The sequence below is a fragment of the Lampris incognitus genome, chromosome 5 (genome assembly GCF_029633865.1).
Source record: "Lampris incognitus isolate fLamInc1 chromosome 5, fLamInc1.hap2, whole genome shotgun sequence".
Taxonomy (NCBI): Eukaryota; Metazoa; Chordata; class Actinopteri; order Lampriformes; family Lampridae; genus Lampris; species Lampris incognitus.
The window spans coordinates 38,325,932-38,597,276 of record NC_079215.1 but is presented as its reverse complement, the minus strand read 5'-3'; the positions used below and the strand labels follow the sequence as shown (position 1 = coordinate 38,597,276).

The window sequence follows — 271,345 nt, the reverse complement described above, 5'->3', positions numbered from 1 at the left end:
AACTCAGTGAACCGTGGATCAGACTGAATATGCCAGTTTGAAAAGGTATGTTGTTTCATAATGTTTGTACAGTAGCCTTGTATAAAAATGTACTGTACAAGTCGGTTACTGCTCATTGTAATGTGTGGGATCATGCAATAAACTGCTGCAGGTCAAAATGTATTGTTAAAAAGGTTAGACCCACCTTTAATCAGGATTTTTAGTTTTCTGCATCAAACGAACTGAAGCCAAAATCCAAAATGTGTTTGTCCTGTTAGGAGATTACATATTTCTTTACAGAGGAAAAAATGAAGCCAACTTCTTCTCCAGATCCTCAGCATTGAGCACACCAGAGGTCATCCACCGATATCAAATAATAACACTAAAGTATGACATTACACATCAGCACATCAATACTAAGATATTATTACTGTATTTTCCAATACAGCACAGAGACGTGTGTGTTGAACCGGGGTCCTCCCTATAGTCCCCGGGTCCTATAATCCCCGGGTCCTATGTTCCCGCTTTGTATGAGACCGGGCAGTATCGGACCTTTTTGTATACAGAGGGCCCTATATTCCCCACTTTTCCCCAAAAGGGTCCTATGTTCCCCGTTTTGTATGTGCAGGGGAACATAGGACCTTTCTTTATAAAAAGGGTCCTATGTTCCCCGTTTTGTATGTGCAGGAAACATGGGACCTTTCTTTATAAAAAGGGTCCTCCCTAGGGCACCCGGGGAACATAGGACCCTTTTTATAAAGAAAGGCCCTATGTTCCCGGTCAGCAGGTTTGACGCTGTTTGGCGCAAAAAGTGCATTTTCAATAATGCATTATTTAGGGCAGATTATTAAGAAGACAATGAATCATACGATTTCTATTTTTATATCACAAAAACGAATTCACAAAGTCCAGGTTGGCTAAAGTATGTGGAAACTTTCAACACTAAACCAATTTCAACTTATTAGGCTATAGCCTATATTTGGGCGCATAACCCACCCCGGTAGTTCTCTGATATTTATGCGTGAAATGTGTCACTTATCGAGGAAAATGCGCCTCGCCGAGTAGGTGAGCTGGCTCGTCTGTGTCTGAATGTAATATAGTAAGCCTATGCTCCTTGGGCAATTGTACCCGGGCGTAGCTCAGTCGGTAGAGCTCTCGCCTATGGATCGCAAGGTTGTGAGTTCGATCCCGGGTGCCGCCAACTCAGCGTATGAGTAGCACATTGTGCGAGAAGTGCTGGGAGCTGAGGATAGGTGTTGTGTTCCGTCCTCAGCAGTCCATCTCCCAGAGGTCTAGTGCATTGTACCAGGGATAGACTCCTGCGAAAGCTAGCTGATATCGACAATAGGCCAATTCCGACCCACTTCTTCTATGTTCGCTAGAAAGCCGTCGTTCCCATCATAACCACACCAGCTTATTGGGAAAAGCATCTGACAGATATTAGATAGAAACCATCTGCTCAGTAAGGCCCTTTAAGCATCATAATTGTAATGATAATAATAATAATAACATAATAATAATGACAATAATAATAATAATAATAGCCTAATAATAATAATAATAATAATGATGATGATGATGATGATGATGATGATGATGATGATAATAATAATAATAATAACAATATAGCCTTATATTAGAAATGCTAAAAATTGGATAATTGAAATATTTATAATTATAAAGTAGGCTAATATAGCATGGTAATAACAAAATAATAATATCTGCCTGGTCTCTTAAGATTCTAAGATGCTGTATGCTACAGAAATAACGGGACATAGGCCTAGGCTAATGAATACGCCTTTTTGACAAAATGTGAATGAAAGGCTAATCAACAACGCTAAAGCTGAATCACAAAACACATATTGCTCGAAAAATAATTTATAAATAGCCAAATGCACACATGATTTCGAGTTTGGAAATATTTAAAACTTGTCGTGGATGTGTGGTCATCTGCACGCAAGTTTCCTGGTGTTCTAAATCACATGATCAAAATTCACCAATGTCTAAACCGCCCGCCAACTTGCAACAGTTTGCAACAATCGGTTGTTATCGGTGATAACTCGTGGACTCACTGTCATGTGCTTACTAGCCTACAAGAAGACAAACAATGGCAATAGTTATGGATGGTGATCGAGGGGGCAAATTGTTGGTACATGAGAACTTCAGATATCAGAAGCACCGCACCAAGAACATCAAAGGATGTAAGGTAGCACTCATCAAATGAAAAAAAAAAAAAAAAGACACAATTCTCTATTTTACCATTTCATTGTTTGGCATCAGTCATTAACTTGGCCGGGTGGTCTTCTTCAGAAACCTTAATGACTTATGCCAAACAATAAAATGGTGAAATAGAGGACTGCCTCTGTTATTTTTTTACCATTTGGTGAGTGTTACCTTACATCCTTTGATGTTCGTCTTTGATTCATGTTTTTGGTTTAGCACCTCCACAAGCCTTTAGTTTTTTGAGAAGCACATATTATTATTATTAGGCAATTAGCCTATTGTGTAAGGTAGGCGGCCCCCGTTGATGGATACTTTGTGCTGGTCCTAAATTCCTAAGTCCTGGTCTAAGTTCTCTGCCTAAAAAGTTCATCATTAAAGTCTTTTTGAAAGAAAGTCTGCCAAGTGATTTAATATGGAAAACGAACTGCAAAGTAACAAGAAAGTGGCTGAAGTGTCCAGTGCTGTGCAAATTGAACTTTGAGCGAAGGTGGAAATGGCTAGGTTATACTGGTAGGCGGGCCTACTGCAAGACAAACTTGCGTTGATTGCCGAATGTCCATGCTGAGCCGGAGAGCCAACTAACTAGGCCTACTGCAGTAAATATTGGTAAGAAATAACAATAAAGCAAATTACAGCCTCCTCTATAGGCCGAATTTGGATACGCATTCAAGGTGGCCTGCGATATACAACAGCCAACAATGGTAATACGGCCTAATTTAATCAGCGGAGGAATAGATTGTCGTAGCCTACATCTCAGCCATGACCCCAGTTTTTATTATTTTGGACCCGTTAAGGAAATAATTTGCAAAAAGGGTTCTCAGTTCCCCGGTTTGTTCCTCGATTGGCAATAGCGGGGAATATAGGACCCTTTATTTGGAAAAAGGTCCTATGTTCCCCTGGAAACAGCAGGGAATATAGGACCCTTTTTCCAAAAGAGGGTTCTATGTTCCCCGGTGTCTATTGCAACGGGGATTATAGGACCTTTTTAGGGGAAAACGGGGAATATGGGACCCTTTTTTTTCGAAAGGGTCCTATAGGACCTGGGGACTATAGGCACGGCCCCGTTGAACCTTTTGGTGCACCGTATTGTTGAAATTCTTATAATTAAGTTGGAAAAGTGTCAAGATACCAATGATCATTTTTTTATAAACCAAAGTTCACTCTTGGTGAACTGTTAAGGTAATAACAATACATTGTGTAGGTGTGTGTTCATTTGTGCAGATTCACACTAAAAAACATGCAAACGATTTGATATGATAAGAGGTTATCAAGGTGATGGTGGAGGCCTTGAGTGAGATGGTGGAAATGGAGTCGGACACGGAGAGTGAAATCGGAAATCAAAATGAGGACATGAGAGGGTTTGAAAATAAGAAAAGGAAGAATACATTAAATTGCTCAAGTGATTCTAGTCAATAATTGGGAACAGTGGAGACATAACTTGTTGGGAGGATAGCTGTGACAAGAGAAAATGAGAATTTCAAGCATCCACATGAGGACGTAAAGTTTGTAGGGAGAAAACTTGGAGATGTATGATCAATCAGGATAACTAGAAGTGGGATGGTTATCATTGATTGTATCTCAAAGCATCAGAGAGATAGAGTTCTTAAGATTGACGTATTTAAAGGTTATTGCTGTGTGGCTTGCTTTCCACTCGGATCAATAGCAAAGAAGAAGGGAGTAATAAGTGGCGTGCCACTGTCAGTAGAGGCCGAGTCATTTCAGAATTTTGCAGGTGTGTGTGAGGCAAGAAGAATGACTAGATTCTGAGAAGGGGGAAGGGAGGACAGTAATTACGTGCGTTTGATTTTTTTGAAGGGGTACTACCGAAAAGAGTGTACCTTGATTATGTGAGTTACAGGCCGAGGCCATATGAGTTCCTCTCAGATGTTTTTGCTGTCAAGAACATGGACATGTTGTTGCAGTATGTAGAGGAGTCAAATGTGGGAGATGTGGGGAGGACAACTGCAATGTGGAAGATTGTTGATAAAGCGCAAGTAAAGTGCCTGCAGTGCAAGGCAAATCGTGATACGGGGTCAGCACAGTCTCCAAAAAGAATTAAGAAAGAGAACGTGAATAAGATGAGGGCAGAAAAGGGATTGTCATATGCTGAAGCTGCTAAGAGAACGGCGAGAAACGAGAATGATATGAGACAAGAACCTAAGGAGGACAAGTCAGTCAGAAAGCATGCTGAGTTTTGCTTTTGTAAGGACCAGATGACGTTTGTTACCTTTTTGGCAATGATAATTAACTGTACTGCTGAAGCAGGAAGAAAATCTGAGAAAACTGACATAATTTTAGATGCAGCAAGGACATTTCTGGGTGTTGTGGGAGTTTCTGGAGAAGGTGTGCAGCAGCTGCCGAGAGAGGCTTTTAGTCCTGCTCAGAAACCTGGGAAATAGGAAAGTTATAGAAGAGTGGGAAATGGGTGGGGAAGACTTAGTGGAGATTTTAGTTTAAATCCAATAGATGGCGGTAATGCAACATTTCGGATGCCAACCGCCACTAAAAACCAGGAAGAAGCAGAAGAAGAAGAAGAGGAAGAGGAGGAGGAGGAGGAAGAAGAAGAAGATGATGATGATAAAGGTTATCATGGACTGTCAGTAAATGTTAAAATGTGTTCTTAGCAGAGATGCCTTTTTTAATAAAAGTTTAAAAATTAAAGAGTGAGGAAAAGAAACTGCTTATCTGCAATACTAATGTCTTGTTGCATATAATCATCAAGGTTACTTTTTATTCCTAAAAAGTTCTATAAAAAGTTGCATAAAATTGTTACTTTTCCTGACTTCATTGTTGGTGTATAAAGTTTTAGTGGCTATTAAATATGTTACCTATTAGAGATATTTATTTGTCATTAAAACAATAGCTTTTTTTCCTTAGATTGTTTTGTCATTGTGCTCAGAGACCGTGGACTGGCTATGTTTTCTACCTCTGTAATACCTTCTTGTTCTAGGAGCAAATAGCACCAGGAAGTCCCTCCTCTGCCTTAACTCTGCCAACCTCTCCTACTGTCTACAAAAATTAATGGCTGTCTTCTCTCCTCTAGAAAAAAAACTCTCTCCTCCGATGACAAACCAATGATGTTGCTCTTCTGGTATGTATTAGGTTGCATGATCCCTGCCATGGAGAGTAGAAGGGGGTCATGATCCTGTTGTGTAAGGATCTCTAGGCACCAGAAACTTGCTGCCCCTGACTCAGCCAACCGCTTCATGTCAGTGATGACCAGTCGTTCTAGTTTTAATTTTTTTTTTTGCTTTTCCCAGTTTCATTCAGGCAAAAGTAGAAGAGCCTGCAATGGACTGCATGTAAAGAAAACCCCCGTGGATCACATATTAGGCTTCAATAAGTTCATCAGCCAACTAGAGTCAAATTTATGATGTCTGACTGGCCAAGGTGTGATGCTGTGATTCAGCTGCAGTGTATGTCCATCTTATTTGAAAGAAAAAACATGTATGTCCATCTTATTTGTAAAACAAACAAACAAACAAACAAGCTTTCATTCTGAGAGACATTGTGCAGCTCCTGGTCTAGACCCTAGCCATCTCTCAGTTAAGATTATCACAATACATTTCTCGCTGGTCTCCCAGCATGTGCAACCAAACTGCTGCAAAGAATTCACACCAATTCTGCATGCTTGATGTTCAAACTGCCAAGAACCTCCCACATCTCTGTATTCTCTCACTTGCTCCCAATTATCACCTGCATAAAGCTCACAACATTGTTGCTGGTCTTCTGGGCAATTCAAAGGAACTGCACCAGCATATGCCTGCAAACCCATATCAGCATATCCACTCCTGCTTTATCTGGGACAGAAGATGTTCCTTATCCTTCATCTGAATCGATGACATCTTTTGCAGGCTTGCAGCAGCTCAGAATGTCACACAAGAGAGAAGAAATTGATCAGCAGAAGTCTATTCTTTTTAAATAACAGAAGAGGTTGTTTTCGTTCAGCTAACATAAATTGAGATAGATTTATGCTTACACATTGGTGTGGTTAAAATTATGTGCGATGCATTGACACTGATGTGCACAAAGGTTTTTGCCTACACATTTAATGATTTCTGCAAGTGAAAGACACAGCAGCGTAACGGGTTGCGTTACGTTACGTCTTGCACCCGTTACGTACAAGATACGTTACGTTGTAGCGTATCTTGTATTGGGCCGGGCTCATGAATGTATTATAGTCATGGATGTATTATAGTAGAACTGGATATGGCGCCGCCGCTCAGACTTGCCAACTTTTTCCAGTGGTCACTCGCGGTATTGCAGCGAGAAATCCCCCATTGTAAAAGAGACGCCTGTAAAACTGTTTACAGGACACCTGCAGCTATACTCATGGTCAATTATTACTCTTTGTGTTGTATATTTTTAAGCCATGGGGTTTTAATCTCTCTAAAACTTTTCAAAAAGCCCAGAAAAATCTTTGTTTTTTTCCCTTGCATGACGGCACGGCTGTGTACGAGCCGTTTTCATAGCCTAGAGGCATGATGGGAGTAACACTACTGCGCATATTCAGTGGGCCCTGTAGGACTTGTGTACCCGGAAGTAACCCGGTAGCCAGAAACTTTTTCGGTGTATGCACCAAGCGAGCGTTACTTCCGGGTACATGCAAGTGGTACATGGGGCCTACTGAATATGCGCAGTAGTGTTACTCCCGTCATGCCTCCCAAATGGTGTGCCTCGAGGCAAGTCCAGGTGTGCTGTGGGATTTCATCAAACCATACATTATTATTGCAATATACAACCAAAAAGCTATTCATGAATTTTAATTTTCTGTCAGTATTTTGTAAACACTCATTTCCCAATACAGAGACAAATTATCCGCCTAAAAATAATTTCTTTAAAAACCTTCCGTCAAAGGGAACCCCACTTTCGCCGTTTGTGCAGTAGATGTGGGAATTATGAGAGCTTGACACATCAAAGGCCCTGATTGACAGCCAGTGTGAAAGAGGATAACAACATGAGAAATCTGTGAGGGGTAAAATGGATTGCTTTCTTGTGTGAAGCAAACAATCACTAACCACCAGTGCAGACGACGCACCACCTACAGAAAAGAGGAAAAAAACGTTCAATAGACAGTATCACGAAAGCTACCTGTGTTATGACTTCAGCTGGACCGGGGACGTCAACAGCCCTCAGCCCGAGTGCGTCGTCTGTCGGGAGAAGTTAGCTAATGTTACCATGGTGCCAAGCAAGCTGAAGAGGCACTACTTGGAAACCAAACATCCCTTCCACATCAAGAGAGACTTGGCATACCTCAAGAGCGCGGGATCTGAACCAGAAGCAGCAAGACCGTTTGATGGATTGTGTGAAAGTGTCTGATAAGGTGAAAGAGGCAAGTTATGTGCTAGTGGAGCTTATTGCAAAGCAGAACAAACCTCACACAATAGCGGAGACACTCATCCTCCCCGCTTGCAAAAATAATTGCAGGTGTCACGCTAGGTCCAGATGCCGCAAATGCGGTATCAAAAGTGCCGTCGGCTGACAATACAATCAAAAGAAGACTCAACATGTCAGATGACATTGAGCAACAATTGACCCGAGGAACTGCAGATGAGCGGCAAATGTTCTCTACAAATAGACGAATCCACTGACATACGTGGGGCTGCCCAACTTCAGGCAAACTTCAGGTATGTTGATGGTGACTCTATTAAAGAGACTTTTCTCTTCTGCAAAGACATGGAAAGCCATACAACGGGATGAGAAATATTCAGGGTAACTGATAACTATTTAAAAGAGAAAAGTCTGACCTGGGATATGTGCGTCAGTCTTTGCACAGGTGGTGCAGCATGCATGACTGGGAGAGTGAGATGATTTATTGCCCAGGTGAAAGCACAAAACCCAAATATTGTGACAAACCACTGTATTTTGCATCGAGAGGCATTAGTTACCAAAACCATGCCTCCGGAGTTGGCTGAGGTGCTGGATCAAGCTGTACAGATGGAGAATTACATCAAATTAAGGCTCCTGAAGTCTCGCCTCTTCTCCAAACTGCGCTGAGATGGGAGCTGATCATCAATGCCTTATCCTCCACAGAGGTGCATTGGCTGTCATGAGGAAAAGTCCTGTCCTGTCTTTATGAGCTTCGAAAAGAAATTTTGGAGTTTTCAAGTGAACACACTGTCCCACATAAGGACAAGCTTGCGGTTGAGAGGTGGTGCGCCAAGCTGTTTTACTTTGCAGACATATTTGGGCATCTTAACAAGTTAAACGCCAAGTTTTAGGGCAGAAATGAAAACATTCTGTCATCCACAGACAAGATTCAGGGGTTTATGGGCAAACTTACCCTGTGGCACGAGGCTTTGGAGCAGGGCTCCATGGACATGTTCCCACAAGCATCAGCCACGCCACAGGCAGCCAGGGAGCGTGCTGTATTTGCCGAACACCTTCAGACATTAAAAGAGAGGTTTTAGTGCTATTTTCCAAATGTGACCGACATCAAGGACTATGACTGGATTCGAGACCCATTCAATCAGGAATCCTCAACAGAAAAGCTCATTTTGAGAGAGAGAGAGAGAGAAAGAGAGCGAGAGAGAGAGATGCACAGAGCTCCATATGGACCGCACATTGAAGCTTAAACTTAGTGAGCTCCCACTGGATCCGTTTTGGTGGGCTTCTGCATCAGGGTACCCAACCATCTCCAGCCACGCTATTGAGCGACTTCTTCTTTTCCCCACTACCTACCTGTGTGAGTTGGCATTCTCTACTCTGGTTTACATGAAGAACAACAGGAGGTCACAGCTCTTTGTTGAACAGGACTTGCAAGTGGCCCTCTCTTCAGTACTACCAAGGATTAAAAAGATCTGCGAGCACCGACAGGCACGTGTCTCACTAGTTTGGAAGTAGGCAAAAAAATATTTACGATAGCAAATGTTTTAATGCTGCAAATTTAAGCTCCAAGGATCCCCCGGGAGGAGCTGGAGGGTGTTGCTGGGGAGAGGGATGTCTGGAGTGCCCTACTTAGCTTGCTGCCACCCGACCCTGGAGAAGCGGCTGATGATGAATGAAAAAAAAAATTAAGTTACACGTACAATTTCTCACTAAAAGTGTTCTTTTCAACTCAATGTCAAGTGCGTTGACAGTATGGTTGTATTCACGTTTGAATGCCAATTAGTTTTCATTCTCAGTGCGTCTTTTTTTCTTTAAAATTTTAGACTAAAGTTTTGTTTTCAACTCAATGCATACTCTGTTATGAATTTACTGTTTATATGCAAATTAGTTTTCGTTCGCAGTGCATCTTGCTTGATCTGTAAAGATTGATTGCATCTTGCTCGACCAGGGGTGCTGGTGTCTTGGGCCAGCTCTCTCCTCCTCCTCTCTCTCTCTCTCGCTCTCTCTCTCTCTCTCTCTCTCTCTCTCTCTCTCTCTCTCTCTCTCTCTCTCTCTCTCTCTCTCTCTCTCTCTCTCTCTCTCAGTTCAATTCAGTGATGCTTTATTGTCATGACTGCATTAATTACAATGTTGCCAAAGCAAAACAGGTCAACGGAGTACCAAACCAAAAAATAAATAAATAAATACAAGTAAAAAAAATAAAAGGAAAAAGGAATGCATAGATCTGGCAGAAACATAGAACAGGACTTGAACAGCAGCTGACAGTAATTGACAGTGTTTTGGTCACTCACTGACCCTTAGGCTATGGCATTCTGACACATACTGTGCTGCAAGGTGTGACCTTTGGCCCTCTCCTAAAATAAGTGGCCATTGTTCTTTCTCATCCAGGAGTAGAAAATTGGGAATCCGATTTTCAAATTCATCCTGGTATTTTTTTCTTATGTTCTGTAATTTTTCACAATTTAGGAGGAAGTGCATCTCTGTCTCGACCTCACCTGCCATACAGTGACCACATACTTTGCTCTTTTGATAGCCAATATTTTTTTGTGTCTGCCGTTTTCAACGGCTAGACTGTGGTCACTGAGCCTGTACTTGGTAAGGATCTGTCTCTGCTTACCATCTACGTTTACTATCTCTCTCTCTCCCCCCCCTCCTTTCTCACTCCTCTCTCTCTCTCTCTCTCTCTCTCTCTCTCTCTCTCTCTCTCTCTCTCTCTCTCTCTCTCTCTCCCTCTCTCTCACACACACACACACACACACACACACACACACTTTTCTGTCCCTCCCTCTTTTCAGTTTTAATTTTGTGACCTGTCTGGTGTAAATGGTTGTTGTGTTGCTGCTCTTTTTGATTAAATTTTACAAAGTTTAAAATAATTATTGTATTACTTTGGTAATAAATATTTCATGAGTAATGTAGTTGTTTGTCAAATTTTATTCGCCATTAGTAAATAAAAATAAACGTTTACAGAGTGATAATAGTGATAACGGGTTATAGAGGCTATTTTGCACGGATATGAATACAGGTGTGCCTTGAGATTGTGGCTTGCCCTTTGGTGTGCCTTAGGCAGAAAAAGTCTGAAAACCAATGCTCTTGAGTCTAGAGCTATGAGAACGAGCGAACCGCGTTCAGGATCCGGCGCTACGCGTTCATGAACGCTATGTTAGCGGACTTCATGGATGTATAATAAGACTACTACGGGACTTACTTGGGACTTGAAACCATGGATGTATTCATACAAACGGCAAAAAAAACAAAAACAAAAAACTACTGTAGCATACCAGGATTTGGTAACCTAGCAACGACTGGGGGTGGGCTTTTTGGGGGTGGTTTTGAGCGGGAGACTAGAGGAAGTTGGTGTCTTCATGTTTTGGTCTGCGCGGCGAGCAGCTAGTGCGAGTCGTGGGTGTAATAAAGGAAGGGCAATAAAACTCACCGATTGACCTGACATCATGTTTCCGGACCTCATTATGGATCGAAACGCTTCATTGGTGTCAGACGTGGGATCCACGACTGGTAATCTACGCCGCGGGAGAGAAGCATTCGAACCGACCGGAGCTAGCTATGGAGGCGCTAGCTATGGAGGCGCGAGACCCAAGGTACCGTTACAACGGGAGATCCGGGAGGAGGATAGCGAAGACGATGAGCCGGTAATAAAGCCAAGCAGACAGACAGCCTGAACGACTGGATAAATTCCCGGAGGAAACAGAGCGCTTCCTAGCCGACGTGGAGATGGAGCAGACAGGTGCGACAGCGAGACCCCCCCCATCCGTCAGAGCACTCCTGCTGCCACAGCCGCTGAGCAGCCAGCCCGTCCCGGAACGGGGGGGGAGCACCGAGAAAGTTTTCGCCTTCGCAAACAGCCCCCTACCTACGAGGGGAAAGTCCAGTTGGGAGATCTTCAGAACGCAGTTCGAGATCGTAACCGAACTCAATAGATGGAGCTATGAAGATAAAGGGGCTTATTTGGCTGTAAGTTTAGCAGGAGATGCTATGTCAGTGTTAGCTAGCCTACCGACACTGAAGCGATGCGATTATGTCATGCTATATGAAGCACTAGCCCTCTGCTATGGAGAAGAAACCAAATTGCAGTAGCTATGATCCAGTTCAAACAGAGTGAGAGAGCGAGGCGAGTCCCCGCCGAAATATGTAGGCGAGGTAGAGAGGCTGTTCCGTCTAGCATACCCCGGTGCTAACTGTGAACTGCAGCAACGAACGATGACTGAACAATTCATTGATGAGCTAAACGACAGTGAAATGAGAGTTCAGGTTAAACTCAGACTCACTCGCCTCAGATGAACGTCGCGCGAGTCCCAACCAGAAGTGGCATCATACCCTGGCATCCGAGTAAAGACGCCATTTTGGGAAGGTCAAATCGCCCAAAAATGCATGAGAGAGCAACAGTAACGGAAATTGACATGGAAAACAGCCAGTATTACCCAACCAGTCAGCCAAGCTGGTTCTGTGGCTCCTATGAGAATACCAGTGAACAGTCAGTAGGGGGAAATTTCACACAGAACCAGAAAATGATGACACCCCCTCAATACAACCCCACATCAGTGATGCAGAGAAACAGAGCCACTGCCGCCCAGTACTGTGATGACGGGCCACAGTTACTGCTCCCAGGGAGGGGGGTAGCCACACCCCCAACCATGCATGCCGAAGAGGAGGACTTCTATGCCATGGTCCGTGCTGTGGCAAACGTCCTAGCTACAAGGGGCGGGGGGCCCAGGAGGAGCAGACACCAACTTGTTTGCTGGGTGTGTGAGAGCACTGAACATCTAGTCAGGAACTGTGATGAGAGGAAGGGACCTAGGTCTCATGAACGGGCAACAACAAAAGACCAGGGGGAATACTAAGGGCCAAGAACAAGGGGCAGTGCTTGGTCCAAACTGAAATAGTGGAGACCCCACAGAAGATCATCAAAAACAATACCACCAACCTCAAGCTAGAACCAGTCTGCCTAACAACCTATGGGGACAGACAAACAACACAAATGGAGAACATATGCGCTGAAGATCACAATATGAGAGAAGAGAGTGGAGACAATGACCAAAGAATAAGCATTGTGAAAAAGAAAACAAATACAGGAATGGAGAGCTGGGGGCCCCTAGGCGCTAACCACATCTACATAGACTGCCAGGTGAATGACATAGTCTGTAGAGGGCTGGTTGACACAGGAGCTTCTGTCACTGTTGTTAGGGGGAGTGTGCTGGGCAAAGGGGGCGGGGCATGGCGCACCCAGGTGAAGCTCAGTCAGGGAGTGTTACGCACGGCCACTGGAGAGGTCGCTGACAGCAAGGGGAAGATCACTTTGAAAATCCAGAGAGGAGATGTGGAGGTAGAACAGGAGGCCTGGGTGGCCCCCATCCAGGATGACCTGATACTGGGGCTGGACTTCCTTCGGGCCATAAAAAGTCATCTGGATCTAGAAGCTGACCTTCTTATCTTCCATCCGGGGGGACAGACTTTCCAAATCGCCGTGATTGGTCAGGAGTGCTGGTCAGGAGTGCTGGATCCCCCAGTAGAGGACACTGAAACCCCCATTCCAGAGATCCTAGAGGCAATGTGTACACGTGCTGGGGAGCATCTTACGATGTCGCAGGGAGAAATGGTGCAGTAGTTAGTGGTGGAGTTCAAGGATTTTCTCCACAGGCCCCGATGACATTGGCTGCACTTCAGTCGTGCAGCACAACATCGACACGGGGAAAGCTCACCCCATCCGCCAAGTCCCATATCGTCTGCCCATCCACAGAAAAGCAGCGGCAGAAACGGAGCTGCAGAGGATGAGAGAGGCTGGCATCATCGCCCCATCCAAGAGCCCATGGGCATCACCAGCTATCCTTGTCCCAAAGAGAGATGGATCGACACGGTTCTGTGTGGACCTTCGCAGATTCAACGACATCACCATCAAGGACACACACCCCATACGCCGCGTAGATGATGCCCTGGACAATCTGGCAGGGTCGTGTTGGTTCTCTCTGCTTGACCTGAGAAGCGGATACTGGCAGGTACCGTTGGACAAAGAATCAAGGGAGAAAACAGCCTTCTCATTGGGACAGGGGCTCTGGGAATTTACAGTAATGGCCTTCGGTCTCTGTAATGCCCCTGCAACCTTTGAAAGCCTGATGGAGATGATACTCGACGGCCTGCCTAAGTCTGCCTGCCTGGTCTACTTGGATGATTTGCTGATCCATGCCTCCGCCTTTGAACAGGAACTTGCAAACTTGAGATACGTTCTGGGAAGACTGCGGCAGGCAAACCTGAAATTCCACCCCCAGAAGTGTCAGCTTTTCCAATGCCAAACGCTGTTCCTGGGTCACATTGTCAGTGGCGCTGGAATAGCCACCAACCCAGAGAAAGTCAAGGCTGTGGCAGAGTGGCCTCAGCCAGAGAATGTCCCCCAGCTAAAGAGCTTTTTGGGCTTGGCGAACTATTACAGACGTTTTGTGAGGAGTTACGCAGACATTGTCAGTCCCTTACACCAGCCAGAGATGGTGAAACCGTTCCAGTGTACAGAAGAGTGCAGTCGGGCATTCGTGGCTCTGAAGGAGGCCCTGGTCACCTCCCCAGTCCTAGCTTACCCCTTACCAGACTGCCCCTTCATACTGGATACAGATGCCAGCGACAAAGGGGTGGGGGCAGTACTCTCACAGGTGACAGGGGGAGAGGAGTGGGTGGTGGCATTCTACAGCCAAACTCTTAGCCAGCCAGAGCGAAATTACTGTGTGACGAGATGCGAGCTGTTAGCAGTGGTGAAGGCTACGGAGATTTACATCCTTACCTGTATGGCCAGGCATTCACAATCAGGACAGACCACGCCTCCTACAGTGGTTGATCAACTTCAAACACCCGGAGGGCCAGCTCGCTAGGTGGCTGGAACAGCTCAGTAATACGACTTCCAGATCCAGCAGAGTGTGGAGGCTTCATGGAAATGCAGATGCCCTTTCCCGCCGCCCATCTCTGGAGACCCACTGCCTACACTGTGTGCGACGGGAAAAGAGACAGGAAGACCTGCAGGAAGAGATACAGGAAGAGCACCACTTACTGCGCGCAGTGGAGGAGCTTCCAGAGGGGTTGGAGAGGTTAACGTCGGAAGACCTGGGTCAAATGCAGGCTGTTGATCACGAAATTGCACCTGTGTTGGAGTGGAAACTCAATGGATGACGACCAGCCGGATGTGAAGTGGCTGCACCGGGCCAGCTGGTGAAGTTTGTGGGCCATGTGGGACTGCCTGGAGCTGAAAGAAGGAGCCCTGTTCCGCAAATGGGAGTCCTCCAGTGGAGGTAAGATGGCGTGGCAACTGATAGCACCAAAAGTCCTCAGACAGGAGATCCTCAGGCTAGCTCACAACCTACCCACTGCAGGGCACTTTGGAGTCAACAAAACCCTAGCCAGCGTAAGACAGAGGTTCTTCTGGGTTAGGCTGCGCAGTGATATAGAGAGCTGGTGCCGGAGATGTGATGCTTGTGCTGCCAGGAAGGGCCCACCATGGCGTCCCCGGGCCGAGATGCAGCAATACCACGTGGGGGACCATATGGAAAGAGTGGCCATCGACTTTCTCCGCCCCCTGCCTCTCTCAGAAAAGGGGAACCGGTATATCTTAGTTGCCATGGACTACTACTTCTCCAAGTGGCTGGAGGGCTATGCCATCCCAAACCAAGAGGCAACCACAGTGGCTGAAGTCCTGGTCGACGGGCTCTTCGCAAGGTTTGGTATGCCTGACGAAATCCACAGCGGCCAGGGTCGAAATTTCGAGAGTCAAGTCTTCAAAGTGATGTGTCGCCTACTACACATCAAGAAGGCACACACAACGGTGTTGCACCCCCAAAGCGATGGGATGGTCGAGCGGTACAACTGCACCCTCCTGGGTGCAACTGTCACTCTTCATCCAAAAGCACCAGCGTGACTGGGATGACTACTTACAGTTGTTGATGATGGCTTATCGGAGTGCAGTGCACCAAAGCACCAGTTGCACTCCAGGTTCGATCATGTTTGGCCAAGAACTGCGCACTCTGACAGAGCTCCTATTTAGGTGCCCTCCGGGAGAAGAACTGGGTGAAGCAGGGCCCGTGTACCATGTATGTCCAGCGCATCTAGGAGCGGATGGAGAGAGTCCACGAGTTTGCTCAAAACCACATCCAAGGAGAATCCTAACCTAGCGAAGATCCTCGCTCCCGAGACAACATGACCGCACGTAGAGTGCTTGTACACAGCCATGACGTCATGCATAAAACAGTTTTTGGTAACACTTTAGTATGGGGAACATAAAAAAACTTAATTACTAGTGAATTAGTAATGATCAAGATGTCACTTTAGTATGGGGAACATATTCTAAGGAACAAAAACTTAATTTACAGTAATTTAACACTATTAACACTTGTAGTTTTGTGTTTTGTTATGTAAGAACAGACCATATTCATTAAGTGTTAGTAAGGGAGAATAACTCTTCTTGTTGTACTACCACCTTATAAAGTCCATACTAAGCAAAGCATATTGAGATGGTACTACTAATAAGCAATAATTCTGAGGTTATAGAGGGAAAACTCATAGTTAACGGTTTACTGGTTGTATAATAAGGCCATGCAGAATAAGGCATTAATGAGTACGTAATAATGACCAATTAAGAGCCAATATGTTGCTAATTTGCATGCTAATAAGCACCTAATTAATGGTGACTACATTCCCCATACTAAAGTGTTACCCAGTTTTTTTCTTTCTGGGCTTTGAAATTTTTTTAAAAAGATGGAACCCCAATGGCTTAAAAATATACAATATTAAGAGTAATAATTGACCATGATTATAGCTGCAGGTGTCCTGTAACAACAATTTTACAGGCGTCCCTTTTACAATGGTGGTCTATGGGGAAAATGCTTTTTGGGCCGCAGGGGATTTTTTCGCTGCAATACCGCGAGTGACCACTATACTACTATAATAATGTAATGCCAGTAGCGAATGAAAGAAATGAAAGCACGCAGTTTTGAAACGACCAGCAACAGCGAAATGCACTGCACAGTATTATGTTCAGTCAGTGACCACACCGGGAGCCACGTTAATAACTTTTACTTAACCAACATCCACTCACGACACTTCCCACCTTGCCGTAATTCACACTGCCTCCTGCTTTTCCTAAAGGCACAGTAACTGCTAGTGCTTAACCATACAAGTCAGACTCGGACATAACACTACCTAACCAGATATAGCATTTTCTCCCCCCACCCCCCTTGAGACAGTAACATAACATAACATAACATAACATAACATAACATAACATATCAGTCCCTACCCTAGATGTCCCTTAACCATTCGTAACATAGTCACTGTGCCAGACAGGCAGAACCCTCACCCTCTGAGGGCAAGCAGGCTGGGGAGCGGGGCCTGGCATTGGCGATGGGTTACCACCCACCCAGTTTGCCTCCGTTCTGGGCTGCCAACTAAGAGCAGCAGCTGGGGACAGGGATGATGCAGGGTTTGTAGGGGATACAACCCTCTGCAGGCGGTTTGAGTGCCAACGAGTCCCATCGTCCAGTCTGTACGTAGCCGGTCCCAACTGCTGAGTCACCTGATGGGGCTCTGACCAGTACGACTGCAGCTTGTTTTGGCGGTGGCTGTGTTTGATCCTGACCCAGTCCCCCACAGACAGAGGGAGTCTGTACTTGGGGGGAGGCATCGAACCTCTGTTTCATCTGGGCCTGTGAGCTTTGGACCTGAGCTTTGGCTTTCTGAAGCCCTGAGCTCTCGTGTGCAGTGGCTGGCTCCACTCTCAAGCGGTCCAGTGGTTGCTTTAGTTCCTGCCCGACCATGAGCAGAGCCGGTGTCACCCCCGTGGTGGAATGCTTGGATGCCCGGATGGTCAGGAGAGTTTGGCTGAGTACAGTACTGAAGGTTTTCCCTTCCTCCATACACTCGAATTCCATTCTTGAGAGTTTTGTTCAGTCTTTCCACCCCTCCGTTACTCTCAGGACAGCAGTGGTACTCTGTCCTGATGTGCTTCATGGATCGCAATGACAGGAACTCCGAGAACTCCACCGATGCAAATTGGGGTCCATTGTCTGTCGTGATGACACTGGGCAGGCCCCAGCGACCAAACAGCTTGTCGAGGGGGTCGATGATGGTGTGTGAGGTGATGGAGCCCAGTTCGATGGCCTCTGGCCACTTCAAGTGAAGGTCATGCATGACCAGCAAGTAGCGGGCATGCACAGGTGCCCCGTGGAGCTCTCCAAAGAGGTCGATCTGGATGTGCTCCCATGGCACAAACGGCCACGGGGTTGGAGTGAGGGGTGCTGTGGTAGGCTGGCCAGTTTTCCCACTCAGAAGGCAGCAGTTGCAGTCACACACCAGCTCGTCTGCGTCAGAGTCTATGTGAGGCCACCACATGGTGTCTGCTTCACTTTGACCAGCCCCAGATGTCCATCATGCGCCATTTGCAGCACTCTGGCCCTTAGAGTCTCTGGTACAATGGCATGGTGGCCACGGGAGAGGCACACCCCCACCCCCACCCGTCATCTGCCTTGGCAGGCTTGCCATCCTGAACGTAGGCACAAAGGGTTGTGGGTGTCTCATCCTCAGCCGAGGCCTGCTGCAGCTCGGCCAGGGTGACTACTGTGCTGAGGGGACCATGCAGCATGTGGACACAGTCGTTGTCGTCATCATCCTCTGGTGTTGCCCATTTTACCTCTTTGGTCAGAGAGATGGCTCGGGACAGGTCGGCCACCGTATTGGTATGCTCAGGCATAAACTCGAGTCTGAAGTTGTACTGATTCAGCCTATCTGCCCATCTCAGTAGTCTCATGGGCCTGTACCCTGAACCTCGGGTCGCCAGCAGAGCCATCAGCGCCTCATGATCTGTGCAGATAGTGAAAGCCCTGCTGTACAGGTAGACATGCCAGCGTTCGCATGCCCACAAGCAGGCAAGAGCTTCCCTCTACCCCACTGAGTATTTCTTCTCCACCGGAGTGAGTGCCTGCGAGGCGAAGGCCACTGGATGCTCTACCCCCTCATGGACCTGGGAGAGCACTGCAACAAGTGCCACCTCGGATGCGTCACAGGTGACCATGGTGGGCGCAGTCAGGCTTAAATGGGCCAAACTGGGCAGGGATTTGAGCTGCTGTTTGGTGACACCTACAGCCTCCCGGCATGCTGGGGTCCAGTCCCATACAGCATCCTTCTGGAGCAGCTGGCACAGGGGGGCCATTGAGTCAGAGTAGTGTGGCATGAAACAGAGACAGTAGGCGGCCATCCCCAGAAAAGAGGACAGCTGGGACGGTGACTGTGGGTCCAGCAGGGACAGAATGGCCTCCATCTGAGACATGATTGGGGTGATACCCCCCTTGGAGAGCCGGAAACCCAGGAACTCAACCTCCTTGGCACTAAACACACACTTCTCAGCATTCAGTGTGACCCCGTGTTGCTTGAAGCACTGGAAGACCTGTTCCAGGTGAGCATCATGCAGTGTGCGGAGGATGCGTGTACCACCACGTCGTCCAGATAGATGGCGACCCCCTGAATGCCAGCTAGGATGAGTGACATTATTTTCTGAAAGCAGCTTGGGGCTGATGACAGCCCGAAAGCCATGCGCTTGTATCTGAACACCCCCACGTGTGAGACGAAAGCTGTGAGGTCCATGCTGGCCGGTGCTAGGGGAACCTGCAGGTAGCCGTGGTGTAAATCCATTTTGCTGAAAACTGTGGAGCTATGAAAATGGCTAGGCAGCTCCTCAGCTGTGGGGAGGGGGTATTTGTTGGGGATGATGGCTTTGTTGACATCTGTCAGATCCACACAGAGGCGCAGTCCACCATCCCCGCTTCTTGGCTATCACCAGGTTAGACACCCAGGGTGAGGCATTGACTGGTTCAATGATGTCCTCCTTCACCAGGTGGTGTATCTTCTCTTCCACCCCATCCCGGAGGACCAGGGGAATGCGTCGTAGTGGCTGGATTACCGGGCAGACTGATGAGTCCACAGTAGGCTGGTGCACAAACCCAGACATGCAGCCCAGTCCTCCAAACAGTTCTGGGTAACGTTCGGGCCAGGAGATGGAGACCTGCAGGACAGGCAGGCCCACAGCATCAGTCAGTGTAAAGTCCAGGGCATGGAACAAGTCTAGCCCCATGATGTTAGCCCCTTTCTGTTTAATGTAGAACCTGGTTTCAGGGACGTACTGGTGATTATACTCCACGGGAAGGCAGACTACTCCCAAAGTGGCAATGGAGGCGTGGCCGTAGCCCAACAGGGAGTTGGCTGCCGCTTCCAGGAGCATGTGATGGACAAGACGGTCATTTGTGGGTTTTTTCGGGAATGACACCTTTGCCCCCGTGTCAACAAGGAGCGGTATGTAGGCTTCGCCCACAAGGCATGTGCAGTGGCTGAATGAGGCCCGCTGGCTCTGAACTGTGTTGATAGGAACTGCAGCAGCCTGTGAGTCTGCGGGAAGGGGGGGGGGCACCAGCGTGTAAAGTGATTCAACTTGTTGCAGTTATGACAGCACTTGCCCAGGGCAGAACATTGTTTGTCCCGAGATACATGCTTTGTGGAGCCACAGTTAGTACAACGCTTTGGCCCACTCTCCCTAGACACTCTGTCTGCCACTCTTTGCATGTCAAAACTGTCACTGTCCATGTCAGCCGCCCCTGCTGTCTCCTGGGCAACAGTAGGTAATATACACAGAGACGCGTTTAACCAGTGAACTGCCGGTAGCAGTGACGTCACGGGCTCATGCACAGCACGAGAGTGCGCTTCCAGCAGAGCCGTTTCCAACTGCTTCCCAATCACTATAGCGTCAGATAATGTCATGGAGTCTGGTTCGAGTAACAGTCTTTCCCTCAGCTGAGCACCAGACGTTTTCTCAATTAGCTGATCAACTATAAGTCCATCCTCCAAAGCCCCGAAGTCACAATGCTTTGCTAGCCCACGTAAGGCAGAGACGAACTGGCCCACTGACTCACCAGACTTCTGGGCTCTCTGGCGAAACTCAAAGCGGTGCATGCGTCGGCTCCCTCCTGAGCTGAAATGGGACTGTAGTGCATTGGTAGCCGCAGCATAGGTGTCATCCGCCACCAAGAGTGTAGCGAAAATACGTTGTCTCTCCTGAGCGAGGCAGTGCCGCAAGAGTGCACACTTTCTAGCTGCTGCTAAATCCGAATGCTCCAGAGCCAGTAAATAGTCATCAAACGACGATATCCATTGGTCCCAGGGAACAGCTGGGTCACCGGGAACGGGTAGGAAAGGTGGCGGTTGCGATAGAACGAAGCCAGCCATCCTTGTTCGCTAAGTATTATGTTCAGTCAATGACCACACCGGGAGCCACGTTTATAACTTTTACTTAACCAACATCCACTCACGACACTTCCCACCTTGCCGTAATTCACACTGCCCCATGCTTTTCTTTAAGGCACAGTAACTGCTAGTGCTTAACCATACAAGTCAGACTCGGACATAACACTACCTAAACAGATATAACACACAGTTGATGCCTAAATTAAACGATTACTCGGAAAACAGATCACCGTGCTATAGAAGAGGAGTCATAATAGTGAGACCAAGATAGTGATAGACTAGCCTATTTTACAAAATCTGGTGTCGGACCACCATAACGGATGAAAACAATCAGTAACAGCGCATCTTGACACATAAAAACGTAGTCGTGACGGCGCACCCGCACCCAGACAACATTTTCCATGTCTGTGTATAGGTCTTATAAACACAAAACACAAGTGTATAGTTTGATTATTAGTCAACTAAGTAATAAACATGTTCTACTTCTATCATAGTCGCACTCTTTGGGCTTTTCGCTGTGGGAAGTCTATTCTGTCCATAATTACGCGCGGGCACACTTGGCACATTTTTGAATGTATACCGTAGACGCGGTGCTCGAGATCTTTGATACGACAGTGGTTGGATAAAGAGGAGTCTGTGCGTGCAGGCCCTAAACTGTTGCAGGCCCCAGTGCAGCTGCATTATCTGCATGGTGGTTTAGTTTCACCGCTGGAAAGACGCTCTCAGATCGTCATGTGATATGTTGACCTTAGATTGACCATAACCCTGTCCCTAGCATTAGCATGGATCTCACTGGCTTAATTATATGACAGCCGGAGACATTATGTCACATGTTGAACATCGCTCACTTCTAAGAATCACAAGCACCCTAGAGGGTAGTGTTGCATTTACAAAAGCAAATTGCACAAGAATAGCTGAAAATATCTAGGGGTATCTCACTAATATGGCCCAGATAAATCCAATTTATCAATTTAAGACTTTTTTCAATTAGGCTTAATTTTAGCTTGTATTCCAATACATGAAAGTGGTTTGAAGTTTAACAACGAAGCGGTGTGCGTACTGCTGTAATTTAAAAAGTCCAGTAAGCAAGTAAGTTGAGATGGCAGTATGAAAGAGTGTGCTGTGTGCAAATGGGCAACAAGTCATGATACAACTCTGAAAAATTTTAGAATTTAATTGGCAGGAAATGCAATACCGTGGTGATTAACGAGGCTGAGTATACAGCCCGGAAGTTCATGTCTTTCCATTGCAGTTAATGACCCCAGGCGGTGGTGCGCCTTGCGCTTGTTGCAGCCCAGGGTGGATCAGGGGGAGATAGCTTGGGCCTCGGCATGCATTACATTTCTCCAGAAACCTGCAGCACGGCAGGTAAAAAGAAGAAGTTGGTCAGCTCTATTTGTATTGGATAACGCACGTTGAACTCTACACCCTCTCTATTCACCACAGGAGTTGTGCAACGGTGGGACCTTATAGGGAATCTGACATGCCGAGTTGGGATGAAAATGAGTGGTGAGAATCCAACCCCTCAACCGCCCCCCCCCCAAAAAAAACGTAATTGCTGAAACTTTGAGGAAGAATTCCACCGTTGATGTATAATTATTGCGTGTGTCCAAAATATATAACTATACATAAAAAGTCATTTTAATTAATTTCATCAGGATTCACCGTTAACTCCCGACAGCTGTTTTCACTGCGAGGAATGTTCATATACGAACCCCCGCCCCCAAACAAACAAACAAACAAACAAACAAACATGTGAACGAAAAAATATCTGTTCAGCCTTTTCTGTTGTTAAAGGTTTATGTTGTGCCTGAACTACGGCTACTACAACTGCTTCCGGCTGCTCCCGTTAGGGGTCGCCATAGCGGATCATCCGTTTCCAATACTTCCTGTCTTCTGCATCTCCCTCTTGCAGGCTGTATAAGAAAAAGCCTGAAAACTCAGCTTTTTCTTATACAGCTCAAGGGGGGGGGTTTAATACTGATTATTGAGTTTTATCATCAAATTCATGAGCTGTTCCTGTTTCTCTCTTCCACTCTTTAAAAATAAGAATATTGTAACGTGCATGGGTAAGTAGACGCGTTGGACCTTGACTAACGGGTCGGACCCTTTAGTCGACTGGTTAACGTTGCCGCTTGCGGAGTGGGAGACACGGGTTCGTGTCCCGGCTGTGGTGGTTCCCGGTCTGCCCCCCTAATTCGCTACATTGGTGTCAGAAGTGGGATGGCGAGACCGTGAGGTCATCGGAAACGCGTGCGCCCAGAAGCGTGAGGGAGCTGACCGAAGGAGGGGGGTAGTGTAATGTGCATGGATAAGTAGACACGTTGGCTCTTGACTAACAGGTCGGACCCTTTAGTCGACTGGTTAACGTTGTCGCTTGCAGAGTGGGAGACACGGGTTCGCGTCCCGGTTGTGGCGATGGTCTCCCAGGCTGCCCCCGAATTCGCTATAATTTCACCTTTCATGACAGCTTTTAGTGTATCCAAAAGCATGCACTTGAGTCAACTTACGTTTCCAAAGAATTTGTAAATTGCCTCTAAGAACAATCTCCCGGGGGCTTTGCTAAATGGTTGCGTGTAAAAGAAAGGTCCATTAACAAGCGGGTACCAGGCAATCTTATCCAGAAAGGCGTGGGTCCAGGTTTTTGTTCCAACCAAGCAGTTACACACCTGATCCCACTAATCAGCAAAGACTCTACTAGTTGATTAGTGGGATCAGGTGTGTAACTGCTTGGTTGGGGCAAAGATCTGTACCTACACCAGCCCTTTCTGGATAAGACTGCCCACCCCTGCATGAGGTAAATGATATTAGTGCTTCCAAAGTGGAAAGACGTAAAAATAATCATGGCAAAGTTCCCAAGTAGACAAACATTACAGACTGTAAACGCACGGGAATTCTTGCCAAATGGTTTTTTGATTATTGTAAAACCCGATAAGCCAAAATTACAGTGCTAAAATGTTCCCATTATGCTAAGTATATTCAGCCTCCAGGGACCAAATGTATAAACTGTGCGTACACGCAAATACTGTACTTAGCTGAGTCGCTTTCCACGCAGGTTTCCGAATTTGGGTGCCATTTTATTGAGAGCCTTTTCTTTTCACTACGTTGTGTTAGGATGTCATCTATAGTATAAAAAAAGCTTCACTATGATTACATAGTGATGCGTCAATGGTTACTGTAAATCCCCCCAAGGCACGGCGAACACAAGTAGCTTTCTTGAACAGGTTTAATGAAGTCTCCAATTCTCCATCAACACCGTGAAAACTGTATACATGAAACAATACAATTAGCACAATTAACATAAAATCAGACCGCACATAACGTGGGCTACACATAACATACATAACGTACCTCATTGGCTGCATGCCAGAATGAGGGAATTGTCCGTGAAACTTGCAATGGTTGTCTTTGATGTCCTTATAGCGTCCGTGACAAACATTAACCCATTATGCCCGCGAACAACGAGAAAAGACCGCGGGCCACCCGAAAGTCCATGCATCATCCCGCTAGGAAGCATGCGGAAGCACGCGACCGGAAAAGTAGGCGAAAGCACGTCTCCCAAACAATGCGAGACCAGACCCAAATGCACACATGGGAACAATCACAAACAAATCAAACCATGTATCACCCAACAACCAACGAACAAACAACGTACTAACCAACCATGGAATCAGCCATTAATATGAAATGTAAATAACTATATATGAACTGTATATCAGCCAAGCATCAATGAAATGTGTGCACCATTATGGCTACATTTACACTCTCACCAAATTACACAAACTTAACAGTATGTGGGATTTCTCAAAAAAATGTTATTGCAGGTACCATATCATCGAAGGATATTTCTCAAAGTTAGAAAGGTAAGTTTACAGGTAAGTTTTCCTTTTCCTTTTTTTTCTCAACAGGTAAACTTCTATATCATAGGTACCAGGTAAGTAAGAAATATTTCTTTCAATGTGTGAAATAAATAAAACCGTTTCCTTTTCAGGGGTGAAAGGTAAGTAAGAAACTCGCTGTAGTACTCTACTCTAATCTGCTTCTATTAAAGTAACGACTTTGTGTATAGGTCTTTCTAGATACATTGTGCTGGTTGTAGCTTTCCCTTTGCTATCGAATGTGGTGTGGCTAACTAGCAGCTTCAGCTTTCTGACCCTACCATCTTGCCCTGGGTAGACTTCAGTGAATCTTGCTAGTCTCCACTCGTTGCGTGGTGTCTGTTCATCTTGGAGAAGGACAATGTCATTGACTTTTGAGTTCCTTCTGTTTTTACACCACTTCTGTCTTGGTTGCAGGTTCAGAAGATATTCTTTCCTCCATCTGGTCCAAAACTCGTTGGCCAAATACTGGACTCGGCGCCACCTCTTTTGTAGATAGAGATCTTGCTTGATGAATTGTCCAGGTGGGGGAAGAATGATTGTTGACTTCATAGTCAGAATGTGGTTCGGGGTTAACGGTTCAGGTCCGGATGGGTCGTTCAGGTGCTCAGCGGTAAGTGGCCGGCTGTTGATGATGGACATGACTTCATACAGGTAAGTCCGGAGAGAGGTGCTGTCGAGCCTTTGTGCAGACTGGTCCAGAATTGCAGTCAGGGTGCTCCTTATAGTTCTTATCTGCCTCTCCCATATGCCGCCCATGTGACTTGCCGCTGGAGGATTTATGAGGAACTCACATCCTAGAGCCTTCAATCTCTCTTCATCCATTCCTTTCATGAGTTCTGCGAACTCTCTCCTTGCGCCAACGAAATTGGTTCCTTGGTCACATCTCAGTTGGCGAACGTTTCCTCTTAGGGCAATGAATGATCTGAGTGCATTGATGAATGCGTCGGTTGTCATATCGTCGATCACTTCTATGTGAATGGATCTTGAACATAGACAGTATGAGTTCATATCTTTTGAGATCTTTTCTTCCTTCCTTAACGCAGATTGGGCCGAAGCAATCCATTCCAGTATACGTGAAAGGTGGAGTTGCTTCCATGCAATCTTGAGGTAAGTCACCCATTCTTTGTTCTTTGGTGCGTCGTCTGTACATTCGGCACTTGACACATTTGTAGATGTGTGATGAAACAGCACTGCTGCATCCCAGGATCCACCATCCATTTGCTCTGAGTGCGTTTGTCGTCATTCCGCATCCTTGGTGTTGTATTTTTTCGTGGTGGTGCTTGATGAGTAAGGCTGATATGTGGCTTTTCTGTGGAAGTATTGCCGGATGCTTTATGTGCGGGTGTAGCGCAGCTTGACCTAGACGTCCTCCCACCCTGAGGATCCCGTCTTCGTCCAGGAAGGGGCTTAACTTCTGCAGCTTACTTTCTTTGGTCTTGGCAACTTCCTTCTTTAGCTTGAGCCTTTTTATCTCAGCTGGGAATGCTTTTTCTTGAGCCAACTTGATGATGGCAAGCTCTGCTTCTTTCCTTTCCTCAATGCTTGTACTTTCATTGGTGCGTTGCTTCAGACCTTTGTGTTCTTTGGCAATTCGCTGTAATCTTGCAACTGCCTTTACAGCTCTTGTCCAGTCCGAGAACTTCTTCAGGTGGTCTATTAAAGATCTCTGTTCCTTTGTCTCAGTGTTGCACACGAGAGCCTTTCGAAGCTCGGGATCATCTTCATTGACTTCTCCCACCTTGCATTCTCTGTGGAGTGGACCCTTTTGCCAAAGAAACTTTGGGCCGGTGAACCAGTTTGAGGACTTAAGTTGGTCTGCAGTCAAACTTCGAGAGGCGTGATCCGCGGGGTTGTCCTCAGAAGCAACATAGGACCACTGTTCAGGCTTTGTACTTGACTTGATTCTTTCGGTGCAGTTGATAGAAGACTCAACATCTGGTGTCACTTGTCTCACTACTATGCGATGACTCATTCCGATGGCATCTCCGTAGTCTACATAGGGACTTCCACACCCCACAATGCTCCATCCTAGGTCCGTGCGTTGTGCGCAGGGCTGGTTTGCTTTGCCAGATACGACTTCTCTTGGTAGAAGGGCTTGTGAGCAGTTGTACCCGATGAGCAGGCCTACTTCACATTCTTGTAGAGGTGCTATCTTTTTCTGAAGGTGCTCCAGGTGGGACCAGGCTTTCGCTTTTTTGTTTGTTGGTATGTGAGCTCTGTTGGCTGGAATGAACTCCCGTGTATAGGCTGGTGGTAGGGAGATCTTCTTTCTGGAGTAGAAGCCACGGACTTGTAGATTGTTCACTCTTTGAAAGTTTACTGTTGTGGTTGCAGTCATCGTAGTGAGCTTGAGCTTGACTTGGTTTTTATTGGCCTTTAGCATTTCAGCTACTTCGCTTAGAATAAAGGTTGAGTCACTTTGAGAGTCCAGCAGCGCATACACGAGAACTTTTTGTTCTGGGCAGGTTGCAGATGAGAGCCAGACGGGAAGTATTGCAGAGGTATGTGTGCCAGCCTCACCAACTATTGCTCTGTGTGAAGTAGCAGCTGTGGGCGTTTCTTCAGGAGGTGATGATTCGGGTTCCTCTTTACTTGGTCTTTGCTTTTCCTTGGCTTGTGGTGGCCTCTTGTCGCCTTTGGCTCTATCCGCGTGCAGGCAGGTAGGGTGCCGCTTGTGGCACACGTCACACTCACTTCTGCTGCTGCATTTCTTTGAGTGGTGGCCAGGCTTGAGACAACCAAAGCACAGCTTGTTTTCTTTAACAAAGGTTGTTCTCTCTTGAACTTCCTCCTTCATGAACTTTCTGCATTTATGCAATGTGTGTCCATTCTTCTTGCAGAAGACACGTGTCATGACCTCTTTTTCATCTGAACTTGTTGTCAGTACCTTTGCTCCAACGGTTCTATTCCATTTGCCTCTTGGGTTCTCAGCTTTGCCTTGCTTGAGTGACTGCAGAGAGGTGATGGGTTACAGGCGATCTTTGCTTCTTTGGTTAGAAATGCGACGAACTGGCTGAAGGTGGGGAACTGGTTGTTCCGTTCTTCTATTTCAGTAGACTTCCGGTTCCACCTAGCAATTACTAAGTCCGGTAGCTTGGAGAGAATCTTCCTGTTTTCATTGCAGTCATTCAAGATTTCCAGAGACTTTATGTGGGTCATAGCGGCCTCACAACTGCGAAGAAAATCAGTGAACCTTCTGAGCTCGAGGCTATCCTTAGGTCCCATGTTGGGCCACGTGTGGAGCTTGTTTCTGTACGACTGTGCGATTGTGAATGGGTTTCCATATCTTTCGTCCAATAGCTCCCATGCAACAACATAGGCAGACTCGGTGCCGAGTAGGAAATAGCCATCGATCGCTTTCTTTGCATCTCCATCCACATACCTACGGAGGTAGTAGATCTTCTCATTTTCCTTAATATTCTTCTGGTCGATCAGCGTTTCAAATGACAGTCTCCAGTCATTGTACATCAATGGATCCCCACTGAATACTGATGGCTCAGGGATTGGGATTCTGTTGGTACTCACTGCATCTGCTAGCACCTTCACGAGCTCTGCTGTACTTTCATTTGGGGAGGTGATCACAGTCTTTGGTGCAGAGAACACATACGGGGATGGAGGACTTGTGGGAGCAGGCACTTGCTTGACTGTTCTGAACTCACTATCCAGTGTGATCTCTTTCTTCTCTTCTTCTGTGACCTCCTCTTGATCATACACTTCTATTCTCGCTTGTGCTGCATTTAGACTTTTCATCGTCTCCAAATGCTGTACCTTTCTTCGCTTCTCTTGCAGCATCCTTTGGCGAGTTGCATGTTTCGCTTCCAGTTGAGCCTTGATTTTAGCTTCCTCTGTCTCTGGATTCTTAGTTTCAGCTCTTCTGCTTCTCGTTTCATTATCCGTTTCAACTCTTCGGCTTCTTGTTTTAAAGACGCCTTACAGCAGCTGCCTCTTGCTTGGCTATGTCATTTCTAGCTTCTTCTTCCAGTCGCTGTATTTCCTGTTGTTCTCTTTCTTGTTCTTGTGACACTTTCAGAACAGCTTTGCTTGCAGCGACATCAGCAGCAGCGTCTTGTCATTTTTCAGTGGACCCGTTTGTATGTAGCGAGGTCCTCTTCGAGCCAAAGGTGAAACTACTAACACTAGGATTGAACAGAGAACCTGCTTCAGGCCAACCTGGTTCTTCCTCTTCAGGTGCAAGTCTGCCCAGTTGTCTTGAGGCTCTGTCTACGATGAACTGGGATACTTGGATGCACAGATCGACTCTCCGACGTGCTTCGTGGTCTGGTGTTATCATAAGCACACTGGACATCTGCAGAGAGACCACGGACTTCACTGATGACGTCGTTGAGCATATCATCAGATACTGGCTCTGTCTGTGATAATATCTTCTTGGGAAATTTAACCTGAATTCTCCATTTATCATACGTTAATTTGAATCTTTGTTGAAGACCTTTTATTTTTTCGTCTTGCATTTCTTTACACTTCTCTGTCAGAGTTCTGGTTCTTTCACTTCGTCTAGTACTGTCTTTAACTTGATCAGTAAGCCCTCCTTGCTCTGACATCTTGTAAATTTGTTAATAGGTAAAGGTTAATGTAAATATAATGAATCTGTCAATATAATAAATCTGTAAGCCTTTTTAAACTTACTGCTTGCTGTGTGATTATTTATGAATTTTAGAATTGTTTCTCGGAAATAACCTTCACTTATGTAAACTCCTTTTTAGTTCAAATTCATCAAATAATACTGTTCAATGAAATTATACTTATACTTTAAACTTCAAAGCACACTTATTTCAAACATGCAAAAGGATTTCAGTCAGATCTTATTATCTTGAAAATCACACCCAAACATAGGCTAGTCAATGAAAGACTTCAAAACGTGGTAAACATGTACCCCTACCGGTTGCTTGTTGTTATTACTTTCAATCAACGCACATTTCACGCACACAACTTATAGCACATTTACAAACGCCCTTTTCTTAGATCACTAACTTGTTAAGTGCCCAAGCTATTTGTGGCTTCGTTTTGCAAATAGCCCTTATGCAATCTTCTTGCCTTTAATGTGTGTGTAAAATGCGACTTGAGCTTAGCTTTCATTTACACCGTCATGCAATCCCACGCGCGTTGGTGAAACCAGGGGGTGAAACAGACATCGGCACCATCTTCAGCCCCACTTGCGTTGGTGAAACAGGTCGAGTTTTCACTGTAAATCCTCCCAAGGCACGGCGAACACAAGTAGCTTTCTTGAACAGGTTTAATGAAGTCTCCAATTCTCCATCAACACCGTGAAAACTGTATACATGAAACAATACAATTAGCACAATTAACATAAAATCAGACCGCACATAACGTGGGCTACACATAACATACATAACGTACCCCGTTGGCTGCATGCCAGAATGAGGGAATTGTCCGTGAAACTTGCAATGATTGTCTTTGATGTCCTTATAGCGTCCGTGACAAACATTAACCCATGATGCCCGCGAACAACGAGAAAAGACCGCGGGCCACCCGAAAGTCCATGCATCATCCCGCTAGGAAGCAGGCGGAAGCGCGCGACCGGAAAAATAGGCCAAAGCACGTCTCCCAAACAACGCGAGACCAGACCCAAATGCACACATGGGAACAATCACAAACAAATCAAACCATGTGTCACCCAACAACCAACGAACAAACAACGTACTAACAACCCATGGAATCAGCCATTAATATGAAATGTAAATAACTATATATAAACTGTATATCAACCAAGCATCAATGAAATGTATGCACCATTATGGCTACATTTACAGTTACCAACTTTTTTTAAAGCATTAATTTCGTTCTATCTTACAATTATAATGAGCTTTATATAAATGCAAAATAATACATGATCTTTATATAAATAAAATATTATTCTGTATTGGGGAGTAAGGATAACATACACCTTCAGGTGTGACTGGTTTCTAATCTCCTCCAGGGTTGGTGGCTCAGAACTAACGGTGTTCACTGCGTCGCTTACTTTCGGCCATACAACTTATTTCATTTTGCTGGTAATGCCTAGGCTACCAAATAATACGTGTTTTCTTCTGTCAGTTTGTTCAACCGTTATTTCAAGTTCACAGTCGGTAAAATTGCACTTCTTCAATTGCTGCGTAAACGCTTCCGCCATTTCTCCTCAAAGCTAAAGTAGCTGCTGGCCCTTTATATGCAAACCAGTCATTTAGAGGCGTGTTGGAAGTTATTTATAGCCAATTGTAGGCGTGGTCTGAAGGCTCGCGCACGTGCGCTCGATTTCAGGATGACAGATGTATGAGGGAAAACACGTGGGAACAGACACGTGGGGTTTCATACAACTGATGAAAAGACTACCTGTACATGTTTCCCATTTTGTGTGTGCACAGATTTCTACACCTAAATATACATAGTTTCCTACATTTGGCTCCAGGAATGTATGCACATGTGTGTTGTCTCTGCAGATGAAGTCCAGGTTCAGGGAGAGTAGATGGCAGCAGGCAGTAGACAGCCTGCATCACAAGCAGGGCCGTGGTCAGCTACTAAAAGGGGTGGGTCTTTTTCCCCAAAACAATGGACCTTTTAATTTGAGTACAGAATACCTCAAACGAGCTGGCTTTTGACGTACTATGGCTACAAATACTATATGTACTTTACAGTACACTAAAACTTGTAATTTAGTGGAAAGATCCCCAAAACATCACAGTGACTATGAGCTTTGTTCCTAAGGGAACTGCTGCTTAGTTTCATTGAATACACTTATACTCTCTGGACCTTGCACTTTTTGGAGTAGGTCAAACGACACAACCAGACACCTCACCCACACACACACACACACACACACCCACACACCCACCCAAACACACACACACACACACACACACACACACACACACACACACACACACACACACACACACACACACACACAGAGCCGACTCCTCCTTTGCGTCACCCATGACAATGACAGCCTCCGCCCTTGGCAACACGGAGCAGGCGGGGCAGGGCAGCATCATGCAGCCTGAGGGCAATAGCAGCGGAGCTTTGGCTAACACTGGTGTCCCAAATTGAACACAGACCTTAAATCATTTCATTAATTTTGATTAGATTAGATTAGATTGTTTTATTAGCCACACGACCAAGGCCTGTGGGGTTTGTTTTTGTGTGTGACACATTTAACTCTGCAGCACGATACATACATGGGACAACAACAGACACTCCACATTTAGTAATCAGGATCCAACTCTGGGCCAATATTTTTTTTTCAAGAGAAATGAGAAACTGCCAATTAGACTTTGAAAAGGCATTTGGGCCAGGCTCAAAACATAATCATTAGAGTATGTATCAATTCTAAAATGTGATATCTGTGTCACGGGAGTCCCAGGATTATTTAAACCCTCAATGCTGCCCTGAAAAAGATCATAAAGCAATTTTTGACTTTCATTTTGAGCATGCAAACCGATTTATGGACTCATGTTAAAAGCCTTGAAGCCTTTTTTTAAAAAAATTTTTTAGGAGGGACATGGATATGGGCAACCCAAAAGGATATGAACAGGATATTAAATCTGTATTACTAATATAACCCATTCCTGGCAAATATTTAAAGCCAGTAAAGGCTGATAAGAAGCTGACTTTTCAGATGGATGAAATCCACTTTGGGCCAAGCCAAAGACATAAGCCTTTGAGAATAAATGTCAGTTTCACTTTTTACACTTATGCCATTGCACAAAACAATTTAATCCCTGTAATGCTAGCTGAAACGGCTCATAAAGATCTTTGTGACTTGTGAGGTTTGAGTATTGAAGTTCATTTGGGTGATATATTGACAGAACATGTTTGAAGTGGGTGGCACGGTGGCGCAGTGGTTAGCGCGGTTGCCTCACAGCAAGAAGGTCCTGGGTTCGAGCCCTGGGGTAGTCCAACCTTTGGGGCTATCCTGGGTCGTCCTCTGTGTGGAGTTTGCATATTCTCCCCGTGTCTGCGTGGGTTTTCCCCGGGTGCTCCGGTTTCCTCCCGCAGTCCAAAGACATGCAGGTCAGCTGAATCGGCTGTACTAAATTGTCCTTAGGTGTGTGTGTGATGGCCTGGCGGCCTGTCCAGGGTGTCTCCCTGCCTGCCGCCCAGTGACTGCTTGGATAGGCTCCAGCATCCCCGTGACCCTGAGAGCAGGATAAGCGGTTCGGATAATGGATGGATGTTTGACGTGATGAGCCTCATTCATGACAGCAGGACTGATAATAGCCATGTCAAACCACCAGAATCACAGTTGCCTAATAACACCTCTTAAGACTACTTAATTAGTCGTATAGACTGTGTGTTTAGGCTATTATAGACTATTATAGACTATGATGTGATTTACTAGCTGATTAGACCATAGTCAAAGAAAGATGTAAACCTCAATAAGTCAACTAGGTGTTTGAACATCTACATAAACTGTACAAGCCTAGCCTAAATAGGAAGTATTTTGCAAAAAAAAGAAATAAATTCCAAGACATTTTTGTCACACACCAAATTCACCAAAGCAGTGAATTGCATGCATGAAAAGTGTACGTTGTATAGGGTTGATGCCCCATTTTGCCCCTAGGTGGCAGTGTCGAATCAAAACTGTTACAAGCTTCCGTTTCAAGGAGTACATAACTGATGCCTTCACCCCTCCTCCTCTCCTCCTCTCCTTCACTATCCAGACCATTTGGGGTCCCTTTGGGACCAGTTTTAGTTTATGTGTGACTAAAGCATCAAAAATGAAGGTTGTAGTTGATAGTGGCCCTGTCACATTTTCCACTGATCAGGCCCTACATGTGCTGCAAGGCTAAATCTTCAGTTTAGAGTTGATTACATTAGCTTCAGTGTTAATTTTTCTTCTTCTGTTTAATCTAAATGAAGAATTAGAAAAGACACAGGCACAACTGATTGAAAAATTGATGGAAATTGAACATTTTGGCCATGTATAAATCAGGATTTAGACTTACAACATTATATGCAGTGGAAAAACTCAGTGGTTTTAGATATACATACGTAGTCCTACACAGACTTTAAAAAAAATCACAAAACAGTGCTGTTGTTTGGTAGAATCTCTTTACTGGCCATCGACTCGGTTTTCAGGATGACTTAGTTCTTCAGCCTCATCGACGCCAAAGGACACGCTAACACATCCACCATGTCAGAGTGTGACATCATAACTGGATTCAGATTGCCCCATCTGGGACATATTAATAAGATCCCTGGAACAGGTGCGTGTGCACGTGTCTGTTTATGAGCAAGTGTCCAGGGACTTTCTTTTTAGATCAATAACAGCCTTGAAATTTGTCACGAGACAAATTCTGAGCCTTCTTAGAGGATTGCGAAGATCTGCTTCAAAACTTTCATGCCCGTCTTAGGAATTTGCGGAATATGTCGAAGTCTCGAGGAATGATATGTGAACTGTAGGAACATTGTGTGACTAGATTCTTCGCTGTTTTCTTTCCTGTTGACATTTACAAAAGCGTGTTATCATGATGACATGCCATTTCTGTTGCCACAACAATACCACAAGTGATCCATCGGAGCATTCCTTTCCCTATGGAGCTGCGTGACCCTATGTTTTCTCAGAGACTTGGCACGCCTGTGGGATTTCTAGTGGCCAAACTTGACTACTTACTAAACACGTTGAAGCTGATCCAGAGGTCACTGCACACCATGACGCTGCTAAAAATACCTTCTGTGGCAAAGAAAGGGAGCCTCCAGCTGGAGACTTTGTGTCAGCACTGGCCGTGGTGTCCTCTTGTGGCAGACTTGTCAGATTTGCAGTAACATTCAGTAGAAAACTCAACGTCAAGTTTATTACCGTCCACGGTCAGGTTTACCCTCAGTGGGACTCACGTATCACAATCAGAATCATGTTTATTGGCTATGTAGGTTTGCACATACATGGAATTTGACTCTGGTGTAGTTAACATAGGATAACAACACCACAACACAACTTCAGGTATATACACAAGGATTTACTTATACAGGCGAAAGGGGCGATAAAGGGCAATGGTGCAGAGATGCTGAAAGGAAACAGAAGTTAGCAGGTTACTTGCGTAGATGCCTGAGGTAGATGGACATGACAGAGCGTACCAGTACACATACAATGCACAGTACAGTATATGTAAATTGGTTGGATTTATTTGACATTGCCCTCCCCGCCTTTTTTTCTCCCAATTATGCTTAGCCAATTTCTCTTCCGAGCCGTCCCGGTCTCTGTCTGCTCCACCCCCTCTGGCGAGCCGGGGAGGGCCGCAGACTACCACATGCCTCCTCCAATCCATGTGCAGACGCCAGCCGCTTCTTTTCACCTGACAGTGAGGAGTTTCACCAGGGGGCGTAGCGTGTGGGAGGATCACGCTATTCCCCCCAGTTCCCCCTTCCCCCCCGAACTGGTGCCCCGACCGACCAAAGGAGGCGCTAGTGCGGCGACCAGAACACATACCCACATCCGGCTTCCCACCCACAAGCATGTGTCTGTAGGGACGCCCGACCAAGCCGGAGGTAATACGGAGATTCGAACCTGCATTCCCCGTGTTGGTAGGCAACGGAATAGACTGCCACGCCACCCATATTGGACAGTGTTAAGTGTTCATTTGAAAGACAGCCCGCAGAAAGAAACGTGTTTTTATATCTGTTTGTTTTGGGGTACAGTGCTCTGTAGCGCCTGCCAGAGGGGAGAGTTGGAACAGGTTGTGACCCGGGTGCGATGGGTCTGCAGTGATGTTGCCTGCCCGTTTGCTGGGTCTGGAGGTGTATAAGTCCTGAATGGAGGGCAGGTTGGCGCCAGTGATTTTCTCTGCAAACTCAACTGTCCGTTGTAGTCTGCTGTAGCTGTCCTGTCTGATGGCCGATTCAAAGCAGACAGTGGTGGATGTGCAGAGGACAGACTGCATTACAGCAGTGTATTATCAGTCTGTTTGTACAAATGTACACATACGTTCCAATACAGATATCCAAAATGAATTGTCACTAGATGAACAAAACCTCTTTGAGCACAGATTTCATCAATATCTACATGGCTATGTTGATAAATATCAGTGGTTGTCAGAAAGCTTGTTTTCCAGCAGAAGAGCATAACAGTTTACAAAAAAGGAGAGCAAAATAACAGCTTTCCATGGTTACAGTTTGACATCCTACTGAACCAAGTTAACTCTCAAAATACAATTCTTTCAACAATATGGAATGAAATCAGGAAAGGTATACCTTTAAGCCTGTTCTCCGTCTATCCATACCATAACCATTCAATCAACCTCAGAGTCCCAGATGAGGGCGGCCCATATCTTTTGAGAGTGTTTGTTTAGAAGAATGAGAAATGTATTAGAAAACAATTTGGATCAGAACTGGTAAAGAATTGAAAGCTTTAGTGATTAAACACTGTAATCTAGCAGCTTGTACTGATGAATGCGTCAAGAGCGCTCTCATGACACACACAAACACACACACGTGTATTCACACTCTTTCTGTCCATTTATCAATGTGGGAAACCTCTTCTGCCTGACTCTCAAAAGAACAGTGCAGGAATGTGGCCCTGGTGCTGACTGATTCAGCTTTATCTGCCTTTCTACCATCTCCCAGAGGTGTTTGGGTTCCCAGTACAAACATAAAGACACTGGTGAAAACATACCAGCATGCGCAACACGCGCGTGCGCACGCACACACACACACACGCGCGCGCACGCACGCACACACACACACGCACGCACACACACACGGATATAACTCAAGGGCAAATAGTGAAACTACAAGCCTACATTGAATACAGATTACATTTCATGTTCACACACAGATAAGCGGTGTGTGTGTGCGCGTTTGTCAAGAAGCGTTGATAGCCCAAGGAAGCCAAAAGAGGAAATGAAATGCAGACACAGAACATCTATGAGTTATCTTGGCTGATGTGGCTTCATGTTCATACTCGTGTCTTCCTTCATTCAAACTGTCCATGTGTGTGGACAGAACCTGTCTTTAAGACATGTTAATACACAGAGCATATGATTCATATGAATTCCAGCATTTGGACAAGGGCAAAGTTAGTCCAAAGCAAGTGCAAGACACGAGCAAAATATTTGCACAAACAACAGCATATACATTGTGTGCAATCGCTTCAGAACATGCATACGTATATATATATATATATATATATATATATATATATATATATATATATATATATATATATCCTCTCCATGTTAGACCAAGCTGGGTTTGTGTGCATGTGAATCTCTGGTGGGAAAGACTTTTTTCCCCTCTGACAGATGGTCCCTGCTGGTGTGTCATCTGAAAAAAAAAGAAAAAAAGCGGGTGTGAGGCCCTCCCTCTCCGAGCCCTCTGATCCCACTGATGTTCCCCTGCAGGCCCTGTGACTCTCCAGTGCAGACCGCGGTACAGCCCCGTTGCGGTACAATGCACCCCCTTGTCTTCTGCTTTATGAAATGATTATGTAAGGAACAAGCTGTGAGATCACCATCCACCAAGCCTAGCTGCAAACTATCCAGCCTTCTACAGTAATGTCTCACTCAGCCCCCCTAATGCACATACTTGTGTGGATTGAGACCAAAGCTGCAGGGCGCTCTGTGTCCGACAGGACATAAGCCGTTTGTACAAACTGTAAGGTAAACAAATGACATAAGAGGAGACTATGATGGAGTTGAAGTGCAAAGCCAAGCTTATCTTTCCAAGACTGGAAAAAGTTGCACTAAAGAGCAAGATTTTCTCTCACACTCAGCTCGTGATAAATCTCTGCCAACACAAAAAGGGTTGTTTTAATCCATTTAATAGTGCACTGTGATTAACCTGTACAGAAATAATATTAATAAAAAAGATAAAAGATTTGTTCATTTCTGTAACATAAAGCTTAACATTTACAATACAATAAGGTGGTATAATACAAAACAAACATAGCTGAGGTATAAATATATTTGTTTTAAATTAACTGTCATGCGTTATTCTTATTTGGCTGTAATATAGTGGATGTACAAACACATGATATGAACAATGGCTTTAGTGAATTAATCATACAGTTCAACACAAGAAAAAAAAAAGGCGAGTCCTCCGATTAAAATGTGAGTATATGAATGAAGATCATCTTTGTTACGAGGACTTAAATATCTTCCTTCATTTCAACACCGACAAGACAGTACAGAGAAAGAAGCTTGCATATAGATGATGATTTTCCTTCTGTTAAACCCCACGTACGCTTGCCTGCCGTCACGCTCGGCTGCACAGTAAAACCTGTGGATGGACCCCCCCCTTTATGAAAGAACCATCTTCCCTCGTTTTACTTCCCATCTTCTCTCCTATGGGGCTAGACAGAGATCCCTGTTGCAAGTTAGAACAGTGCACATCAAAAATCATTGTGGGAAATGACACATTTGTCGATGATGATGAATGATGTTGGGATAACAAACCAAACCACCTGAGGAAAAGGGCGTGTGCTTTATCTGTGCTTTTTTTAACGTCGCTGCCTCAAATCCTTTTTTTGACCAAGGAGAAGGCAGTTTTGTTTGGTGAAGCTGCTTTTTGTATTTCGTTTGGCTTTTTTTCTAAATTTGGTCCATCAGCTCTGTCATTTTTTTTATTATTATTTTAGTGTTTGTGTGATCCTTTAATGTACGCAACATTTCCCTTCCATTTACCATTGGCCTCATTCACGTCATCTTAAAGAGTTTTCCTCCCTCTGTCCTTCAAAGCTTTAATATGCTTTCTACTATATATATATATATATATATATATATATATATATATATATATCAACATGGATACAGGAAAAACGGTCTCGGAAAAAAACGTCAATGGTGTTATAAGTGCTCAACTAATGAGGAGCGGAATATCAACACAGTTACAGGAAGAAAAAAAAAGTTTTACTACACTGCAGTACAGGCCTGTTTCGTGCATTGCACAAAACAGGCCTGTACTGTTTCGTGTGACATTAGCAGCTGATGAGTGCGCGACGCACGAAACAGGCCTGTACTGCAATGTAGTAAAACTTTTTTTCCTCTGTATCTGTGTTGATATATATAGGCATTCAAGAGAGGTCACCTTATGAATGATAAATGACTTTGACCACAAATTGTTTTTACATTTTTTTTAAAATTAATTAGTAGTATCCAAGCATGAAAACAATAGGCAGTGAACATGAGTGGAAATACTCTTTATAAGGGAGTGAAGAGAACACTCTGTTTGACCGTTAAGTGAATGAGGCCCCTTGTTTCACCGTGACAACGTTTCTTATAGGTGAGCCAGCCACCGATACCATTTTTTCCTTTCCTGCCTCCACTACAACCCTGTGTGATATCTATCCGTCAGCCATCCCACAGCATCCTGTCTACCTGCATCTCATACTGCATACTGCCAACACATTCTTTACCTCTGGATTCAATCAATCAACTGGTCATATTTTGTCTCTATACAATTCCCCCTGCAATCTACATTTTGTTGTGACAAACAAAACGAAATTTGACCCAGAAGACAAGCACACACACACACGCACGCACACGCACGCGCGCACACACACACAAGACATTATTGTGAAGTTGCAGAATACTGTATGTACACATTATATTGCAGGTGGAAACCAATGAGATTATTATATATTGATCAACCATTTATTGGTTAGAATATATGCATACATGCATGCTCACACTCACATGGGCAGGCCTATATGTGCGCACCCCCCCCACAAACACACACACACACACACACACACACACACACACACACACACACACACACACACACACACACACACACAGTTAAACTGGTTCTCCCTGCTTCTCAGAAGCAATAGCACCCTTTGGATAGGGTTCCAACCTCACTTCTTCAGTCATGTCATATCCTTTGGCCCAGATAACCATTTATGGGACACTGTAGTCCTCCAAATACTAGACTTCAGAGTAAATCGGGACATCTACCCAGAAAGGTTGGAATAGATAACGTCACTTTATTATGACAAAATAAAAATAAAAAGTCCTTCAATTTAGCATTGAGAGTTTGTCCTGTAGTTTAATAGATAGAATGGCTGAGGTCCCCGTGTACCACTGATAGAGTGGGTTAAGTCATTTAGTCTACAGGTCAAAGAGGCTGTTGGGACCCTTGCTGCAAAAGATGCACTATGTTCTACTTGTCCGTTGGCACAGTGAAGGAGTCACGTATCCGCACCACTTCAGCAGCACACAGATGTCCATAGAGCTTATTGTACCATTCTGGAAAACGACCCCTGAACATAGAAAGCAAAGAAAGAGAGTGAGAAAGCACATTGGGAAATCCACTCATAACCATTCATAGTTGGAATAATTCCAAAACAAGGACGAAGTACTTGATTAATCAATTTGTCCTTGCTCCTGTCAGTGATTTACTCACCTGAAATCAGTCCTGGAGATGTATGTGAGGCGAGACTTGTTGGCTCCGCAAGGATCAATGAAGTAACGTGATGTTAGGACGTTTGCCCGCACGCCCAGCACTGGCGCACCTTCATGATCAACAGATGTACATACCAGTGCACATGCTCCCTTCGGTAGATCGGATACCCATGTCCTAGTAGTGAGAGGAGAGAGGTTGTGTTGAGAGGGATGAATGAGAGATAGATAGAAAAGGAAACAAAAAGGCAGAGAGAGAAATAAAGACATAGCAACAGTGGCACAGACAGTTTTGGGGAGAGAAAATGACTTGTGTCCTACCTAAGCACCAGGTGGTCTCTGGTAGGATGTGGGGCCATGGTGTTTCTAACATACTGGTAGACCTCAGTCCTCTCATCCAGGGTCTCTACCACCCGGCTCTCCAGCAGATCCTCATCCCAGCGGGCCTGCTCCCGCAGAACACGTGTGAGAACCTCCTCCGGACTTGCAGGAACTTCTACAGTCACCTTCCACAGCCGCAGTGGAGAGCCATCATGCATCTGGAGACACAGATTGAGCTGAATTACACAGTAGTCATATTTTATCAAATAGTATGGACTTTTTTTTCCCCTTTTTTAAAATTTGCCCTTGCCCATGGTTTGCACCTCTTTGGGTGTGCATCCTATTTTCTTTATTGTTTTAGCAAATAGGATTGCCAACAAGAAGTATGCTATGAAGATTCATGACACATGTTGTATGAGAGCTTTGACAATATGTAGCCAGTTATGCAACTACCAGAATGACATTTGTGGATAATGAAAATTGTATTAGTCATGCTGTTAGACATTAGACATGGCATCCTGACTTTCTGGGATATGATTTGCTTCATGACTGCAGTTCTGTTCTAGGAGCTCCTAAAGACCTCTTGCTCAGTCAGCTGCCTTGTTCTGTCTTTAAATGACGTGCCCTTCAAACTAAGGAGAAGATGACAACTTTATACAGGGCCCCCTTTATATTCAACACAGGAAGTGCATGCTGTAAAAGTTGGGCTGTGTGCGTGCCAGAGAAAAACAGTGTTTTCTATGACATGCTGATGTAATTTCAGGAGGCAAGTACTGGGGTGCTAATGGGAAGCCGAGAGCAAGGCTTGTTTCACACACACATTTTTCGACACAGGAAATACTAACTGCTGCTTTTTTTCCTAAGGGGTTCAGAGAACAGCGGAAAAGACCAATAGATCAAATAAAAGGAAGGAGAGGATGGGAAAAATACCAATTGATCAAGAGAAGAAAAAGATCATAAAGGATAACGCATAGTCTATGAATGGCAGTTTGCTTATATAATAAAAAGAAATTCAAGATTAAACCCCCTGCCCTCTGACGTTCATATTCACTAGGTTATTTTCAGCCTGGAGCCTTCTTGACATGGTCTTCTTCCTTTAATGCTATCAAACATGCAGACAGAAGCTGTGCAGCTATGACAGATTTTTATTTTTTCCCCCAAACTGGAAAGAAGTCCACTGGTGAATGGATGAGCTTTCTCACCTTCCTATAGGCCAGCTCAGCATGCTCAGGGGTCGAACAGCTGTCGTAACCTTTAAACTTGTCCTTGGCCTCCTTGAACAGGGCCTCCAGGTTGTCTCGTAGGTATGTCCTGTAGCCTCCCGGGCCAGCCTCATCTTCTCCAAGCTCTTCCAGACGTTGTGGGAGCAGAGCCTGCTCCACATATGAATTCCTGCAGCGGCTCATTTCCTCTGGTATCTAGAGGAGGAAAGATGCCCGAGAGTTAGTCACAATTTCACCCAAATTTTTTTGTTTTCTTTTTCATACTTGCTGATTTAATGGCTATGAGATGGCATGCATTTGTAAGGTTAGGTAATGGTATAGACTGAAAGCCATAGCCACAAACATGGTTTTCTGATAAACACCAAAAAGACATACTGACAGATGAAATAAGTCTATGTCATATGAGGCAAACTGAAATAAGCAATTACAGTCACTAATCAGCCTTTTCCCCTCTCAGGCATTATCATACTGATTACATTGATGCAATGGCAATTCAATTAAGTTTGACTTGGACAATAATAAATGACCACTAAAAATGGAAACACAGCACATCCTGTTTTCCTGTCCCCGAGTCTAATCATTAACCCTAACATCCTCTCTTTCTCTCCCCCTCTCCCTCTCTGCCAGATTCAACATTTATGAGATCTCTGATGAAATTGCTGTCATGGAAAAGTTATATGATAGTCATGGAAGGCTGGGGAGACCACCCAATTAATTTGCAAGCAAATTGTAATGAAAAGATAAAAACAAATGTTTTCAGTTCATGGTTATTCAAAGGCAAATTTCAAATTCAATTAAAAGAAAGTAATTTGGGGTAAGGAGTTTTGCTCATTGTGTGCTTTGGCAATTTCTGGAGGCACTCCCAAAATCGAGCAAGGGGGCTTGATCCTTTGTTTGGGTGATAATGAGAGACTACATTGAGCCAATTAGCAATTAACATGTAAACAGCTTATGCTGGCTGGAACCCATCTGGCAGTTAATGCTGTTGAGATTGGATTTTTAATGGTCTGTTCGGCCGATTATATCCAATCAAGCTCTCAGCCACTGGGCTTGGGGAACCACGCTTGTTGAGATGGATTTAAAAATTTGTGAGTTTTGATGTACTATGCTGAGGGCATATGTATTTTTTTCTTGCTAAACATCTCCACTAGAGTTGTATTGAGTTGTGTATTGAGTACGCAGCGATACAGTGTAAAGCCAGATCAGGTACAGCAAGGGGAGGGCGAACGGCAGATTCCCTTCATGTAACCACAAAACTGCACGCACTGGATCAAGAGCATTTTATAAGTAGGGCTTAATGTGTTTACAGGAAAAATACTGTGGGACAGAATGTCTGACATTAGCACAGTACTACAGAAGCTGATGCCAAAATACTCAGTTGGTTGTAGGTTATGCAAGTCCCAATGAGCAAATAATTCCATGTTTATTTTTGTCCACGTCATCTCTAGATTATAACCTTGAAACTAGGACAATTGTCTTACATGATCCATGATGTAAGGGTGAGGTGTAGGCTAACTTAAAGGCCACAGTTAGACATAATTAGTATTGTTGACCGCTTACCCGGAAGAGTTTCCTGCATTCCTGGATCATATGTGCCAGGCCATGTGTGGCAGCCAGGTTCTCATTCAAGTCCCTCTGGTCTGGCTTTCCGAGGGTCTGCTTCCTGTTTATCACCCTTTGCCCCAAGGAGAGAAACAGAGAAAGGTGAGATGACACGGCAAGGTTAGTGAAATTCATCATCCAGGCAGAGGCTGCAAGGGGATGAAGAGACTCAGATGCGTAAAAGTTGGTGGGTGAAGAAAGAAAAAAAGGAAGAAACTTACAGAAGCAACTTAAATGGCATACAGCTAGACAGCTCCACTGTGTCTTTATGAAAGTTAGAAGTAAATATATCTATGTACGTGATGAGTTTATGTAACCTCTCAATTTCCTGTCTCTCTACCTTCCTCCTCTCTTAGGATTTTTCTCTTCCTTTTTTACTCCTCACCCCCACTCTACGCCACTTACAGCATCCTGTTCTTTTGTTTCTTTTAGCTTGACCTTTTCCTGTTTATAGATATGCACAACTTATCTCATGTTACATAATGCGACTCCACAATTACAATGATAGGTAAAGGTAATGCCTTACAATATGAAAACATAACAGTTAGGATGTAGGGAAAATGGGCCATGAAGCCATGCACGCACACACACAAATTTGACTGAACTGAATGTAGACTTTGAATGAAAAGGAAAAAGGAACACACACACACACACACAGACACACACACACTAACCGTGGTGAGGAGCTTTCCTTGCGGCGCAGAGTGTTTAGGTGAAAGAGGGACGGGGCCAGGCAGACAGCCAAGTTGGTAGGCGTCATTTGGTTTTCAGACACGCAGGCTGTGACATCACTCAGCAGGCACAGCAGCATCTGCAGGGCCTCACGGTTCTCATCGGGGAGCAGCAGCACAGCCGCTCGCGCCGCCTGCAGACGCAACTCCTTGGGCATATCTGGATCAGAGATGGATTTCTTTTTGTTCTCTTTGTTTAGCCATTTCAAAAGCTTATTCAGTCACTCAGAACCACATACGTCAATAAACACGGATACCATAGATTAGCGTCAAAGACAAGTGCAAGGCAAATTCTTTAGTCCACCCGCATGGTCGAGTATTGAGATCACATGGAGAGAGAAAACTGAAGAAAAAAAAATGAAAGCGTATATGTAATCATTAAAAAAAAATTTGAAGGGGGGGGGGTTCTCCCCAATTGTATCTGGCCAATTACTCCACTCTTCCGAGCTGTCCCGGTCGCTGCTCCATCCCCTCTGCCAATCTGGGGAGGGCTGCAGACTACCACATGCCTCCTGCGATATATGTGGCGTCACCAGATACTTCTTTTCACCTGACAGTGAGGAGTTTCACCAGGCGGACGTAGTGCGTGGGAGGATCACACTATTTCCCCCAGTTCCCCCTCCCCCTGAACAGAGGAGGCGCTAGTGCAGCGACCAGGACACATACCCACATCTGGCTTCCCTCCTGCAGACATGGCCAATTGTGTCTGTAGGGACGCCCGACCAAGCCAGAGGTAACACGGGGATTCGAACTGGCGATCACTGTGTTGGTAGGCAACAGAATAGACTGCCATGTCAACCGCATGCCATTACTGATAACTTAATCATTCCCAGTGTTCTGAATGCTCTATAGAATACCAGGGAGATAAATGGTCACTTTCAAACCAGATCATGTATCTTTGTACTTCCTTTTATTTTCCTCCGCTGACTACCCCTATGGTTTTGCCTGGGTTCCTGTCTGGCTGATATGAATAACGAGAAGGACTTCATGTTAAGTAGCCGTTACATAAGCTTGTGTGTGTGTGCGCACGCGCGCGCGTGCACATTAGCTAACTGCTAGCCTATGCAGACCGGCAGTTCTGATAGTCATCCTGGCTGGTGTTCGTTCTCTTGGACAGTGATTTTTTTGTTGCTTACTTTGGATATATGTGTTTTGTTTGGATATATGTGTTCTTAATTTAGATATACATGTTCGTAGTTTGGATATACGTGTTCTTAGTTTGGATATATGTGTTCTTGTAGTTTTTGGATATGCATTTTTGCACTGCTGTGGGCTGGGGGAAGCGATATTTCGTTTCATTTCATGTACGCAAGTACGTGAAGTGAAATGACAAATAAAGTGTTCCTGATTCCTGACACTGCGCTTCATACACCTAACTAGCTTTTTTGAAACTCGTATAATGCCAAATGTTTCTGACACATACAGTATGCTTCTGCCGTTAAAACCAAAGTGCAACAAGAGGTGATTTGCTACCCATTTTAACGAGTCTCAGAATGATGAACTCACATTGTGGCAGCCTGGATGTATGGCGCATGTTTGCCACATCATCTGAAAGGCATTTCCTGCACTGCACCGTTTTGTAATCACTCATTTCGCGGCAGACAGGAGTGTACTGCTCCAAAAACAATGCCAACGTGTGTGTTCCTGCAGTTTATCTAACACAAACATCTCCGAGGTGTGTTATTGAATGTGTGAGGTAAAATGAACAGCGTATGACTTAAAGTGATGTGTATACAACAGTTTGTGTTTACATATACACAAGCATTTACAGTATGTGTGTGCGTGCGTGTGCATGCGTGCGTGCATGTGTGCTTACACTGGTATATCTGGATGAAGGTCTCGGAAAGTTTGCTTGTGAGCAGGGGCTCTGGGAGGTCTCTGAAGTACTGCTTTAGCATGTCGGCAACATCGTAAGCTGATTGGCCCTCGTAGTTAATACCTCCTCCATCAGCACCACAAGCCTCGTTCATTTGGCGGAGAGCCTGTATGCGTGATTTAACCCCCGATTTCCTAAATAGACCCACCTAGACATAGAGAACAGAAAAGGAGGCAAGGACGGGAAAAGAAAAATAGAAGAGAAAGATAGGAGAGAAACGAAAAGGGGGGATGAGACAGAAAGAGAGTTGGATTATACTTAGAGACTTGATTAAACCCATTTAGCCCTTAAACTCCCTGATACCAACTCATTTCATTACACAAGAGAAAGTTTTTTCCCATCGGTTCAAAGCACAATGAAACACTGAAGCTCACCTCTTGGCTTTACAGTGGCTTTAGAAAAATGTTTCTCTTAGCTTTATGCTTTACCTTGGGTTTAAAAAAAATGCTTTCAACTTATATCCGGACTATGTATTGAGCTTTTAGGGTGTATGGTTACATCACAGCACAGTCCATTGGTTGTAGTAGCCGGAGGATCTCATGGCGCCCGCTGGACAGACATTCTTCACTGCAGTGAATGTTGTGCAGGACTTAATCAGTGGCCTTTTATGGCTGTACAAAATGGCAGTGTTAGGGGAGAAGGGTGAAAGGGCCTTTGGCTTTCCCAGCCTGAATGTTTTCCATGAGCTTAAGACTTTCAGAGGCTCTTTGTCCAGCGTTGGAGAGCACAAAATTGGATCATTCCTTCCATTTTGTTGCTTTATTTTGCAATCCGCCAGTTGAACTTTTTCCTCACTTTTTCACTCTTCATTCCTTTCTTTGTCTTCCCCCTGCTTCCTGCCTGCCTGCCCTTTTTCATTCGCTCCCCTTTTCCATTCTTCCCTATTCAGTCCTCTTACACACAGATCCTTGGTGCCATCTCTCAGGTCAGTATTAAACAAACTGACACAGGTGACTAAACAGCTGGAAAGTCTGACTCACCAGTCCTCTGCGGATGCTCCTGTGCGTGAGTATACGTGTGCGTGTGAGACAAACACTAAAAAAAAAAAAAAAAAAAGCCACACGGAACAGTGTATAAAAATCATCATGGATGTCTGACTTATGGATGTCTTAAATACAGATATTTTACAGCCTTTGCACACCTTTTAAAGAGAGTGCAATTTCTCTTTGGGCCAATGGAAGCGTGAGGCATGTGTAGTCCTGTGTGCATTTCCCAATCTATGTGTTTGTGTAGCAGCAGAGTACATTACCTGGTCTAGGCACTGGTTACGTAAGTAGCGCATGGCCTGCTGTATTCCCTGGGGGAGGGGTTGGCCCGTTCGCTGGACGATGACTTGCAGTGGCACACCAAACACATTCCTGTCTTTGTAGTCTCGCACCTTGGTTCGCTTCATAAACTTGGGCACAGCCCTGCAATATGCGCACGCGCACACACACACACACACACACACACAAGTGAACTTAAAATGTATTGTTGTACAGGACACTGACAACATCAAGACACAAATCAACTTTATTTTGAAATAGTTTCAAATCGACCAACCCTACGCCCTTAAACAAAACCACGCATACCCAATTCACTCAGATCTGTACAATGTAAACTGCTGACGCCCATATTGCCGGGCACCTTAAGACAGGCCGTATATTAACTTGGAGACTAAACAGTCCTCAGTCAGCATATTATAATACAAAATCAGTGGACATGGCCATTAAGTACAGCACAATAGTTAGCTAATATCTATATATACTTCTTTTGGGCATTCTCCTTACTCCATTGAATCTGTGTGACTACACCCTGTACAACAAGTGTATATACGTATACATATATACATCTCTCTCTCTAGCCACACACACACACACACACACACATATATATATATATATATATATATATATATATATATAGATATGTATGTGTGTGTTTGTGTGTACGTGTGTATGTCCATGAAGGAAACATCAGGAGATTGGGCTGCAGAAGCCTGTCTCCAGGTTTACGAGTGAGGAGGATAAACAGAAGTCAGAGGACAATGAAAGAGGGGGATGGGAGACAGGCGGCTTGTCAAAAGGGGAGGGTCCTACTACTTTATATATCTGCACCGTGTGTGTGTGTGTGTGTGTGTGTGTGTGTGTGTGTGTGTGTGTGTGTGTGTGTGTGTGCACTTGTGCATGTGAACTGCTGGTCCATAACTACTTATATAAGGCCACTGGATGGTAGCCCTCCAGCTTAACAAGAATGTGCCCGCAGATTTACGGGTGTGTGTATCTATCCATATAGGTGTTAGTGTGTTTAAGTAGAGACTATGTGTATGCCTAAAGACAAGCCTATCTTTGTAAGAGTCTCTGCATGCTTCCCGAGAACCGCAGTTTGAAAAAAAAAGATGGAGAAGGAGCACATTACGATCCCAGCCCGGAATGCTGAATATGTGCAGGCCTCCAAACAGCCAACAAGTGGCCTCTGTCCTTCAGAAGGCTGCTCTGAGGCTTGGTTTGTCATAAGACTGTCATAACTCCTACTGTGCCACAAACAGGGGCCAGGCTAGTTGAACGAACAACAGCTTTAAAAAAGAAAATTAGAAGTTGTGTTTGTGTTTTGTGTTTGGACAGTGTGATACTTTCAACTGATGTAAAAAAAAAAAAAAACAACAGGAGGAGGTGGCAAATTGACAATGGTGGTTTTAGTGTGATTAAAGCTATCTCTTCAAATAGTCACTATATTGTTCACTGGGGTGCAATAACTTAAACTAATTAGGGAGAGTCACTAATATGAGGTAAGTTATCAAGTGCACTGTCTTGATATGGGAAAAAAAAGATTTTTTTATTTTACAATAACTTTTTTTTTTCTTTTTTTGGACCCCCCCCCCCCCTTTCCTCCACAATTGTACTTGGCCAATTACCCTGTTTTCCAAGCCGTCCCGGTTGCTGCTCCACCCCCTCTGCCGAGCCGGGGAGGGCTGCAGACTACCACATGCCTCCTCCGATACATGTGGAGTCACCAGCCGCTTCTTTTCACCTGACAGTGAGACATTTCACCAGGGGGATGTAGCAGGTGGGAGGATCATGTTATTCCCCCCCCCGACCAACCAGAAGAGGCGCCAATGCAGCAACCAGGACACATACCCACATCCAGCTTCCCAACCGCAGACACGGCCAATTGTGTCTGTCGGGACACCCAACCAAGCTGGAGGTAACATAGGGATTTGAACCGGTGATCCCTGTGTTGGTAGGCAAGGGAATAGACCGCTACACTACCCACACGCCCCTATTTTACAGTAACTTATTGTGATTTATTTTCACCCGTAGTTAAGAGAACTGCAACAATGTGTGATGCATGATTTGATCCATACCATTCAGTCCCAAATGTTTATGTCTTTGCTTATTGTACAGGACAAAATCTATTTAAGGTTGATTGTTTGGCTTAGGGGCAGCACGGTTGCGCAGCGGTTAGTGTGGTTGCCTCACAGCAAGAAGGTTCTGGGTTCAAGCCCCAGGGTAGTCCAACCTTGGGGGTCGTCCCGGGAGTTTGCATTTTCACCCTGTGTCTGCGTGGGTTTCTTCCGGGGGCTCCGGTTTCCTCCCACAGTCCAGAGACATGTAGGTCAGGTGAATCACCCATACTAAGTTGCCCCTAGGTATGAATGTGTGTGTGTGTGTGTGTGTATGTCGGCCCTGTGTGATGGCCTGGTGGCCTGTCCAGGGTGTCTCCCTGCCTGCCGCCCAATGACTGCTGGGATAGGCTCCAGCATCCCCACGACCCTGAGAGCAGGATAAGCGGTTTGGATAATGGATGGATGGATGTTTGGCTTTGTCTAAATCTTGAAGACAGGTTAGAGAGCCTGGGAAGAAGACTTGATACATAATAGAAATACAGCATAAGAGAAAAAGGAAAAACGATCTGAGGAAGGTGTAGAGGTAGATTAAGAGAAGATACATTAACTGAGAGGCTATTGGATGACACTGGGCAATAGGGGGGCACAGTCATAGTGTTAGGTCAGGACACCATTCTTTAGGTGGGTGATATGTCGGTGGTATAGGTTTAATAGTTGACGGCAGATCTTTCCCAGCCTCCAGCTCTTGTTCTAACACCATGCATGTGCACCTCTCCGATTGCCCCGTCAAGAAAAAGACAGCGTATACCCCCTACCCAGCAATTATGGGCCTGGGAAAAGAATGTGAAACTCAACCCCACTAGACAGCCAACGGTATGTGAAAGAGGAGACCCTACAGATGGAAAGGATAGCGAGGTGGTATGATGGGGAGAATAGGGGTGGATTTTGATATATTCAATAGATGGTTGAACTGGCAGATCCAAAATGAGATGATAATTAGGCCAAATTAGATGCAGGCAGCATTATACATTAAAAAAAATGTAGACATTTGGTGTCTCTGTGTGTTTGTCAATTTACAACATCACATACTCATAAGCACATATGACCTGCATATCTTTTTTGCAGGGGTTTTATCCACCTCCAATCCACTCACCAGCTGAAGCCATGTTTGTTTGTGGGGGTGTGTCTCTCGAGAAGGGCAGTAAGCTGCAGCAGGGAGAACTTCTGCAGTAGGTTCATCTGTAGCACTGACTGGCAGCCAATCTGGAGCTGGGCTGAGGCCAGGCTGGGCCGATGGGAGTTCTGGAAGCTGGGCCAACGGAGCTTCTGAGGCCTGGAGGACAGGAGGAATGTTGATGAAAAAAAATTGCTCTCAGCTTTGGACTATGTACTATGCTCATGCATATGTGCGCATCCAAGCAGATTTCCATAGGTTTATTAGGGTCCATAAGGGAAGCATTTTTTAATGAATCCCGTCTTCTCTGTGTAACACTTTAAAGATGGCAGCAGATCCCTATCCCCAAAGGCTAAGCGACCACATTTAGGATTACAGGGGTTTATGCACATATCCATCAACATGTCGCAAGATTCCCCCAAACCCCCTGTAATTCTGCCTGAGGATTCCCAGGGAAATAGTGACAATCTCCACGGAGACCAAGAAGCATTCCAGAGTATTCAGTGTACTTACATAAGAAGCACAGTTTCAATGTGTCCCCCCCCCCCCCCAAAGTTGAACCTTTTTTTCTGTTTCTATGGAAAACTTGTTTTCAGGACCACAGCATTTCTCTTTCTTTCTATCAGGCACACATTTGTCTCCCCTTTCCTTCCTTCTGGATCTTTTTGTCCTTGAGCTGTTCATGTAAAGAAGTAATGTTTGGCAGAGAAGTTATTTCTAGCAGGCGATTAAGTACGTGAGCCTGTTCTGAAGCCTGCCATACCTCGTGTTGGATTTCCCTCTCTGATACGGTCATAAAATCTGAATGAATAAGTGAGTTTGTTTTTCGCACTAACCTGTTGGTGCGTGTTAGAGATGCTCCCACCCCTGAGTCTCTTCTCTCCCTCATGCCCTCCTCCCCCTCACCCAGGGGGTTTCCCGTGCTGTCCTGGTCACTGCCATTCTCCTCTAGTCGGTTCTGCAGGGGAGAGGATGGGCATGGGGAGGCTGAGTCCAATGCTGAATCAGAGTCTCCTTCCTCCTCTTCATCTTCTTCCTCTTCACCATCCACAGCCTCTGACCAGGCATTAACGAAACGCTGCAGGCCACTGACATGCTGCAGCACCTCTTCCAGTTTGTGCTCATCTCCCCCCTCATCCTCTTCCTCCTCCTCTTCTCTTCCAGTGTAGGGCACGTTGTCGTAAAAACTGAGGCGGCTGTCTACAGAGCCTGCAGAGCCACGGCGATGTCGTCTATTTTGGTGCCCCCTGAGGATAACTGAGTTCCCATGATTACTCCCATTTTTGTTGCGTGTGTTTCCGTCCTGCAGAGCCTTGGGAAAAGTTCCAGGCTTGTGACCCTCAGGTAAGTAGAATAAGATCATATCCTCTTCCTCCTCATCTTCTTCTTCTGCTTGTCGGGTATTGTCTTGAATACTGCAGTTGTTCCGGCGGTTCTGCTGGCAAGGGATGGGCGGGGCAGACTTGGGTTGGGATGTTAGCTGTTGGTTGGTAGCATTTTGGATGATGCTTAATGGATCAAAACCTTCCAAATACATCCCTCCCCTCTTACTGGATCCTGCCACTGTGCTATGGCTGCGGGCACGGGTTACTGGGCTGGGTGTGCTAACCGCACTACCACTGCTGGCTTCAGATTGGCTGCTGCCAGTACTGCCAGTGCTGCCATTGCTGGTCTGTGTTGAGTACGACACAGAGCGGTTCCGATTGAGTGTCATTGTCTGGCCTGGGTTCTGATGGTGGTTGAGATTTATGTTGGAGATATCTACACAGTTAAGTCTGCGCAATTTGTCATCATCAAGACCCTCTCTTACCACAGGACCGCTGATTTCCAGCTTCCCACCAGTGGTGCTCAGCTTCTTCTTTCTCTTGGAGGTCGAGCTGCTGCGTATTCGCAGACTCTCCATCCTCTTCAAGAAGCTCTTAGCTCGCGAACGTGTGCTTTTGCCGTCACCAACTCCTCTATCCAAACTTCCTCCGACTCCCCCAACTCCTATTTTAACGTCAAATGTAAACTGTCCAAGTGTCTCCAGGGGAGATGGAGGCAACCCATCAGACAGAGAATCCTCATTGGCACATCCAGACCCGCCTGTGCCTGATGAGGAACACATGCTGGCCATGGAACTGGCCCGGGTAGCTCCAGCCGGAATAGTGTGGCTTACCAAGGCACCACCTTGGCTCTTCTCCTCTCCTTTGTCTCCACTTCCACTACTGTGGATGGAACCAACTTCGGGCTGTTCGCTGACATCAGTCAGCACACTCTCTGAACTGTGGCCTTCGCAGAGGGTGAGCTTGCCTGCTTGGGAGCCCTGCTGCTGAGGGAAGGAGGGTTGGGAGGCCTCCGTGTGCAGGGAGGAAAAGACCTCCAGCTCATCCATACGGGACCAACGTTTGCTGTCCCTCTGGAAAGTCCAACGGCCACTGATGGCGCAAGGTTCATCCTCATCTGAGTCCTCACTCTGGGGAGGGAAAAGGTACAAGGGGGTTAAAACAGAAAAAGGTGAACGTGTCTTTCAACTTTTTTCCATTCGTAATATTCCATCCCTTGCCCCAGGAGACATTCTACAGCACTCTATCTTTCAAAATGTTGTATTCATCCACCATATCAGATGTAGCAAATGTCCTGACATTAATTCAAATGAACAAAAGCACTCCTTTTGGAGTGCATCAATAAATGCATCATGTAGTGGTAGCATTGCAATGTAATATTGGGTCTTGAGGAGGAGCATTTTACTTGATGGGAGAGCAAGAGTATTCAAAGTAAACTAGTAATTAAGTCAAGTCTTCAAAAATTGCAAAGATAAAATCATTCCTGTCCACAAAGAATTTGGAAACAGTCATTCATGCATTCATTACATCCAGTTTAGACTACTACAATTCCCTGTGCTCAGGCAGTAGCAATAAATCCCCCATTGCCTTTCAGTTTGACCAAAATGCCACTGCCAGGATTTTGACTGGCACACATTAATTGTGAGCAGAACGTACCAATCCTTGAATCACTCCATTCTAAATTCAGAATTAAATGCAAAATCTTATCAATTACTTTTAAAACCCCTAGCTACACTTATGACCTCCTCTCCCCACATGTGCCTACCCACTCCCTACAGTCCAGCTGCTCTCCTGCTTGTCCCAAAGTCTGGGCTCAAGTCCAAAGGTGACCATGCCATGGCCATTCAAGGCCCCTTGACTTTGGAAAAATCTTCCCAATGAGATTTGGGTAGCTGAGTTAGTTTTTTTCATTTAAATCTCTTCTAAAGCCTTGCTTTTTTAGTCTAGCCTTTTCATTATTATCCTTTGTGACAGTATTTTACTGCTTTATTACAGACTACTGCTATTACTGCTGTTTATACTTTATATTGTCCGTTTTTATTTTCTTGTTTTAGTGTCATCATTTTATAGCTGCTGATTTTATGTCATAAGACTCATTTCTTCTGAACATTGTTGTACGTGGAGTGGATTTTATGTCATAAGACTCATTTCTTCTGAATATGTTGTACGTGGAGTGGATCAATGCATTCCTAAAATAAAAAAATATATACGTACAGCGTGTTTTTTTCGGACACCGTCAATGGTGTTGACAGAAGTGCTCAACAAATGAAGAGTGGAATATTAAGATATATTAATCTTAATATTAATCTTAAATAGCCAACTTGGCAACTGGTGAGTGCGTGACACACGGAACAGGCTTGTACTGCTATGAATTCAATTTTTTTTCCCCCACATCTATCATAATACATACATTTAAAAAATGATTCTGGGTTCATATTTGCAATTTGCTGACATATAAAATACATATACACACACTCACACAGACAGTGACAAAAGACCAACACCTCTCCCATTCCAATTAATCTATCTCAGGCACTGGAGGCAGACCGGGAAATTTCACCACGACCCCTAAACTTCAAAACGCAGACAGCCAGGCTAGGTTCATTCCCCCCTACCATCTTTATATGCCTGTTTCTCTGTCTGTCTGTCCGTCTGTCTGTACGTCTCTCTCGCTCTCCCTCTCTCTCCCTCTCTCTCTCTCACACACACACACACACACACAAGGGTGTGAGACAGAGGCGTAAGGTATAACAGCTTTGCTGTTTGAAAAGTGAAAAGACTAGTCTATTTGAATCCTCTAAAAAAAAAGGCGCACTCCCTTTTCCACTCTCGCAAGTGCACACACACACACACACACACACACACACACACACACACACACACACACACACACACACACACACACACACACACACACACACACACACACACACACACACACACACACAGTGTGTGGGAGTCCTGGGATATCAGAGGACCGCTTCACAGTAAAGGTGGTGACTCAAGCCATAAAGCCAACCGATAAGCTACTATTTAACATCCTTTTTCATTACTTTCCATGCCGCTATCTCAGCCTCTGATCTGTGAGACTGACCAAGAATCAGTTGTCTCCTAACTGTCTGATTGACACACACCTGCTAGAAAGTGCTTTACTCTAACAATGTGTAAGCCTATATATCATTTAGTTTTAGGCATGTAGTCATTACCACTCCACGTACAACATATTCAGAAGAAATAAGCAATTCTGTAACGTATTGGAGGTTTTATTTAGAAAAGTTGACCTCCACTTTAACTATTGAACTACTCAGAGGACAACTTAATCCTGCTCTATACAGGCCTTTATAACCAGGACCAACAGATGAAAGTATAGTATGTGGGGGTCTTCATAGAATCTATTGTGGTTTGTTCTTCATTTTTTGCTAATAGTGATGTGAGATAGCAACCGGCTATGAAAAGCAAAAAGGCTGCACTGATTAACCTCTGCAGCTCCATCCACCTGTCAGCAGTGAGGAAACATCTTATCCACAAACCATCTCACAGTATTCACGCAAGCTCGATGCGACAAGAGCGGCAGCTGTCAAAAGGACATTTAAAACTGCAAAATGAAAAACAAAAAAAGTACTAAAATAGTGAGGGAAAAAGACACAGGGAGGGAGAGGAAGAGGGGGACCTAGCGGATCTTAAGACGTGAGGCGATCAATGCATTCCTAAGCTGTCTAAGGGGGGTTGTCGACCCACAAAGAGAGCAAATAACCTCTTTGACTCCTCCACTCTTCTGTGTTGACTCCTGAAATGAAAGGTGACACAGAAAGGGTCACCCCTACTGAATACCACTCCGTCTAGAACAAGGATGTTGCTGTGTAGCACTAAGGCCATTAAGGCTAACCAAAACTAAGGTTTAAATGAAAAAGGATGTTTCTGGCAAAAAGAAAACAGTCAGTGTCACCATGTGTTCATCTAAGGTGGCTCTACCATTTCATTAATATCACACATACATGGTCCACAGCTTGGCTATTAGGTTTGGCCAGTTTCCCTGATTTGACGAAAGAAATAAAGCATCTTTTGAAAACGTGCTTTTAAGGGTAGTAATGGGTAAATTGAGCACTTTTTTCTTTAGTTTTGATCAAGAACACACCACCAACCGAAAAAACAAATCCAACATGCTATATTGGTCACACTCAAAGACAAGGTGTCTGGTGTGAGTACTATGAAAGTTGCATACTATATCCTTTTATGGTCAACCAGAAGTATGAGCAAGTATTAGAGAGGTGGGGAACATGCTTTGAGTTGAGTGGAGGTCCTGGCAGAAGCAACCCCTTCATTAAGACATTAAAGCCCTGCTCCCTCCCCCTAGGGTCCTGGCTACCCACTTGATATAAGAGTAAACCCAACAGGTGCCTTTTTATTACAAGGGAGAAAACACAGCATTGCCCTGTGGCCAACATTAAACCAAGGCTGGTATTGAAATAAGTGATAGGGACTGAGATTTGAGGAAGTTTCTTTTTTTGGGGGGGGGGGGCAGGTGTTTGAGTACAATCAAAATACAAGCAAGCATAATACTTACTCTTTTTCTTTGTGGCGATATTTCAAGTCTCATTAGAGCACACTTATTGAGGGTGTTGAGTCGCCTGCGAATACAAACAGGCAGACCTATATCAGATAAAATTAAATTAAAGATGGACATTCAGACTATCCCAACCCCCAACTTCTGTCTCTAACACAAAACATCTCACCGTCCCGTTGAACAGTAGAGTAAATGTGATGGATGGGATGAGAGGACAAAAAAGAAGCAAGAGGAAGAGAGAGGGGTAGGGGACACCCTAGCTAGCTAATGGCAATGGTCTGCTGAAGGATAAGCCGGGCGTAGATGGGATGAAAAAAAGCAGAGGAAAAAAAAGTGAGGAGAGAAAGAAATCTGCTAGAGTGGTGATGAAAACCAGGGGAGGGACAGAAAGCTTATCCCCTCCCCCCACCACCTCCAACCACCTGGCGAGGCTGAGTGTGAGTGGCTTGTTCCTCCCATGGAGAGCTCTGAGGAGATCAGGTGACTATAGAGAGATGGCTGGATGGGGAATTGAGGGATAAAAAAGGGGCAGGACAGTGGGGAGGTGAAGGGTTGAGAGCCTGGCAGAAGAGGAGTTGTTCAGACGATGGCTTCCAGATGTACAGAGAGACACCTGCTGTGGTTTATGTTTCCCCATGTTACGATTTTATGAAGGACTCTACATTAAAAGAGCCATTTACCTCCTCTTCAGATGCCAGTTCATTCAGCACCCAACTAGGTTAGACCGCAAGCTCAGTACTCTCCAATGCTTCTTCTCAATATGTTGATTTACTTGATTCCCTTCCCTACTTTTGTTTTTTAATCTTTGCATAACTAAAATCAACTAGCATTGATTCTAGTCCAGGATGAGGAGAGAGAGATGGAGAGACTCATGTTTCAAGAATATTTCACATGTGAAAGCACACAAACATCTCATGAGAGCAATGCAAGATATGCCTTCGCTTTGCCATTTGAAGAACGTCAACATAGAGATCTGATTGCTATCCAGTTGTAGGCAAAGGAGGAATGTTGTGGTTCTCTCAACACAGAAAAAAAAACATGCATAGCATGACCATGGCTGTGGCTAACAGGGAGGCAGAGGCAGGCAGTAGATAAGAAGAGAAATCTGCAGGACTGTACTACTGTGTTATGTGTACCAGGATGGTGCACAGAGTACAGGAAAACATTATCAGCGCCAGGTTAAAAAAAAAAAGATCTTAAAGAGAGAAGAGTCAGGGAGCAGAGGATGGAGACAAGGTACATGTCTCTACTGTGCTTATCTTGTCACTCTTTTATCTCATCGACAACTTTCCGAAGCATGCAACCTTTTCAAGTTCTTCTCTCATGGTTTCAGCTGGGGATTACAAAAAGACAATACAGGAAAAGAAAGAAAAGGAAAAAAAGAATGTAGCACAGAGTTGTTAGGGAACAAGCACGATTGGTGAGGGGGATTTATCTTATTTGAAGTCTCACCTGCAAAGAGCCTCGATAGCATCCCGGTCCAAAAAGTCATGATCTCTAGTGACTGAAGAGATGTCGATTGGAAATTGCGCATCTGGGAAAAAAATAAGAGAGAGAGAGACAGAGAGAGAGAGAGAGAGAGAGAGAGAGAGAGAGAGAGAGAGAGAGAGAGAGAGAGAGAGAGAGAGAAACAAATGTACAACCAGACAGACAAAGAGAGATTAGTGAGAACATGTTGCTGCCACTGAATTAATTGATAATTCATATATCCACTAAAGACATTTATCCCCTCTACCCCAAACAACCACCCACCCACCCACCCAGCAGGGCTTGCTGTCCCACCCTCTGCCCCACACAGACTTGATGAAAAGATGAAAGAGGAAGTAGCGTCTTAGCCGACCAAACAAACACAGCTGCAGCTTTCAGACCTGGGCGGTAGGGGGGATGTAGGGCATAAGGAGAGGGACCATTGGATTGAAGAGGAATGACAATAGATACTCCACTGTTCCAAAGAGATGCCACTTCCCCTTATCCCATTTCATTTTCTCTCCATCTAGAAGCACAACCCCCACTTAACGTTGTATTAGTGATGCCAGTCATTCAAGTCCACTTTTGTGAAATAACTTCAACGCCTAGTTTTTTTTTCTTTTTGTTCTTTATTTTTTTTTATACTACTGAGATATCTTGGGGTGGAAGGATGAAGGGGTAAATCAAGACATTTGATGTAATACGATGACCCTACCCTACCTGGGAATCTTAGATTCAGCACCTTGGAGGCAAATGATAACAAAATGGTATTCTTATTCAGGTGAGGCCAGCACCTTTGGCCCACTGTACTGAAACACAACTGTCTGCTTATCTTTAGTGGGGCAATAGTCCTGACAAGGCAAGACAATGGAGATTGTCCCGTGGCTACAAAGGCTGCAAAATGTGTCACGAGTTTTGCAGAAATTCCATGCCTATGTAGGTCTGGCAAGGAGTGAGCTACCAACAAAGCTGTCAAATTTGGTATAATTGACTGTGGTTTGGAGTATGTTTATATTTGTCTGTGTCTGTGTCTGTCTATATGAACTTTGTCTTAGCACCTGTGCTGAAGTGAAATGAACATCCCGTTCTCTTGGCAAAGAGGACACCTAACACAGTTCAGTGAGAGTAAGCAAAAAAAAAAAAAAAAAAACATATTTGGGAGTGCTAGTTTGGTCCTGCCTTCAGCTTTATTTGCTTACAAAAAGACCTTTTGAGTCTATGGAATAACAAAGTAATGTTCAACTTTATTCAACATATATGAGTAATGTTCTTTGTTGTTAAGAAAAAAATGTCTTTCAGTGGAAAGCAAACTTTCAAAGGTATGGAATCGGGAAAATCTTTAGATTTATTTCTTTAAGGTGAATCAGTTTTTTTTTATTTGATAATAGATTTGCTTTAACCATGTGCAACCTGGGTATTTGCTTTAACAAGTATTGATGCAAATCAAAAAACACTCTCCTCCCACCAGAATGTTCTGCTGGAGTTGGGGAGCTCTGTGCATGTGTGCATGTGTGCGCGCGCGCAAAAGTATATGGTAAGTATATGGAAAGTATATGCTATCAAATATACAAGGAAATGAAGAAAACCAAAAGGTATAATTTTCACATTGAAATGGTCCCATTCGGCCCGAGTTTAAACAAAAATGGCACACATGGTGAGGATGTCAACAGAATATAGGGAACAGACCAACTAACGTGAGAACAGCTCCACTGAGCATTTTTTCACACCACAGAAGTGGGTCACCTCATTTATACTGTTTTTAATTTTTGTTCAGAAAGAGTAAAAATCTACTAAGTCAAAGTTAGAAAATGGTGGTAAAATGCATCTTTTCCCATCTGTTCTCAATCTCCATCATAATGTTTAAGACTTGCTGTTGCCCGAGAGTGCTAGAACACCATTTTGAATTCAGACAAATGTTTATAGTAAATAAATGCATAAATAAAACCGTCTGAAAACTTTTATACATGACCTGGAAAATCCATCTTGCAAGTCTGACATTTCAGAGTTGAACAAGTTCTCACCCAATATGCTTGAAAGTGGATTTTGGTGGGTGGGCTGAGTGATAGGGGTCCTTACCTTCATAGAGCTGGGCATACTGTGGGAACCCTGCTGCCCGTAGCCAGGTGCAGGCCTCTTTGGCTTCTATCTCTGCAAAAGAGAGAAAAGACAGAGATACCATGTTAAGGGGGTGTGGGACATGCCTCTCAACGGTACCAAGACTACTCTTCACGATTAGTATTTGTTTGACATGAAAATGAACTGGAAAAAGAAAAAGAAAATACCAATGTGCAACAAATCGTATAATGCAATGCCTCAACTGAAACTTAATCGTCCTTTTGAAAATGACATGCAATCAAAGCCGCAGACCCACATCAGCAATGCAACCCTGTAAAAATGGAGGCAAGCTATTCCGAAACTGAGCCCTGTGACATCTGCCAAAATTTATCAAAATTTGATCCTCTCGGCCCTATTAGCTATAGCAAACTCGTTCATGCTCCCATCACATGCTTCTCAGACTTGATCAAATCATCATTCGCACAAACTGTAAGACTCTGCACACGCAAAAGCCTTGGGTGTGCTGCTAACACACATCACACACATTCCTCACTGAAATAAACAGCAAGTTTTTGTCACGCTCTGAAATTCTAAATATTTCTGTAACAGTGCTTGACAAAGTTTTCCATAAATTAGTCTCAACAGAGGGTGTGACATTTGAGCTTGCTCTGCTAAGTAAGTGCTGTGAATGGATGTTGAGGTCTGCTGTGTGACGGGATACATGGGGCTGTCTCCCTCTCCCAGCGATAAGGAAAAAGCCCTCCAGGTGACTAATGCCAAATGGTAGCCCTTACCCCACCCTTTTTCAGTTGCTCAACACCCTTGCAGCCAGCAGTTTACAGAAAGGGGACCGACAGAAACTTTGTCACCGGGCTTTTAAGACACAATTTTACAGTGTCTCTCTTAGTGAAATGACAGCAACTACGAATGTAGCACAACCTTGACAAAAGCCTTATGCTCAAAGCTACTGAAACAAAGGCAGGAAGAGACATGGCTAAACCATTAGTGTCTGTGATAATGTCAAGTATATATATGTTATACCAACATTATGGGTGAGCAGCTGCTAACAACAATGCATATGCATGCAAGAACACGTAAAAAGGGCCTAAAATTCAGTTGCAATGCATTGCAAAAAGGTCTGATTTTAAACTCTACAATCTTTTGTGATCAGCGATTATAGCGGCTGCTAATGGTCCATTCCCCCTTTAATAGGGGTGCTATGTTTGGTGAAGTGCAATTTAGCTAAAAGGGGGCATTGCTGAGGAGATGCAGACTATGTTTATTTTATCTTTAGTACAACAGGCGAGCAGTTCTACCTCATTTCAGAGCTAAATTGAACCCAGAAACCCTTTTCCTAACTTTTCTCAAAAGAACACCAGGATAAGAAAGGAGCAAGAGCTGCTTCAGAAGAGTCCACCACCTTTTCAGTCGCTGAAGATAAAAGCTGAGAAGACAACCAGCTAAAGGTAAACTATGTGCATGTGCTTCCGAAGCAGGGTGTTAAACAAGAGAGTTTTGAGCTGGGAGAACCATCAGACAGACAAAAAAGAGAATTGGTCTGTAGCTGCCAAGGGTCTCAGCTAAACCCTATACAAGCATTTACATACCAACAACAAGCCTAGACGGCAGACAAACCCACTAGCAACCAGGTGTGACCCGAGGGTCCTCCCACTGCTTTTCACAGGGGCCACGAACTCCAACATCAACCCTGGTGACACCAGTATGCACACAGCCAGCGACAGACACAGTAATGAACATGTCTAACACCTCCTTTATGTGACAAGCCTCCTGTCTTCCCCTGTTGATGTGAGCTGGCATGTTTCTGAAGTTGTGCGTGAGAGATGGGCCCGGTATTTGTAGAAGGTAGTAAACCCAAAAGAAGATGTAGAATAATTACATGAGCGTGTTTGAATTGTAGCACATAATGTTGGAAATTCTTCTGTGTTTGCAAAGACCAAGCTCATGCTTTAAGTCAAACCACTCACAAGACAGTGGATTGAAATGCAAATTAGTCAGACAAATATGTACACTACCGTTCAAAAGTTTGGGATCACCCAAACAATTTTGTGTTTTCCATGAAAAGTCACACTTATTCACCACCATATGTTGTGAAATGAATAGAAAATAGAGTCAAGACATTGACAAGGTTAGAAATAATGATTTGTATTTGAAATAAGATTTTTTTTACATCAAACTTTGCTTTCGTCAAAGAATCCTCCATTTGCAGCAATTACAGCATTGCAGACCTTTGGCATTCTAGCTGTTAATTTGTTGAGGTAATCTGGAGAAATTGCACCCCACGCTTCCAGAAGCAGCTCCCACAAGTTGGATTGGTTGGATGGGCACTTCTTTGAGCAGATTGAGTTTCTGGAGCATCACATTTGTGGGGTCAATTAAACGCTCAAAATGGCCAGAAAAAGAGAACTTTCATCTGAAACTCGACAGTCTATTCTTGTTCTTAGAAATGAAGGCTATTCCATGCGAGAAATTGCTAAGAAATTGAAGATTTCCTACACCGGTGTGTACTACTCCCTTCAGAGGACAGCACAAACAGGCTCTAACCAGAGTAGAAAAAGAAGTGGGAGGCCGCGTTGCACAACTGAGCAAGAAGATAAGTACATTAGAGTCTCTAGTTTGAGAAACAGACGCCTCACAGGTCCCCAACTGGCATCTTCATTAAATAGTACCTGTTAGAGCCTGTTTGTGCTGTCCTCTGAAGGGAGTAGTACACACCGGTGTAGGAAATCTTCAATTTCTTAGCAATTTCTCGCATGGAATAGCCTTCATTTCTAAGAACAAGAATAGACTGTCGAGTTTCAGATGAAAGTTCTCTTTTTCTGGCCATTTTGAGCGTTTAATTGACCCCACAAATGTGATGCTCCAGAAACTCAATCTGCTCAAAGAAGTGCCCATCCAACCAATCCAACTTGTGGGAGCTGCTTCTGGAAGCGTGGGGTGCAATTTCTCCAGATTACCTCAACAAATTAACAGCTAGAATGCCAAAGGTCTGCAATGCTGTAATTGCTGCAAATGGAGGATTCTTTGACGAAAGCAAAGTTTGATGTAAAAAAAAATCTTATTTCAAATACAAATCATTATTTCTAACCTTGTCAATGTCTTGACTCTATTTTCTATTCATTTCACAACATATGGTGGTGAATAAGTGTGACTTTTCATGGAAAACACGAAATTGTTTGGGTGATCCCAAACTTTTGAACGGTAGTGTAGTTAGTTCCCAACCCCCAAACCTCCACAAGAGTGCTATGGGCTTCAACTGCTTCTGGGGATGGGTTATCCAGCGACACACCCCATTTATCAACAGGGTGGGTCGCCTATAATTCAATGATTCTTTCAAACTGACATATCATGAACTTGGTGAACCCAACCCTTAAAGAATGATAACAGCAACGACTGTGATTGGTAAAAAAAAAAAAAGGCAAGACAGCACATAGTTGTTCTGTTTATTCCTCATGCTAAACAAGAGTATTTTGCTCTCTTTTGTTTGCCTGCAGGAAGTGGACAAGGGCATGGGGCATCTAGCTCAAACAATCTAACAATAGATCAATGCATACATAAATTCATACACAGCTGGCAAGAAACTATCAACCAAACAACAAAAATCATAACAGAATATTACCAAGTCTCCTGTTGTAAAAAATGAATCCTAAAATACTCCCAAAACTTAAAAATGTCTAACACTGACCCTTTTCTGGAAATTTGTTCAAATAACGTGAAAACGGTGGGTATTTGTTTTCCACACTGTCCACCTAATTCCTCATCCCTTGCCAGTTAACTACCACACTTCCTCTTCCTGATTTCCTCACAGGAAGAGAGCCGAGCAGCGCTGCAGTGGCCGCGACCACCCAGCTGCAAGGCCCTGCCTTCGTTTGTTCATGGCCAGATAATAGGTGTGGAGACAGCCAAGACAAACAATGACTCCAATGATTGTGTGTACCTTCCTAACGTCCTCATGGTTGAAGCCACAAAGTCAGACAGGACAAGTGCAAAAGCTTGGGAATGCATTTGTCAAACTCAAGTTCAGTGCCTTTGTTGATAATGAATATCAGCAGCAAAGTGGTAAATTCTGATTGAGATTGGTGAGATAGAGTTAAGTCGCCTCTAAACCAGCTCACCACCAAATCTCAAAAGATAACTAAAGGGATAAAAAAAACGAGACATGTCCTTGAGATCTTGGCACAAACTGAATACTACAACTAATCAAACATTTCTAGCCAACAGTAACTTCAATATTTTAGCACCGTCTCCTCGACTAGAGGCGGATTTGGTTAAACTAAAATGACATACACCTTAAACTTCAGCACAGCAGCTGAGGAAACACAGTCTTCTTTTGGCTTGTTCCCCATTTCTCAGGGTCGCCCACAATGGATTTTTGCCCTCCATAGCTTTCTGTCTGATGCATCCCTCTCCTGCCGTCCAACCCAGCTCATGTCCTCCTCTATCTGTTCACGCCATCTTTTCCTTGGTCTTCCTCTTTTTCTTTTGCCAGGAATTTCCATGTCCAATACCTTCTTTCCCATAGTCTAGATCTGAGGGAACACAGTGATGAAGTAAAAAAAAAAATCCCACTGTGATCCATCTTCCTGCCTGCCAACAAACACTGACCAACAAATTGAAAATGCAACCCCCATCAAGGAAGACGACCAACCCTTTATCCTATTTTCTCAACCCACAGACACTTGCATGCGTAGATGTAGAACAATGCACATGCACACACATACAACTGGAAAAGTTAGTATGTGGAGGGGAGCTCCTGACCAGACCAGACCTTCAGACTCTGCTGAGGGGGCCACAGAAGAGGTCCTGGAGCATCTACATTAGGCAGGGAAGAGACAACCTTAAAACTACTAGAGTTACATGATAAAAATCCAATGAATTCAAAAATCATCACAATATGGTCTCATATAAATGCTTGTCTAAAAAGAGATTTTTCTTATTATTTAATCTAATTAATGTCCTCATACCAGGATATTAAATCTGGCTAATATAAATGGAAACACAATCTCCCAATGCAAAAGACACTGTTAGACACCATGAGCATTTAACATGACTGATAAGAGGCAACCCAGTGCTAATAATAGATTTTCGTACGGATCACAAGTGGCTTTTCTTGTGGAAATATGCCAAAGTCAAACTGCTGAAGGCATTTGGGCTCAAGCTTTGCCCTCTATCCACTTCTAAATTTACCCAACACAACCCCATGGTCCTTCCTTTGCTTTCCTCTCCCTCATCTTGCCTCTCTCTCGCTCTCTTCCCTGGTTCAACTCTGCTCACCCCCTCTCTTCTCCCGCCTTTCCTGAGGCAGGAAATTCTCACAATTGGTGGCCAAAGTTTCCCTACAGCACAGGAGGCAGTGAGGCCTGGCTTGGCCGCATCCGAAAGCTTATATCCAGGGGGAGTGCTTAGCAGCTAGCAAACAAAGCAATCTGCTCTCCACCTCAAAGACTCTGCTACATACACAGTAAACCGGAGGTCAAGAGTCTGAATACAATTATTACTGGGGCAGGTCTTTGAAGTAGGCAGATTGAGAAAAATACTGGACTATTAGGCTTCTGCGAATTGTGGACCCTTATCTGAAATTACCTTATCATCACTAGACCCCAGAGTTCAGACTGTAAAACAACCGAAAAGGCGGTCGAAGGGTTCTTATCAGGAACTGCTCTCAGTGGGTCATTTTGGAGGAGCTGAGAAGTGGGTCCAGACAGGAGATGTGATAAACCAGGTCAGACTCTGTGACTCAATCTAAATCAAGAAAAGGTTGAAGTCTGACACCTACCCAGTGTTCCTTTATCACTTCCACAGAGAGAGTGAGACTCCTGGTGTGTTGACGAATTTGATAAACACGTTTTGGAACAATCAATGATGTGACTTACTGAAGCTATTCAATAGCCCAACATTATTCTTAATTTAAGTATCCAACGTCATATAGCATTATGGACAATGAACAATGGTGTTTTCTTTTTCCAGTTAGCCAAAATAGTCTCTTAAGCATTAGAGTGGAAGGCAAACATGGAGGAAAAACAAAAGTTTTGATGAGTATCATGTTTTGCGATTCCATGGTTGAGACATCTGGCGTTCTCTTAGACGGTCTGGCTACTAGGTAAGTGAGATCATGCCCAGAACATCGCCATCTGGCTGGCTTCAAACATTGCCACTAACACACACACACACACACATGCACACACAAATAATTAATGAGGTGACCCGTTCAGGTTATCTACTCCCAGTTTTACATGCACATGGTCACACGCTCAAAAATGAGCATGTCCCCCCCCCCCACACACACACACACACTACCCAGAGTACAGCTGGCCCAGATGGATCATCACAAAGCTAACCCCAAAGGTCCCAGTGTTCCCTGACAACAGATTTATGCTCACATGGAGGGCCCTAGCCACAGATCAGGTGACCAGACACATTCAAGGCCCCTGATAAGCCTTTCACTCATCTAGTCAGAAGACTGCCTACCTGCCTCGATAAATATCCATACATAAACATGCTCCACTACAGCCTGTTTCTCAAATTGGTGTCCAAACGCATGAAGAATATGAGAGGGACAGGGTAAATGCAAACACGGGAATATTTTTTTTCCTTCACAGGATGAAAAAAAAAACGTGTTTTGAATGCTAGTATATATGGATAAGGCCCCAAGCATACTTAATTTTTCACTAAGTGAGCCAGTGAAATGCATTTCCCTTATCTTTATTTATCCAAAATCAACCATATCACAACTTCAGTTTGCAAAGGCAGGAAGAGACACATATCTAACCGCAGAGACTTTTGAATCGCCAAATAATTGGGACGTTCCAATTTGTGAAACTGTTCTGAACTAACATTATCCTATGATGCACGAGTATCTGATAAATGTTATGTAAAATGGATATATGGGTCCAAATGAAACTCACATTAACTCTATCAGTTTCAGACCTAACCGATAAACCATGTATATGATCCACAAGGCGAGGGGGAAAGGGATGAAATCAACTCGGGCCGCAAACACAGCTGAAAATAGGGCTTTAAACAGAAACCCCCTCCCCAAAATCCTCCGTCGCAAAAGGTCTCCAGTCAGGCAAAAGGCGCATTGGATGTACAGTGGACTGTCGTTAACCTACCCTGCCATCCTCCAACTGGATGTTTGAACTCAAAACGTGACTCAAGTGTTGATAATATTACCGGACAAACATGCAGCATTGGCGACAAATGATACACACGGTTCAACGTGAGTGAGTGAGTGAGAGACAGAAACAGAGAGAGAGAGAGAGAGAGAGAGAGAGAGAGAGAGAGAGAGAGAGAGAGAGAGAGAGAGAGAGAGAGAGAGAGAGAGAGAGAGAGAGAGAGAATGGCAAATATCTTGACCGGTGTGAAAAAGCAGACGGTCGTTAACGATGCCTTGCTAATCCAGGAATATGGTTAACAGTGGCGAGTTACTGGCAGAGCCGATAGCTAGATGGCTTATCTGACAGCCCGCAGCTTCTCCACAGGAGTTTGCTGGAAGCTGCAGAAATTCAATTTCAACCACCCTTTTTTTTATTTCTAACAACGAAAGTCACACAGTAGATTGTCAATTGCAGTATATATAAAAAAACAACAAAAAACGACAATATTTCCACACGTTTAAATAGCTAAAAAGTGTATCAGCCTACATTATGTATACCACTTGAATGTGCTCGTTCAACGAGAATCTAAAAGCCTTTGCAGCTTAAAGGGAAAGGTGTACTTTTTTAGATAAACTCGATACGTGGGATATATAAAGTTAGAAAAACACTCCGAGAAGGGCTCTACTTACGAGTTAGTATCATTTTAAACGTGTCAGCAGCGACCGGTCCTCGGAACAAGCCCAACCGTGACTCCGCCGCGGCGCACTACGTGTGGCCGTTCAGGGTTTATAGTCCAACGTTAAGGCGAAGCCCACATGATAAATCCACTGTATACAGAGCAAAGCCGAAACGTCACACCGCAGCCGGCCCCATGTGTCCTCTGTGGCAACGGCGCCAGAATAGATCCATGGTTACCATCTGATTTCGCCTTTACCGTTACATACACACAAGTCCACGGAACTCCGCGTACCCGCTGCAGCGGCAGACCGGTGAATGGGGCTGTCGACAGGAACGTGAATGGAGTAAGTGTGATTCAGGCTTAAGGAATGGGCAAATCAGCCGTGGCTCCGCCTCCACCTCCGCCCCGTCCGCAACCTCCCCACCTGATAAGGAGCCGGAGGCCCGTTGACACACGTACGCCTATTTAGGGCCCCCGGCGATGTCAACCGTGCCGGACTGGTAGTGATCGTTGTTTGGGGCCCGTGCGTGGGAAAACGCAAATGATCTGGACAGCGGAACATCAAACTTAAAATGTCCTCTCCTGCACATGGCCTTTATTTTCAGTCTACGTACATGACAAAAAAAACTTTTTTTCTCTCCATGTCCCTAATACGGCTCCGTACAAATGCGTTTGTTTTAAATAGTTGTTAACGTGTTCATTAAATACTTGTCCCCGCGTTTTAAAACTGAAAGTGATTAACACCGCACCCCCGGCCGGGAGTTTCCCCCTATTCAGTTCAGTACGACTGCAGTTCGGCTGTAGCAGCTCGCTTACCAGTTTGAATATCATTAGAAAACACTGGAGACAACGGCGAGGCGCTTCTTTGTGATCCGGGACGAGTCTGAAAGGCGCGGTACAGAGAAGGGGAGCTGTCGCTAGCATGACAATGTCTTCCCCGACCTTGTCCTTTCAGAGCGAGGACAGCATCAGCATAAAAGCACACCACCAGCACGGGTTGCCTTTGCAACAACTACTTCTGAGTCTTTGGATGTAGGATTGCGGTAATATATATACAACTTTGTTAAATTAAACACTCAACGCTCAACGGTAGGGAAAGTGCTCAACAAATAAGGAGCAAAATAATCCAGTTAGTCAAGTAAATTCTTTATGTAAATTCTTTATGAGTAGTACATGAGTATATGAGACAGTACATGAGTAAATTCTTGAATTTACTCATGTACTGTCTCATAAAGAATTTACTTGACTAACTGGATATATATATATATATATATATATATATATATATATAGAGAGAGAGAGAGAGAGAGAGAGAGAGAGAGAGAGAGAGAGAGAGAGAGAGAGAGAGCGAGAGCGAGAGAGAGCGCGGAGAGAAAGAAAGAAAGAAAGAAAACCACTTTAGCAGCTGATTAGTGTGTGGTGCATGAAACAGGCTTATACTACTATGAATTAAAGTTTTTTTTCCTTCACATCTTATATATATATATATATATATATATATATATATATATATATATAATAGCAATGTTGCTGATTATACATTGAACGTTAAAATAAATGTTTTTCGTTTCCAGTGTATTAAATTATCTCTAATTTGCACATCTGCAGTTGTGCACTAACCTGTCAGAGGCGCAGAGTTTCTAAAATCCTATTTTTTAAAGTACAATAAATTATTGTTTTGGTTTTTTTTAATTGTTTTTTGACCTGGTGCCCTACTGTGACCCACTTCTGAGCCATGACCCTTAGTTTGAAAACCACTGGTCTACACTACGGGCTACTTCTGGAGATAAGTGAAGAGTGAAGATCTAATCTAATTAGTCATTTTATATACTCTAATTATTATGATTTCTAATAGTTAAATTAAAGTATTACCCATTTTGCAAGCTACACCCCGAGTGTCTTGACCCCACTTTGGGAACCACTGCTGTAAAAAGTGTTATTGACATCTTTATAGATGTTTTCAAAAAGAGCAGTGGCATTTTATTACTTAGGTCATGTTCACAAGCTACCAACAGCTTTCTCACATGAAAAGGTAAGAAGAGCAATTACAAGCTGAGCAGAAATCAGCCTTAGTCGAGCATTTTCTCAAGTTAAGAGAAGTTAAACTTTGTGTGTGCATTGACACCATTTACTGCTTTTTGAGATGGCCCATCACAGTGAATATATGATGGGTATTAACATAATGTTGGCAGCTGACCATTTTCAATAATAACCGACATAACTCAGAAATTACAAGAAGGAAAAATAGAGGAAATTGAGAAACACCCAGCAACTAAGATCATCAAGAGTCAATATGGAAGCGCACTGGCAGGCTTGTGGATGTCTTCTGAAAAGTGTTTTTGTTGTACCAAGTGCATTTCCCCTCTTGGTGGAAAAAAATTACCCTGCAAGGCAGCTGGATTTGCGAGATCATGTGCAAATCCATCTTGTCAGGCTTCAAGTTGTATGCTTGTGGCCAAACTACAGTTGTTCGGCCCAATCAACATCCTATGTGGAACTACTGACAGCAAAAGGCATGGTTTAGGTGTGACAACTGCGAGAAGTGACTGTTCATTCGAAAACAACAATGGCAGCTCCAAGAGGTTAGCATAGATGCTGCTATAGCATCAGTTGTACCAGAACTGGGGTGTATTTCTTCATTGAAAGAAGAGCAAAGAATGGCACTGAAGGCTTTTCTAGATGGAAAAGATGTTTTCGCTCTTCTCCTGACTGGCTTTGGCAAGAGTTTGATTTACCAACTGGCTCCATGATAGACAGTGACTCCAATCACCTGGAAAGTATTTTTTTGAAAGTGCCTGCTCTTTACCAAACAGTTTCCCAGGACGACTTCTCAGATGGTCCTTGGTAACAAACCATCTGGCGCATCAGGTTAGGAAAAGAGTCTACTCTGTGGTGCAGTCTTGTGTGCAACAAGTTTTGTTATATAATTGGCTCAAAATGTGTTTGTATCAGCCTGTTTTTCTCCTCCAAGTAAAATTCACCTTACAACACCACTGGTTTGACAAGAATCACTGTATTAATGTGATGGCTCTCCAACTACAGCTTTAGGATGATGTGATGATGATATGTGACCTCACTCGCAAACAGGATGCTGTAGACTTCCATGGCCTATTTCAAATTGTTTGGCCCTCACTTTTTCCTAGGACTGGGTAAGTAATGATACCTTGCAGATATTTTCCAGACTTAAAACTGCAGTAGGTAACATTACACATTCCAATGCAATTCCTTCCGTCTCTCTCTATTGCCTCGTATCACTCCGGTAAGTCCTTCCCATTAAATGACCTCCGTGTTGCTTTTCAGCCTATTCGTGTACAACCAGAAAATGTCAAAGCGAGACTCATGAAACTTGTATCATAGTTGATCATCTATCCATGTATTTTGTTTTTTTATTTTTTTCTGAGAATCTCTGAGTTACGCTAATATTTTTCATGTGAAGCAGCCATCTTGAGGTAGTCTTGTTGATTTTTAGGGTTACACCGAGTCAGGGTGGACACGAATTGATCGAGTACACATGCATCTGCATTTGTAGAAGAGTCAATAGGAACACCCTCTCTCTGAACTGACCCATGATTGGCTAAAATCTTCCGTCCCAGGCTAGACTTCTTAAAGCCTAAATACAGAGCCAAGAGGAGGTGGTGCAGAAGTTTAGTTTTCTCTCAAGACCATTTGAATTAGACTATACTGAAAGGTTATTATGGAATTTTTGCCCAATGACGCCATAAAAAAACTGCCTCCCCCAGATTTAAATGGCTTTTTGTAGGGATAATCACACATCATGCATAAATGTACAAAGGCCTCATTAGAAAACCCTCCCGTCAGGTTTTCCTCTGTCCCTCCTTTCCTTTTTTAAGTATGTTGCTCCCACTGTTTTCCAAGAACCCTTCAACCATGTCAGAGGCTGGCGTCAGCCAGCACCATTTTATTGCCATAGTAACGCACCGGCACTAAGGTGGTGTAAGGGGGGAATGCCTGGCTAGTCATCATATGTGGTGCGGGAATAGATGAAATGACAGTCTTGGATTGAAGGCAATGGGGAAAATATGATGCTGAACACTCTGGCCAGCCATGTAGTGTGTTTCAGTGTGTTTGGCTTCCATGCCAGGCCCAGCTGACAGAAGAGTCACAAGTTGGGTCACCCACATGTGTTCCTCCCAGCTATTAGCAAAATGAATCACACGGTTAATAGGCTATTAGCATCCCAGTTATTTGTCTGTGTGATTTTCCAAAGCAAAAGCATGAATCATGGGGCAATAGATGAGCATGCACTCTGATCTGAAATACACTGTTGAGCTTGAGAGTTAAATGTTGCCATAAAAAAAGAAAAGAAAAAAAAGCTAATATTGAAAACATATTGTCAACTGACTGGCGCTATAAATGGTGAGGTAATCTCATGTAAGACGTCAGTGGAAAACCTCTTATGAATGAATGGAAAACATTGTGATATCTGTCCCAAATCTGTGACCTCAGGAGAGGAGGGGAGATGGTGATTTTTAGAGTGTGCGTGTGTGTGTGAGTGGGAGGGAAAAGCAGGTATTGGGAGAGAGAAACAGAGATTAACCACACAAGGCTGAAACCAAGAGCTACACAGCCAGAGTAACTGGAGATCACCGTCCAAAACCCCAAGCTAACACTACTCTTTACTGAGGCTGGTCAATGAACCAACGGAGAGATGAGTCAGATTTACATATTCTGTTGGGCAAAAAAAAAAAGCACAGACACGTGGCACCAAACTATTGTTGATGCATGTCTGTGATGATGCGAGAGATGACAATACTAAAACTGCTGCCAGTTGCTCGGGAGCAAACGCGTGTGTCAGAGTGTCTGCACAGCTTTCACTGGTCTATTGTCTAGCTTATGATCTAGAATAGATCCAGATCTTAGTGAAAAGATATATGAGGAGATGGATCATATAGCAGTGCTGTAGCAATGAGCAAGACCCATTACCTTGTTGCTACTAAACTGAGCTGGAGGGGATACTAGATTAGAAAGAAAACAGAGAAAAGGAGCTTGAAAAAAACAAAAAACAGTCGGCATCCGGGTGGCATAGCAGTCTATTCCGTTGCCTACCAACACGGGGATCGCTGGTTCAAATCCCCATGTTATCTTCAGCTTGGTCGGGCGTCCCTACAGACACAATTGGTCGTGGCTGCAGGTGAGAAGCCGGTGTGGGTTCCATTTCTGCTCGCGTACAATATCAACTCGGGGTCCTTCAACTACATATGACGTCACAGACTATGTTGCTAGCTAACGTTGTTTAACGCTAGCTTTATAGTTATTTAGCTGTGTGTTTTTTACAATTCACGTTGACAGAGTTGGTTAGTAGAGGTCAGTAAAGGCTTGAGCTGCGTTTAAGGGGCAAGGCCGCAGGCTCGGGGGGAGGGTCCTGGATGAGCGAATGCGTGCGAGGGCCAAAGGCCTGAGCTGCGTCTAACGTCAATCTACTGTTTCCCGCTGTTCCTAAACTGAACTAGCCCCTACCCAAGCTCCTATCCAATCAGCGCATCCGGTAGGGCGAGTAGATCAAGTACCAACACCGGATGTGGGTATGCGTCCTGGTCACTGCACTAGCGCCTCCTCTGGTCAGTCGGGGCGCCTGTTCAGGGGGGAGGAGGAACTGGGGGAATAGCGTGATCTTCCCACGTGCTATGTCCCCCTGGTGAAACGCCTCACTGTCAGGTGAAAAGAAGCGGCTGGCAACTCCACACGTATCGGAGTCTGCAGCCTTCCCCGGATTGGCAGAGGGGGTGGACCAGCGACCGGGACGGCTTGGAAGAGTGGGGCCAGATACAATTGGGGAGAAAAATGGGGGGGGGGGGGGGGTTGAAAAAAACTGTAAAAAAAAGAGAGAGAGAAGAAAAGACAGAGAGGTAATGGCAAAGAAAAACTAAAAGTGATAGTGCTGAAAACAACGTGAGAGAAGTGCCCTCTACCTGCTTTGGAGGCTCTCCTCCGCTGTGCAGTAACAGTTCCTCGCACTACTGTCCTGACCCCAAGCAGCCAGGCCATGTGAAGTTAAATGGACAGATGGTATCAGTCCGTCAAACACCAAGCACCCTTGCCAGTGTCAACAAAGAGACACAGGAGAGACGGCCAAATTATGGGTCCCTAAAGGTCATGACAGTCATTCTGAATGAGTGGTGAGCTTGTTAGGCTACTGTGTGTTTCTGTCCCATCAATCCATTAATTGCTACTACTAATAAATGCATTTATCTTTCTGCTTTTATTAGGTAGGGAAATGTGAGGGAGTCAAGAAAGATGGGGTATAGAGAGAAGAAGACAAACACAAAAAAGGTCCTGAATCAGATTTATTTCAGGATGTTACATTACAGCCTGAGTCAACTTACCTGGTTGTGCCACAAAGACCCATTCCATCTCATACACACATGTGCATGCACACACACACACACACACACACACACACACACACACACACACACACACACACACACACACACACACAATGCTTTTCGGTGTTGATGGAGCTAAGTCACAGAGTCATAACATTGGGAGGCTATTACAGCTTATGTATTGAACAAACTATTGGTTCATGTCTGAGTGTTTATTTTTCAACCTGGTACCAAGTTATTGAAGAATAGCTGAGTTTCCGCCTACTTATAATCACTGTTAATCACTTGGGTCAAACATATGTGTGTGTTTAAGTCACGTGTATATTCGATGGTTTGTGTGTATGTGTGTGTGTGTGAGAGAGAGAGAGAGAGGGGGGGGGAGACAGAGAGAGAGACAGTCAATCGTCAAATAACGACTGATGGCGTTTGAGACAATGACTTTTACTGCTGATAGATGCATCAGAATAGAGTGTTTGTGTGTGTGTGTGTGTGTGTGTGTGTGTGTGTGTGTGTGTGTGTGTGTGTGTGTGTGTGTGTGTGTGTGTGTGTGTGTGTGTGTGTGAGCACACACAATATCTGTTCATAACAGGAAACTCCAGAAATAGCTTGTCCCTGGCCTCAGGGTCCAGCCCCATAAGACACTGATTAAAGAGCGAGACAGAGAGCGAGAGAGAGAGAGAGAGAGAGAGAGAGAGAGCGAGAGAGACAGACAGACAGACAGACAATGGGAAGGAGGAAGTAAGAGGAGACAGCAGCTTGGACCAGCACACATACAAACAAAGGAAGTGTGAAATATGCAGCACAACAAATGCCTTACTGACACCCTCTCGGGGCTTTGATGGACTGATCATGATTACAATAGAAGCAAAAAGACACACACACACACACACACACACACACACACACACACACACACACACACACACACACACACACACAATACTCACTTGCAAACAGAAACAATGGACACTGTACTACAATTTATGTCATCCATATAGTTGATCATCGAAGTGTTAGTTATCTCACACAGTCTATTTGTTCTTTATCTCAGGTGTCTTTTGTATACTTGAGATGCTTGTTGTTACAGGTAGATGTAGAGCTTTCAGCATTTCTCCAAGATGATGATGGAGTTGACTTTCAGTAGTAACTATTTACCTGAACGACCACTGAACACTAACCAAACAATGTCATTGTTGACATACAAAATAAAGTAGGTTGTTAGCTTTTCATTGATTTTTTTTTAAAGAGAAATGCTCTCTCAGTTTTCTGTGGCAACACAAGCAGTTTTTTTTCTTTTTTTCAAATTGGCACATATTAAGTATTTTGGTGACTGCACTGAATAGTGTAACCTTTCCAAGAGAGAGGAGTGTGACAGAACTGAACTTGGTAGTTGCAGGTTGAATATCTTTATAGCACTTAGTTTTCATTTTATGCATGTGTCAGTGTATGTGCATTTAGCATGCATATCTGTGGCATAGTGCCTGGGAGTACACACACATTTCAGATACACATCTATGTGTGTCTCAACATATATCTGCTTGCAATTGTATGTTTTAATGCACATCTGTGTGTGCACGCATGCATGCACGAGTGTGTGTAGTTTTATGCATGTTAACTTTTACACTGTTTGTTTTAGCATTCACACATTAGCACTAGCTAATAATTCTGTGCAATATTGCCAAGGTTGGGTAGGGGCCACACATGGTAGTGATTTACAACAAAGCACTGTGACTGAACTCCTTTTCAGCAGTCCACATAGAGCATGATTCAGTCACGTAAGGAAAAAAAAATGCTTCTCCGCAGTATATCTTTTTCAGTTGCAGTACATATCTTATTATAGCAGTGCGTGAAGTTTAAAGGACAGTTTGCAGCTTGTTAAACTATAGCGTCAAGTCAAACACTGCATCTGATCAAAATGGTTTAGATTTTTATCATCTGACTAAGTATCCTAAAACTATGGACCCATAATGGGTAAGACCCATCTATGCTGACGTTGGCACTTCATCTAGATACACGCATGTACTTTCACGTGTAAAAATAAAACAGAGATTTGATCTGTCACATTGGAGTAATGAATTGGTGAGTAGTTGTGCATGTATATGTATGAATCCATGTTGTGCATGTGCATGAATGCTATGTGCCGTAATGTGAGGTGAGATCAGATGTGTACGTTGTGATGGGTCAACCTGAACACATGCACTCCCTTGATGATGATGATAATGATTATGATGATGAGGACTCCCTTGTCAGTGTGCTAGATTTGTAAGGTATCTCCTGACATCATTGGACATGTTTAAAGGTCTCATGAAATGAAAAATGTATTTTCAAGTCAAATCAACTGCTTTAGGCAAAATGAGCAGCATGGTGGCACAGTGGTTAGCACTGTTGCCTCACAGCAAGAAGGTCCTGGGTTCGAACCCCAGGGTTGTCCAACCTTGGGGTTATCCCAGGTTGTACTCTGTGTGGAGTTTGCATGTTCTCCCTGTCCGTGGTAGGTTTTTCCGGGTGCACTGGTTTCTCCCACCATAAAAAAAGACATGTATGTTAGGGTTAATACTCCTATCTGTGCCCCTGATCAAGGCATGGTAAGATGAACTGGAGTTGGTCCCCGGGTGCTGCACAGTGGCTGCCCACTGCTCCTAGCTACACAGCTAGGATGGGTTAAATGCAGAGTGTAATTTCCCCACGGGAATCAATAAAGTATCTCAAAATAAAAAAATTAGAAAAATAAAAATAAAAATGGTGGCTTGGTGGTGTAGTGGTTAGCCCAGTCACTTTATAGAAAGAGGGTCCTTGGGTCTGGTTGTGTGGAGGTTACCTGTTTTCCCTGTGTCTCTGCATGGGTTTTGTCTAGGTACTCCAGTTTCCTCCAACAGGCCAAAGATATGCATGTCCGGTGAACTGGAATCTATAAATTGCCCATAGATATGAATGGTGTGTGTGGGTCCTTCAATGGACTGGCGACCTGTCCAGGGCGTCCCCCTGCCCTCTGTCCAATGGACCTATCGCTCAGTCCCACCCCTCGAATGCAGACAAGCCAATGGCAGTGTAGTACCAAATGCACACGGGAGCTCACTCGGACATCTAGAGCTAACGACTCCATTAAGTAGCATCAGCGTTTCATCAGAAGTTGTGTTTTTTGTGATGTTTTATGGATATATAAGTTGAACAAAAATGGTCAAATGATGTGCATGGTGTACATGCAACACTGATATGAGGTATCCTGAGAGGATATGCAATGGGGTATATTGTATCCCATTTCCCAAACTAAAACAAGACAGAGCCAAATGTCTCTGGTGGATTAAGCTGTGTGGCAGACCACACAGTAAACTCAACGTAACGAAGATAAACAAGGATGTCTACATTTGTTCTAAGGTAAGGCAAGATTGTGTTGTGTAGTTTTGACACCGATAGCTGCCATTGTAACTCTCTAATCAGCCCGGGTAGCTTGTCCGAGTTAGCAACAGTAGCTAAGGGGGGTGGGGCTTAGCGATAGGTCCATTCCTGCTGGGAAAGGCTCCAGCCTCCCACGACCCTGTACTGGATTTTGTGGGTATAGCTGATGGATGGATCGGTATGCAAGAGGGGGAGTCATACATGTCCGAGAAAAAAATTCTGCGAGATGGGAGGCGGTGATAGCTGGATAAGAGGTGAGAGGAGAGGCGTCGTATATCAGAGGAGGGTCTACATTTGAAACAAGAGACAGGAAACAAACTTGGGAAAGGATGATGGGAAATGTGACAGATGTTCTTCCATTTCACTATCTGCATCTAACAGGTACCAAATGTAATGTAACATCTTTCATCCCAGCTTATATACAGCTCCTTTTCAAGGTTGTAAGACACTAGTAAAACATGTCTTATCTGTCTCGACCATACAAACCAAGATCAACAAATAGAAAATAAATGTTTTCTCATTTAGTTTGTGAACACTTAGCCACATTAGTATAGGATATATACTTTGGGACTGATAGTCCATTTAAGGCTTACACATTGCCTTGATTCACAACAGGAAACAGGCTCAAATATTTGGAAAGAAAATTAACACATGAAATGTCAAAAATTTTCTTTGAACATTTTCTGAGAAGTACAAGAGCTGCACATCCGCTCAGGGAGTCAGCAGCATATTCGGGGGCTGATTAATGAAGCCTACCATATGGCTGCTAAATGAAAACAGAGCAATATTTTGGACTCTGTCGTAATGCCTGGAAATTTCCAGGATGCCCATTCCAAACAAAGTGAGGTATAAGGATTACTCTTTAGAATAGGTTGGGCTCTTGTTTCCTCATTCACACTAACCATATTTTGGATCAAACGGTTCATCGGCTAGATTTAAGTTATAGCAAGATCATATTTTATTATTTTTTAGATTTAATAGCTGTTTTGTTCCAGATCCTAACAGTTTACATGGTCATAAAAATATCTTTAACTGTTCTGTCCTCCAGACCCATACACTCTTAGCCAATACAATTTAAATCAAAGTTCTCTCTGCAAAGTCAGTGTGGAGTGTTTTGCAACTGTTCATAGTTGCCATTCCACATGGTTGCATTTAAAGGAAATCACTATTTGTCACTTCAACTAAAAAGTCCCATGCATGGTTATTTGCAACATCTAATCTTTTATTTTTCATCGGTTACCAGTGTATGTTAGAAGACTGCGTCACCTCATAACTTAAACTGGGTTAAAATAACAAGTCATTCTGTAGAAATATAACGCCTAGGGTCACACAGAATGCTGGCATCTGACTTGGTACAGGCAACGTTTGGCATCGGGGGCCAAACATGTGCCAGCTGCCTTTCAGCAACAATAAATCAGGGGGCCTTGGGTAGATGGCTTACTTTGCGCTGGGATGAATAGCCCTGAAGGCTAATTAGCAATGAGCTAATCAAAGGCAAACGAGGAAGCAGCAGAGAGTGAATGGTGGCTACAGTGCCAAGGAGATGGGACACATCAGAATGGAAGAGTCTGAAGAGTCTGTCTAGGTTTGCATGTGTGTGTGTGTGTGTGTGTGTGTGTGTGTGGGAGGGGGGCGGTGCAGTCTCTCAATGTCTTTGGATGAGTGATGTTATGTTCACGCCAGTGCTTGGGTATCCAGTATTGTCTTTCATAATTTTAAAGAGCAGGCTTTCCTTTCTCTCACACATTTTCTTTTTCCTGTTTTGGATTTTTGTCATGGAGCCCTCAGCATGAGGAGCAAAGAGCAGATTCCTAAGAGCCATATGTCCTTTTCGCCCAGCCCCAGTTCAGCCAAAGAGTAACACAGGAAGTTGATGCTTTAGTCTCTCCTGCCATGACCCATGACCTTTCCTGAACCCCTGACCTCTAGTAAGTCACATGATGAACCATCCAGAAGTCCAGCCTATCATGAAAAACACAAACCAGATTCAGTCGGTAGATTATTATTGATGCAGAGGCTCTTCTGCAAATGTACAACACACAGCCACTAGAAATGGGGTTGAATTTTAGTCATATAACTTCTCCTCTAAAGGCTCCTGTGTCTTCCACTGTTACAAAATCTCTAAGATGAACGTGAGTCAATAGCTTCAAAATAAATAGATGACAGATGAAAGAGACAGAAATGAGGGGGCAGCAAGTTAAAAAAAAACAAAAATTGTAAACAAATAGTGAAGAAAAGACAAACTTGCCTGACATGTATTTTTGTGTTCTTCCTGTCATTTTAGAAGCCATTCATCAAAACAAGTTAGCAACTGCAGATCATTACACCAGTTTTACGACTTCAATTCATCCATACTTCTGACACCATAAGGTGAAACAACACACTTTGTGAAGCAGTTATTGAACTAAGTATGGCAAGTCGCCTATGAAGTTGAAAGGTCCTAAGTATCTTAAACGTAGTAGACAGAACCAAAAAAACTAGCAAGTAGGACACATCTGCTTTATGCATCTCATTTCTCATCCAGTGTTGACTTAAATAGTTTCAATTCTCTTATTTGATACATGACTGATTTAACAACTGAATAAAATACTTGAATGAACTAACTTCCATGGCTTTTTAAGTCATGTTGAAAAAAAAGGCAGGTTTTTGTGCACATCCAACCCAAGTTGGGTACAGGTGCAGGACAAAATGAAATAAACACTGAGTAATGAAAAACGTTGCACTGTATAATAATTGGGAGCAGGGGTGCCCGGGTAGCGTAGGATGTCTATTCTGTTGTCTACCAACATGGGGATCACCGGTTCGAATCCCTGTGTTACTTTCGGCTTGGTCAGGAGTCCTTACAGATACAATTGGCCGTGTCTGCAGGTGTGAAGCTGGATGTGTGTGTGAATTAATTAATTTTAAAGTGCTTTGAGTGGCTGTTGCAGCTAAAAAGCACTATAAAAATGCAACTTGATTTTTTGATTGATGTGGGTATATGTCCTGGTCGCTGCACTAGTGCCTCCTCTGGTCGGTCAGGGCGCCTGTTCAGGGGGAAGGGGGAACTGGGGGGAATAGCATGATCCTCCCATGTGCTACGTCCCCCTGGTAAAACTCCTCACTGTCAGGTGAAAAGAAGCGGCTGGCGACTCCACACGTATCAGAGGAGGCATGTGGTAGTCTGCAACCCTCCCTGGATCGACAGAGGGGGTGGAGCAGCGACCGGGACAGCTCAGAAGAGTGGGGTAATTGGCCAAGTACAATTGGGGAGAAAGGAGGGGGGGGGTAAATAAATAACTGGGAGTGAATAATCAGTGTGCAGACATCCTTTTCTTTGCTTTGTGAGTGATGCTGACACTGACATTGTACTTAAAGTTTGCCAGTGGCTCCTGCCCTCATTTGGCTGAGGAATATGCATTCCTTGGGCAAGAGTGTCACACTACTGTCTGCACGGCATGGTAAATGGGGGGATGCTCCCTTCACTGTGGAATTCTTATTGTCTCGTCTGAGAGAAATTAATAAACCAAAACTGGTGGTGGATTATGAAAAAAGTCAATGCCTTTTGTTTGTGCAATTCTTTTCACCTATCAGTTATGGCAAGACAGATAACCCTCCTCTCATATTCTCCTGTTGTCTCTAATGTGTGTTAACAATATACCTCCCTTCAACTCTATCAACCTCCCAACTGTGATATGTCACAGCTGGGAGGTTGATAGACTATCCCTCTGATTAGCGGGTGGCTATTAGCTCATCACTTGCGTGACAGCCTTGACCTACTAAACTAGAGACTGAGGAGGACTTACAAAAGAGCTAGCTACAGTGTGTGGGAGGTCAGACGTGTGTGTGTGTGTGTGTGTGTGTGTGTGTGTGTGTGTGTGTGTGTGTGTGTGTGTGTGTGTGTGTGTGTGTGTGTGTGTGTGTGTGAGCATTGTCCACAACATGTTCTCAAGATAGCCCCGTGTAAACAGTAATCTACTAGAGCATGTCATTTCATATATTTGTTGGGAAAGACTTATTCAGTTGTGGAATCTAAATGTTTGCCTTTATGGATAGCTGACCCTAATCCACTACCCAGGAATCCAAGGAATCCAGTTTATAAATGGGAGCCAAATAAGCAAAGGACGTCAGTGTATTAGATTAGCTGTATCAGAGGGCAGCAGCGGTCATGCAGGTGTGTGGCAGGCAGAGATTCATCGTTAAAATCTCATTACTGGATTCATGTTTTTTAGAAGAACAGGCCATGAGGTCTCTCCTCCATTAAAAAAAGAAAAAAGAAAAAAAAAAGAGTAGGGCCTGGGTCAAAGATCACACAGCTATTTGCCAAACGAAATGAGGTTTGAAGTCTTGTGATATAGCTGTGTATAAGTGAAAGGGGAATGCTGTTGTTGTTGTTTTTTTATTATTTAAAGATTTATTCCTGTTTTCATTTCAGAGACCAGAAACTAAGATAAATATTCAAATCTCTGTTAGTTTTCTTCTGAACATTTAGTGACATGAGATTTAATTGCTAATATTCTATGCAGTGAGACCCAGCTGACAGTGAGGCCTCATTTAATTGAAGCCAAATGCACACACTGCTGCAGCCTCTTTATTTGCTTTACAGGTTAATGGACAGCAATGATGTATTTGGAGGGAGGGAGGCTGGATGATGAGCAGTAGCCATGATGAGACCTCCAGCACCCCACTGTTCCCTCCGCTCCACTCTTCACTGCTCCCCCGAGGGACTATAGCAAAACCCCTGAGGGTGGAGGAGTCCTAATATGAACCAGCTGTGGGCTGGCAACGATGACAGCACCTATATACTATGGCTTTCAGACTGGGCTCTGACTCACTTCTGCTTTCTCTCCATCTCTCTAGGAATGTATGAATCAGTGAGGACCGACAATGCAGAGAGAGAGAGAGAGAGAGAGAGAGAGAGAGAGAGAGAGAGAGAGAGAGAGAGAGAGAGAGAGAGAGAGAGAGAGAGAGAGAGAGAGAGAGAGAGAGAGAGAGAGAGAGAGAGAGAGAGAGAGAGAGAGAGAGAGAGAGAGAGAGAGAGAGAGAGAGAGAGAGAGAGAGAGAGAAGAGAGAGAGAGAGAGAGAGAGAGAGAGAGAGAGAGAGAGGGAAAGACAGACAGACAGACAGACAGACAGACAGACAGACAGGGACAGAGACAGAGGCTGGAGAAGTAATGAAGTAAAATGCTATGATGAGTAACAAAATAATCAAAGACGAAGCAGTCTCAACTATTTCCACAGCTGGATTGTAACAAAATACCACAAGTGTGTGGTGAAACGTTAAGAGTTGGATGAAAGGTACACTGGCCAGGCCATCACCAATAATTAGTCTAAATGCATCTGTTGAGGTCTGAGTCATTTGAGGAAATGTATCTCAAGTTAGTATTCCTCAGTGAGAGCTGGCAACAGCATGACAACTAATGCAAGATGCAGAATTGGTGCATGCAGTTAAGACTTTTTTTTTTTACCTTTCTGGGCAGTTACACCTTGAACAACATCAAAGAAGGTTGAATCAGTTCATTAGGATACAACGTTTATTGACGGATACATTTCATCACTTAAGTAAGTGACAGATGTCACTTAGTTGTGTGATGAAACATATGTCAATAAATGTTGTAGCCAGATGAATTGATTCAACCTTCTTTGATTTTCTTACTTGAATTATTGAGCATGCATCAAGACACCTTGAGCAACAATTGTGCTCAGAAAGGGAAAAATACATATAATGCAGGAAAATTAACCTTTTATTTAAGATGGCTGATTATGAAGGTGATTTCACCAAGGAGCAAGTTTCCCTCAGTGCTCGTGTACATCGAAGAACAGATAAGGGTATATGGACTTGAAAATAAAATATCAAAACACACGTGCATATTGTGGCCAGCTTCAACAGTCTTCCCCTTGTTATTTGCCTAGGTCTAAGGACACCAGATGTCACTTTATTTTATTTATAGAAACTACTGAGAAAAAAAGATGTTAATTCTTTAAATGAAAAAATTGACATCCCTTCAGTGACTCCATAAGCATTTTATTCAAAGGGACAATCACATGATGATGGCACCAGTTGCACACAACAGTTTTTTTGTTGCCAAACAATGGCCCTTGCTTTCCTAGCAGACAACAGATTCCTTGTAATACAAGCCTTGACAAAGAATGGCCCAAAAGGGTTAAATTGAGTTATTTTCTGTGGAAGACATTTTCTAGGCATTAAGAGTGATACACCAAGACACAACAAGCCTTTGATTTCTCACATCTCATTTTCCCCCCATTTTTCTCAGCCGTGCTTAAAGTATGGCTTTGAGGTAGTAACTGTGTAAAGGAACAGAAATCAAATAAAGCAAAGAAGATTGGAGGCTTCTGAGTTTCACAGTCATATGTCCTCATTCTATTCACCCCAAGGATTAGAGCTCTCTCCAAAAACTCGTGCCGATGGGACCTGAGCTCGTGTTGCGATGCCTACATATGTGGAAAGGCACCTCAACTGGTTCGCATGCTAGCTATATTGACTCTTTAGAAAAAAACTGGGTGAAGAGAAGAAAAGATCCAACATGTTTCCAATTCATTAGGTTTCAAGTGAGGGTTTCAAATGGAAGCTTTTTGAGGATGGAGAGAATAGCATGAACAGAGGAATCTCAGTTTCAGAAATAGCATGGGGTTGAACGATTACGGCCTTGTCACCTCAGGCAAAATCAAACAAAAGCAACATTTCTGAAAGCCTCATAACGTATAAAGAATGCCTGGCTGAGAACATTGTGGGCCAGATATTTTCCTTTTTTGACCTCCACGATCAGTGAGCAAACAAGGAGACATAGTGCCATGGATGAAAAGCACTGCTGTTATTAAGGCCAAGCAAGCAAAGTCTTGGTGAATTTGCTTTCAGTAGACTTAGGCCGAGTGTCCACAAAAAATACATGTAAACAAGGCTAAGCCAAAACCTAGTATACGGCTGAACCATATATGGTCAATGTTCGAAACTGTGGCCAATTTGTTACAGGGACAGTCAGGGGTAGTATCTATAATGTGCATTCCTGGATATTAAATGTTCATCTGCAATTTTCTGTAGTGGTCCCAGTAATATTTGTTGTTAAAAAAGTGTACTGAAATAGCATACCACATGACATGGTTAAGGTACATTCAAGTAAAAAAAACAAAACAAAAAGAATGTTATAAATGCAATTGCAAGAACAATACTTTCCACTCATATCTTGGGATGTTTGATTTGAAAGAGAACTTATTTAATTGTAAGTATACCTATTTTAATTATCTGTTAACTCCCCATCCTCTTTCACCTGTTTCTACCTGTGGATGTCTCTTGTTTTTCTAAGACTCACTTTGTATTAACAGGTGAATTCACTCAGAATGGAGTCCGGCCGCTGATAGCAACATGAATTGTGCTATCTGCCCCGTCTCAAGGTCTGATTCACAAAAGATATTGCACGAATGATATTACAGCGTAAACATGGCCACAAAGTTTTGCAGCTGAGTGCAATTTGCCCTTGTTTTACATCTGATTGCAATTATCCATGTGGCAAAATATAAATGGTGACTTCGTGCCACCAAATCTATGAAGATGCAAGTAACTAACGCACTCTTACTGCGCGTGGCCAGTGGTGGCGGCAGAGTTTTTTCTTTTTTGGCTAAATTACAGTGGGGCTAATCCATACAGTGGCAGGGCTCAAATCAATGTCAGAATTTCAATGTGAATACATACACAATAGAAGAGCACCCCCTCCCAGCAGCTAGAAATACCACGAATTAGGCGGCTATGGGTTAGATGACTGTACGCTCCTTTTTTCCACACGCAAAATTACATCGAGAGCAACAGACGTGGACGGTCACTACCACTACTGATTTTGGACAATACTGTAGCAAATTAGAGGGGCAGCCCGGGAACTGCCACAGCCGGGACGCAAACCCATTATCTCTTGCACCGCGGGCGACAACGTTAACCAGTCGACTAAAAGGTGGGACCCGTTAGCCAAGGGCCAACGTATCTACTTATCCATGCACGTTACAATACCATTCATGCTATTTCAACTCATTCATGTTGTCAGGCACATCTGTCCACTGCATGCTGCACGGCGGCAGCATTTAAAACAAGAACATAACAAGTAGTGTATAAACACAAACTATCCGTAGTGCTGAACAACAACAGTAAACAATGTGTTTGAGAGTTTCACATTTGGCAGCATAATTGTTCATATAAGTGATTATAACTTACAATAAATGTCAATGGTGCTAGCTAGCAAGTTAATTTATCCGAATGTGTGTCCGTTCTGTTTACGAAAATTATGTCATCACTTTAATAGCAGCATTTGGTCTGTGCCCGTTGATAACACTGCTTGCAGATTGAAAATGTGGGTTTCCCTTCGCATTTGTGAATTGCTCTGGCAATGCCAGGCTAATGTGGGGGCGCTGGGTTGGCTGATTCTGCTTGGTAATTTTCTTGGTTGTTCCATGGTGTGGCTAAGGTGGGGCTAACACAGCCATACCCTGTCGCTGCCACTGCGTAGCTATTAGCACTGGGGTTTGTAAATTGGATTTTTTTTTTTACAATGAGGCTCATTTGCATAGAAAGGTGCCAATTTTGCATCAAATGTATGCATATTACCTAATTCAAATACGTGCAAATGGCACCGGAGCACTGAGAGGCTATTTCCTTGGCAGTGCAGTTAGGGGTGCATTTCACCCTTAGCGGGTGCTTTGAGAATTACAGTTTCTTTCTTTCTTTTCTTTTAATCCCCCCCCCCCCCAATTGTACCCGGCCAATTACCCCACTCTTCCGAGCTGTCCCGGTTGTTGCTCCACCCACTCTGTCGATCCGGGATCTGGGGAGGGCTGCAGACTACCACATGCCTCATCCGATACATGTGGAGTCACCAGCCGCTTCTTTTCACCTGACAGTGAGAAGTTTCGCGAGGGGCATGTAGCGCGTGGGAGGACCACGCTATTCCCCCCAGTTCCCCTCCTCCCCGAACAGGCACCCCAACCAGAGGAGGCGCTAGTGCAGCGACCAGGACACACACCCACTTCCAGCTTCCCACCCGCAGACACTGCCAATTGTGTCTGTAGGGACGCCCGACCAAGCCGGTGGTAACACGGGGATTCGAACCGGCGATCCCCATGTTGGTAGGCAATGGAATAGACCGCTACAGTACATGGACGCCCCCACACAGTTTCCTTTTGTCTTATTTGTGCAGGTTTAGTGGTCGCCAAAGCTGCGCAAATACTTTTGTGAATTGAGTGTGGCGCTTTAATTGTTCGCTCTTCCACATGCCTTTCAGCGCTCGGCTGACCAATCGTGACGTTGTTGGTCACCTGATCCAGCGGTCCAATCATGTCAGACTGATCACTCAGTTAGTCAGTCAGTCTAAATATGATCACTCGGTGACATTCGCGTTTGTAGGGCTGGCCCGCCGGCCGGTCCAGCCAGAAAGTGGTACATGTATCCCCCCCCCCCCCCCCCATGGAAAGGTCATGCTTTGAGTGCTCTTAGTTCAGTGCAAGGACCTTATCTCTTTATGGAAACTAGTGCCATGAGTAATTTACTTCTTTCCAAAATTGTAAAAATGTCATCTTTTGCTGAAGCCAGCAAGCAGGGGTTGGACCAGAGATAAAACAAAGGAAAATGAACAAAAACAGAAAAACAGAGCATCAATTACTGAATACCAGTTTATTTGACATTTTATTGTGTATCATCAAAATGCAATTAAATGGATAGCCAGATGGATGTATTTGGTTGTTCCATTTTGTATATCCCATAGTGTAGCAACAACTACCGAGCATCTCCTCCCAGTACTCAGCACCTGCATTTCATACAGTGCTATCCAAGCATCCATGGTGATGTATCTAGTGTGGTGGACACACAGTCTTAGTTTAGACATGTGAAGTAGGCATGGGAGTTTATGAGGGCATATTTCACTTTAAAGTTGCATGCAGCTCATAGGATGGAGGAACCGCTGCAAAAATGCCATGTTAAAACTGAGACAAAATTTTGCACTTTCAAGTAAGAAAATTCCGTAATTAAGCAGAATAATCTACCAGTGCATTAAGATATTTCTTGAAAAAAGATATTCTTAAATCATGATAAATCGTCTTACATTGTCAGTTCTTGATGAGATAATTGTGGAAAAAGTAAATATATATTTCTGTGTGATTTTTAATACCATCAGACCAGTTCAGATATACCCTTTTTTTGCTGTGAAAATGGTAAAATCCGTTACAGGATGATTGGACAATGAGAGGTTGAGTTTTACATTGTACTTGAAATTGTTAAATGATTTCGTAATTTCTTTGTTTTTAATTTCTTTGTTTTTATGTTAAAGACATGTTTTAGGCTAACTTGAGACTCTGCTATCAATGCTGTTTCCTTGTCCACTCCCTTGTAAGTCGCTTTGGTTAAATGAATAAACGTAAATGTAAGTGAGTAAATGCTCCCACCTCCCGGGTGGAGATGGACAAGCTAACACGGGAATTTAAATGAGTGAGTTCCCATCCAGGTGCCTAAGTTAGCTCGCACCTAAACACACTGCAGCCAAAGAGCACATGGGGCCATTTTGTGACCTGTCAGGGCATTTACCCCTGAGAAACACTGAACACACACTGTCTTCATTGACCCTGACGCCAACCATATAGACACAGACTCAATGGGTACTAAATTGTCAAAGTGTCACTTAGCCAAAGAGCTAACACTGAGCGGTCCAGTGCTCGCATTATCACCAGCTATAAGGAGTTAAAGTGGAGGTTGACCCAGAGTCACACACAGGCTGACAAACTCAGCTAGTGGCCTCGTGTCCACCCATTCATGCTGATGAAAGGGTTACGATCCCTGAGTGACTAAATGGTGAGAGGTCACCGACAACTCTTCATCAGAGAAAGTGTCTAAAGAGAGATTATGCTAGGGTAGGATGAGCAGAGTAAAAGGCCCAAAATTAAGTTGGCCTGGAGCTCTCAGATGGATGAGCCTCTCAACACATCACTCTTCTACATGCAAAAATAATCTGCACATGTTAACGTGGTTTAACCGAAAGTAAATGCAAAAGCACCACACATAAAATATGTCTCTGAATAGCGAAATAAACAATTTTACTACTGAACCTTTTACCAAACGTGGCCAAAAATAATTCACGCAAAGTTGACATGATAACATGTGAACTTCATTTCCAGCCCAGTGATACTAGTCTAACACAAATAATGATCATTACAGATTAGGGTGAGTTTACTTTGGTACTGGCTTTTCCATTGAGATTATTAGAAAAGGTTTTTGAAGACTGAATAGACTGCCTGGAGACATTCATAAGTTCTTCCTCACAGATTGGCCGAGTCTCTCGATTTATTTTTGGCAGAGCTGTTAATAACTACTGACCTCAAGCTGAATTCTTCCTCAGTGACAACCAGATTTCTTCCAATATGGCATTTTTTACTGCCAACCTCTGCCTTGGTATTTTGCATATAATGTGTGTCTCAGATCCTTGTAGAAATATGCCAAGTCCAATTTTTGCTGGCTTTTGGTAACAACCTACCATTTTCCTCCCATCCGTGTCGGTGGGTGTAAGCATTGCGGAGGAAATTCATTGAGACAATCTGAAGAGACAACCAAACTATTACAAATGCTTCTTACAGTATTAAAAAGTGCCTGGGGATGAGGGGAGATAAGTGGGTATGTCTCTTGATAGCTGTGTTAGCCTTGCCCTTTTGTCTGTGATATGGCTCTCAACATTTGAGTTGTTTGACTGGCAAGTGTTCATAACTTCTCTCAGGGAAAATGACAAATGCTGAATGGAAAACACTGAACAAGGAGAATACCTTCCCTGTATGACCCAGACCAGCTGTCAAACTGCTCACAAATAAGGACACCAGTTAATTGATAGGTGAAGCAGATCAGTCAAAATCTAGGTAGATAGGTGTCCAGGTGGCGTGGGGGTCTATTCCATTGCCTACCAACACGGAGATCACCAGTTCGGATCCCCGTGTTACCTCCAGCTTGGTCGGGCATCACTACAGACACACTTGGCTGTGTCTGCAGTTGGGAAGCCAGATGTGGGTATGTGTCCTGGTCACGACACTAGTGCCTTGGTCGGGGCACCTGTTCAGGGGGGAGGGGAAACTGGGGGAAATAGCGTGATCCTCCCACGCGCTACGTCCCCCTGGTAAAACGCCTCACTGTTGGGTGAAAAGAAGTGACTGGCGACTCCACATGTATCGGAGGAGGCATTTGATAGTCTGCAGACCTTCCCGGCTCGACGGAGGGGGTGAAGCAGTGACCGCAATGAGAAGAGTGGGGTAATTGGGTGGGTACAATTATAGAGAAAAATAGGAGGGAACCCCCCCCCCAAAAAAAATCTAGGTAGGCCACATGTGTAATAGAAGTGGTATGTCAAGCAAGACTGGCTTACGAGTCTTTTGTCTTGTCTTGAATCTAGAGAACTCGAGGACTTGGCTGATGAAAATATTCATGTTGTAACAACAAGTCCTACAACCATCAGGGAGCCAGTTCTGATGGGCAAAATCATCATACCTCACATTTGACCTGCACTTTGTTTGCCGTGTGTCCTGATGCAACAGCTGACAATCACTAGCTAAAATGCAAAAAAGCTCTCCAACCAGCTGCATCTTGGCAACTACTTGAATAAATACAAGTCTCCACACATTACTAGCAGACTTTTCTCCTAGTATAGAATGGGTGCTAAAACATGGTGAAACAAAGTGTGAGCAAATGTTTACTGAGGCCATGGGTTAATGGCCTACAACATTGTAATGTGCCGAACACAGGCTCACATTCCCTCAGACACTGTGTAGGATTTCGAGAAGTATTTAAATTGTTTGAGAGAAAAATATCTAAAACCATAATCCCAATGGTCAAGGACTTCATCACTTCATGGCTCTATGAACCATTTTAATGATTGAGAAACCACATGGCAGTATTTTACTGATGCAGTAACAGTTTGTAGTCTGAAGGTGTTTGTTGACACTTTTAATTTGATTCGTAGGCCAGAAGAACAGTGCAAGAGAGAACAACCTCTTCTAAATGTGTGCTAATATCGTAGTATTTAGATACTATCTATTTTCATACCAAAACTTACACACTTGCCAAATCTCACCTCTTTTATCTTTTTCACTTCGCTCCATTTCTCTATCGCTGTCATCTAAATCATTCTTCAAGTTATTTGTGTTTGCGTCTGGTTCATGTTCTAGCTTTTTTACTTCTCTTTCTCAGAAGACATCTTAACACCTCTGTTTGTCTAATATTCAGCCTACTGCCCAAGTCTCTGTGGTAGCCTTTATGCTTCCACATCTGGTGTGACTCATGTGAGCCCTGCAGACAAGACCGAGATCTCTTCTGAGTACAAGATATTTATCTCGTGAAATATTTGGAATTAGCTTTAGCAAACTGTGAAGAGGGATGATTATCCATCCAAAGAGTCAGCTGTTTGGCATTTGATTCTTCTGTGTATGTTTATACATGGAAATGTGCGAACACGTGTTTTTTTCAATGTCTGCTGGATTAAAATTTATCCTACTTTCAATTTATCTTGCTTTCTCAGTAAAATCCTGAAAGCTGGATGGCACAGATTGGTGAGACTCCCATGCTGCGACTGTTCAGTCAGCTTTTGAAAATATGAGTGAGGGTGTTTGGTTTCCAAAAATGTGTCATCCGAACAACACAGAATGAATGAACAAAACTATTTCTGGCTTCGATCTTCTGTTTTGTGTTTTTTTTTTTGCAGCTCAAAGCAGGTCATAGGTGATCATATCACCCAGTCTTCAGTGGTCTGTACTTCACCCTTCCTTTTGCTCCTGGGTGTCTTATCTACCATGACAGGCAGCATGTTGTCTCCCTGGCCAGCAGACACACACGTGCGCGTGCGCACACATACACACACACACGCACATACCCACATGCACACACGCACATACAAAAAAACATCTGTTAATGTTTATGAGTCACACGGCTCGCCTTCCACTGGCAGGTCTCCAGGTGAACATCTGTATGGTTCATCGTACTGAATGGTATCTGTGCTTGGCTTTAGGATCATCATTGCTCATTGGTTAACATTTTCAAGCATTCGATTCAGGTTCAAGATTCGAATCACTTAAACTTGAGCTTGATCTGTTGCATCTTTGTTGCAGTCATGAACTCCAAAAATACAAAAAATAATCTTACTTCCACTCTATTTGACCCACTGCAAGAAACACGAATGGCCAAATATGGCGCGGTAAATAATACAACAAAAATGGAAGGCAAGACCCCAATCAAGGATTTTAGGATTAAGAGATCAAAAAATACCAGTGAGAGCAACAGACCAAGCCACAGAGCTCTTGTGGATTGACTAAGTAAATTAAAGATGTTTGCCTCTGCTAAGGCTTATGAGAGCCACAGAAAACCCCGTCAACTCAGGAAATTAAGGGCCAGTGGAAACAAACAGCATAGCAGGAGATCAGGCACCAAAGTGAAGTCACCAGAGATGAGACCCTTTTAATAGGGCACTAAAACATGGTCTATGTATGCACCTGGAACGGATTCTTCAAGAATGTGTCTGTTTTACAACTAATCACCTAAGACAAGTCAACACGTCATCATTATATCTTTGCCAGTTTTGGAGGATATTATCAGAAACAGGGCAGAGTACTAAAACTCAAGGATTTTGTGATACTACAAAGCAGCAAGTAAAAACGAAATAAATCCACTGTCAAATATTATCAACGAAAGGGCTCTGAGGACAGCAGATTGAGAAAGGTCACTGAATGAGGGAGTGTGAAGAAAGTTGATATATTACAAGAGGAACCCCCCCCAATTGTATCCAGCCAATTACCCAACTCTTCCGAGCCATCCTGGTTGCTGCTCCACCCCCTCTGCCAATCTGGGGAGGCTGCAGACTACCACATGCTTCCTCCGATACATGTGGAGTTGCCTGCCACTTCTTTTCACCTGACAGTGAGGAGTTTTGCCAGGGGGATGTAGTGCGTGGGAGGATCATGCGAGGAGGTGCTAGTGCAGTGACCAGGACACATACCCACACCCGACTTCACACCCACAGACACAGCCAATTATTTCTGCAGGGATGTCTGACCAAACTGGAGGTAACACGGGGATTCGAGCCGCCGATCCCCATGTTGGTATGCAGTGGAATAGACCGCTACTCTACCTGGATGCTTTGAAATCGCTTTTATTGCCACAATTATTACATATGATTGGTAATTGAATTCTCATTTATCTGCAAGATTGTTAGCTAGATTTAAGACAACTTTTCCAACTCTATCTTTGAGCTTTAAGGACCTGGAAGTACTTGTTGCTATGTGTGTTGCATAATCATTGACTTTTGCATAGTGTATGAGTTAAATACATTTGTCCTATCCTTTTACATAAGACAAATATGAAGCTTGTATAGATTCTGAGTATGTATACATCCACTTCAGATGAAATTTGTAGTGCTCCAAGTTGAGCAATGGCTACAGTGCAGGTTTAATGGAGACAATTATAGGATGAATTAAACCCCAATGCAAGTGTCTATGTTACATTTGAGAAAGGTTGTTGGTGTGTTTCTATTAAAAGCACAAGACATCCTTTGCTGCTCCCCCATCAGCAGGCTGGTATGAAGCACGGGCCTTCAAGCACGTTCAATGCACTATCAAGATTTTGAACGTGTTCACAACTGTCTCTGGGTGCCCAAAAACAGTTTCCCAGATTTTCCTTGTTCTCTATGTTGCTTCACAAGAAACATCAGAAGAACCATCAGAAATGTGTTTCGGCTTTTAGGCACACTTCTCTGAGGGGAGAGGTTGGAGGATGTTATGGCCAGGTGTGAGGGGTTGCCAGTGATCTTGCCTGTGCACATTTAGGACCTGGAGTCATCAAGGTCACGGAAAGTGCACAGGATGTAGTAGATGATCCACTCCACAAACTAGATGATGTGTTGTAGTCTCGGCCCTGTGGTAGTTAGCCCCAACCAGACTTATAAAGTGGATTTAGATAGATTCAATGATAACTGCTTTCCTCCAAGTTGAGATCCTATAGCTCCCAGATACTTGGCTGACTCTTCGGGGGTGAAGGGTTGAATTGAAATTAAGGTGCGGTCATCACCACAGTCCCCAAAACATTAAGCTTTAAGTTGTTGTGGCTGCACCTGGCCGCTGGGTGCACAACATCCACATTGTTTGCTTGATGCTGTTGGCTACAGGCCTAATCAGTGCCGTGACATCTCTAAACTTGGAACATAACTGGGGATATTTTGGAAGTGTAGAACAGTCCACATAGCCATGTCACCTCAGCAGCACTATGGGTCAGAGTATTCAGTGTGTGCCCACATGCTGTTTCCTCTCTGTCAGGAAGTCAGTGATCCATCAACAGATGCAGTTAGGCATACTCAGCTGGGGAAATCTTGCATTCTTCTCTGTCATCAAGAAACAATAGTAATGGGAAAAAAAATTGTAGCGGGGTGGGGGGGTATATTGTGGGAGGTGTCAAAGCTGCCATCTTCAGGCAGATGTTACTCACACTTCGTTTTATGTCACTTCAAAGAAGAGTTAGTTTTGCCTACTAAACATAATCATTGCTTAAACCATAACTAAAGGCCAACGGTTCCCCTTCCCCTTCAAGTAACACTCGTATAGTCTCCCTCACCCTCTGCTGTGTAGTCCCTCCTTCTACTGGGAGCTGCTGCTGTGATGATGAATTTACACTGTAGGCAGCGTAGGAGGAGACACTACCATATCCTCCAATGCATTCTTTACCCCAGCTGAGTGCAATGCATTACAGCAGCTGGTTTGATTTGCTGATAAATGAAACATCTTTATCTTTACAATAAGATAAGCCGACAGAAATATTTTATGAGGAAATATATTGATTTAGAGATGACATGGCTGGATTTAGAAATGCAAATATCTTTACTGTAAGTCACTTAGAATATAAAAAAAGACAATTTACTAATAAATTGGGTATGTTTTTTTTTCAATGCCAATAACAGTATTGATGCTGAGCATTTTCAAAAACACTCACACTTCTCCCATGAGCAGCTAGGGTCGTATTTTTCGTAAGCCCGTTCCTGCTGGTAGTCACTGTAATAATGTCGTCTCAACAAAATTAAAAAGAAGCCACTGTCCTAGGCAGAAATAATTAAAAGTTTTGAAGTTATTTCAAAACCTGTTTGAATTAAATCAACGATCAAAAGGTTCTAACGGGCCCAAATTTGTGCAACACAGGGTCAAGCTGTAATTGGCAGAATCTTTATGCACACACATGCACACGTACAAAAGTGCCTGGGGCTTACTTAGCAGGGCTGGTCAAATCCTATTGCTTTTGCCACTCAGTCCCTGTGGAGGTTTATTTCCTTGCACTGTGGGGTGGAGATAATCCCTTAAACATCCAGACCCGACATTTCCTCCTTTGGCCTGGATGCCATATCCTCTTTCATAGGGTGCTAACACCCCCTATTCACTCACTCATTCATCTCTCACTCGGCCACACATCCTCATATGTTAAGGGACTCACACTGAACAGTGTTACAATCATATGCACTTTATACTCTCAGACTTGATTTTAATGTAGGCAAATTGTTCACTTAGTGAATTTGTCATTCTTGCTTTAACTCATATTATGTACGCATGTGCACACACACACACACACACAGATCAAGGTGTGTGGTTGCTGTCTCAGCAGACCCAGCCTGTTTATTAGGGGGTAGGTTGCTTGGGTTTCCCCTCATTACAATGTGTCTACCTCTAGTACGCAAACAACCAGCCGACAGTGCTGTCTCTCTGCCTTTTTAGTCACTCCCTCACTCTTTCCTCATGTTTTAACCCTCAATTTCTCTCTCCATTACAGAAAGGTTGTGCTACTCTTTCAATTCATTATCACTTCTTTTTATTCTCCCACATCTCTCTCCTTCCTCGGTTTTCTCACGAAAAAACCTTACAGAGGGGGCGTCCAGGTAGCATAGCGGTCTATTTTGTTGCCTACCAAAATGGGGATCGCTGGTTTGAATCCCTGTGTTACCTCCGGCTTGATTGGGTGTCCCTACAGACACAATTGGCCATGTCTGCGGACGGGAAGCCGGGTGTGGGTATGTGCCCTGGTCGCTGCACTAGCGCCTCCTTTGGTTGGTTGGGGCACCTGTTCAGGGGGGAGGGGGAACTGGAGGGAATAGTGTGATCCTACCACATGCTACGTTCCCCTGGCGAAACTCCTCACTGTCAGGTGAAAAGAAGTGGCTGGTGACTCCACATGTTTAGGAGGAGGCATGTCGTAGTCTGCAGCCCTCCCTGGATCGGCAGAGGGGGTGGAGCAGCGACCGGGATGGCTCAGAAGGGTGGGGTAATTGGTCGGGTACAATTGGAGGAAAAATGGGGGGGGGGGGATAAAAACCTTAGAGACGGACCTCCGGAGCATTTTCAAGAGCACCTTAAAAACTACCAAAGGCATAAAGTGTCACAGATGTGATGCACAACTGTTGTTTCTTCGTTGTGAGTGGAACGATACAGGATCATTATGGGCGATACCAAATGAAAGAATATGAGGGAGAGGCAAGGAAAGAACAGTGGAGCGGTGCAGAAACAATATATTTTATTATAATATTATTTATTTTTCTAATCAATGAGGGGAAAAAGGCAAAGTCTTCAATGTCTTACAGCAGCATTTATTTTTAGATGCACTCACTCGACATTTTTGGTGGGGTCACAACCCCACCACAACTGCACAGAATCTACGCAGATGTTAGAGCTAAACGTGAGGCTAAATGTCAGCGAGCGAGTGAGGTAGAAGCCCAGTTCATGAGGTGCTTCGCATCTAAAAAAGACAGATGTTCCTAGTCACAGCACCATTCACACCATTCCTGCTGACATAAGGTGTAGGAGTGGACTGGCCTGAAGGCCTGTGGTGTGAAATCAGACATTCTCATGAAGCGAGGCAGGGCCGAATTCCACAGTGTGTGCAAATATTTGTGTATGCCGCTTTGGGTATCCCAGGCTGTGCCAAATCAGGGGGTTCTGTGAGTGTGAGCTCTGTAAGGACCTGCTCTCCATCTCCGCACAATGTCAATGGACACTTGAAATAGCAGACTTGTTGTTTCAGCTCAGTCACGTCTGGCTGTCTGAATCTGTGAGAGGGACATCTGTTTGCCCTACCTCTGTGCTACACAATGACATCACCTTCACGTTGTGTGAGCACAGCATTGGCAGTGGATGAGGACAACTTGAGAGTGAGGAGTCAAGGGCTTGCATCAAGTGGGTTACTCGTGATCTTGCTGAATAGCGCTAGCTGTTCCACTTGAGTGAAAATAAGGGTCACAAGCATCTGTGAGAAAGAGACACAAACTTATTGGCCACAGAGTAGGCCGGTAAATATTCTCTGCAGATCAGCAAACTGAGTTTTACCATCTACTCCGAATGTAGTTTAACCATAATATGGTTTAACTTAGGATGTACAATATGGTTTAACTTAGGACGCACAATATGGTTTAACTTAGGATGCACAATGTGGTTTGACTTAGGACGCAAAATATAGGTTGAACGAAGGACATTTGATTTATTTCAAATCTCCTCTGTTTCAGCCTTCTTATCATTTGACACGCTATATCATGCACAAGACCAAACGGCATTAAAAAACAACATAAAAGCATTTTTTTTATGAAAAGAGAATAAAGTTATAGTGTACGTATATTCAGTATGCTGTAGAGTTGAAAAGGACAAAGATTAACAAATAAGTGCATGTTAAAAGGGGTGCATTGGGATAGGTTTCTCCTTTGGGCTTGCCTATTTCAGCCTATCTTGAATGGCCATTGTGGTTTGTTAAGTCTGGAACTGTACGTCCATCCTCCTTCAAAGATGCTTGCACTTTGCAGCAGATTAGGAACCACAAAACAATGAGACGCAGCCTATCAGCAACTTGGGAGACGAATAAAGAAAGCGAGGGCTCCGGTGATGAAAGATTGAGAAGGGTCACTGAGTGAGGGAGTGTGAGGGGAGGGATTGAAGGAGGGAGAGAGCGGTGAAACAAGCAAAGTAAACAAGTTTGGCGTAAGCTCAGCGGAGTCACTGGGTTTAGCAAAACATTCCTGGGTATTTGGAACAAGCGCCCTTGTGAGTGCACAGGGGCAGACACAAGGCTGCTTTAAATCACTGAAGAGGAACATTGTTGAACTCTAATTCAATCATTAATACCTCAAGTGGGTTAACTTTCACACACACCGATATGTCAAGCAGGGGTTTGACTGTCAGTCATCTATATAACAGCAGGACATTCAATCTAAAAACGGTGGCGTTCACACCAGTTTTACCAAGCCCAGTTATGTCTACACGTACACAACCACACACACCGGTGTAGAAATTATGCTCTAATGTGTTGCTTCTTCAAGTGTTAATGTGTGTTGTTTGACACACACTTAACAAGTCGCTGGTTATTTTGGCACAGTGTGCATTGAGTTTACTGGTGAAACAACATCCAGTGAAAAAGTCCAGCGCAAGTTGTACGAATGAAGATGAAATCACGCCATCATATGAACACAAATTCCTCAAAGCCGAAGCCAGTAGAGGTGCCCAAGATATTTACAGAGCTCGTCCACTTTGGACATCTCAAAAGAAACGACAAGCTGGGCTGGCCAACACAAAAATAGATCATAGATCAAAATAAATCATAATAACAAACCTCACCTGAATAGAAATGAAGATGAAGTACATGCGACCTAAATTAGAACAATAGCGTCAGTATTATACCGCCATAATTCACCATGTATGGTCCAGCAATACATGTTTCAATAAGCAGAGCAGACTTTCCACATAAACTTTATTAAAAAAAAAAAAAAAAAAAAGGAAAAGGATGATTAAAAAAAAAAGAAGTTTTTGTGGCCTACCCACCCCCTTTTCTCCCAAATTGCACCGGGCCAATTGCCCCACTCTTCCGAGCCGTCCCGGTCACTGCTCCACCCCCTCTGCCGATCTGGGGAGGGCTGCTGACTACTACATGGCTCCTCTGATACATGTGGAGTTGCCAGCCACTTCTTTTCACCTGACAGTGAGGAGTTTTGCCAGGGGGCGGTAGCACGTGGGAGGATCACGCTATTCCCCCCAGTTCCCCCTCCAAACAGGCGCCTCACCTGACGAGAGGAGGCGCTAGTGCAGCAACCAGGACACATACCCACATCCGGCATCCCACCCGCAGACACGGCCAATTGTGTCTGTAAGGATGCCCGACAAAGCCGAAGGTAACATGGGGGTTCCCCATGTTGGTAGGCAATGGAATAGACCTCTACGCCTCCTACATGCCCTATTTTGTGGCCTATTTTATTCAATCAGCCCCCCCACCCCAAAACAAATAAAAACAAAACAAAACAAAAAAGCCTCTTGGCATTAGAGGCAGCTGCTTTACAATGATAAAAAAAAAACCATTCCTATTTAACACAGCTCAATTGATTTGAGACAGTCAATTTGAAATCACAGACCAGCAACAACACATTGTTAAGATTGGGATTCACAGGATTTTGGGGCTAGGACCCGTACGCTGATGGCTTTTGAACAAACGTGTAAAAAGTCACCTGGGGAGGGCGAGGACAAAATAACACCAATAGACAGTCTAAAATTTGTACAAGTACATACAGTATCACGAACAGACACACACACATGGGTGGCAGGTGACGCCCTTGCCCACACACATTATGTGGGAAGTAATATGGATTGTTAGCTCTTTTCTGGGCTTCCCTCATCACTCGTTACAACATGATACAGGGAGGAATGCTTGAATCAAGGACAAGATAACAACTGGCTGACATCGACAGCGAGCTAAAGTCGCTAAAGTCAACAAAGACTCAAACACACAAAAAAAGGTACATTCTCATAAGCTTTGCTGGACTTAGTGTTCATTCACAAAACACACACACACACGTGTGTGTGGGCGCAAGAATACATTTACCCGTGCACAAAACCTCCAAGGCAAGAATGTGCCTCTAATTAACACCCACCTGAATGCAATAAACATGCTTTCTTCCATGTGTGTGTTTGTGTGTGTGTGTGTGTGTGTGTGTGTGTGTGTGTGTGTGTGTGTGTGTGGACCTGTTCATGAAGGGCAAGCCACAGCTTTGTCACTATGGAATACAGTGTCCATACTTCCATAGTCATGGTTGGTATTAATGCAAGTGTGCAGGGAAAATCAGTGACAACCTGTTTAATGTGTGATGTGGATTAGATATGAGACAAAGCAAAGACAATGCACACTTAAGTAAAGCCAAATAAATCCTCTGCTTAAGGATTTGAAAGACGACAGAGTTGATTTTTACCTTAGATGATGAAAAGTGCACTACTCATTCAACCTAAAATACATTCAAAGGCTGATCTACTGCACCTTTTTGCAATAAAGGGCACCATTAAAGACATTTCAATCTGAAACTTTCAATGGTTTCTTTTGTAATTATATTTATTTTGCTACTATATAAAGGGGTTTATGTATTTGCTTTAGGCTGCAGACTAAGGTTTAATATCCGACAGAAGTATATCGTCACCTTCTTAAAATAATGGCCTTAGTCATATTTTCAAGTTTTTCAAAAAACAGAATAAACTGACAAATTTTGTTTCAGTTTCAGTTTATTCTGTTTTTTGAAAAACTTGAAAATATGACTTAGGCCATTATTTTAAGAAGGTGACGATATGTTGTAAAGATAGTATATGCAAAGATGTTGTAAAGGAAGTATATGTTGTAAAGAAAGATCCCAGCTGGTAAAAAAAATGTATGTGTCCTTGAAGAAGACATGGAACAGCATCAGTGTTATCTAATATACATATATCCTACCTACTATGTTTAGCCTATCTGCAACCATGGTGATTACAACACCAATAACACTGACACTAAACATTACAAGCGCTTTCATGTCAAATAGAAATACTGACAGTAATTATTTCATTCAAAAGTTCCATTTATGGCGTTCAGGTAGCATGGCGGTCTATTCTATTGCCTACCAACATGGGGATTACTGGTTCGAATCCCAGTGGTACCTCCGGCTTGGTCGGGCATCCCTACAGACACAATGGGCTGTGTCCGCGGGTGGAAAGCCGGATGTGGGTATGTGTCCTGGTCGCTGCCCTAGTGCCTACTCTGGTCAGTCAGGGCACCTGTTCAGGGGGGACGGGGAACTGGGGGGGAATAGCGTGATCCTTCCCCACACTATGTCCCCCTGGCAAAACTCCTCACTGTCCGGTGAAAGGAAGTGGCTGGTGACTTAACATGTATCAGACATGTGGTAGTCTGCAGCCCTCCCCAGATCGGCAGAGGGGTTGGAGCAGCAACCGGGATGGCTTGGAAGAATGGGTTAATTGGCCAAGTACAATTGGGGAGAAAAAAAAGGGGTAACAAATCCATCCATCCATCCATCCATCCATTATCCAAACTGCTTTATCCTGCTCTCAGGGTCACGAGGATGCTGGAACCTATCCCAGCAGTCATCCCCCCCAAAAAAGTTCCATTTATAATGGTTATTAATATAAATGTGCAACATGGTTGCCTGCTGTAATGTTTTTCAAAAAGATTTGCTGATGTCACATTTGTGCACCTCCTGTAACATCTGGTGGCGCTGAGGAATAATATGGCCCTGCCGGACCCCTGCAGAGTTCTGTGAGGCTTCAGTAGGCCTGAGACATCTGTGTGTGTTGGGCCTGGCTAGACAGGAACATGTCTATGAGCTACCCGTAAGCTTTCAATGAAGTCCTACACAAAGGCCTGTTTGGCACGTAACTTGGACTTTCATGAATAAATACACATTCAAAAAATACAAAGTAAAAAAAATAAGTTATAAAAGTACATTTAAAAAAAAAGTCTCCTGTTGTAGCTGCAACATTCCTGCTACCGCCTGTCATGAGAGAGCACGTAAAAAAGAAACAGATTAGGGCCAGACGTGAGAGCTGTAATTAGATCTCTGTCCAACTTCTCTGTGGCTGTCCTGCTTTGGCATATCCTCTTAGGAACAACATGAAATGAAACAATAAGAAGATAAAATAACAAGTAGGTGCTATTTATAGACACACAAACTGAGCGACTAGCCCCCAACATGACAATATACTCGAATGTCTTGTGCCAACCAGTAAATGAATACATTGTGGAGGCATCCCATCTTGTTCTATAAAGAGACACACAATAGGCAAATCTGGAAACCACATGATACTGACACCATAAAAGATGGGACCCAAGAAAACTTTTACTGGGAGGGGCAGCAAATGATCCACCAAATAGTCACTGGTCTGTTGTGGTTTCAAACCTCTTCCAGATGAAGATGTTGTTGTATAGTTTCTGTTTTTGAGGGATACAAATGAGCTGTGAGAACAGACAAGGTCTAACAAAGGTTGAAACACATGTTGGAGACCACAAACTAACCATAACCATATCTGCCACAAACCAACCAAGACTCTGTGATGAAGGCTAAGAGCTCAATAGCAAAGCAAGGTCACCAATGATGGTTAAAGTAGTGGTTAAAGACAAAAATGCTTTAAGTTATATGTTGTAAAGATAGCTCCCAGCTGGTAAAAAAAAGAAAAAAAGTATGTGTCCTTGAAGAAGACATGGAACAGCGTCAATGTTATCTAATATATATCCTACCTATGTTTAGCCTATCTGTAATCATGGTGATTACAACACCAGTAACACGGACACTAAACATTACAAGTGCTTTCATGTCAAATAGAAATACTGACAGTAATTATTTCATAATGGTCATTGTGCTTTCCTGATGTAAATGTGCAATATAGTTGCCTGCTGTGATGTTTTTCAAAAAAATTTGCTGATGTCACATTGGTGCACTTCCTCTCACCTTTGGTGGTGCTGAGGAATAATATAGCCCCGCTGGACCCCTGTAGAGTTCTGTGAGGCTTCAATAGGCCTGAGACATCATTGTGTGTTGGGCCTGGCTAGACAGGAACATGTCTATGAGCTACCCGCAAGCTTTCAATGAAGTAACTTAGGGTGTACTTACACAAGGCGCTCCGTACCATGCCCAAGCACATTTGACAGCCAAAGTCCAGTTCGTTTGACTGGTGTGATCACTCTGTACCGCTTGAAGAGGTGGGCTCGGGCATGGTATGCATCTACTATCATCACTAGCCATGCCCAAGCATGGAATCTGAATGCTATGGTGTACATTATGCGGCTGTTCCATTTAAAAAACCTGTTTATGCATGCAGCACAATTCACTGAAAATTGCTGTGTTGCATAATTGATAAATCTCTAAGACATGTGAGAAGATCATGTGTCACCGTGCCCAAAACGACTCCAAATAGGTCACAAGGTAAATAAAATCATGAACACCATTATGCTATGCAAGAGCACTACTCTTTAACACAAGAGGTTGCATCGTGATGACATAAGCATGCTCGGGCCCAAAACACAATGTGAGCACAGGCCAGCGGGGGAGTGGGGACAGTCGTCCTCAGGCACCATACAAGATGCGACTGTGCCTAGTGCGAGTAAGCCCTTAGACTTTCATGAATACGTACACATACACATACAGGTATGTTAAAGTACCCAAAAACTGATCATTAACTCTGGTTATATATCAATCTCTTGGTACATGCAAAATTAACAACTGCTCAAAACCACTCTAAAAGATGTAAATTGTTGGATTCTTTTCATAAAGTACCAATCACTGTTTTGTTTCAGTGGATGAAGTTAGGGACCTTAGTATTACTGTCTGTCATGCTTCTATAAACTGCAAAATTATCATCATATTGATATCACCACTATGAAACCAATGCATCTTTTTCCACCATCAAAACAGCACTATTGTTTCACCTCCTCATTTTACCTCAGATAACCGAAGTGGGATTTGTATTTGACAGTCGAGATCAACATTTCACTAAATAATTACAGCAAAATAGGAGAGAAGTACAAATTCAAGTTCTGGCAACAGTGCAAAAATTCAGGTGATGTTATGGAAACAATCATTCATTTCACATTCTCTTAACATGTGTTGGTAATGAACTATTCCAAAGCCATACATACACATACAAACATTTTTGAAATCCCGTATTGCTTTTTCATGTCCTCTTATCTCATCTCACAAGCTTAAGAGATATTTATGAGGATATTATATATATATATATACACTACCGTTCAAAAGTTTGGGATCACCCAAACAATTTTGTGTTTTCCATGAAAAGTCACACTTATTCACCACCATATGTTGTGAAATGAATAGAAAATAGAGTCAAGACATTGACAAGGTTAGAAATAATGATTTGTATTTGAAATAAGATTTTTTTTACATCAAACTTTGCTTTCGTCAAAGAATCCTCCATTTGCAGCAATTACAGCATTGCAGACCTTTGGCATTCTAGCTGTTAATTTGTTGAGGTAATCTGGAGAAATTGCACCCCACGCTTCCAGAAGCAGCTCCCACAAGTTGGATTGGTTGGATGGGCACTTCTTTGAGCAGATTGAGTTTCTGGAGCATCACATTTGTGGGGTCAATTAAACGCTCAAAATGGCCAGAAAAAGAGAACTTTCATCTGAAACTCGACAGTCTATTCTTGTTCTTAGAAATGAAGGCTATTCCATGCGAGAAATTGCTAAGAAATTGAAGATTTCCTACACCGGTGTGTACTACTCCCTTCAGAGGACAGCACAAACAGGCTCTAACCAGAGTAGAAAAAGAAGTGGGAGGCCGCGTTGCACAACTGAGCAAGAAGATAAGTACATTAGAGTCTCTAGTTTGAGAAACAGACACCTCACAGGTCCCCAACTGGCATCTTCATTAAATAGTACCTGTTAGAGCCTGTTTGTGCTGTCCTCTGAAGGGAGTAGTACACACCGGTGTAGGAAATCTTCAATTTCTTAGCAATTTCTCGCATGGAATAGCCTTCATTTCTAAGAACAAGAATAGACTGTCGAGTTTCAGATGAAAGTTCTCTTTTTCTGGCCATTTTGAGCGTTTAATTGACCCCACAAATGTGATGCTCCAGAAACTCAATCTGCTCAAAGAAGTGCCCATCCAACCAATCCAACTTGTGGGAGCTGCTTCTGGAAGCGTGGGGTGCAATTTCTCCAGATTACCTCAACAAATTAACAGCTAGAATGCCAAAGGTCTGCAATGCTGTAATTGCTGCAAATGGAGGATTCTTTGACGAAAGCAAAGTTTGATGTAAAAAAAATCTTATTTCAAATACAAATCATTATTTCTAACCTTGTCAATGTCTTGACTCTATTTTCTATTCATTTCACAACATATGGTGGTGAATAAGTGTGACTTTTCATGGAAAACACGAAATTGTTTGGGTGATCCCAAACTTTTGAACGGTAGTGTATATATATATATATATAGCGTTTTTTCTTTTTTCTTTTCAGAAACCGTCAATGGTGTTAACAATGGTGTTGCTCAACAAATGAGGAGCGGAATATCAATATAGATGTAGGAAAAAAAACAACTTTTAATACATGGCAGTAAAAGCTTGTTTCATGCGTCGCACACTCCTCAGTTACTAATAGCATTAGCAGCTGAGGAGTGTGCGACGCACGAAACACACCTGTACTGCCATGTATTCAAATTTTTTTCCCTACACGTAGTGTATATATACACACACACACACACACACACACACACACACACACATATATACAGCAGCTGATGAGTGCGAGACGCACGAAACAGGCCTGTACTGCAATGTATTAAAATCTTTTTTCCTGTATCCGTATATATATCACATTTAATTGGCCTGCAATGCACAAGGAACACATTTCGCTAAATAGGCCACTTTAAACAAAATACTGTGAATGAGCTTATTTGAAATTGCAGAAGAGAAATAAACAGATTGAATGTTTCAGTGGTGTACACTTTTGCCAAGGGCTCTGGTTAAAATTAAGGCTTATGGTAAACTGAAGACTTCTCTGATCTGCACTGATCTGTCTTCTAGCTAAAGTTTTACAATGTGGTCCTAACATGCAACGTGGTCTCAACATGCCTGCAATGCAGTTGCATTACAGGCCGGGTTGGAGCAGTGTCGGAGCTACTCCTCCCTTCAGGCTAAACCAGGCCGCTCTGCTCCCACTCCACTCAACTCAGATACCCTCGTCTTTTATTAACAAATGCAGCAACGTGGTGCTCTCATGGCCTTACCTCGAGATATTTCCAATGATAACTTGCTTGCTAGCATGCACGGCTCAGCCTCCTGTGAAGAGCCATCCATCCACAAATGATAAGGAGCTACTATTTCTTGCAGAGCACTGCTGACGACAAGATTTTATAAAGTGAAACAAGAAGTTAAAGGACAAATATATAACTCCAGTCTGTGGTTCTGGTAAAGTTTTAAATAACCTCTCAAGTTATCTGGATTCTAGATCAAAATCCAGATGTTTCGACAATACACTGACATTTCTTTTTCCACACCCAGAATTAATATTATAAAGGAAGAGTTCTAATGGCAGATTCAATCTTTAACTTGGATCCTGTCTCGCCCTCACACATGCACTCTCCTCCAATATACTCATGTTCATTAATATGCTCACGGCTGGCTTCCTGTTGCTCTTTGACCTTTCTGACTCTTACCATCAGCTAGTCATAAAGTAGAGGACATGCCTTTCATTCCAGGCTCAGTTTTCTTCCTTTGAGCCTTTGCTGGGGCACCACCTTCATCATCATCATCATCACCAGATAAACTACTTTTTCATTCAAATTTTTACTCTGAAATTTTGATTTAATTTCTTTTTTAAACGAGGGAGATATTTGACCCTTAATGACATGGATAATCTAAAGGCTTCGTATTTATTTCACTGGATACAAAAATAGCTATATTAATAGGCTCGGTAGACACGTCCTCTTACAGGACCACTTTTCATAATTAAAATGTGAATAAGAAAAAGGCTGGCGGTCCATAACTTTTTTTTTTTAACTACAACAGTATCTGTTTCTGTTTTGGCTGTAAGGAAGATCTCAATAAAAGACGCCATTCAAAAGCGCTGGATCATCAAACCCCTGTCAACAAGTCATCAGACCCGATTCAAACGCTGTCACTACTGAAATAACATCTGTCAAAAGAGAGGGCTGACTTAAGGGGGCTTCCAAATACAATAGCGAGACGAAGAGCAGATAATTTTGATGACAGTATCTGATGGAGAAGGGAGAAAAGCACACACAATGAGAGGAGTGACAGTCGAGTTTTGGCCCAGAGCTCCCTGAGCATCTTTTCCCCCCTGAGATGCAGCCATGCTCACATGTGATGTGATCATATGGCTAACAAGGGTGGGAAATGCCAAGAGGCCTGCTGGCTCTCAGTACTTGTGACACCACACGGAATTGTTATAAGTGTCATTGCAAGCATGCGGTCAGTGCTTGAGCTGATGCAAATGCGTCATCAAAAGATCTCATGTCACAATAATGTGTTCTGAAGAACAGAATACCGCTCATGGAATAAACATTGATCAAATTAGAGCACCCATCTTCGTGGATGTTTTTTAACGTATCTTGAAACAATTTGCCCACCACAGCTTGTTTTTTACAAGTCACTGATAAGCCAAAATGTCATATTTAATCAGTGTGTGGTCAAAACATTGTGGAAGAGGTTGCAGATTCCTCAAGTTGTACCCGTGCGGTTACATATTATTTGAACATGTTGCTGCACACAATGCGCTCCCGGTACAGCACAAGGTGTCCCTGCACATGTGCAGAAATACTTTATTATCAGGCTTTTAATTAAAAAAAAAGTTTCCTGTTGTAAGCTGTAACATTCCCGCAATCACTTATCAAGACAGAGCGGGTAAAAAAGAGCAAAATGAGGGCTGTGAGATGTGAGAGCTGTAATTAGATCGTGCTGAATCGCTTAACCTACTTTTCAGACCTTCCCTCTATCACGTGAAACTGCAGGAGACATTTAGTAGTAGTACTCTGACACATCTTCGACAAGGCCTGGCAGAAGATACACATCACCTGGTGCTTCCCACTTCAAAACAGAGGTTAAGGCCCAGGGCAGTGACCCCAAGTCACCTAGAATTTGGTTTTTAGTGGAAATATAGTGTCTTCTTGCCTTTGAAAAGAGGAGTGTCAGTATCCATACCAAATTCGAAAGTCAAGAGAATAGCAATATGATGTGATGCAGAAAAAGAACATTCAGTTTGCAGCAATGATATACTGTCTCTGGGAAAAGTGGCATATGTTAGTGGAGATAAGACAAGAGTATTTGTATTTGTGTGTGTGTGTGTGTGTGTGTGTGTGTGTGTGTGTGTGTGTGTGTGTGTGTGCGCACAAAAACACGTTATACAGTGCATCTGGAAAGTATTCACACCCCTTCACTTTCCCCACATTTTGTTATGTTACAGCCTTATTCCAAAATGGATTAAATTCCTTTTTTTTCTCATCAATCTACACACAATACCCCATAATGACAAAGTGAAAAAGGTTTTGTAGAATTTTTTGCAAATTTATTTAAAATAAAAAACTGAAATATTGCATGTACATAAGTATTCTGATCCTGTTTCCACTGATCATCCTTGAGATGTTTCTACATCTTGATTGGAGTCCACCTGTAGTAAATTCAATTGATTGGACATGATTTGGAAAGGCACACACCTGTCTATATAAGGTCCCACTGTTGACAGTGCATGTCAGAGCAGAAACCAAGCCATGAAGTTAAAGGAATTGTCTGTGGACCGCCGAGACAGGATTGTATCGAGGCACAGATCTGGGGAAGGGTACAAAAAAATCTCTACAGCTTTAACGGTCCTGAAGAGCACAGTGGTCTCCATCATTCGTAAATGGAAGAAGTTTGGATCCATCAGGACTCTTCCTAGAGCTGGCCGCCCAGCCAAACTGAGCAATCGGGGGAGAAGGGCCTTGGTCAGGGAGGTGACCAAGAACCTGATGGTCACTCTGACAGAGCTCCAGCATTCCTCTGTGGAGATGGGAGAACCTTCCAGAAGGACAACCATCTCTGCAGCACTCCACCAATCAGGCCTTCATGGTAGAGTGGCCAGACGGAAGCCTCTGCTCAGTAAAAGGCACATGACAGCCCGCTTGGAGTTTGCCAGAAAGCACCTAAAGGACTCTCAGACCATGAGAAACAAGATTCTCTGGTCTGATGAAACCAAGATTGAACTCTTTGGCCTGAATGCCAAACGTCACGTCTGGAGGAAACCAGGCACCTCTCATCACCTTGCCAATACCATTCCTACAGTGAAGCATGGTGGTGGCAGCATCATGCTGTGGGGATGTTTCTCAGCAGCAGGAACTGGGAGACTAGTCAGGATCGAGGGAAAGATGAATGGAGCAAAGTACAGAGAGATCCTTGATGAAAACCTGCTCCAGAGCGCTCAGGACCTCAGACTGGGGCGAAGATTTACCTTTCAACACAACAATGACCCTAAGCACACAGCCAAGACAACGAAGGAGTGGCTTCGGAACAAGTCTGTGAATGTCCTTGAGCGGCCCAGCCAGAGCCCAGACTTGAACCCCATTGAACATCTCTGGAAAGACCTGAAAATAGCTGTGCAGCGACGCTCCCCATCTAACCTTACAGAGCTCGAGAGGATCTGCAGAGAAGAATGGGAGAAATACTCCAAATATAGGTGTGCCAAGCTTGTAGCTTCATACCCAAGAAGACTTGAGGCTGTAATCGCTGCCAAGGGTGCCTCAACCAAGTACTGAGTAAAGGGTGTGAATACTTATGTACATGCAATATTTCAGTTTTTTATTTTTAATAAATTTGCAAAAATTTCTACAAAACCTTTTTCACTTTGTCATTATGGGGTATTGTATGTAGATTGATGAGAAAAAAAGAAATTTAATCAATTTTGGAATAAGGCTGTAACATAACAAAATGTGGGGAAAGTGAAGGGGTGTGAATACTTTCCAGATGCACTGTATGCTTTCATATTTGAATTACCAACTATTCAACCAAGAAACTACCAACTACCAGTCCGACTTTTATCCACAGTTATTCGATTTGAAAGGTGTTGTAACATGTACTGTTTATTAAACAACGTAAAACTCACCTCCCCTGTAAGTACTGTGCATTAATAAACCTTAAAGATGCTCATGCTTCTCAGCTAAGGTATCTTAATTTTCCATTACATTGTAAGCCATACGGAGACTTTAACTTTAATTTTGGTTATAAATATACAAATGTAAAAAAAAGAAATCCATAAAAACGATTTTTAGAAGGGGAGGATTTTTTTTTCCTTTGGTATCCTCTCTTTTGAAAGAATTCACCTTTCCTTTCCATTCCTCTAATATATAAATACACATTGATGTATTATTTAAAGAAGAGCTGTTAGGGGGAACTAACTAGCGAGACTGAGGTCTATTTTAATGGACTTGGGCCTCTGTGAACAACTAAGTCATCACTAATACATGGGCCAGTACTAAAGCAAATGTGCCAGAATCATAAAAAGTGGAACATGCGAGTACTATAATCCCAAAGCTGAGCGTATACAGAGAAATTCCTGCATGTACAAAACTCATGTATGGGCGCGCGCACACACACACACACACACACACACACACACACACACACACACACACATACACACACACATACACACACACATAAATCAGGAAAACATTTCTGAACATATATAAAATGAATGATATATATAAAATGCTCATTAAGGGACTACACATGAGTCTGAACTGAGGTATATATAAGGTGTGGAAATAAACAAATCTGGACTTCAGTATTAGTGGCCTCAGTTGCAATATCCCCAGACATCCATCAACAACCATTAAATGCCCTCTCTGTCGAGATGTCTGTCTGTCTACCATTCTCTCTTTTACAAAAAGCAATCATCCCTCTGCTTGTAAGACAGCTCTGCAGTGGAGTGGAAGAATAGAGGATGCATTATCATCTCCTCTTCCATACTGATGGGGATCTGGGATGACACTGCAGTTTCCCTTCTGCTGCATTCTTACCTGTCCTAGGTGAACAACCTTCAAAGCTTTTTTTGCAATTCCTTAAGGAATACATATGCTATACCGACATGTTGACAAACACAGATGTACACACTGAAACAGGGGCGCAGTCAAGAAAACAAATGTTACCCTTTTATTTTACTCACTAAGTTATTCACGCACTAATTCTGTTAGCCTGTCAATCACTCAGTCCATCAGTCAGTCACTCACTCACCTGCAGGCTGACTTTCTCGGGAAGTCTTTCCAAGCACATCCAGGGCTTTGAGGCTAGAAAACCTGATGTGGTCACTGATGGACCGCTGCAGCAGCACCAACCTCATTGAGCGGGACATGCTTGCCTAAATCCTGCATAGACCTATCCCTCACTGAACCCTTCAGCTCTTACTACACTTTCTCGTCCTGTGCCAAGTAAAGGTGGTCTCAACTAGGTTTGCTACTCTTTTTTTGGGGCCTGTTCGGATCAGGTTTGGTTCAGTTCTGGACTTCTCTCCATTCCAAGCAGACAAGTTTCTAAACCTAGTTGGCACTGAGGGGTTTTTCCTCTCTTCCTTGGACTAGGCTGCTCTGTTTCAGGCTGCTTCGCGCTGCTCTGTCTTGCTGCAGCGAGCATCAGTGCGGTAAATGCTAGGACACATCCAGTCACTGCTGCACTGCTCTCATATTCTATTCCGGCGATGTGTGTGTGTGTGTGTGTGTGTGTGTGTGTGTGTGTGTGTGTGTGTGTGTGTGTGTGTGTGTGTGTGTGTGTGTGTGTGCGCGCGCGTGCATAAGTGAGTGCTTTCTGACAGAAACCACAGCACTTATAGTGTTGTGAATATCTGAGCGAGTGAGAGTCACAGCCACACGTCTACATCTTTTTTTCACCAACATCTTTTCACTGTCTCACTTGACTTCCTCCGTTCCCCGTCATCTCCTCCATCCACCACCGCACATTTGCTGTTGCAACAGAGCCGGCTCACTGCAAGTTATGTAAACAGATGCCCAGACAGCCCCACCTGCCAACTAAACAACATCCAAACCAGCACCACCTGTCCTTGTCCAAAGACAGACAGAGGAACAGAGATAACACAACAGACATCATAAGAGAGGAAGGGGCACAAAGAGGTCAAGAAAAGGTTGTGAAAGTGATGCAAAAAAAAAAAAAGCAACGTTGAATGACTAAGAGGACTTATAGAATTGTGAAGGAGACCTTAAAATGTCACTGAAAGGTGAGAACTTAAGGTCATCAATGAGCTAATTCACTGGCTATATAGTGAAGAAGAATTATGTTCAATAGCTGTAATGTAGTTGTAAGATGGATGGCCTTAGTATCTATCGCCTATATAGGGTTTTATTGTATCATTTTGACAGCATGTGGCAAAAATAGAATTTCTAGCAGACTGCATATTGAAATGTGAATATAAAAATTCTAACTAGAGCTATTTAGGAGTATTTCTATGTATTTTTTCTGGCTCTTTCTGATGCTCATACATTTTTTTTAAGGTTACTTTTTGGCATTTTTTATTAGACAATGACAGTCAAAGGCAGACTGGAAATGGAAGAGAGAGAGAGAAATAGAATGAGAGGGGCATGACATGCAACATGCAATGAGAGGGGTATGACATACAACAAAGATCACCAGCTGGAATCGAACCAGTAACGGTCATGGCCATATGACCATGTGTAACCATTGAGGTATGGAGGTGCCCCGCTCAAACATTTTTCCAACAGCACAGACATGCAAATTTCTTTTGTCAGAAAAATGTGTGTGCATGTGTGTGTATGTGTGCGTGTGTCTGTGTTTGAAAGAAATCATACACACATCCAAACACAGAGGAGGTCCACCAGGGCCTTCTCTGCAGGCCCTACCATTTTGGAGAGGTGTAATTTTTAGTTACGAAAATTTCATAAATTATCAATTATAATTTTATTGTTAAAATAATTTATAATAAGTTATTACAACTATGTATTTGATTTTTTAAAACTGTTTTCGTTCGATTTTACTTACTATTATGACCATAAACCCCTTATTTGGAGCTGGAATGTGATGCCCCTGCCTTTGCCTGTGCTTCATACAGGGCCTGCTATGTCCTTGGTTGCAAGCACTGCTCTTAGAAAGTGTAATCGGCACAGAGCAACAACAAAATTAACCAATCAAAATTTTACTTGTGGTGACTGTAACACCCCTAGGGCCTGCTAGAAGGCCCCAGGTGATGCCTTCATATCAACCAATAAGCATAGGTATTTCTTCGTGCCATGGGGCGTGTAAAGCACTATAGCCTGCAACTGTTGGGAACCGTGAAGGGCGGCTAACAAAGAAATTGACATCGTGGCTGATTTGCTTCAGATTCCATTTTCCAGGCGAAGTTTTCAATTTATAAAATAAACATCTGAAAGGGAGAGACCAAGACCTAAACCCGAAGGGTTCACGCAGGTAGGCAAGGGCTTCATGAGGCATACTGAAGCCGAAGGTGCTTGATTGTTTCATCAGAAACAAACGAAGGATGGATTTTGTTTTCAAATGATTGGTGAGTCCTGCTGTATTTATTATCTAGAGAGCTGAGTTGATCAAGATTGTTGTTGAAAATGGTTGAATTTGCTGCTGCGAGATATACGGCCTAATTTCTATCTTTCAAAAAAAAAATCTTTTCTTTATTGTCTTTATGCATGCTCAATAATCCAGGGAAGGAAGTCACAGAAAGTTGAATCTGTTCATCTGGATACAACGTATTTCCTTTATTGTTGGCTGATTATTGAGCAACATGAGCAAATGTCTCCTCCATGATTCCCACTACGTCGATAGCGATTAACCAGTTGATCGCATTGGCCATGCTGGTACATCACATGACATTCAAAAAAACAAAAACCAAACAAACAAACAAACAAAAACCAAACAAAACAAAACAACAACAAAAAACGCATCTAGGCCATCAAAAGGCCAGTTGGAAGTTTTGCTAATGCATTTGTCTTAGTGGGAAAAATGACTGGGTTTTCATAGTTTCAGCTTGTTGAGCCAGTGGTCTGAGCACATGAGTTTAAATGTGTCAGAAGGCGATTTTGTAATGGACTAATTTTTATGTGGAATTAATGACGGAGTTTGCATATTGTTTTGATTTCAGTGGAGCTTGAGTGCTGGCGATGAGTGCGCTTTCTGTGTGTGTGTGTGTGTGTGTGTGTGTGTGGTGAGGTGACGTGAGGTGAGGTGATCAATCTAACCTCTGAAGGCCCAGTGCAAGACCACACGGTCCGCTACTACCCAAACAGGATTACATCATACCTGCAGACTGTATATGTGAAACGTTATTGACTGAGTGTACGAGTTCATCTGGGTATACAGTATTTATGGATGCAAACAGTGTCCTATTTTCCGAGAGTTGTGTAGCTTCCAGATTTCAAGCCGTCACATTCCCTTCACCCCATCGCTCCAGGCAATGCGTGCACTTACACAATTCTGGATTTACCTCTCTTTCAAAGTTGTAAAAAGCAGAAAAACAAGCATCCATTAAGAGAGTATCACTAATAACAATCTTCTCTCTCCCACCTGTTTGGATCATGTGAAATCTGGATCAAATTGTTGTTTTCATGTTCATTTGCATGTGTGTGTGTGTGTGTGTGTGTGTGTGTGTGTGTGTGTGTGTGTGTGTGTTTGTGATTGTAAGGACTACCATCTGAGTCACTCAATTCAATGCAACAACTGAGTGTAGCCACCAATATCCTCTGTCTCTGCCGCTGTCTCTCTGTCTCTGTCTCTCACTGTCTGTCCCTGTCTCTCCCTCTCTCTGTCTGTCTGTCTCTGTTTCTCTTACCTGTAACCCATCATAAGAGATGGGACACAGACTGTAACCTGGATGTGAGGCCTTAATAGGAAAAATGTTCTGAGGGGGAGCTGAAGGTGGGGGGTGGGGGGCAGTCCAAGGAAAACAATGGGGTGTTCATACTTCAGGAAGTAAGGCCTTGCCAAACGCCCCTCTGTTAAACAGTGTGTCAGGAGTGTGTACCAACAGCTAACACCATAGCGGAGAAGAGAGAGTTACCTGCCAACACACTGACCTAGAAATGGAGGAAACAGGGTGGGGGTGGGGGGTTGGGGTAAAAAAAAAAAAGGCAGCGTAGTGCATGTTTGCAGAACTTCAAACAGTTTATGTAAACAGAATGAGATTGTAGCTGTAAGAATCACAATGCCTCTGAAAGCTAATGCGCTATATTGTCTACAACACAGCACATGCCAAAAATATGTCTGTATATTTAAGTGTGTGTGTGTGTGTGTGTGCACATGTGTCTGTGTGTGTGTGTGTGTGTGTGTGTATTTAAGAGAATGAGTCTCTATGTGAGCATCTGCTTGAGGCCTTACTTTACTATCAAAGAGGCACCCCCCTTACTCTGTATCCGTGTCATACATGGTTATTTAATGCCTAGACTGATGGAAAGTCTAAATTTGACCATGTAGGGCACTTGTGAGACAAAGTAGCTTTAGATTTTTGGGTTTTTTTTTTTTTAAGGACAACATAATAAATAAAGGGGTTACCACATAGCGGGTGTGCTACAACACTTAAACCCAAGTAATATGTGTGTGTGTGTGTGTGTGTGTGCGTGCGTGCGTGCGTGCGTGCGTGCGTGCGTGCGTGCGTGCGTGCGTGCGTGCGTGCATGCAAAGGCACATGTACACACATCCAAAAAAATACAATGGAAAATTGAACCTAACAACTGACAGATCCTTCTAATCCTTCTAGCCATCCCACTCCATCTTCCCTGAACACCCAGATGAAGAAATGTGTGTGTGTGTGTGTGTGTGTGTGTGTGTGTGTGTGTGTGTGTGTGTGTTGGAGGGGGAAAAGATAAAGGGGAATAAACAAGCCAGGGAGTGACAAGGCCTGCTGGGTTGAAGCTGATAAATTAGCCCAGAGAAAGCATGGACATCTCTCACCATCAGCTCTGGGAGATTTACAACCTTCTAGTTGAGAATGAAGGCAGTTGCTGGATCAGATTAGACGGGGCGTGGGTTTGAAGACCAAACGAGCTTCTTGCTATAAGAGTAGGGGAGTGATGTCATAACTCTTGTACTTTAAGCTGCCTTATACTTTCAGCTACAACCTGAATTATCTTCATCCCTTTTATGAGAGAGGGGTCATATTTACATAGTAGAGCAGTATTGTGATGAAATACAATATAATTTATTTTATTTAATTCGTTTTATTTTATTCATTTTGTATTTCTAGATTGTATCTAATGGTAATTTAGAAAAGTGCAAAAGACATTCTGACCTAATTACAAATAAATTAGGTCAAAAGACATTCTGACCTAATTTATTTGTAATTTTCTGGAGTTTTTTTTTTTTCCTCCACTTCTGAAATGTAGATCTGCTGAAAAGTGTTAGCTGAACTAAAAATAACAACTTACTCCCTCTAGGCTGCACTTTTCTTTCTTACAGCAAGGGCTTTTGTTGTAACTCTGGGAGTCAGGCGAGCTGACTTCCTGTTGTAAATTCCTCTTCATGAAGTGGTTTCCTGTTCTACGGCGATGGATACCCAAAGAAGCTCTCAAAAATCAGAAAAGACCAACTTTTTTTTCTTCTTACTGTGAATAAATAGAAAGACCGTGGAACATATGGAAATAGAAAAATGTGGAAACAATAAGCAACGAACGACAACTCATGGGTAATTAATTAATGATAAGTAAAGGTAATTGCTTCCAAAGAGGAATGACGATGTTGCATCTGTAACTTAATTCAATGCTGAGGTAAGAAATTGAAAGAAAAATGGATTTGAACTCCTCGTGCTGTGCAGAGCCTCACACTGGACGGCTGGCGGAAAGTGTGTCAGACAGGAGAGGAGAGGAGTGGGAAGATACGGGGAGATGTTGGGGCTGACAGACTGATAGGAAGACCAGGAATGTGGCCTTGCAAAGAGTAAATCTAACACTATGTATGTAGTGATAAAAAAACAGAATGATGAGTTAGACTCAATAAATGAAAAAGGAACAAGAAACAGGAAAACAGCCATAGGGAAGTGTTGACTTGGCTACAAGGCTGTGCGAGCTTCATTACATCTGTAAAAGGACTCTTTGAGATAGGAGCAATGTCCACAAAAGGCACGTGACTGCAGGGTTAAGTACATAAGAGAGTGTAAAAGTAGTATGGGTCAAAAGTGAGAAAAGAAAGTTGGAAAATCATTCTGAGAACTACAATCAGACTGTGATTGCCTAGGGAAAAAGTAGCCTCAGAATAAAATGTGGAAATTTGTCCGCTGCAGGGTGTGAAGTTGATCTTTGCAGGAATTGAGGACATTGTCTATTTAAGGAAGAACAAAAAAAACTGTCACGTTTCCTGGATGAATAGGGATTCTCAGATACCATCTGTGTTGAAACATCCCTGGTACTTTCCTCTGTAAACATTTAAAATATGGTTCTTTCAACTAGAATTAAAATTACAGCAGATGCCACCCTAATGAGAGTTAGATTATTTACTTTGAAATTTAAAAAGTCAGAACCTACAAATCAAACAATAAACAGAATACAGTAGAAAATGTGAATCATTTTGGGTTTGTCATATATTAAAAATTTTCCTCTTAAATACTGACGTCCAATTTTTTCAATTGCAGAATCACTTTAGGAGCTGCTAAAGGTGGTCTTTTCAAAGCGTCACATTTTACCACAATTTAGTGTTTCCCAGGGTCTTGCCACAGTTATAACTTTGTGAGTCAGAAACAGGAAAATAATTTGCTGTATTAGTACACAAAAAGTGTGTGTGTGTGTGTGTGTGTGTTTGTTAAATAAGCTTTAAAATAGCTTTAAAGACAGATAATGTGTTTGCTGCTCACAACTGAGTTCCAAGAATAGAGAGATGATTAGCAAAGTGGAAACAAGGAGCTCACAGAGAAAGGGCAGACAAGTTAAGCATTTGAACCAGATGGAGAGATAAAGAAATGAAGGGGCAGAGGCAGTGATTAATAGGAACAACCAAGTAGCCCAATGTCAGGACTTAAACAAACCTTGTGGCGCTATTAAATCACTCCCTCTCTTCCAGCACTCCACATCTACAGCATCATGAACGCTGTAGATCTGGAATGTGTCTATAACACCAGGGGTCCGAGCAAAAAGTCAGTCTATAAGTTTGACTGTTTCTCTGCATTTATGTGCATAATTGTGGTCTGTTTTTATAGTCTTATTGGTTTACATTTATGTTAACAAGGGAAGTCACAAAACAGTGCTTGAAGCTTCCAATTGAGGAAAGAAGACAGGCTCTCATTCTTACAATAAGGAATCTGAACCTAAATCTAGGCCCTCAAACCTGTGGCGATGAGACAGAGACATGAAGACAAAAACTTGTTGTGACACTAAAATTGCTATTCTAATTGTCATTTTAGTGAAAATGACTGTAGAGCTGGATAACTATTTTGGCTGAGTTGTAATCTTATCATCTGCTCCTGTAACATTCCAGTTTTCCTAAAGGAACTACTAAAGTTTCTGACAATCCAATCTAATCATCAAGGAGAGAAAAAGTGTTACAAGTAAGAACTGCCTGGAAAGAACAGAGTGGGTGAGGCAGGTCTTAATCTTCTCAGTCACTGGAAAACAAGAAAATGCTTTTTGCCAGGTCACAGTGCTGACAGTGTAAAGATCACTGCTGACAGCTGCCACTTTCACCCACATCTGACTGGCCTTTGAAGCATCTTGAAGGTACAGCCCTGCATATTCAGGAGTTGGCCCCTCAGGTGGACATTAGGTGACAGGAAGGGGGTTGGATGCCAATAACTCAACTGACAGGGCACTATAAGCCAAGGAAAATGGGGCCAGGAAAGATTGTTATCTAATATAAAAAGAGCATCAGCAGGCCCGTGTATAGAGACTAAATATGTCAATACTCTAAACTCCCATCTTATCTACTATTGAGAGCAAATTGAAATAAGAGATATCTCACTAGTAGCTGGCTGAAGGGAAGCTAACAACGATAATCCTTATACATCAGACTACCGGTTGTATATCCAACTATTGCTATTTAAGCTCCCGCCCCTTGGATTGTCTATGCACGGTCCTGGTTAACTAAGGCTCATACTGTACTACCCAATGTGCCACATATTGTTCTTTCTTTGCTGTTCAAATGCAACTTGTTAAAATGTTAGGTGCAACTTCATTTCTTGCTTTATGTTCTAAAGCAGAACATGTGTACATATCAAGAGTGGTAAGATGCACAGGCATGTTAGTTGTAATGGAGATAGAGGGATTCTCCACTTTAACTAGAAAGAGGTTAAGAAGGGTAAAGGTAAAGAAGGGATGACAATGGGTTTGGAATGAGAGTGGAATGGGAGATTAGAGTCCCCCACCTTTTTTTCCCTTTTTTGTCTTTTTTTTCTTCTTCAACTGGGTGTCATGGTCTACATTCACTATTTCACATACTGTCAAACCCTACTATCAATAATTTAAAAAACTAATAAAATGAATACTGCAAATACCCAGTTAACTTCATGGAACGTCAAAGGTGCCAACAATGTTACTAAAATTAACAGAATTATGTTGCATTTACAGAATCTCAAAGCAGACTTATAATTTTTACAAGATGCACCTCTGCCCCAACGATATATTAAAAATTAAGCGTGGGGGGTGGGCGAGCTATATCACTCAAAATTTAACGTGAAAGCTAGAGAAACTGCAATAATAATTCATAGAAACATCACTTTTGTACCTCGTTACACTGCTCCTGATCCAAATGGACGCTACATAATAGTATCTGGTCACCTTCAAAATGTTCCGGTAATTCTGGAAAGTGTATATGCCCCTAACTGGGATGATCACAATTTCATAACCAACTTTCTTGCCGCTTTGCCCAACATTGAAACTCAATATATATTATTATCGGAGGGGATTTCAACTTTATCCAAGACACCACTCTCAACAGGTCATCTACAAGGCAGCTAAAACTCTCACCTTGTGTGCAAACCAGCTAGGCATATCCAATCCCTGGAGATCTAGATTCCCATCTGCTAAGGCCTTTTCATTCTTCTCAAAAGTGCGCCACAGTTACGAATCAGCTTTTTTTTCTCTTAGATGACAGGCTCTTATCAAAAGTTCAGGCCTGCAACTATCACTCCTTTGTGATCTCAGACCATGCCACCACTTCCATGGACATACACCTTTCTGGCAGTTTCACCGCTCTAAAACCATGGTGATTATACTCACTTCTAATATCAGACAAAAAAATTCATCCAGTTCCTTAATACACATAGTACAACTTTAGAACTTTAGATATAAATAATATGCCTGATATATCTAAGGGAACTCTGTGGGAAACATTCAAAGCATATCTATAAGGCCAAATAATTTTGTACGTCTCACATGCAAGAAAGGCCGATACAGCCAAATTATCCAAGATCTCTGAAAAAATATTCCAATTAGACCAGCAATATGCAAGTGCCCCCTCTCCAGGTTCTTATAACAAACATCTCTGATGACAAACAGAATTTGATTTATTATCAACAAAAAAAGGTTGAACTACAGCTGCTCAAATCAAGGCAGAATTTTTTTAAACTGGAGACAAAACTAGCAAATTACTTGCTTATCAAGCTCGCTCTGAAGCAACCTCCAGGCTAATAAATAAAATAAAATCATATACAGCCATCGCCCTTTCAGACTCTAAAAATATTAATGAAGCATTCTGTGATTTTTACTCTGACCTCTACACTTCTGAAAGACCCCTAAGCATTTGGGACCATGATAGTCCTCTTGACCAGATCTCCTACCCAATTGTAGATCAAGTGATCATGGAACAACTTGGAGACAACATATCGGTACTTTGGATCAAGGAAACCATAAAAACCATGCAAGCCGGCAAATCCCTTGGGTCTGATAGGTACATGGTGGAGTTTTATAAGAAATTCTCTACTCTAATATCTCCTTATCTACAGAGCATGTTCAATGAATTATTCTTGAAAGGTCACATACCAGCAACACTCTCTCAAGCCTCAATAACTTTACTACTTAAAAAAAACAAAGAACTTCTTCTCTGTGGCTCGTACAGACCCATCTCACTTTTGAACGTGGACCAACAAATACTAGGGAAAATCCTGGCAACGTGCCTTCAATAAGTCATTACACACATAATCTTTCCCGACCAAACAGGATTTATACAGGGGAGATATTCTTAATTCAACACAAGAAGACTGCAAGATATAATTGACTCCCCTGCATCTGATTCACCTGAGGTGGTTGTCTCCTTAGACACATAAAAGGCCTTCAACAGGGTAGAGTGGCCATATCTTTTTATGTTCTCAAAAAAATTGGTTTCATTGACAGTTTTACCTCTTGGATTAAGTTACTTTACTCTTCCGCTGTTACACCAGTATTCATGCAGTCTCCCTTCTTACCCTCACATGAGGAACCTAACAGGGCTACCCACTCTCTTCTTTACTGTTCGCCATTGCAATCAAACGACTGGCCATCTGGCTCCAAAATGAGAAAAGATTTGAAGGCATAGAGCAGAATAACACTGTGCATAATTTATAGCTATATGCGGACGGCCTGCTATTATATGTATCTAATTCAATCTCCTCCCTTCCCACAATAATGTCTATCCTGGAGCTATTTGGATCATATTCAGGATTAAAACTTACAGAAAAGTGAACTTATCCCCAAAATCCTCCTGCAGCAAAATTACCCTCTTCTCTTTTTCCTTTCATATTGGCAAAGGATGGATTCAAATATCTGGGCATTTTCATAACAAAATCCTTTTCCTTTCTCTTCAAAAAAATTTTCTCCCATTATTAGAAAAATGCAAAGTAGATCTACCACATTGGTCCACTTTTCCCTTGTTGTTAGCAGGTTGAATTAACTTAGTCAAAATGGCTGTCCTACCCTCATTTCTCTACCTCTTCCAAAATATTCCAGTTTTCATTAAGAAAAAGTTTTTCACCACACTTGACCAGAACATAACAGCCTTCCGTTGGGGCAACAAAGCATGATAAATTAAGAAATCGTTCCTTCAACATCCTAAAATATCAGGGGGTGTGGCCTTTCCAAACTTTACCCGGTATTACTGGGCTAGTAATATTCAAAAATTACCTCATAGGTCCAGCAATATAACCTAAGAGGACTTGCCGGTATCGGCTCATTTGGAAAGCTTGAATTCGCAGATCTGAATTCCTTGATCTGCTCTCAACTTCCACTCAGTCAGAATATTAGTCCAGTTCCTACTGTCACTCATACACTAAAAATGTGGTCCCAATTCAGAAAACATTATGGCTTGCATAAATCCTCTACGCTATCGCCTGTCACTCATAATCGCCAATTCACTGTATCATGTACCAATCCCACTTTTGAGAAATGGCCCAATAAAGGAATCCAATCTCTAAAAGACCTCTATTCAGGTGGATTTTTTTTTCTTTTTCGAATGTGTCAAGGAAATTTGAACTTCCTAAATCCCACCTCTTTCATTATTTTCAAATTTGCCACTTCACACAGAATCAGTTTCCACACTTTCCAAACTGTCCCCCTAATTCACATATTGATTTAATTCCTGGACTTGATCCTAAGGTCAAAAGCTTGATTTCAATATTTTATAAGAAGATCAGATGCATTAATCCTGAATCCCTCATTAATCTGAAGACCAAATGGGGACAAGAACTGGGAATAGACATTTCTGAGGAGCAATGGAAAATCGCTCTCAAAAAGGTTCATTCATCTTCCATCTGCGCATGCCATAATCTGCAGCAATTCTAGACAATACACAGCACTTATGACACAAATGCTAGACTTGAAAAAAATATTCCCAGATGTAAGCGATGCTTGCAACAGGTGCAGCCAGTCCCCTGCTAACATGACCCACATGTTTTGATCCTGTCCCAAACTGTCCCAAAATATCACTATATACTAACAGAGGCCACTTTTTTTTCTTTTGCCACAAGTTCAGCAGCAGCCTGGAGGCATCCTGAGGTTCGAACCCAGGACCTTCTTGATGCAACAAAACAGTGCTAACCACTGGGCCGTCCCATGAAATTGATCAGTTTACAATCGAGATCTCAATCTTCTCTCTTCTATCCTCTTTTCTCTTTACTTACTTTTTTGTCCCTGTTCTTTCATTCGTTTAATTTACACTTATTACTTAATTACTTCATTTTTGTTATGGTTTGATTTAATCGAACTTAATTGACATTATTTTTAATAGCATGCCCAATGGTGTGGGAATATGATGGGGGATCTTGGATGGGTCTGTGGGGAGGGCGGGTAGGGAGCAGTAGGGGTGCTGGAGTTGGGAGTTAATTATTTACTCCATGGATTGTATTGTTTGTATTTGAAAACTGAAAATCAACCTTGTTGTAAAAAAAAAAAAAAAAAAAAGAGGCGCACTCAAACAGAGATCATCAACAGTACAGATCATGGCCTTTGGAAACTTTGTGTAGATCACTGGGGTGCTTCCATTACTGTGGAGATGGTAAAATTAAACCTAAATAAGCTGTCTTTCATTGCATTACAGCAGCAGCCTCCAGGGCATGGCATGTGATGTAACACTGTCACAAATGTGTCATTCCCAGGGCTTAAATGGAGGATATACAGAGGGGGCTTTGGAGTGTCACAATGAACACTGGGCTTTGTATTCGACTAAGTTCCCCAAAACTCCACAAACTCCTGCCCAAATCCCCCCACGCCCTGGGCTCCACCACATAGATGCAGAAATGGTTACATAACTTGCTTACAGGAAGCAGGACCCATTTAAATTAAATGATGAAAAATGACTAAGAATGTATGACCCCTTTGAAATGAACTCTGAGCATTTTTGTAAGCTTTGGGCCACTTGTAACAAAAAAGGTTTCAAGCCGGGCTGTCTGTTGCCAAAAAGGTAGTACACACTCACGCACGCACGCACGCACGCACGCACGCACACACGCGCACGCACGCACACACACACACACACACACACACACACGTCTTCCTCAAATACACATTTCCCATGAAAGGTTTTCAGCAAGTGGCAGTAATTAGAGAGAGCGAGTGAGTGAAGGCTCCCAGCAGGCTTTGAAACAGCAGGGGGTAATATGACAACCTCCCCCAACGTACAACTACCCCTCTAGTATTGTTTACCAGTGGACTGATGACACAGGGGGGTATTTAATGAACATTGCTCCCCTGCAGATTGTCTGAAAGTGGGTCTGTCAATCCATAGTCTCCTGATGACCGTCCACGTTGTCAGCCCACAACCGGCAGAAAGGTCGGACGCACAATGGAGGAAGCAATCAATACAGATTGAGCTGGTTCAGCAAACAGCGATCCAGAGTCTACTAGGTGGCTAATGGCTAACAGAGCACTGACATAACACATCAGTACAAAAAAAAAGGCTATTCATTAGGAGGCAGCCATTGGGACAGACAACGAAATGACTAATGATGAGCCACTCAAAAGCAGGTTGAAATATTTTTGTTGTGACCATACATTTGTATGAATGCAGGTGTGATGTTTATGTGTGTGTGTTGTGATCAAAATTTGCGATAAAATGTATAAAGTACAAAATTGTCTATCAATATGCAGATTTTAAGCATTTACCTTACACTCTAAGTCAAAGTCACTTACAATGTGTATGTCAGTACATTAAGTATAAAGTAACTTAGAGTACAAGAAACCAAAAAAAAAAGAAAAGGGATGAAGCGATACATAAATAAGAGTCAGAAGTTTAGGGGATATGACAAACTACTGTATCACACCAGCACAGACCCTAGTCATAAAGAAAATGCTTAGCAATAACTTATACTGTAAACAAACCAGAAACCCCTGACCAACTAACCACAGACACACACACACACACACACACACACACACACACACACACACACACACACACACACACACACACACACACACACACACACAAAAGAAACAGTAAGATTCAAGAGGAAAATGGAAATCTTGAGGTGAACATCAAAACAGAAGAATGAGACAAGAAGTACAACTTACCTGATTTTTCTTTCTCAGGAATGGTGGAAATGGTCTGCCAAAGAGAAGACAGAATTATATTTAGATGCCGCTCAACATACAGGATGTCATTTTAAAAGATGAGCTTGAAAAATGCATTCGTCTAGCTAACTGCCTTTCATTTTAGTAGGACATTAGTCCTTCTACTCTAAAGTAGGTTAAATGTCTGAAATTGCACCTGTATTAAATGCCAAGAAGAACCCACAAATGTGGATATGTGTGTTTACTGTTTTATGACTGCTGTAGGGCATGTGTCTCTGCAATTAATGTTTGCCTTGCCTTGGTTGTGTATCAAAAAAAAAAAAAAAAGGTTACGGCAACAACAATTCATGGACATCAAAATCCACACGAGAGCAAATAAGGCAAATTCTTATCCAAATAAGTGTGTGTGTGTGTGTGTGTGCGCGCGCGCGCGCACGTGCATGCATGCGAGTTAATATTTTGTTCCGTTTCTGTGACTGCACATGTATCCTTATAATGGTATTCTGAAGGCATTTGTTTGTCTGCAGTACACATTACCATAAATCCTGTCTCAATTTAGGGCAATACTAAGGTCTGAATAAACACATTTATAAATAAAAATTGGTAGACACACACACGTGTGTGCATGTGTGTGTGTGTGTGTGTGTGTGTGTGTGTGTGTGTGTTTAAAGAGAGCAGCGGTCAACTGGAATGCAGAGGTCCTTCTTGTCTGACTTTTGACCTTTAGGCTGAACCCTAAAGGCTGAACCCTGACCTGTTTAAACCCACAGTCCCCTGGAATAGATCACAGCAGGAAAGAGAAGCAGAGAGACAGAGGAGGGGAAGACATCATTTCACATCATTTGTACACTTTGTCAATTCGAAAAAGTCACTGGCATTACAAAGGGCAAAAATTACACCCCTGTCTCTCTCTATCGTATTTTTGGGGAGATTTCTGCTTTTCGTTCTACCTCTTAGCCCTATATTAATATACCGTCATGCTGCGCTAAAGCATGTTTACTCTTCAGCTCTTACCCACTGGGCATCACAAATGAGATTCAGACCAGCCAGCATCTCATCTCATGTAAGGTCAGTGTTTTACCCCCCAATAGCTTCCAGTAGCCTGGGGTCAGACCTTTTGCACCATATCTCACTTAAGAAGCATGTCTCTCACTTGAGAAAGCAATTCTAGGCTTGTCGTCAGACCAGGCTTCTCAGGAGAGATCCGCACTGAAGATATGCCCTGTCACCATCTTCTCACAAACAAAGGAAAGGATGGAACTATGAAAGTCCATAAGAACCTCTGTTTGTTCGAAGGCTAAACATCTTTGATTTGACAGGAAAGCTCCTTATCTCACTATAGTTTGAAATAACTTGAGTGATTACTGAGCAATCGGGAATAGTAACAGGAAATAAAGAGACATCACCCCTCCGACTGACCGACTGACCAGATGAGTCCTCATGCCGGAGGAATAAGAAGAACTTGTGCCAGATTTAAAGCCTCGTTTTGGGTTGGCTTTCACATCTAGAGAAAATTAGCAACATTTGTATAAACTGTTGATGACTGACTCTTGAGAAATCAGGTTTTCTAGAGAGTTTGAAATGTATGCAATATTCCACTTCCCTCATCTGATCTCATATTTTATCTCAGCTGAACAGTATTACTGACGTGCAAATTTACGATAAAAACATAATATTCCTTCCTGATCATCCTAACTCTGCAGCCTGCCAGCAGACTGTAGTGTCAATAACAATACCAAGAAACTGAATTCATCTCTGCAAAAAAATAAAAAAGATAATAGAAGAGTTCGCAAATTTAACAATAACTAGTTATAAGAAGGATACAATCTGCAGGGAAGGAATACAATGGCTGGTCTCATACTTGTGTTTGTGGTTTCGCTGTGGCTGATGAAGGCAGGATAGAGTGTTGTCTTGGTCCCAATCTGTCTGACTCTGCTCTTACACAAGCCGATGTCTGCAAAGGCTGTCTGTACTGTACATAAATTCTTCTTTAAGGTCTTATCTAAATCTCACACAGCCTCCCATCATGGTAGATCTTTCATGGTGTGTGTGTGTGTGTGTGTATGCGCACACGCGTGCATGCGTGTGTGTATGTGTGCGCGCACGTGTGTGTGTGTGAGTGTGTGTGTTTGTGAGCAAGCGTGTGGGCATCACTTCTGACGGCACTTTATCACTTGTGACACAAAACATTGGACAAATAGCCATTTAATATATAGCCCGATAATGACTGAAAAAGACTCAGCAGGAGAAACAATAGCCCTAAATACCCCCACTCCAACATTACCAAATCCCCACCGCAAACAGAATAACAGTGAGGCGAAATTAGAGATAGATTTATTCCCTAAGCCATTTCAGCTGTTGGCCTGGAATAACATTGGCTTTGCTTTTTCAGCCACAACAGCACGCTCACCACATTCCCCCATGTGCAGGACAGTCATGTGGACAGTTTATGTGTCTCAAGGCCAATCTACCTTGTTTTAGTCATGTTGTAAATCTCATTTGAGTTTTACCGCTGGAATACTGGCACTAGAGCTTAGATACTGCGAGACCTCTCTATAGACCCTATAAACAATATTTCAGAAATGTCTCTTGAATCCATTTCAATACAAAGTTTAGATAAAAGGTCTACCCTCTTATTTTTAAACCAAATTTAATCAAAATGATCATTTTGTGTTATAAAATTCAGCTATGATGGCGGCATCCGGGTAGTGTAGCGGTCTATTCCATTGCCTACCAACACGGGGATCGCCAGTTCAAATCCCCGCGTTACCTCTGGCTTGGTCAGGCATCCCTACAGACACAATTGGCCGTGTCTGCAGGTGGGATGTGGGTATGTGTCCTGGTCGCTGCACTAGCACCTCCTCTGGTAAGTCTGGGCGCCTGTTCAAGGGGAAACTGGGGGGAATAGCGTGATCCTCCCATGTGCTACTTCCCCCTGGTGAAACTCCTCACTGTTAAGTGAAAAGAAGCGGCTGGCGACTCCACGTGTATCGGAGGAGGCATGTGTAGTTCACAGCCATCCCCAGATCAGCAGAGGGGGTGGAGCAGTGACTGGGATGGCTTGGAAGAGTGGGGTAATTGTCCGGATATGATTGGGAGAAAAAAAAAATCAGCTATGACACATAAATTTGTATGCCAGCACACCTTGAATAAGAGTTTTGAGCGTGCTGCTATATTATGTGCTTATGTTCTACATGTTGTTTGGAAGTATTTCAGAAATCCAGATTTAGATCCCCAGCCTTCCTTAGATTCCACTGAAACAGAAACATAAAGCAGGAGAGCAGCAATAACATTACATGAAAAATTAATGACCACTTATACATTTTCCTTTTTAACACTCGAAGCTACAAAGCCCTCATGCAATCAGTATGGGAGGTCTATGGGACTTGCCCACTCATCTCTAACAAGGCATTTCAGTTCACTGCCATGAGCTATTTTTATTGTGTAAATACTACACCACAGGTTCCTATCAAGCCATGAAGTGCGAATACGCAGTGTAAATCTCACCTTTCCACAATCCAGTGTTTTCCCTCATAATAGAAATTACAATTGAATGGATTCAAGCGATAGACGACAGAGCCTCAACAGTGTGTGAATGAATGGGTACCACTGAGTACCAGTGTTTTCACAGCACTGAGGTCGCATATTTTCTCTGTGTTTGCTTGCATCCCCCTGGCATGCCACGGTGCAGGTTGCCCCAGCATGGGGTCGTCCAGGTCGTGTCAGGTGTCCGCCAGGGAGTTGTAGGCTTCCAGTGCCACACGGGTGTCAGCTGCCTCATTTACTGTAGCTAATTAACTAGAAGTGAGTTGTGTGCATGCGCAGGAGGCGGGTGGGTGTGGTAGAGTGTGGAAGTGGGGGTTATAAGTATGTTTACTTTACATATGTGTGTGTGTGTATGTGTGTGCGCATGCATGTGTGTGTGTGTGTGCATGTGTGTGAGTATGTGTGTGTGTTTGGGAGTTTGGTTCACATACTAGCATGGATGCATAAATGCTTGTATGACTGTGCACTTGGCCCATAATCCTACAAAGTATGGCTTTGGCATGCGGTTGGGGCGCAACAAAAAGTGAGCAGTCCACCATGTCCCTCTAGACCCCCCCCTCACAACTCTCTCTGCTTCAGCCACCCCCGCATCACCACACCCCCACACCTCCCAACCCCCACACTGCAGCTGCATTGACTGTGTGTGACCACCCATGATCTCTGCTAGTCAGGGATTACAGGGTTCAGGCAAACCCAAATCTTTTCTCAACCACTTAACGTAAATGGTTAATTGGTCCAAATAGCATATGGTCAGGTATGCTTGCAGCTCCAGCACTGGCTGGAGAAAATATTTTGTAAGTGAGAGAGGGAAAGAAAGACAAAAAGAAAGGAAGAATGTGTGCACGTGTGGGTTCATGGGTGCGTGGGTGTATAAATCCACAGCTCTACAAGATGTTATCTCGGCCTACTTTCTGCCATTTAACTGGCGTATGGGCAACCGTGGTCTTTCTACTCTGCTCGAAGGTATTCATTCTCCATGCTCTGTCAACCCAAAACTGCACGTGTGCAGAGAAACGTGGGAAACCATTTCATTCCACCCTTCTCCTGCGGAAAAAGACCCCCATTCCACCCCTCTCCATGTCAGCCCCCTTCCACATTTTAATAGTTTCCATGTGTCAGACTACAAGTGTGTCAACAGGAAGTGATGCCATCACTTTGTATATCCCAAAAAAGTTGAATCTGTTCATCTGGACACCAAGTTTAATGGGAAAAAATGTCATCACTCAACTGAATGATTTGGTCAGTTCTTGGCTTTGTGTAATGATGTGTTAGGGCATTTCCTTTAGTAGACATACACTCACCGGCCACTTTATTAGGCACGTTAACGCAAATTTCTAATCAGCCAATCACATGGCAGCAACTCAATGCATTTAGGCATGTAGACATGGTCAAGACAATCTGCTGCAGTTCAAACCGAGCATCAGAATGGGGAAGAAAGGTGATTTAAGTGACTTTGAACGTGGCATGGTTGTTGGTGCCAGACGGGCTGGTCTGAGTATTTCAGAAACTACTGATCTACTGGGATTTTCACACACAACCATCTCTAAGGTTTACAGAGAATGGCCCGAAAAAGAGAAAATATCCAGTGAGCGGCAGTTCTGTGGGCGAAAATGCCTTGTTGATGCCAGAGGTCAGAGGAGAATGGCCAGACTGGTTCGAGCTGATAGAAAGGCAACAGTAACTCAAATAACCACTCATTACAACCGAGGTATGCAGAAGAGCATCTCTGAACGCACAACACGTCGAACCTTGAGGCAGATGGGCTACAGCAGCTGAAGACCACACCGGGTGCCACTCCTGTCAGCTAAGAACAGGAAACTGAGGCTACAATTCGCACAGACTCACCAAAATTGGACAATAGAAGATTGGAAAAACGTTGCCTGGTCTGATGAGTCTCGATTTCTGCTGCGACATTCGGATGGTAGGGTCAGAATTTGGCGTCAACAACATGAAAGCATGGATCCATCCTGCCTTGTATCAACGGTTCAGGCTGGTGGTGGTGGTGTAATGGTGTGGGGGATATTTTCTTGGCACACTTTGGGCCCCTTAGTACCAATTGAGCATCGTGTCAACGCCACAGCCTACCTGAGTATTGTTGCTGACCATGTCCATCCCTTTATGACCACAGTGTTCCCATCTTCTGATGGCTACTTCCAGCAGGATAACGCGCCATGTCATAAAACTCAAATCATCTCAGACTGGTTTCTTGAACATGACAATGAGTTCACTGTACTCAAATGGCCTCCACAGTCACCAGATCTCAATCCAATAGAGCACCTTTGGGATGTGGTGGACCGGGAGATTCGCATCATGGATGTGCAGCCGACAAATCTGCAGCAACTGCGTGATGCTATCATGTCAATATGGACCAAACTCTCTGAGGAATGTTTCCAGTACCTTGTTGAATCTATGCCACGAAGGATTAAGGCAGTTCTGAAGGCAAAAGGGGGTCCAACCCGGTACTAGCAAGGTGTACCTAATAAAGTGGCCGGTGAGTGTATATTATTGTCGAAAAGTAGAATTTCAAGCTAGAATGTGGGACTTTTACACAAAATTGAATGTCCGTGACATTCAAGCCATTACCAACGAATTCACACAATGACGATTAAGCCTATTGTCGCCAGGTAGTTCGCTTTGTATTTCGCAGTATACTGGAGTTTTAAATCTGGTGTCTGTGGCGACATTCCCACGCTGCATTCCCGCACTGGGACACCAGAAGTGATGCGTAGTGGTGCGTTTTACGTAAACCAGTAGTGATTGTTTTTTTTTTTTTTTCCAATTTCCCCCCTTTTTCTCCCCAGTTGTATCTGGCCAATTACTGTGCTTTTTTTTTTTCTTTTTTTTTAGCCGTCCCGGTCGCTGCTCCACCCCCTCTCTGCCGATCCAGGGGGCGCCCCAACCGACCAGAGAAGGTGCCAGTGCAGCGACCAGGACAAATATCCACATCCGACTTCCCACCCGCAGACAAAGCCAATTGTGTCTGTAGGGATGCCCAACCAAACCGGAGGTAACGTGGAGTTGACCCGGTGATCCCGTGTTGGTACTAAGCAACGGAATAGACTGCTACGTTACCCGGACGCACCAGCAGTGATTGCTTTGCCAGAGCTGAACTTCCATGTGACGAAAGTGTTCGTATGCCTCTGATTGGCTTACCATCAGGGCTTTCTGCCAGAAAGATTTCAGGGCTTGGAAACTATGGTGGAAAAACCTAAGAAGCGTCCAAGAAAATGTTCTGATGCTCTAGAGAAAAAAGAGACTCGGCATTCAGACAAAGGATGAAAGTGGAAAAAAAAGAAAAGAAAGCAATCGATGGCGAGAAAAACAAAACAAAACACGGATAACCGTTTTTGTAGCTTTTCCTCGCTGGAGAGCGCAGAAAGAAGAGAAGTAATGACTCTTACTGCCAGAGGGAGGAGACAAAATTTCCGCACTGCAGCTTTAACAGCCGTAAGAGAAATATCTCTACAGGCTTACTTTTTGTCACAAATTAAACATACAAGTCCATAATATGAACATAATGTAACAAAGGGTGTATTCTTTTTTTGGGGGGAGGGTTTATGTTTTGATTATGCTTCGAAGTTAATGGCACACACACACATTTGTACATAAACATGCCTATGCACATACAAACATTCTCACACACACACATCTACCGTTGTTTACAAGACTAAGCCAAAGCAACAGGCTTCTGGTTTCAGGCTGTGTCTGGTGGGATTTAGTGCTCGGTCCTTGGAGCATTACATGTGAACCACTGAGTGACCCCTTGAATCTATCTGCAGACAAGACAATAACTCTCGCTTTGTCTGACTTGGTCCTTCTAAAACACTAACTGGCAGCCCTTGTCTTGCAGTTGTTAAGGAGTACACTGTTCTATGAAGGCCTGCGATCTGTTCTAAGAAACAAGATATAACGTTTAACCACACTAACCTTGGGAGAAAGCATCAAAGCGTCACATGTCTTTTAGCCCAGTCCCAGTCATAAAAAGAGCCTTTCACTGAGGATGCACAAAAACAAATCAGCCTGAACTTTCCTTGAATTTTCTAAACATGGATTAAGTGGCTCAGTGTAAATAAATCAAATGATGAGCTTCATTTAAAAAAAAGAAGAAAAAAAAGCTGGAGCAGAAAAAAATATTCGTTTCTCAACATCTGTTTGATCTCAGTGGACAGTTTGGGTGAAAACTCCAAAATGGCAAACAGAAACAAGCCGCTAAATTATTTTTAACAAATCAGCATCCAGATGAGAATAACTGCTAATTCCTTGTGATTTACTGAAGTGTAGGCTAAGAAAAAATAATCCCATTCTGTATGTTAGATCGATAAAATATTTAGCCCATGCTATGAGAAATGTTGGCCCACTTCTCATTATCTCTTTAAAATTGTGTTAATCATTCATCCCTTTCCAGCTTGCAACTAGTCTGAAATATTGCTGTCAGGCTGTTAACTGCACCCAGAAAGAGGGACCATATTGCTCCTGTACTAGCCTCTCTTCACGGGCTTCCAGTCAGGTTTACAATCGATATCAAGGTTTATCTGTTTGATTTTAAAGCACTTCTTGGGTTCACAGCTTCTTGCACCTCAGACCTCTTGTGTTCTCGTTCCTCTTCCAGGTCAATTAGATCTTCCAACCAGACTTTTTTACGGTCTTAGTTAAAGCTGAAGGATGGCCATCCGTTTATTTTTTCTGTCCCAAAGCTGTGAAATAGCCTGCTTCTGTTAATTAGGTCTGGTCCCTCTATTGAATCTTTTAAATCCCATTTAAGAATCTATCTTAGCTCCTGATGTGCCCTGTATTGTATATGTCTTGTGATTTGTGGTTCGCACCAATTATTTGCACTGTTCTTTCTGTCCACACTTTTAATGATCTATGTCCAGCATTTTGGTCAACACTGGTTCTATTTAAATGTGCATATATTTTTGTCCTAACAGTCAGAAACCCCCAGAATTACTCAGGTGGGGGAAAAAAAGTTTATATAAAAGGTCAGAAAAACAATTATTTTAGAAATGCATTACAGTTCCTTGCCAAAAGTAATTCCCCTGAAACTACACCAGTCAAGAGTCTCCTCTTTCCTCTCTGCAGACTGGAAACTGTGTGGTTTATGGGCCAGAAATAATAGGGATAAGCCTTTTGAATCTGAGTTCACTACCAATGTTAGCCCACGAAGACACTGGCATTTTGGGAAGAAAACAGAGGTCGGATTTTCAACACAAACAGATTAGACAGTCCTATAGGGACGACATGGCTCCCATGGTGGCCCTTTGGTGGATATAGTGGCTTACTAGATGTAGCGGGCATAATAAGCCATGCCTTGTAGGGGTAGTAATAGTACTTATTTACCTTGAAAGATTAGGTTAATGAAGGGATCTGGGTCCCCATTCCCAATGCAATTAGTCTCAGTACCTACGTGGGTAAGTATGTGGATGCCTATCCTGCTGGACAGAGTGGTTAGTACATTACACCCTATAAGATATCGTGGGGTGGGCTTCATGCTAAGGTATTTGACATGGCGGCCCCTGACGTGAAGAGTGTATGCTGTGCTATGGGTCCAACTCAGCATAACCCTCTCTCCCCAGAGCCAACAGGACATTTGAGACGCCCCAACTCCAAGGTAGGTACACAACTCCAAAATACTTATAAACCCTCAGGCAAGTATTGTAATAAGCCCAAAACTCCAACCACAGTAAAGATGAATCAATAGCCAACAACAGTTTAGTATTAATTGAATATAATACTATAGGATGACAATAGCAACAAACAAGAAAATGCAAAAAAAACAGTTTGACTTTCTTTGTATAAACAGTATCTCTTGGTATACACAATATCAACACAACCTCAAATGAGAAACTCACTCTAAATGTTGAGTATCAAAACCAATGAATGTACAAAACATAAACATTTCAGTTCGTTTTTTTAACACAGTCTCGTAATGAGTAATAACGAAATTGACACAAATACCAGTCTGATGAATCCTGGACACACGAGATGAGCCGCTGGATAGACGACTGTGCGGCAGGGCAAACCACGTGACGTGCGCGTAGTCTACGTGACTCACTGTAGAAGTTAGATGGCGCCAACAGTAATGCAATGCGTTCAATGTTCACACTGCTCTTAAAATAACTTTCACTTAGGCAAGCAATCTTCCTTCACAAAACTAAAAGACAGGACTGTCCTCCGAGTCCTCTTCTCAGCCTCCAACAGTTCATCCGAACAAGCGCAGTCCCAGTATTGAGAACTAACGAGCCACTCACTGACAAATACTAACGTTAGTACTATAGGCTTATCCAGTACGGTACTAAGCTAGTGCTGGAGAGAGTCCAATCACTAAACACTAATGTCTACTAACGTCTGTCTAGAATCGTCTTCGTGCCTCATGCACACTACAACAATGGCAAATGTTCCTCTGAAACTCACGGCACCGACGAAGCACTGACTTCCACGTCCTCGGTCCATGACCATTTCAAACACTCCACTGCTAATCGGGGGAAATCATGCTAGCTGGTGGTCATCCGCAGCCTCCAAGCAGGACACCTTCTCCGACGCACCCAAAGAAACACGAATTCGTCCCAAAGGATTCTTGTAGACGGTAACACATTCACTCCACGTACAGTACGTGTCTGTCTCTCTCTCTAGATTTTGTATTTTTTTCTATTTGTTCAGCGACCCACACACAACCTCAAAGCTCTCGCGCACCGCGCCTCTCCTTTTTTTCGTTTTTCCCCTTCCCCCGGTGTGCTAGAGAGCCTCGCTCTGATTAGCTACAATGTAGGAGGCTTGTCTGATACTAACCCAATCATATACGACAATACTCAGAATAGTTGCGTACCCTACATAGAGGAGGAAGTATGTAACCCATCTCCCAACTTTGCAATCGTTAACAATGCAAAGTTCTACTGATATCAGTATTTTTCTCTTACAACTCGATTTTTCTTTTCTGCTTACCTAAAACAAACACCGAGAATGACATGATTCCTTCCTTGGCTAGGTCATAATGTTTTTACGCTTGGGTGTCCGGGTGGCATAGCGGGCTATTCCATTGTCTACCAACACGGGGATCGTCGGTTCGAATCCCCGCGTTATCTCCGGCTTGGTCGGGTGTCCCTACAGACACAATTGGCCCAGAGCCCTAGAAAGAGAGCGTTACGTCAACTCCGTAGACGTCAATGGGCCAATTATTTAACAGCAATGGCGGATCATGGGAGCCCAGGATAGTTCCAAACAGTGCGACCCGGGGCAATAGGATTTCTATGGCGAAGGTATGTTTCTCACATTAATCAAAGGTTAATTTACAGGTAAGAAGCTACAGTTGACATTTTAATGATGACCATTTTACAAGCACGTTTGAATCAAATTAACGATGTAATTTAAAGCGTGATAGCTCGTCAATTCAAACAAAATATTAGTTTTAATGTTCCTACACATGCGCATAGAATATGTGTCACGTTGGAATATATCTATATTTATATCTATATATAAATGTAAAAATCTGAAAATATTGGTTAGTAGTTACCAGAAATCGCGGCTAAGCAGTTCATTTAAATGACCCGCCAAGCTTCGTTTGGAACTATTCGGCGGCTACATGAACCACGTGACCCTCTCGCGTTCTGACCCCTCATCGACGCAACTCTCGGCTATGAATTGGCCGTGTCTGCGGGTGGGAAGACGGATGTGGATATGTGTGCTGGTCGCTGCACTAGCGCCTCCTCTGGTCAGTCGGGGCGCCTGTTAGGGGCGGGGCGGGGGAACAGCGTGACCCTCCCACGTACTACGTCCGCCTGGCAAAACTCCTCACTGTCGAGTGAAAAGAAGCGGCTGGCGACTCCACATGTATCGGAGGAGGCATGTGGTAGTCTGCAGCCCTACCCGGATCGGCAGAGGGGTTGGAGCAGAGACCGGGACGACTCAGAGAGCGGGGTGATTGGCCGGATACAACTGGGGAGAAAAAGAGGGAAAAGGACAAAAAAAAGGAAAAAAAAGAAAAGTGTTTACGCAAATAATCTCCCCATAATCAGACAGCTATACCTCTTAGTTCCATCCATACATCCATTATTCAAACCGCTTATCCTGCTATCAGGGTCGCAGGGATGCTGGAGCCTATCCCAGCAATCATTGGGCAGCAGGTGAAGAGACAGCCTGGACGGGCCGCCAGGCCATCACAGCCCCACACCCACACACACACACACCTAGGGACACTTGACACGAAATTGTTTTAGACACCTTTACATGTGTCTATTACGCCCCAAATAATAAATCATGAGATATATGACTCTCAAGTGAACAAAAACACTTATAATGTGTAGGTCATTTATTTCCAAAGGCATAGGATTACTACTTGTGCATGTATGTATCACACTAAGGTGTGATACATGGCTGAGGTAACACAGTTTCAGCACAACCATGAAAAGAAGCGTACATTCAAAATGAAAACGTGAGTACACACACAAACCAAATGCCTCAATTAAAACCCTCAACCACAAGTCTGAATAAGCGTTGCCTTCATCAATCACACCTGGTTTTATGATGCATGCCTGCCTGCGAGCCTGTCTAAGCATACATGCTTGGTTGTGTCGTGTGTGTGTGTGTGTGCGCGCGCGTGCGCGCGTGCGCGTGTGTGCGTGCGCGAGTGTGTGTGTCTGAGCATGCATTTTGCATGTTTGTTCATCCGATGATTTATGAAGATTTGAAGCTTCATTATCAGAAGGTTGAAGAGGTGTTTCCAGATGCAAGTATTTGCCAGTCATCTCCAAGATTTACTGACAACAAGTAACATCATCCAGCAACTATTCTCTGGGGATATTTTACCATCTCTACCACATAATTCCATTGTAGTTTGTAATTTTGACTTGAGGCAGGATTTTAACGCTGCCAAGTAGCAACAGTTGGCAATAAACAAATCAAACTGATGTTTTCATCAGCAAAAGGCTACCCAGCCTTTGCAAATCTTTTGCAAAAATAAAATGTCCCCTGAAAACGTGAGAATTGCAACTAATGAGCTTCCCCCCCCCCTGTTTATAACGTGTTTTGTAGATGCGTCAAATCAAACTGTGATGGGACAGTGAGGCTTATTGTAAACAAACAGAAGGCATATCATTAAGGAACGCTTTCTTCGAGTTCAAGGCAGAAAGCTGTTTTTTTCTTCTTTTTTGGGGGGGGGTCCCCCCTTTCTCCCCAATTGTATCCGTCCAATTACCCTACTCTTCCGAGCCGTCCCGGTCGCTGCTCCATCCCCTCTGCCAATCCAGGAAGGGCTGCAGACTACCACATGCCTCTTCCGATACATGTGGAAGAGGCATGTGGTTAAGATAACCAGCCGCTTCTTTTCACCTGACAATGAAGAGTTTCGCCCGGGGGGATGTAGCGCGTGGGGGATCATGCTATTCCCTCCCAGTTCCCCCTCCGAACAGGCGCCCCGACCGACCAGAGGAGGCGCTGGTGCAGCGACCAGGACACACACCCACATCCAGCCTCCCACCCGCAGACACGGCCCGACCAAGCCGGAGGTAACGCGGGGATTCGGACCGACGATCCCCGTATTGGTAGGCAACGGGATAGACCGCCGCGTTACCCGGACACCCCCAGAAAACAGGGTTTTTATGTGAGAGTCAGGAGATAATTGACTTCATTACCGGTGGTGAGCAAAATGTGAGCGCTTGCTGTGATTTATAAAAGGGTCTCACGTAGGCTTGACACGTTCATGAACTAGCAGCTCTTCAAACCAAACGGTATCTGACAAATAATGGAGGAGTCCTCTTTTGTCAAACGTACACAGAGTATCAAACACACACTGAGCAATAATCTTTGAGTTTCCATGCATCAAAACATAGGCACACTAGCGAGACCTGTAGGTGAAAATGCTCCACCTCTATGTGATTAATGAAGCCAAGCTACTTTATTTTTTGTTTAGAGCAAATATATTAGGAATATTAAATCAAGTTCTACGATAGCCTAACTCCATGCAACCTCAAAAAAGGCATAACTTCTAGGGTGTCCGGGTCTACTCTGTTATTTGCCAACACAGGGATAGGCAGTTTGAATCCCCGTGTTACCTCTGGCTTGGTGGGGCGTCGCTACAGATACAATTGGCCGTGTCTGCGGGTGGGAAGCCGGATGTGGGTATGTGTCCTGGTCGCTGCACTAGCGCCTCCTCTGATCAGTTGGGGCGCCTGTTCGGGGGAGGGGGACCAGGGGGGGAATAGCATGATCCTCCCACGCGCTAGTCCGCCTGGCGAAACTCCTCACTGTCAGGTGAAAAGAAGTGGCTGGCGACTCCACATGTATCGGAGGAGGCATGTGGTAGTCTGCAGCCCTCCCCGGCTCGGCAGCGGGGGTGGAGCGTGACCAGAACGGCTCAGAAAAATAGGGTAACTGGCCAAATACAATTGGGAATAAAAGGGGGGGTATAAAAAAGGCCTAATTTGAGAAATAATCACAAAACAGATAACCTTCTGAAAAATAGTTCCAATACAAAGGTGTTGACACATTCGATCAAATTCATCCATGATGTTAAAAAACTGAACTATTTTGTAAATGGAACACTTTCTCCTTTTTGCAGAGTGCTCTGCTGGATTTTGCTTCTCTGATGAAGAATTTTTATTTAAAAAAAAAAAAGAAACAGGGCGTCCGGATAGTGTAGTGGTCTATTCCGTTGCCTACCAACACAGGGCTCGCCGGTTCGAATCCTCGTGTTACCTCCGACTTGGTCGGGCATCCCTACAGACACATTTGGCTGTGTCTGTATAGGTGGGAAGCTGTATGTGGTTATGTGTCCTGGTCGCTGCACTAGTGCCTCCTCTGGTCGATTCGGGTGTCTGTTCGGGGGAGAGGGGAGACTGGGGGGAATAGCATGCTATGTCCCCCCTTGAAACTCCTCACTGTCAGGTGAAAAGAAGTGGCTGGCGACTCCACATGTATCCGAGGAGACATGTGGTAGTCGGCAGCCCTCCCCAGATCGGCAGGGGGGGTGGTGGTAATTGGGCAGATACAATTGGGGAGAAGAGGGGGGGAGCAAAAAGAAAAGAAAACACACACACACGCACACACATACACATACACAAAGAAACAATAAGAAAATTTAAAAAAGCACAATTCCATTTACCCGACGCTTGAAATGCCTGATTATACGATCATCAGCCTTAGATATCTATGAAAAGATGTTTCCTTATAAGGGCCAAGATGTTAATTTTTCCGGATTCAAAAACAAACCAAATCATATTTTGTAGGCACTCTTTTTCAACCACAACTGGTCTGTATCGGCCCACTTGTTGCAGCTGTGCTCAGCAGAGTTCTGACCTTGGGGACAATGACACCATCTTGCCATGACCACCAACAGAACTTGTGTCCCTTTTCAGATTAAATGGTTGTTGGTTTCAAAGTTTGATGACCCTGCTTGATGACGCTGCTTCATTCCTCAGGCCATATTCAAGGGTGAAATGTAGGTAAACATATTTATGGCAGCTGCACAGAACTGTCAATTGACCAAAGGAAGACAGTCAGGGAAAGGGAAATAATAGAAACAGACAGAGATCCCATGACAAACAAAGGGTATCCAAAGACAAATAAAAGACTAAAGAGGTAGTGAAAGTTTCATCATATTTGGTCTTTTATCTGAGTGAGGTATTGAAAAGGTGTGCCTGGAGGAAGAGGATGTTTGGGGACTGTGAGGCTGCCAAAGTTGAACACAGAGAGGAAGGACAGAGCAGAGGTCTGCTGGTGACCTTAGCACGCACACCACGGCACTGCTATTGTCCCCCAAACTACTCTACAGATAGATAAAGGACTACATAAATAACCAGCAGACAAGAGAGGCTGTTTTTTAACCCTATCCTTTTTTCTTTTTTTGAAGAGCCGACGCCTTTTTTACACTGAAGCAAATGGGGAGTGGTTGCGATGCAAGCAAGAAAGCAACAACTCTGGAAAAGAACTGTGCCAAACTTTTGACAGAATGGAAAAGTTGGTTGTCATAGTTTACTGTTGTTATTTGGTTTAAGGTTCCATTTGTTGAGATTTATTGTATTTCCCCAAAACTTGTATCATTAAGAGCACATCATGTAAGTATTGTTTGGTGATAGCAGTGTCTACTTGGCCTAGGCAAAAAGTGCATGCCATGGAACCAGAGGTTTCATATCAACACCACATGTCGCTTATACTCAGTATGAACACAAATGAGTCAGAATCTTTCTAACCCATGAACTCTATGAATCTAGATATGGACACCTAAGGGAATGGTACCCAAACACATAGTTATTGAATTCCCTGTCAAACAGTGACAAAACCACCGGAGGAGATGATTGAGGGTTTGTTTGGAGCATGGTTGCCCTAGAAAGGGAACACAGAGCCCAACAAAGGGTCAAAGGTTACCTTGTTATGGAATGTTTACCAAAGACAGAGATGCTGAGGGTTGCTTTAGGGCCCCGTCAAGATGCATGAAATCTTAAATCTCTGCTAAACTGAACAGTCAGTGTCTGTGCCTTATATACCAGGCGGGCATTTAGGGGATTTTGACTGTGCCTGTCTTGCGGGTGGGAACTCTCACAGCTCTTACCGACGGTGATTGTACTGTTGTTTCCGAAACTAACATTCACTTGAAGGGTGGACAGGGGTCAGTGTCGGTCAGGCCTCCGCCCAGCCTTCTGACTTGGCACATCCTGTGTAGTCACAGGCCACTAAAAATAGGGAACCACATAACAGAGGCGAAAATGACTGTCACACATGGTATACCATGATGAAATTTTATAACAAAATTTCTCTAATGAAATTTGATTGTACACTGCTACTTTAATTTCTAACAATGCTTATATCAATAACACAAATTAAACTGCTATTTTTACCGCTACTACCACTACTACTGCTTCTGCTGCTGCTATGACCACTGCCTCTAGAAATAATAGGAATGCTAACAAGTCTACTAACGAGAGTAATAAAACAATAACGTAATAATAATAACAGTAACAATAATAATACCGCTTAGGGATGGGACCATATAGGACTTTATCACGGATCGCGATAAAAAACACTCCCCAAAAAGTTGATGGTGGTGAATTTCCATTATCAGGATAATCATATCATGATTATTCTGACATAAGTCACTTGAAAAAAACTCTCTCTCTCTCTCTCTCTCTCTCTCTCTCTCTCTCTCTCTCTCTCTCTCTCTCTCTCTCTCTCTCTCTCTCTCTCTCTCTCTGTTGCATGCTGGGACACCGCATAAACACCATTTATGCTCGTGTTTTTGTGACACATCTACTGCAAACAGATTGAGTGTTTGGTGCATAGTTTGGACTGTACTCTGTTTCTAACTTCAGAGATTTTTTTTCCTCCCTTTTTTCCATCTGTCTTTTCTGCATGATCAGGTAAGTGTTTCTTCTGTCCGTCCATCCATCATGGGATCCTGATAGTCCCGCTGGAGCCCAGTGTGACGGTAGAAGAGGTTTGGTTGGCCATAAGAGAGCAAGTTGTCATAGTGATTACCTACTAGGTGTTGCCGAGAGTCTCCTGTCCTTGTTCATTTTTCACTAAAAAGGATGTTCACTAAAACTAGGTTAAAACCTAGTATATGGCTGGACCCAGTAGTGTACCATGGGGTTTCAGTCAGGGCCTTCATTAATGAACTTCTTCCCCCACTCACACACACAAATTTCTGGTATGGGTGCCGATACATTGCCACGTACAAAATATACTATCCCGCACTATACACACCTGACCCAACGCATACTGCCTGGTGAAGATAACAAACAAGTTTCGGGAAATTAAAAAAAATTCAATAAACTATAGCCACAATAGTATCAGTGCAGCGCCTTAAATTCAGTAAGAAAAATGTACACACCAATCTGGAGTTGAAATTTCACCTCATGGCAGCCTTCTCGCAAAATTCATCTAGAAATTTAGTCCGTTTGGGAGAACGTGTAAAAAAATGCAGAAATCCTACCAGATTTGCAAAAAAAAAACAAAACAAAACAAAAACCCAAAAAAAACAAAAACAAAAACAAAAAACAAACAAAATAAAACAACACAAAAAAGACCTAAAAACGAAGTAGATCGGCAACAAGATCGTCAGTAGCTGTGAATGCGGCGGCCATTGTGCTTAGTTCGCTCACAACCCGCCAAAGGCTCAATCTCAAAGTTGATGACGACACCGGGGGCTAGAATCAATACACCGCAGGGCCCTGGGGCATTCTGTCACTACACATAAAAATTTGATTGGCTTGATATGGTTACTCAACTTTTTAATCAGTTTTCAGCATACTGGTGCCGATTTTCAAGAACAAGGGTGATGTGCAGAACTGTAACAACTACAGAGGTATAAAGTTATCAGCCACAGCATGAAGATATGGGAAAGAGTAATAGAAGCTAGGTTAAGAGGAGAGGTGACGATTAGCGAGCAGCAGTATGGTTTCATGCCACGGGAGGACACCACAGATGCAATGTTTGCTTTTAGAATGTTGATGGAGAAGTATAGAGAAGGCCAGAAGGAGTTACATTGTGTCTTTGTAGAGTTAGAAAAAGCATATGACAGGGTGCCGAGAGAGGAGGTGTGGTATTGTATGAGGAAGTCAGGAGTTGCAGAGAAGTATGTAGGAGTGGTGCAGGATACGTATGAGGGAAGTGTGACAATGGTGAGGTGTGCGGTTGGAATGACAGATGGGTTCAAGGTGGAGGTGGGATTACATCAAGGATCGGCTCTGAGCTCTTTCTTGTTTGCAATGGTGATGGACAGGTTGACGGACGAGATCAGGCAGGAGTCTCCATGGACTATGATGTTCGCAGATGACATTGTGATCTGTCGCAAGAGTAGGGTGCAGGTTGAGGAGAGCCTGGAGAGGTGGAGGTATGCACTGGAGAGAAGAGGAATGAAAGTCAGTGGGAGCAAGACGGAATACATATGCGTGAATGAGAGGGGGGACAATGGAATGGTCAGGATGCAAGGAGTAGAGGTGATGAAGGCATATAAGTTTAAATACTTGGGGTCAACTGTCTAAAGTAACGGGAAGTACAGAAGAGAGGTGAAGAAGAGAGTGCAGGCAGGGTGGAATGGGTGGAGAAGAGTGTCAGGAGTGATTTGCGATAGAAGGGTACCAGCAAGAGTTAAATGGCAGTTTTACAAGATGGTTGTGAGACCAGCTATGTTATATGGTTTGGAGACAGTGACACTGACGAAGAGACAGGAGGTGGAGCTGGAGGTGGCAGAGTTGAAGATGCTAAGATTTTCACTGGGAGTGATGAAGAAGGACAGCATTAGGAACGATTATATTAGAGGGACCGCTCAAGTTGGATGGTTTGGAGACAAAGCAAGAGAGGCAAGATTGAGATGGCTTGGACATGTGTGGAGGAGAGATGCTGGGTATATTGGGAGAAGGATGCTGAATATGGAGCTGCCAGGGAAGAGGAAAAGAGGAAGGCCAAAGAGGAGGTTTATGGATGTGGTGAGGGAAGACATGCAGGTGGCTGGTGTGACAGAGGAAGATGCAGAAGACAGGAAGAAATGGAAACGGATGATCCGCTGTGGCGACCCCTAACAGGAGCAGCCGAAAGTAGTAGTAGTAGTACATGAAATAATTACCTGGCTACAATCACTGCTGCCATAATTACTGGAAAGTCTGGTCATGACACCCCTTATAGAGGCGCTTCAGTTACCACCAACTCTCTGTAGATGCTAATAATTTTCACTCTAACTGCATGTGGGTATTAGCGCCTGTGTTTGTGAATTTGACTTTTTTTTTGCAATGAGGCTTTTCAGTAGTATCCATGAGCAGGAATATATTATGTTTGAACCACTGCACTGTTTCGAGGCCAAATAGGGAAACTCCCACTTCCGTGTTTACCAGTGACATTGTTGGTCAGCCAACCAATCATGTAACATCAGTGATGTCATTGGTCACCGCTAGCTGGAACCGCTCTTGGTCACCTGATCCAGTGACCATATCCTGTCAAATTTATCACTCAGTCAGTCAGTCAGTCAGTCAGGGACATCTGCATTTGTAGGGCTGGCCCCGCTGGCCGGTCCAGCCAAAAGTATGGGTCCTATCTGTGATACAATAAAAATATTTGTTTAAAAAAATATAAGGTAACGTTATTCAAGTATCTTTTAGTGCCATTTTGAGAGTTTCACACATATTTTGATGATTATTGGGATAATATCATGAATTGCAGTTATTTTGGCCAGGATAATCATGACGTGAAATTTTCATATCGTCCCACCCCTACTGCTGCTACAGTGGAAACACTTGTAATGATCACATTTATGAGGATCAACTGCTTATACTGATCAAAAGTCACCCCACAGACTCATTCCTATAAAAATGAACAATGATTTATTTCGAACATGTAAATAAGCAGGAAATAACATACAGGTAAGCCATTGTCAATAATCTGAAGTGATCAACAAATCCACACATCAAACTCAGCGAACAAATCTCCATATGCATCAGATTATTTGGTACATGTTCAAAAAGGAGTAGGAGGAAGTGTACACTTATTTTCTAGTTATGGTGATCAAACAGTCTGCTTGGCAAGATCATTTTAAGTCTTTCATACATTGGGAAATTGAAAAAAAAACTATTTTAAAACCAAGGTAATTCAGATGATCTAATGTTCAAATATTTGATTATTTTATCACTTTCTCCCATGATACTGAATGACGCCACCTCAGCTCTGAAAATCCAAATATTCTCCTCTGAAATCACCAGATAACCCAAAATGGCATGGGATTACTTTCCTTTTTAGGTCTCAACCTAATGGTATTAAAATGTACTTTAGGTAACAGTATGCAATGTTACTGTTATGTATAGTCCTTTTTTTTAAAACTTCTTTTTGAAGCGTTAAAGCAGCTGAAACTGTACAAAAGCTGGCAGTAGGCCACTGTCTTCTCAGTCATTTAAATCGAGTAAAACAGATAAGATGTCTGTTTCATTACATTATATTTATTTAATAAGTGTACACATATCAATTAGATGGTCATCTGGAAAATAAATGAATAACTAAAAATGAAAAAAACTCAAATTCCCTTAAAGTGATCAACCACTTGTAGCGATCGCATTGGCCTGCAAAGATATGATCACTGTAAGTTTCCGCTGTTGTACTACTACTACTACTACAACCATAATTACTAATACTACCTACTATTACCTCTACTACTATAACACCAAATACTACTACTACTAAATAGCGCAAGGGAGAGAGGGGGGCAATTTGTGTACTGATGGCAAAAAAACAAAACAAAAAAAACCCCAGATCAAAACCAATAAAAAGATCGGCCACCTGTTGCAACACAACAATGCTAGGATCATATGTGGATATCCGCCTCAGCACTGCATTATATGACACCTGCTACACTAAGTAAGTAACAGAAACCTACTAACAAAAATACTGCGGGTAAAGAATTGCAGTCCGGCATGGGAAAAACACCTGCTGTGGCACAACATCCTCTAACAGCTAAGCCCACACTGAGGGCAAGAAAAACAGCCACCTGCTCAGGACGCTGCCTGAGGTTAACAATAGCCCCCGGCTAGAGCAGTGCAGAGCCAAGAATCTGTCCAGTGTAGCAAGTACGTATGTGTCACACACCATGCAAACGTCCACTTAGGACAAGTCAACCAAGCCACATGCCACCGCTTTGTACTCATCAGGGGTACATAAAGGAGGGAAAAGTGTGATTATGAGCTTGATGCGGAAACAGTCAAGGGTTGGATTTGTGTGTGGGGAAGTTTACAAACATTACAAGCTTGCATGTGGGTGATATTTAACAAACAGTTACTCAACACTAGCAGAATTTCTGTGTGTGCCTGCTTGTCTGACTGAGACAGTAATCACGACCAGTGTAACCTCATGTTTGCCTAGTACTCTCACACGAGCAGTCAAAGAGTTAATGGAATTCAGACTCATACTGGTGAACACTTGACGATCTAGCCATACAACCCCCATCAACAAATACACACACACACACACACACACACACACACACACACACACACACACACACACACACACACACACACACACACACACACACACACACACACACACACACAGGAGATCCACTATCAACCAGACATATAACAGATGAGGGGTATATGAATATATACACTACCGTTCAAAAGTTTGGGATCACCCAAACAATTTTGTGTTTTCCATGAAAAGTCACACTTATTCACCACCATATGTTGTGAAATGAATAGAAAATAGAGTCAAGACATTGACAAGGTTAGAAATAATGATTTGTATTTGAAATAAGATTTTTTTTACATCAAACTTTGCTTTTGTCAAAGAATCCTCAATTTGCAGCAATTACAGCATTGCAGACCTTTGGCATTCTAGCTGTTAATTTGTTGAGGTAATCTGGAGAAATTGCACCCCACGCTTCCAGAAGCAGCTCCCACAAGTTGGATTGGTTGGATGGGCACTTCTTGCGTACCATACGGTCAAGCTGCTCCCACAACAGCTCAATGGGGTTCAGATCTGGTGACTGCGCTGGCCACTCCATTACCGATAGAATACCAGCTGCCTGCTTCTGCTCTAAATAGTTCTTGCACAATTTGGAGGTGTGTTTAGGGTCATTGTCCTGTTGTAGGATGAAATTGGCTCCAATCAAGCGCTGTCCACTGGGTATGGCATGGCGTTGCAAAATGGAGTGATAGCCTTCCTTATTCAGAATCCCTTTTACCCTGTACAAATCTCCCACCTTACCAGCACCAAAGCAACCCCAGACCATCACATTACCTCCACCATGCTTAACAGATGGCGTCAGGCATTCTTCCAGCATCTTTTCATTTGTTCTGCGTCTCACAAACGTTCTTCTTTGTGATCCAAACACCTCAAACTTGGATTCATCCGTCCACAACACTTTTTTCCAGTCTTCCTCTGTCCAATGTCTGTGTTCTTTTGCCCATCTTAATCTTTTTCTTTTATTGGTCAGTCTCAGATATGGCTTTTTCTTTGCCACTCTGCCCTGAAGCCCAGAATCCCGCAGCCGCCTCTTCACTGTAGATGTTGACACTGGTGTTTTGCGGGTACTATTTAATGAAGATGCCAGTTGGGGACCTGTGAGGCGTCTGTTTCTCAAACTAGAGACTCTAATGTACTTATCTTCTTGCTCAGTTGTGCAACGCGGCCTCCCACTTCTTTTTCTACTCTGGTTAGAGCCTGTTTGTGCTGTCCTCTGAAGGGAGTAGTACACACCGGTGTAGGAAATCTTCAATTTCTTAGCAATTTCTCGCATGGAATAGCCTTCATTTCTAAGAACAAGAATAGACTGTCGAGTTTCAGATGAAAGTTCTCTTTTTCTGGCCATTTTGAGCGTTTAATTGACCCCACAAATGTGATGCTCCAGAAACTCAATCTGCTCAAAGGAAGGTCAGTTTTGTAGCTTCTGTAACGAGCTAAACTGTTTTCAGATGTGTGAACATGATTGCACAAGGGTTTTCTAATCATCAATTAGCCTTCTGAGCCAATGAGCAAATACATTGTACCATTAGAACACTGGAGTGATAGTTGCTTGAAATGGGCCTCTATACACCTATGTAGATATTGCACCAAAAACCAGACATTTGCAGCTAGAATAGTCATTTACCACATTAGCAATGTATAGAGTGTATTTCTTTAAAGTTAAGACTAGTTTAAAGTTATCTTCATTGAAAAGTACAGTGCTTTTCCTTCAAAAATATGGACATTTCAATGTGATCCCAAACTTTTGAACGGTAGTGTATGTGTGTGTGTGTGTGTGTGTGTGTATGTATATATATATACATATTACTACTTTATTAATCCCCGTGGGGAAATTCTTTCTCTGCATTTAACTCATCCTAACTGTGTAGCAGTGGGCAGCCACCGTGCAGCACCCGGACACCAACTCCAGTTTTTTTCCCATTGCCTGGGTCAGGGACACAGACAGGAGTATTAACCCTAACATGCATGTTTCTTTGATGGTGGGGGAAACTGGAGCACCCAGAGAAAACCCACCGCAGACACAGGGAGAACATGCAAACTCCACACACAGGATGACCCCCCCCTCGATTTTCCAAGGTTGGACAACACCGGGGTTTGAACCCAGGACTTTCTTGCTGTGAGGCAACAGCGCTAACCACTGGGCCACTGTGCCACCCTGGTTTTTTTTTTTAAATTTTTTTTTATAAACAATGTTTTAGTTCCCTTTCATTAAACCATATATATCTTCCTATACATTCCAAGAACCAAAGTGAAAAACTTCCAACCAAATATGAATAGATAAATGAATGCCTTTGCCAATGGGACTGTTTCACTTCCCAACTGGAGCTGAGTTTAGACTTAAACACTTAAACAATCTGGGATGTCACTTTTCTTTGTTCTTCATTTATCAAATCCATTTTTGTATAAGGACTATGACTGCTGGGATAGGCTCCAGCATCCCCATGACCCTGAGAGCATGATAAGCAGTTTGGATAATGGATGGATGGACTATAAACTATCATTTTAAGCACAATGCCTTGGAATTCTCACCAATTATGATCACAATTCAATAGATAGTTTTGTGTTCATCTAGCCTTAGCTTGTTCCTACCTGCTTCTGTGGTAAACAGTACCGTGTGTGTCAAACACATAGCAAACAATAGAGACTTGTAAAACATACATGTTATGGTTTGGCATGGATGATTATAAATGAGGAAGTTGTTGTGTTAGAACGTCTCCTCCTCAACAAGGATATTCACCATTGTTTGACCATCAGCTGATAGGGATTTAATGTAATACCTGCTGCCAGCACTCAATTTAAGCGGCAAGGCAAAATGGAGTGCACCCATTGAAAACTCGAGTGTGCACAATGGATCTCGGTCATTGTCATTCTTGTGCCGCTTAAACACTTTTGGGGAGTAACTAGTTACATGTTGCTCCGTCACGTTACGTAATTAAATTACAAAATAAATGTAACTGTAATCCATTAGTTACTGAGATAAAACATGTAATTAAATTACAGTTACTAATCAAAATGTTCGTGATTACAAGTGGGTTACACCCGAATATATTATTTTTAGTAAAAATTTTATATGCCGAATATAACATTCATTCTGTTGTTTTGCATCTTTTTGCTGTGCAAGAATTCCTTCTTTTGGCATATTTCTGGAAAACATGGGTCAGAACTTTGAAGAACTTTTAATAAAAGTTCGACAGTAATCAGTGTTGAGTACTGTTGTGAGGTTTACACTGCCTGGTATAAATTTATGTTTTTTAGGACTTTTCAGCTTTATTGCCCAATTTAAAATGCAATAAGTACACTACTTTAATGACATAATTAAAATAATTATATTATTCATTACATTTTAACAGGGTAACTAGTAATCTGTAACAAATTACATTTCAAAAGTAACCTATGCTACAAAAAGTATTACTGTGCTCCATAGGCAACAGTAGGCATTGCATGTCATTTTCTCACTAAGCTCAGAAAAACTGAATGTTAACCAAGTTTCAATGTTTTGATTCATTGAGCCAATCTCGCTCAATAACTTTTTTAAACATGGAAATTAAACCAATTTTGGTTACTCAGCACTACTTTTGGTGACCTACCTATTGCACACTTAACTAATTACACTTGACATGACGTGCACTTCTGGATAGGATTTCATTACAAGTCAGTGCTCTAAGATCCCTGTAGGTTGACAAATGAATATAGCTGCTATTTGCTGATTGTGTTTGTAAGTTAGGGTGGCACGGTGGCACAGTGGTTAGCATGGTCGCCTCACAGCAAGAAGGTCCTGGGTTTGAGCCCCGGGGTAGGCCAATCTTTGGGGTCATCCCAGGTCATCCTCTGTGTGGAGTTTGCATGTTCTCCCCATGTCTGCGTGGGTTTCCTCTGGGTGCTCTGGTTTCCTCCCACAGTCCAAAGACATAAAGGTCAGGTGAATCGGCCGTACTAAATTGACCTTAGAGGGGTGTGTGTGTGTGTGTGTGTGTGTGTGTGTGTGTGTGTGTGTGTGTGTGTGTGTGTACACCCTGTGATGGCCTTGTGGCCTGTCCAGGTTGTCTCCCCACCTGCCGCTCAGTGACTGCTGGGATAGGCTTTAGCATCCCCGCTACCCTGAGCGCAGGATAAGCGGTTTGGATAATGAATGAATGGATGGATGTTTGTAAATTACTTTTGGATGACAGCATATGCTACATAAGAAAATGTAGCTTTAATGGATTCTATTACAAAGTGAGATTGCACAGACATTGTGAGGGCTCAAGAGAAAAAAAAATGCCACGTTGGAAATAGTTCATGAGAATATGCTTAGTTCAGGAATACCATACCACTTTCCATGGTAGTTAACAACGCAAATGGCTAATCTGTCATTTCAGGAAATGGCAGCTGAAATGTTGCACATATAAGGCTGCCAACCAGTGTGCTGGTCAAACTGATAGAAATCTCAGGACTGGGGAGTGAACGTTTATCTACTTCTCATGCCGGCTCGTTTTCAGCTGAAATATAAAAGTTTTTAAATAAATTCAAATTTATTCTCAAACCTGCTGCATTTACTATATGCATCCACACTTATTTTACTTCCATCATTCCAGAGAACCATTTTGTCTAATGAAATAGAGTAAGTGGGTGTCACAACACGCTGAGTCTGAAAAGATGTGGTCCCGATCAACTACCAAGCACTAAAAACCCTCTGCATTAAGTCATCATGTCTTTGGCTTCAATCAGTCACCCTACATCATGTCTTTGGCTCCAATCAATCACCCTACTGTGCATAATGGAGAAAAAATTGTAGGCCGCTATAATGGCCTACAATTTGTTCTCCATTATGCACAGTAGGAGTGATGTTTACACAAGTTTAGAGAATTTTCTAGCTAACCTAAGTAATAGAGGTTAATGAATGGCAGTTGATTTGCTATGGGCCTCATACATTGAAGACTTTCGAATGTGGGGCATTCATCCCTTAAGGCAATTATCAAGAGAGATATCACCTACTTTTGAGGCAGCAGAGAAGTTGTGGCTTGCAGAACACCAAAACAATGTGAAGAAGGAATTGATAGAGATAACAGAAGAATGTGGGATGCCCCTAACATGGCAATTTTGATGTCTTCACAACTCAAAGTTGAGTTCTACCTATATAATAGGATTGTTTCTCAAAAGAAACATCTCATTCAACTTTTTGTGGGCACAACAGAGATCAAGGTCTCAACATTTTTGAAGATTCCCGTGAAAAAAAGTGTTCCACAACTAACTGTCAAACAACCTGCCTCCTTGTTCAATTTGTGCCCTTCTCTACTCTGAAGAAAATGAGACAGTAGAGCTGAAAAAGTCATTAAGCGAGTGAGGGATTTGAAGACTTAAGATACTCTTGGGCCGCTCCTCCTAACCTATCCTTTCACACTGCAGACCCCACTTATGACCCCTGTGTTGGGGTAAAGGGGATCTAGAGCCCTGGAACCAGCTAATTATAGAGTTTAACATCTGCTTGGCTAAGCCCCAACTGCTGGGGGAACATTCCTTCAATTCACAGTCAATATAAGTGTGTGCGTGTGCATGTGTCTATCAATCAAACTTCATTCAAGTCAGTGTTTATGTCTTTCGTAGTCTTAAATATTAGGCTCTTAAAAGAGCCTGGAGGTCTCTCTACATCTGGCTCTAAGCCAATCATGCACATGAATTGCTGTGAAAACCTTGGTACCGGTTGATTATTTGAGCATCTGGGGGGTTGAGCTGTCCGTTTCTAGCTCAGCTATGTCAGCTGTCCCCTAATGGCTAAGGGCTGATAGACCAGCTGATCAACTTTTCATCGAAAATCCTACCGGAGGACTGGATTCAAAGAAAGACAAAGTGTTTTTGTCTGTTTGTTATGGGTTTTGTGTTTGTGCATCAATTGATAACTTCTCCTGACTTACCCCACTCTTAGGTTTGGCTCCCAGCGCTGGTGGAGGTTCAGAGCTGGAGATCATAGTAACAGGAACATTATGTTGATGTGGAGGGTAAGTATCTAGAGAGGCTTCGACCCCCAGTATAGATCCCAAATCCATGTCCTACACAGATAAAGGAAAGAGCTGACTGCTGGACCAATATTTGAATTTTGTGGAGAGGTACGGTGCTTTACAAATACTAAAGTAGTGTTTTTCAATTGCTAATAAGGAAAAAGCTCAACGATATATTTTTGAAGTTTTAAAAAAAGGTTAAGTAATTTCAAACTTAATAGCTGAAAGTACTAAGGGTGTGTGTGTGTGTGTGTGTGTGTGTGTTTGTTTTTTTTGTTTTAGAAACTACTGCCCAAACAGTGAGGCAAAAAACTGGTGCTTACCAAAAGTTGTCGTCTGTGCGGAGTTGGGGTGCTGTCCATGGAGGAAGTAGCGCTGAGGGCATTCTCAATCTCCTGGTCCAACTGGTCGAGTTTCATCAGCAGCAGAACCATGGAGTCCAGACGAGAATTCTCATGCTAGACATAAAGATAAGACCAGGCGAACACAATTTCCTCGGTTAACACAATCTGTAAAACAAGGATGTTTTTCGATAAGGCAAAACTTTCAGCACATTCTACATTTTATGAGGCTTTGGAATAACAAAGTATCTTATTGATAATACATTTTATTGATCATTGTAAGGAAATGTGTCTTTTCAATTCAGTCAGATTGGAGTACAGGTTCTACTACATATATCAGGGTGCCTGGAGTCGGTAGAGCTTTTAATATGTTGCTCAAGGGCATTTCGGCAGGGCAGTCGCTTGCAACCGTGGAGGGTTGAATTGGGGTCTTAAGATGTTCCCCCAATTTAGTATGGAATAATAATGCCCAAAAGTATAGTACTATGTTACACTGTGATCTGAATTGGAAATAATGATATGTTGCTACAGTAAGTTATTTAAAGCACTTAAAGTAAAGAACAGAATATTGAATATTGTTATTCCTTCTATCATAATCCTAAACTTAATTGATCCTTTGAAAGGGTAACTTAAAATTAGCAAGGTAAACCTATAATCATCACCTAGCTTCTTTGTCCTCTTAACTCTGAACTCTTTGCTTAAGAAACAAATGAAATGCAGCTTTGCCATATTTTTATGACTTCTCTCTCATGCTTTTAATGGAAGCAGTAAAGCTTGTCTTTCCACAAACACCAAGATTTCATCAGCCATGGCGAAGAGAGGAAGCTGGCAACAGCCCACAGTGATATTCATCACTTCTGTTCACTAGTTACAGAGCAACATGCTGGGTTAGACTACTGCCAAAGGAACTGAAGAGGCACTTAGTTCTCTTTCAGAGACAAATCTTTATTCGATGATCATTCGAACCACACTCCAGTAGTGCTCCTCCTTCATACATTTTACTCTTCTGTGCCCTTTTTCCTTCCATTCATCATTACTCCACTTATAGTTTTTTGTTTTTGTGATTATTTAATCATTAGCTTTCATTGCTGACATAGCCCGTTTGCCCTCATCTTGCTTTGCTCAGGCCCCAATGCCTGCAGTAACAAGTCTTACACTGACCTCAACTGGTGCATCTCTGCAAAGACCATCTACGTACCATCCACTAATCTTTGAGATTACTTACAGTTACTTATGTCTCTGCATGCTTCCCCTCAAAAACATTTAATTCAAGGACAAATGTATGCCTGACTTTTATCTTGTTTTATCTTATCCCGGTTTTTTTTCTTCTGATGCTTCTTTTCCATTACTTTCTGCCTGTCATCAAATGCTGTGGGTGGGTGGGGTCCACACCACAAGGCCTTCTTCCAAAGGGAGCCCCGGAATGACATAAAAAAAAAACTTGCTTATTAGTCCCAAACACACACTGCAACAATCTGCACTAACAAGCTTCTACTAATACTTTGAGAGTGACTTCATAGGAAACTAAACACTGTGATTCTGTCAGTTTTTTTTTTTTTTAGTTTTTTTCCCCCAAGTTTAAATTAGTGTGAATATTTCTCTGCTTTCTGTCTCTACCTAGGTGTCCAACAAGTTGTGCATGTGGAGCATAACTTGGGCACTGGCAAGAATACCTGAAAACACGTCATGTTTTAACTAAAAATGGCATTTAGTTGGGCTAATTCATTGAATTTTAGAAACGTTTATAAGGGGTGTGCACAATTTATTTGGCAGATGTCTACATGTGGCTGAGCTATGACTAATGCTAATGTGTCTATGGCTGGCAGGGTTATGAATGCAAGATGGAATCTGCAATGTGATAAACACACCCTGGCCTCAGCACCATGGCTGATTCCTGACTCCAATCTCAATAACATCTTGTGACTCGTGCTTACATTTATTTTCTAGTTAGTGCCCAATTAGCCTGTCAAAAAACTGTTTCTATTGGATTTGCTGAGAGAGCAGAGAGACATGGAGGCTATGCGTGTCATGGAAATGTGTCTCATACTGATATTTCCCTTGGCATTCCCAGCAAGTAGCAGCACTCATCACCATGCTGTGCCTTCTTAGCAAAGATGTCAATGCAACATTGTGTCAAAATTAAACAATGGCACTTTCATTAAGCCTGGTTTGAATGAACAAAAGCAGCTTGGTTGAAATGGCAATAACAGCCACGAAACAACAGAATGACAACCAAGTGCAACTGCAGTGTCCCAACACCTCGGAAGGGCAATGTTTTCCAGAAGCATTACAGTCATTTTGGTGTTCTCAGAGAGTCTCTTTTCTCTTGCCCATCTTTTGGAGGTTTCTGTTACATTCCTCCCCACTTCCTGTTTTTTCAATGGGAGACAATTCCCACAGTGTTTGAGTGCTCCCTCTTCCTCACTAGCCCTCTCTCACACTGTGGCTTGCATCCGGTCCCATCCGACCTGTGCACTGAACTCTCCACTTTCTCTTAACTTGCACAGTGTTTTAAAATTATTCAAAATGTTACATCCACCCATGGCATATTCAGGTTTATACAGGTATTTCACTACTGAATTGAGACAGAGGGAAAGACTGGGAAAGAGGGAGAGACTGACGGAGGGAGAGAGAGCAGGGGAAGAGAGAAACCAATGTAGCAAGGACAGGAAGTATTGGACGAGTAGACATACCTTGGACCGATTAAGAAGCCATGCAGAATCAGATATTGGAGAAATTCCATTGCTTTTAAACATGTATTCGCTCCAATCAAAATATAGCCTTAAGCTGATAACTGCCAGTAATCGGGGCAATGGTTTGCATGCAAACATATTGGGTGATGTTGCCAAGTTGTCTGGTGACAGATAAAAGACATCTTAGTCAATTAGGCAGTGAGGTCAAGATAAGGCCTTGTTGGTAAAACAAATAAACAGTGTTACAAAGCCCACTATCAGGTCCATCTCTCTCTGCAAGCCATATGGGTTCATTTAACAAGCTTATCCCACAACGACATGGTCCCCTAGGGACATAATCATGAGTTACAATGGATTTATCCTGTGCTTTGCACAAAATCTCAATGGTGAAACAGCTGCAGTTCACTGTTGCTAATGTCCTAAAAACAGAGTTGTGTAAAACTGTTCATTTTAGGGCTTTAACGCCCTCATCTATGAGTTGAATGAACTGTTGGCAATAATACTGTTAGTCTTTATGGCTTTATCTCTTTCTATCTGCAATCCTGTCTAAAACCTAAACTTGGTTTAATCAGTCTATTTACGAATGGATGTATTGAACTGATGCATCAGTATAAACATGGATTTCATTCTTCAACACCATGAGATATTGCAATAACGGCTCCAGCAGTACTCGGAGTACTCGGACTTGGAGTGTCATGAAGGGACCCTCTCCAAAGTATATTCTCTAAGTGAACTTGCTGCATGCAACATGAAAATACATGAAACCTTGAGGCTGTGTCTTTGCCTGAGGAGAAAATGCAGTGCCATTTGGTGGATGTCTTGGCACCCTCCACTTTGAACCTTTCTTTCCAGTTCCACAATCCAGGTTTTGAGGACATTTTAATGCAAGGGTTTAAGTAATCCCTAATGTTGAAGTTAGAGCTGGTTTTAATAAATATGGCACCTCAGTGATCCAGCACTCCAGTCGAATAAGCCCTTCTACCTTTTGCAGCGGGTTGTGTGTCATCACCATCAGTTTTGGCCAAGAGGACCTCCAAAATTTCCATTCAAACATTTAGTGAATTTTAAAAATAGTGCAATGCTGATGAATGAATCTACCCTGAGATAATGCAACTCTGAGAACCACAGATATTACCAAAGGATGCTAAAATGTATTTAGCTATACAGGTGTAGTTACACACATTACATCAATCAATATCTACAGCAATGGACAAAATTTAAGGAATATATTTTATCTGTCCTTTAGTTACTTCTCTGAAATTTAGTTCATGGGGAACTGTAAGAGTTACTGTTTACATGTAATCTTAAACCCCTATAAAGTACCACAAGCATTAACTTTACTCAACATGGTGCCGTTAGTGTTGGGCCAGCTCCTGCCCAAACAACATGCTTGCTAAATGGGCCCAGGGGTGGTAAATAATGCGTCATCTGCTGTCATTCTCAAAGGGTTGATATTACAATGAATATTGCAGTAAACATTGTGTCGGTTCTTTGACTATTGTTTTGTTCTGAAGTCACTAATTTATTGTCAGGTTTATTGTCATTATTGTCAGGTTTTTTGGCAAATCACTGCACTTAACAAATTAGTAAGTTAGCTAAAGTATGTAAATAGTATTAGATATTTGATTCAGGTAGTTATTTTGATTTTTCACACTGAGGATGATTAAGCTTCCCAGGCCAGTGTCATTCTGAAATGTGAGATTTCAAACCCTCCTACACACACAGAATCCATGCCCTTATAGGACCTTGTTTTGCAATGAGGTTGGGAAAGAGTAAAACATTTTACAGAACCCGACCAGTTGAAGGTCTGTAAGCATGTGAGAGTGAAGTCATTGTTTTCCAAGAGGCGTGCCAGAGAATGGGGCAAAAGCTATTTGTGAGCTGTGTCCTGCAAGCGGCAGTTAATATAACAAAGGAACTACATTTGATGTGTTTCAGTGACAAGACTACATGATTACTAAGCACGTGTTAAGACAGACAGCACCAACACAAATGATCACGATGACGACAAAAATTACTTCACCAAAATGCATGGGACTGCTTATCAAAGATCCCTCAGAACTTCTAAAGAAACTCTGGCTCTTTCTCCACCAGCCTTCTTTTTCACATCAAAACAGCTGAACCAGTCATTTCTCTTAAATCCTATTTGATAACTCACTTCTGCAGGCTTGCTTTCACAGTTACCTAGCTTATTTGATCTATTAGTTTTGTTGCTTGCTTTAACATTTGTAAAGCATTTGTTTTCTTTGTTTCTTGAAAGGTGCACTATAAATACATTTTGCTCTTTTCATTATTAGTACCTGACCTCACAGTCATAACATACTGTTCCTCATATACGTCTCAAACATAGAGTCAAATATATACCGTTTAGCTCATGAACTAAAGCAACCCATTTATTGATTTCCATACATTCATCCTTACCTTTTTCACACGCAGTTTCACTGTAATGCTCTCATTTTGATCTCCAAGGTCACTTGTCCCATCTAAATCTGGATTGGCGTGAGTTTCATTGTAAATAAATGTCTGTGCTGCCTCCTCCTTCAGTTCCAGTTTAGATGATGTGGCTCCTGGTCTTTGGTGTTCCTTCTGACCATCTTCCAGAAGAGAGGCAGATGACTCACCTGAGTAACAAGCGGCTTGGTGGCCATCATGTCTCTCTAGCGAGAGCTCATCATTGACGTCTGGAGCGCACGATGGCTTCTTTTGGTTCTGTTGTTTAGTGAAATTATTTTCATGGGCAACACTGTAGACATGAAGCACTGAAGTGTGGGCACAATCCGAGGTACTGTGATTTTGTGTCTGCAGTAGAAGGCCATCATCAGCCTCAGAGAGGTTCACCTCATGAATGGTGTCTAATATTGAACAGCCATTTTCTAGCAGTCCCTGGCAACTTGTGGTTAGAACATCAGAAGAACTCAAGTCTGTGGACATTTTACTTCCATTAATATTTTCCATGGGCTGACTTATAAAAGTTTGCAGTCCCATATTTTGGCCATTATACTGTACAGTGTTTGTAAACTCTTGTATTTGGTCCAGTTCAGAATTTCCAATATCAATTTCCTGGGAAGAGCATTGACTTTCGAGCCACATGCCAGACAATGACGTTGCCTCATAAGTTCTTTTTTCTGATGCCATCTTGTTATTTCTTGTATGAGCCCTTTCCTCTCCTTGGACCTGGTTTATCACTGGCATGTCAGCATTGTTTTGATCTAATACTGGCTGTTTGGATTCTTCATCTCCCTGATTCAGCAACTCAACACTGCGCTGATGATCTTGCTTGATGTCCTGTGAGTCAAGGTTTGATTCCTTATTTTCATTTAGTGTTTTGGTGTCATTTAATTCTCCAAACTCATCAGCAGGATCCGCCCTCCTACATTCAATTTCTCCATTGTTATGTTCCTCTTCCACCATGACGGTAACAGTCAGCTCCACCACATTGTTAGTCTTTGACATTACACCATCGTTCTTCATCAAGTTAAAGGAGCAGTCCACTGCACCAGCAGGTAAGGTTCCGCTTGTCTCACCATGTCCTGTGGTGGAAATTTCGTTTTGTGCAAGGACTGTGTGAGGCTCTAGTTGAGTTGGTATGGCCTCGGAGGGCTCCAGAGAGCTACTGTGACCATCTCTAGGGCTCTCCATTGTTCCTTGTGACTTTGGACACTTGCCAGACTGTTTACCAGTGGAGTCTGACAGTGGAGGCCCATTGTCTGGATAGATAGAGGTGCATTGTTCTTTGCCAGACATATGCACACTGGTAAAAACGTTATCATCATCAAATATGTCATTATTCTTGCTACTCTCTGTACCATCCTTACTTTTACTGTCAATAGTTTTGGCAATATTTCTGCTGCTATAATCTGTAGAAGCTATATTTACATGAGATGTGCCACCATTTGAGCAACAGTGAGAGTCTTCAGAGTCTTGGAGATGTCCAGATTGAGATGACCTTAGAAGGTGTTCGTCATCCAAAGCCACTTGTGAACCATCTACTGACTTCTCCTGAAAATCCAGCATCACTTTTGCGTTGCCTCCCACTATTTCCAAATGTTTTGATTCTACAGAAGTTGTCCACTCCAATGCCTGAGCCAGGTCATATGTGGGTAGTTGGTGACAGCACTCTGGCATAGAGAAACATCTTGTCCGTTGGCCTTGCTTTGAACTCCCTGAGCCCATCCAAGACCCCTCAGTACCAACACCATGGCAGCAGACCAGATCCAGGTCATCATAGCTATACTGCAATCCTGACCGATGGGTAACATGCTCCTCCCAACTTCGTTTCCGTATAGCTACTGGCATGATGGATACCCAGTGCTATTCCATAGAGTCCTGTTTCAGACCAGACACAAATGGAGAAGCAGATCTGCTGATTTTCCTGTGAGACAGGAGAAAAGAGAAGAGAAGAGAGTGATGTTAAATAGTCACTTAATGTTCTCAAACATCCCAAGTTATGTGTTTAACTGAATTTGCAGATGATAATCTGGTGAGTAATGTCACAGTTTGAAGTAAACAGCTGGAGGAGTTCTGAGTGGAAGATTAAAAGGGGCGTAATCATGTTCCATTTGTGTTACCCTGAAAGTGTAAACTCAGCTGGGTCTGTATAAGCTGACATGATTCCCAGTTGTACCGAGCTGGCATGGGAAACCAACGATATTTCAAGCAGAGCTTTTAGGATTTCATGTTACAAAATAACTAGTTACATTTGATGACTTCTCCGAAATAGTAGAATATTTTGTTTTGCCTTTAAGTCTCGGTAAAATCCACAGAGTGGCGATTGTTAAAAAAACATTAGGATGATAAAAAGATACAAGATCACTTGTTTGTCAGCTTTTTTACACCTTGTAATCGTTCTCAGACCAGTTTGAAATGTTTATCCTATAACCCACCTCACATCTCATACATTAAACACTAACTGTCCCAAATAACTTGGGTTATTTAACTCAGTAAGTCAATTACATTCTGTAAAGCAGATACCCACACTCTCACTAAAAATCTAGAAGCCTCAACGAAGAACTTGCTGCCAAAAAAACAATGCAAAAATAGTTATCTCTATGGCAAGACTGTCTAAAAAGTGGGTCCAGCGCATGATCGAAACAAAATAGGTTAACAAAGCAACTTTTGCTATAGATTCCCTTTGCAACTCCACACTAGCAATGCACCCTGGCTGGTAATTCACAGAAACAGAGGAACACACAGATTCTGTGAAAGTGAAGGCTGGCAGGGATGCATAGTATATGTTATGCCAACTGCTGGGCCTCTGCTAAGGTAACACAAAAAAGATGGTTATAAACATGAGAAAATCTTATGAACATGAATCTGTAAATTCTATATCAGATCAAATGATTGGAATCTACACTTGTCCTTCCTCAAAGTATAAATTTTTGTCTTTAGGATAAAACAAAATAATTTCGATTCATGAACACCTTGGTTATAAACACAAGTTTGTAACCAGTTTAAAAATTCTGAAAGATTTTATAAAATAACCCCTTCTGACAGACTTAATAATTGTTGTTAATGCCAGACAATCATTTGTAATGGAAAAAATGAGGACATGTTCCCCTTTGTCTTCATCTGTTCTTTCTCCTTACAAATGACAAATAATCGTTTGAGATTCTTGCCAAATATTGTTATCCATGAATCATCCATATAGTTCACCATGAAAGCAAGCAACTGTATTATTACACCATGGCTCTATAGTCTATACAAATAATTCAAGTAATTCACGACATCACAAGAGACTGTACTTCAAGAGTTAAAGGCAGAGACCAATTGACAAAATAGATAAATGAATAAAATGGACATGTTCTGTGCATATGTGAGTAGAATGGATAAACTTCCAAAAGTAAGATTTTATTTATTATTTATTTTTGTTTGGTTTCATTTTGCACCGTCCCTTTCCTCTGGACCACAGCTGGATGGCATAATCTGCCATCTGCACCCTCTAATATGAACTTGCACCTGGTTATTGAGCAAGTTAGAAAGGGCTCAGAGGATGTCCAAAATCAAATGATCCTTCATCTTGCCTTTGACCTGACCAAAAAAAAAAATATATATCATTCCCACTACATTTGTCATAATTCATTGCAGCATTAACAGTTTACTTAATGTGAATATTCCAAAAGGTTCAATCCATCTGAATAATTAGAAGAAAAACACTGCATAACAAAAATCCAGAAGCCCGCTTGCCATTCCAGGACTAGAAAAAAAGGCCCACAGCTTTGCCACTGAGACGTTAAGCAAGTTACCTTTTTCCATTCATGTCAAAGCAATCCATCCACTTATGGGATTCATGAGTCCACTCCCATCTTGTTGACTTGACACTTATTTTCCATGATCGCTAACCTTACTCTCAGTTAGCGTGTTTTTGACAGTTTTTGAATCCTCATAAGTTGCAGTGAGCCCGACTGCCGAAGAATGGACAGAGAGATGCCCTCAAAGGCAGGCAGTAAGCCGGGAAACAGTGAGGCGTCCATACAAAGCTTCCATCTTGATCACATTAAGATTTTTGCTGACACTGAATGCCTGGAGTTGGGGTGGCGTAAGAGGGGCCGGGTTTTCTTTCCTCCACTCCACCCCTGTTCTCCTCGGTTCTGTTCCCTCCTCATCAGCCCTGTTGGCTTTGACAGAGTCTGAATCACATCCTAAGAGCCCCCTTCCCCCGTCTCACTGCTCCCAGACTCACCAGGCACACCACACTCATCTGTTCAACTCCACCCTTTTCTGCTTTACGCCTTCCTTTTTCGCTGCTTCAGATTCTTCCTCAATCCCCTTACTCTCTCAATGTCGTCCTTTCTCTTTTCCTCTCCACAGCCTGGACACACTCTCTCTCGCCGTCTCTTTCTCTATTCCTTAGCTCACTATCCCAGCAAGCCAGAAAAGGCTCTCCCCAGTTGGTTTTGATTAGTAACAGACGTGTTATTTTGGCCACATGCCAAGTAAGATTGCTGTAATGTTTTGGCATTTATATCTGAGACAAGCTTTTTTGTTTTGTTTTGGGTTTTTTTTTAAATATGTCGTCTTGTAAGTCTACATGAAATTTTTAAGTAAATACATGCCTCTTAGGAAAACATGCAAAAAGGACACATACAGACATTTTTGAAGAAAACTGTTCTCACTAAAACAGAAACCTGCTTTTTTGGCTCATATAGTCTAAATGTGTTGCTATTTTCAATAGGTACATATCTTGACAAAGTACTGTCAGCCCCGCATTTTTGTTTTGAAGGAGTCCCCAACAAAAAGAAAAAAAAATCAGAGCATTTTGTAGTCCAGCTCTTCATTTCCTATTATAGACATTAGTCAGGAGCACTTAAAAAAAGGAAAAAGGTGAGTGTCACAGTAAATATATCCATACTTTATATATACTACATTAGATCTCACTGATAAGGAAGAGGCAATAAAAAGGTCATCAGCAATTTTTTTTGCCCCCTTTTTCTCCCCAGTTGTATACAGCCAATTACCCCACTCTTTCGAGCTGTTCCGGTCGATGCTCCATCCCCTCTGCCGATCTGGGGAGAGCTGCAGACTACCACATGCCTCCTCTGATACATGTGGAGTCGCCAGCTGCTTCTTTTCACCTGACAATGAGGAGTTTCACCAGGAGGATGTAGTGCGTGGGAGGATCACGCTATTCCCCCCAGTCCCCCCCCCAAACAGGCTTCCCGACCGACCAGAGGGGGCGCTAGTTCAGCGACCAGGACACAAACCCACATCCAGCTTCCCACCTGCAGACATGGCCAATTGTGTCTGTAGGGACGCCCGACCATGCTAGAGGTAACACGGGGATTCGAACTGGCAATCCCCATGTTGGTAGGCAACAAAATAGACCGCTATGCCACCTGGATGCCTCATCAGCAAATGTTTAATTGTGACCTTCTGATGAAACTGGGTCTAAAAGTTTGCAGAGACGGCCGACACTCAACATTTCCAGGGCCCCATAAACCCCAGATTTAAACTTCCAGATAATATGCACTTTATAAAACCCCTTTATAATAACATTGTATTCTTCATTTGAATTTTTAAAGTGACATAATAGATTATGTCCCTAAATTCCACACTAAATTAAGCAGTGCCCAGATTCATCTGTACTCTCATGGTTCATAACTATTGTTTACAGTTGGGTTCAGATACACAGAGAGCAACAGGTCAAAGTCACAACAGAGATAAGCTCTACGTATTAAGAACTGTAACCCTAGCCTCCACCCTCTGGGTCATGCAGATGTGAGGTGAGGCTCTGGATGAGGCTTTTTTTGCTGGGTTGGGGGTGGTGGGAGGGGGACTCTATGGGAAACTCTTTGCTGTGTTCTCTGTTTTCGCTCTCCAGGGATGCAGATGGTCGTACTCAGGGTAAGGATCCGAGCCAGACAAGACCTCTCTCTAGCATCTCCCATGGGCTCTGTGGTCGTGCTGAGTGTAGCATAACGAAATGCAGAGCTTGTCAGTCACAGTAGCTGCCATATGGATACGGCTGGTGATTGAAGCGCAGGGGCCGACAGTGCATGATTCAGGCTATCCACTCATTACTTCCTTTGGACATCCAACATGGGCCTGTAATTTTAGAGAGGCGATGGCAAAGCTCTTGCCATTTGAAACATCTTGCACAGCCACAGGGCAACCAGTTTACGTCATGGTCTGATCTGATCAGTTGGGAAGTGACACCCTACAAACATATGTTCAATCAAGAACATGTGGGAGGCTAGATGTCTGCGGGATCAACGATGCATGCAACGTGTCAGTGGTGGTAGGATACTTTTAGGAAATTGCAACTGTATCTTAGTGTTGAAATCCTTTGCAAAAACAATGTAAATCCAGTATCTTAACAAATGGTTTATTATCATATGAATTTTCTATTTCATTTTGAGATTTATTTGCTTGACAAAGGCCTTATAAAAGATCTGTCTGAGAGGAAGTGTGCAAGCAAAAAGATTTTCAACTCTACTCTGCATGAGTATTTGTGAAGGAATGTGAGCAGCATATGAATGAATCTGTACAAATGAGTAAGTGCATATTTGAGAGTGTTTAAGGGTTCACTTGCCCTTGATGAGTCACTGTCACAGGCCAGACTTTGACCATGTAAGTCCCTTCTTATGGAGGATGTGAGAAGACATACTCATGAGCATGACAGGAAAATTCACATGGGTGGGCAGCGGCCAAAGAAAGACCTATTATTGATGCACCCATAATCCTTTGCTCCATAACCCCTTGGCCTCTTAAGTGGAGTAGTGAGAGCACAGAGGAAACAGTCTAAAATTCTACTCTTAGAATCACTATTTTCCAGTGTTTGCCTAGTGGTTAGTTGAAGTCCCAGTAAAACACACCTTGGGTTGATTTATACACCAATAATTCATAGATGCTCTCAAAACTTGCAGGGATCTAAAAAAACAGTATCAGCAAACCCCATCATGAGCTTTTCAATCCTTCCTCTTGCTTGCAATGCCCTCTTTGAGCTACCTGTTTTCTAAAACCTCAGAGGTTATTTTTCATCCAGAAATATTACTATGCCAGGCCCTTGGGGGGAACCTTAGAATTAAAATATCAGTTGGATGGACCATCGCTGCACAGACAAATGGATGTCATTCAAGAGCATGTGACATCCAATAAATAGCTGCATTGCTGCTTCATATGATTTTGTGTGCCTCTTGTATCTCATTACTTGTATGGAATAGCATTGGTGGTGGGTGTGTGTTCAAAGGGGGGGGGGGGCTGAAGGGGTTTTGGCCATGATCATGCTTGCAATGCAACTGTTACCGTGGGAACAGGAAGTCCGGTTTATTGCGGACACAGATCATAATATTCTCCAGCCCCAAAATAATCTAGCTAATCTTCTTTTGAGGGGTCTTTGCGTGGGACTAGGGAGGGCACTATGTGTGTTTATATTTGTGTGTGTGTTTGTGTGTGTGTGTGTTGTTTGTTTGTGCACTGTGGGTTTCTTTGACTAATCAAAAGGGGGTTAGAATGAGTACAGCCATTGTTTTATCTGCAACTCATGACTAATTTTGTGTGAACATTTTGGTTCATGTTTTAAATGATGAAAATTGAGTTTCTTAAAATGAGACAGTACCATTACTGCAAATATTAATTAAGCCTTGGCAATTCACAGTGAAAAAGAGGAAAGGTCGAACACTGTACTCCAAATGCAGCGTTTTTTTTAATTCAATACGTTAAAAAGATATTTAATAAAACACTGATTAAAGAAAGGAGATTGTGTGACCTTTCCTCTTTTTCATTGTATGCTGTTACTTTGTCCTTGGTCAATATCTCATTAAAAATATCATCTGCAACTTCCTTTTTCTTTAACTTTTGATTCATCCTTCGTGATCACCACTATCATGCTGTTTAAAACCACTTGCGCCTTTGCAAAAGGACATTTTCATATGGGTAAGCAACTGCCTCATCATCAGCTGCTGATTATTAGTAAAAATTATGATGTCAATTCGAATTGTGATTGCTCGTTCTTATTAGCTATGATTAGATTGGATGCTTGCAAGGAAATGCGGCCCCTAACAGTGCAGACCTACCCGAATCTTTAAACATGGTAAAGCTTTATTTTCAGGTGTCAGCTTTTTTGCATATGACAGGCACACCACAGACTCACAACACGATGTCTCTGAGATGCCTGTCTGTCTAGCTATGTCCTTCTTGGAAAAACTCATCGCATCCCAGACAATTTCAAATGGGTCAAGGCACAGCTTGATGACAGCAGCTGGACTCCATTTGTGTTCCTGGGCTCAAACACATGGTCAGAACAAAAAACCTACACCTAAGCACATTGTCAAACTTGCTAAAATGCCTGCAGGCATGCATACAAACTTTGTCACAAATAGACACATATCCCAAACACGCACACTGATATAAAATATTATACTGTATCACAGATCCTTAACTACTGTAATGTATCTATGCTTAAATAGGATGTACTGGCAGTTGCTACATCGTTTCTTATGTTCTGGATCCTTTGAATATGAATATTAGGGATTGCTTCAAAAAACATATTAAGGCTTATATTTAGGCTATATTTTATATCGAGGCTCTGGGTAAAGTTAGAAAATTTGTCTTGAAGCAGTCCTACATAACTAAGGAAACTCGGTAATGTTTGATTTCATTGGCATCTGCTCCTTCACTTCATCTTGGGAGACCCAATGTTTGTTTTAACAAAGGTCAACCATTTCACAAAGAGCATACTGTGAAACTTTTGACTGAAAGTAGAGCAAACACATAAAATGTTTTTTGCTTTACAAAAATGAATATTTTAAATGTTTTAATAACCTCTTTTAATACATTTAAATAGTAAAATTACACAATAGATTTTATGATATTCAGAGACCACTAAAATTAAGTGTTCCTCCATTTTGCCTTGTCTTTTTTCTTATCCTCTTCGTTTCTATTGGAGGCAGCGTATTACATCACAGCATTGGGTGCAAAAGTTCAATTTGGTTGAACTGTGGCATAAATTATGATTGCAGATACTCAGACTATTCAAGAGAAATACAAAGGATATACCCTAGATTATTTACGCAAAAGACAACATAGCTAATATAATTATAAGGCTTCAAACTGTACAGTAGGCTTGCTGAAGTGCCTTGTGATGTAGGCTGAAAGGTACAGGCTACCGATTCCTGCATGTGTGTCCCAGCATGCAACTTTATCATTCCTGTCCCCAAGAAATTAACACCCATATGTCTGAATGACTACCGACGCATAGCACTCACCCCTATTGCCATGAAGTGCTTAGCAATGAAGTGCCATGAAAGGTACAGATTACCAATTCTTGCATGCATGACAAACCCCGGATAGGCCCCTCCTCGCGGTACTGACTGGACTTCACTTGTGGAGTTGGCATAACCTGGGCAGCACTCAGCTAGCTAAAGCCTAACGGGACCACGGACTGGAGGTTATAAAAATCCCACACATCCCTGGCTCGTAAGTGCCTAACAACTGGGCAGTCCAGACTCCCAGTCCGACCATCACTTGGGTACAACCTGTGGCAGATCCCATCATCTTCAGTCTTGTGTTGCCATGGAACTAGATCGTCCATGGCCAAGCAGTGTGGACCAGCGTCGTGACCTGATCACCACTTTAATCAATGCTTTAGCGAATGGTTCCGAGAGTTTTTCAAGGACTGTGCTTTACCCCCTCCCCCCCCACCACAAAGTCCATCGGCGATGCTGCAGAGTGACGGGAGCACGGAATGATCATCCTGGTAGCCCCTAGCTCCAAAGGCACACAATTGGTGCCAAGGATCTGATGGTTGTCTGCACACGAACCCGGGACACTTTGTGTGGATTCGGCAGCAACCTTGCGATGGAGCAGCCCTTTTTAGGGGCAGCACTGCTCCCCCCAGTCAGGGAGAGGCCCTAGAAAATGTGGGCTAAAAACAGCTGTTTCCCATGTCTCTGGACTTGAATACCGCATCCAGTGGGAAAGCCATTTCTTGCAGACGAAATAAGGAAGTTTTTACACTACTGAGTTTTGGAACCTGGAACATTAGGACTCTTCCTGATTGGAATGACTCTGATAGACCACAACAACGAACTGTCCTTATTGCACAACAACTCTCTCGTTTCAGCATCAATCTTGCAGCTCTCCAGGGGACAAGACTTGCAAATGAAGGCCAACTTGAAGAAAAAGGTCTTGGATATACATTCATTTGGAAAGGATTACCAGAAACGGACTGCCGAATTCATGGAATCAGCTTTGCAATCAGATCCAAACTTGTCTGTGACCTGAATCTAACACCTGTCTGCATTAATGAACACATTATCTCAATCAGATTACCACTTCAAAATGGATACTTCGTGACTGCCATCTGCACTTATGCTCCGACTCTTGATGCTGATGATGAGGCGAAAATAGCTTTCTACAACACCCTATCAAGAACTATTTCCACCGTTCCAGCAGCTGACAAGCTCATCCTTATGGGTGACCTCAACGCTCACATTGGCAGAGACAGTACAACATGGAGCAACATCATTGTGAAGCATGGTGTTGGTAAATGCAACTCAAATGGAAGCCTTCTCCTTGGCCTCTGTGCAGAACATAGCCTCACCATCACAAATACTATCTTCCAACACAAAATGAGCCAGAAAACTACCTGGATGCATCTGCGATCCCACCACTGACATCTCATTGACTTTGTGATTGTACGCATGAAGGACCAATCAAACATCCATGTCACCAAGGCACTCCTGCATGCTGACGATTATTGGACCGATCATAGGCTGGTCATCTCCAAGCTCCATCTGCGACGCAAACCCAAGCCTAGATGCCCTGCCATGACCATCCCGCTAAAGAAAATTGATTTCCAAAAAAAGCTTGAAGATCTCAGCGTAAGAAGAAGCTTGCGGAATAAGGTCATGGAAGTCCTGAATGATGTTGCCCTCATTGAAAACAACCCCATATCAAACTGGATAAACCTAAAAACGACCCTCCTTGCTGTAGCTGAAACCGAATTTGGTATTCTAAAAAGGTGTCACCAGTACTGGTTTGAAAAGAACAACAAGGACATTTTCAACCTGATCAGCACAAAGAATCAAGCTCGTCTCTCCTGGGAGAAAGATAGAACTTCCAAGATGAGAGAAGAGCACAACAAGAAACTGAAGTCAAACACCCAAGCTCAACTCCGCTCCACGAAGGATGCTTGGTGGCAAAGTAAAGCTCTTGAGATCCAGGGCAACGCAGACCAGAGCCACCTCCACTACTTCTCTGCTACCCGTGCCATCTACGGGCCCATCAAGACCACACCAACACCAATGAAAGCAGAGGACAATGTAACAATTCTGAGGGACGACATAGCCATCAGTCAAAAATGGAAACAGCACTTCCACCAGCTCCTCTGCAAACTATCACGAGCGTCTCCGGACTGGCTTGATGGCTTACCTACTCTGCCACAAAAACCGTGGATGTCTGCACCTCCTTTCACCAAGGAGCTACAAACAGTGTTCACTCAGATGTGCAACAACAAAGTGGTTGGCCCCGACAGAATCCCTGGAGAACTGTACAAGTATGGAGGACTACCTCTTCAGAGGTGACAGTACGAAATCATCCTGCAGATCTGGGAAACCCGGACTGCCCCAGCTGATTTCAGAGATGCAAACATCATTACCATTTTCAAAAAAGAGGACCGAGGAGTGTGCAGCAATTACAGAGGGATTTCCCTCCTCTCAACAGTTGGGAAAATTCTGTCACGGATCCTTCTGAATCGTCTCACCACCCTGGCCGAAGAAGTTCTCTCCGAATCCCAAAGCGGTTTTCGATCCCACAGAGGGACCACCGATATGATCTTTACGGCAGGACAGCTCATGGAGAAGGCACGCGAACAACAGAAGACAAGGTTTTTCATCTTTTTTGACCTTGAGAAAGCATTTGATTCTCTTCCTAGAGCCATTTTGTGGGACTTTGCTATCCAAATCTGGATGTCCTGACCAGTTCATCCAGATGATTTGCGCCCTCCATGATGATGTAACCGAGGATTTGTAGATGTCGCCTATACTGTATGAAACTATAAAATAACAAATACGGAGGTTCCACTTTCACACGAGGACCACTTTATTTGGATTCTTCCCCCAACAGAACTCCACAGCAACAACACTGCGTACAGCACTTCCGCTCTCTCTTCAGCCTTCAAAATAAGAGCTCAAGGCATATACTGTGGCAACAGCTTATAACAGGAACTTAAAATCACTAACAGGCAAGTCCAGAAAAACAGGTTACATACCTCCCCTCCTACAAAAAGAAATGTCCTCGTTTCAAAACAGTAACACTATAAGTGCAAAAAAACACCGTCTTGTCCAAAACATTATCAACCTGTCCTCCTAAATATAAATATATAAAGCAGAAAACACACCCTGAAACCAAAAAAGTGCATATCAATCTGCAAACCCCAGAAGGAACCCAACACCATAAAACAAAATCTTAACAATAACATTATGCATGTTATCCCTCACGTCACTGCACAGTCTCAATAAAGTATGTCACACTATGCCCCACGTACACCGGAAAGTTCTGATACACCATAGCATCCAGACATACTATATACATATGAGAAGAAGAAAAAATGTACCATCACAGTAAAAAACATGTCAAGTGACCCCGACAAACATTCAACAGAAATTCCAACAGTCATATTGACTTGTCTGTGCTGTTTTTTGTTTTTTGTTTTTCAAACAGCTAGCCAAACGTGACAAAGTCCTTGAAACGAAGTGGTTTTCTCACAATCCTCCCAGAACGAGCAACAGTCTGTAGTGGCTCACTGGTGCCTGTAATCCGAACAGTCCCTTTGTCACCAGAGGCCAGCGGCTCCTCAGCCACAAAGTCCCTCTCTGGCGACCCCTCGTCCAGCAGTGAGGGAGCATGAAGAGGAGAAGCCGGCAGGCTATCTGAAAAACCAGCAGCCACCGGTAGTGTGTATGGTTTCAGTCTATCATAATGGACGACCTGCCCCTGTCCATCAAAGTCCAAAGGGCTGCCAATATGATAGGTGAGTCCAGGTTTACCCTCAGAGCCCAACACAGACAGGACCCTGTAGGGCCCCTTCCAGTGGGGAGCAAGTTTCATACGGTCCTCTGTCGGATTATGCAGCCATACCAGATCCCCTTCTGCATATGGCTGGTGACGGACCGTTCCATCATAGTACAACTTCTGCTTTTCGTGAGCATCAGCGCCACCCTGCCTGGCACCAGCAAAAGCAGTCTCCAGCCTCTCTGCCAGAGAGGCCACAAAGTCAGCATGAGAAAGAGGTAAGTCCGAACGCACCAACTGAGATGGCACCAACACATCCACTGGAACACGAGCCTCCCGTCCGTGAGTTAGATAATACGGAGTGTAGTTGGTGCAGGCATGAACAGATGTGTTATAGGCGAAAGCCCCCTGTTTCAGATAATCGTCCCACTCACCACCACAGGCGACCAATGATTTGGCCAGCTGGTCAATGAGGGTGCAATTAAAGCGTTCAACCATTCCGTCCGACTTGGGATTATAAGGTGTAGTGCGTGTTTTCTTAATTCCCAGGAGCTGACACAGTCTTTGAACAATCACAGCTTCAAATTGCCGGCCCTGATCACTGTGGACCACTTCAGGAACGCCATGCACCAGCACATAGTCTTCAAACAAACACTGTGCTACTGACTGGGCCATTTGGTTAGGGAGAGCATACAGATTCACATACTTGGTAAAGTAGTCTTCCACTACTAACACATACGTACCTGTTTCCCTAAGAAGTCACTGGCAGTTCAAGGATGTCAGTTGCCACTCTCTGGAATGGCCGAGTTGCTCGGACGCTTCCCATCGGTGCATGATGCTTAGGCACCGGGGCCTTGCAGGTTTGACATGGGATGCACTGCTCACACCACTGTTGAATATCTTTGAACATGGAAGGCCAGTAGCAAGTTTTCCTTGCACGTTCCCACACACGTTCCACTGAGAAATGTGCCGATGTAAAGCCCCCATGCAGATGCTGCAGCACATCAGGGACCACCGAGGAGGGAATGACAACCTGACACAGAGCATCTCCGGTGAGGGGAGAGTTCACCGCCCTGCAGAGTAGTTCATTAACAACAGAGAGGCAGGGATATTCAGTCCATAATTTTCTAAGCCACCGGGAGCTACCTCTCATCCACCCCCTAGGTGGCCGAGAACCACTCCTCTCCATCCAGTTCAATACCTGCCTAATATCTGGGTCAGCCCATTATAGCTCCCTCATTTCCGTTCCATCATGTGACAGTGCATGCATGAAAGACAAATCCTGCGTCTCACTGCTCCTCTCCACACGCTGTTCCCCTGCGTCGAAGTCAGAGGTCTGGGGGTTCCCAGTGGGTGCTTGAAGCAGCTGAGTGTCTGTTTGGGGAACACTTGGCCCTTCCTCCGAGCCTATGACATTCACTTGTTTTGGCTGCCGCGTGGTGACATTTACCACCCTGAGCTCGGGGTCCTGAGGACGCCATGAGAGTGCATCAGCATTAGTATGCCGTTGCCCGTCCTTGTGCTGTATAATCCAGTTATAAGGGTCTAGTTCCAATACCCATCTCGCTCTGCGTCCTGTGGGATCCTTGTCAATAGAAATGCCGCGCAGGCCCAGCAGAGGCTTGTGATCAGTTACGATGGTAAAGGCAGCTGATCCAAAGTAATGTCTGAATTGGCGTATAGCCCACACTACAGCCCACAGTTCTCTGTCAAATGTAGACCAACGCCGTTCCGGGGAAGTGAGCGATTGGCTAGCGTATGCCACCACTCGCTCCAGTCCGTCCCTGTCCTGAGCCAATACAGCCCCAACTGCTTCCATGGAGGCATCCGTGTACACTTTAAAGGGGATGTTAAAGTCAGGCATGGTGACAACCGGAGCAGATGAAAGCACCCCTTTCAGGTACTCAAAGGCTGTGTTACACTCAGTTGTCCATCTGAAAGGTGTGTCTTTGCAGGTGAGGCGATGCAGAGGAGCTGCACGCTGGGCAAAGTCCTTAACAAAGCGTCTGTAGTAAGAGCAAAGGCCCACAAATGCTCTCACTTCGGTTGGATTCTGTGGTGTGGGCCAGGTTCTGACTTTATCTGTGTTTCGAGGGTCGGGCTGTAAGCCGTGGCGAGAAACAACATGTCCCAGGAACACTACATGATCTCGAGCCAGGTGACACTTCTTAGAATTCAGCCTGAGGTCGGCTGCCTGAATCCTGGAGAAAACTTCGCACAAACTGGAGAGACGGTCCTCAAAGGTGGGGCTGTATATTAGAATGTCATCGAGGTACACCATACACACCTGCCATGGGAGTCCTCAGAGCACCAGCTCCATCATGCGCTGGAATGTTGCAGGTGAGTTAGTAAGGCCCATTGGCATCGACCGCCACTGATAGAGGCCCCGGCCCGTTGTGAAGGCAGTTTTCTCCCTGTCTCCCTCAGCGACCTCGACCTGCCAGTATCCATTAGAGAAGTCCAACGTGCTGAACCACAGGGAGCCCGCCAGTGCATCCAGGGTCTCGTCCACCCTGGGGAGAGGATGAGAGTCTTTCACGGTTATACTGTTCAGGCGACGATAATCAATACAGAACCTCCACTCACCATTCTTCTTCTTTACAAGGACAACAGGCGAGGCCCAGGGGCTGCAGCTTTCCTCAATTACCCCGTCAGCCAGCAGGGCGGCCACCTGCCTGTCTGTTTCCTCTCTCTTTTCTGGTGAAGTCCGGTAGGCGCGCTGCTGTAGAGGAGGATGATCACCGGTCTTGATGTGATGTTGGATAACTGTGCATTTGCCAGTCCCTCCTTTTGATGTGCTGAATATCTCCTGATGCTCTGCCAGCAGTGCAGCCAGTTGTGCTTTCTGTTGCTGACTAGCGGGAGACTCCTCCAGTGACACAAAAGGCACATCACTGGATGAAATGGCAGGGACAGTCTTCGTCGGAACCTGTGGGAGTGACACGATTTCGGACTCATGCACAGAGAAAAACTCCCCCAGGTGCACGCCTTCCCTCAGTATAATGTCCTGATTTGTAGGGTTCAACACACGGGCTATGGTGACCCCATCTTTCACAGATGTCACTGTGTGAGCTATGACACACTCACTTTTGCCTTTGAGGTTGGGTGATAAGTAGCCCACAAAGTCAGGGAGCTGGTCAATGGGCCCAGGTGGGGACACACTCACAGGCACCAGCATCTCGGTGAGGGGGGGCAGTGTCATGACAGTGGTGATGGAAACATTACAACACTCAGGAATCAGGTCTTTGCCACTCAGAAGTAGAAGTACAGTGTCCCATAGGTGCAGTTTGCCACGGGCATAATCCAGGAGGGCGTGATTTGTGACAAGAAAGTCCAGGCCCAGCAGCGCTGTTTGTGTGGACTCCCTAATGACGTGGAAAACATGCTGCCGGGAGGTCTTCCCCAGACGCAGTGTGACTGTTATGGTACCCAGTGTATCAAGCATCTGTCCATTCACTGCCCACGCAGCAATAAAGTCCGCTGTTAGGGGCCGCTTGTGCAGGGCTGGAACAGACATGCGGAAATTGTCACTGATAAACGACTCGGTTGCCCCTGAATCGACCAATATGTTAATTTCAGTCCCTTCAATGCTTCCCCTCACGTATGAGGTTCGCTGCTCTGTCTCGTCTGGTGTCATGGCATTACTCGGGGAGGGGATAAGCATTCCTCCCTCCAGAGGGCCCATAGGCTCTGTAGCTGGTGTTTGGGCCGCAACATCAGCTACATCTCTTTTCCCGACTGGTTTGCTGAGTCTTCCCTCTTGGGGGAGAGAAAATGCATGCCTCGCCGTATCTGTGTTTCCTCATTAGAGGGGCTCCTAGCAGGTCTGGGACCCCGCCAACTTGTGGAGTTGGCTCGGTTGTTGCAGGGGGTCCAGTAGTCCTGTTTCTCCCTGGGGCCTCCTTCTGCTCGCCGCTCGCGCCAGCCACGGTCAGGTGAACGCCCTCTCTGTTCACCCCATGTGCGAGACCGACAGCCCTGCTCCCCACAAGTACACTGACACTGACCTCCACATACTGGGTGAGGGGCTTTCCGTTCATCTCTCCAGTGGCTGGATCGCAGTCGGTTGTTTTCCTCTGCCATTTGTTTCATTTCCATCCTCATTTCCCTCATATCCGCAGTAAGTCTATCCATAGCTCTGTACAAACCACCCCCATCAGATATGGAGTGCACCATAGCTGCTGCACTGCTTTCAGTGGGAGGCTGGCGTACGTGGGTGTTGACATAGTCCATCTTTAGGGCCTCTCAGGCCATCTCACACCGTCCAGCAATGGTCAGGGCCTCAGCCAAATCAGTAGCTCCCTGCTCGTGACATTTAGCTCTCAGCGCCGGGTCAAGTCCAACCAGAAATCTGCGAAATTTCTCCTCTTTCTGAGCTATATCACCATAGCCTGGGAATGCCTCTTGAACTAGTTTGCTTATTTCTGCTGCATATACTTCCAGACTCTCTGGGAGCACGGAGGCGGGCAGAGAGGTTTGCTCTGAAACAGTCAAGAAAATGTCTTTGTCCGAAAGCCTCCTGCAATTTCTCCTTTACCTTAGCGTAATCCGCCTGGACGGCAGCTGGCAAGCTATCCCATAGCAGAAAAGCAGCCTTTGTTAGACGCGTTGGTAAAATCCTCACCGGTTCATAGTCAAAGTCGTCGCCAGTGCCTCCAACCAGCGCCTTCACCGCCACTTCGTATTGTCTGGCCCAGCAGGGGAAACTTTGTTTTTCCTCCCCGGAAAATGGCGGCGGGAGTTCAATCCTCACGTGGACTGGCGAACGGCTTTTCTCCACGTCGCTCTCTGTAGTTATAGTCCAGCGGATTCTCGTATTTCCACATGTTGCTCCTCAAGTATCTCAGAAGACAGCAGCAAGACGAGTGAAGTCTTCGTGCACACACCGCGCCGGGTTTCCGACACGACGAAGCTCCGCCGTTGCTAGCTGAGGCTAACTGAGAAGCTAACTGACTCTCCGAACCTTTCTTTTCGGTCATTTAAACGTCTTTCTTTTGCGGGACGTTGGCACAAGCATCCCACCGCTGCCACCAATGTAACCGAGGGTTTGTAGATGTCGCCTATACTGTATGAAACTATAAAATAACAAATACGGAGGTTCCACTTTCACACGAGGACCACTTTATTTGGATTCTTCCCCCAACAGAACTCCACAGCAACAACACTGCGTACAGCACTTCCGCTCTCACTTCTGCCTTCAACATAAGAGCTCAAGGCATATACTGTGGCAACAGCTTATAACAGGAACTTAAAATCACTAACAGGCAAGTCCAGAAAAATAGGTTAAAATGACATGAAAGGCTGTGTCTGTTTCCGCGGAAACCTTTCCGAGCCTTTCTCTATGGATTGTGGAGTAAAGCAAAGCTGTGTTCTAGCGCCTATGTTATTTTCCATATACCTTGCTGCTCTCTTGCAGAAGACCGATCGGTTACTCGACAGTCCAAAGGAGTTGAATCAAGTGTAACTGGACTTGGTATATATCCGTGGAGACGTTTCGCCTCTCATCCAAGAGGCTTCCTCAGTTCGTGCCTTTCTGACTAGACCAAGCTAGTCTGACTGGCTGGTGATGAGACTCAGAATTTATCATCTAGGAGTCGTTGTCAGAGCTATTGATATGCGTGGCTCTTTGTGATCCGATGTTTACCAACGCCCGTCGCTAACAGAGCCATAGATATGAGTGGCTCTTTTGTGTACCAATGTTTGGCCGCGCCCGTCGTTATCGGAGCTATTGATATGCGTGGCTCTCCTGTGCTCCGATGTCCAGCCGCGCTCGTCGCCATCGGAGCTATTAATTTGCATTTGTTTAGCAGCGACGGTCGTTGGGGGTGTTAGTTTTGACTTCATTATTCAGTGGTCATTGTAATGATCTGTGCCCTCTGGCTATGTTAACTTATAACATTAATAAAGCAAGGACGACTTCTCTCGTGCTGGGTGTTTATTCATCGACCGGATTCCGACTGACGTTGTTACGTACATCACGTGACTTTGTTGTGGCGCTACGGAAAGCCGTAAGGGACATTAGCAAATCAAATATTACTAGCAAATATTACATCTCCCTTTTTCTGAAAAGTGCTGCTTTCTCTGCAGAGATACAGACCACGTTGAGCATGTTTATAAGCGAATACAATCTTAATAAGAAAGAATATGAAAGTGGAACTCTTATATAACTGGACTGCAACAAAGTAGTGTAAAACATTTCCTTCACTGTCTAAATGTGACACCGTAATAACATTTCATCTTTTTTTTTTCATTTCATTACTGGTAACTGCAAACAGCAGGTAGGTACACAAGGTAAGTGAACGCTGTAAATATTTCTTTTCAAAACATAGCAGGTATAGTACAGGTTGGTGTAAAATTCTCTTTTTTAACATTCATAAGTCAAGGATTTGTCTTGGTTTGATCGTGCGACCTGACCTCGTGGTGTAACCAGGCTGTGTGTCTGGTTGTCGCTGATTGTTCGTGTCTGGAGGTTCAGCATGCTCTTGCTGATGGGCTTGTGTGTTGTTGTTAGCGCTGGTAACAGTCTGCTGTGAAGTGTGTGTGTGTGTAGTGTGAGTGTTCACTCTGCTTTGTCGCAGGTGTTGACGGTTGCGTTGGTAGATCTGACCTTCTTTGGTTTGGATGTGGTAGCTCCTGTCTGTGTTCGCTGGTCTTTCCACAGTTGCAGGTCTCCAGGATCCATCCTCCTGCCGGAAGCGGATTGGTGTGCCTGCGGGCAGGTGGGGCAGAGGTTTGGCTGTTCGGTTGTAGTATGCCTGCTGGCGCTGTTGACATACCTCTCTCCTTTTGTGAACATCCTCCTGACTGGCGATCTGTGGCTGCAGGTGTTTTGCTGTTGATGGGAGAATGGACCGCAGCCTCCGACTCATCAGTAGCTGTGCCGGTGATTTCAGGTTGTCCACCGGTGTGTTGCGATACTCCAGTAAGCTCATGTAGGGGTCTTTGTTCTCAGCTTTGGCTTTGTCCAGGATGCGTTTGGCCGTCTGGACAGTCTTCTCGGAGAGGCCGTTGCTCTGTGGGTAGTGGGGGCTTGTGGTGGTGTGTGAGAAACCCCATGTCTGTGAGAAGTTGCGGAACTCACCAGAGCTGTAGCACGGACCGTTGTCGCTGATGATAGTCTCGGGGATTCCGTGTCGAGCCATTGCTGCTTTCAGCTTCATGATGACGGCAGATGAGGTGCAGCTGTAAAGTCTTTCTAGCTCGAAGAATCTGGAGTAGTAGTCCACAGTGACTATGAAGTCCTGTGAGTTCCATGTGAATAGGTCTGTGCCTATCACTTGCCACGGCCGCTCGGGTATGGCGTGTGACATCATTGGTTCCTTTGCATTTGCGCTGCGCCGTTCTTGGCATATGCTGCAGTCTGCTACCGCATCCTCGATCTGTTTCCCCATGCCAGGCCAGAACAGTAAGTCTCTTGCTCGGCATTTGCTTTTTTCCACGCCAAGGTGGCTGGCATGGATGCGCTGTATCATGTCCTTGCGAAGCTTTTGGGGGACAATGATTCTCTCACCTTTGAACAGGATACCGTCCATTTCTGAGATTTCTGCTCTGTGGTTCCAGTATTCCTGGATGCTGGGCGGGCACTTTTTCTTTGTGTCTGGCCAGCCAGTGAGTGTGGCTCGTCTGAGTGCGGTGAGCTGTGGATCTTGCGCTGTTTCCTGCTTGATTTCTGTGAGTCTTGTGTCGCTCACAGGGATGTTGCTGAGGACTGTGTGCACTTGGGCCTCCATCCCTTCCTGTAGGTCACTGTCGTGGTGTTCTATTGACTTGCGTGACAGTGTGTCGGCCACCGGTATGTCCTTACCGGGGCGGTGGATGATTTGGATGTCGTATTTTTGGAGCGCCAGGATCATCCGTTGCAGCCGGGGTGGTGCTGCTGCCAGTGGCTTTTTTAGTATTGCCTCCAGAGGCTTGTGGTCTGACTCCACAATCACTTTTCGTCCATACATGTACTCGTGGAACCTCTTGCAGCCGAAGACCACAGCGTAGAGCTCCTTCTCTATCTGTGCGTAGTTTTCTTCAGTGCTGTTGAGTGACTTGGACGCATAGGCAATTGGTTTGCCATCTTGGAGCATGACAGCCCCAAGGCCACTTTTGGATGCATCCACTTGGAGTCGCAGCTCTTTCTGCGGGTCGAAATATGAGAGTACTGGACCTGGGTGCTGTGTAATGAGATTCTTCATCTCTTGGAACGCCTTGTCGTGGACTGCATCCCACACAAACTCACTGTCCTGTTTCAGAAGCTGTCTGAGGGGTGAGTTTATCTGTGAGAGGTGTGGAGCGAATCTGGCGAGGTAGTTGATCATGCCGAGGACTGTCTCCAGCTCTGCTTTGTTCTGTGGGGGTTGCATGTCCTTGACCGCCTTCACCTTGTGTGGGTCTGGTTTGATGCCTTCGTGTGAGAGCGTGTGGCCGAAGTAGCTTACCTCGGACACGCATATGTGACACTTGTCGGGGTTGAGCCGCACCCCTCGCTCCCTTGTGCGCTTCAGCATCGCTCTGAGACGCTGGTCATGTTCCTCTTTAGTCTTGCCGAACACTAGTATGTCGTCCACTATGGCCGTCACACCGTCCAATCCTTCATATGTTTCATCCACGCGTCTCTGGAACTCGTCTTGAGCGGACACGATTCCGAATGGCAGTCTGAGGAAACGATACCTGCCAAACACTGTGTTAAATGTCGTCAACATTGAGGATTCAGTGCTCAGTTTGATGGCCCAATAGCCTGACCGCGCGTCTAACACGCTTAAGTACTCAGCTCCAGCGAGCTTTGTGGTGGCGTCCTCCAGCGTGGGGAGGGGATAGTGAGGTCGTTGTATCACTTTGTTAAGAGCTCTGGGGTCTAAACACACTCTAAGTTTGCCTGTCTTTGGCTTCTCAACAATGACGAGTGCGTTCACCCATTCTGTGGGTTCTGTTACCTTACAGATTATGCCGCCTTTCTCCATGCTGTCAAGCTCGTCCCTCAGTTTGCTGCGTAGGGCGATGGGGATTCTGCGTGGCGGGCAGACGACCGGCGTTGCATCTGGTGTGACGCGGAAGGTGCACTCGCCTGGGAACTCTCCTATTCCTTGGAAAACATCTGCATACTCATCCATTATGCTCTGTGATGTGACATTGTTTTCCTCGCTCACAGCCATCACTATTTTTACCAAGTTTAGGTCACGGCATGTTTTCATTGCCATGACTGGTGGGGCGTTTGTGTCAATGACGTAAAAGTCCAGCATAATTGCATTGTCTCTGTACTTACATTTGAGTTTGCATGTGCCTTTCACGCTCAGCGCGCCTCCTCCATATTCAGTGAGTCTGTGTATTGCTGGTTTCAGCGTCACATTTTTGAACAGCGCCTGGAACAGGTTGGTGGGAATAGTATTGGCCTGTGCCCCAGTGTCTAGTTTAAACTTTACCTTCTGTGGAGGTGTGCCAATTCCAACCTCTACGTAAGCCTGCTCGTTGCTTTTTCCGTTGTTCTCTATTGAGATGCAGTCTATGTACAGCTCTGTCTGTTCTCCCACAGCGGTGCTCTCCACTGTAATGTTGTCGAAGTACAGTTCTTCCTGCTCTCTGTCAGTGGTGTACTCTTCTGGGTTCTCTCCGACGGCATGTACTGTGCCGCGGTAGTACTTTGTCTGTCCCTGGGAGCTAGACTTGCATACTTTAGCAAAATGATTGAGCTTCTTGCATTTAATGCATTGTTTACCCTTAGCTGGGCAAGTGGCTTTAGCGCCGTGTAGCCCTCCACAATAGCTACACGCCCTAGCGGCGGTGCTAACGTTACCCTCCCTTTGTCTGAAGTTAGCGTTAGCTGCTTTGGGTGCGTTCGGTTTGTAAGTCTTTCTGCCTATTGCGTGCACCGTTTCATGTGTGCTGCCCTGGCCCATAGACTTTAGCTGTTGCTTTGCTAGCTCGTGTGAGCGGGCTACATCTATGGCCTTTTCTAGCGTTAGCTCAGCTCCCTGGCTAAGTAGCTTTTCTCTCACTCTGGGTGAGTTGGTGGCGAACACGATGCGGTCCCTGACCATCTCGTCGGCATTTGGGTAGCCACAGTCTTTGACTAGGAGCTTTAGCTCAGTTACAAATCGTTCGAAGGATTCACTCTCTCCCTGCATCTTTTCATGAAATTTATATCTGGCATAAATCGGGTTTGCTTTGGGGGTGATGTACTCAGTGTACTTATCGTAGTACGTTTCTAGCTTCTTGGCTTGTTCTCCGCTGAGTGTCCAAGTGTTGTGCACATCGCGCCCTTTTTCCCCTATCCAGAGCAGGAGGTAGCTGCATTTCTCCTCTTCGTTCTTCCCGCGCAGGGGGCCCTTGAACATTAGCTCCGTTGTTTGCCGAAATCGTCTCCATGCTTCAGGTAAGTTCGCCGATTCCCAGTCCATCCGTGGAGCTGGAACGCCGTACGAATCCATATTGGGTATTTAAACTCCGCTACTCTGACACCATGTAATGATCTGTGCCCTCTGGCTATGTTAACTTATAACATTAATAAAGCAAGGACGACTTCTCTCGTGCTGGGTGTTTATTCATCGACCGGATTCCGACTGACGTTGTTACGTACATCACGTGACTTTGTTGTGGCGCTACGGAAAGCCGTAAGGGACATTAGCAAATCAAATATTACTAGCAAATATTACAGTCATGAGAGTCGTTGGAGCCGTTAGTGACCGACTGTTGTTCTTGGAGGGCTCCAAGTGGTCATGAGAGTCGTTGGAGCCGTTCGTGACCGACTGTTGTTCTTGGACACATAAGCACATAAATGCACCACATGACGCCCCCTATGCACAGAAGCTAGACTTAGGGTGGGTTATATTGGGTGATGTCTGCATCGGCAAGGTTCACAAGCCAGACAAAGCCAACGTCTTCTTTACAAATACTCTGGAGAATGGTCGGCCGTCTCTTTTCAAACCATGTCCCAACGTCTACAATGTGAAAGAGAAATTCAAAAACAGCAACATGACAGGGTTCCTCACAGGTGTTCAAATGGAGAAGCCACCTGAAGTCACCTGATGAGTGTGAAGTGTCACCGTTCTGGAAGGAAAAAAATGACTAATCTGGTTGAGCAGTATGAGGATGTGTTTTCTAGACACCACTTGGACTGTGGTGAGGCTAGTGGCTTCTGTCATCGGATTCAGCTGAAAGATGACTGCCCCTTCCACTTGCCTTATCATCGACTCTCTCCCGTTCATTACCAAAAACTGAGGGAAACACTGGATGAGATGGAGGCAAGGGACATTATTAGGAAGTCTAGTAGCGAGTATGCATCCCCACTCATTCTCTGCTGGATAAGAATGGTAATCTGAGGTTATGCACAGATTTCAGGTGACTCAATGCTCGCACAGTCAAAGATGCACACCCCCTTCCTCATCAAGTCGATATTCTCGCAGCGCTGGGAGGCAACGCCTTTTTCAGCACCATGGACCTAACATCTGGTTACTACAATGTCCCACTGCACGGGAATGATAAGAAATTCACCGCCTTCTTCTCACCTCTTGGGTTGCATGAGTACAATCGTCTGCCCCAGGGGCTTTGTAACTGCCCGGCGACCTTCATCAATTATTCAATCAATCAATCAAGTTGCATTTTATATAGCGCTTTTCTAGGTGCAACAGCCACTCAAAGTGCTTTAGATTTCTGGTCAAATCTGAATTTCAAACACCTGTTATAATAGAACACAAGCCGTTTTCTGTACAATCACTATCTATTTCGTATACGTAAGGCTACCGAAATGTGATTTACAATGATTAACTTATTCACACGTTATTTTATAACTTTTTTTATAAACGTTATAAACTTTTTTTTATAAACGCTGTTTTATAACTTATTTACAATGATTAACTTATTCACAATTGAGAGCATCATTCATGAGACTGATGCTCTCAGTCTTTGGTGATCAAAACTTTCAAAGCCTTCTCTGTTACTTAGATGATTTGTTGGTTTTCAGTAAACCAGAGGAAGAGAGTTTGCAGATGCTTGAGGTAGTGTTCCAGCGCCTAAGAGCACACAACCTAAAATTGTCTCCATCTAAGTGCCATTTTTTGAGAAGGTCAGTTAAGTTTTTAGGACACATTATCTCTCAGGGAGGGATAGCCACAGACCCAGATAAGGTGCAGACCATTGTCAGTGTGTATGAGAGTGATATTATGGAGCTAGACAATGTCACTGCATCTGTCAGTAAGTTCAAGTCGTTCTTAGGCATGGTAGTGTATTACCAGCACTACATTGAGAACTGCTTCAGGGTGGTAAAACCGCTGTTCCAACTGACCACTGGCAGGAAAAAGCCATGGAGAGGCAAACAAAAGAAGAGGCCTGCTCCATCTCGTAAAATCACTGCAGCAGACTGGACTACTGAGTGTAAGGAGGCATTTAGTGCTCTGAAGGCTGCGTTGATTGATCAAGTCCTGTTAGCTCACCCCGATGTCTCTCGACCGTTCTTACTCTCCGTTGATGCATCTCGTAGTGGGCTAGGGGCGGTATTTTCACAAGTGCAGGAAGGTCATGTAGCAGCTAGGCCCATCGCTTTCGCTAGCAAATCTCTGAATCATGCCCAGTCTAAATATCCAGCTCATAGGTTAGCGTTTCTTGCTATGAAGTGGACTATTCATGATAAATTCAGCCACTGGCTGTGGGGGCATAGGTTTACAGTCTGGATGGACAATAATCCGCTTCAGTACATACTGACAAAGCCAAAACTCGACGCATATGAGCAGAGGTGGGTGTCTAAGCTGGCACCTTTTGATTTTGATATTCAGTACAGGGCCTAAAAATACAGTGGCAGATGCGTTAAGCAGGGAGCCTTTTGTTGGTCTTAGGATGGTGCATAGACTGACCAGAATGCCATATAATGTGCTGTTAGAGGAGGCTAGAGGTCTGCAGGTGACTGATGTACAGAACATGTTCCGTCTTTCCTGTGAAAAACCAGAGGGGAGGGGTTTAGCTTTGTTTATCCAGAGCTCTGTTGAGGTTAGTGGGGATGCAGTCAGTGACGGTGGGAGGTTAACCCATGATGAAGTGTCTGCCGTACTCCACACTCACCATCATTGGGAAGATGGTGCAGCCATGAGGGCAGTCTCTTATGTGCAGCAGATGAAGCAGTTGGTGTCGACAGGCCAGAGCCCATTGCCAGTATTCACTCATAAGGAGCTGTGTAATAAACAAAGTCAAGACCCTGTTATCAGTAGAGTGAAATTCTTTGTAGACAGAGACCACCATCCATCTAGAAAAGAGAGGGTTCATGAGACAAAGGAAACCAACCGCACATTGAGACAATGGAGGACGCTCACTACTCAGTTAGGACTCTTGTACCATGTCTCAAAACACCCTGTGAGCAATAAGAGAACATTCCAATATGTTGTGCCTACTGCTCTGAGAGGCCAAGTGTTGAAGAGGGTTCATGATGACACCGGCCATCAGGGCCAGCAGTGCACACTGTGGCTCACAAGACAACGCTTCTACTGGGACTCCATGGAGCAAGATGTCAGAGAGTATATACACCACTGCAAGAGATGTGTACTCAGTAAAACGCCTGAGCCTGAGGCTAGAACCCCGCTTGTCTCTATAATCACCACTGCCCCCCTTGAACTAGTGTGTATCGACTTCTGGTTGGCCGAGGATACCAACAACAAATGGTCCATGTGCTGTGGAATAATTTTTTCTCCATCTATGGTTTCACAGCATGCATTCATTCTGACCAAGGGACTAACTTTGAGAGTTCACTCATTGCAGAGCTGCTTCAGATGGCAGGAGTTGACAAATCCCATACCACTGTAGTGTTGGATGGTGCACAATCATGAGGAGGCAAGTCGGATTAGAACGGATATTTACTTAACTCAAGGATCATGTAGGGAGCCATCGTTACATTCTCTTCGTCACGTCAAAACAGGAAACAGCATATTAACATAGTACCACCTAGTGGTGCAAGAGGGTAACATGAATATCAATATAAACAGAACACAACATCTCCTCTGTAAAAGAATGTTACTGCCAAACCAGCATCAGTAAGATTCTGTAATCACTGCTTATTATTTTCCAAAGATAACTAACATTAGGTAACAGTAACAAAACACTTAATGGTATGTGAACAATATACCTTAACTGTCACAACCCCTCGCCCTTGACACCTGCTCACCCCTCCTTCACTCTGGCACACCTGCCCATGATTTCAATCAACACACCTGCTGGCCATCAAGCAATCACCCCCCTCTCCCTTGACACCTGCTCACCCCTCCTTCACTCTGGCACACCTGCCCATGGTTTCAATCAACACACCTGCTGGCCATCAAGCGATCACCCTCATCTTTAAGAAGCCTCCACTGTGGACCAGTCTTCGCTGGAACGTTGCCATTCATGGTTTGTTGCCTAAAGGTTATTGCACGTCCAGTCCCAGTCTTAGCCCTAGCCTGCATTCTCTGATGGTCATAGTTTTTGCATTCTTGCCTGCCTGTCTGATTTTTTGCTCTCTGCTCTTCAGGACTTCAGCCTGCCAGTCTCCCTGCCACTGAGCCAACTCCTGCTCTACTCCTGGGGTCGGCCACTTCAATAAAGACTTGATTTTTTCCCTTACCTGGTTGTCCCATCTGCTTTTGGGTTTTTCCAGACACGTGACATTTACATCTCTAATCCTACAATAACCTTACATTTCATTTATCATTTTTTTCTGATACTATCTTTCTCTCTAGGCCATGGTCAATTCTTCAAAACCAGGGTATACATCAAATAAAGATTTGTCAACAGTATGTTTCCCTTATAACAGGCTTTCTGGTGATATTATGTTTTCTCTTTCCCTTGCCTTTTTCTAGCCATCCAATGGCTTAAGCTTACAGTCAAACTTTCAGTACGGGACATAGTCCTTATGCCAACTAAGCTTGTTTCTTGCACGTGGCTGGATGTTGGGAGTGTGCGTGTGATGTGATTTTGGCGCAGGTTTGTTGACAGGTTCATACTCCGCGGCAGCAGGGAAGGGAGCCAGGTGGGATGCATTCAATTTTTTTTCCATCGCTAAGCAAGAAGGTGCTTGTGCCTACCTTCTTTTCCACAGTCACTGGTCCACTGAATCTCGGGTGTGCTTTGGGAATGTGGTGAGGTATTCTTATCCTAACCCTCTCTCCCTCCTGAAAGAGAGGCACGCAGGTGGCACGTTTGGAGTCAGTGTAGCGCTTCATCCTGGCCTGTTTTTCTTGGACCATTCTGTGCACAGAGTCACCCTGTGCTGTCAAAGTAGGTTGCAGAGGCAGTATATCCAGTTTAGTGCGCATTATTCTGCCATAGAGCAGTTCACGTGGTGAGACGGCAGTGGTGGCGTGTGGAGTGGCCCTGTAGACTTGTAGGCAATCCAACACAGCCTCTTTCCATGGCCGAGACTGCTGGATTGCAGTCTGGATGCAGCTCTTCAGAACATGGTGGAAACGTTCAACGGCCCCACCTCAACTGTACAGCCTGTACTGGGACACTGTGGTCTGGTGCCATTGCTTTAGCTTGTTCAGTAGCAGATTCAATCTGTGTTGCTATAGTGATAGCCTTATCTAGCGTTAGATCAGGTTCAAGTTGCAGTCTCTCTCTTATATGCTGGCTAACTACATGCTCAATTAACTGGTCACAGACCATCTCGTCCATTTTATCAGCAAAGTCACATTTAGTGCCAGTTCACGCAAAGCAGCAACGTATTGCAGAATAATCTCATGCGGTGCCTGTGTCTGCTTCCTTAGAATATGCCGTTCAACAACGATGTTGGTCTTAGGTGTAAAGTAAGCAGAGCCAGCCTTAAGTATAGGCAATATAGGCGAATGCTAACGGCGCCGTGATGCCGTCGATAGGGGCACAGTGAGGGAAAGGCAACATTTTTTTAACTAACAGCCTACTACTAATACTACTCATAATACTATACTATTATTTCGAAATATTACAAAAACCCACAACAACTTAACTAAAGCATAGTCTAAAGTTACATTAATAGGGAGAAACTTTTTCTGGCTTGCAGCTGGCCTGATTGCGAAGGACAGCTGCTAGGACTTTTTCTGCAAGCCAGAAAAAGTCCTAGCAAAAGTCCCAAAATTTTCTGTGCAGTAGGCTACATGTTCAGTTGTAGGCTAAGTCATCATGTCACAAGCATTGTTACTGATTCAAGACCATGATAAAAAGACAGGGTTTCCTTCCCTGACTATTGGTGATTTCACAACATATTTACACAATGATTTTTTTGATAAATGAGATTTTTGATAAATAATAACTAGTAATGTGGATATAATAGTGGCTAAAAGCAAATAATGACACTGCTAGACCAATCTGATAATTTCAGAAAATTACACCACTTCACTGTAGCTTAACGTAGCCTTTAAAACCAGGAAAAGACAACACTTATGCCATATCACAATATTATCGTATTCAAAATCTAAGACTGTATCTAGTCTCATATCATGATATCAATATGATGTAACCCCCATGATTTTAGCTGCCCTAGAAAGAGTTCATGCATGTCCCTGCATGTTCCAGCAGTCCCCTGTAGAGGGCGCTAGCAGCCTGTCCAAATGGAAAATTACCAAGCCTCGTCAGATCAGAACGAGAGTTGAAACAGATTAACTGCAGATTTTTCCTGAGCTGCAGACGAATGAACAAAAGCCCAACTCGTAGAAGCTGGAACAGAGATACAACATTTATGCCCTTGTTACCCTTACTCATTTAAGTTTACCAGTTTAAGTGAATTAATGCCGTTTGGATTGGAGAGGATCGCTTGCTTGGAGACCTGTTTTCTTTCTTTGCCCGGATTCTCCGGTTGGTTTTTTTGTGTACTGGATTCCTTCCCCAAGAGAAGGGAGCAGCGAGCCCTGTGACCCACGAGGCGTGGACAGCATGTGGAAGAGTGGCGTCTTGCTTCTCCATTGAGGACGACCAGGAGAGACAGATAAGACCATTTTGGAGATCTCTTTATTTTTGAATGAACACTACACTACACTACACTACACTACACTACACTACACACACACACTACCCGGGTAGTTTCAGACTTTTATCTTTTCATATTTTCCCTTTTTGACCAGAGCTCTGAGTCCACACACTGAAAAGACATTACAGACAGACCAAAGGGGTTTGACCCTTATTCTTTATTATTTTTATTATTGACCATTTAAAGTGCACTTGTGTTGATATTACTATGTTTAATAAATGCCGGCCATGTTTCTCTTTTATAATACTGTTGTCTGAATAATATTCTTTTCCAATTCCTCCTTAGCCCAACCTATTTTAGATTATTTAGCCTAGTTTGCTTTATAACCCATTTCCAGAGTCTTACATAAGTGGCGAGCCAGCCAGGAGGATTTGTGCAAAAAAAATATTATTATTATTATTTTGCCGGCCTGATTGGATATTTCAATTTTTTAATTTTCTTCCTACATTGACCAGTGAAGCTGTACCATCATGTACATTGAACAACAGTACGGAGTAGATGCAAAGAAATCTGTTTGTACTGGGTATAAAACAAGCAGACACAGATGAACAAATCATTCAATTTGGTAGCGTAATTGGAGCTGTAGCTAAAGTGGTAAGAGTGAGGGAAATAGGACAAGAGGGTGATAGCCAAGTTATTCTTGAGTTTCAGTCTGAAGAAACTGTCACTAGTTTTGTCCCTAACTTCCCCAGAGATTTACCCAGTGTGGTAGACCCAGAAGTGATGTGGCGCATAGATTGCATAGATAAAATAGCTCAGGCCACTAGCAATACTCCTGTTACACTCAAGGTGAAACTCCTTGACCTTAGTGACAGTTGTGACTCTGGTGACACAGATGACACAAACTCTGAAGATAGCAGAACCCCCCTAATCCAGAACCCACCCAGAAAACTAGTTAATGCTGGGCCTATCCCCTCTTCCATTACCCCCAAAATCCAGAAAGTGACAAAACCAAAGAAGCTAGCTCCAACACGTGCTCCCAGAGCACTGAGTGCTGACATTCTGAACCCACCTGATATCCAACGCATAGTTGTTGAGCATGTAATCAAGAACGATGGGTCCCTCGTCCCACACCAGGGGTCCAAATGGTTACGGTCCTTCTCAGGAATGGTGCCTAAACCCCCTGGTGAAGCAGACTATGAGACATTGTGCCTTCATGTGGAGTTCATGTTCCAAGATGACCCTCCTCTTGACACACAACGCCGGAAGATACTGGAAAGTCTGTTGCCACCTGCCTCAGACATTGTGAAACAGCTTGGTTCATACTCATCCCCACGGGAGTATGTCAAAGTACTGGACTCTGCCTACAGACTGGTTGAAGATGGTGAGGAGATCTTTGCCAGGTTCCTCAGTACTCATCAGGACCCAGAGGAAAAAGCCTCAGAGTTTCTACGGAGACTACAAGTACTCCTCAGCATGGCTATGCAGAGAAACGGAGTAAAGAGAGCTGATGCTGACAAGCAGCTGCTGAAGCAGTTCCGGCATGGATGTTGGGACCATTCCCTCATCCTAACCTTACAGCTAGAGCTCAAAGCCGATACTCCCCCCCTGACTTCTCTGAGTTACTACTGCTTCTGAGAACAGAGGAAGATAGGAAAGCTGTCAAGATGGAACACATGCAGCGTCACTTTGGGAGCTCTAAAGTCAAACCCACTCCACACATGCAGTCTGTGTCAGAGATATATCCCTACGGTGATCAGAATGCAGGTGCTCTCCAAACTTACATCGCAGAGACAGAGAACCTAAGGAAACAAGTTGCAGACTTACAGATGCAACTCAGCAAAAAGAAATCACAGAGGAAACAGAAACATGAGCGCAAACGGGATGAGCACCAAGAGAGGCCCGAAGCCAGGGCCCAAGCCGAACTTCAAGTTAATCACCAGACTGCTTCAAAGCCTGAGCCAAAGGCATGGTTCTGTTTTAAATGTGGCGACGACGGCCACATCGCCAGACAATGTGAAAATCCCCCAAACAAAGTGCTGGTAGACCAAAAATACAAAGAGTTGAAGGTGAGACAAGATGAGTGGAAGACAAAAGAACAGTTATCAGTTAAACTGGACCGGGTTTCAGTAGAGGGACAGCTTGGAGCCCATTTACTCAACAGAGTCCCACACCAAATCGAAGGCAGAAGGCCAACTGTGACAGCCATGTGCAAATCTGGTCACCTGAAGATGTCCTGGGCAGATTGATAGGTCCCCGCTGCACTGCAACTGTAAGCATTGCAGGAGCTCCATGTACTTGTCTCCTTGACTCAGGTTCACAAGTTACCACAGTGTCGAAGTCCTTCCATGACAACTACCTTACATCACAGCCGATCCTGCCTCTCAATGACATACTCAAAGTGGAGGGGGCTGGTGGTCAAGCCGTGCCTTACCTTGGCTACATTGAGGTCACCCTCCTTCTCCCTGAAGATATCACAGGAAAGTCTGAGGAAATAAACACTCTAGCACTCGTTGTGCCTGACTGTAAAACCAACACAGATATCCCCGTGTTGATAGGCACCAACGCGTTGGACATTCTGTACAGGAGATGTGAAGTTCACAAAGAGAAAGACCCTCACTTCAAGATAGAAGGAGCTTACTCTCCTCTCGTGAAAAATCTGTACAACAGATTCAAAATCAATCAACAGAACGGAAAAGTTGGAAAAGTGAAGCTACAGAGCAACAAATGTGCTGTTGTCCCAGCTGGGGAGGAAGTGGTTTTAACCGGGTACACAAGAAATGTCCCCACAGCTCCAGGTGAACCCCTGCTGGTCGAGCCATCCCTTCAATCTAGTCTCCCAGGAGGCCTGTTGTTCTGCAGTTACATGTTGACCACCCCAGCACACACATCTTTCAAGGTGCCTCTCGTTCTAAGAAATGAAAGTGATCATGATATTACTGTGCCTGCCAGTCGAAACATCGCTGAGCTCTCCGTTCCTACATCTCTGCATACCCTACGAGCAAATTCCAGCAAACCTGAGATGTGTGATGCATCCCAATCTGCTACAACAGATGCAGTATGTGGCACCATTTGCTCACCTGAGTCCAAAAACCTAGTCACCTTCGACTTCACAGATTCCCCTCTTTCTGAGGAGTGGAGAGAGAGGATTACCAGGAAGTTGAACTCAATGTCTGAAGTCTTTGCCCTCTCTGACCTTGACTATGGTCACATCACATCAGTCAAGCATCGCATCCGTCTGTCAGACCCCACTCCATTTAAACAGAGACCAAGGCCTATCCACCCATCTGACTATGAGGCTGTGAGGCTTCGTCTCAAAGAGCTTCAAGATGCAAATATCATTTGTGAATCCTCAAGTCCCTTTGCGTCTCCCATTGTAGTCGTAAAAAAGAAGAGTGGAGCAATCAGGCTATGCATAGATTACAGAAAGTTAAAAAATCAGACAATCAAAGATGCATACGCCTTGCCAAATATTGAGAAAACCTTCACTGCATTGACAGGCTCCAAATGGTTCTCTGTCATGGATCTGAAATCTGGATACTATCATGTAGAGATGGAAGAAGAGGATAAGCATAAAACTGCTTTCGTGATGCCGATGGGATTCTGGGAATTCAACCAAATGCCCTTCGGAGTGACAAACGTGCCTAGCACCTTCCAGAGGGTGATGGAGAAATGTCCGGGAAATATGAACCTCAAGGAGGTTTTGGTCTTCCTTGATGACCTCATAGTTTTTTCCAGTACTTTGGAGGAACATGAAGAGCGTCTGATGCAAGTACTCGACAAGATGAAGGAGTTTGGTTTAAAACTGTCCCCCGAGAAATGTCAGTTCTTCAGAACCTCTTTTAAGTACTTAGGCCATGTCATATCAGAAAACGGAGTTGAAACAGACCCTGGTAAGATTTCTGCCCTGACTACCTGGCCGCGCCCTATGAACATCAAGGAGCTCAAATCGTTCCTTGGGTTCGCAGGCTATTACCGGGGGTTTATAAAGGAGTACTCCAAAATAGCACGACCCCTCAATGACTTGACCGCTGGCTACATTCCACTGAAGAGAAGGTCAAGCTCACAAGAGGGCAACCCTTTAAGAGGCCCGAGCGCAGACCTGAGGAAGCCTTTTGATGACAAGTGGACCCCAGTGTGTGAAGGAGCATTTCAGTCGCTCATTCCCAAGCTCACCACTGCCCAAATCCTTGGTTTTGCAAACGCAAAACAGCCGTACATATTGCACACTGATGCAAGCCTCCACGAACTTGGGGCAGCCCTGTACCAGGAACAGAAAGGTAAACTGCGAATTATCGCATATGCCAGCAGAGGACTTTCAAGCTGTGAACGACGATACCCCACACACAAACTTGAGTTCCTAGCTCTTAGTGGGCTGTCACTGACAAGTTTTTTGACTACCTCTACGGAGCTAAATTCACAATAGTGACAGACAACAACCCACTAACGTATGTGCTGACGTCTGCTAAACTAGACGCAGCAGGACATCGTTGGTTAGCGACTCTTTCCAGTTTTGACTTCAGCATCCAGTGCAGAGCTGGGAAGAACAACCAAGATGCAGATGGTCTTTCGAGGCGTCCTCATCCTGAAGACCACACTGACTTCAGTTCCAGGGATGAGGATGACCGTATCAAGCAGTTTATGTCTCGGTTTCTTCAGCAATGGAAAGAGCCTGATTTCCCGGAGGAGGCTGTTAAAGTTGTGTGCCAGAGACACCAAGTCACACAAGCTTCAGACATAGAGCTTGGGAACGATGACTTGCCCATCGCAGTAGAATGTCTTGCCATCCATGCCAATGCAGTTCCTGCAGATTTTTGTCAACCCGATCTCCCTGGATCATGTACCCTTCCTTGTATGTCACAGCAAGACTGGGCCCTTGAGCAGAGAAAGGACCCCATCATGGGTAGGGTTATAAACATCCTGAACACTGGAAGACGTCTGTCTTACCGATGTAGGCAGCATGAAGACCGAGAGGTCCAGTTAATGCTCAGAGTAAGGGAACAGTTGGTCTTGAACGATGGAGTTCTCTACAGGAAGCGTGTCAGCATGGGAGAACCTTCCTACCAGCTTGTTCTACCCAGAAGTCACAGAGCAGCAGCACTTGATGGTCTCCATGATGATGTTGCACACATGGGTGTCGACCGGACCTTAGATCTGATTTGCACACGGTTCTATTGGTCTCGTATGGCCATGGATGTGAGCGAGAAGATCCGTACCTGTAAGAGATGCACCCAAAGGAAAGCTCGAGCGGAACGAAGTGCTCCACTTGTAAACATCAAGACAAGCTGCCCCTTTGAACTAGTCTGTATGGACTACCTTTCCTTGGAACCAGATGGAAGGGGGACTAAAAACATCTTGGTCATCACAGACCATTTTACCAAATATGCGGTAGCGGTTCCCACAGCAGATCAGAAGGCGAAGACAGTTGCAAAAGCCCTGTGAAACAACTTCTTTGTTCACTATGGACTTCCAGAGTGCTTGCACAGCGATCAAGGACGTGACTTTGAGTCCACTCTAATCAAAGAACTGTGCTCCCTGCTCGGAATCAAAAAGACAAGAACAACTCCTTATCATCCACGCGGGAATCCTGTGGAGAGATTTAACAGGACCCTTCTGGAGATGTTAGGAACACTCGAAGAGGAAGACAAGGTGAAGTGGAGAGATTTTGTGCAGTCATTGGTTCACGCATATAATTGCACCAAAAACGACACAACTGGATACTCTCCATACCAGTTGATGTTTGGGAGACAACCAAGCCTGCCTCTCGATCTCATCTTCGGGTTGAACCCTGAGGGAAACAGCAAAGTGTCTCACTCCGACTTTGTGAAAAAACTCAGGGAAACCCTGCAAGAAAGCTACAAGCTTGCTACAGAATATAGCACCAAGAATGCTCAGCAGAATAAAGTGAGGTATGACAACAAAGTCAGAGAATCAGCCTTGGAGACTGAAGACGGTGTCCTAGTGAGGAACGTTGGGATCCGCGGGAAGCATAAGATTGTCGACCGCTGGAGTCAAACCATCTACACGGTTGTAAAGCGGATCAAGGACTCCCCGGTTTATGTTGTCTTGCCAGAGAACTCAGAAGGCCTGAGCGGGTGTTGCATCGAGACTTGCTCTTGCTTTGCGGGTCCCTGCCGTCCACTGCTGAAGAAGTGGAACTCCATCAGCGGAAGCCCCGCAAAGATATCCCTCAGCACGAGCCAGCTGTCCAAGTAGATTATGGTCCTCCTGACCATGAGCAGATGCTCGAGAATGAAGATGATGCTGACTATTACTTTCCCCAATCCCAGGCTTTGCAGGATGCAGTCATTATTGAGATAGAGCATGGTCAGACACATGAAGAGGAGCAAGAGAAGTTCAGCTCAGGAAGACGATCCACTGACCCAGAAGAGCAAGGAGAGGAGGAAGTCCAATGGGAGGTTGGACTTAGCCAAGAGAGCGAAGAAGCTGAACCAAGACAGGAAGTGTCCTCACTTAATCCCGATGGCATTCCAATCTCGAGACGTTCAGATGGATGGTATCCTGGAAAGAAACCAAGTACAGTACTTACCTGTGGATCAGGTTGTAGGAGTTGAAGCTGAGGATATCCGAAACGAGACACAGGACACAAGCCAGGATGATCAGTCTGTAGAGGAAAACACAAAGGATCAGGAATCGGAAACAACAGAGGAATCGGAGGACGACAAAATGTTTCATCCCAGAGAAAGTTTATGACCCTGCCCAAGATGAAGAGCTGGAGCTCAGGAGGTCCTCCAGACAGAGAACAGCCCCTAAAAAATTTACTTACCCGACTCTAGTGAACCCCCTAGTCTTAGTCATGCAGTCCATCTTAAAAGGCTTAGACCAAGCATTCTCCCAAGCCCTTGACTTTGACACTACTCCTTATATAAGTCAGTTAGAACCTACACTACCGTTCAAAAGTTTGGGATCACCCAAACAATTTCGTGTTTTCCATGAAAAGTCACACTTATTCACCACCATATGTTGTGAAATGAATAGAAAATAGAGTCAAGACATTGACAAGGTTAGAAATAATGATTTGTATTTGAAATAAGATTTTTTTTACATCAAACTTTGCTTTCGTCAAAGAATCCTCCATTTGCAGCAATTACAGCATTGCAGACCTTTGGCATTCTAGCTGTTAATTTGTTGAGGTAATCTGGAGAAATTGCACCCCACGCTTCCAGAAGCAGCTCCCACAAGTTGGATTGGTTGGATGGGCACTTCTTTGAGCAGATTGAGTTTCTGGAGCATCACATTTGTGGGGTCAATTAAACGCTCAAAATGGCCAGAAAAAGAGAACTTTCATCTGAAACTCGACAGTCTATTCTTGTTCTTAGAAATGAAGGCTATTCCATGCGAGAAATTGCTAAGAAATTGAAGATTTCCTACACCGGTGTGTACTACTCCCTTCAGAGGACAGCACAAACAGGCTCTAACAGGTACTATTTAATGAAGATGCCAGTTGGGGACCTGTGAGGCGTCTGTTTCTCAAACTAGAGACTCTAATGTACTTATCTTCTTGCTCAGTTGTGCAACGCGGCCTCCCACTTCTTTTTCTACTCTGGTTAGAGCCTGTTTGTGCTGTCCTCTGAAGGGAGTAGTACACACCGGTGTAGGAAATCTTCAATTTCTTAGCAATTTCTCGCATGGAATAGCCTTCATTTCTAAGAACAAGAATAGACTGTCGAGTTTCAGATGAAAGTTCTCTTTTTCTGGCCATTTTGAGCGTTTAATTGACCCCACAAATGTGATGCTCCAGAAACTCAATCTGCTCAAAGAAGTGCCCATCCAACCAATCCAACTTGTGGGAGCTGCTTCTGGAAGCGTGGGGTGCAATTTCTCCAGATTACCTCAACAAATTAACAGCTAGAATGCCAAAGGTCTGCAATGCTGTAATTGCTGCAAATGGAGGATTCTTTGACGAAAGCAAAGTTTGATGTAAAAAAAATCTTATTTCAAATACAAGTCATTATTTCTAACCTTGTCAATGTCTTGACTCTATTTTCTATTCATTTCACAACATATGGTGGTGAATAAGTGTGACTTTTCATGGAAAACACAAAATTGTTTGGGTGATCCCAAACTTTTGAACGGTAGTGTATGTCCTCAGATATAGTTTAGCTTGTAGTTTACCATATGCAAGGATGCATAATGATTCAGGAGGGGAGGATGTAACCCCCATGATTTTAGCTGCCCTAGAAAGAGTTCATGCATGTCCCTGCATGTTCCAGCAGTCCCCTGTAGAGGGCGCTAGCAGCCGGTCCAAATGGAAAATTACCAAGCCTTGTCAGATCAGAACGAGAGTTGAAACAGATTAACCGCAGACTTTTCGTGAGCTGCAGAAGAATGAAAAAAAGCCCAACTCGTAGAAGCTGGAACAGAGATACCACATTTGTGCCTTTGTTACCCTTACTCATTTAAGTTTACCAGTTAAAGTTAATTAATGCCGTTTGGATTGGAGAGGATTGCTCGCTTGGAGACCTGTTTTCTTCCTTTGCCCGGATTCTCCGGTTGTTTTTTTTGTGTACTGGATTCCTTCCCCAAGAGAAGGGAGCAGCAAGCCCTGTGACCCACGAGGCATGGACAGCATGTGGAAGAGTGGCGTCTTGCTTCTCCATTGAGGACGACCAGGAGAGACAGATAAGACTGTTTTGGAGATCTCTTTATTTTTTGAATGAACACTACACTACACACACACACTACCCGTGTAGTTTCAGACTTGTATCTTTTCATATTTTCCCTTTTTGACCAGAGCTCTGAGTCCACACACTGAAAAGACATTACAGACAGACCAAAGGGGTTTGGCCCTTATTCTTTATTGTTTTTCTTATTGACCATTCAAAGTGCACTTGTGTTTATATTACTATATTTAATAAATGCCGGCCATGTTTCTCTTTTATAATACTGTTGTCTGAATAATGTTCTTTTCCAATTCCTCCTTAGCCCAACCTATTTTAGATTATTTAGCCCAGTTTGCTTTATAACCCATTTCCAGAGTCTTACAATAATATTGATATATTGCCCAGCCCTACTTGTAATGGTCAATTAAAATGCTTTTCTTTTTCCACCCCTTTTTTAATTAATAGTTGTAAGCCTTGCATGTGCATTATTGATTAGTCTTACACTACCGTTCAAAAGTTTGGGATCACCCAAACAATTTCGTGTTTTCCATGAAAAGTCACACTTATTCACCACCATATGTTGTGAAATGAATAGAAAATAGAGTCGAGACATTGACAAGGTTAGAAATAATGATTTGTATTTGAAATAAGATTTTTTTTACATCAAACTTTGCTTTCGTCAAAGAATCCTCCATTTGCAGCAATTACAGCATTGCAGACCTTTGGCATTCTAGCTGTTAATTTGTTGAGGTAATCTGGAGAAATTGCACCCCACGCTTCCAGAAGCAGCTCCCACAAGTTGGATTGGTTGGATGGGCACTTCTTTGAGCAGATTGAGTTTCTGGAGCATCACATTTGTGGGGTCAATTAAACGCTCAAAATGGCCAGAAAAAGAGAACTTTCATCTGAAATTCGACAGTCTATTCTTGTTCTTAGAAATGAAGGCTATTCCATGCGAGAAATTGCTAAGAAATTGAAGATTTCCTACACCGGTGTGTACTACTCCCTTCAGAGGACAGCACAAACAGGCTCTAACAGGTACTATTTAATGAAGATGCCAGTTGGGGACCTGTGAGGCGTCTGTTTCTCAAACTAGAGACTCTAATGTACTTATCTTCTTGCTCAGTTGTGCAACGCGGCCTCCCACTTCTTTTTCTACTCTGGTTAGAGCCTGTTTGTGCTGTCCTCTGAAGGGAGTAGTACACACCGGTGTAGGAAATCTTCAATTTCTTAGCAATTTCTCGCATGGAATAGCCTTCATTTCTAAGAACAAGAATAGACTGTCGAGTTTCAGATGAAAGTTCTCTTTTTCTGGCCATTTTGAGCGTTTAATTGACCCCACAAATGTGATGCTCCAGAAACTCAATCTGCTCAAAGAAGTGCCCATCCAACCAATCAAACTTGTGGGAGCTGCTTCTGGAAGCGTGGGGTGCAATTTCTCCAGATTACCTCAACAAATTAACAGCTAGAATGCCAAAGGTCTGCAATGCTGTAATTGCTGCAAATGGAGGATTCTTTGACGAAAGCAAAGTTTGATGTAAAAAAAATCTTATTTCAAATACAAATCATTATTTCTAACCTTGTCAATGTCTTGACTCTATTTTCTATTCATTTCACAACATATGGTGGTGAATAAGTGTGACTTTTCATGGAAAACACAAAATTTTTTGGGTGATCCCAAACTTTTGAACGGTAGTGTATATCTATAGCCAACAGCATGAACAGCATGCATCATGCGAGAGATGTGCTCATTGAATAGCCTATGTTTTTCAGTTTTCAGATTGGTGCAATTTGAGACATTACAATTGCTGTTTGTGTTTAGAATGCTATAGGGCAGACTTAATATGGCTTAGGTGCTATTATTGGCTGGGTTTCACCATCAACAGCTATTTAATGAATATAATGTAACACCCAATGGTTATATCTACTCATCTTGTCTTTTCAGATGCACTTCTGAAATATTTCAATCCTGGGCCACCTGCAGAGACCTCTGCCTCAGGAGATGGCACTCGCTGAGGCTGAGAGAAACAGGTGGCGGGAAGTTCTCACTAGATTTGTGGCAATAATTTAGTCCTTAGCTGAAAGAAACATGGCTTTAAGGGGGTCCACAGACAGTTTAAACAAATCACACAATGGCAATTTTCTGAAAGAGGTGGAGCTTATGACCAAATTTGATCCTGTAATGAAGCAGCATGTTCATAGGGTGGAAAGTGAAGCTGGCAGTCACACACATTACCTGGGCAAAAGAATCCAAAATGAACTGGTAGACACCATCAGTGAAAAATAGTGGAAAAATTTGTTGAAAAGATCAAAACATCAAAGTATTTCTCCATTATTTTAGATTGCACCCCTGATCTGAGTCATAAGGATCAGCTCTCTGTCATTGTCAGGACTATGTCACCAGAAGACATGCCACAAATTAAAGAGCATTTCATGGGTTTTCTTGCGGCAGAGGAGTCAACATGGGAAAGTTTGTCATCTCATCCTCAAAAGGCTGGAGGAGCTTAACATCCCCTTTTACAACTGCAGAGGACAGTCTTATGACAATGGCGCCAACATGAAGGGAAAGAATAAAGGTGTTCAGGCTAGGCTTCTTCATCAGAACTCCAGAGCCTTTTTTGTCCCATGTAGTGCCCACACTTTAAATCTGGTGGTAACTGATGCTGTTAAGAGCTCACCAGATGCCATTTGCTATGTTGGATATTTAACCAAATTATTCAAACTCTTCTCAGCCTCCACCCATAGATGGGATATCCTCCTGAAACATGTCAAAACCACCCTGAAATCATGGTCAGAGACCAGGTGGGAAAGCAGGATAAAAAGCATCGAGGCAGTGAGGTACCAAGCTGGGCAAGTCAGAGAGGCTCTTCTGGGAGTGAGGGAAACTACTGCAGACCCTGTGGTGAAAGATGAAGCCCAGTCTTTGGCTGAAGAGGTTGGATCCTACCGGTTTTCTATTTGCACAGTCATATGGTATGATATCCTCAACAACATTCAGCATGTGAGTAAACTGATGCAGTCACCCTCCATGCAGCTAGATATGGCTGTCAACTTGCTGAAGAAAACCAGAGATTCCCCCGCCCGCTACAGAAACACTGGATTTCTGATGTGCAGACAACTCCAAAGGAGATGTGTGGGGAGATGAATGTGGAGGCTGTTCTCAAACAAAAGTGATTGAGAACCACAGACTTTGGTTGAGTCTCCATATGAGCCTATTGATGATGTACTTCGAAGAATGGAAACCACATTTTTTTAATGTGGTAGTGGATACAGCCCTCTCTTCACTTGATGAGAGATTTCAGAACCTGGGAGAGGTGAATGACAAATTTGGAGTGCTCCTCAACTTCACCAACATGCCAAAAGAAGAGCTGCTGGAGTACTGTCAAACCCTGAGCACTGCTCTAACCCATGATGGACAGCCAGATATTGATGGCAGGGAACTTGCTCTGGAAATGCAAAATTTTCCATATTTGCCATCAAGAAACATGACAAACATGGAACTCTTGACCTTCTTGCATGAGAAGAAGCTGACAGAAATTTACCCCAATATTTGGGTAGCTCTGAGAATCTCTGCCACTCTACCTGTTACAGCGGCTGCTGCTGAAAAGAGCTTCTCGAAGTTCAAACTCAATAAAACTTACCTGAGATCTATTGTGGTGCAAGAACATCTCAGTGGACTTTCCATCATATGTATAAATCATGTGGTCTCACAACAGCTGTCTTATGATGATGTCATAGATGACTTTGTTGCAAGAAAGGCAAGGCGAGTAATGCTGTAGAATTGGGGTAGCAAGAGTCAACTAGAGGCCTTAAGACCACTCCGAATGTAGACAGCGCCCTCTGATGGAATGGACTGTACAGACTCAGCCATTTGCCTCAACTGACATTCATTAACATAACACTGCCTCCAGTGTATTTTCTATATATGGCCCCATGTTTATTGCAGAACAATGCTACATTATGCATACTGTACATAGTTTTTTGGCAATACTCTTATTTTACTATATTTATTATGTGTTATGTCTGCACTGGGTTCTGTTATGTCGTATTTTGTGAAATACCTCATTTATATTGTGATTCATTTTGTGTCACTTGTTTTTTAATACTGTTTTTATTTTTTGCTGTTTTGTTGCATATAAAATTGAGCTGTATTTACCCATGTGTGCTGTAGAACAATGCTACATTATGTATATTGTACTGGGGTCTTTGTAATATAGTTAGTTTTTTGTGCAATACTCATTTTTATTCTATTATGTCTGCACTGGTTTCTTTAATATATTCTTTGCATAGCTTATTGTTGTATTGATAATTCGTTTTATGTCACTTCTTTCTTTAGTAAAGAAAATCTCAAAGGCATGTAGCTACGCCGTTTCTGTGTAAGTGTATGAACATTGGTGGCCTTAAATGATGTTAAAATGCATAGTTTTTTGTAAAATAACGTGAAATTTTTTGCCGACCGGGCAGGAGAGGGGGCGGGGGGCGCCACACCCTAATCTCACCTAGGGCACCAAAATGGCTAGGGCCGGCACTGATAAAATTGAGCTGTATTTGCCCATGTGTGCTGTAGAACAATGCTACATTATGTATATTGTGCTGAGGTCTTTGTAATATAGTTAGTTTTTTGTGCAATACTCATTTTATTCTATTATGTCTGCACTGGTTTCTTTAATAAATTTTGTGCATAGCTTATTATTGTATTGATAAATCGTTTTATGTCACTTCTTTCTTTAGTAAAGAAAATCTGATGTATTTATTTGAGCATTCATTCTTAGTAATATCAACCTCTCCAAGAAATATACCACTACTGAATGGGTCAATCATTGAGCTCTTGGTCACGGAACCTCAAAGAAGCTGCAGCACACCCCTTGGCACAGCATCAAAAACTACTGCATACTCTTTTTGCGTAACTGGTAGCCTGAATTTAGAGAGCAATTCACGATATGTTATTAATGGTCCATCAGCATTAAGAAGTTGTTTAACCAATACAAGACCATTGTCAGCCCATTTGTTACAATAGAGTGATTTATTTTTATATTGAATATTCTTGTTATTCCAGATGTAGTAATTAGTTGGTGAAAAATTATGTTTGTAAATTAGTTTCCAGACCAGCAGAGCTTGTTTATGAAAATGTGATAACTTTACAGGTAACCTATCAATTTTATAATCACATTTAAGAAGAAATTTAAGTCCACCCGTTAAATTAAATACATATTAATATGTCCACAGTCTATATATCAGATGTGCTGACAAGCAAGTAGGCAAGTGGGCCTACATGCTTGCAGCTATAAATGTTTCTTTGCAATAAGAGTCACTGTCAGCCCTTTCTTTGAGGCATGCACAAGCCCCGCCCCCCCTCCCGTAAAAAAAGTGAGCTCCTTCGAAAGCCATGGTATAGTTCGCACACTGCTGAAACTAAACTTAAAAATCTGGCTGTAGAACAAACTCAGAAGATGTAGTGGTTAGGGTGGTTCCTTTAAATCCCCACCAGTATTAGCAATGCAGGGTGAAATGGGAGAGATCAGAATCAGAAACACTTTAATTGTCATTTCTTTTCATGCACTTGCGCACGTGAAATGAAACCAAACATTGTTTCCCCCAGCCCACAGCAGTGTAACACAAAGACAAAAACACATCCAAAAACTGCAAGCACTACAAGCCCAGCAAACTTGCCCATGCGGGCCCACTGTGGGTAGGTATGGGTTTACTGTGAGGCAATGTGGGCAGGGGCAAACCCGCACTAATCCCACATGGGCCCCATGTGGTTAGCCCATGCGGGGCCCACAGTAGTTTTGCCCTTTGAGTCCGCTATGTGGGCTTATTGTGGGCAAGCCCAACTGTGGTCTTGTCTACAGTAAGCCCATATGGGCCCTCTGTGGGTTAGCCTATGCGGGGCCCACAGCAGTTTTGACCTTTGAGGTCAACCCCCTGTTGACAGTACAGTTAAAACGTTTTAAGATTACAACTGCTTTAGGGTAAGCGGTACTCTCTAACACTGTGGTAGATGAGGAAGTTTTTGACTATCTTAAGACAGTAGGGTCAATCTCTAGGATAGTTAAGATCAGAGATGCAGAGTCTGAGTTTAATGACCATGTGATAGTTGAATTCGTATCCGGCGCTGCAATAGAGGAACTTGCTCTTTTCTTGCCAGATACCAGATCATGTTCCGCTGATCCCAAGATTGAGTTTCGTATCCAAGCCCTGTCTAGTGTTTACAGTAGCCAGATAGGTACCACAGCGACTGATACGTTTCTGACACAGCTTAAGGGTGTAGCCAAACTGAGTGGGAAACCGTTTGCTGAGGTTTTGCGAAAGGAGTTGGCTAAGATTTCTGAATCCATTGGTATTGAGGGTGTTGGTGGTAACACTGCGCCAGCTGATGAACCAGCTTCGATCATTTCGCCTAGCAAACAGATGAGTGATATTCAGCACAGCTTCACCCCAGCTTCTGTAGAAGTAAACCTAACCTCCGGTGAAACACCGTTTCATGTGGATTTTGCAACCACAGCTTCTCCTAGTAATAAGGGGAGAACAAACCCGTTTCACTTACCTCCTGATCAGTTGAGCATGCCTGAAGTTCAGCGCGTAGTAGTGGAGCACATCGTAAAGAGCGGAGAAAGCGGTTCCCAATTTCATTCCACGTTCAAACTGAGATCCTTCTCCGGGAAGTCACGTCTCCCTAACCACGAGGTTGACTATGAAACCTGGCGTAGCAGTGTAGAATTCCACTTGTCAGATCCTAATGTATCTGACATTCAGCTAGCAAGAAAGATTGTTGACAGTCTGCTACCGCCAGCCTCCAATGTGGTCAAACCATTAGGTCCACGAGACTCCCCAAGAGCTTACCTGGATTTACTTGACTCCGCTTATGCGACCGTCGAAGATGGAGATGAGCTGTTTGCGAAGTTTCTCACCATTCAACAAAACGCCAGAGAGAAACCTTCCAACTACCTACACAGGCTCCAGACATCCTTGAACACTGTCATGAAGAAGAAGGCAATTGCCACAAGTGACGCAGATGCGCAGCTTCTCAAACAATTCTGCAGAGGATGCTGGAACAACCACCTGATCTCAACACTCCAGCTAGAGCAGAAAAAACTGATACCACCCACCTTCGCAGAGCTGTTGCTCTTATTGCGTACTGAGGAGGACAAGCAAGCTGCCAAGTCCACTCGTATGAAGCAGCATCTGGGGCTCACAAAGACCAAAGCTCAGTCTAACGTGCAAGCTGCATGTTCCCCTGTGGATGATGAGTATGAAGATCCTTCCCTTGCTGATGGAAGTTCATCGGACATGGATGAAATCAAGACGCAGCTCGCTGTTCTACAAACCCAGCTTGCCAACCTAACCACTTCCAAGGGAGGCAACCAAAAGAAAAACAAGAAATCCAAGCCAAAACAAGAGAAGTCCGAGAAGCAGTCACCAACACCGCCTACTCAAGCAGTAGCCAAAAAGCCCAGACGGTGGTATTGTTTCCAATGTGGCGAAGACGGTCACATTGCTACTGGATGCAGCAATGTTGCAAACCCGACACTGGTCACAGCAAAAAAGAGAGCTCAAAGAAAAGCAACAGGCTTGGGAAACAAAGTATGGAACAGAGGGTTCTTCTTTAAACGAGAAGTGAGTTCTGTTGAGGGACAAACAGAAACTCAAAGTCAAACAAACTGTCCCGAATCCAATAAAAAGAGCAAAGCAAGCCTTAACTCACATAGTGTAGGCCAGAAAGTGAAACTCCCCCAAAATCTGGTTGGTGATGTATGCACAGCCAATGTCATTGTGTCTGGTATAGAGTGTAACTGTTTATTAGATACAGGTTCTCAGGTTACCACGATATCACAGTAATTTTATGACAAACATCTTTCAGAGCAACCTATTAATCCTGTGAACCATATTCTTGAGGTAGAGGGGGCAAATGGTGAGCTTATCCCATATGTGGGCTAAGTAGAGATCGGTGTTAAGTTTCCTAAAGAGTTTATCGACACAGAACCAGAAGTACAAACATTAGCTTTGGTTGTACCCGACATCCGCTTTAACATTAATATGCCCTTACTCATAGGAACAAACACACTTGACACCCTTTATGAGCAATATTGCCACCACAAGAACCTCACCACATCTCTCTCTGGGTACTGTCAGGTCCTCAAAACACTTCAGATGAGACAGAAGCAGACCACTACTGGTCGACTTGGTTTAGTTAAGCTTAAGGGCCTTACACCAGAAGTACTCCCAGCTGGTCAGAAGGTTGTTTTAGAGGGTTTTGTCTGCTGTAAAGCAACAAGTAACGAGAGCTGGGCTTTACTAGAGCAGCCATCTATTTCATCTCTGCCAGGTGGGGTATTTGCAGACAGCTGTCTAGTCACTCTGCCGACTAAGTATCCTTACAAACTCCCTGTACTGCTAAGGAACGAAACTGACCATGACATTAGTCTGCCAACAAACTGTTATTGCAGAGTTAAATGTACCAGAGCAGCTTATGAAAAATGCTGATGGTCAAGCTGCCACAGCCAAGTGTTCTAGTCAGCAGTCTAGTACAAACTTGTCATTTGATTTTGGTGCTTCTCCACTTCCAGAAGATTGGTTGACTAGGGTGACTCAGAAGCTGAACACCTTCTCTGATGTCTTTGCCCATCATGACCTAGACTTTGGTCATGCAACGAAAGTAAAGCATCACATCAAACATCAAGATGAAACACCGTTCAAACAACGGGCACGCCCGATACACCCACAAGACTACGAAGCCGTTCGAAAGCATCTCCAAACCCTCGTCGATGCAGGTGTCATCAGAGAATCCGAGTCTCCATTTTCATCGCCCATCGTTGTAGTCAAAAAGAAAAATGGTGATGTAAGATTGTGTGTGGACTACAGAAAACTCAATACCCAAACGATCAAGGACAACTACGCACTTCTCAATCTAGAGGAGTCATTTTCTGCACTCCATGGATCCCAGTGGTTTTCAGTTATGGATCTCAAGTCTGGTTATTATCAGATAGAAATGGAGGAGAGCGACAAAGCGAAAATGGCCTTCGTCTGCCCATTAGGTTTTTGGGAATGGAATCGCATGCCGCAAGGTATCACGAACGCGCCGAGCACTTTTCAGCGCCTAATGGAAAAGTGCATGGGAGACATCAACTTAAAAGAAGTGCTGGTTTTCCTGGATGACCTTATCGTGTTTTCCAACACCTTGGAAGAGCATGAGGAAAGGCTTTCACATGTTCTCACACGTCTCCGAGAGCATGGTCTCAAGTTGTCTCCAGAGAAGTGTAGTTTCTACCAAACTTCAGTTAAGTATCTGGGACACATCGTGTCAAGAGAAGGAGTTGAGACAGATCCAGCGAAAGTTCAAGCATTAAAGTCCTGGCCAAGACCCCAAACCTTGAAAGACCTCAAGTCTTTCCTTGGTTTCTCTGGTTATTATCATAGGTTTGTGCAGAACTACTCAAGAATCGTGAAGCCTCTCACCAATCTCACCGCTTGCTATCCACCATCTCGAAAAGGATTCAGGGCAACACCGAGTGATGGCTACTACAATCCCAAGGAGCCGTTTGCTGAGCGCTGGATGACCGCCTGTCAGCAAGCCTTCGAACTTATCATCGATAAGCTAACTTCACCTCCTGTTCTGGGATTTGCCAACCCAAAGTTACCTTACATTCTTCATACGGATGCCAGTACTACGGGCTTGGGAGCAGCGTTGTACCAAGAACAAGATGGACAAAGTCGCATCATTGCCTACGCAAGTCGAGGATTGTCCCGTAGCGAAGCTCGATACCCCGCTCACAAGTTGGAGTTTTTAGCTTTAAAATGGGCCGTAACAGAAAAATTCCACGACTACTTAATACAGAAACACTTTCACAGCCGTGACCGACAACAATCCATTGAGATATGTCTTGACAACCGCAAAACTGGATGCCGCCAGCTATCGGTGGTTAGCTGCCCTTTCTACATTCAGTTTTGACATCAAGTACCGAGCTGGTAAACAAAACCAGGATGCAGACGGTCTTTCAAGACAACCCCATGGTGCCCTAGCAAATGACAGCGTCTCACAGGAGGAAGATGCTAGCATCCATCATTTCACTTCTCATCACCTCATACCACCAGAAGACAGTCCTTTTACTATGGACGTAGTTAAAGCTACCTGTCAAAAGCACAATGTAAGTCAAGCGTCTGAGAAACTCCCTTCTTTCTGCTATGTCGAGTCTATAGCCATACATCCCGGGGCTATCCCTGCTGTATTTGAGGAAGAGGAGTATCAAGAAGGTCTCATCACCGTCCCAAAGTATAGTGATGAAGATCTAGTCAACTTCCAGAGAACAGATCCTGTCATCAGTCGAGTCATTAACCTGTTAGAGTCAGGAGAAAAGCCAGATGCCAGTCTCAAGGCCGAGTCATATGAGCTAAGCTTAATGCTCAAGGAGTGGAACCGTCTAGAACTAACCGCCCGCCTGTTGTACAGGAAACGTCAATGTGACAATCGAGCAGTGTGTCAGTTAGTCCTTCCCCAAGAACTGAGACAGCCCGTTCTTCAAACTCTTCATAATAACATGGGGCATATGGGGATGGAACGCACCCTTGAGCTGGTCAGATCGAGGTTCTATTGGCCAAAGATGGCGGCAGACGTAAAAAACAAGGTGAAAACCTGTGGAAGATGTGTACGCCGAAAGAAGCAACCAGAGAAAGCAGCTCCTTTGGTTAACATCCAGACCAGCAGACCGATGGAATTGGTCTGTATGGACTTCTTGTCTCTCGAGCCAGATAGCCATAACACAAAAGATATTCTAGTTATCACAGACCACTTTACAAAGTATGCCGTCGCTATACCAACGAAAGACCAGAAGGCAAAAACAGTTGCTAAATGCCTCTGGGACCTGTTCCTTATCTTTTATGGTTCCCCAGAGCGTCTCCATAGTGATCAGGGTAGGGATTTCGAATCTAAGACGATCAAAGAACTTTGCGCATTAGCTGGTATACGTAAAATCAGAACTAGTCCTTATCACCCTAGGGGAAATCCGGTTGAGCGCTTTAATCGTACTTTGTTAGGTATGTTGGGCACTCTAAGCGACAAAGAGAAGTCAAAGTGGCATGATCATGTCAAACCCCTCACACACGCCTATAACTGTACACGAAATGAAGTTACCGGGTTTTCGCCATACGAGCTTATGTTTGGCCGCCAGCCTAGGTTGCCCATTGATATTGCCTTTGGTTTACCTGTCAGGGGGGACTGTTCATCAACGTCACACTCACAGTATGTAAAAAACCTGAGGTCTCACTTAGAAGAGAGCTATCAACTTGCTGTTGAAAATGCCAAGAAAGTCGCAAACAAGAACAAACAGCGGTTTGACAAGCATGTGAGAGAGTCTACTCTAGAAATAGGTGACCGAGTCCTTGTGCGAAATCTCCGTCCCCGCGGCAAACACAAACTTGCTGATCGGTGGGAGTCTACGATCTATATCGTAAAGAAGAGAGCAGGAGACCTACCCGTCTATATAGTGTGTCCAGAAGGTCAAGAATCACCCACACGGACGCTGCACCATGATCTCCTACTTCCCTGTGGTTTCTTGTCTGAGACAGAAGAGGAGGGAACAGTCAAACCAGTTCGCAAGCCTAGGACTAGGCAGGATCCTATCCAAACAGAGGAGGAAACCGACGAGTCGGAAGATGAAGCTGACAACTCTCAGTGGTTCCACACTCCTGTAAATCCTGTGGAGGAGAGAAGATTTACTACAGAGTTCCATATCCCCAAGAGAATGGAAGAGACTACGGACGTAGCCAGTCCTATTGAAGAGATGGAGTACTCACCTATGAGTTCCACTGCTGAGGTTGTCCAGTCTACTCAAGCCCTGCCGGAAACAGAGAACCTACCTGATGTGTCTTCTCAGGAGGCTGGAAATGAAGAGCAACACGTTGAAAGGCCTTCTGACATATCCATGCCTGAGGTATCTCCAACTGAGGAGGATGGAAATATTCCGAACTTCCCTGCAGAAGTGCCTACAGAAACTATTGAAGATGATGATGATGTTCCGATGCTCGACTTGTCCAGTCCAGAAGACGAAGTTCCAATGGAAGGGGTCACAACCAATGATATCCCTCCAGCAGAGATCGAAGCAACCAATCTTCAGTCCAGTGAAGGAACTGATGTTGATCCTCGGAGATCTGAGCGTTCTAGAAGAGCACCTGGACGCTTAACGTATCTAAAGCTTGGGAATCCACTTGTTTCCTTTGCTCATAGTCTGTTAGAAGGGTTCAACAAAGTGCTTGTTGAGCCGATAGCAGTTGTTTAAGAACATGAAGGGACTCATGTTAATTTAGAAGGGGAGGATGTAACCCGGTCACACAATGGGTTATTAATAATATCTGGTTAGACGTGATCCAGTTATCCCAGCAAAGGGTTAATATTGTGTTTTGATTGATTTGTGTAGAGCTATGCTTTCTAGCCAATGAGAAGCATCTGCCTATCTGGAAGTCCCGCCTCCATTGCAGTAAGCTACTGTGTGCGCGAGATTGTTAGAACGCACCACAGAAAATACACATGCGATCTCTCGAGCTAAAAGTGAGAGGACAAAAGAGTGAACGAAAGAATTCGCCGTTGTCCATCAGTGGGGAGACAATCGTCCTGTCTTCTCGTGTCTTAAGTTGAGTTGATAAAAGTTAGAGAAATCGTCAGCATTCCTGTTTTCCACCGGGGCTCCGGTGGAATTTCTGCATCGTTGCTGCGTGAGAAACGTTCGTCCTGGTTGGGTCTTTTGAATGATTGATTGTTCCTGACGAGGAACTGGCGAGCCACCGCCCGGAACCAAGAGAAAAAGAAGATTCTCCACCTACTATCTTCCACACGTCTGGTGTGGTAGGACACTGAATCTAACCCCACAAATCTCCCACACGCCTGGTGTGGTAGGACTCTGAAAAACACACACACACACTTTTATTTTTATTTTCTTTATTGAACCAAAAGTGCTTACTGTATTAGGACCCGGGTCATTGAGGGATTATTGTATATTGCATTGTATAATTGTATGTGTACCTTTGAGTGTTGCAACTACAACACTAAATACGTCTACTTACCATTTTATCCTGGTTGTCCGGCTCCTATCATTTCTCAGTCCAGTTAATCACGACTCCTACGAACCTAGTAAAGAGGTGTACTTACCCTGTGGTTACTACTACTTACCTAAGATGGTTATTAATCATCCTTGCAGGTTATTCTTTATCTAAGTGGGTTACACATATTATGGGCATGCTGCAGGCCCACAATGGGTCCCACTGAGGGCCCACTCTGCTTAGTGTGGGCAGCCCACACTCAGCCCACATTCTAGGCTGAGTGTGGGCTGCCCACTGGGGCCCACACGTGCCCTGCATTTCATGCCAGTAACGAGGCCCACAGTGGGCCCTCTGCTCCTGCCCTCAGTGGCCCCACATGGTCCCCAAAGAGGCATGTTTGCTGGGAACCACTTGGTCCCAAGCAGGTATGACAACCCTCAAGCCAGTATATTCTCTATATAAACAGATTTTTAAAATATTGGATTAAAAAAACCAAGGGAATTTCACCACTGCCATATCCTGAAAAAATAGAACTTTCTTAATTTTGATCATTTTTTGTTTTATTCAGATGTATGCCTGATGTTCAAGATTATTCATGGACTCGCCCCCCCCCCCCATCTCTGAGAGCATGCCTGGCCTCTCCCGACAGTGACAGAACTGTAAGGGTCAGGACCAGATCATCTTCAAGGGGAGATTTGGTACCACAGTTTAGGAAGACTGCTTTTGGTCAATCAGCATTTTCAGTAAAAGTGGTGGGAAAGTGGAATTCCCTTCCCCCTAATGTCAGACAGTCAGCCAGCTTTGCAGTGTTTAAAAAGTGTCTTAAGCTTTGGTTAAAATCAGCACAAACTTGTAATCACAAATAAATGTCCTTGCTTTAATATTTTGCACATATTTTAGATTTCACTTGGGGTTTTGGTTTTACTTTTTATTCAGAGTAGCTACTATATTTTTCTTAGTCAGGAGCAGCCTAGGTTTCTGGCTATAACCAGCCACGGTGCGACATGGCTGTAGACTGTGTAATTTATAATTCTTGCCATTGAATAGGCCTGATTGATTTTTATAGCTGTTGTCATAGTTTAGGTCAGATTGTTATTTATTGATGTTTCAGGTCAGTTTACTAATTATATTTATTGTTGCTGAATAGATGAAAACCATATTCATTATGTTGTTATCATATAGGCCAGATTACTATTTATATCCACTGTTTTAAATAGATCAGATTGTATTTATAACTTTTGAGATTGGTTTTCTGATGTATTGTCATGTTTTTATTTTGTCTTGGTTGTTCTTAGTCTGCCTGTTCAATAGTTTTCTTATGTATTGTTATGTTTTTACTTCTGTATTAATTGTTGTTTGTTTGCCTGCCCAGGGACTGCAGATGCAAATTAGTTGCCAGCTAATTTGCATCTGCTGCCAGCTATTGTAAAATTGTGCGTTGTCCCTGTCAAATAAACAATAAACTAAACATCAAACAACAAACAGACAGTAAAGGGCATGCTGAAGAGCGTAATGTATAGTTTATGTCATTAAGGAAAGTGAAACAATACATTTTCTTTAGACGGTCCATTAAGTAAAGAAGGAAAGGAAAATATGTAAGCACCTGATTAACTTTTTTTTAAAGAGAAACTGGTCTAGTAGGAAGAATTTAGTTTTGTTTTTGTTTTGTTTTTTAGTTTGCTGATCCACACTCCAGCCCAGCTGGTGGCGGTATTGTACCCTTAAGTAAGTTGGGCAACCAACAATTGATAAAACGAGGACAAAGAAGTTACACGCAAAAAGAAGACGGCGACGAAGATCAAACATAACCTGATCGATTACTTTTGTTGTTAAGCGACCACAAATTAATTTACAGTCATTGTTAAAAATGTCCAGACTCCAGATGCTGAGGCTGGTTGTCCAGCAGCGTCTGTCTGCGGCTGCTGAGGAGATCTTTGGAGTGTTTGAAAAAACCTTTGAGGAATATGAAGAAGAGATCGATCGCCAACGCAGGCTGCTGGCATATGCGACAAATGCGAGTGAAAAAGCAGGTACGTAGGAGAATGGGTTGATTTTGTGAAAATGATAGAATGTTACTCTGTCGTTATTTTACAATATCAATACTTGACAATGTCCATCTAAACAGGAGGGACAAGCTCCAGGGTGACGCTGATGGATAGAGCAGTTTCCGCGTGTGAAATGCGTTAGCAACTTTGTGTGTGTGTGTATGTGTGTATATATAAAAACACTAATAAAAAAGCGGTATGCAACAATGCCACTTAGGGACATGCATCCTTTGGCATAAATATTTCTTTAGATTGAATTATTCCCCTGTTATACACAGCCACTTTTTTCAGTTTTGACTTTTGTTATTAAGTATAACTTGCTGTACCTTTTGGTAGGTTGGCTCTAATACTGAGTGATATGTCGAATATTTAAAATATACCCGTGATGATTTTGTTGGAGATATAAAAGTAAGCAATATGTTCAACATCCATCCATTATCCAAACCGCTTATCCCGCTGTCAGGGTCGCGGGGATGCTGGATCTTTAACATTGTTGTAATATTAATGCACTCTTATATGGTGTGGTAGCAAAAAAAGTCAGTCTTGTCTCTCTGAGTAAGTTTAATTCTCAGAAAATTGCACGTATAGACTCAGTCTCGCTAAGGCCAGAATGAGCCCAGAACATTAGATACATGATATTTTGTAGGGTGAGACAAACAACCTTCATATCAGAATGGAATGTGGCTTTCTGCTGACATCAGACAAAAGGAGCAGCCCCCCCCCCGCCGCCGCCCCATCTGCAGGTGCAAGCTGCTTCCCCTTCTGCCATGGAAAGGCCACATACCGGCCATCCTTGCGGGAAAGAGCACTTCTAGACTAAGGTAAACATGGAGAAAGCAGCGACTGTCTCAGCACCAAGGACGCGCTGACAGCAGTGGAAGGGTCAGTTGTATGCAAAACATGTGAGCAGTACGTGACGTCTAACTAGGAACAAGTGGCTCTGTTTGTCTTGGTACACAAAAAGAAAATACAATGGTTATGCAGCCTGGGGAACATCTTACCTCACACAGAATGACTGTGAGGTCTGTCTGTCAGTTATAAGCCAACTGAAATGCTTCAGATTTATATCAAAACACTCCATATAAACTCAGCAGTCAGACAGAAGTCACAATCATCCCATGTGCTCTCAAGCCAAACATCTCACTTCACTCTTGACTAGAAATGAGTAAAAGATTCGAGAAGTTACCTAGACTAATTTGAGTTGTTATATCACAAGAAAAACCCAGTGTTGACTTATGTGAATGCTCAAAATCCATCTAAAAAACAACATAGTCCACAATAACATTAAACAATGAGTAAATGATGAAACAATAAATGGAATAAAACATTTAAAAAAATGTAGAAAAAAAACGCAAGGTAATGTAGATATGGAAATAGGAAGAACAGAACATCGTCGCAACACCCCTTACAGTTACAAGTTTCAGCACGGCGAGTCATTTATCGTACTTCACAAATTGCAAATCAAGATTACACAGTGATACAAACATCTTCATCATCGTCGTGATCCAGATAAAGAGGTATCCAGTCAGAGACTGGGTACAGATCATGGTCAGATAGGTTAAAATCTTCATTATCATTTCCAACAAGATGTGAGTGGGAAAGGATAACATATTGGTTTCTAACCGTGACATCAATCATGCTGGTGATGGCTGACCTTAAACGAGGTATGACACAACACAACATTATCCCAGTAGCAAGAAGGCCTAAGGTGCAGCCTAATGCTATCTTTGCAAAAAGTGCCCCCCCACACACACCAAACATGTTGTCAAACCAATCGAGGTCCCACATGCTGTGGCCCGCATTTTGCTTCATCTCATTTGCCAATTCATCCAGTTTGCCCATGGCTTTAGTGAAAGACCCTGTGGGTGCGATGTTGTTGGGAATGAAGGTACAACAAATGTTGCCGAACATTGCACAAACACCCCCCTTTTCTGTTGATGTCATATCTAAGGCAAGTCCGTTTTGGAGGGTGTCCGGGAAGTGTGGCGGTCTATTCCGTTGCCTACCAACATGGGGACCGCCGGTTCGCATCCCCACGTTACCTCCGGCTTGGTCAGGCGTCCCAACACAATTGGCCGTGTCTGCGGGTGGGAAGCCGGATGTGTGTATGTGTCCGGGTCATTGCACTAGCGGCTACTCTGGTCAGTCGGGGTGCCTGTTCAGGGGGGAGGGGGAACTGGGGGGAATAGTATGATCCTCCCATGCACTGCGTCCCCCTGGTGAAATTCCTCATTGTCAGGTGAAAAGAAGTGGCTGGTGACTCCACATGTATCGGAGGTGGCATGTGGTAGCTGCAGCCCTCGCTGGATGGCAGAGCGGGTGGAGCAGCGACCAAGATGGCTCGTAAGAGTGGGGTAATTGGCCAAGTACAGTTGGGGAGAAAAATCTGTTTTGGTAGGCCATCTGCGAGGTTGCATGCACCTGTTCCCCTAATGAACACAATGCATTTCTCATATAATTAATGAATTGTTGTTGATGATAATAAAGATAATTGATCCAGTCGACATTTTTATTGATCATGCTCCACCAGAAGATAGTGGATTCAAACCCTGCTGCCACCTGATTACGGGCTTTAAATTCATTGGGTACTCCTCTGGGCACTCCTATGTCATCTGTCCAAACCTTAGGGTCTTCTGTATAGTCTCATTTTTGGACATGATTGTGCTGTTTCGATGTGCCATCATGATCAGCTGGCATGATGTGTATTTGCTCGGATAAGACTACTCTAGCGCATAACCCTCTCCAAGCTGTAGGTAATACGTGCCTTAAGCGTTTTTTTTTTCGTTTTTTTTTCCACATAACGAGTAAATGTCAGGGGCAGAGAGTCCTTGCAATAACCGTGTCAAAGCCGTGGCATTGTTACATGCGGTATGGCTTTTACCATCTTTGGTACAACTGATCCCTGTATCTGAATTATGTGATAGAGCAGTTTCCTGTGAAATTACTTACATCTCGTGGGATGCTACCATCCTCTAATTTAGTCTTGTTAGCTATGCCGTCACTGAGACTTCCGCCGGTGTGATAAAAACATTCAAAACTAGCTGTTGGTCAAATGGGAGGTGCCCAATGTGGGGCAGGTCCCCCAGTAGGTTCGACTAGCGGGCAATTTTGGTTGGTGAAATTGTCCAAGTTGCCGGCACTAGTCCTTCCACTAAATCCTCTGGCCACCATACAGTACCAGGGACATGTGACATTAGATGATAGGCTGGATTGAGCACATGACTCGGCTGTATATGGCAGCGGAACCACCCACAGTTGTGGTTGAGCTGACATACACTCCCAGCATGAGTCATTTGACACTTGTTGTTTCTCATGCTTGGGACGTTGCCACCACACATTTGGTCATATCCAATACTACTGCTGATGTGCTTTCAAGATGGCGATGGATTGTCTAGTGGGTTCGCTAACTCTCCGTTGACATGACTCAGTGTCATTAACAATAATATGCACAGACATCCATCTCGTGTCCTCTCTATTGCCATTCTCACTGTATTGGGTGTTGGGCGTCGCTGTAGTGTCGTCTAGGGGATTAGGTACTCTTTCACAGTGGCTGCCGTGTATCCACGTTGCCCTCTCGGTGACCTTGACTGCCGTTTCTGTTGTCAGCAACACCTGGTATGGTCCCAACCACCTTGGTTTGTTTGTTCCAAGCCTTTCGTCTGTGGTCTTTTACTACTACCCAGTCTCCAGGCCGCAGGTCATGTAATGGTCCCTCGGCTGGTTCTGGTAGGGGTGCTTGACTTGCTTGTGAAAATCAGAGAGCACAGAGGACAGGTTTGCACAATAACACAACATTTCATCCTCAGACTGGCTGTTGTGGGGAAGGTGTCTTTGGGCTGGCCCAATTCCTGTGTTCAACGGTCTTCCAAATAATATTTTGAATGGACTTAGCCCATTCTTTTGTCCTACCCTTGCCCTCATGTACATTAGGATGATAGGGTGAGCTTTTGTCCATGATAATCCTGTCTCTTTGCAACATTTAGCCAATTTATTTTTTAGAGTACCATTCTCTCTTTCTATCGCTCCTCCACTAGCTGGGTGATAGGCATAGTGTTGGACAAGGCATGCGGGTCGAGGTCCAACCTTTCCCTTTGGATGAGAATGCAAACCAGTACTGACTGGCAGGATCAGCTTTGACACTGAAAAAGGGCGTTAGCTAAATCTATTACTGAAAACCAGTAGGAATTTGACAGAACCTGTGTTAGAATGGTATGTGGATTTGGGACTGTCGGCGCATGCGCATGAACAGCCGCATTCACCGCTTGCACATCTTGCACAAACCTCTATTTGGTAGGTTGTTATTTATCACGTATTTTCTTAACCAGGAAAATAGGTGTCCTCACTCGATGAGTCTTCACATGGTACCACTACACCAGCTTTCGCTGAAGATTCAAATACCGGGATGATACCCTCGATAGCCTCTTTCTTTAGTGGATACTGGGGTTTGCAAGGCCTGTAATCTGATTTTGGTGTTATAACCAATGGTGGGGTTTTTTTTATTTCTCCCACATCATATTTTCTTTAGCCCGCAAGGTGGGAGGGATCCCTTCTAACTCTGGTGAATCTTGTGTCAATTGGGTGAATAACTGTACACATTCATAGTCTTTCCTGTTTTTGGCGGGGGGGGGGGGGGTTGTGTGTTTCCAATTGCACTATTCTTAAGACTAAACAGTTTACCGGAAAGATTCTCCTGTACACTTTTCCTTGCTCACTATACTGCAGCCCTGTGTGTTTATCCACTAACAGCCAGTCACATCCAACTGCCCAGATCCTCCCATGTCATTCCCTCACTCTTGGCCAGAGAGACATGAGGGTATGTCCCCACTGTGTATAGTGCTTTCTGTTCTGTTGTTAGACTTATGGCTGCTGCTGCCTGTCTGTCATTCAGATATACATATTCTAGTCTTAGACTCTCCTTCTTTCCCTGTTCTCTGTACCATTTTTCTTCAAACTTTTCATCTGGTCCTACAGACACGTAAGTTGTGCAATGTAATTCATCTGCTTTCGTGTATTGTGTTCAGTCAGGGCGTGTCTGTCTTTCATTTGCGGTTGCTCGTCATAGCAAGCAATTCTTCATTGCAGGAAGCACTAGCATGTGGTAATAATTGATATTCATAACAGTATAGTGGTGTCCCCAGATTACATTTCACAGCCTGTATGTTACATTGTTCAGGGTAGACCACTTCTACGCCCTTGTCTGTGGACATCAATCCTACATTCAGGCTACACATCAGATTGCGCCCCATTAAATTTATCAGACAGTGGCTGGAGAGGAGAAATGAGAGTTTGAGACATGAGTTTCTGTCAGAAGACGTTAGGGGAACCATGTATGATTCCACCATAGGGATTCCCCTCGCCCCAACCGTCTTAGCGTATGTTCCGCTAAGCTTTAATTTTTTTTTCTTTTAACACTTTAGAGATGGTTTAGAGATGGTTAGAGATGGTACCATTTAGAGATGGTAATAGAGATGGTTGCCCCCGAATCTACCACCATCCCTGTTTCTCCCTCCACTGTCAGAGTTATCAGTGGTAAATTCATGTAACTTTTCCCTTTATACATTTCATATGTGGGAATTACATTATCACTCCCAACCTTATTTTCCAAATAGTTTATAGCATTCATTACTTCAAATTGAATTTCGTTTAGGGTCTTACCATTGTGATATGTAGGCTGGTTTTCAGGCGTCCAGTCTCAGTGGCCGTCAGCAAGGCTCTCCGTCTCTTTCTTCAGTCATGGGCATAGTCAGCACATCATGAAGTTCTTTGTTGTCCAGCCGGACTGGAGAGGCGGATTTTGACATGTTAGGGTTGTAGGATGTTCCTGCCTTGTCTTTGGGGGTGAGCTGAAGGGGTTTGTGGATGGGTTAGTGAGTGGTGGTGCCGGGACAGGTGTTGGCTGAGGCTGGTGTCGTTCTGCGTATATTCTGTCAGGATTATATGGCGGAGGTGAACCTTCCGCTGCTGGTGGGTTGTCTTCGATGGGGCGGTTGTTCTGAGGGCGTTGCCTTGGCGGGGCCGAGTCCAGATTAGGATTTGGCACACTGGGAGACTGGATTAGTGGTCACTGCCTGTCACTGTCCTTCCCTGCGTTTAGCTTCTCTTTCCCAACATTGTAATGCTTCCTGATCAGATTTGAATAGGATAAATTTCATTTTCTTTGATCTTTTCAGTCTATCTTGTGTTTCCTTATCTGCTTTTTCCTTTTTGTCCAATCTTTCCCTTAACAGCCGTATTTGATTTAAACTGAATGATCCCTTTTCTGGGAATCCACACTCTAGCCACATTTGAGCTTGGCTGACTGCTGGCCAAATATAATTTGGATAAGCAGTGGTGGTGGGCTTGGGTTGATTGATGCCTCATCTTTTGACTGTCTGGTACCCATTCTGTCTCTTTTTTTTCTTTTCACACTGCTGCTTGTTAATCCTCACCTTATTATTCCTCACTTTTTTTTCTCAAGTGCTTGTTCGATTCACTAGCGGTGATCAGCTCTGATAACGATTAATTAATCAGCGTCTACCTGTCCTAGTAATCTAAATTATCTAGCAGTGATCAGCCCTTAAAATCAACGTCGACCTGCCCTAGTAAGTCATCAGTTATACAAAGTTGAACAGTGTAAGAATCTTGTGCATGCTCTCTCTAAATCTCTCAATTTTCTGTAAAAGAATTATCTTACCAGAAAGACAGATCGTAGTTTACCACCTCTTTTTTTTTTCCCCCTTTGGATCACAGCGGTGAGTGAGTCCAGTCCTGAGGCATCAGGCCCCCACTTCTCTACCCTCTTTGACGGGGAGGTTGAGGCTGAAGTCCCGGACTTCAGGGTGTACACTCTCTGTTACCTGCCGTGCTGAGTCCCAGAAGCTCTCCTCCACAGGAGTGATTCTGCCGACAACGCCAAGTTTGTGGTGGCAAACTTTGTGATTAAAAGAAAATAGTCAGTCTTGTCTCTCTTAAGTTTAATTCACAGAAAATCGCACGTACGTGGACTCTGTCTCGCCAAGGCCAGAATGAGCTCATAGCTCAGATACATGATGTTTGTAGGGCGAGACAAACAACCGTCATATCAGGATGGAATGTGGCTTTCTGCTGACACCAGACAAAGGGAGCAGCCTCCCCCCTCCCCAATCTGCAGGTGCAAGCTACTTCCCCTTCTGTCATGGGAAGGCCACATACCAGCCATCCTTGTTATGGGAAAGAGCACTTCTAGACTAAGGTAAACATGAAGAAAGCAGCCACTGTCTCAGCACCAAGGACACGCCGACAGCAGCGGAAGGTTCAGTTGTAGGCAAAACATAAGTCGTATGCAAAACATGTGAACAGTATGTGGCTCTGTTTGTCTCACTACCAAGGTTACAGCCGAACCTGTATAAGCTTTTATTTTTCCATTACAATGGCCAACTGAGTTTCCTGAAGTCTGGGCCAGTTGCTGTATTCTGAGTATGAAAGAGTTTTTAAAGTATTGATCTCGTGTGGCGAGACCTTTGTCCCATCAAACCCATGGAGGTTTTGCCAACAGGCTTCATTGTATAAGAAAATGCGAGTAACAGCGCTGTGTAGAGTTTTTACTTGAATAAGGAAATGCTAATAACAACACAATGCAGCCTATTGGCAAACCAGGTGGACACAGTTTCTCATTGGTGGAAACAATTTCAGCGGCATTTCAGAGTCACAGTAGATGGCTCAGTATTATGGCTGCTCATACTGTCTCAGAAAGGATGTGTCAATATTCTACACACTTAGTATTTCAACACATGATGTTTTAAATTTTCCAAAAGACGTGTAAAAATAAAAATAAAATACTTCACACAAGTGAACAGCACAACATGCGTTAAACTATTTTCCAATCACCTTGCGGATTGCAGATTTAAACTTGCCTCAAATTCAGTGTTCATTTTGTAGTGAATTCAGGGGGCCGCTGGGAACCACCGCCGCAGCAAGGAAGCGAACCCAGGTCACCTGCACCACGGGCGACTGCGCTAATCAGTCAACTAAAGGGTCCGTCTCACCATCCCATTTCTGACACCAGTGTAGTGAATTCGGGGGGGGGGGGGGCAGCCTGGAACCGCTGCAGCCAGGATCCGCTGCAGTCAAGATGCGAACCCGGGTCGCCTGCACCACGGGCAACTACGTTAACCAGTCGACTAAAGGGTCCAACCCATTAGCCAAGGGCTAGCAAGTCTACGCAGCCATGGTTGTTACATTATACCCCCTCCTTTGGGAAGCGCGTCCCCGTGCTTCAGCATACCAGCTCTCTCACACCTCTGGGTGCATGCGCTTTCGATGGCCTCACGATCTCACCATCCCACTCCTGACACCAATGTAGTGAATTTAGGGGGCAGCCGGGAAGCGCTGCCGCAGCCGTGAAGTGAACCCAGGTCCTGCGCTAACCAGTCAACTAAAGGGTCTGACCCGTTAGCCAAGGGTAAGCAAGTCTAGTTATCTGTGGTTGTTATAGTTCTTTCTGATTGAGACAGCAGGGGGCTGAGGCGAGCAAACAAAAGGACGACAGGTAAGGTATTGTTTATCACTATTTAGCGTTAATGCCACTGAAAATGCCTTGCCGAGTTTGTGATATTTAGGCTGGGAGTTAATGAAAATGTGTTCATTGGAAAACAGTAACTCAGCAAGTGAAAATTAACTTTACCTATCGTGACAGCATCAAAGTGAATATTGTGTTACTGCTTCATCAGTATTGGCGTTACGCTAATGTGTGTTTATGTTGATTGTGAAATACAAACGAAGGTTATTATAATGCTGTATACACTCACCGGCCACTTTATTAGGCACACCTGTCCAACTGCTCGTTAATGCAAATTTCTAATCAGCCAATCACATGGCAGCAACTCAATGCATTTAGGCATGTAGACATGGTCAAGACGATCTGCTGCAGTTCAAACCGAGCATCAGAATGGGGAAGAAAGGTGATTTAAGTGACTTTGAACGTGGCATGGTTGTTGGTGCCAGACGGGCTGGTCTGAGTATTTCAGAAACTGCTGATCTACTGGGATTTTCACACACAACCATCTCTAGGGTTTACAGAGAATGGTCCGAAAAAGAGAAAATATCCAGTGAGCGGCAGTTCTGTGGGCGAAAATGCCTTGTTGATGCCAGAGGTCAGAGGAGAATGGCCAGACTGGTTCGAGCTGATAGAAAGGCAACAGTAACTCAAATAACCACTCATTACAACCGAGGTATGCAGAAGAGCATCTCCGAACGCACAACACGTCGAAGCTTGAGGCAGATGGGCTACAGCAGCAGAAGACCACACCGGGTGCCACTCCTGTCAGCTAAGAACAGGAAACTGAGGCTACAATTCGCACAGGCTCACCAAAATTGGACAATAGAAGATTGGAAAAACGTTGCCTGGTCTGATGAGTCTCGATTTCTGCTGCGACATTCGGATGGTAGGGTCAGAATTTGGCGTCAACAACAGGAAAGCATGGATCCATCCTGCCTTGTATCAACGGTTCAGGCTGGTGGTGGTGGTGTAATGGTGTGGGGGATATTTTCTTGGCACACTTTGGGCCCCTTAGTACCAATTGAGCATCGTGTCAACGCCACAGCCTACCTGAGTATTGTTGCTGACCATGTCCATCCCTTTATGACCACAGTGTTCCCATCTTCTGATGGCTACTTCCAGCAGGATAACGCGCCACGTCATAAAGCTCGAATCATCTCAGACAGGTTTCTTGAACATGACAATGAGTTCACTGTACTCAAATGGCCTCCACAGTCACCAGATCTCAATCCAATAGAGCACCTTTGGGATGTGGTGGACCGGGAGATTCGCATCATGGATGTGCAGCCAACAAATCTGCAGCAACTGCGTGATGCTATCATGTCAATATGGACCAAACTCTCTGAGGAATGTTTCCAGTACCTTGTTGAATCTATGCCACAAAGGATTAAGGCAGTTCTGAAGGCAAAAGGGGGTCCAACCCGGTACTAGCAAGGTGTACCTAATAAAGTGGCCAGTGAGTGTAGGTCTGCATCTTATTTGATATGCTGCAAGCCATCCTTAGCTCGGTGAATGCTGTCATCAGTCAGTTTAATGTTAAATGAGTGCTGGTAACATAACTAAGAGGAGCAGACAGGCAGTGGCTAACGTAATGTGGATGTCTAACTTCAGCTAGCTCAGTAATGTCAAGAAAACCAGGTCGATGTAACTAAAAGAGCGGTTTGGGTTAGGTTGTAATGTTCGTGCTTTCCACTGTCTCTAACTTAACGTTGTTACAATGTAGATTAACTTAGTTTGTGCAAAAACAAGTCTGTGGCTAACGTAACTTGGATATCTAGCTAGCTCAGTAATGTTGAGGAAATGTAGGCCAAAAGTTCTTCACAAGGTTAACATGTCAAAAAGATTGGTTTGGGGTTAGATTTTAATGCTATCTCTGCTGTAATGTAGGTTTACTTAATGAGGTTTTGCAGAAGTTTGGCAGTCAAGTTCTAAAGGCGGAAAAATATGTATTTACAAGCTAACTGTATTTTCTCAGCTGCCCAGAACAACAAACAAAATGGTGCTGTAAGGCAGGTCTTGTCAAGAAAATAAGTGTGATCCAGAGTAATGCTGAGTTAGCGACGCTATTTTGTTTGTTGTTCTGGCTTGTTTCAATTTCTATTAGTTTTCCTTTCAGTTGGAGTAAGTTCTGTTAATCAGTAATAATGTTCGATATATATTGATACAGTAAAAACAATTTAACTGGGTTAATGTTAGTTGGGAGAGTAGATGTCACATTTGCAAAATAACACAATATGGGATTCTGTAACACAATTTTCCAGTAGGCCCTTTTCACAGAAGATGTTTTGACATGTCATAGTAGGAAAAGTACAGGTGTAAATAATACAATTAAGGATGGCTGAATTCCACTTGGCTGCTTCAGTTTCAGGGGCCTGGTATTGTGTATGCTGGCTCGCTGTCACACTTACACTTGAATAGAACAGTGCCATTATTAATGTGATTAGTAACACTTGTGCTTTTCCTACTATGACAAGTCAAAATGTCTGCTGTGAAAAAAAGCCCTTTGAAGCCCAAGGGCATTTGTCCATATTTTATAGCTAACAACTAGCCAACACTTTTTTTGCTCTTTTACAGCTTTTCAAATGGAAGGGAGTGGAACTCCCAAGACACTTGTAATGGTGTTCATAGATGGCAGGGATATTTTTAAGAAGATTCATCAACTGAACACCAAAGCAGAAATTCTTGATGCCTGCAAAAGTTAATTAACTTGTAATGCAGAATGTGATAGAATTCTAAAATTTAACACAGATTTTAATGAATTCATTGACACAGACATCGGCGACAATGTCCAAAACTTTGACAAAGATCACATTTTGTCGAAGTCAGTCAAACCAAATGACCCACAGAAGCAGCTGTATGTATACTCGGTTCCTTTGTACCCCGTGGGGTTGGCAGTCTGAAGCTGTGATACTGTTGTACAGCTGTAAACTTTGCAATTTACATTGTTCCTGTTGAATCTTCCCTCACCACATCTATAAACCTCCTCTTTGGCCTTCCTCTTTTCCTCTTCCCTAGCAGCTCCATATTCAGCATCCTTTTCCCAATATACCCAGCATCTCTCCTCCACACATGTCCAAGCCATCTCAATCTTGCCTTTCTTGCTTTGTCTCCAAACCGTCCAACCTGAGCAGGCCCTCTAATATAATTGTTCGTAATTCTGTCCTTCTTCATCACTCCCAATGACAATCTTAGCGTCTTCAACTCTGCCACCTCCAGCTCCGCCTTCTGTCTTTTCGTCATTGCCACTGTCTCCAAACCATATAACATAACTGGTCTTACAACCATCTTGTAAACCTTCCCTTTAACTCTTGCTGGTACCCTTCTGTCGCAAATCACTCCTGACACTCTTCTCCACCCACTCCACCCTGCCTGCACTCTCTTCTTCACCTCTCTCCTGCACTCCCCATTACTTTGGACAGTTGACCCCAAGTATTTAAACTTGTATGTCTTCGTTACCTCTACTCCTTGCATCCTCACCATCCCACTGTCCTCCCTCTCATTCAAGCATAGGTATTCCATCTTGCTCCTACTGACTTTCATTCCTCTTCTCTCCAGTGCATACCTCCACCTCTCCAGGCTCTCCTCAACCTGCACCCTACCCTTGCTACAGATCACAATGTCATCCGCGAACATCATAGTCCACGGAGACTCCTGCCTGATCTCGTCCGTCAACCTGTCCATCACCATTGCAAACAAGAAAGGGCTCAGAGCTGATCCTTGATGTAATCCCGTCTCCACCTTAAACCCATCTGTCATTCCAACCGCACACCTCACCATTGTCACACTTCCCTCATACATATCCTGCACCACTCCTACATACTTCTCTGCAACTCCTGACTTCCTCATACAATACCACACCTCCTCTCTCGGCACCCTGTCATATGCTTCTCTAAATCCACAAAGACACAATGTAATGCCTTCTGGCCTTCTCTATACTTCTCAGTCAACAAAACAAAACAAACATCACATCTGTAGTGCTCTTTCGTTTCATGAATCCATACTGCTGCTCGCTAACCGTCACCTCTTCTCTTAACCTAACTTCTATTACTCTTTCCCATATCTTCAGGCTGTGGCTGGTCAACTTTATACCTCTGTAGTTGCTGCAGTTCTTCAAATTGCCCTTGTTCTTGAAAATTTGTACCAGTATGCTTCTTCTCTACTCCTCAGGCATCCCCTCACTTTCCAAGTTTGTGTTAAACAATCTAGTTAAAAACTCCACTGCCATCTCTCCTGAACATTTCCATGCCTCCACAGGTATGTCAGCGGGACCAACTGCCTTTCCACTCTTCATCCTCTTCATAGCTGCCCTCACTTCCTCCTTGCTAATCCACCACACTTCCTGATTCACTATCCCCACATTGTTCCTGTTGAATAAGTGACATTATTTTCTTTTAAAGGCTGAAGAGTTGAGTGCTAGTGCAGCTTGTCCAAGTGGTCAGTTGGAGGTATGTGTCTATTGGAAATCCAATGATACTAGCATCAGATATTGGGGCTGATATCATGGTGTAGTTACCTAATGTTCTTTTTGGTAAAGTGTGTGTGTAATCTGCTTTCCCAGAATGATCTAGGGCAAAATGATGGTGCAGCCAGTCTGACAGTGCTCATTGAGAGAAAAGCCCCAAGTGTAGTAGCCGAATATGAAAAATCAGGAACACTCCGTGACATCCAGAAAACTTCTTGTGAAGACAGGTGTCAGCCATCTGATGGAGTGAAGGGATTGTGAGTTAATTCTTAATTCTTCACCTCTTAGAGATTACGAATATAACGATCTTGCTTTTCTATCAGACCATTAAAATAACTGGTTAGAATTAAATATAGTAGTTAATACTTCTGAAATGGTACAGACCATATTCAGGGAAATTAATGTGACCATTTAAAGTAAACGATATGTAATTGTCTGTAGTGAAATTAACTACTTATGAATGCATTGTAACACAAATTTAATGTGTTGTCTGTTGCAAGCCTTATTTTTTCTGGCCTCAAAAGTCTTCATTTTGCTTTCAGTTACCCTTCAAATGCTGAAAAACTGAGGTTGGCTAAAAGCATTATAACAGTCTTCCCATCACTGAAGATCAAGATACAAGAAGAGAATGAAAGATTTGTAAGTGTAAATGAATGTCTTGTTGTAAAATGCAATTTACATAGGAATATTTGCTTAAGCGTATTGGCCGACTGTTTATAAAGCTACTGTGTTAAAGATTTATTAAGCTTGAAGAACTTGATTTTAGAGGATAACATCACAGTTATTGATGTTTTTTCTCCATGTTCTTACTTTGATATTTGATGATAAATCAAATTATGTTTATCTTTCAGTTATATTTGAAAATACAACAGGAGTTTGGGATTTGATTAGATTCAGAGTTTCCTGTGTATGATTGCTTTCCCACATAATTTTCAGCAGAATTCTGTAGCAGTCAAAAATGGTCAATATCAAGCAAATTAGTCATTCCTGTACTTGGTATTTGTAGGAAAGCATATCATCTGAAATATGAGCTCATATTAAGGCAAGAATAGCTTAGGACTCGCATATAAAACGTTGGAGTTATTCTTAAATAATTTTTTTAACTGTGGTCCAGGAGCACTTCTATGACCCAATGTTGCACTGTGGATTCATAGAGCTAAAACTGAGGAACCTACAGAGAACACTTCATGATGATCAGCGGTGCTATCCCAAGTGCAGACCTGCCAACCCTAAAGAATAAAAATGAGTAGTCCTTTTTGCATGCGCGCGCACACAACATTTTTTTTGTGTTTGCATGCGTGCCAAAAGTACACGCTGAAAAAAAAGACATCACACTGTACGTTGTGAAAAAACACTTATTTATTGAATACTGAAATCAAAAAACAAAATTGCCAGTCATTGGGATTCATGACTGTTCACCATGTTAGTAGGCTTGCATCGGGTAAAAAAAAAAAATCAGTTTTGAAGGCCAAAATAAACTAAAAAGTTGTATGGAGGCCTAAAATCACTCAAGCACCCTAAAAACCCTCAGAACAGTTTATCAGTTCAAAAAGTTTTCTTAGGGTGTCCAACTTTAAGGGCCAGTTGCACTTTTAAAGTTAGCCTCATAAGAGACAGACTTTGCTGCTCTTAACAGTGTATCACTGTAAACCTCTGTATTGCATAGAGTGCCTTTGGCAGCCATCATCACCTTTCTGGTTACAAGCGCACTCAGCATTTCAGTGCTGAGGATGGCACGATACTTTGTCTTGCTTTTGGATACTAAACTGAGGACTCTGTCACAATCTGCATTGCTGTGAAAAATGACCAAGATCCCCAGCATGGCAGCAGACAGGCCAGCAAAAGGCTTTCTCCCTCCTGTTGTCATAAGACCCACCTCCCTCCAAGCCTCATCAGCCCTCTTGGAAAGGATACCATCATCCAGGCTTGTCGCCTGAAACAGCCTAAATTTATCCTCAGCTGCATCCACACTCACGTCCTTGAGCAGGAGGCAAGGGTATCTGAATGAAGTACTTGAGAGAGGAAAAACTTGTGGTCTGGCATCTATGCATGTCTGCCACCCCTGCATGCTGCAGCAGTTCACCCCCAAAGGGGAACTTTGCCACCATATAATCTACAGCTGTGGTGAAGTAGCTCCTGACGTCTTTGAAGAAATCAGTCAGCTGTAGGTTACCTTGGCTCTATATCAGCGGTCGGGAACCTATGGCTCGCGAGCCATATATGGCTCTTCCGGTGACGGCATATGGCTCCCAGACAATTTTGAGTTGAAAATTTTTTTTTTTTTCAAAAAAATCAGTTTGGAACTGATTTTAAAATACTTGTGATATTTCTTAATAATACTGTCATTTTAAAGTAAACAGAAATTAGTTTTGAAGATAAATTTCACGGGTCACGGGTCACCCGTGGGTCGGGTCGGGAACCAATGGCTCGCGAGCATGTCCGGGTCATTGTAAAGGTGAAGAAATCAGTTTTATCAGATAGCCAACTAGTTTATCCGCTTCAACCCTTGTAACGGAAAAGATGGCGAAAAGAAAAAAAGACGATGATTACCGTGCATTCCAGGCTGCGTGGACAGAGGAATTTGCATTTGTGGAGAGAGCAGGATCTGCGGTATGTCTAATATGCAATGATAAAATTGCATCGATGAAACGGTCAAATATAAAGCGGCACTTCGATACGCACCATGCTTCATTTGCATCGAAATATCCAGCGGGGGACAGCAGGAAAAGGGCATGCGAGGAGCTACAGCGGAGAGTGCAGACGAGTCAGCAGCAACTACGTGTGTGGACCAAGCAAGGTGACGGGAATTCCGCTAGCTTTGCGGGGGCTTTGGCAATAGTAAGGAATGGAAAGTCATTCACAGATGGCGAGTATGCCAAAACATTCATGCTTGATGTGGCCAATGAACTGTTTGATGACTTCCCAAATAAAGACAAGATAATCAAACGAATAAAAGACATGCCCCTGTCAGCAAGAACTGTGCACGATCGTAGCATCATGATGGCAAATCAAGTCGAGGAAACACAAATTAAGGACATAAACGCCGGGACATACTTTTCTCTCGCGTTAGATGAGTCAACAGACGTTAGCCATCTATCTCAGTGCAGTATCATTGCCAGGTATGCTGCAGGTGACACACTGCGTGAGGAAAGCTTGGCTGTTTTGCCAATGAAAGGGACAACAAGAGGAGAGGATTTATTCACGTCTTTCATGGAGTTTGCTAAAGAAAAAAAAACTACCGATGGATAAACTTATTTCTGTCTGTACTGATGGTGCACCCTGTATGTTGGGGAAGAACAAAGGATTTGTAGCGCTTCTCCGTGAACATGAAAAGAGAGCCATCCTAAGTTTTCATTGCATCCTGCACCAGGAGGCGCTTTGCGCTCAGACGTGTGGCCAGGAGCTTGGCGAGGTGATGTCTCTGGTCATTCGAGTGGTCAACTTTATTGTTGCCCGAGCTTTAAATGATCGCCAGTTTAAAGCTCTGTTAGAAGAAGTTGGGAATCATTATCCCGGTCTGCTTTTACACAGCAACGTGCGTTGGTTGTCAAGGGGGAAGGTGCTCAGCCGTTTTGCAGCTTGCCTGAGTGAAATCCGGACTTTTCTTGAAATGAAAGGCGTCAAGCATCCTGAGCTAGACAACACTGACTGGCTCCTGCAGTTTCACTATCTCGTGGACATAACTGGCCATCTGAACCAGCTCAATGTGAAAATGCAAGGTATTGGAAATACAATCTCATCCCTTCAACAAGCAGTGTTTGCATTTGAAAGCAAGCTGGAAGTCTTTCTCAGGGACATTGAAACAGGTCGTCTTCTGCACTTTGAAAGACTGCAACAATTTAGAGATGCATGCTTAGCAAGTGACTCCACTCAACATCTGGATCTCCAGCAGCTAGCTGGCTTTACGTTCAATCTCCTGCAGTCATTCAAAGCACGTTTTGGAGAATTTCGTGCGCGCACTGGTCTTTTCAAGTTCATCACTCATCCACATGAGTGTGCAGTGGACAAAATCGACCTGACATGCATCCCCGGGGTCTCTATCGGAGACTTTGAGCTGGAAGTTGCTGACCTGAAGGCATCAGACATGTGGATGAGTAAGTTCAAGTCACTTAATGGAGAGTTGGAAAGTCTTGCGCGACAGCGAGCAGAGCTGGCGAGGGAACACAAGTGGACAGAAATTAAAAATCTTCAACCTGAAGACCAGCTGATTCTTAAAACTTGGAACGAACTTCCTGTGACATACCACACAATGCAGCGTGTGAGTATTGCCGTATTGACCATGTTTGGCTCTACATATGCATGTGAACAGTCTTTCTCGCATATGAGGAACATTAAGACCAACCTACGCTCACGTTTAACTGATGGAAGCCTCAACGCCTGCATGAAGCTCAACCTCACCACGTATGAACCAGACTACAAGGCCATCAGCAAAACCATGCAGCACCAGAAGTCGCATTAAAAGTAAGACATATTTAATTTATTATACGTTAAAAATACTATATGGCTCTCAATGAAATATATTTAGAAATATTTGGCTTTTATGGCTCTCCCAGTCAAAAAGGTTCCCGACCCCTGCTCTATATGAATTCATGCGTCTCATGGTCAATAGACAGGTCTTCATCAGCCAGCTGACAGTCCCGTTTTCTGTAAAGTGCAGACTTACTTCCACCTCGAATTTCATCCATCATTCCCATTACATATTCAACTTTGCAGAATGCCAGCAGAATTTTCTGAAGCTGCAGCTCTAATGTGAAAAGTAATGGTTGAATGCAAGGCTCCTCCTTCTGAAGACACTGGTTTGCAGTGTCAAACAGGGGAATTGCCCGCTTGAGGAAGAGCAGATACATCTTGGAGTGAGGATCACTTAGGAACTTGTAAACCTTCTCTGGTTTTGTCATTTCTTTTTTGTTTTCTTGTTCCCTCTCATTTTCTTTTGCCTTGTCTTTTTTCTTACCAACCTCTGTTTGGCGAAAGAGGAAAGCATTCAAGTTAAACTCTGCTGGGTTGGAGGATGAGGGCTGTGTTTCTCCAGCTGACTTGGGCTGTGTTTCTCCAGCTGACTTGGGCTGAGTGAGGCTGGCGGCTGTGGAGGGCTTGGTCTTCAGGGTGGGGCCTGTGGAGGGCTTGATCTTCAGGGTGGGGGCCGTGAAGGGCTTGGCCTTTAGGGTGGGGCCTGTGGAGGGCTTGGTCTTCAGGGTGGGGGCTGTGGAGGGTGCTGGCTTCTTATTCTTCCCTGTTGCCTCTTCAGCAAAGAACAGAGTCAGAGGTTCCCACTGCTGGAGCAGCTGATTCACACATTGACCAAAGGATAGCCATCTCGTAGAGGCCAGTTTCAGAATCTTTCGCATGTCAGCACTGCACATCAATTGTATATCATGCAGCATGGCATTCCTCTTGCTACTTTTGTCAAAGTAATAGTATATTGTGATAAGCTGGTCCTCAATACTAACATGTAGCTGTCTGGCAGCCTTCTCTGCAGCTATGTGCATGAGATGGCAGGCACAACTGACTAAGTAAATTTGTGGATTCTCTGCCTTTGTGAATGCTGCAACACCTTCCCCTAAGCCCTGCATTACCGCAGCACTGTCAGCTGCAAAGCTAACACAGTTAGCCCATTGTATTTCTCTTTTTTTGAGTTCACAGTCAACAAGATCATAGATGGCTCGTCCAGTAGAAGCTCTACACTCAACAAGTTTGAGCAGTAGTACTACTATTTTGCCAATACTGGCATCATACAAATGGACAAAAACGGGATACAACTTAACATCATCCATGTCTGTGCTCCCATCCGTTGCAATACTGTATGGGCAATGGCGCATAAGATCACTGATGCTCTTTTCGTCGCTCAAGGCAAGTTTTTTGGTTATGGTTGAAGTTTTGGTTCTGGCGCAGCTGTGTTGTTTGGCAATTTGACTATCGGGGAACATCTTTTTAAATAGTGGTCCAGTATGGGCAGCTACAGACAATGGTAAATTGTGCTCAACGATGAAGGTTGTGACAGTGTCTCTGCCCAGATTGGCCGTAAATCTTGTTCTTGAAAGAATACAGTGTTGATCTTCGGGAAGGACCCTGTTGCACTTTCTAGTTTCTTATGTTTGGCCCCCCCAACATGACACCTGCAGTCTGAAAAGGGAGGGGGGGAAATATATTTATAATTTACTTCTACTTGAATATTATACGGCCACAACATTTAAAACCACCTACCTTAAATCTTTTAATGATTAAAATTGCTTTAAATTTAATCAGTTTCACCACATGCAGTACCATGTACGTATTTCCAATGGAGGGAAGAAGGGTGAAACTAATGTGGAATTAGAGCCCATGCATTTTTAAATATGGCAAGTGGTCTTTATTTTTTTTAAACATGAAAAATTCTACAGGACCTGGAGCACCTGGTAAGATAGACATCATCACTAACACCAGTATGTATCAATTTATTTAAATAACAAAATAAGGCCCCCCCACCCCTCCCAATGTACTTACAAAATTACCATTTTCATTTAAAAATTTTACTTTTGAATGCAATTCACTTATGATTATCTTATTATGTAAGTCCACATATCATAATCAATAATGAAATAGTAAGTGTTTATAGACAAATGTATACAGTTAACATTTTGAATCATTAAAAACTGGTTTAAGCAGGTTTTAATGTTGTGGCTGATCGGTGTATATTCTTTACTCATACCATTCATGTCTTGTGAGTAGAGGAGACATTGCCAGTCTATGAGTTAAATAAATATACCCTTTCCTCATTTTAGGCCCATCTCTCAAATGAATAAATGCGTATTAAGTTGTGTAAGGGCATTTACTGTAGCTGTTCATAATATCACAGGAATTCAGCATGGTACACAGAACTGATTGGCTCACATTGTTATACTATTATAGTAGGCTATAATTCACATTGCCACAAATAATATAATAATAATAATAATAATAAATAATAGCATAACATTGTTCATAATGATATCCCACTTAACACACACACACACACATACACACACACACCTTTCCTAATAACATTAACTACTGTAATTATAAATAGTTATTCGATATTCAATGATTAACTTACCTGTAGCTCCTTGGTGACTTATGTTCACGTTTGTACTGCAGACTGTGCAAAATGCATGGTGTGGTATTTTCGACAGTTGAAGACAAGGCCATTTCTCGTGGTATGTGGTGAGGAAGTTTTGGGGCGCAGACACCTTCTTTTTTTTCTAGAAGTGCAGTGACTGCGGTATCTTTGTCACTGTTATCATTGTCTGACATGATCAGCTGCTCCCCTCTACTCTCTGACTTAGGCTGCAAGAATAAACAGCCATCACTGCATGTCAGTTTAACGGGAATATTCTGACTTGTACGAACCACTGCACTGCACATACAAGAATGTTAGCTAGCAAGCTACTAGGCTAGATAGCCATCTCTAGCTTAGTTTAACCTTAAAAAATCCACTAACCCAGAGATAATTTTACAGACAAAACAACTGAATTAATGTCAAATATTAAGCACAGTGAGTGGACTGAATCGTAAGCTAGCTTATTAGTTATAGACCGCAACTGTGAACTCGTAATTAACAGTTAATTTAGCAGTTTGGCTTAATATTGGTAACCTATAATGTTACAATATTGTGAAGGGATAATGGGTTGTTAGCTAGCTAGCTGACGGTTGCTAGCCTTCAAGATAACGGCTGCATGGAGATAAATATATCATATCTGTTTAGCTAGACTAGAGTCGACTACTCCGAATAAATGTTAGCTAGCTAGTTTTCTCAAATGTATTGAACCGCTTTGTTTTATTTAAGATGTTTATGAATTAATATGAAAACGTTTCCCATTTATCGAAAATGAGCACCCAAGCAACGACAGCAGCAAGCGATGACTGTTTAGCAAGGGAGCGAACGTAAGACAGACTGGAGAGGGGGAGGGGGGGGGGAATCATCCCGAAGTTCAGATCTGTTTAATACGCAATTTTCAGTCATTATGATTACAGGTTCATGTCTTGATTGGCTCGTCTAAAATTATTATCAGTTTAATAATTAAAGAAAAAATATTTTAAAGGCATCTCTTTTGTGTATTTTAGACTATCAACTCGTAGTCGCGTATTTTGGTCTCAAAATGCAGAGTGACTGCGCAGAATGCGTAGATGTTGGCAGTTCTGCAAATGGGGGAGGTCCAGTGATCCCTCTGGAGTTGGTATAACACTGGACGTGACTGCAGAAGGGGAAGAAGAGTCCATAAAGGAGTGAATAACCATCACCAAAAGGCTGAGACCATCTCCTGAGAACCTCACATCTATCAAAATGGGCATGGAGAAAACCTTCACCAACCGAATGTTGTGGATCACAAGCAAGTCACTAACAGTGGCTGAGATTTTTCCGCAGTACCCTCACTTTGTAGACCTGCAATATTTGTTAAGTATACAGCATATTGTATTGCAGATGCACATCTGGAGCCTAGACAATGGGCATAAATACCCTTTTGTATACTTTAATGATGCATTTAGCCATGTTTCATTTCAATATGAAAGGGGAACTGAATTAAAAATTCCAATGTGTTATTTCCATGGCCTAGGAAATTTCAATCATTATTTGTGAACATGAGCTATACTCTCTCAAAGCCAGAAACCAGAGAAGTAAGTCTCAAACTTGTGATGTTTGGACCTGCTCCATAGACAATGAATGGGAGACTGATTTTGTGGACTGACAGAATGTTTGTTTTCTTGACTATACCAAATTGAGCTTTATTTTATTGTAAAGATGCACCGATCGATCAGCAACTGATCGAAAACGGCCGATTTTCAGCTGATCAGCCATGACCGGTGACCGGCCGATCAGTCTCATACATCTGATTTTTTTGCTGGTCAAATTTACACACGTGCCGCATGATGGCTCACGCCACACACACAGTGACACAGACAGCAGCCACACACAAGTAGTGCACACAGCGACAACTTTATATCTTAAATAATAATCTAAACTTTAAAAATAACAATTTACTTTAGTTTTTTTCACAGAAATTAATGAAATGCTGAGATATAGGCCTAAAAAAATCCCTTAAGAATCCCAATGGTAGCACTGTAATACTGTATCATACATCCCCTTAATATGCAGTCCAGTACGATGACCAAATGGATTATCCAACATGTGATTTTCCATACATAAGCAGATGGTGATAAATATATCGAAAATAAGTCTTTAATATTGTTAGATTTAATTATGTCCAGATCACCCAGCCCTAATGTCAGAGCAAAAGCCTTATCAATGTGTTGATCGGATTCACAATAAGAAAAAAAAAGTGTGCAAGAGCAGCTTTCCTACCGTTTTTATGTCCAATATGTAAGTTAGGGCCGACTTCACACTGCATTTGGTCCATCCTTTGGCCCTCCCTGATGCAGTAGGAGGTAGATAGTGTGTGAGCATTTGAAGGGCTCTGAAGCAGAGTGACTCTGAGCATAACACAAAAACAAATGGCATACATAGTTACTGATGCCACCTCAGACATTAAGTTGTTAACCAAATTACCACATAATAAAAAGCTGTGACCACAAGGAAGTGCTGGAGAATTAAGACCCATCAATCAAAATGATCACAAATTAGATTCTTTTTTTTTCTAAATCGTCCAGCTTTACAGGAATATGAATCAAAATTACCCGATTTGATATATTATAGTATGGTAGCGAAAAGGCCCTGGGATTCCCCTCAGACAGTATGTCTGTAATAAAATTTTTAAAGAAAATAAAGAAAAAGGGGGGCACAAGCCTAGTGCCCACCAAATAAAAGCACAACAGGTTGACACATTCATTGTATCTGATATGCATGGACAGTAACTTACCATCATTCTCCTCACCAGCTGGCGGGACATTGGGGTCATTTTCAAGTGTAGCCACTTTTAGTAGTGTCAGAACGATGTGTCCTTCCCATTTCCAAAGAAAGAGGTCTTACTTCCCCGGAAACATTTTCTCAAACTCTGCATCCAGCTGAAAAGTATCAGATAATACAGCAGTGATATTAAAGGGAAAATAAGCCCATTTTCAAAATTCATAAATGTTATTCCTATGGTCTAAGAAAGTCCAAAAATATTAGTAAACATGAACAGAATTTTCCCAAATCCAAAAACTAGAGTACTAAAGCTCAAATTTGTGATGTCAAGTGGTAAGTCTGGAACTGCTACATAGACAATGAATTGGGAAAGATGTTGTATGCCACTAGTTCCCAACCTGGGGGTCCCAATGCCCACTAGGGGTCGCCAAAACTTCACTGGGGGTCTCGAGGCCTTCCTGATTTTAAATATTTTCATAACTGTGTGAAATCTGAATTATATATTTTGCTTTTTTCAGGATTTTGACAACAAATTTTGTATTATATAATTAAAAAAAAACATGATAACATGAATGATAAATACTAATATCTTGCCAGTCCTATTTGATATACTTGTGTTTTCCCAGACTGGAACAAGCATCCCCAGCCTTCTAGAGCAGTGTTTCTCAACCGGGGGTCCGCGGACCCCTAGTGGTCCGTGGTGTAATTGCAAGGGGTCCGTGAAAATAAAATATCTTTAAAAAAAAGATCCTATGACATTTATAGAAATAGGATTATTTTACTCAAATGTGACTGAGACCTTTATCTACCTAAACTATAAAGGGTAGTAATAGGACTTTTTTCTCTAATTACATCTGTTTCACAAGTGTAATTTATTGTATTTTAATAAGAGATCTCGCTCCCGTTTGCATTGTTAAAAGTTACAGCATAAAAATTCTGTTGTTACATATAACTGAAAGTTACTGAATACATATTCTGTTTTGTTACATATATCTGAAGGTTACTGCATAAGAATTCTGTTTTGTTAACTATATCTAAGTTACAACTGAAAGCTCTTATTTTTGCCCCAAAGAGTGAATAAATGCTATAATGCAATTTAAAATGCAGTTTCTACTGTTTCTACAAATTGCAACCCCCCTCCCCCAAGATCAGGTGGAGGGGTCCTCAGGGTAGATCAAAAATACGCAGGGGGTCCAGGACCCCAAAAAGGTTGAGAACAACTGTTCTAGAGGGATCTCATGAGGCAGCAGTAGGAGTCTACCCCAAGTTCGTGTGTTTAGGACACCACAGTACAACAGCTCAGTATATCATCGTGGCAAAGAACGACAAAGTTCCCATCCCACTTCCAGATCAGGGTTTGACATACGCCATTAACAAGCTGTTCAAAATGTTCTGGGTTTGCAACGTGGCATATCCTGCTCAACTCGAATCAATCTATGAGTATGTTTATGGCATGATTATCGCTGGTGGGAAGAGATCAAAAGTTGTGGAGCTTATCGCAAAGCTCCAGGCAATGTTGGAAGTTGTCCTACCATGTACATTTGTCCCAAATGCAAGAAATCAATTTCAAAACAAGTAAGGATACTTGTCAGACATCTTAGGCCCCAGACACAGCAAACCAACTAGTGGTGACGAAGGCTGACTGTTGCATCACCTCGCGTCACCTGCTGTCTGGGCCAAAATGTAGCACTTGAACACACCGCAAAGACTGCGGCCGATGGCCAACTAGCATGTACGTTCTGCACAGATTCGCTAAGCTGAACAGCCAATCAGAGTGATCTGTCTCACCGACGAGCTCTGTCGATTCAACATGCTGAATTGGCTGAAAAGCTGCCAACTGGGGTATGACTAGTACCAACGGTGTGGGACACACCACAAAAACTAGGGTCACAGACGCTCACCAATAGCCCGACATTGGCTGATGGCTGACCGTCGGCCTAGTGTGTCAGGGCCCTTAGGCAGGTCCATGCAATTTCAGATGGACAGGATTATACAATCATATGTAGTCAAAACCACTGTCAAAGAACTTACCACAACTTAAATTCTTATGCCAGACATCTCAATAGGGATCACACTCAGGTTGAAAACCCAGTACATTTGGAACAAATGGTCACTTTCAGTAATGTGTCAGAGGATTTTTCTACACCTTCTTGCTCTAACGCTATGGACACTTCAGAAATTAATTTGGACTCTTGTTTGGACACTCATATGGATCTTCCTTTTTCCGACCACTGTGACTCTGCAGCTTCATTTGTTGCCAAAATGTACTCTGCATCAAATTCCACCCTAACCGATGTGCAAAAAAGCATTGCATGCACAAAGAGCTACTGGAAAAGACATTGGATTCTTTAAGGGCCCAGACACACCAAACCGACATCAGAGAACTAGCTGTGACAAAAGCCGACTGTTGCATCGCCTCACTTCGCCTGCATCTGGGCCAAAAAGTAGCACTTGAACACACCGCAAAGACTACAGCCAATGGCCAACTAGCATGCATGTTCTGCGCCTGCATGAGAGGAAATAATTCTCAATACCAGCAGGTGGCGGTAGTCTGTATTCGTCATTCAAAATTTGAAACTGGAAGACTCAGCGCTGCTGATATTCAAACCGTAAACAAAGCAGCGTTTGCTTACCATTTTCACTCAACTCTCGCTCAGTACAGACAGTATCGTAATATAGCTGCTTCTAATCGAGACTATGTCTGATAAAAACTTGCAAATGGCACTGGCATTGTAAGCCCTTGGTCTTTTGGTTGTAGAAGAAGAAAGGAGAGGTGGAGGCGAAAAATAAGGAGAATTCGCACTAAATGGGTGAAATCTTGGATACTACAGTGACAGAATCGTAATGATCATGCTGATCAGCTGGTCTTCAATTTCTTCATTCCAGATTGTCATGTCGTTGTGAAAATATTAGCTTCTTGAAATGTTCAGATGAGATGAAGACAAAAAATGAGTAGAGCCTTTTTTTTGTGTGTGTGGCCTCTTGACATCGTCATTTGCTTGCTTTCGTAATTTCTGTTTCTCTTCTCGTGCACTGATTCGCTAAGCTGAACAGCCAATCAGAGGGATCTCTCTCACCGACAAGCTCCGCCGCCGATTCAACATGCTGAATCGGCCGAAAAACTGCCACGGGTCCGACTAGTGCCAACGATGCAGGACACACCACAAAAACTAGGACCACAGACACTCACCAACGGCCCGACATTGGCCGACGGCTGACTGTTGGCCTGGTGTGTCGTGGCTTTAAAGGATAAAACCGCATCTGTGATTAATAGCTACTCTATATCAAATGATGACGCTGTCCAGTCTTTGATGCAGGATTTTGAAAATGCACGAAACGTCTTTTCAGAGGTGGATACTCTACAAAATGTAGAAAAAAATTTCTGAAAAACACTCCCTCATCAAGCCCACAGAAATTTTCATAGGGTACAGAGGTGACACAGCAAGAAAACGGGAAATTGACTGAAGTACTGGCTGCAGGCACTTGTCAGTATATCTCCGTTATTGATACCATAAAGTTTCTCTTTGGAAGTGAAAAGATGCAGAGACTCTCTAAGCAATCTAACAAAAGTTTTGGTGGTAAAATGCGTGATTATTGTGATGGCACACAGTTTGCACATCATGCATTATACAGCATTATTATACAAATCCAACTTTATTTTGATGACTTGGAAACAACTAATCCTTTGGGTTCAAAAACTTAAGTTCACAAAATGTGAGCTGTATACTTTTGCTCGAGCAACTTGCCTGTGGGATTCAACTCCTCCCTTGCAAACATTCACCTTTGTCTACACTTCAGTTCTATAGACAGAGAGGTACATGGCTTTGGCAAAATATTAGAGCCTTTGTTGAATGACATTCGATCTCTTGAAACGGAAGGGTTAGAGGTTGAAATTGAGGGTCAGAGTTCTCTGCTCCATGGTACTATCTGCCAGTTGACTGCTGATAATCTTGCTTGCCATTCACTTGGAGCATTTTTAGACAGCTTTTCAGCCAACAAATTTTGCCATTCTTGTCTGACGAAGAAGCTGCCCAGCGTGTGTTTGATGATGATCACCAGCAGTTTTGTAACAAAGTAAACTATAAAGAACACGTCATCTATGATGAAAAGCTTTTCACCTTAGAGCAGTTCAACGACAGACTGGTAAGCTTTGATTACGGTTTTGCAAATGAGAAAAACAAACCTAGTCTCATTCTTAACTTGAGAACATCAGAGAATCCCATAAAACAAACAGCCGGTCAGATGTGGTGCCTCTTACTCTTTTTACCCTTCCTAATAGGAGATTTTATAAGTGAACCTGATCAACATTGGAATGTTCATCCTCCTCAGAGAAATATGTAGCATAGTATTTGCCCCAGTTGGACTTTGTCTTTTTAAAGCAGTTGGTTATAGATCACTATGTCTTTATCCAGACAGGCTGCTCACCCCGAAACATCATTTTATGACTCACTATTGGCGCATGATGATAAAGTTCGGCCCAATTTTGAAGTTATGGTGTATGAGATTTGAGAGTAAAAAGGCATGCTCATGTTGTGTGTAATTTCATAAATATTTCTAAGATTTTGGCTTGTAAGAATCAAGTTCAAAGTATGTTCAATTGGAAATTTAGTGAACCACTGACAAAAACTATGAATGTCCCAAATGCCTTTCCAGTCATGGTTGGATCTTTGGAAAAAAATTATCTGTTCATTGAAAATTTGAAAGCACTTGGGTACGATATGGGCACTTGCAGCACAATTCATGTGGCCCACTCAGTCTCTGTGCTTGGTCAGACATATAGAACTGGTTGTGTACTTGCATTAAACTGACTTAAGAGGAGAGCATCTCTTTGGAGATCATAGACATGGTTCCCAATTGTGAAAAGGAAGAGGTACTAATGTGTCTCAGAATTTTAACTGTGAAATACTTATATGATCGTCTGTATTCATATGTGATAGAGAGGAATGATGAAAATGGGATGATCAATGTAAAAGATGTAGCAGACATCAGACTACTAGACTTGCTGTCATCTTTCAGTGGAAACCAACTGCATGTAAATCCAAGATGCAAACTAATTGTTCAAGTTTGTATTGCTGTAAAATGCTTTACCTTTGATGACATACCCGAGCCAACCACTTACTTGTAACAGTTAGGAGAGGAAGCTAGCGAATGGTGCACCCTGTATTATGTCCCCTGCAGCGATCATTTGCAGGCTAGTGCATTGTTCTTGAATTCTCAATTGAACTGTGAATGCTCGCCCTGAATTGTTTGCTCAGTTTAATTTTTAACTAGTTCTTCAAATGTCACCAGACAATCGGTATATGAGTTGGTTTTTTAATGTATCTACTGTATTTTTGTCTGAAAGGAGTGGTCATTTTTGTAAAACAGACCTACATTCATATTTATAGAGTATGCAGTGTATGTTGTTGTATCACACAGATTGTTAAAAAAAATCCAGTTTGGGGATTTTTTTTTCAGAGAGAAAATTGTGTGAATATTTTATTATATCAGCATGTTATCTGTCAAATGTTGGCATTGATTTTGATAAATATCACCAGAATTTCATGCAATTTTTTTATTTATTTTTTAAGCATTTTAGCAGAATTTCCCCATACAAAAATTGAAATTTAGGATTAGAAAAAATATAAACAACATCTCTGTTATTTTTGTGTCATTTTTAACATGTCTTTGTTGAAATATTTAACACAGCATGTGTTAAATGTGCTAACACTGATTGTGTTGAAAGCAACACAAAATGTGTTGTCCTTGACTAGACACGCTGGTGTGTTTAAAAAAAATTAACACATGATGTGTTAAAAATAACACATCTGTAGAAATTAAACTAGGGGGGCTATTAATGCCTGCATTGTTTGCACGTAGCAGACCTGAAAGTTCAAACTTCCTCGCAACGTCTCAGCAGTCAGTTCTGAGTCACCGCCAGAGACACAAAGGGCTTGGGATGCTGTGGGTTCTCCACAAGTTGAGAAGGCACCATTCATTCATATGGAAAGATGGCATATGTAGTGTCTTTGCCACTATGTTCCCTGATTCGGAATACACAAAGTCATTCACCTGTGGTGAAAATAAAATGTCACCAAATGTGTCACCAAATATGGCCTTGCCTCATTCATTAAAAGAGAGCTATTGTGCAGCGTTAGTGAGAAACCCTGTGTGGTAATATTCAAAGAAAGCACGAGTAAAACAACAAAAAGCAAACAAATGGATGTCCATCTGAGGTACTGGACCACCGATGAGACGGCGGGCACCCATGCCATCTCCCACTGTTGTGGATCACAATTCATGGGCTACTCCAGGGCCGAGAACATGTTGGATCATTTCAATGCAAGTCTCTCTCAACAACAACATTGCTAAAGCATCATGAATCAATAAAACAAAATACATTAATACATTTCAGAAATTAAAACAAAAGAGTAGCTCAGTATTATTAAAACATGCTCATTGTGTGGGTGTGTGTTTGTGTGTTCACGTTATATTGCTGTGTTTGTGTACGCATTTGAGTGTAATTTTGTATGTGTATGTTTATAAGCAAGAAATAATCATCAAAAGAACAAATAATGATAATTGTGATTATTATTCTAGTTATCAATGGGTCTTATTTTGATGGATATTTTGGATCTCTCTCTGCATTATCATCATCATCATTATTGTTATTATTATTAATGTTGTTAGGTTAATAGAGCCTTCTCTTAGCCTAATGTGGATTATAGGGTACAGGTAGTGGTAGGGGAAGGGGTGATAAATTGTAGTTGTCCTCCGTAGATTAGCTTTGTTCAGTGTTTGTAAAATAAGTAGGTTCCCTGAGCGCTGTACGACTGAAAACACTCAGTTTAAACCATTAAGATCACTGTCTGTGTTATAACCTTGTGTGGCACACCTGTTCCAAGTGTGATTATGTGCAGGATGGAACCATTTTTGTAAATTTAATGTTGAAAAGATGTTTTTGCTAATCGCTAATTGTGATGTATGGGCGAGCTAGTTTATCTGGGCATCGCTAAAAAGGTTAAAAGTTGTGTTGTGGCTCGCTAATAAGTAACTTGTTCTTGATACAGGCAGCTGAGGTTTATTTTATTTTGTATTTCATTCATGAGCCAATAAGTGCTTTGGAAACTGATTAGTTTTGTTCGGTGTTTTTAAGCCAATAAATGAGTGCAATCCCTTCTGCCTCAACTGCCACCGGGAGTCCTGTTCCCTGTCTGTCTTCCCGGCCCTGGTACACTTCATCTAACACAACGCAGAGACCTTACTGGGGCTCACCACCTGAAAGACAGGGTTACATCTTTGGATAGATAGAAATACATGTGGGAGAAGGAGCGAGGAGAGTGAGTCTGATGAGTGTGAAATGAGAGTGATGTGTAGATGTTTAAGAAGGAAAGAAGTGAGAAGACTGGCTGCGGGGAAGGTGTGGGAGAATGTTATAAATAAGATGGCTGTAGGGACGATATGGATGAATCTGAGAGTGAAGTGGAACAGTGTTGAATGTGAGAATTTTCACTTATTTTTTTTTAATTAAGGCACAATAGGGTGTTCACATTAGTAAGTTTGATGTGACTGTGAAGAAAGAATGTGATGTGTGTGGTGTGGGAGTGGAAACATTTATGCATGAGTTTGTTGAATGTTGTGAGCTGGAGGGATACAGGTTGAAAATGTAAGAATAGCTTGTTTGCAGTCGTGATTCCAATGATGCGTGAAATTCAGATGGAGGGCAGGAAGTGAAAAGCAGAATGGATGAGATGGAGGAAAACCCATACTGTGCTAGTTAAGACGATATTACAAGAGGAATGTATAAACAGAAAATAAGATATGTCGGATGTGATCCTTATGAAGAGGAGCGATTTTTCAACTAAATTAAAAGATTTGCCTGAGGCAGTAGATTTAAGTAACTACCTCGTTCTCCAGACATCCTTCTACTCAAGAAAACAAATGAAGCATACAAAAGTAGGGTGGCATGCAACTATTTTTGTTAGCGGTTGGGTCCATGACCTTGGCACCAAGGTGCTCCACAATAGCTGTCGTTTGGTTTTCGCCAGGATGAGTGGCTTGTCTTTTATGATCCTGTGGATTAACCTAGCAACAAACAGTAAATGCCGTGACACCTCTCGATGTTAACATACAGTTGTTTACTTGACGTTACTAGATTAACCACTCTCAAAATTCCGGTGAAACACCACTAAATTAATTGCTTTGGTTTTTGTATAAGATGTATATACATGTAATTGCAGCCTACTCTACACAACTAAGGGAAATGACAGTAACTGTCAGTTTCTAAAACGCAGTTCTGCAAATCCCAGCACGGGGAAGCTAAACTCAAACACGACAACTGTAATTTCTAAGGTTTGTCTTAGACTAAGACAAACAACACAAATTGTAGTTGCAATGTCATATCTTAAAATGTTCCATGTTATGGACCAACAGTTAGCTACATAAACATAGCCACGTAAGTTATGTTACCTTTGACAAAGTGGTCACTGCATACATAAGCCTTATCTGACTCCGCCAGACTAACGTTTGCAAGCCATTTTCTCCGGCGTTTTTTTTTGGTCAATTTCTTGCATTTTTCCCCCCTCGTGAACAACTTTTGGTCCTCAATAAAAACTCCATGTGGTTTCTCAGTTTGATCAATTTGAGCAACCATAAATGAGTTGAATTTCTTTGATTTGGTGGGGACCTGTAGGGTATAAACCATGCCAGAGCCTACAGATTACCTCACTATTCTTCTGTTTTATCTAGCTGTGTTTTTTTTTTTTTACTTTAGTTGAATGGATCTTGCGTTTTCTTCTTGTTAGGGATGTCCCGATCTGATCCACGGCCTCGGTATCAGGTCGATACTGGCCCAGAATGCTGGCTCGGATATCGGAGGGGAGAAAAAAAATGGTCCGATACCCATCCGATACAAACTATGGGGATATCTAGCTTAAACCATCGGCATCGCCTAAATGTTCGTATATGATATCTTCTTCTTCGTCTTCTTCGTCTTTTTCTTCTTCGTCTTTTTTCTTCTTAATAGTACTTCCTGTGTTGCGTGCCCCCGGTTAAGCGGTGCAGTGTATCAGTTAAATAACAACATTAGTTGCCAATTAGTCGCTTGTGTATGAATGTTAACTACCTGTGGAATAGTCATGTCAGTGGTGTGGAAGTATTTCAATCTTAAAGAGGAAAAAAATCTGTTGAGATATGACACCAGTGTATTTGTATGACTATGTGTTACTGTGTACTATTATTTTGTTTACGACTTTGTCCACAAGTGGGCGGTGTTGCGCTTGCATGCGCGGATTGATTACGTCACTGAGACGCCGTTCATTTTTCTTCATTCTCCCCAAAACTACCGAATAAACGAAGGCTGCATTTTTCCCTCTAGCAGAAGTTCGGTAGTCAGTACGATTCTTTATAACGGTTTAATAATCCACTTCATCTGCGCAGAGATAGACATAAAGTATTAGTCTAGTCTTCTAACAGGTTATGGGCCCAGATAACGTTGGATTATTTAGTAGCTTGATAAAAGAAGTACACAAAGTGTGATAACCTCGGATGGCGGGATGCGCGCAGGTTAGCACGGAGTAGCAAGTTAGCAAGTGTGAAGCTAGTTAGCATCGAGAGAGGCTATCGGGAAGCTAACGGAACGCTAAGCTAAGCTAACGCTACCTAGGGAGATGGAGCGAAAGAAGAGCAGGTGGCCCACATTCAACGGACAGGCCGATGAGTATGAACTGTGGGAAGAGCGAATGCTCTGTTGCATGCATGGTGTGGGGCTGAAAACCACCATTCTTACCGAGCCCGTGGGACCTTTGACAGTGGAAGAGCAGGCCTTAGACGAACAGCGGAACGCGGACGCCTACTGCGCATTGGCGCCTTTATTGGACAACACAAGCTTGGGACTGATCTTCAGAGAAACGAAGGACAAAGGTAGAGAGAGTCTACGGGTGTTGCGGGAAAATTACATTGGTAAGGGCAGACCCCGGATTGTCACTCTGTATGTAACATTGACTGGGCTAAAGAAAGCTGATAATGAGACAATAACCGAATACATTATCCGAGCTGAACAAATCATTACGGCTCTCAAAGGGGCGGGAGAGGCACCGAGTGAGGGACTAATGATGGCCATGGTGATGAGGGGGTTACCCGAGAGATATAAGCCATTCACTCTAATGGTGACGCATGGCGACAGTGAGTTGACATTGGGACAATTTAAGGCCAAATTGAGAAACTTTGAGGCGGCAGAAGATGTAGCTAATGCTACAGCATCGGACGAGACGTCCGAGAGGGTGATGAAGGCCCACGCAGCGCCTAAGAAAAAGCCAGTGAAACGCTGTGAGGGAGATGATGAACAAACGGTGTGCTGGCGATGCGGTGACAAAGGCTATCGGAAAACGGACTATTCACGCAGCGTGTGGTGCAGCTTCTGCCGGGTCAAGGGTCACATGGACAAAGTGCGCAAGAAGAAGGACCTCGCTGATGGAGCCAGGTGTGCACGCGAGCAAGGTGGCGGCGGCGGTGGTGGTCACGGAGCAGGTCGAGGTCAGGGACCGGGGAATGCTGCGGAAGAAGAGAACTACATCTTCAGAGTGCAGGCTGGAGAGACCAGCTCAGCAGGACCAGGACGACAGCAACAGTTCAAACCAGGATTGATTGTGGGCTGTGGAGCTTCTTCCCACATAGTCAATGATAAGAAGAAGTTCAAGAGCTTTGACAGCTCGTTCGAGCCAGAGAAACACTGCATGGAGCTGGCGGACGGTAAGCGCACCTTTGGTGTGGTGCAGGGCAGGGGAGATGCTACGGTATGCCTGCTCGACAGTGAGGGGCGACGGTGTAGAGTGACACTGCGGAACGCACTATATATTCCATCGTACCCCCAAGAGCTCTTCTCTGTGAAGTCTGCGACAGCACACGGAGCCAGTGTGTTCTTCGAAGAGGGCAGAGATGCCCTGATGTCACCGGATGGTACCAGGTTTGACATTTTTGTACAGGGGAAAATGTACTATTTGCAAACTGAATGTGTTGTTGAAAAGTGCCATGTGAGCCATGATATAGAAACTTGGCATGAGATAATGGGCCACTGCAACTATGACGATATCATAAAGCTACAGGATATCACTAATGGTATGCATATAAAGGGTAAAGTGTGTAAACCTGACAAAGAGTGTGCAGTATGCATAGAAGGGAAGTTTACCCAAAACAGGAACAGGAAATCTACAGACAAAGCCAAGACACCACTGGAGTTGGTAAACACTGATTTAGCCGGTCCTGTGGCAAACGAGTCCATTAATGGTTTCAGGTACATGCAATCATTTACAGATGTGTGCACAGGGGCAGTGTGTGTTTATTTCTTAAAAACAAAGAGTGACACAGTGCAAGCGACTGAGAAATTTCTGGCAGATGTAGCTCCCTATGGGACAGTGAAATGCATAAGGTCAGATAATGGAACTGAGTTTACAGGCAAGGAGTTTCAAACCCTGTTGAGACGGAACAAAATAAGACATGAGACGTCCTGCCCATACTCTCCCCATCAAAATGGCGTTGCAGAGAGAGAAGGACGCACACTATTCGAGATGGCAAGGTGTATGCTAATAGATAGTGGTCTACCAAAGAGCCTCTGGCATTATGCTGTACAGGAGGCAGCCCACACCAGAAACAGATGCTTCAACAAGCACACAGGCACTACTACACGGCAATGACAGGAAAAAAGTGCAACATGGCTAGAATGCAAAAGTTCGGGACAGAATGCTATGCTTACCAGCAGGACAAGGGAAAGTTAGATTCTAGATATGAGAGGGGGCGTTTTGTAGGACACGACAAGAACAGCCCGGCCTACCTAGTCTACTACCCTGACCAAGAGAAAGTACAGAAACACAGACTAGTTAAATTTGTACGCAAGGCAACTAGTGAAAATGAGACTCAGACACCAGGTCTGCACCCAGAAGACTGGGTAAGAGAGAGAAAGTCTGTTGAGACAGCTGCAACTCAGCCTAGAGTACAGAAAAATGTACAGACTGACGGTACACAGTCAGCACCCGAGGAAGATGACGAGGAGCACCCAAGGGTGACGTCACAAGCCTCAGCCAGTGGGAGGTACCCCCAAAGGGAACGCAACCCTCCGAGATACCTGATTGACTATAGTCAGGGCGACAGTGATGACAGCTCACTCACTACTATAGATTATGCATACAGGGCAGTGTGCGGTGTCCCTCTGACCTTTAAAGAGGCCATGGAATCGCCAGAATCAGAAAAGTGGTCCAGGGCAATGGATGAGGAAATGGAGTCTCTAACAGACAACAAAACATTCACCCTTACGAAATTGCCAGAGGGCAAGAAAACAGTGGGAGGAAGGTGGGTGTATGCGATAAAGACAGATATAGACGGACACGACAAGTACAAGGCTAGATTTGTAGCAAAGGGATATAGCCAGAGAGCTGGGGTGGATTATGGGGAGACATTTTCGCCGACAGCCAACCTAACAAGTGTTCGAGTGCTTCTACAGAAGGCGGCTCAATATGACTTGATTTTACACCAGATGAATGTAATGACGAAGCCCGCATCCAAGGTAAAACTGAAGACATTTGCTAAGGCAATGTTTGGTGCGTGAAATATGAGTGGTATGGGTTATACCAAGTTTTTTTTATTTTTTTATGAATATGAAAAGGTATACAGTAAGCTCATGATTCATAAGTGGGAGTGTTGAGATATGACACCAGTGTATTTGTATGACTATGTGTTACTGTGTACTATTATATTGTTTACGACTTTGTCCACAAGTGGGCGGTGTTGCGCTTGCATGCGCGGATTGATTACGTCACTGAGACGCCGTTCATTTTTCTTCATTCTCCCCAAAACTACCGAATAAACGAAGGCTGCATTTTTCCCTCTAGCAGAAGTTCGGTAGTCAGTACGATTCTTTATAACGGTTTAATAATCCACTTCATCTGCGCAGAGATAGACATAAAGTATTAGTCTAGTCTTCTAACAAAATCCAACAGCCGAATGCAAAATTTCAATGCAAATGTTTTGAGGGGTGGCAGTGCTGTTGGTCAGTTTAACAGCACAGACTTAATCAAGCATTTTGGAAAAACACCACACAGAACAACATCAGGAATTTCTGCATGCAACGGCTGCAAAGAAAAACAAACCGCCCAACGGTAGACATTGATGGAATCACTAAACAAGGCGAGAGAAACTGCCCCCAAACAGCAACAAGGCGAAATCGATAACGGAGAAACTAGTTCCGTTTTTTGTCCTGAACGACCAACCCCTTTCGGTGACAGAAAATGTGGGGTTTTGATGCTAGACTGAGCACCTCGAGCCTCGCTACACTTTGCCCAGTCGCCATTATGTAACGGAATAGGCCATCCCTCATATGCACAACGAAGTTTACTATATTTTCTCAGGTTTTGGAGAATGTAGGCATGGTTATTTTCACAACAGACATCTGGAGCTCAGATGTGAGTCCAATGTCCTTGTTGAGTCTGACTCACATTGGATAGACTCGGATTTTACCTTTAAAAAAACAGTGTTGCATGCCCGAGAGTTTCGTGGCTGACACAATGGGGATTCCATTAAGCAGCCATTGAGGAAATGCTGCGTGAATGGAAGATTAATAAAAACAAAGTGTATCTTAAACTCATGGCAGGTTTCGGATGCTTCGCGCCCACACTGCAGCTAATTGTGTATGGGGGACTGTTGTCGCAGCGCAGTTTAAGTGACACACTGGCCAACAAGAGAAAAATGGTAGGCCACTTCAAACACTCACCCCTTGTCTATTCATGGTTAGAAGACATCCAATAGAGGTAAATATGCAGCCTGAGCATCTGTAGCAGGACATCCAAACTAGGTGGAAGAGCACCCAGTACATGATTGAAAGCATCATAGCGCAGAAACGGGTACTGTCTGCATATACACTACCGTTCAAAAGTTTGGGATCACCCAAACAATTTCGTGTTTTCCATGAAAAGTCACACTTATTCACCACCATATGTTGTGAAATGAATAGAAAATAGAGTCAAGACATTGACAAGGTTAGAAATAATGATTTGTATTTGAAATAAGATTTTTTTTACATCAAACTTTGCTTTCGTCAAAGAATCCTCCATTTGCAGCAATTACAGCATTGCAGACCTTTGGCATTCTAGCTGTTAATTTGTTGAGGTAATCTGGAGAAATTGCACCCCACGCTTCCAGAAGCAGCTCCCACAAGTTGGATTGGTTGGATGGGCACTTCTTTGAGGAGATTGAGTTTCTGGAGCATCACATTTGTGGGGTCAATTAAACGCTCAAAATGGCCAGAAAAAGAGAACTTTCATCTGAAACTCGACAGTCTATTCTTGTTCTTAGAAATGAAGGCTATTCCATGCGAGAAATTGCTAAGAAATTGAAGATTTCCTACACCGGTGTGTACTACTCCCTTCAGAGGACAGCACAAACAGGCTCTAACAGGTACTATTTAATGAAGATGCCAGTTGGGGACCTGTGAGGCGTCTGTTTCTCAAACTAGAGACTCTAATGTACTTATCTTCTTGCTCAGTTGTGCAACGCGGCCTCCCACTTCTTTTTCTACTCTGGTTAGAGCCTGTTTGTGCTGTCCTCTGAAGGGAGTAGTACACACCGGTGTAGGAAATCTTCAATTTCTTAGCAATTTCTCGCATGGAATAGCCTTCATTTCTAAGAACAAGAATAGACTGTCGAGTTTCAGATGAAAGTTCTCTTTTTCTGGCCATTTTGAGCGTTTAATTGACCCCACAAATGTGATGCTCCAGAAACTCAATCTCCTCAAAGAAGTGCCCATCCAACCAATCCAACTTGTGGGAGCTGCTTCTGGAAGCGTGGGGTGCAATTTCTCCAGATTACCTCAACAAATTAACAGCTAGAATGCCAAAGGTCTGCAATGCTGTAATTGCTGCAAATGGAGGATTCTTTGACGAAAGCAAAGTTTGATGTAAAAAAAATCTTATTTCAAATACAAATCATTATTTCTAACCTTGTCAATGTCTTGACTCTATTTTCTATTCATTTCACAACATATGGTGGTGAATAAGTGTGACTTTTCATGGAAAACACAAAATTGTTTGGGTGATCCCAAACTTTTGAACAGTAGTGTATGTCTGAATATGACCTGCCAGCCACACTAACAGTAAACCAATGGGGCCTATTGGAGAAGGCTTCCACGGTTCTGGTACCTTTTGAGGAGATGACAAAGGAGGTGAGTGCCTCCTCCGCATCTGTAGCTGATGCCATCCCAGTGTGTGTCCTGAAACGTGTTCTCAGTTGGGACAACGAGGCTGACCAGGGGATTAAGATGATGAAATGTACCCTCCTTGATGCAGTCAACAGATGTTTTAACGACGTGGAATCTGAGCTATTACACTCATTTGCAACTCTGCTGGATCCACGTTACAAAGACAGGTAAGGGAATTTCTGTTAGCCTAATCTGATTCAACATTGTGTGTGTGTGTGTGTGTGTGTGTGTGTGTGTGTGTGTGTGTGTGTGTGTGTGTGTGTGTGTGTGTGTGTAAGAATGACAGTAACAAATTCCTCACACCTCTATGGAATTTCCACTACCATTTCATTACACATCATTTCACAAATCGCATATCAAGTATAAGAGCAGACAAATAACTTGACCTCATCTCATCTAATGCCATCTAATGTCTCACTGACTAAAGAAATTATTTGACTATTAATATTTGATATATTTTATCATACCAGGTACTTCACAAATGCAGACACTGCTGGGATAGTTTCCAGCATCCTGCGACCCTGAGAGCAGGATAAGCAGTTCGGATGATGGATGGGTGGATGGATGAGACTTGGAAAGGAATCATTAAAGGCAGAGGTAGGGAAGATGAAGGAAGTGTTGAAGACTATACCTGAAACTACAGCCTTCCAGCCAGCAGACAAGACTCCGCGGATGGTGGCTGCGGGCACAACTACCACCAGCCTTCGCAGCGTGTTTGATGAAATCCTATATTCCTTATTATTAATCCCTGTGGGGAAATTCTGCTCTGTATTTAACCCATCCTAGCTGTGTTGCTAGGAGCAGTGGGCAGCCGCTGTGCAACGACCAAGGACCAACTACAGTTCTTGTCCCATTGCCTCAGTCAGGGGCACAGACAGGAGTATTAACCCTAGCATGCATGTCTTTTTGATGGTGGGGGAAACCGGAGCACGACCTGGGATGACCCCCAAGGTTGGACAACCCCGGGGCTTGAACTCAGGACCTTCTTGCTGCGAGGCGACAGCGCTAACCACTGGGCCACTGTGCCGCCATTTTTCCAGGAGGAAAGCATGGTATTACCTGGTCCTGGGATAACCACAAGTGCATAAATTCAAGTGCAGATCTACCTCAGCAAGGCAACTATTCCACGGTCGGAACAATCCCTTGCTTTACTGGAAAGCCAACCAACCCTCAACTGCCATCCTTGGCAGCCACAGCAGCTAAATTTGTCTGTGCTCCCTGCACAAGTGTAGAGAGTGAGAGGATCTTTAGCACAGCCTCATTGATGTAAGAAGGAGCAGGCTGACAGCAGAGACCACTGAAAAGCTTATGTTCCTAAAGAAGAATCTGCCCCTCATACTTATGTGAGCAAACTTAATATGTTCAAGAGCTTAGCTACAGAGAAATTGCACCTGTGAAAGCGATTTTTTGTTTTATGTTTACAATTGTTAAAAATAAAGCAGCTGGGTCAGTAAGGTCAGTTTAAATTGTGTTTGTTAATGTTATTTATTTGGAATTTTATACATATTTAACTTGTGTCCTTACAGTACCATTTGTACATGGCTGCACTGTAAGGGATGGTTTTATCTATTTTTTTTCTTTTTTTACTACAATGCTGAATGCTGCTGTTTACTTTTTTTTTTACTTTAAACCTGTTGGTCGCTTTAAGTACCGCAGTACCTGTTTTGTTTTGTTTTGTTTTTTTGTAGTGTTTGAATAAAGGGTGGCAGTCTTTCGTACACTATATACTGGGGAAGTATTTGTTTGTTCTCCATTTGAGTGAGATGTTTTTAGGTGGGTAATTGGCTATCATAAGCAAAGTGCTTCCATGTATTTTATTATTGTTATTATTATTATTATTATTTGTACGTACAGGTGGCTGGCATGACAGAGGAAGATGCAGAGGACAGGAAGAGATAGAAACAGATGATCTGCTGTGGCGACCCCTAACGGAAGCAGCTGAAAGTAGTAGTAGTCATACAAAAGTAAAACAAAATTTGATTTTGAGTTGATATACTTTATTAAAATATTGAATTGATATCGGTATCGGCAGCTAGCCAAAGTTGTGGTATCGGTATCGGAAATGAAAAAGTGGTATCGGGACATCTCTGGTTATAATGATTAAGCATATATCTGTGTAAATATGTAAAAAAATTAAAGAAAGATGTGAATTATGCATGTTTTTTCATTAAAAAAAACTAATGTGTATTACTTGGCACATTGAATTGATCATTTCCTGCTTTTTTCAAATGTGCAGAAAGGTACAAAGTAGCTGGATCTGAGCATATTACTCTCTGTCAATGGATGGACCCAACATTAACTGGAAGGTTATTGAGCTCTTACAAGAAGAACACAGAGAGCAGTGTGGTGGAGCCCAACTACAGATTTTTGGGAGTTGTGGCTTTCACACAATGCACAGGTGGACCCCCACCTGTTTTACGCGCCTTAGTATTTGTTCTATTGGCTGTAATGGAGGTCAAATTTGAACATATCGAGTAAGCACAAATTGGAGACTTGTATGTGTGTTGCTTTCAAATAGACAATATTATATACTGGCAGTGTTGGGATGGCTGAAAATTTGACTTTTTATTAAATATATACTCATATTCTGCACATGCATTAATTAATGTTTCTAACTCTGATGGGGTGAAGTAGAATGACCTGTTATTATTGTCTGTTGCCATGATGAATCATTGTATCGGCGCCCCATTGATCATGGCTTTTTATAGTTGTCACGCACGCGCTTAGTGCAGAGTGAACAAACTCACGAGTTGGTTGAACTAACTCAGATCAGCTGCTCTGAAACCGAAAACTCTTGAGTGCCATGGGGTTCTATTTCAAACTCTTCAAAAATTGGAAAAACACAGGCGTAGTCGGAAAATATGATGGTTAGCTCTATTATGCCAGCCTCCCAAGGTGCAGACAGTGAGAATAGTTACCAAAAAAAAGAGGAAAAAAATACTCTATACACAGGATTGCAAACTATTACAAAAAGTAGTTCCTCAATAACTCAAATATCTTTCAAAAATTTTTTAAAAAAAACAAAAACGTTATATACAAAGAATTTAGAACAGCACTACAATCACTGCACTAAAGCAAAGTAGCTGTTACCGCCTCTGTAACCAAACTGACTCCACCAGGGCCAAAGGCAGCCCTTTTAAACCAGTAACCCCTCCCACTAGGCTTAATGATTACTTAAAAAAAATACAATTAACACATTTTAAACAAGGATTAGCCATATCTTCATAAACATTCTCCTTTAACCAAAACAAGTTATCTGCAGCAAAAATGAACATTACAATTAAGAAACAATTTTGCAGTTCATGTGACCATGAACGTGTGTGAGAACATCCTATTTAACAGATGAAAACGATACGCCCCTCTTTTGCCAAACAAACTCATTGATGGGTCACTGTGTTGTAATTATGCAACACACTACAACAAATGGTAAATGGACAACATGTTTGTGTGAATGTATATGCCTAAATGAAAATAGAACTACCAAGTGTGCACCCTTGGTTGCTCTACTGAAACGGAGAAGGAATACTGAGTTTGACAGCCCAGAGTTCAGGTTTAAACTCAGAGTTTGTTAAACTTGCATTCTGAAACAGGCCCAGGGAGTACCAATCAAATGGGTGTTTGTTTATTCATTTTAAGAATGTCTTTTCTCCATTATTGCAAACGAACTCCACATATATAATACATGTGAGGTAATATTTAGATTTATTTTACACAATGTGTGTGTCGGCCCTGTGATGGACTGGCAGCCTGTCCAGGGTGTCCCCCCACCTGCCGCCCAGTGACTGCTGGGATAGGCTCCAGCATTCCCACAACCCTGAACAGGATAAGCGGTTTGGATAATGGATGGATGGATGGATTGATTTTACACAATGGTATAAATTTCAAACCATTTCTTGAGTTTCATCCTTCTGCGATTGGAGTCGCAGTTTCTCCTTTCATCGGTTTATGTGCATAAGCATGGGTCAAAGGTTGCGTGAAGGACCACACATTCTCCTGAGTAGTTTTTTTTATATATATATATAAATCCCAAGGTTTGTGTAGAAAGTGGTGTACCCCTTCTTTTATACCTACACAACGTTTAGAAATGAGGTCCCTGGTCTACAAAATTGACCCTAAGAATATTGACTGAGGAAAGTCTTATCATATGGCGTTCATTGACTGTAGGAAAGCTCATTGTTAACAGTCTGGTAACATTCAGCAGAGCAGCTGAAGGTAAAATTTGTTGTAGTCCAACTTGCTCTTTAAAGATAAAACATGGAAATAGTGAGTGTAGTTAACTTTTCAATTAGAACTAACATTAACTTGTCTTTATTTCTCCCCTCTGATTAGATCCTCCACAGCTGTTTGACTATAAGGAGGAGGTTCCCTCTGAGCATCAGGAGTGGACAGCCAATCTGGGCCAGGAGGAGCTAGAACCCCCAAACATTAAAGCGGAACAGGAGGAACTCTGGACCAGTCAGGAGGAAGAGCAGCTTCAAAGAATAGAGGAGGCTGATAACACCAAGTTACCATTCCCTCCTGTCCCTGTGAAGACAGAAAACAATGAAGAGAAACCTCACTCCTCACAGCTTCATCAAAGCCAAACTGAGGAGAACAAACAGGCAGAGTTGTCAGCCAGCACTTCAACTGAACAGATGAAAACAGAACCTGATAGAGAGGACTTTGGACTGTCAGAACCACTAGACCGTAATGATGACTGGATCAAAACTAGAGAACCTCAGTCCAGTTTGGATGCAAAAGATAACAATGAAATAAGTCACTGGAGATCTATTAAGAAAAAACCTTTCACTTGCTCAATTTGTGGTAAAGGTTTTTTTCAAAATGGACATTTAAAGTCACACATGAGGACACATACTGGAGAGAAGCCATTCAATTGCACAATCTGTGGTAAAGAATTTACTCAAAGTGGGCATATGCAGGCACACATGAAAACACATACTACAGATAAGTCCTTTAATTGCTCAGTCTGTGGTAAAGCATTTTGTCAAAAAGGAGATATGCAGAGACACGTAAGAACACATACAGTAGAGAAACCTTTCACTTGCTCACTTTGTGGTAAAGGTTTTTTTCAAAATGGACATTTAAAGTCACACATGAGGACACATACTGGAGAGAAGCCATTCAGTTGCACAATCTGTGGTAAAGAGTTTTCTCAAAGTGGGCAAATCCAACCACACATGAGAACACATACTGGAGAGAAGCCCTTTAGTTGCTCAGTCTGTGGTAAAGCGTTTTGTCAAAAAGGAGATATGCAGAGACACACAAGAACACATACAGTACAGAAACCTTTCACTTGCTTCCTTTGTGGTAAAGGTTTTTCTCAAAATGGACATTTAAAGTCACACATGAGGACACATACTGGAGAGAAGCCGTTCACTTGCACTATCTGTGGTAAAGAGTTTACTCAAAATGGACATATGCAGGCACACATGAAAAGACATACTGGGTAGTACTTTCAAGAGATTAACACAGATTAAACATATAGTTACATGGCTGTGTAATATCTTAGACCCAACAGTATGCTTAACTTTTCCTAACGTACAAAAAAAAAATCCTTTAATTTAAACAATGGGCTAGGACTGCGTGGAATGTACATTTTTAATAATAAAGTGAGTAAACACTCCATTCTAAATCTGTTACACATGCACCCTACAAACAAAACCGTTGCGTCATACTGTAGGACTGTCAGCAGTTCTGTGCTGAGGGGGTGCAATGGCTTATGGGACTGTTAATGTTAGATTTAAAATTGTGTTTTAATGATGTGGTATTCATGTTGTGGTTATTCTTGTGTTGTTGTTTTGGGGGTTTGATTCAGACTAAGTAGGAGACCGTTTACTGACTACCTGACTGATGTCACCACTTGGCACATGGGTGGGGGTGGGGGTCTTGTTGCGTTACGTTACGTTGTTATCAGTTCTGGTCCATTCTAGCCGGTTTGAATAAAGGAGTACTCCTGGGGTCATGCGATGTATGGGGCATGGGGGTTGCGATTAAAAAGAGATATCTGCCTCTCGACTCATTCTTACAGGCCGGCTCACCATGATACTTTTCATTTTAGTTGGTAGCCCCCTACTTAAAACATCTTCCCGTGCGCCTGTACAGTTGCACATGTGACACTTATCATAGACATACAGTCATGACAAAGAGCCATATCACTCACGCTCGTGAATATCCAAAAGGCAAAGCATTTTTTTACGTAGGTTGTTCAGCGTGGATGGTAATCACAGTTGTTTCATTGCTGTCTCTTCCAACTTTATATACAATGTAACCCTTAGAATTCTCATTTTCATTTCCTTTTCTTACTCCAGATATTTCATTTTATACTCTTGAAGTTCTCCAGATGACTTTTAATGCAGTGTTTCCCAACCCAGTCCTCAAGGAACACCTATCCTGCAGATTTTCATTGAAACCCTGCATAGGTAGCCCTGCTTGTACTTACTCAACCAATCATCTCACAGCACTTAATTATGCGAGGTGTGCAACGTCTGACATAATTCATTGCTGATTGGTTGAATAACTACAAACAGGTACCTCTTCAGGGTTGCAAAGAAAGTCTGCAGGATAGGTGTTCCTTGAGGACTGGGTTGGGAAACACTGTTTTAATGGATGGCCATCTTTTTTTATTCTCTGTTAAAAGGTGGTGGCAGCATCTTCTCTCAGGAATTCTATAGCAGATGTGGAGGATACACACACTGTGCACTGGCTCTTCCAACCTATTCTTATTCATTTCCTCTGCAAAAGAAAATTGTTATAAGCACAAATAAACTCATATGGTCCTTAGAATGAAAGAATACAGATTGACACAGACAGTGGAATATATTTACCAAAGGGAGCAACCAGTTTGCTTTCTTTGGTATACTTATTATTTGTGCTCAGTTCTTCATCTGAACTGTCCAAAGGGTCATTTCTAGTATACCATCCAGAGGTTGCTGGTGCTCTATTATTCCAGACAGCATGTCACTCAAATCAGTCTTTTTTTTTTTTGTGGTCCACCAGTATTAAATCACTCTCCTCTGATCTCTACATTGTCTTTTTAAAGCCAAATTAAGGGTCTTCCACAGAGTCTATGAAGGCAGATATCATCCAATATGTTATGTCACAAAAATATGAGCAATGTGAAATACTGATAATAATCAAGTTATATCATCTGAAGTTATATTCTTCTTATGGTTACATTTGCATTGAATTATCTACGAATTGCAGCACAAAACACTCTTTATTTTACTCAGTAATGGGAGTATTGCTTTACTTTCAATCACTGGATGGTTTGACACAATTTGTCTTGGTAGAATTTTTCAATAGAGTTTTTTGAACGAATTCGTTTCATCGCTTCAGAATCAGGTTTATTGGCCATGTAAGTTTGCACACATATGGAATTTGACTCCAGTTTCGTGGCTCTCACAGTGTACTTAACATAGAATAACAACACAACAATCTTCAGATACAGTGCATCCGGAAAGAATTCACACCCCTTCACTATCCCCACATTTTGTTATGTTACAGCCTTATTCCAAAATGGATTAAATTCCTTTTTTTTCTCATCAATCTACACACAATACCCCATAATGACAAAGTGAAAAAGGTTTTGCAGAAATTTTGCAAATTTATTAAAAATAAAAAACTGAAATATTGCATGTACATAAATATTCACACCCTTTGCTATGACACTCAAAATTGAGCTCAGGTTCATCCTGTTTCCACTGATCATCCTTGAGATGTTTCTACATCTTGATTGGAATCCACCTGTAGTAAATTCAATTGATTGGACATGATTTGGAAAGGCACACACCTGTCTATATAAGGTCCCACTGTTGACAGTGCATGTCAGAGCAGAAACCAAGCCATGAAGTCAAAGGAATTGTCTGTGGACCTCTGAGGCAGGATTGTATCGAGGCACAGATCTGGGGAAGGGTACAAAAAATTTTCTACAGCTTTGAAGGTCCAGAAGAGCACAGTGGTCTCCATCATTCGTAAATGGAAGAAGTTTGGATCCACCAGGACTCTTCCTAGAGTTGGCCGCCCAGCCAAACTGAGCAATCGAGGGAGAAGGGCCTTGGTCAGGGAGGTGACCAAGAACTCAATGGTCACTCTGACAGAGCTCCAGCATTCCTCTGTGGAGATGGGAGAACCTTCCAGAAGGACAACCATCTCTGCAGCACTCCACCAATCAGGCCTTTATGGTAGAGTGGCCAGACGGAAGCCTCTGCTCAGTAAAAGGCACGTGACCGCCCGCTTGGAGTTTGCCAGAAAGCACCTAAAGAACTCTCAGACCATGAGAAACAAGATTCTCTGGTCTGATGAAACCAAGATTGACCTCTTTGACCTGAATGCCAAACGTCACGTCTGGAGGAAATCAGGCACCTCTCATCACCTTGCCAATACCATCCCTACAGTGAAGCATGATGGGGGCAGCATCATGCTGTGGGGATGTTTTTCAGCGGCAGGAACTGGGAGACTAGTCAGGATCGAGGGAAAGATGAATGGAGCAAAGTACAGAGAGATCCTTGATGAAAACCTGCTCCAGAGCGCTCAGGACCTCAGACTGGGGCGAAGGTTTACCTTTCAACACGACAACGACCCTAAGCACACAGCCAAGACAACGAAGGAGTGGCTTCGACACAAGTCTGTGAATGTCCTTGAGTGGCCCAGCCAGAGCCCAGACTTGAACCCCATTGAACATCTCTGGAAAGACCTGAAAATAGCTGTGCAGCGACGCTCCCCATTTAACCTTACAGAGCTCGAGAGGATCTGCAGAGAAGAATGGGAGAAATACCCCAAATATAGGTTTGCCAAGCTTGTAGCTTCATACCCAAGAAGACTTGAAGCTGTAATTGCTGCCAAGGGTGCCTCAACAAAGTACTGAGTAAAGGGTGTGAATACTTATGTACATGCAATATTTCAGTTTTTTATTTTTAATGAATTTGCAAAAATTTCTACAAAACCTTTTTCGCTTTGTCATTATAGGGTATTGTATGTAGATTGATGAGAAAAAAAGGAATTTAATCCATTTTGGAATAAGGCTGTAACATAAGAAAATGTGGGGAAAGTGAAGGGGTGTGAATACTTTCCAGATGCACTGTATATAGTATACACAAGGATTGACTATATACAGGCGAAATAAGAGGCAGTCAAATCCAATGGTGCAGAGAATATATCAGGTGCCTGTAGTGGAAGTTGAGTAAGGAAAGATTTAAGATTATCACAAGATTTATTTAAAGGAATACATAATTATAATAATATAGGCATTTACAATAAACTACTGTTGCTGATCCTATTAAGACACAGTGCGCACAGGGAGAGAGAAGGCTCTGACTGAGAGGACCAGATCCTTATTGGGGAACAAAACAAAAGGTGTTTGATCTCAGTAGTGTCCCAATGTCAGTAGGGGTCCTCACGTAGTCAGGGCCAACTAGGAAAAGGGAAACAAAAACCAATGAAAAGTAACGACGAATACAGATGAGTTCACCAAGGACACAAATAAGAAAAGGTGAGGATTAAAACAATTTCTATACAATTACCCTCATTTTTTATGAGATCAAGTTTTTTCATGCAGAGACTAAACTAAAACACCAAGATTAACAACTAGTTCAGCTACAGGGGGATGAACAGTATAAGGGGATTACAATTCAGATAAATCAATAAAATCAATGGGACTAAGAGGTTCCTCAGTGGGCAATGAGGGAGATGTGGAGGCCTTATTACAACAAGAAATTGATATCAATCTGAGTTAATTAATTAATGCATCTATTTGTCATTGCACAGCTGCACAACGAAATTAAGTGCAACGCCCCAGTGGTAAACATATATATACTGCTCAAAAAAATAAAGGGAACACCTAAAAACACAATATAGACCTCGATGAATGAAATATTTCAGCTGAAAATCTTTATTTATTAGACAGAGGAATGTGTTTAGAGCAAAATAACCTAAGAATGATCAATGGAAATCAAAATCATTAGCCCATTAAGGTCTGGATTCAGAATCATACTCAAAATCAAAGTGGAAAATGAGAACATAGGCTGATCCAACTTCTGTGGAAATTCTTCAAGACGATTCAAAATGAGGCTCAGTAGTGTGTGTGGCCTCCACGTGCCTGTATGCACTCCCTACAACGTCTGGGCATGCTCCTGATGAGACGACGGATGGTCTCCTGAGGGATCTCCTCCCAGACCTGGATCAGGGCATCGGTCAACTCCTGGACAGTCTGTGGTGCGACATCGCGTTGGCGGATGGTACGAGACATGATGTCCCAGAGGTGCTCGATTGGATTCAGGTCTGGGGAACGTGCAGGCCAGTCCATAGCATCAATGCCCTCGACATACAGGAACTGCTGACACACTCTGGCCACATGAGGATGAGCATTGTCATGCATGAGCAGGAACCCAGGGCCCACTGCACCAGCATATGGTCTGACAATGGGTCTGAGGATCTCATCCCGGTACCTAATGGCAGTCATGGTACCTCTGGCTAGCACGTAGAGGTCTGTGCGACCCTCCAAGGATATGCCTCCCCAGACCATCACTGACCCACCGCCAAACCGGTCATGCTGGAGGATGTTGCAGGCAGCAGAACGTTCTCCACAGCGTCTCCAGACTCTCTCACATCTGTCACATGTGTTCAGTGTGAACCTGCTCTCATCTGTGAAGAGCACAGGGCGCCAATGGCGAATCTGCCAACCAAGATGTTCTCTGGCAAAGGTCAATCGGGCTGCACGGTGTTGGGCTGTGAGCACAGGCCCCAATTGTGGACGTCGGGCCCTCATACCATCCTCATGCATTCTGTTTCTCACTGTTTGAGCAGAAACCTGCACATTAGTGGCCTGTTGAAGGTCGTTTTGTAGGGCTCCGGCAGTGCTCCCCCTGTTCCTCCTTGCACAAAGGACCAGATAGCGGTCCTGCTGCGGGGTTGTTGTCCTCCTGCGGCCCCCTCCACGTCTCCTGGTGTACTGGCCTGTCTCCTGGTACCTCCTCCATGCTCTGGACACTGTGCTGGGAGACACATCAAATCTTCTTGCCACAGCACGCATTGATGTGCCATCCTGGATGAGCTGCACTACCTGAGCAACTTCTGTAGGTTGCAGATACCGCCTCATGCCACCTCTAGTGGTGAGGGCACTAGCAAAATGAAAAACTAAGCAAAGATCGGCCAGAAAAGATGAGGACAGGCAAATGGTCTGTGGCCACCACCTGCAAATGCATTCCTTTTATAGGGGTTGTCTTGCAAATTGTCTCATTTCCACCTGGTGGAAATGAGACAATTTACCAACAGGTGAAATTGATTCACAAATCAGTGTTGCTTCCTAACTGGACAGGTTGATATCTCAAAAGTGTGATTGACTTGGAGCTACATTGCATTGCTTATGTGTTCCCTTTATTTTTTTGAGCAGTGTATATATATACGTATATATATATATATATATATATACACACACACACACACACACACACAAATAGTTAAAATACAAATAGCAACACATTTGCAGCACAGTCGACACATAATGTACACTACCGTTCAAAAGTTTGGGATCACCCAAACAATTTCGTGTTTTCCATGAAAAGTCACACTTATTCACCACCATATGTTGTGAAATGAATAGAAAATAGAGTCAAGACATTGACAAGGTTAGAAATAATGATTTGTATTTGAAATAAGATTTTTTTTACATCAAACTTTGCTTTCGTCAAAGAATCCTCCATTTGCAGCAATTACAGCATTGCAGACCTTTGGCATTCTAGCTGTTAATTTGTTGAGGTAATCTGGAGAAATTGCACCCTACGCTTCCAGAAGCAGCTCCCACAAGTTGGATTGGTTGGATGGGCACTTCTTTGAGGAGATTGAGTTTCTGGAGCATCACATTTGTGGGGTCAATTAAACGCTCAAAATGGCCAGAAAAAGAGAACTTTCATCTGAAACTCGACAGTCTATTCTTGTTCTTAGAAATGAAGGCTATTCCATGCGAGAAATTGCTAAGAAATTGAAGATTTCCTACACCGGTGTGTACTACTCCCTTCAGAGGACAGCACAAACAGGCTCTAACAGGTACTATTTAATGAAGATGCCAGTTGGGGACCTGTGAGGCGTCTGTTTCTCAAACTAGAGACTCTAATGTACTTATCTTCTTGCTCAGTTGTGCAACGCGGCCTCCCACTTCTTTTTCTACTCTGGTTAGAGCCTGTTTGTGCTGTCCTCTGAAGGGAGTAGTACACGCCGGTGTAGGAAATCTTCAATTTCTTAGCAATTTCTCGCATGGAATAGCCTTCATTTCTAAGAACAAGAATAGACTGTCGAGTTTCAGATGAAAGTTCTCTTTTTCTGGCCATTTTGAGCGTTTAATTGACCCCACAAATGTGATGCTCCAGAAACTCAATCTGCTCAAAGAAGTGCCCATCCAACCAATCCAACTTGTGGGAGCTGCTTCTGGAAGCGTGGGGTGCAATTTCTCCAGATTACCTCAACAAATTAACAGCTAGAATGCCAAAGGTCTGCAATGCTGTAATTGCTGCAAATGGAGGATTCTTTGACGAAAGCAAAGTTTGATGTAAAAAAAATCTTATTTCAAATACAAATCATTATTTCTAACCTTGTCAATGTCTTGACTCTATTTTCTATTCATTTCACAACATATGGTGGTGAATAAGTGTGACTTTTCATGGAAAACACAAAATTGTTTGGGTGATCCCAAACTTTTGAACGGTAGTGTATGTGTAAGTGTAAAAATACGTGTAATATCTATTACACTAGATAAGTCTGTGTATCGCACTAACCCAAGTCAGCTTTTTTTTTTTTTTTGGTACATGTCAAATGTACAGGTGTTATTGCACAGTTTCACAATATTATTGCAAAATTAGAGTTTGTTAAAAGAGTTCAGTTCTTTAATGGCACTTGGGTAGAAACTGTTTAAAAGTCTGAAAGTATGGGTCTTGAAAGACCTATAGCGCCTCCCAGAGGGCAGTAGAGTGAAAAGGTGGTTGCCTGGGTGAGACGAGTCCTTGATTATGTTTGTAGTCCGACGTAGGCAGCGGGATCTGTATATGTCCTCAAGTGAAGGTAGCTGTGTGCCAGTGGTTTTGTGTGCTGACTTAATCACTCTCTGCAGAACTTTCTTATCAGCCACAGTGCAACTAACATACCACACTAAGATGTCATAAGTGAATATGCATTCTATGGAGCAGTGATAGAAGGACGCCAGCAGCGGCTGGGACAAATTAGCTCTCCTCGGTGTCCTTAGAAAGTAAAGCCGCTGCTGTGGCTTCTTCACTAGGGAAGTTGTGTTGACAGTCCATGTGAGGTCCTGGGAGATGTGTGTACCAAGGAATTTGAAGCTGGTCACCCTCTCCACCATGTCTCTGCTGATGTATAAGGGAGCAGGTTCCTCTTCCTGTTTCCTAAAGTTGATGATGATTTCTCTTGTTTTGGTGGTGTTGAGCACCAAGTTGTTACTGGAGCACCATACTGAGAGTTTGTGAACCTCATCCCTGTAGGCAGACTCATTGCCATTCTGTATTCTTCCCACCACAGTAATGTCATCTGCAAATTTTACTATGGTATTTGTACTGTGGGTTGGTGTGCAGTCATGTGTGTAAAGTGAATAGAGAAGGGACTCAGCATGCAGCCCTGTGGCGCTCCAGTGCTGAGTGTCAGGGTCGATGAGTGGTGTGTCCCCAGCCTGACAGTCTGTGGACAATTTGTAAAAAAGTCTTTTATCCATCTGCATGCAGCTTGAGCAGCTTGATCACCATTCTGCTGGCAATTATTGTGTTGAATGCAGAGCTTAAGTCAACAAACAACATCCTCACATATGTTCCTGGGTGCTCCAGATGTGTCAGTGCAGTATGGAGAGCTGTGTTAATGGCATCCTCTGTTTACCTGTTGGCTCTGCAGGCAAATTGGTGTTGGTCCAGAGTGGGTGGTAGTGCAGATTTAATGTGTTTTAGGACCAGCCTCTCAAAACACTTCATTACAGTGGAGGTGAGTTCCACAGGCCTGTAGTCATTAAGGCTGCTGATAGATGTTTTCTTAGGGACAGGCACAATAGTGGCAGACTTAAAGCATTTGGGGACAACATTCAGTGCTAATATTACAACCGCAACAATAACATCAAAAATATTCTGTAATTTGATTGTAACGAAAAAGCCTGGTACTACAAAAGCCAATAAAAAACGTGTATATCTTTAGAAATCTCCATCAGGGAGGGGTTTGAAAATAAGAAAAAGAAAAGGGTATGTAAACTAAGAGCAAGGAGGGGTCAGGAACTAAACTTAGCACAAAAAGTAAGGAAATTTGTGTTTGGTAGATTATTTCTTTGTTGTAACAATGCTTCTTGGCAATAAATCTTATATCAGGCACCTGATTGTCAGCACCTGGGGTACCAGAAGTTCAAAACAAGAGTCAATAGCAACAGCAAAATAAGCTGTTTGGCATTGGCAAAGAAGATTTGGCCAATTTCTGGCAAATTGTTCATGGCGCAACCCACATACTCAACTCTGCTGCTCATCCCACAAATGCATGTTCCTTACAAATGTGGCACCATTTAAAAGGGAAATAAACAGGCTTTCCAACAGTGTAAGATTTATTGCCAAGAAGCATTGTTACAAAAAAGAAATAATCTATCAAACACAAATTTCCTTACGTTTTGTGCTAAGTATAGATGCATTTAAACAGATCTGATGAGGATAGCACCAGGGGTCTGGTGGGACAATCAAGAGGTCAATTCATATGAGGCACATTAACAGATGAGGCACATGAGAGCAAGCAATAAAGCAACCTCACATTTTGTAAAGGAAAACATACTAAAAAAAAAAGGAGACTTAATTTAAGAAATTAATGATAAATATTTGAAACAATGTCAAATGAATCAGCTTCTCTTCAGAGTAATACAGGGGTGTAGAACTTTGGTTTACCTTAATGTTTGTTTAGCAGTCGAAACTGTCCGCAAAGAGCTAATATAAAAAAGAAAGCTATAAAGCATGGTGGTCAGATTTCATCCACAACAACATACAGCAACACAGAATAACCAATCCTAGAGCCAATTTTAATTTTCAATACCATGCTCTTCTTTTACAGTCCAAGCTAGTAGATCTTACAAATTGTTGATTTGGAAATAGTTTAGAGGGTCCATCCAAACAGCAGAATTTGCCATCCATAGTCTACCCACAATATCCCACCATGCCAAGGAAGGATTTCATTTGTTTTTGTGTGATTGGTTTGAGCTTATCTGATCACCATCACCTTAGAGATAAATGTCGTCAACCAACAGGGTGTGACCTGTTGAAATGTTGTGCAGCATTCAAAGTCTATGAGAACACACATTTCCTTGAGCAGCAAGTGGAAAGATCTAGCACAGCTCTGTTCTGTAGGGAACCAGTCTGATTAGAGCCGTTTCAAAACATAACTTCTCCAAAAGCAAACAGATGTCATTCGTGAGTTTCCAGGGCAGAAGGTACATTTGTAGCAGAGTTTGCAACTAGTCATAATTGAAAGATAACATTTTATAATTCTTAGTTCTTGCGCAAACCAATCAGCCTTGTTGAGCTTTTAGATAAGAAGAAAATTGGTGTTGCTTCTTTGAGCCGTTACTCTACTTCATTATCTGTGTATCAATTCACCTCGTCCAGCTCCTCCTGTGCAGTGAGGCACTTTTTTACACGTTACTGCGTGGAACATCTCATGTTGTAGATTTTTGTCTTCTTTGGATTCCTGCCCATGTTGGAGTAGAGTGCAATGAAAAGGTGGACAGCAGACAATTGGATTAAAATATATAGGCTTACAGATCCCTTTAAAGACTGATACTAAAACTTACATTAAACCCTATATGCAAGAAATCTGGCAAGAATTGTGGTACCATCGTGAAATGGGTAGACATTTATGTGGTCAACAAAAATTTATTGGCCCCGCGACCCTAAGCAGGGCCAATAAGCGGTTTGGATAATGGATGGATGGAAATTTATTGGAGCTGGAAGAATTGGGAGTGGGAATCGAAAAGAAGAGAACATAATTACCCATCTAAGAATAGAACATACAAGACTCAGTCATAATTTACATAAAATTGGCGAGCACTCAACAGGGGAATGTATCCAGGGGTGGGCACTCTCATCCAGATAGGGCCGTTGTGCGTGCAGGTCTTGGTTCCAGCCAAGCATTAACACACCTGAGTCTATGAATCAAGGTCCTTAGCAAAGACTATTGGTTGACTACAGAATCATGTGTGTAACTGCTTGGTTGAAACATGACTATTGGCTGACTAACAGGATCAGGTGTGTAATTGATCGGTTGGAACAAAGACCTGCATCCACACTGGCCCTTTCTGGATCATGTTGCCCATCCCTGTCTGCAATGCAACGGACATGCTTAAGAGTGTAATGAATAATTTACGTCATTGAGGGAAGTGAAACAACTTTTTTCCCTTACAAAGTCCATTAAGTAAAAAAGGAAAGAAAATATATAAGCACATGATTAACTTTTTAAGAGAAACTGACCTAGTAGGACGATTTTTTTTGTCTGCTGATCTACACTCCAGACCAGTTGGAGGCGGTATTGTACTCGGTATCGTATCAATTATAGGTTGGCCAACCAACGATAAAACGAGGACGAAGAAGTTACACGCAAAAAGAGCAAGGCGACGAAGATTAAGCATAATTCGATCGATTACTTTTATTGTTAAGCGATCACAAATTCATTTAAAGTCATTGTTAAAAATGTCCAGACTCCGAATGCTGAGACTGGTTGTCCAGCAGCGTCTGACTGCGGCTGCTGAGGAGATCTTTGGAATGTTTGAAAAAATTATTGATACGTATGAAGAAGAGGTAGATCGCCAACGCAGGCTGCTGGCACATGTGACAAATACGAGTAAAAAAGCAGGTACGTTGGATAATGGTTTTCATTCATTCATTCATTCATTCATTATCCAAACCGCTTATCCTTACTCAGCGTCGCGGGGATGCTGGAGCCCAGCCCAGCAGTCATTAGGCAGCAGGTGTGGAGAATGGGTTGATTTTGTGTAAATGGTAGAATGCTCCTCTGTCGTTATTTTACAATAGCAACACTTCGCGATGTCCAACTAAACAGGAAGGACAAGCTCCAGGTTGACGCTTATGAACTGAGCAGTTTCCGCGTGTGAAATACTTAGCAACTTTTTGTGTATATATATTTTTAAAAAAAGGTATTGTAGTGGGAAATGCCTGGGGATGTACTTGGACTGTTGCACTGGGCACGTGCAGCTAGAGGACCAATCACAGGTTAGCTCGCGCTGTCACAGACGCAACTATATTAGACACCGCGGGGGAGACAAAGGCCAGAACTGTTTAGCAACCATATCGTAGACTGTCACCTTAGCGTGGGATAGAGCAGGGAAACCTAGCGTATCCTGGGCTAGACAGCAGATACGGTGGCTAGCAGTGGTAGTGTTAGCAGCAGACTGCCTCGGTACCTGTAGCTAGCTGACTACCCCCGTGAGCTTCCCCAGAGAGACTGAGAGAGACATTCACCCGGTCACGCCGGAGCCAGAGTACGGAGAGAGAGAGAGACACGCACCCCGGAGAGCAGCCATCCATCTCCCGCCCCGCCTAGAGCTCAGCCGCCCTGTTCCATCACCAGCCCTGGTCCCAAGGTGAGCTTGCTAACCCATTAGCACACGGCTAACTAGCTAACTAGCAGGCCAGCCCTAGCATTGGCGCAGCTATCTAGCTAACGGTGGTGAAACCCGGTTTGTCGCACCTAAAAGTCCCCGCCTCCATCCATCGTTATCCGGGCTATAGAAAAACCGCGACAAGTGGTGTCAGAAGTGGGATAAAAGGTTGGGATTCGCCATAATCTCAACACCGGAGGATCCTGCCCCGGTCACATGGCGGCATAATTCAGCCTGCACACTGTGAGCTAACCCAGCTAGCAACTGAGTGAGTCAGCCGTTTTGTGAAGCACTGTAATTTCTTCAGCAGTCACGTAAATCAGTGGAAAAGTGAAAATGTCACAGGACGAGGGAGATGTAGAAGAACAGTCTGAGTTGAGTCTGGATGGTGCTGGTGTGGGGACCGAAGACCCCGGAGAGCACGCCTGGATGAAGCTCCTCCTGGCGCAGATGGAAACCATGAACCAGGCCCAGGTTCAGATGCAACGCCAGATGGAAAACGTGGAACGCCAGGCCCAGGTTAAGATGCAACGCCAGATAGAGATGCAGATGGAGGCCTGGGTGAGCCTCCCGGTTTGTCGCCCATCGCTCAAGTGGTGAAGCAGGGGGTTTCTCCTGGTGGCCCTCAAAGCGATAGTTGTGTAGGGTCGGCAGGGGCTGTGCTCGGAGAACGAACTAGCAGAACGGTGCAAGACATGGGCCTACTCTCGCAGTTCACCCCGGCCCGGGAGAACCCAGGGGCCAGACAGCGAGATGGCGCTGATCACCTGTTGCCAGCAGCTATGGGCGCAGTGGCTAACTTGAGCGACCGGCGCAATGAGGAGACGCCAGCCAGGCCGAGCAGCAAAGCGGCCCCAGCAGCCCTGCGCTATACAGGAAATGGACCCAGTGAGCCCGCACCACTTACCAGCACTCCGATCGGTCATGGTGGAAAAAATGGAGCGACTGCAGTACCACCCCCCGACGGGATGCAGGGTGGCCAAATGTCCCTGGACTGCAACGGCGGCCGAAACCTGCTGGATGACAGCGTTGGAGGGCAGGCAGGTTCCTCTAGAGGTCAACAGAGCCAGACAGGAGACCTTCAAAGTCGGAGCGGCAACCGAAGCTCACAAGGTCCCGACCGAGGACACGAAAATGACATCAAGCTCCTCGCCACTTTTGATGGTAAGGGCGACTGGGATAGTTTCGTTGGACCATTCGAACGGATGGCGAGAAAGAGGGGCTGGACCGACGAGACCTGTTTGGACGCCTTGTATCTCCGACTGAGGGACAACGCCATGTCTTTTGTCATCGCGCAGCCGGCTCCGATAAAAGATGACTACCACGCGCTCATCACCCAGTTACGCCGCCGCTACGGTAAAGAGCTGCCTGGGGGAACTGCGCGCCGTAAACTCAGCGAGGTTAAGCAGGCCAGAGAGATGACCCTCTATGCGTTTGGCGAGGAAGTGAGGGGACTTGTCACACTGGCATACCCGCGGGTTGGTGTTACACTGCAGGAGGCCTACGCTGCAGAAGCCTTTCTGCGCGGGCTGAAGAACCAAAACATCGCGTATGAAGTCCTGGGGGCAGAACCCAAAACACTAGCTGAAGCAATCAGGAAGGTTGAGGCACGCGAGTATGACTTTGGAGCGACGCTGGGGCGAGAGGTTGAAGGAGGGGGGAGAGTCCGGCGAGTAGCATGGGAAGACGAGCGGCGTCGCGATAGCTCTCCAAGTCCTCCGCCGGTAGGAGACAGCTTGAGCACCCCCGAGCTCAAGACCCTGGCCAGTGGCATCGACAACATTAACAAGGTGAAGTTGCACAGGCACATCAGCCCAGACCACCTACTCCAAGTGTGTTCTCGAGTATGTCCACTGCTGGAGAAAGAGGTTCCTGCCAGCGTGCCTGGTCTCCACAGCATCCTGGGAGCCGGCAGGCAGAACCTCCTGCGTACCAACAAGAGCTGCAAGCATGTTGTGTGGAAGGGCTCAGCGCTGGCTGCTCTGCACTGTGGACGACCCCCAGAGCCTCCTATTATCTATGGGAGTCCACCCAATATCGTGGAGACGAGCAATGGGCGTCGGCTCAATGGCTCCTACCGTCTACGCCAGCTACTGCCTACAGCTGTCTACCAGCACATGAAGATGCACAAGAGGATTCTGGGACATCTCTCCTCTGTCTACTGTGTCACCTTCGACCGCACCGGGCGACGCATTTTCACGGGCTCAGATGACTGCCTGGTGAAGATCTGGGGCACAGATGACAGGCGCCATGCTCTGTTGTCTGCTCCAGCACCAGCCATAGGGCCGCAGGAAACACCTGAAGGAGGTCCTCCCGCTGCTGACATGGAGGAGCCGGGGGCGCAGAGAACAGAGGAGTACGAAGGAGTGACAGAGCAGGAGGAGATCGATGAAGACCTTGATCTCCGGCTGGAGGACCTGTTCCACGCAAACGACGATGGAGGACCCAGCACACCAGGCTCCCCGGCTCGGTTCCAGCCGCTCCAACACACTGCTGCCAGCTACTCTTCAGGCGAGTCGACAATCACCCGACGTCGTGGGACAGCAGCCTGTGCTCCGGGCGGGCAGTCCAACGCCCCTGACCCAGAAGGAGACGAAGCCGACGCCGCTGAGTCCCATCTCCCGTACACCACCAGACGGGGCCGGCCAGTCCGGAGGCCCGCCTGGCTCCTAGACTAACTTTGACGGACGTGACTAGTTGACTTGGGGGTTACTAGGCTAGTCACAAGAGTCCAGTATGGATAGCGACCACCCACATTTGTTTGACGCCCTTTGTTCCGGGCCTAGTTCATTTCGCGGGTGTTCTGTCCCGTTTATCGTGTTAGATTAATCAGACTGATCTTTGTAGTCTGTTGTTCATTTATGTTGAAGGGACTCAACAGTGCTGGAGGGGGGCAGTGTAGTGGGAAATGCCTGGGGATGTACTTGGACTGTTGCACTGGGCACGTGCAGCTAGAGGACCAATCACAGGTTAGCTCGCGCTGTCACAGACGCAACTATATTAGACACCGCGGGGGAGACAAAGGCCAGAACTGTTTAGCAACCATATCGTAGACTGTCACCTTAGCGTGGGATAGAGCAGGGAAACCTAGCGTATCCTGGGCTAGACAGCAGATACGGTGGCTAGCAGTGGTAGTGTTAGCAGCAGACTGCCTCGGTACCTGTAGCTAGCTGACTACCCCCGTGAGCTTCCCCAGAGAGACTGAGAGAGACATTCACCCGGTCACGCCGGAGCCAGAGTACGGAGAGAGAGAGAGACACGCACCCCGGAGAGCAGCCATCCATCTCCCGCCCCGCCTAGAGCTCAGCCGCCCTGTTCCATCACCAGCCCTGGTCCCAAGGTGAGCTTGCTAACCCATTAGCACACGGCTAACTAGCTAACTAGCAGGCCAGCCCTAGCATTGGCGCAGCTATCTAGCTAACGGTGGTGAAGCCCGGTTTGTCGCACCTAAAAGTCCCCGCCTCCATCCATCGTTATCCGGGCTATAGAAAAACCGCGACAGTATGCAACAATACCACTAAAGAGACATGCTCATTTAGATTGAAATACTTAACTCTCATACACAGCCACTTTTTTCAGTTTTGACTGATGTTTGAAAAGCGCTATATAATTTTAATTTATTATTATTGTTCATATTAATAATAATAAATCAATAGGATTTGTAGATGCTGAAGTAATAACTTGCTGTGCCTTTTGGCAGGTTGGTTCTAGGACCGAGTAACATATCGATTATTTAAAGAATACTCGTGATGATTTTGATGGAGATATAAAAGTAAGCAAATCTTTAACATAGTTGTAATATTAATGCACTCTTATATGGCCAACTGAGTTTCCTGAAGTCTGGGCCAGTTGCTGTGATCTCATGAGTATGAAATGGTTTTTAAGGGTATTAATCTCGTGTGGCGAGAGCTCTGTCCCATCAAACCCATGGAGGTTTTGCCAACAGGCTTCAATGTCTAAGAAAATGTGCGAATAACAACACAATGTAGCCTACCGGCAAACTAGGTGGACACAATCTCTCATTGGTGGAAACAGTTTCAGTGGCTGAATCAAGTGCAACTGGACTCAACTCCTTGAATGAGAACATTCACAGACAGTTTCAGCGGCATTTCAGTCACAGTAGACGGTTCAGTATTAGGACTGCTCATAGTGTTAACCCTGCAACATATGTGTAAAGATAATGTTGAAATTATGATTGTAGATGGCACCCCGTTGGCTCGCCTGGTAGAGCGCGTACCATATAAGGGTGAGTCCTTACCGCAGCGCCTGGGTTCGAATCTGGCTCGGGCCCTTTAATGCATGTCACCCCTTCCCCGCCTTTCCTGTGTCTCTCAACCATCACTATTCAATAAAGGCAAAAAATGCAAACAAACAAAAAAAATCTTAAAGAAAATTACTATTGTGACCATTGAAAACCATCAACTCCAGATGTAATTTACCAAGTCGGAAATTATTTGCCCAGGAAGTTCTCCCAACTGTACATTAAAGTTCGACAACTATCAGAAAATTTGAGTTTTATCATGTTGTTTGTAAGCATTTTTTATACCATTCAGCTAGTATGCATTACAACAATGTGTTAACGTTGCAAATACTTTTTCATGACATTGTATATCTGATATGATGAGAAGACTGCTGGTCACACCAGATCACTTTATGCTCTCGCAGCAAAACTACTGAGTTGTATTGAGTCACCAGTCGGTGCAATTTGTTCTTTTTGAGCTCAAGAAGTCAACTGGCAAAAAAAAAAGCTTTGAAACAATAAAGGTAAGTTAAAGGGCATCAAAACACCAGTTTAGGTAGACCGCGCCCACATCTGAGATTTAAAGAGGTACCAAACGCTTACACATTTTTTGAGCTGTAAATGAATGATATGACTGTACGGTGATAAAACAAATGAACATTTGTGTTAATATTGACAATTCTTAACAAATTTATAAAACTCAGCGAAAATCATCTTAAAATTTTCCTATCGCATACAGTTTTGTAGATATAACCTATTTTGTGATTTCCTGTCATATTCTACGTCTACTAGTGGATTTCCCACAAAGCAAGCTGTTTTGGTCAGTCCAAGCATGCCTGGGCATGCACTCAGTGTAGGCGCTGTGCAAATGTTGTCTTAGGCATCCCTGGGCACGCTTAGTCAGGTTAGAGGCTGGCAGACAGGCTATAAAAGCTGTTCACAATTACAGATGCTGTTTGGATACATGTTCATGA

The 271,345-nt window shown here is 43.5% G+C and overlaps 2 protein-coding genes and 1 long non-coding RNA gene across 6 annotated transcripts; 2 read left to right on the top strand and 1 right to left on the bottom strand.

The window, feature by feature from the left end:
- Nucleotides 1–38,441: 38,441 nt before the first annotated feature.
- Nucleotides 38,442–161,168, bottom strand: dlc1 (DLC1 Rho GTPase activating protein). Of its 3 annotated transcripts, none has more exons than XM_056280979.1 (18): nucleotides 160,710–161,168; nucleotides 156,889–158,839; nucleotides 151,757–151,891; nucleotides 151,350–151,484; nucleotides 123,982–124,015; nucleotides 59,721–59,792; nucleotides 57,630–57,711; nucleotides 56,178–56,241; nucleotides 51,125–52,743; nucleotides 50,268–50,447; nucleotides 47,039–47,198; nucleotides 45,730–45,937; nucleotides 43,857–44,073; nucleotides 43,141–43,255; nucleotides 41,560–41,775; nucleotides 40,358–40,575; nucleotides 40,041–40,214; nucleotides 38,442–39,897 (listed from the first exon to the last, which is right to left on the bottom strand). In XM_056280979.1, exons 2-18 carry the CDS (start codon nucleotides 158,761–158,763, stop codon nucleotides 39,798–39,800), a joined length of 5,604 nt encoding a protein of 1,867 aa, XP_056136954.1. In that variant the 5' UTR covers nucleotides 158,764–158,839; nucleotides 160,710–161,168; the 3' UTR covers nucleotides 38,442–39,797. The 3 variants fall into 3 exon arrangements, with proteins under 3 accessions (XP_056136954.1, XP_056136955.1, XP_056136956.1); XM_056280980.1 differs by having other exon boundaries at nucleotides 43,141–43,243; nucleotides 160,710–161,144; XM_056280981.1 differs by lacking the exons at nucleotides 123,982–124,015; nucleotides 151,350–151,484; nucleotides 151,757–151,891; nucleotides 156,889–158,839; nucleotides 160,710–161,168 and adding an exon at nucleotides 67,504–67,807.
- A 62,236-nt stretch (nucleotides 161,169–223,404) lies between these two features.
- LOC130112690 (uncharacterized) lies at nucleotides 223,405–252,906 on the top strand. 2 transcript variants are annotated; one of them, XR_008810249.1, is made up of 4 exons: nucleotides 223,405–223,454; nucleotides 223,568–223,728; nucleotides 224,014–224,110; nucleotides 252,838–252,906. It is a non-coding gene; the product is annotated as an uncharacterized LOC130112690 (long non-coding RNA). The 2 variants fall into 2 exon arrangements; XR_008810248.1 differs by lacking the exon at nucleotides 252,838–252,906 and adding an exon at nucleotides 231,551–232,528.
- A 187-nt stretch (nucleotides 252,907–253,093) lies between these two features.
- Nucleotides 253,094–254,355, top strand: LOC130112689 (gastrula zinc finger protein XlCGF8.2DB-like). Its single transcript, XM_056280152.1, has one exon. The coding sequence runs from the start codon at nucleotides 253,143–253,145 to the stop codon at nucleotides 253,956–253,958; it is 816 nt and encodes a 271-aa protein (XP_056136127.1). The 5' UTR covers nucleotides 253,094–253,142; the 3' UTR covers nucleotides 253,959–254,355.
- Nucleotides 254,356–271,345: the final 16,990 nt, after the last annotated feature.

What these genes read in the sequence shown, in the direction of transcription:
- LOC130112689 (XM_056280152.1), top strand. Translation starts at nt 253,143, where the DNA reads ATGAAAACAGAACCTGATAGAGAGGACTTTGGACTGTCAGAACCACTA.
- dlc1 (XM_056280979.1), bottom strand. Translation starts at nt 158,763, where the DNA reads ATGCCAGTAGCTATACGGAAACGAAGTTGGGAGGAGCATGTTACCCAT. An exon ending in TATCGCCACAAAGAAAAAGA is followed by an intron (nt 52,744 to 56,177) that starts GTAAGTATTATG and finishes TTCCCTCCCCAG; the next exon opens with AGTGAGGACTCAGATGAGGA. An exon ending in CTGAGCTGGCCTATAGGAAG is followed by an intron (nt 40,576 to 41,559) that starts GTGAGAAAGCTC and finishes CTGTGTCTCCAG; the next exon opens with ATGCATGATGGCTCTCCACT.